We start from the raw sequence: 288,358 nt of genomic DNA, 5'->3' as shown, positions 1-288,358 counted from the left end.
GTCATCATTCGTCCTCCATAGTTTACAGTTGGATCGTTAGCTACTAAAAAAATCAAATGTAAATTTATCACAGGTTAATGAAACGTTTCACATTTTCACTGACTGACCGGATGTGGTCACGTGACATCTCTCACCTTCCTCGTTAGTATAGTGGACAGTATCTCCGCCTGTCACGCGGAAGACCGGGGTTCGATTCCCCGACGGGGAGTTTTTTCTTCACCACGGATGTAACACATGTTTGTCACCGTTTGGGTTTCTGGTGGCGCTGTTTCCACTTTTCTTTAAGAGCAACAAAACATTTCTGTTTTTAAAATTAGTTTTATGTATTAAATGCTAATTTTTTTAAGGCTGTTCAGTGTGAATTTTATTACAACAGTTGGACATCTAATGTTACAATGTTTTCACTGCTTTCTTACATGTTACACACCAAACAATTAATTATAGGTTCCTTGTGTAGTAACCGGAAGTAACCTCCTGCTGTCTTCTCATATGACCAGTGGTTCGAATCCCGTCTGGAACAAAGATGTGATGTTTTTATACAGCTACCATCCACCATCTTATAGTAAATATAAATATATATGTAAATATTCACTTCCGTAGACATTGATTTATTATCAATTATCCTTATCAATGCATTCCATGTAAATATAATTTTGATAACAGTAACAATAGAAAGAAATGAATGAAAAATGTGTCCAAATTAGTCTTTTTCGGATCATTTCTAATGTTTCAAACACTCACACAGTAAAATTATGTTCTGCAAAATGTAGAGGACTGCTCTGACTTGAATAAAAAGCCATCTGACCATGAAACAGTAAAGACATTATTATTATTATTGTTTTTATACATTTATTTATTTTTACTTAACCTTTATTTAACCTGGAAAGCTTCATTGAGATGACACTGACTGACTGTCTGTCTTTTTCAGCAGTGTCCTGATCCAGCGTGACAATCATCATTACTATTAACTAATAATCATTTTTAAATTCTATTAGATTCTCTTCTGAGAGTGAAACAAAACAGTAAAGTTGCAGCTGGACTTTGCATCCTGGCAGGTTTATCTGTACAGCACCTTTCAACAACAAGGTGATTCAAAGTGCTTTAAAACATAAGAGGCATCAAGAAAAGTAACTCAATAGAAAATATAAAGACACATAAAAATAGGGTTTAAAATGAGTCGAATACAATTAATGATAAAATAAGGTAAAATAGAATAAAAACGTTTTAACAGGAGAATAAAAGTACATTGCAATGTGAGATAAATAATAATAGTCCCAAATTTAATTTAATAAAAGGTTGTTACAAACACAAGTCTTTGTTGTGTTATTTTCCTCTTTGAACACACTTCAGAAACAGATGTCAGTGTAAATTTATTGTATATAACAAGGTTTTGTCTGCATTAACTGCTCAGTTCTGTGTTTCTGCCACTAGGTGTCACTAGTTCACCTGAGTACAAAATCAGTGAATCGGACTGAACTACTTCTGAGATATCAGTTAAATTTGAAGCAGCAGGCTGTTATTCCAAAAATTTAAAGAGTTGTCTGTAATTAACGTACAAATTTTTTATAATTGAGATTAACAGAATGATTGACTTTAGTTTAATAATCAGACTGAATTGTGAGCAACATGCCTTACTGAACTTTAGTCAACATGACAGAAGACTTGACAGAAGCTGGATCCTGTACTTGTTCTCAGGTAACCAATGTTTGTGGATGGTTGTGAACATTTTTCAACATGGACTTTTTCATGTTGAGTGTTTGTGTGTTAGTGTGAGTCACCAGCACACACACACACAGCCTGTTAGGTTCTTATTCTTTGTAAATGAAAGCAGATCTTCTCCAGTAAACTGCTCTGCTTTAAATAGTCATTCCTCAGTTAATTCAACAAATTCTGTATTCATTTCATTATTCAGACTAATCTTTCAAAACACAGTGTTCACATCACCTCCAATACTTGATATTTATGAATAAACCCAACTGTCCATCTGCATCTGATCTTAACACTTCCATCTAGGAATGAAATTCACAAACTTTTATTTCATTCGAGACTTTCTATCTTTCTATCTTTCTATCTATGTGTATGGTTGCTGTTGGAGAAACTGTAAAGTGTCCATCATTTTACACAAGACAAACATGCCTGGAGGGTGGGAAATATAAAATCGTGGGAGACGAAGCTCAAACTGAAGAGTGTGTGTGACTTCCTGTAAAAAGTACCTCTTCAGAGAAAATAAATATAACTCACATGACAGCGTCTTTGTGTCTACGTTTACGCGCAATCTGATAAAAAGCTGTTGAACCAGTCAGAGGCTGGATAATCTTTATAAGAGTAAAGACTGATCGACTGTATCAGAGGATTTTGAACATCTAGAAACATGGAGGCACAATGTTTCTAGTTGTGATTAAAACAAAAAAACAATTGGTTTGACTTCTGAATTAGTGAATGTGGAGATTTTGTCAGTGTTTGAAAAATCTCCCTTCTATCAGATTAAACAGACAATAATGGATTTCACACTTATTAGGATTTATTGGGATCCAATACATGATTTCAACCTCATAGAGGCAAATGATGTTAAAACATACAAGACAGAAGTCATGAATGTAAACTGAGGCTGAATATGTGGTTACAGAGACCTGACAGTCTTTTTGGAAGGACATATCTAACTAAAATGGGATCCTTAGCAAGCTGCATTTATCTTTCATACTCAGTGGCCAAGTTCATTAAAACCATCAACCAATTCAACTTTATTTCATTTGGAAAAATCTGGTTCATTGCATTAAAAAAATCAATAACTGTAGTTTTGACCTCTGATAGATCACGGCAGATTTATCGGTCGGCCGATATCAGCCTACCACGGATATTTCGGTAACACCATTTTACACAAGACAAACATCCCTGCAGAGTAGGAGATGTAAAATGGTGGAATATATAGACAGTTGGCTCAAACTGAAGAGTGTGTGTGTGACTTCCTGTAAAAAGTACAGTGGTACAACAGGTATGCAGTCTATATTCACAATTGAGCTCCAAACGGTTTTGCCAGTGACAAGTTTACCAGCCAAATCCGACTTTTCTGGCCTCTACTTCTGAGCAGTAAAGTTTCTCTACATTTTTACCATCATCGCACTCTTTGCAATGAGTGACAGCTCTCTGCGCTGCTGCACCGCTCCAACAGAGCTTTCCTTATATAGAGAAATTGGGGCATGGTAGTATGCTAATTGCAGATAGCGGGCACACGCCTGTCTACATACACGCACAGTGGTAAGGACAAATTTGGCCGGCACGCCAAGTAAGAACATTTCTACGCACATAATAGTGAATGATGTCCATTGAAAGTAGATACTGCAAGAGAGGCCTTTAGTTTCCTAGACGTTACCCTGGGGTCCCTTGTGGCCTCCCAGACTATTACAAGTCTTGCTCTTGGTGTGATCTTTGTTGTTCGACCACTCCTGAGGAGGGTAACAATGATGTTGGATGTCTTCCGTTTTTACACAATCTGCTTAACAGTCGACTGGTGGAGTCCAAACTCTTTAGAAACGGTTTTGTAACCCTTTCCAGCCTGGTGAGTATCAGCAATTTGTCTTCTAAGGTCCTCAGAAATCTGCTTTGTTTAAGCCATGACAAACTCTCACAAACCTGTTGTGAAGCTCAGACTTTGACAGTGAAGACCCAGATTTCTTCTCTTTAAATAAAGCAGGGCCTCTTAAACTCAGACCTGATTGTCGTCCCATTGATTGAAACACCCAACACTAATTTCCTCTTCAAATGAATTGATAATCCTAGAGGTTCACGTAGTTTTGCCACTCACAAATATGTAACATTGGATCATTTTCCTCAATAAATAAACAAGTGTAAGGTTTTTGTCTCATTTGTTTTATTGATGTCTCTTTATATAGTTTTAGGATTTGCATGGAAATCTGATCACGTTTTAGGTCATATTTATGCAGAAATAGAGCAAATTCCAAAGGGTTCACAAACTTTCAAGCAGCACTATATGCAAGCTGCAATGTATTAGTTAGACGTGACCAGACCACTATACAACATATTAAATATATCCTGACCTAGATTTTCCATGTCATACACAAGTTAATTTAAAACGTTTCCACTAATGAGGGAAAAAGACGAACTTTGTCAGTGTGTGAAAGCAGCAAAACAGCAGCAACATGTGAGAGAAGAAATCTGCCTTAATGAACTTTAGTCAACATGATAGAAGACTTATGAGCTATTTGTCTTAAGGTTATAAATGTCTGCGGATGCTTGTGAACATGTTTTAATATGGATTTTTTCATCCTGAGAGTTAGCGTTTTAGTGTGAGTCATCAACACACACACAGCCTGTTAGGTTCCTATTCTTTGTAAATGAAAGCTTGTCTTCTCCAGTAAACCACTCTGCTTTATTCACCAAACATTTTCTGCTGTCTCGCCTTCATCAGGGTGTCTGAGGTCGCCTCTGCTTCCCTTATAGACAATTTATTGATTCATCATGTGGCCCATAAACACTGTAAATCTTTCATTTCATTATTCAGACTAATATCTCAAAACACAGTGTTCACATCACCTCCATTACTTGATATCTATGAATAACCCCAACTGTCCATCTGCATCTGATCTTAACACCTCCATCTAGGAATGAAATTCACTAACTTTTATTTAATTTAAGGCTGTCTGTATATCTTCTTCTTCTTCTTCTATCTTTCTGTATGTATAGTTACTGTTAGAGAAACTGTAATGTGTCCACTGTTTTACAAAAGACAAATATCCCTGGAGAGTAGGAAATATAAAATGGTGGAAGATGTAGACAGTTATATGCAAGCTGAAACGTATTAGTTAGGCATGGCCAGACCACTACGCAGCATATTAAATATATCCTGACCTAGACAGGGGAAGCACAGCTTTTCCATGTGACAAAAGAGGAACTTTGTCAGTGTGTGAAAGCAGCAAAACATCAGCAACATGTGAGAGAAGAAATCTGCCTTACTGAACTTTAGTCAACATGATAGAAGACTTATGAGCTGGATCCTGTACTTGTCCTCAGGTAACAAATATTTGCAGATGGTTGTGAACATGTTTCCATATGCCAGACTTGGACTTTTTCATCCTGAGAGTTATCATGTTAGTGTGAGTCATTAACACACACACAGCCTGTTAGGTTTCTATTCTTTGTAAATGAAAGCTTGTCTTCTCCAGTAAACCACTCTGCTTTATTCACCAAACATTTTCTGCTGTCTCGCCTTCATCAGGGTGTCTGAGGCCACTTCTGCTTCCATTATAGACAATTTATTGATTCATCATGTGACCCATAAACACTGTAAATAGCATTTACACAGAACATCACCATCAACTTCTTCAAAGTATCATTACTCTCAGTTGATACAATTGTAAGATAAATATCAATGAGCAGAAATACAGAAGATATAATATTACAATAAACTTGTGAAATTGTTCTTTATATTTTTTTATATATTGTTAATAAATTCCCAGTGAAGTTTACTGTTCCAGTGCAGTGATGTCATTTTCTCTGATATGTGACTCCACCCTGATTTCACAACATCATTTCTTCCTCATCCAATCAGAGAGCAGGGTGAGAAACTATAAAGGCAGGTACCAGAGCTTCTCCCAGCATTTTGCGTGCTGCGAGAGGAGGGGAAACTTTTTGGATCTTCAGATAGTCATGGTGCTCCAAAGTTTTTTTCAAAATATCAGTTTGAGTGTTAGAGGAAATCGGTTGTTGCTTCAGAAAAATGACGACGTGTTATCGCTGAAGCTGTTCCAGTTCCTGATGGGAGGAGACTACAGTAAAACTGCAATTCTTCATCGTCTACTCATATATTGTGAGCTCAATGGAGAACCCCTCAACAATATAACTCTCCCAAAGCTGTATGACGTATTGCAAAGAGGCAGTATGAGGCTTTGGATTCTGATGACACGCATGATTACTACCAATGGCACCGATGAGAACCGGGAAAGGAGCCTTGAAGAAGCACAATACTATGAAATTGTGTAAATTGGTAAGTAAGTAAACTAAGTAAACTGGTAATTGTACCAATTGAAACGCACGGTTTCGTGACCGGAATTCGACGGATCGATCAAACGCACAGTCAACATATTTTAACACTTCAAAAAGTAAAACAATAAAAAGATGTTATTGTGTTATGTGTCTCTGTGTTGTTTTTCTTATGTAGCAATTTATCTGCATTCTTGCATAATTTTTGAATTTTTTTTTATCATTGGCGCCGACTGATCGAAATGAACTGCGCAGTTTCTTGACCGGAATTGGACGGCTCGATCAAACGCACGGTTTCGTGACCGGAATTGGACAGATCGATCAAACGCGCGGTTTTGTGACCGGAATTGGACAGATCGATCAAACGCACGGTTTCGTGACCAGAATTGGACGGATCGATCAAATGCACGGTTTCGTGACCGGAATTCGACGGAACGATCAAACGCACGGTTTCGTGACTGGAATTGGACGGAACGATCAAACGCACAGTCAACATATTTTAACACTTCAAAAAGTAAAACAATAAAAAGATGTTATTGTGTTATGTGTCTCTGTGTTGTTTTTCTTATGTAGCAATTTATCTGCATTCTTGAATAATTTTTGAATTTTTTTTATCATTGGCTCCGACTACTATTATCTTCTTTTAAATAAAACGAGTGAGGATCAAGCTTCCTTATGTCACAGGTGGGAATTCAGGTGATTAAAAACCCTTGAAAATGTGGTTTTAAATACTTAATGCATTTGTATAACATTTAACAATATCTCTATAATATTAATTGCACTCTAAACAATTAGAGTTTCAAGAGTTTAACAGTCAAAAAACTAAAACAAATAAAATCCTTCATCAGGTCTCAAACTGACCAGTGTGTGACTTCCTGTAAAAAGTACCTCTTCAGAGAAATCAAATATAATAATTAATAATTAACATGACAGCGTCTTTGTGCCTACGTTCACACGCGATCTGATAAGAAGCTGTTGAACCAGCCACAGGCTGTCTATCTGTATGGTTGCTGTTAGAGAAACCATAAAGTGTCCGCCATTTTACACAAGACGAGAAGATGTCTTGGGGGATGTAAAATGGTGGAAGACGTAGATATTTGGCTCGAACTGAAGTGTGCGTGTGTGACTTCCTGTAAAAAGTTCCTCTTCAGAGAAAAGAAAAAATAATTCACATGACAGTCAGACCTGAAGAAGAAATTCAGTGTTGGGGAGAAGCAGCAGGTGTGGCGGTCAAATCAGGTCAAGTTGTTTGTTGGAGGCTGGACGATCTTTGTAAGAGTAAAGACTGCTCGACTGTATCAGAGGATTTTGATCATCTAGAAACATGGAGGCACAATGTTTGTAGTTGTGATTACAACAACAACAAAACAATTTGTTTGACTTCTGAATTAGTGAACGTGGAGACTTTGTCAGTGTGAAAAATCTCCTTTCTAGTACAAACAGACAGCATCAGATTAAACAGACAATGGATTTTACATTTATTAGGATTTATTGGGATCCAACACATGATTTCACCCTCATTAAGGCAAATTATATTCTTATCAAATCTCAAATCAAATCTGTTAAAACATACAAGATAGAAGTCATGAATGTAAACTGAGGCTGAATATGTGGTTACAGAGACCTGACAGTCTTTTTGGAAGGACATATCTAACTAAAATGGGATCCTTAGCAAGCTGCATTTATCCTTCATACTCAATGGCCAAGTTCATTAAAACCTTCAACCAATTAACTTCATTTCATTTGGAAAAATCTGGTTCATTGCATTAAGAAAATAGGCATAATTAAAGAATACACATATGTTGGTCTACAAGCTATTGACTCTGAATGTTTTAATGCTGTGTTGAAATTAAAATGGCTGAAATTATTCCTGTTGAACAAAAATTGCATTTGGTATTGTCTCACCAGAGGTTTGTTCAAAAGAATTGTTGGTATAAAGTTTGTTCTTATATGTGATTTTCTGGTTTTAAAAAAAAACAACTATTATTTGTTATTATATATTAATTCTTCTTCTTGTTATTCTAAGTAATCTTTTTATCTAAGGTATCTTGTTTGCTAAGAAGTGTTTATTGTTGTTATTGTCATGTGTTTTCATTTACAAAGAATGGGAACCTAACAGGCTGTCCCTAGTGAGATGCAGGGCAGTAACAGTCAGAGGATAACTTCTATGTTTCACAGGGCTGGTAGCATACTGTGGCTCTATCTCACAGGCTCTATTTTTTACTTGGGCTGGAATGCATGGCAGTAACAGCCAGTACAAGCTCTCTATGTGTCACAGGGCCGGTAGGGCACTGTTTTTAAATTAAAAATGCGAGCACTTGACTTAACAGCCAATTCTGTCAGCTTGACTAGATTGCATTGAATATGTGATATTTGAATGCTGAACAGATTCAGATTCAGTGTAAATTCTTACACTTCCTACAGAATAGGTTCAACCTGAGTGGCTAGCAGCATCAGCAAGCTCTAAGTATAAGACTATAAGGGCTAGCAGCAGTAGTTACCAATAACCTAAGATTTGGATGATTAACTGCTTTAGCTAAATTTGTTTTGAAAAATCAAATCTCACCACACTGCACTTGTTTGTAAGTACAGCTAGATATCTACTCCTGTGGCAGACTAGTTGTGTTGAATATAAAGGCTTTTAGATAGTCGAAAAGTTTTAGATTCCAAAATTTTGCTATTGGGAAATTTTTTTTTCCAAAATTAAGCTGTCCCTGCACAATTATGAATAATTGCCAACTGTACTCTGCCTCACACAGGGCACCACTTTATTGGGCCTTGGCTACACGTTTGGCTATAAGAAATATTTAATGATTATCAAAGATAATTATTGATTATTAAAATCAATAGAAATTATTAATTAAAATTAATAATAATGGGGTATCACCCTGGAGTCAGGGAAAAAGATAGTCAATTCAGTCTCAAAATTTACTAATCTACCAATTTGGAACTTTGATTAATAATTAACTTCATAACTATAAACAAAATTACCATATCAATAGCTAGTTAAGGTTGAAGGATTTTGGAGTTCTTTGCAGAGCAGAGGCTGGCAAAACTCATTCTTGTGCAACATTAAAACAGACATGTATATCCAAAAGCATTTATTTAACAAAAAGGTAAAAGAGCAAAATACACAATATTTATCTAGCTAAATGTAGCTATATACAAGTGTATGTGTGTGTGTGTGTGTGTGTGTAAACCTCTTAAGTGTATGGTTCTCTGTTCAAGGCCAATTGGTGTATGCTAAAGGTGCCAGGTCAGGAAGAAGTTGGTTGCATGCAAGGCCTAGTTACTGGATGTAACATGTGTGTTAAGCATGCTAACATTAACTTGGCAGTGCGACTATGCAATAACCTGACCATCACAACAAGGACATCACAACAATAGTTCAATGAATAACCTTAGCCAAATGTACAGTACATTGCTTGAGTTAGACATTATTGCTTAGCCATGCTATGCTACACTATATTTTGCTAGGCTATGCTGAGTTGTTACTAAGTCCATGGAGAAAGCGATCCTTTGTGGTGTTCTGCTTGTTAGCTGGTGAATCCGTGGATGAGCCAGGCTGAGATGAGTTTGGCTCCAAGGCTGAAGGATGCAGGCCTTGCTGGATATTTGATGCTCAAGTTGTGCAGGTCCGAGGGTCCAGGTCACTCCTTTGTGCAGTCCTTACAGAGTTAGCAGCAAGCTAACTCTGCTTTGTTGCTCCTGTGCTCATTAATCAGCCAGCAGACTTGTGTGGTAGCCGCTGGTACTAGATAACTTAGTTACTGAGTCCTACGCCTGGGACACACAGCCTGCGTGAGCAGCCCGCGTGCGTCGTGGAACTTCTTGCTTTTCATTTTGGTGCCCAGGTTAACAGATTAGAGCAGCACACAGGCTGTGTGGCTGCTGCGCCATGTCATCTAGAGATCCGGGGTCTCGTCTACTTTTTCAGCGTGATACGTGCAGTTCTCAGCAAAACTAGATAGAGAAAATGATCTGTTGACAGTCATATTAACATCATACCAGCAACATTACACCTTTCACTATGGTTTCAATGTCTATATCTGTAGAATATGTCACTGACATGAAGTTTCACCACTGCGGGTCAGCCTGCACGGTGCACGCCGGGGCAAGGAGCCTCTATGGTGGGGAACTCCAGTACGGAGAGTCGGTGACACACAGAGCTTCTTTTCTCAACTCCTGTCTCTTTCTGTGATATTAGTTCAGTTCGGTTTCCCTCCTGACAGTTTGGAGGTTTGTTTGTCAGAGTGTGTTTGGCTCGTTTGGGGAACTTGGCGTCTTGTGGAGGGATTTTCTTCACTTGAAGCGGTGACAGCGGGGTTTAACTGGTGGAATGATTAATATAATCAATAAAAAAAATACTTCCTTTTTGAAGAGTGTATGTGGCTGACAGAAGTAGCCCCAACCAAACCCCACCATGCCCATCAGAAAGAAAGCCGCTTTCACCGTGTTGTTTTTCTTGTGTGGCAATTTATCTGCATTTTTTAATAATTTTTGACATTTTTTTTATCACTGGCTCTACTACTATTATCATCTTTTAAATAAAATGAGTGAGGACCAAGCTTCCTAGTGTCACAGGTGGGAATTCAGGTGATTAAAAACCCTTGATAATGTGGTTTGAAATACTTAATGCATTTTCGTTCAAAGCGAAAATTCGCTTCGCATTTGGTGTGAACACAACATAACACACAAACGCACTGACATCTTCTTACACATCTGATGGTCAGATAAGGTCGGACAAATCATTGCTCTGTCTTTCCTTATCTACCATCAGACATGTGTGTTTCACAAGGAATTGGGTGAGTGCAAGATGCCGACCACCAGGCGGCGCCATCTTGCTATTGTCTAACCAAGACACTGCCGTACTTCTACCATTTGGTTCTCGCATGACGTGACTTCCTGCCATAGTCATGTCCGCACCCAAACCCTCGCCATCACGCCAGATCGCGTTGCCATCTTGTCACACACACACACACATGCATTCACCTGCATGTGTTAAACACTGTACATTGCTGTTACTTTTGTTATTGTATTTGCTTTGGTAGAATTAGATTTTAGGACAGTGGTTTATTGAATGAAGCATTTGTTAACTTTGTTAATTCTGCTGAGTTTAATAAACACTGCTATATCTTTGAAGAGAAGTTCTTTTGTCATTATTGTGTTTAATACATTGTGAAAAATGGCTGATTTGACTTTATAATTATTACCGTGGTGTTGAGCTGCGTTCTCATTATCTGATATTTTTTTGACTTTCTGAAAAGAGTGGGACATCAGAGCAGATAAAAGATGTATTGATCCAAATGAGAAATTGTTAACTAACTAAAATTGAACTGAAACTAGAAGCTGAACTCAAACTATGTTGTTCTTTAACTTTAAGGATAGTGCTTGGTAATAAGTCCCATAGATTCTGTACTGATATTTTAAGATGCTTCACTGGAATTACAACCAAGTGAGAAACTGTACGATGAATCGACATAAACATGATTAACTCAGGGATTATTACCTCACCTTTGCTTTTAATATGACTGTTAGTACAACTACTCCTGCTGCTACACAGGACATCATGCTTCCTGCTACATAGATGTTGCCTAGCAACACAAATGTCAGGACGGTCTGAGGTTTAGGAGCTATATTTTAATTATGTTTAATACAGAAAAGACAGATTGAGTTGTCAAGACACTTTGATATATGTTGGATAATTATATCCTCCAAGTTTGTAGATTCATGATTTTAATTGATTATCCTTTATGTAAAATACAGTTATATATTTGCAGGTATGTAATATACAGTTATGTATGTGCACATTTATAATGTAACATGATATACATACATATAAAACAGGTACAGGTGTATAATATACACTTATGTGAGTATGGGTAGGGGAGAACGGGGTAACATGAGCCACTTTTTACATTTGATGATTTTATTGCAAAATAAAAGTGTATTTGTTTCAGATAATAGTTACTATACATACCTCAGCTTGTTGTGTACCCAAGGAAATGAAAACAAGTTATCTAATTATTATGGTTTTAGAACAATGACCCATCAAAAAAAGTTAGTCCTATGGCACAACTTACCCCATGGTAGGGGTAAAATGAGCACTCTAGGGATAATTAGTGCTACCATTAAATACTGCTATAAAAATGACACAAAATCAAACAGTTTTGAGATAATTTTGACCTTTATTAATGCCATCAGATTAACAAAGGCAAAAACTCATCATACTTTTCAGTAAAATGATATGTTTGTGTCCTGTTGTTCAATATGTTATCTCAACATTTTCAGTAAAGATTAAAGTGTTAACAACAGAAAGAATGTGTGTGTAAATGTGCTTTTGTGTAAACAGACAGGTGACAAATTAAAGAAAAAACTGGTCCAGGTCTGAATGTTTGACCCCTACAGTGAGGGGGTCTGGGGGCTCTGTTATGCTTTGGGGGGCATTTTTGCTGGCATGGTTTGGGTCCACTTGACCCCTTAGAGGGAAGAATCACTGCTAATCAATACAAAGTTGTTCTGAGTGATCAGCTTTATCCTATGATGAAACATTTCTATCCTGATGGGAGTGGTCTCTTCCAGTATGACAATGTCACAATTCACAGGACACGAGGGGTCACTGAATGGTTTGATGAGTATGAAAATGATGTGAATCATATGTTATGACCTTCACAGTCACCAGATCTCAACTCAACTGAACATCTATGGGAGATTTTGAACTTATGTGTTAGACAGAGCTCTCCACCACCATCATCTAAATGAAGGAATATCTTTTGGAAGAACGGTGTTCATCCCTCCAGAAGAGTTCAGAGACTGTAGAATCAATGTCAAGGCACATTGAAGCTGTTCTGGTGGTCCAACACCTTACTAAAACACATTATGTTGGCTTTTCCCTTAATTTGTCACCTGTCTGTATGTACAGCATGTTTGTGTTTGGCTTAAACTTAACATTAGTCAACAATTAGGTATTTATTCATCAACATTGTAACGTGTAATAGTGATTAAACATTAACATGAACAGTGTCTCTAGTCTCTAAAATATAAAAATAAGAAAATAATTTTGGGGGGTAAATTGAACCATTAACTCAACTTGCCCCAACATCACTGGCACGTTTTACCCCACAACCTCCATTTTGACAAAACTGTTTCACACAGTGGCTCAAATCCACAGTTATGCTAAGTTTATGACCTTGTTTTGTAGCTTTAACTGACTTAAATTAACATGTAATAATGCCCAAAACATATTTGTTAATTAAGATACAAGACTGATAACTTTAGTAACATGATGAATTCACTTGGCATGACAAAAATCTTTTTTTTTTTTTGCTCTCTTTTGCTGACCACTCTCTCCATGTGACTGAGTCCAAGATGGATTGAGTGATGTGAACTATACTTTCTTAATTTGTGGTCACATGATTACTTTTGTTTAGGGTTACCTAGATAAAGGGGGTGGCTCATTTTACCCACTGGCTCGATTTACCCCGTTCTCCCCTATATAATATAGAGCTATACTGAAATATCAGATAATAAAAACAATAATAACAATAATATGTTTGGGGGATTTTATTCTGTTTGTGTGATACTGTGTTTGGAAAAGATTTCAGTTCATTGAAGATGAGAGATTTTCAGAGAAATTAAAGCAATAAAAATCAATATGAAATAAATTCTTCCATCAGCTGGATGATGTGAAGATGATCAGCGGGAATGTGAGCTGTAGTGAATAAATATTTGGGAAATTAAAGATTATGTTTGTCAAAGAGAAGGAGAGATGTGGAGAGAGGGAGGCGCTCTGGATCTCTAAACTGGGCACTGAGAGGGTTAGATGAGGAACTAGAGGCCATTTGCTTTCATTTACAAAGAATCACATTAAAGTCATACAAAAGCCCAACTTTAATTATATTAAGTGTAACTGCCTGTATTGAAATGGAACTGTTTTAAGTATACTTAGTAAAAAGCTGCTTTTTTCACCTCATATTGTCTCTTTCTTTTCATCCATCTGCCAAAGTTTCTCCAACTCAAGCTGCTTCAGAAACACTCAGATATCATTCATCAGCAGCATAAGGTTCATCATTGTGCATTAATATGTAGTATGTGAAAAAATATTATTTTATGCTCCAATTTTGCAACCAAAATAAAATGACTACTGTGAAAAATCATATGGGACAAATAAAACATTAATTTGCAGGCTGGATGTAAAAATAAAGTATCATCATCATCAACATGTTTTATGCAGCAGCGACACCTGCTGGACAAAACACTCAGTCACACCTACAGTCACTACAGGAACAAATACACAAACTACATGTAGTACTACAGCGTAGAAATACTTCTTTCACAGTAGTTGATGTTGCAGCTGAGTTACAGTACTGCAGTGTGTGACTGTGGAGGAGAGAAGGAAGCAGCCAGGAAGAAAATAAAGAAGTCAAACTCAAGTGTAAATCAGGATTTAGATGCTTTTCTTCTATTTTAAATTAAATCTCTAATCAGTGAAGTTTTAATTGGATTTCGCTTGAATTGTTTTTCATTTCATTTAACCAAAGCTTCCTTTGATCAACATGAAGGTGAAACTATTTAAATGTGTTTCTAGCTTGTTGTCTGTTGTCTCTGTGTGTCTGTTAATCAGTTAAAGGACCGGTATGTAGAATTTAGAGGGGATTTATTGGCAGAAATGGAATATAATATTCATAATTATGTTTTCATTAGTGTATAATCATCTTAAACTAAGAGTCATTGTATTTTAATTAGCTTTGAATGAGCCCTTTGTATTTATATAGGGAGCAGGTCCTCATTCACAAAGCCTTGTTGCACCGCCATGTTTCTACAGTAGCCCAGAATGGACAAATCAAACACTTTTCACATTTTCACAAGTTTTGTGGCCCGGAGGTTCTCTACATGCTCAGAAGGGGAGGGGTATTCAGTTGGTTGCAATCTGTAACCTCACCACTAGATGGCACTAAATCCTGCACACTGGTCTTTTAATGCAGCTTTAAGGTTTTGAGTTCACATGAAAATCAGATGACATTTTTAAGTTAATGTGGAAACATTTGAAGTATTTAACTATATATTTATTTATTCAACCAGAAGTAACATAAACATTCCCCATTTTCAACAAAAGTGGACAAAGTTCTGATTTATGACAAAGTGAAAGCAAACTTTTAACACAGAGAAAAGACAGGAGGCCCTTTTCCTCTTTAAATGACACTTAAACTGAAAAAGTCAAACACATATTCAGGGATTGGACAAAATGCTTAAAGCATTAGGCAGGCATAGAGGCAAAAGAAAGATAATTCCGCACTGGATGAAACATACAACAGATGGTTGAAGTTATCGGCGGCCCTTTCCAACACAAAGGCACCCCCTTCCAACCTCATCATTCAGGAAAGGGAGGCTGTGACGTCACTGAGCAAGGACCAAAACATTACCATCCTACTGGCTGACAAAGGAAGATGGTCCTAAACACAGCAGACTACCATGCCAGGGTCACCACACTATTCAGTGACACTAATACATATGAAACACTGAGGTGAGATCCCACCAGTGAACACGAGAAAAAGGCCATAGAATGTTTAGGGCAGATACAGAAAGAGAAAACCATCAATCATGAACAATGTCATCTCTTGTATCCTGGAGAAGTCGTCCCATGCGTGTATGGGCTCTTCAAGATACACAACGAAGGAGCCCCCCTCAGGCCCATTGTCAGCAGCATCAACTCAGTGACTTACAATGTTGCCAAACATATAGTATCTACGATCTTAGCTCCCTTGGTTGGTAACACTCCTCACCATCTTCAAAACTCCATGGACTTTGTGAACAAGGTTCGAGGATTGACACCAGACCCAGATGAAATCATGGTGTCCAACCCAACTGGTCAAGGCAGATGGCTGCCCGCCAAGAGCCCAGTTCTGCTTGAGGTTTCTTCCCGTTAAAGGGGAGTTTTTCCTTACCGCTGTCGCCAAGTGCTTGCTCATGGGGGAATTGTTGGGTCTCTGTGAATTAAAGAGTACAGTCTAGACCTGCTCTATGTGAAAAGTGCCCTGAGATGACTTTTGTTGTGATTTGGCGCTATATAAATAAAATTGAATTGAAATGAATTGAATGATGTGACCTCATTGTTTACATGCATCCCAACTATGGAGGCAGTGGAAACCGTAAGGAAACCACTGTCACATGACAACACCCTGAACAATAGAGCCAACCTCAGCCCAGACCAGATTTGTGAACTGCTGAACTTCTGTCTGAACAACACTTATTTCCAGTACAACAAGGGGGTTTACAGACAAAAGTGTGGCTGTGCTATGGGCTCACCAGTACCTCCCATTAAGGCCAATCTCTTCCTAGAGGAAGTAGAAAGCAGAGCCCTGAACTCCTTCAGAGGAACATTATCAAGCCACTGGTTTAGATATGTGGATGACACATGGGTTAAAACCCAGGAAGTCCAATGTCCTTGTAACGGAGTATATTTACATTTCTGTATTGGTACTTTTACTTGAGTAGAGGACATGAATACTTCTTTCATCAGTGATAAACGTTTGGTTAAAAACAGTCCGTGAAGGCAGCGTCCAGACATTCTGACAGTCCATTAAGGCATCGTCAAATACGCGCCTTACGTAGCAGTCACGTGATTGCGTCAACAGAAACAAACATGGCGCCGCGAAAGTGAGGAAAACTCCGCTGTGAGTGTTTTAAACTGACATTTGTTCGGTTAATTGTTGTGTTCGGTAGCACTTGAGCAAAAAAACAAACAAAAAAATAGCCGCTGTGTTTTTTAATCATACGGTTAATCACACAGGCGACCGGAAATGCGACTTATTGACAGTTTGGTCAGTTTGTTTCCATATCAACCGATGTTCTCGTGCTGTGACCGTTAAATTTCAGCTGATTGATTTAATGTGTTTCCAGTGACTTCTGTTTTCTGATTCAACTGTTTCTAAAACTTTAATGCAGACGTTAGTTAGAGGAAGAGGAGGACACTCTTCATCGTCAGGTAAATACTGCTGAGAGTGGGAAGCTCAGTTTAAAGGACGGGTTCACAATTTTCCAAGTGTGTCTTAAAACAACAGTCAGGAGCTCAAATGAACAGTGAAACCTGTTTTTCTTGCTGTAATCATTCCTCCTGTTCATACTGACCATTAGAAGATCCCTTCATAATGCACTTACAATGGAAGTGATGGAGGACAAAATCCACAGTCCTCCTTCTGTGCAAAAATGTATTTAAAAGTTTATATGAAGCTAATATGAAGCTTCAGCGTCCAGATGAGTCAAATCAAGTAGATATCTTTCAACGTTACAGTCTTTTTAGTGCTAAAGTCCCTCTTTTTGTTACTACATTGAAAGCCTATTTGAAGGGGATCTTTTAAAAGGGCCATATTAAACCCCTTTTCCACAAGTAAACACAGGTCTCTGGGGTCTTAATGAAGTTTATCTGATATGCTTTGGTCAAAATACCACAAGGATCGAGCACCACAGCAGCCTTCTTATCTTGTCCAAACAGCCGTATTCAGAGAGTGTAAATAAACTTAGATTTTGCTGTGATTTAATTGCAATAAAGGGATCAAAAGGATGCTGAAATAACTACGTCATTATGTCTGTTTGTAAAAAGCCTGAATTCATCCTTGGTCAGGTTTTTCAGCAAGACGATAAGCAAACAACTTTTAAAATGCTTGTTTTCTGAATGGAGTTCAGATCAATCAGAGCTATGCTAACAATGTAGCTGCTCCATCCACACTCAAAATAACGTCTAACGTCATCTCCGGCATTTAATATGTTTATTATTGATGACAGCAGCTGAAGTGGTGTGTGATTCTGGTGTTAACTTAGCTCTAGCTAGGTTGACAAGCGAGATTGAAGATAAATCCACTCAATCCAAAAAGTTTAAAAAGCAAATTCCTCCCGCCTGTAAACTGCACCGGATCAAAGCAGGATTAGGTGTTTATTCCTTCAGAAGATGAGACAGCAGCAGCCCTTAGCTTAGCTTCCCCCCATGTGACATAAGAAGAGGCATCAAATCTGAATGGCTTGTTGTTGGGTTGTCTTATTCCACAGCTTGTGTGATAGTAGAACATCAGAGACCCAAATACATACTCACAAGCACTAAAAAAAGTGAGTTTTTCATGATATAGCCCCTGATATAGTCACTGCTCATATGGACACTTGACTGCTGGTTAAAACAGACTTGAAAAATTTTTGTTTGTCCTTTAAGTTGGAAAATTATTGAGCCTGAGATTTTTTTTCTCCTTTAAAAACTGGAGACTAGATCTGCAACGATTAGTTGATGAATCAATTAGTCAATCAACAGGAGGTCGACATTTTTCACCATTTCCTGACATTTTATAGACCAAACAATTAATCAGTAATGAAAATAATATTCAGTATAATAATACCGAAGACCAAACTTTAAACTGTTTCCGTCAACATGTTATTAAGTTCAATACTGTTGATTGTTGCCATTTCACTTTATCTGTGTCTTACTGCTCTGCATGACTAATGTCTGCAAAGTTTCTGCTTCATGTGCTGAATATTGGATCTGGTCTTTGTGCTGCTGCATCAGTGTTTGTCTGATGTTTATATTTCCTAATTTATCACTTCATTGATTCCAGAATAGAGCAGCAATTATTAATTTATGAGGCGATCCACATAAAATTAATAGGCAACTTATTTTGATGATTGAATTAACGTTTTAGTCATTTTTTTTATTCAAAAATGCCAGGAATTTGCTGGTTTTAGCTTCTCAAATGGGGAAATTTGGTGCGTTTCTTGCCATACATGATGACAAACTGAACGTCTTTGGGTTTTGACTGTTGGTTGGACAAAACAAGACATTTGAAGATGGAACCTTTGACTCTGGAAGATTATAACAGGCATTTTTCACTATTTACTGACATTTTATGGACTAAGAAACAAATCAATGAATTGAGTAAAATAATCAGCAGATGAATCAATAATGAAAATAATCGTTTCACAGCCCTGTTTCACAACATATTGCCAAAGAACTGCCACTGAACATGAGCCAGCTGGCTAACGCTGGCACATTTACAGATATGTTGCACGTTGTTAAATCAAGAAATGAAGTCATTTCCCAACAGTCATGAATTTACTGATACTCCCCAAATCCATCTGACGCTGGCAGGATACAAAACATGCAAGAATCTGAGTGTTGTGAATCTGGATCGAAAGCTTCTGTTATAGGCGGTTTTGAAATGTAACGCTGTGAATCTTTTCTTTTTGTGTCTCTGTTGGTCAGAGTCACTCCGGAGCAGAGCAGGATGGCTCTGAGGAAGCAAATCAACAAGGACGTTCCCTCTGAAAGCCAACAGATGGACGAAGACACTCAGGAGGACGAAGATCTCGACGACAAGGTGAAGAAATGTGAACGTTAGTGAAAATCAGCTGAGAGCAGATTTGATGATTCAACTGTAGCTGATAGTGAATTATTAGGAACATAGTTTGTTGAAGTGTTGTTAATATTTGTGTGTTTATATACATTTGCTACAAATGGACCAAAAAGATCGCTGTCTGGGAAATAACTGCATCTAAACTCACTTTTCTTTGTTCATCCAGGATGAGCTCTCGTCATCTCTTCTGTCATCAGTATCAGCAAGAGGAAAACGCAGGAAGGAGAGAGAACACAAGACAAAATCCAAAGGTTTGTTCACCAGCTAGTCTACAGTTTGCCGTTTGGTGCTGAGCAGGTAGTGTACAGCGGCTTTTTAGAGCTTTTTCTCTGAAAACAGCTGCCTGCTGCGGCTGAAAAGGACGCTATGAGAGCACTGAGAGAGAAGCAAAACAGTAAAGTTGCAGCCAGACGGATAAACAAGGGGCTGAAGCCCGCTATAAAGCTCCGTAAAGCCTTTAATAAAGTTGTACTGATGAAATCACTGAATAATCTGATGAGCAGGATTTTTGTGAATCTGTAATTGAAATTGAAAGCTGACTTTTGGTTTCTGTTTTGGTTCTGTGTCTGTGTTGTTGTCAGACATGACAGAGGAGGAGATGATGGACTTGGCTCTGCGTCTGAGCGAACAGGAAGCCAGCGTCTCTGCGCTCAGGCAGCAGCAAGAGGAAGAGGCCGTGATGAAAGCCATCCAAGAGAGTGTGAGTCTTTTCTTTCTTTTCTAGAGGACATGTTGGCTTTTGTGTCAACCAACAACAGTGAAGTCAACAGTGTTTTAAGGCTATTTTGTTTTTTTTACCCCCTTTATTTAGAAGCTTTTAGCAGAGTCACAAATGTCTCAGCATGTCCTGCAATAATAGTATCAGGATTTATTAGGAAACTCAGCCTCATTAAACATGTTCTAGGACAGCTTTTATTTTAAAAATCCAAGTTTTATTTAAGTTTATTGTGTCATTAATGCCAAAAAATATTTACTGATTGTGCAAAACAAAAAAACTTTTTTTCTATTTGAGATAAACGTGTTCTGAGGTTTGAAACTACAGTTCCCATAATACTTTGCAGTGTTGTGGAACTCAACAGCTTGTGAAGAACAAGTCTCTGTCAAAGACACTGACACGTTCTGCTGAGTTTCATCTCCTTTGTGTTTGCTCAGCTGGCTGTTGTGAAGCGTGAGGAGCTGCTGGACCCCGACCTGTTTTCCCTCGTTCTGTGTTCCCGTTTCTGACGTCGTGGTTTTTTCTCTCTCTCAGATGGTGAGTCAGACACAACCGTGCCCTCCTTCCCAGAGTCAGAGCCTGCTCCCTGAAGCCGAGGCCTCGCTCAGACTCTGCTCTCGACGGAAACTCTCGTACTCGAACGGGGAGACGGCGTCCGCATCAGAGGAGAGATCAGGTGAGACGGTGACGAGTAAAATATGATTCTGCTGAAGTATCACAGCAGGAAAATGAATATTTACTGAAAAGGAAAAAGAATGTAAACTATTTTGACTCTTAATCAGATCAACTGAAATTCCTGTGAATTTTGACAACATGCTTTTTTTTTGTATTTGCAGGAACAAAAGGACCAGGAGATGAAAACAATAACAGGAATAAAAAGCGTAAAAGGAAAGAAGGAAGTCCTCTGCTGGAGATGCCGGACTTGTCTCAGGCTTCACCCTGCAGCTCCGAGTCTCCGTCTGTGCTTCTGGACTCACCGCAGGTCAGTCCGACAGATTCCTGACTTTTCTTTCCTTCACGTTTTACATCCAGGTCTACAATTAACGATACTGGTCACGGTTTATTAGAGTCTAAAGTGGTTCAGTTTAGGGCAAGCTGTTGAAAAATGGGCAATCACCTTTCTCAGAGCCTAAAGTCATGTGTTTAAATCATTATTTTTTTGTGAGACCAACAGTTCAAAACAAAAACAGTGTCAAAATTACGATGATCTAAAACAGAAGAAATGAGCAGATCCTCTCATTCCCCCTTTGGAACCCAGTGCTGGATCTGGGATGGTGCCGTTTCGCAGTTGGTTCAAACTCGCGAACCTTCTAAGAACCGGTTTGCTTTTTCCACGAGTTAAAGAACCAAGTCGTTACATAACCGCACACGTCTCTGGTTTCCTAGAAACACAACATAGTAGGTGGCGGTAATTCACCATAACGCTGGTTGCCACCCGCCTCAAGATGGAGAAAAAGGAGAAGAACTCCAAGCACAACAACAATGGAGGACTACATAACCATCTATGTATATACGGCACACTGCCTACTAAATGAACGATTCAGTGTGCTGTTAGTAGCAGACTGATCACACTGAAGTATAGTCAAGCAAGACATGACTGACGGCCGTCTCACCCAGTGTTACGCCATATTTGGTGACCCATCGGTTTGTGTTACCTGCAGTTACTGATATATTAAAATGCTGCTCATGTATTATCTTTTATCTTCTTCCAACACTGCAGGTCACAGAATCTGATGGGTCACCAAATACGATGTAACACCATCCAGCGGCCCCTTCACATCTCTAATCTATCTAAACCTTAATAAAGTGACATATTAACAGCTTTTAGCCTGACTTAAGATCTCTGCCACAATGGCGTCGATTTGTTTTCGGTTGGTCATGATAATCCCTGACGTAAGCAGTTCTTCCTTCTAGACCAGCAAAGAGTTGGTGCCACTCTGAGGTTCTTTGGCTGTCGAAATGCAAAGAACTGGTTCGAGATTAGACACCGGCTCCGAACCGGCCCTCCAACTGCTTTGGGTGAAAAAGGGGGAACCGTGGAGAAGTTGGAACCAGCACATTTTTTGCGTTTTTCATAGTTTTTTTTCTCTTTCGACTATTTGAGCAGTCGACTAATTTTTTCAGCTTTGATTCAATTTACAATCATATAAGATAGAAAAAAGCAACCAGAGAACGTTTGGCTTCTTGCTTGCTAAATTTATAATTTATTGATCATGAAAATAAGTTTTTATGTCTGTTAGTTGAGTAATAACGTCGCTTTAAAATGTTATTTACCGTGATGAGCCTGAATGAAACCTTACAGTTCACAACCCTGATCCTCCACTCCCCACAAAATAAACACATTAATACATGAATAGCAAAACTAAATAAAAAACCTTTAAAACCTTGGATATTCATTCTTCTGGCGTTCTGATCGATGCTCCCATGACGATGGTCACCATCTTGTCCTGAAATCCTGTTTTCCAACAAGTATAAAGCTCTGTTGACACCTGTATGTATTTGTTTTCTCTCAACACTGAAACAGAGCTGCGACTCCACCCAGATCGACGACTGTCAGCTCCGTAAATCTCCCGTCTTCCCGTCGACCGGCTGCAGAGCCGAGGTTCAGGTCCCGCGGCTGAGCCAGAACCTGCTGGAGACCTGCAGAACTTCAGGGTTTGTGTTGTGCTCTCAGGACAGTTCGACCACGACCCAAAAGTCTCCGTCTGCTCAAAACAAGAGTCCGACTTTTCCCAAAAGCTCCAGCGACCTCGCTTTGTCCGAGAGCACAGCGCGTCCTAAAAGTCCCGTCTTCTCAGAGACCGCTCAGGGAGACGACGGAGAGGTGGAACCGACTCCGGAGTTTTTTAAAAGTCCAGTATTTGGCAGGAATACTCAGCATGAGAAGCTTCCAAGTGCCTGCAAACCAACCAGTGAAAACTCAGGGTTCATGTTCTCCTCTCAGGAGAGTTTTTCCTCCTCTGGGATGCCCACATCCTGCCGGCCCAAGAGCCCGGTATTCCCAAGAAACGCAGGCCTTCTTAAGAACGCCACCCCCTCAGAGAGATCAGCATTCCCCAAAACTCCCGTCCCCTCAGAGACCGAGCGAGGACAGGACGGACAGATTGAGCAGAGTCACGGACGCTCTACGAGCCCAGCGTTGTGCAGGACTGAAAGGAGACAAAACATTGATCCTGATGTGCAGGAGAAGTCTGTGACGTCTTCAGCCGCAGAGCTACGAGATTCGAACAGTGATGAGAATCCACCGACTGGTTCACGTCATCGGTCCAGCAGCTCGAATGAAGGAACCGGAGATCCTGCTCTGTGTCTGAGGCAGGTCAGTCAATATGTGTGTGTGTGACGGGTGAGAATCTCACACTTTGATTCTCATTCTTTATGTCACGATTAAGGCTGCAGCTAACCATGACTTTCATTATCAATTAATCTGATTATTTATTTTGTCAGTTAATCATTTTTTCTATTGCTGCAAAACCCAAACATATTCATTTTACTACAGTGAATGACAAACAAAAGCAATAACAACAATTATCACAACAGAGAAGCTTAAACCAGCAAATGTTTCCTCATATTTGCTTAAACATATAAAACAATTATTATCAGAATAGTTGCAGATTAATCTTGTCAAGCCAATGTTGAAGTCAAGCTGGTGTTTGTTTGTAAAGCTCAATATCACAAATCACAGATTTTCCTTCAGAGGACTTTACAGTCTGTACAGAAATTCAACATCCTCTATCCTTAAATCCTCCATTGGAATAAAGAAAAATTCCCCAAAAAGCCGTTTTAACAGGAAGAACAACAGAGGAGGACGGACAGACTCCAGTTCACTGTGTGTCAAACCCTTCATTCATCATGTCCTTTGTCCACTGAGCTGCAACATGAATCAGTCAGTGAAGCTGACTGGTGTTGATGAAGGTCACTGTCTGACGTCATCTTCAGTCTTCTGCCTGTATGAGAAGAATGAAACCAAAGTGTCATTTACTGTCTGACATCACCGCTGCAGTGTTTGTCGTAGAAACAGAAGTTCTCCTCCATCATCTTCCACGTCCTCGTAACATCCAGACACTTTGTGACTTTCCTCTTTTATTTCTGTCTTCTTCTGCTCTTTAAATATAGGACAAAAAGATGGATCACAGTCAAGACGACAGGTTTAACAAAAGCACCATGAAGTTCAAGTCAGGTAGAGTGAAACATCACATCACACGTCGTCATGTGGAGTAGTTGGTCGGTGAGTTTCTGTTCTTCACTGACGCTGTTTTCTGGTTTCAGTTGATTCAGAGGAGCTGAATGAAGCCTCTGGAGCGGGAAACCGGAACTCTGAAACCGAGCTGACCAGTGACATGACGCTGCACTGGTCTGACGAGGACGAAGATGTGACAGTAATGATGATGATGATGATGATGATGATGACGATTTTATTTGTTTTGTGCTTTTCAAGCTACGAGCCTAAATGGCTGTCCAGTGCAGAGAGAGACGACATAAAAGACAGCAAACAGCAAAATACAGTCGCAACAGCAGAAAATATGGTTACAGATAAAATCATCCAAAAGGTAAAACTGTTAAAAATAAACAGTAACACAACAAATCTGTGTTATGTGAACAAATAAGGCGAGTCGTCAGACGAGAAGGTGAGTCTATAACAATGTGTTTTTAAGATGCGTCTTTTTCACCGTTGCATCACCAGAATGCGCTCAGAGCTTCAGTGACGACGAGAATTTTAATTCTGCATTTGGACTGTTCAAGTTTATTTATTTTAAAGAAGAAGTCTGGCGATATTCAGTGTTTTTCTTATTGTCACTTAACCGTCCTGCTGCCAGAAATACTCACTACATACTCACACCGTGGATTCATCCACCGCTGAAAATAGTCCCCAATAAATGCACTATTTCCTCCTGTTTGTTTGGTAAAAACTACAGTGAGCAGCTGTTTTACTGAACCTATTTAAAAATAAACCTGTGTGTGTGTGTGTGTGTGTGTGTGTGTGTGTGTGTGTGTGTGTGTGTGTGTGTGTGTGTTCATGGTAATGAGGGAACATGTCACCCAGTGCAGCGGTCTGGCTCACCGATGTTTTTGCACAACAGAGGAATAAGATATATCACACAATACTTGATACCAGATCAATTTATTGTTGGTTTTAGCTTTTAATGTGATTTAGAAATACTGTAAGAGACACATTTCCCCAGTTATTCACATCATAAAATATAATAACTCAAATACTTCAATACTGTTAAAATCATCCAGCCGTCGTTATCATTTTATTTACAGTCAAATAAATGTGTTACATCACATCGACAGCGGTGTTTTTTTATCAGACAGTATCACGCCGTCTTCACTGTTGTTCCCTCCGTGTGTTGCAGCCGGTCGGCTCGCCCAGCCCGGTCTTCCCGGGGGAGAGACTCGTTCATGAGGCGGACGGCTCGGCGGCCTCCCAGATTCACGTGACTGCAGCCTCTCCAGGGACGAACGGACCAAACTGCAGGTCAGATCAAACGAACAAGCTGACAACACGCTCAGATAAGGGCATTTGTGTTCACACAGTCGTGTCAAATGAGGTTGAAAACATTTAAGGCGTCTCCGGAGCTCTAATATTGATATTAGGACGGCGTACTCAGGTGTCAGAGTTGCACAAAGTTAAAGTTTGCTGCGCTCAGTTATTGCTGAAATGCAACTGCTTAATAATCTTTAAGATCTCAATACGGTTGTAAAGAAAAAGTTTAGTTTGCTATATGATTTTCTATATGTATTACTGTTTGTTTTATAAATATATTATTAGATCTTGTGACTGAACTTGATATATTTGACCAATTAAACTGTTTTCATCTGTTCTGTTTTCTCACTGTGACTCTCCGTGTTTCCAGCCTGAATCCTCACAGGTGTGTCAACGCGTCCACTGAGGATCAGAGCAGCTCCAACAAACGCATCTCACTCAGACCTTCTACCTCTTCTACGTCCGCCTGCCAGCAGCAAGAACCACAGCCAATCAGCAGTCAGGGAGTCAGCAGCGCGTCGTCCCCGCCTGGAGAGCCCGCAGGCCGGCCGACGGTTCACTACTACTGGGGGGTTCCCTTCTGTCCGCGAGGCCTCGACCCAGACAGCTACACACAGGTGAAGATGTGTTTCTCCTCAACACTTATTCTGATAAGAGCTACAAAGTTCTCAAGATGATTAATAATAATTTAACTGGTTGGTGGGAAGAACAATTTGTAAATCAATCAGTTTTCTTTGGTTTCTCACTAAAACTCTGCACACCTGAATATGTGAGAAAATGAGAAAACACGGTTTGTTATTTTCTTTACAGACTCCCAGGGGAATGAATGATGAACTTAATATTATAATTTAAGATTTTTAGGGATAATTAAGGTGCTTGTTTGTTAGATTTTAGTCATTCTGGAGCTCAGTATCATAAAACTAATCCTTAAATTACACTCCATTGTTCTGGTGCGCTTGTATCATTAGCACATTTTGTTTTATTACCTTTATTTAATTTATTCCTTGGATAATGTGGTTTTTGGATGATAAATATCTGCAGCTGTTCTGCTCATAAGTTTACATACTCTGGTAGAATTTGTGAAATATGCTGAAAATCATAATGATAACTGAAATCACCAAAATGCCCCTGATCAAAAGTTTACATCCCCTCGAATGTTTGAGCTGATAATAAACACATAATTCACACACACAGGTGTAAACGGCTGTGAAAGGTAAGTTTCCACACCTGTGACTTGTCTGATTGTAATTAGTGTATAATAGTTAACGAGTTTCTCAGCTCTTTAGAGACGCCTGCACATTTCAATCAGGGCTGCTCTGACTTTACTGGATACTGAACCATGAGGAAAGCAAAAGAAAAGGGAGTTGAACTTTAAAAATCAGTAAAAGGATATAAAAAGATATCCAAAAGTTTGAAAATGCCAATCAGTAGTGTTGAAGCTCTGATGAAGAAGTGGAAAATGAAGGGCTGTGTTGATAACAAGCCACGGTCAGGTAGAACAAGAACGATTTCAGCCACAAGTGCCAGAAAAATTCAGGTTGCAAAGAAAAAAAACACACATGTAAGTTCAGCTGAGAGTTGCATGTTTGGTTGTTTCAAGATGAACAATAAGGAGACACTTGAACAAAAATACCAAAGAAAAAAGCCGTTACTGTGCCAACGCCACAAAACAGCAACGACACAAGCCTCAAAACTCCTGGAACAAAGTTATTTGGAGTGATGAGACCAAAGTTGAACTTTATGGTCACATACAGACACTATGAATGATACACATCTTACAGATTCTGCCAGGGTATGTATGTATGTTCAGATTAGTGCTTCTTTGAACTCATCTACTGAGTCTTTTCTATCATTTTCATCCTTCTAAATAATGTGGATGTTACTGTAAAGATTTCTGATAAATTAGTATCTTTTCCCTTAATTTACTTTTTGTCATTTTCTCGTTTTGACCTTTGGATAGTTTAGTTTTTTATATGTATTTTATGTATAACAACATTGTAAGATTTATAACTAATTATTGTTTTGCCTTTGTTGTCTTTTAATAAGATGTTTTCTTCTCTTTATGACCTGGATGGTGACGTCGAACACACCGAGATGTAAATGTTCCAGCTGCGTTCAGATGTTTTCTCACTTTCATTCGCTGTTTTACAGACTAAAGGATGAATTTTTAAATAAAGCAGAAAACCATGTTTAGATGCAGGAGACAGTAAAATAATCACATTTTGTTTAAATGAGTCTTTTCTCTCTTCTTTCACCAGACGTGTAAATAAGACAAATATAAACTCTAATTTCTGGTTTTTCATCCGTCTGTCTGTCCGTCAGGTGATCCTGGCTCAGATGGAGGTTTATGAGAAGAGTCTGAAGCAGGCTCAGAGGTGTCTGCTGAGGAAGGCTGAGTGGGGGGAGGCCGTCCTGCCAGAGCCGGAGGTACGATGATGATGATCTTCATGATTTAACAGCTGTTGAGCCTCTAATGATGTGTTTATGGGCTTGGATGTCGGACGTTGAATCAGAAGAATCAAGTTGCAACTGTGACTTTTTATAAATCCATCAGTCTCAAACATTTAACAGGAAGTGTGCATGTAGATATTTGTACACATTATGTTTCTCTGTCGTTTTTCATACAGAAAAACTTTTAGGTTGATCGTTTGATTCAGTTACGGTGAGATTTTCTCCTCCTAGAAAATGAAATTACATGTTGATAGTTGCTGCTGTGAGCTGAAGACACCGGCGGACGTTAAAGCTGCTTCACGCCTGATGCTTGATTTAACAAACATGATTTATTTTCTTCTAGAAATCTCCTTCACCAGAGTCGCCTGCTGAATCACCTCAACAGCTCGTCCCTCGACGGTAAAACCTGCCAGAATCAATCATGTTTGTTGTTGTTTAATTGACCACAGTTATTTCAGTCTGTTAGCAGCTGCTGTCAGTTAATATTGTTCAACCACAACGAAAAGTCAAGTGGTTTTTATTTTAACATCCTGGCACCAACAAGACTATTCAAAGAGCTTTACATGAAACATAAAAGAAAAGCAATATAAAAAGGAGCTGATGATAAAATAAGGTAAAATATAATAAAACATATTAACCCATAAGAACCCTTTCAATGTTCTGGAAAATTCCTTTTACAGCTTTTATCCTTGATTTGAACTCATGAAGTGACGTCTAACTGAACATCCCGCTGCAGTCACGTGACAATGTGTGAATCTGTTTACCCATGACATCACTTCCAAAATGGCGCCGTGCCTGGTCAGCAAATGTGAACTAGCTCATTTTAAAAAGCTTGTTTTTTTTGTTACTAAAGGGAAGTTTGCTTTAATAAGACGTCCTGTATGACATTTAACCTGCTCGGATCACATTTCTTGAACAAATTGATATAAAACAAGTTATGACATATATGTTACATTACAGATCTTTGACACTGAAGGTGGAACTTCAAAATAAAATTCAGAAATAAGTTCCTTGTGGTCCATTTGCTCTGTTTTATATTCCTCATAATTCTCTTTTAAGGAGAAACAGGTTCTTATGGGTTAAACAGGAGAATAAAAACTATGTTGCAGTGTCAGATAATAATAACAGTCCTTTAATTTTATAAAAGACAAACACATCTTTGTTGTTATTTTCCTCTTTCAACACATTTCAGAAACAGATGTCGGTGTAAACTTACTTTATATAACGGGTTTTGTTTGCATTAACTGTGCAGTTCTGTGTTTGTGCCACTAGGTGTCGCCAGTTGATCTGAGTATAACTACATAGTTGTGAGTTATTATATAATTTGGAGCAGGAGGCTGTTATTCAGAAATAGAAAGTTGTGTTTGTGCATATTTTTGATGATTGATATTAACAGAATAATTAACTTCATCTTGATAATCAGACTGAATCGGGACTTGGTTTAATCTCATTGATCGATCTGTTTTGAACCGCTGAACCAATCAGAGATGTTGGTGGTGATTTATGTCTGAAAGTCACATTTTGTGTGTTTTACGGACAAACAACAGTTTTCTCCCAGTGACAGAAGTCTGTTTGCCTGAACGTGTCCAAACCAGCTGAAGGAGCAGCTTCATGATAAAATATTTACATTTAACAGAAATGAGCATCATTAAATTAGATGTCGCAGGAATGTTGAACATCATCTGTGCTGCATCTGAAACGTGATAAACTGTTTTTATTTAATACATTTTTTAGACGAGGTCTCAGACTGAGAGGCAGAAAACTCAGTGAGACAGCTGATTCTCCTCCAGCTGAGACGGAGGAGGAAGAAGACAAGAAGGAAGAGGAAGAGGAGGAAAGAGGGAAAGAAGAGAGGACTGAAAGAAAAGAAGGAAAGGTGGATACTGATGACTGCGAGGTTTGTCCAGGTACTGAAGCTACTTTCTAATATATTTATTACTGTAAACTTACACATTATGAACTCCAGGAGACATTCTGAGTGTTTATTTTATTGTACTACATTTCCCAGAATGCCTGAGACAGCCTCCAGAGAATGAGGTGAATTAGCTGTAGCTACAACAGAAGACTTTGAGGTCATGTTCTCTGTATTTCAGGGGATGTGGAGGGTTTTAGACACAATGTTTGTAATTGTTTAATTACAAGTAATTAGTCTGTCAGGATAATTATCAGTGACTGTCAGCTTGTGTTTGAAATGTCTTGATGCTTTTTGTCAGATAATGTGACATAAAGAGCCTCAAATAACCTTGTGGCTTTTGTGTGTGTTTAAAGACAGTAGTCACATTCAAGTCAATAAACTAAAGCTGCAGCGATTAGTCGATTGATTGTTTTAGTCTCCAACTTTTAATTGATTGGTTGCCGATATTTAAATTAATCTTCAGCTATTTTGATAATCTATTCATCATTGTTGTTTCCTTTTATAAGAAACTTCAAAATTCTCTGATTCCAGCTCCTCAAGTGTGAATATTCTCTGGTTTCTTTAGTCTCTGTGACAGTAAACTGAAGATCTTTGAGTTGTGGACAAAACAAGACATTTGTCGTCTTCGGTTTTAGGAAACACTGATCGACATGTTTCACCGTATTCTGACATTTAGACGTAGACCAAACAATTAATAGAGAAAAATAATCGACAGATTAATCAAAAATGATAATAATCTAAATAAAGTTAACATTGTTTATTGTACATCAGCCCATACGCCCGTTTTCTTCACGTCTGTTTACATTTTTTGCAACATTTCTGTGTCTGGACGTTACTGTTTATTCATTTTCTCAACTAAACCAGACAAAGAAAATCCATATAGAGTTGGTTTTTTAAAAAAAAAAAAAAAGGATTAAAATCGATGCAGCAGAATTAGAAATACATTCTTCTTCCTTGTCATAACTGGCGCCTACATTACCCACAATGCAACTCTATCACTGACAGTTTGGTGGGAGACTGGGGTGAGTTGTACTGGTGACGGCTGCAGAGGTTTAATAACATCACTTCTTTTCTAACTCCTCACCCACAGATTTTATCACTTTTCAAACTTTCCTCGTCTTCAGTCTCGACCAACGTCGACTCAAATGACATCACTTGAGGCCGTTCATCCGATTTCACACAGCCGCCTCTGTGGACACAAAATACTTCATAAACAGAAGTTCAAGAGTTCACCTTTAAATATAAGATCATGAGAGAGAAAGTTGGCACAGTGTTATTTGCTCCAGATGTTTCGCCATTGAACCATAGCAACGAAAAAACACACTAACAAACAACCAAACAGAGCAACAGCACATTATTTATAGTAATTTGTTGTTTTTTGACATTTTATTCTGCATTTTTACTCTTTAGTTTTCCTCTAACTGCTGTTTCATGTTCTGACAGGTGTTTGTTTTTTTACACACATGATGTCTGATAAGATGTTTAAAGTCTTTACATATGATTAACCCCGAGCAGACTTTAATAATTTTACTGTCATGATGGGATGTAGAGCTGTATATGTTCATAATAATAATAATATAATAACAATAATGTGCTGTAGTTTCATGTTGAAGTGAAATCCTTCTAACTTTTAACACTTTATTAAAACCGCTGCTCTTGTTTGTTTTTTTTTACAACAGAGACTCAACTGAGTGACAACGACAGCACGCAAGATCTGCTGATCGCCACCGATGACAGAGCAGTGGTGAGATTTTTTTTATTTTTTTTATTGAAATTTATTTTGGTCTTTAAATTACACAACTTGAGATACAAGGAAAATGAAAAAAAAGGGGAAATTACTCAACATTTCTGTAGAAAACAGAACAAAATGACAAAGATTTTCTACATAAAACAACTTTTCCTGGAATAATAATTTGAGTCTAATATGTCCATATGTCTGAAACCAAACTAAAACTACTTTAAACTAAAGATCTATGATATCAGTCTGATACTGACTCAAACAGCTGCGTCTGGTATTTTAATAAATAACAATTCAGTTCATTTATATCTATGTATTTATTTGTTACATTTTGTTTTACAATGTTATGAAAGCAGAGATGAAGTGAAGCCTGATCCATGACTGCAAAGAGCGTCATATAAAATACATCTTCAATGAATTTCACTCTTTTATCATCTTCTCCTCCTTTTATTTTGAAAACATAACCTCCAGTTTGGATTTCAGTCCGACTGCAGAAAAGAATCAGATGTAAAAAACGTCTCCACATGTTGATCAGATTTCCCCACAGCTGCAGCCTAAAAGTCCCGAGCAACCGGAAGTGGAGATGATTCTCCAAGTCGATTCTCCAGCCCGGAACGAGGCACAGGAAGAGGAGGAGATGGAGGTGGACGGTAAGGCCTCATGAATAAAACTGAAAACTCTTTTTTTTTTTTTATTTTAAAATATATAAATCTAAAAGACGAGTGTATGTTTCTGTGTTTGCAGCTCCAGCGGCCACAGAGACGGAGGGAAACAAACCTGTCAGCAGCCAAAACGTGACGGAGGAGAAGGAGGACAGAGGGGATCCAGATGTGGAGGAGATAAAGGACAGACGGCTTCCAAGGTCGAAGTCTCCTGAACTGGAGCCGGTCGTCGTCCCTCAGAGCACCGAAACCAACGTCGACTGTCCCATCTGTCAGAGATCCTTCCCCGCGACAGAGATCGAGATGCACGCGGCGTACTGCGACGGAGAGGTGGCCGTCATGGACGAGAAGAGACCCGAGGCCGACTGTTATCGAGGTGAAAAACTTTATTTTCCTTAAGTACAAGACACTTAAGCTGAGAACTGCACCGGCGCAGGTTTGGCTCTGTAACTGATACGGACGTCTTTGGTCATACAGACACATAAAGAGATGATCCTGTTAAAACGTTTTATTCATTCAACATGTTTTTACTCTTATAACTTAGCCATAACTCATGTGAAATGGATTTTTCTATAGTTAGATAGTTAGCAGAGCTGGTAACCACTTCCAACGTGCTGCACTTTATTCTGTAAATGTATTAATGAAGCAGCTTCAACCTGCATCACTAAAAACAAAATACAGCTGATTCTGGTAGGAATTAAGGGTGTAAACGAGCACATTATTCCGATATCACCCCGTGTTGTGTTAAAGCTTTAAAATGACGCCCTTCTTTCCACTTTCTAGTGTCTTTGAAGCCTCGTAGGAAGAGAACGAGGAGAGCAGCCGAGGAGCCGACTGACCCGTCTGACGCTGGCGGGTGAATATGTTCGACCTTCTCAGATTTAACTGCAGCAGCTCAGTGTTTGTCAGTCTGATTTTATTACATTTATTTTTTTCACAGGAACCAAGAGAAATGTTTCATCTGTCAGAAAGCCGTTCCTCTGAGAGACTACGGCCGACACACTGAGCTCTGCATCCAACAGCAGGCGCCAAAGACTGCAGCGGTGAGTCTGAGCTTTTATCCTGAAACCAGAGAGAAACTAAAGCACAGAATGACACGACACAAAACTCCTTCCACATGATTTTATCCCTTTTTTAATAATAACTTTGTTTTCTGTATTTCTGACCTTCCAGAAGGGAAATCTGCTGTCGGCTCTGCAGAAAACAGAGAGAGGAGATTCAGGTGAGACTGAAAGCAGCGTCGACATCACAGCTGCAACCGTTAATCGATTAGTCGATTGTCAGAAAATTAATCAGCAACTATTTTCATAATTGAATAAATGTTTTAGTCCCCAAAAACTGTCAGAACCACAAAGACTTTTTAGCTCTAAGACAAAGTATCACAAAGATAAATTAAAAAAAATAAATAAACTCACCACTTTGTGAGAAATTTGGGTCTGTTCATAGATGAATAATCACTGCGGGAGGATGTTTCCTTCTCCTGTCCTACTGTGAAATCTTGTTTTTGTGTCTGACATTGAGGAGAAACCTGCTGCTGTCTGGAGATGAGCTGCAGGAACAAATGAACCTGAGAAACGTTGATCTGACTACAAATCACATAATAATGACAATAAAAACACCCAGAACATGACCAACAGTCATCTGACAGCATTACTGACAGAAGATAAAGTCAGACGCACTGACAGGGCAGAGCTGCACATTTAAAATGACCGATCACAGGAGATTTTCATTAGATCTTATCTATTTACTGTCAAATTAGAAATGCTAATCGTTTAGAGCTGAAACTAACGATTATTTGCTTGATTTATCAGTTAATTGTTCGGTGTATAAAACATCTGAAAACTAAAAAAGATACAAGTTGACATCTTGTCTGGTTTGATATTGAATTTACTATCAAATAAGAAAAGCAGGAAATCCTCATGAATGACTGCTGGAACTGAGAAACACGAGTTTGACATTCTTGATTTAAAAATGACTGAAATGATTGACGCGATCAGATCAACGTCCAGGCATTTCACAACCTCTGAATAAAAGGTTTCAAACTGTCGTCTGATTGATGTTTTACTGACATGTTGTTGTTCTGTTGTTCACAGAGGCCGGTCCGTCTGGATCCAGACTCCAGCCGGGGTGAGTACGCTAAAGCTTCAGCATCAATCATTAAACTATAGATGTGTTTTGTTTTAGGGGTTTTTTTTTGTTTTTAACAGAAAATTTTTGAATCCAAACTTCATTGACTTCTTCAGTAGAAATGCACATTAAAAAAAAACATAACTTCAAAACATTAGGGCTGTAGTCTGCTGGTCGACTGGTCGATTAGTTGGTCGATATCATAGACTGTATAAAAATATGGACGTAGTTACCGTGACGTCACGTTCTGAAGAGCGGTTTTGAAGCTCAAAGTGAGCCTCTCCGGCCGTCGCCATCTTGGCAGTACGTGACGCTGCCTAACTCCCAGCCAATCAAAAATGGGCAAAGAGGCGGGCCGAATGGCTGAAACAAGCCACCTAGCGGCTGGCGGACCTGTCACTCAAAGCAGCCATGTCCTTCATTATGCAGAACTTTACAGCTTAATAAAATTGAAACGGGTGAGTTATAAAAAATTCACCCCCCGTACAGTTGTCATGAAAGAGGAAATTAGCTCTAGAGACCAAAACCGTTTTTTGTACCAGGCTGTAAACATGTTTATTTCTGCTGTAAAGTTGGGCATTTTAACATGAGGGTCTATGTGGAATGACTCGCTTTTGATGCCTCAAGTGGCCATTCAAGGAACTTCCACATTGGCTTCATTTTACAGCCCCAGAGGTTGCCGCTTGGTCGATATGCTCTCGTCCGACTAAATTCTCAGTGGTCGAATAATCTCCGTGTTATTTTCATAAGGAGAAAAGTGCGACATCAACAGCTTTCCAGGATTAATCCATTATTTCCTGCGGCCGGAGGGACAGACTAACAAATTACCTATGAAAACAACGGGGGTGTATTCAAAACACCCCCGTTGTTTTCACAACTTTGAACTCGCCCAACCTAACGGAGACTGCTGGGTCTAACTGAACTCAACGTTTACTGAACGTTTACTGAATCTGTGTTTCTCCATAATGACACAACGAGAACCCCCGCCAGCCCAAAAAAATATTTTTTAATAATTGATTTGAAATCGACAGCGTTTGGGAGTCTCTGTGCAGCGCTGTTCCGGTACGTGAGTCAACCTCTGTCGTTGCCTGGGAAACCACCTGTCGCGTGTCTCCGTTAAGGAGTATGTTTGCGTAGCGAGCGGGAAAGAACGAGGAGCAGAGAAGTGACGGTGGATGCGAGCGGAGCAGAGGCAAAAGTTAGTAGTAAGTTGTCAGTCTGGCAGTAAATGTACAGTACAGACTACAGTGTGTCAGTTAATAAATGCCAAAAAAGTCACGTCTGTTGTTTCCCCAAATGCTGGAAAAGTAAAGGGGGTTAGCTCCAAAGTTAGCAACAATGGGCTAGCATAACCTGATGATGCTAAACAGAGAAATGTGTGGCTGCCGAGTGCGCGCGCTGCTAATCGATTAATTGAAGATTATGTACGATTTTAGTCGACCAAGATTTTCTTTGGTTGACTACAGCCCTACAAAACACAAATCACTCAAAAAAATACCAAATTTAAACATTTTTAACAAGTGTAAATCATTTTTCTTTCTTTCATGTCACTGTGAATTAAATACTTTTGGTTTCTTGGTTTAAAGACGTTTATTTTTTGACATTTTACATACTTGATGATTAATTGATAATGAAAGTAGTCATTAGTTGCAGCCCTCAATCAATCTGTTGTTGATTTTAAAAAAAATTAATCATATCGTCTAAAATGTCAGCAAGTAGTCAAAAATGTTGTAAGTTGCAAGAGCTCAAAGTGACGTCTTCAAATTACTCATTCAGTCAAAAACCCCAAAATATTGTTTACATTGATGATAAACAGAGAAAAGCAGCAAATCGTCACATTTGAGAAACTGCAATCAAAGAATACTTTGTATGCTGCTTATTAAATTACTTAAAATCAGTGGACTAAAGCTCTTTTTAAAGATGCACCTCGTTATGTTAATATAACTTTTATTTGTATACAAGAAAACTCAGAGCATCGAAGGATCTTTCATTTAATTCCAGTTTGGTTGAGTTCTTTCAGTTTTAACTGTTGTGGATTTGTGTTCTCGTACGTTTGTTTACTTTCAGAGATGTCATTGATCTGCGGGATGACGATGATGATGAGGAGGAGGAGGAGGGTGGAGGTACAGGATCACGGTTCAGGATCAGCAACTCTCCCATCAGATCCTTCACTCCGATCTCAGAGGCCACCGGCTGCCTTATCGACTTCAAAAAACAGCAGCAAGCCAAGAAGCCGAGCCAAAGACGAAGATGAGGACGGTTTTCTGACGAGAGTTTGAAAAAAAAAACAAACTGGAACCCAGAGCCTTAAAAAACTGCAGAACTATCAGAAAGAACTTGATGTCACATTTTGAATATTCATGCAGGTAAACTAACAAACTGTACTTAAAGCGCCAAGGAAACATCATTACGCCACTAAATATTTTCTGTATTTATGTTTGTCGATGTTGAAGGTGTTTCCGACTACCTCCTCATGTGTTGAAACGTTTCCTTTTTGTTACTGTTACGTTTATTTAATGTCTGTCTGACAGAATGATTTGGCTCCACAGTTAAAATACAGCGATACGTCTCAACCCGTCATCACATCCATACAAAGTTCACCGACACGTCAGCTGTGAATATGAGAAGTAAAGTTATTGTTTACTCTTCGATCCAGACCAGATGAACTCCTGATCCCCAAAGGATGAATCCTACCGATCTCGATGATCCTGACTCTTCCTTTAGCGCCACCTTCAGGTCAAAAATGTACCTTTGTCCGACACTAGTTAACTAACATGAAGAATACTAATGTTTAGCATTAAATGTAAACAATCAACATTAAAATGTTGTACAAACATCCTAAAAATTGAATTTTGCCTTGCTAACAATACATGTTTACACGCTGATTTATGTAATGCTAAATGCTAACTCTCAGATTTTTTTCGGTGATTCAAATAGTTCAGATGTTGCGCTCGTTGACTGAAAAACTAACGAGCCAATCAGAGTTTTGTCAGCGGGATCAAGAATGTTAACTTCCTGTTCCAAAGCCGGAAGAACAAAAACGTGCAAGAATCGGACGCAGAAGTAGATTTACAGACAGAATGACAACAAAAATAATAATTATTATTAAATATTATTAATAATAATCTTCAGCGGACATCAGATTGAATTATTAATTATTATATTTGCATGTTAACATGTTTGACATTTATTCAACAGCTTTAATCGTAATTAGTGTTACAGCCTCAACGGTGCTGCAAGTTCAGGCTTATAAATCAGGAAATATTTGAAATTCGATTCTCTTTCCAGATTATTAACATGAAACACAAACAACAGTTGAAAGAGCGAGAGTCCTGACATATATCTGAGAGGAGCTCCAACAAACTAAACGGGTTGGAAAGTTAATTAAAAGTCCGTCTGTTCAGCACAAATCTATCCGGATTACAGAAAACTCAGAATATAACTTTCTAATCAAAGCCTCCATCTGAAACACTGAAAAAAGTTTTCATCCTTTGTCTTGTTTCCTGACAAATATGAATATTTATCAGCACTTAAAGGGTGAACAAAACCATTCTCCTTTAAGATCTGTTGGTTGGTTTTAGGCACCACATCACCTGTTCTTAGTTCTACTTGAGCACATAGTATGTGGAAGGAAGTGTGACACATTCAAATCCTGAAAACTGGAAACTTCCCCATTTTAACATCAAGATCATTGCAGCACATTGAGAAAGAGTTCTGCTTTGTCCCACTGAAAGTGAACGCATCAGAGAATATCACAGCTTTAACATGTTTTAGGGATGTGAGTTTGTAAAATCCTGTATGAAAACTTCATCATGGACCTTTTTTATGACCATTTGACCAAAAAACACACACACTGGGAGATGCACTGTAAAAAAAAATGAAATAAAATAATTTCCTGCAAAGTTGATGGAGACACAATAGAGTTGTCATTACTTGTTCGTTTTCTTCCTTTTTTTGAGTGTATGCTCAGAATATCGTCCTTTAATACTGAATCAGCACCTTAAATTTAAATGTGTCTTGTTTTCACAGCTGAAACAATGAACCTCAGTTTGACATTATTTTGTCCTTTTTTTAACCTGTTGATTGATACATAAAGTGTTTATATGTCATATCTTTAGCATTCGTGCAACAGGTTGGTTTTATTACATTTTTCTGTCAAATAGCCAGCCTGAGGTTTGTATTTCCACTGAAACTTAAGCAAGCAGCGATGAGCCCACTTTTGTTTTGTAAGACTGTGTCACAATGTTTAGTTACACCATAGGACGAAAAACTGTTACTAGGGTCAAGTTTAAATGAAGCTGTTTATCCAGCTGTCGGCTATATATTATATTTATTCTGCAGCAGGATCAGTTTGAGGTATTTGTACTTTACTTGAGTGTTCCCATGTGATGCTACTTTATACTTCCACTTCACTACATTTCAGAGGGAAATATTGTACTTTCTACTCCACTACATTTATTTGACAGCTTTAGTTACTTTTCAGATGAAGATTTGACACAATGGATAATATAACAAGCTTTTAAAATACAACACATTGTTAAAGATGAAAAAGCAGTGTGTAGTCCGGGCAAGTGGCAACATCTGGGGCTGAAAACTGCAGTTCTTCAAATGGCCACATGAGGCTCCAAAAGTGAGTCAATCCCCAGAGACCCCCATGTTAACTTTACAGCAGAAATACACATGTGTATGGCCTGGTACAAAAAACAGTTTTAGCTAATTTCCTCATTCATGACAACTGTATGGGGGGGTGAATTTTTATATAACGCATCCATTTAAGCCGTAGAGTTATGCATGGTCGTGGACGTGGCCGCTTTGCGTGACAGGTCTGTAGCCGCTAGGTAGCTTGTCTCACCTGCAAGGCCTCATTCTGCCGCCTCAGCTCCACTTATTTGCCCATTTTGGATTAGCCGGGAGTCAGACACTTACAGGCCAAAGTTAAACCTTCAAATTGCGGATTCAAACAACAGTTCACAACCAGAGATATTCACTATCCTATCATAAGACAAAGGAAACCAACATATCCTCCACTGAGAAGCCAGAATTACGTAATGTTTGGCATGTTCCTCTTTTTGTTACTATTCTTCCACCACAGCTTAACAGGGAAACACAAAGAGGGAATTTGATGCTAAAAAGACTGTAAATGTGTCAGATATCCACTTGATATGACTAACTCAGACTGCTGAAGCCTCATATAAGCTTCACATCAACTTTTAAATGACTGTGTGGACACACTGTGGATTTTAGCCTCCATCACTTCCATTAAAAGCACATTTGAAGGATTTTTTAATATCCAGTATATATATATCCAGTGAACAGGAGGAATGATTACAGCGAGGAAAACCTCTTTCACTGTTCATATGGACAAAGATGAGCTCTCAGACTCTTTCTTGCTCAGTAAGGAAGTTGACTTTCAGCTACAAGGCTTCATTCTGCCGCCTCAGCTCCACTTCTTTGCCCATTTTGGATTAGCCGGGAGTCAGACACTGCCAAGATGGCGACGGCCAGAGCTGCCCACTTTGAGCTTCAAAACCACTCTTCAGAAACCAATGTGTGACGTCACAGTGGCTTCGCCCATATATTTACAGTCTATGAGTCGGGGTCATATTTCACATGTCTATGAGTTGTTAACAGCTCCACCAAATAGTGATTTTTCCCTCTAAACTTCTCACATGCTTTCATTTCAATAAATGTTCAAATGATCCAATATTTCAGCAAAAATCAAAGATTAGAGAAAAAGTCCAAAAACTGAAAACAGATTTGTGTATCAGAACTTTGTTTTTTCTTCTTTCCTCTCCCATTAATCATCTCACGACCCCTCAGATTTATCTGCTGACCCTTTGGAGGGGCCCGACCCCTAGGTTGGGAACCACTGGACTAAACTAGCTAACTGTATATAAAGTAGTGTAAACTAGCTCCACCTCCAGCAGCTACAACAGTAACATGCTGCTCTAACACTGATGCTTCACTATTAATAATCTACTGATGTCATATATCATAATAATAATAAACCACTACTTTTACTGCAATACTTTAACTACATCAAGCTCATAATACTTATGTACTTTTACTTAAGCAGGACTTTTACTTGTTGATGGAAAAAAAAGCATAATGTTGCAATGAGAAGACATTCTGAATCTTGTGATATCGCGTCGTGTACTGTCCTCCCTTTCTTATCGTACCTGTAGGAGGGAGGCGCGGCTGCAGCTTTCAGCCTGGAAATACCAAAGCGCCTGGATGACCCCCCCCCCTTAGTGACCTTGGTGTCTGTCAGTTCCACCACGGTTTTTGTTCACCATGTAACTGACCAAATAATGGAAAGAAAGACAGCATTTGAAATGTTATCCACCGATAACCGAGGTGTAGACATACTACAAAATTCTCTGTACATTCCTTTGTTGCTCGGAAATCCGTTCATGTATTCACTTGTGATGCTGATGTGTGTTTTCTCCAGAGCTCTGTACTTAAGCTCAAGGTAATCTTTATGATCCATAAGGGGCAATTTGTTGCACAGCCAGCAGTAAATAAATACAATCAACAACACACACCAACCTACACTCAAACAAATTACACAAAAAAACACAAAAGATTTACATAATACAGTTCAAAAAGCCAATGACAGCAGGGACAAATGAGTGTTTAAGTCTATTGGACCTGAATCTTAATAAATTTAACCTTTAAGTCTCCTCCAACGCCTCTGATTCCTGCAGGTTGCAGAATCATAGAGATCAATATGGGTACTTTTACTTAAGTAAAGGATCTAGATACTTCTTCCACTACTGTTACTAATTAAACTTAAAGATATACAGCGTCTGAACAGCAGTGATGCTGTGTGACTGAAGTCAGAGGGTGAAGATAATAAAGTGACTAAAGCCTTTACCCACCTGTAACTCCGTCCACACTATTTCCTGTCTCAGCTGCTTCACACCACAGTATCTGATTAAAATTTACCTCTTCAATTCTAATCTGATCTGAAATTTTGTTGTCATGTTTAGCAGAGAAAGGCACTGCACCCCGACAGATAAACAGCAACATGTTACTCCTCGGTCTTTGTGTGGAAGAAACAAACATTATTAAATTAGGTTAATTAGTGAGTTTTAGAGGTGCTGGTAGGTAGATTTTGTTATATTTGGGCAGAGAGCCAGGCTAACCGTTTCCCCTTGTCTCATTTTGTCATTCCAGTCAGAAGACATGCATCTCTGAGGTCATGAAAATATGTTTAAAGACTTAAAGGACGGGTTCACAATTTTTCAAGTGTGTCTTAAAACAACAGTCAGGAGCACAAATGAACAGTGAAACATGTTTTTCTTGCTGTAATCATTCCTCCTGTTCATACTGACCATTAGAAGATCCCTTCATAATGCACTTACAATGTTAAGTGATGGAGGACAAAATCCATAGTCCTCCTTCTGTGCAAAAATGTATTTAAAAGTTTATCTGAAGCTAATATGAAGCTTCAGCGTCCAAATGAGTCAAATCAAGTAGATATCTTTCAATGTTACAGTCTTTTTAGTGCCAAAGTTCCTCTTTTTGTTACTATACTTCCACCTGCAGCTCAACACGGAAACACAAAGAGTGAATTTGATGCTAAAAAGACTGTAAATGTGTCAGATATCCACTTGATATGAATAACTCAGACTGATGAAGCCTCATATAAGCTTCACATCAACTTTTAAATGACTGTGTGGACAAACTGTGGATTTTGGCCTCCATCACTTACATTGAAGCACATTTGAAGGATCTTTTAATATCCAGTATGAACAGGAGGAATGATTACAGCGAGGAAAACCTCTTTCACTGTTCATATGGACACCTGACTGCTGTTTTAAGACATGCTTGAAAAATGGTTCTTTAAGGGGACAACAATGTGGTTGAACTGATCCTGGACACGCTCCGCACGTGTCTTTTACGCGCAGAGAGTCATCTGCTTCCGAGAACTAAACCGGCTCTAAACCATTCATTTTTCTTCTAAGAACTCCATCATGACCACTGTGTCCGAGTGGTGTCAGTTCCTGTTTGTTTCACGCTGTTGGTTTAACTGTCCGCTTGTTTCGTGGAATAAGCTGTTTCGGTACGTGCCGCCGCGCGCAAACCTGACAACTGCCTCCGACATCCTGTCAGCTCAGAAACGGAGTGCGTGTCTCCTGCTGTTGCGACATCAACATTACCATCTGCAGATGAAGTGGGTGTAAACATTCTCCCAAAGTGAGCTCTCAGACTCTTTCTTGCTCAGTAAGGAAGTTGACTTCTCTCAGTTCGAGCGGTGCAGGACGCAAAGGTGAGTCTACGTCTCTTCACTGTTGCTGTTTTCACACCAGAAAACAGGCTTTTACATGTCAGATGAGCTGTTTAAAGCGCTTCAGTGCAGATGTTTGATCACGGTGATGGTGGTGAGTTTTTAATGAAAAAATGAAGCCAAAGCTCAGAATTCCTGTTTAATGATGTTTTGTCCTGTCAGAGAAGATTTAAGTTAAGTTTTTTTTTAAATCAAACTTGTTGATCCTTAAGTGTGAAACAGCAGCTTTAAATATCAGCTCCTTCATTTTGCTCTGGGACCCTATACCTCTATTTTAAAGGACACCAGACTGGCCCCTGAACCTCACGTTTGAAACCGGAGCTGTAGTCCCATGTGTGTGGCTGTTTTACATGAAGGAGTGCCTTTAGCTGTAATGTTGTCCCGTCAGTGTCTCGTCATCTGAAGCTCTTTTGTCAGCTCATGACTGAACTGGTCTAGTGTGTTTTCTCTGTCGCCTGCAGCTCAGATAAGAAAGTTGAAATGCTCTTTTAAATTCTTTTTAAACGGGTCAAATTAGTCTGAAAAGTCTCCATACTGTCCGTGTAGATGCACAGTGGAACACAGATTATATTTTGGATAAATAAATACAAGTTATTTTAAAGCTACTGATGTAAAATGTCACTCTCACCAGACTTTCTGTTAAATTTGCTTTAAAAAGTAACAGACAGCAGCTGTAAAGAGCTTAAGACAGATTTGTTTTACAGTCTGTTCTTGCTTCTGTTCACCCTCTGTCAGGTGAAGGGGCGTAGCTGAAATAAAACCTGCCTCCAGGTGGAAGAAGAGTGAGTGTTACAGGTTTTCTTCACTCATGCTAACAGAGACGGTAACTTTCTCTGTAGGTGGAGTTTTTCTTTAAATGTCAGGCAGAGTGTGATGTGTACGGTTTTAGTCTCAGAGACGAAAAAAATCATCTTCTCGGTGGAGTTAAACTTCAACAGGTGGAGTGAAAGAGACACAGTTTGTCCTGTAATGTGATCTTAAAGAAACACTCCACCCAGAAACACAACAGAACCAGATCATCAGCTGGAGTCACCCCTCAGGTCACAGAGGTCATAACCTCTGTTTCTTCAGGGCATTTTGGGCTGTAGTTTACAGTCTACACATGACAGTTAAACTCAGAGCTGTAAAACCAAATCGTCACTATTCCAGGTCACTTTCTCTGTCGTTAACTCACTCAGGCAACAGTGACTGTAGCTACATTCGTTTATTTCTGTAGCCATGATAGCAGCGTGGCTCTATGGATATTGATGTCCACCAAACTGAAATATCGACTATCTGATGGATCGCCATGAAATCTGCTTCAGACATTCATGTCCTCCAAGAAGATGAACCCTTCTGACTTTTCCTCTGGTGCCACTGAGTGAAATATCTCTGTTAGAGGGATCGTCCCAACTCTATAACTCAATTCAGACACTTCATTGAACTGATCTTGATCTTGTTGAGTTCAGTAGTTCTGAGCTCATTATACAGGAACGTTTTTCTGCCCTTGATGTTTTCTAACACAGCAGTATCCCGAGATAACAGCTTCCTTTAAATGTTATACGTGCTCTTTCTCAGGTGTGTTTTGTTGGCACTCAGCCACTTTATATGGTAGGATGTACTAATCTGCAGGGTTTACTTTGGTTTGTGTATTTATATTTGTACCCGTTAGATATAATACAGTGTCTTTGAACCAGTCTGATGATGAACAGAAGGTGGATGTGAAATAAGGGTTTGTTCACCTTTGTGTTACTGGACCTTCCAGTATGTGGACTTTAAATCAGCATTTAATACTAATATAAAGCCACATCATTATGGATAAAAAGGATTACTAGGTGATTTCTTTACTTATATGGACAGCAGTTAATGTCATTTCCCTTCAAGATGAGAATTATTTGCAGTATTTTAAGCTCTGAAATCTGAACTGTGACAGTTGGTTAGATTCAAACAGTAATAGAGTTGAAAAGTAATAAAGTTCTGATAAGGAAAGTTTTTCCCCAGTCACCATGAAGAAGAAGAAGAAGTACTTTATTTATCCCTGTGGGGAAATTGATCCTGTGCATTTGACCCATCCTATAAACACACACTCACTAGGAGCAGTGGGCAGTTGAAGTTGCAGCGTCCGGGGACCGACTCCAGTTCTTTTTGCCAGTGCCTTAATGATGGGAGGAAACTGGAGCACCCAGCAGAAACCCACACAAACATTCAGGGAGCATACAAACTCCCCACAGAAAGAATTTTATATGTAGGACCTTCTTGTTATGAGGCAATTGTGTGGCCCAAATCAAGGGTTAAATGCACCATCTCAGCCAATTTTTCAAAAAATCCACATTTTAAACTACACCTTCATGTGGACTTTAAATTTACAAAGAATGTGTTGTTTTGGGAAATAGTTTACTGCTGCATTCCTTTTCATATGTTCAGTAAAAGTTCACACAAGGTCAAGCTGCTTCTCCACTGACGGCTTAACAAATACTGGATGTTCTCAGGAGTGTGTTTTGGTTCTTCTAACGTCTATATTTTATACACCCGCGATATATCAGTAAAGATATTTCATTGACAAGAGTCGACAGACGTGTTAGCGGCTCTGTGAGGCTTCACTCAGACACACCGGTGCTTCGAGCTAAATGCTAACATATCGTTAAAATACATCTTAAACAATGACTGTTGGACGACTGTTAATATATTTTCTCTTGTCTCATGTTTTTTATTTCCTTTTGTTGTAGCCTTCCCATCTCTTGTTATTTTTATTCAATGTAATCCTGTTTATCTTGTTTTGAACTTTTAGGAGAGGTCTTTGTATATTGATTTATTTATTATTATTATATATTTATTTGTTATATATAAGTGTTTGTTTCCTTGAAATTCATGTATAGCTGAGTACGTGTAGGTAAAAGGATGTTTGTATATATGTGAATGTCTCTGTGTTTAAATCTTTTATTGTTTATACCACATTTTAAGCATATATTACTCAAAAAAAGTCTGTAATACTCATTTAACTACAAACTGTACAATTACTGTACAATACTATGAAGTTTGCTTGGAGTAATAATTAGTTTAGTTCGTGGTTGTAGGTCTTTATTGTGCGCCTACAAAAGATGAGGAAAAAAAACCCCAACATAGCCTCTACACTGGATTATTCTTTATCATTTAGTGGGATTCCCATTCATCATTGCCTTGGGTTCTTGCAGTCCATATTCAATAAAATAAATATTGTATGCATTTATAAAAACTAAATTTTAATTCCAGGCTTCTTCAGGTCCCTGGACAGTTAGTTAGTCCCACCATGACTGCTAATTAGCACCATACGAAGTAGGCAACAGCTGATGGGAATTTCAATAGCTGTGCAGGTGTTTGTCCAAAGTATTGGACAAATTAAAATACCTGATGATGGCACTAGATGAAAACTTAGAGATCACCAAAGTTATTGTAATTTATACTGTTGGACCATGAATTTTTGTGCCACATTTCGTAGCGATCCATCTAGTAATTGTTGAGATATTTCAACCTGCTGGTGGCGCTAGAGGAAAAGTTGAAGGCTCACCAAAGTCAGTAGGATTCATCCTCTTTGGAACATAAACATCTGTACCAAATTTCATGCCAATCCATCCAATATTTGTAGAGATATGTTAATCTGAACCAAAGTGGTGGACAGACTGACCTAAAGACCAACAAACTTCTTAGTTTGCTAAAGGACAGTGAAGTAGAATAAAGTGTCGTTCTGCAGGTTCAGGCCTCATTTTCAACACTCAGAAAACAAAAGAAATCCATACAGCTGGTGAAGCATTAGCAAATATTTGAGCATTATGTTAGACCACAATTAGCGTGCATCTATAAGAAGAGGAAGTTGAGCTCTTGAGGTTACTGTGAACACCACGTCATATTGTATTATAGGTTTACTGAAAGAAGTGTTACTTGTAGTGTGTGTTGGATTGCCAGAAGGTCATTTTAAGGACAGTCAGTGTGTCTGGTAAGTTGATCAAACACAAGAAATGTTAGCCTTCTTAAATGGAGCAAGTGGTAATATAGTGTTTTTTGTTTTTAATGTGTTAATTCATTGGTTCTTTTAAAGATTATTTTTCACTTAATGATAAATAATCCCAATAATGGGAAGTAGATGAGTGGGAGAAGGCAGATTCAGTCACGTCTTATTTTAATTTAGTCCGCTTTTTCTGATGGTTGTTTCTTTTATTTGTTGGGTCAATTCCTGAAAGATGATATCTTTAATCTTGTGTCCACTAGAGCTGCAACTAATGATTATTTTCTTATTGATTAATCTGTTGATTATTTTCTTGATTAATAGATTAGTCGTTTGATCTGTAAAATGTCAGAAAATTGTGTAAAATGTCAATCACTGTTTCCCAAAGCCCAAGATGACGTCCTCAAATGACTTGTTAAGTCCACAAACCAAAAATATTCAGTTTACTGTCATAGAGGACTAAAGAACCAGAAAATATCCACATTGAAGAAGATGGAATCAGAAAATTTTGACTTTTTTCTCTAAAAAAAAAAAGACTCAAAACAATTAATGAATTATCAAAATAGTTGGCAATTAATTTAATAGTTGGCAACTAATCGATTAATCGACTAATCGTTGCAGCTCTAGTGTCCACAAGATAGAAAATAAAACCTTTCAGGACTTTAGAGGCTCCAGAGTTTGCTGTTAGGGCAACAAAAATTTAGCAACCCCTTCACCAACACTGAAGACAGAAATGTTCACATCGAGGTCTGTGGAATATTTTAGCAGCCAAAATACATCATACTAAGCTTAACCTCAGCAGAAGACAGATATTACTTCCGCTAGAGAAACTTTATTTTCTGTTTTGGTTTTCTCATGCCTCTAACTAAAAATGTTTATGTCTAAAAAGTTATAAAGATTAGCTATTCAGCCTAGCAGATCTTCACAGTTCAAATTTGACATACTAGCTTACAGCTATCTAAGCTAGTTAGCAACTTGTTTACCAACTGAAATCCACAATCTTGAATTAATTAGCTTGTAGCTATTTCTTTTATGTGAGCCCAGTTCCTTTTCTGTCTCGAGCTTGTCAGTTGGCAGCTAAGTTACACGTTATGAGGTTTCGATAGCATGTCTATGCCTAAGACCAAAGGCTAACAGATGAATGCTAGCTAAATATATTTGTTACAATGCTAACTTGCCAACTTTTGCCAGCAGTTAAGTACAGAAGTGGATACTAGTTTATTTTAGAACATAAACAGAAAACCCCAATATCATGCGTCAATTTTTTTGGCATTTTTTTGGCCTCCATCACTTACACTGAAAGCACATTTGAAGGATCTTTTAATATCCAGTATGAACAGGAGGCATGATTACAGCGAGGAAAACCTCTTTCACTGTTCATATGGACACCTGACTGCTGTTTTAAGACATGCTTGAAAAACAGTCCTTTAAGGGGACAACAATTTGGGTGAACTGATCCAGGACAGAAACGCTCCGTACGTGTCTTTTACGCGCAGACATTCACCTGCTTCTGCGAACTAAACCGGCTCTAAACCATTCATGTTTATTCTAAGAACTCTATCGTGACCACAACACTGTGTCCGAGTGGTCTCATTTCCTGTTTGTTTCACGCTGTTGGTTTAACTGTCCGTTTGCTTCTGTACGTGTCGCCGCGCCCAACACCTGACAACTGCCTTTGACATCCTGTGCGACTGTCAGCTCAGATATGAAAGTTGAAATGTTCTTTTAAACTCTTTTTAAACGGGTCAAATTAGTCTGAAAAGTCTCTATACTGTCAGTGTGGGTGCACAGTGGTCTGAGTTTAAACTAAAAGCCCTCTAGCATTTCATACACAGTCCAGCCATATATGAGGTTTTGACCAAGTCTTGTTATATTGCCTTATGTTGTTTTTACATTGTGTCTTGATGTCTTTTATGTTTTATGTAAAGCACTTTGAATTGCCTTGTTGAAATGTGCTATACAAATAAACTTGCCTTGCCTTGAATTGACCCTCTTAACCTCCTCTGCACAGATGAGCAGCCCAAAGGCAAACGGCGAGAGCAGCACACAGATTTCTAAAAAGGCCAAAATGAGTGGAGACACCTCGACCCAGTACCTGGACGGCATTCCTCCAGACACACTTAGTAAGGTATGTGTCACCTGAGAACAAAATATGTTTTATTGTTGTTGTAGATAAGTCACAGTCATTGTTAGATGAGACACCACAGCGTCACTATATGTAGAAAACATGATATTTCTGTTTGTTTCATGTATTAATTTGAGGAACGTTAAAACATCACTCTACACAGATCTGATGTTTTCGTCTCTTCAGTGGAAGTTTGGGTGACGTTTAAGTCAAACGCTTCATGTACGACATCATTTATTCACCAAGTCGGTTTACATCTCATGTTGCTTTTATTGATGCACCAACTTTTTACCAAGAGTAAAAGCTTTCTGGCAATATTTCAAGATTCTTTCAAATTTTCAGTATTTCCAATTACGTGCATTAATTAAGCGCATTTTCAATTTGCACATAAAAAACGAATGGCAAGAGGTCAGATTTTATCCAAAAATGCTGAACATTGAAGGTCGTCACTGCAGCAATGTCAACACGGAGGAAAGTCAATCAAAATCACAAATTCTGTCACAATGATTGAACAGCAATTTGAAGCAAGATGTCTGGAAATCAGCCAAACACAAAGACACAAAGTACTGTTAAAAAACAATAAACAACATAAACAATTACTACATTTAAGCATTATATTTAAAAAGTTATATAAACTTATAAATGAACTGAAAGTTATGTTAAAGCCAAAGGTTACAAACAAAAAGTTGCATTAAAATACAGACAATACAGCTGCTGGCAGACAACTTTTATGCACAACTATGTTTTATTTTGCAGCCTGTAAAGACATAACATGTAATCACTTAATTCCAAGAAAACCGAGTGTAAATAAACACAAAAATGTAGAATACAACAGCTTTCAGCTGTGTTTTCACCTTGGAAACTATGGGAAACTTTCTGACAAAGAACTTACTGCAGAGTTCACAGAGATAGCAAAGTCATTACATAAGTGTGATTGTGTAAAACCTTAATCTTGGCGACATTCATAACTTTCCGTTTCTGTGAACTATGTCTTGTTGCAAACTGCGGTAAGAAACTGGCTCAGGGAGTCAGTGCTGCTGGAGGAGGAGTCTCAGATTAGGAAATCACACACAGAGTTTATAGTGTGAGTCACGAGGCCATTCAGGGATACAGGAATAGTAAAAACTTGAATCATGACTATTCCATTAATTTTTTACAACAGAGGAGTTCCCATTTTCTGAGATTTTTACAACAGTTTGAATCAGAGGAGACACATAGCCTCATGATCACACCCAATACGCCTCTTTATTCCCAGAAGACCTGCTCAAGATTTTTCTTAGTCAGCTGTGATGTCTGGACATTTTTGAAAGATGTTTCACGCCTTCAGTCAATGTGATGAGTTGAATCATTTAAATGTGTGAAATATATTCCGAGAAATTGTCTTTTAAAAACAGATTTTGGGTGAGGCTCAGATATGACCTGCTCTAAAAGCTTCGTTTGCGATATTTTTTTCTACCTCGCCAACAAGCTGACGTCATGTCCGTAAATGGCAGTCCGTTTTGTAGCCTTGGTTGCTAAGGCTGTTGCTAAGGTTTTTCCATGCGTTGTCAATTCTGAAATTTCGTATCAGATTTCGGCTCCAGCGTGTACGGATGGATTTGAGAAGTTGACATTTCAAGAAAAGGAGGAGAGGAATTTATCACTGTAAATCATCCAAAGATATTCCAGTAGAGTCCTAGAATATAAAAATAGACCTGGAAATGTGCAGAATATGTCCCCTCGAATGACGGGTCATTCGAAGACGAGTAAAAGTTCACAGCCTGCTAACAAAGTGACTCTGCAATACTCACTACAAACCAAAAAACAAAGAATGTTGAATTGATGGAAAATGTAGAGGAAACATTACTATTCTAACATACAATGAAGAGGCCGTGTTGTTATTTAAATCACAAGTGTTTATTCTCTGTATGGTGGCTCAGCTCTACGCTGTCAGACTTGGTTTAACTTTAACAGTCTATAGCTGCATTTGTGCTTCACCCAAGAGTTAATGGGAGTCCTGCTGTAGCCCCGGATTTCACCTGTTGATATCCCCACGGCAACACTAAACGGGTGTATCCATGATCAGGCTATATTGTGCTTTAATTATATTCCCGATAGTTACTGTAAGTGGGTTTCCATCCACCTTTTTTTATGCAAATTTGACGGAAGTCTGCATATAAAAAACCTGAGTGGAAACATTGAAAAAAAATAATTAATAATAACGTTGCAGTGGAAACAACAGAAATAGAATTTAAAAAGTGGAAATATCACAAAAAGTGTTCCTGTTGTCTGAGGTGTAAAAGTTGGTGTATGGATAAAAAGAAAATGCAGCCTCAGCCAAGTGTTTTGTGATATTTTTATAAAAATTTGTGACATTTCCAATTCATTTTTTAATGGGCAAATTGAAAATGCGAATAAAAACGGAGAGCGGAGGTTGCAATTAGCAGGTTTGTCCCATCAGAGATTCCAAATAATAAAAATAAAGATGAGTTAGATCAAATGCTGTTGTAGCCTGATACGTATGAAGATCGTCTGTCATATTTAAACCAATTACAGAATGAGTGACATGGCGTGTTGGAGATTCATAGCAGACTGTTTATTTTTGCTCTGCATGTTTGCAGAGTTATGCGCTGCAGTGCGGGCTGGGCCAAGCCAATATAAAGTATGCCTTTTAATAGTCCCAACCATCGCAGTCATGATGGTGGAATGAAGTGAGCCAGCGCTCCGCTGATGAAAAGCAGGAACGAGCATGTAGGAACAAGAGAAGGAGGAGGGAATTATACAAGGCTGGGAGGGAAGGGCGGGAAGAGTTTAACGCTACAGAGAGAAAAAGTGAGACGAGGCCTGAGCAGACATGCCTCTGGAAAAGTACTGCAACTCATTAAAGAGAAGAAGAAGAAGAAGAAGAAGAGAGACACAAAGAGAGGAGTGGCGTATGTTTGTATCCACACTTAACCTTAAACATCTGCAAACATTCAGGAACCAGATCCTGATCCTTATCCTCGTCCTGGTGCTGGAACCAGGTTCAATAATAAAAAATAATACTGCTGCAATTAATAATGATAATGATAATAATAATAATAATAATAATAATAATTTTATTTATACAGCACATTTCATATTAAAAGATGCTACATGGTTTCATGGCCGGTTAAAAATGCACAGAAAAAGACATGCAAAAAGGAAAAAAACTAAAAAAAAACAGAAAAACATTATCAGATCAGAGATATTTTAAAAGATAAGTAAGAAAACTTCAAGAAAATAATGTTGGAGCTAAATTAATGGATGATGGATCAAAGAGTACAAGTTTTATTCAAATATATAGAATCACCTTTGCAAAAGCAGAAGAAATTCCCAGTTTTAATCCTGTGTCCCTTTGTTAATTGTTCATTTATCTCTTGTTATTTGTAAAATACATGTCACAAAATTAGTATTTATGGTATAGTTTGATGACGTCACTTGTAAAAATGTGCCATCGTAAAACCCTCCTCGACCCGAATGATCTTCCATCATAGTTTAGCAACCGTAACAAGTCACGGCACGTCTGTGGACGTCTCCGCATGTTAAAGTGATGTACATGAGGGTGTCGTAAGAAAGATGATCCATATATAAAGAGTTTTAGCTTTTCCAAAACCAAAAATAAAAGAGCAAAAGTGTAAGGAATGCATTAAACAGAGTGTTTGTCTGCTATCGTTAACTAGCTTATTATTAGCTTTAGCAGGAAGACCAAGGAGCACGTCATTAGCTAACAACATAATCTGTAAGTACAGTTTACATTAGAAAAATAACTTCAGAAATGGGACATGGGACATATCAAAGTTTGTGCTAACGTTAGCCGTTCTGTCAGTTGTTTATTGGATTTGGGGAAGTTTACAGTTAACTCGTTACCTGAGATAATGTTACGTTAGCTAAACAGATCAGTTATTTCTCACCCTCAGTGCCTTTTCTCTTGTAGAAGTGAAACATACTGTCCGAAAATACAAACAATAACGCAAAACTTTTACCTCTGTGTTGATTGTTCAAGTATATTTCAGCATCCTAATAGGGTTATGTTAGAGCAAAATAACATTTTAAGCACATTTTGATTTATAATATTGTACTATAATACATGGGACACCTAGACCTACTGTGAAATACAAAAACAGTTCCTTTTAATGTCCTTGTTTTAATGTTTGTTGACTCCAGATGGAAATTAGCTTGTAGCTAAATCTGGTACTCTTATCTTTACTTGTGAAAAAAGTTAGTGGGGTGCTCGAGGACTGTCTTGATCATATAAAACTCATGAAAAACGCAGGTGCTCTTGAAGAGCAGGACTCCACACGAGTGCCTAAAGTTTGTTTTTCCTTCTATGTGATTATCTCTTATCTTTGTATGAGATTCTTTTGTACACAGTTCCTGACAATAAATGTAAAAAACTATTAGAAAACCTTTATTTATTCTACATGGATCATCAACTGGTGAGAATACTAACTACTAAATACTTGTCAGGGACCTGTTAGCTTTAGCCTCAATCTTTTAGCACATTTATGTAGACACTTTTACGTCTCATTTACTTCTACTTCAAGGTTCTCATTTAAAAATAAAAATCTGGAAACATTAAAAAGTCAGCTCAGGAAGGTTTTCAACCTACTCACAGAGTTAGTGTTAACTAGCTAGTTAGTTAGCTACAGCTAATGAAATCTGCTTGTGCTAGAAATGCTACCTCTGTGTTAAATCAACATATTGTTTTAAAAATTACTACAAATTTCATGGTAAATCTGCCATTCTTACAATTATAAATTGTGCTCAAATGGAAAGCTTGATGCTAATCAGGTTTGCTTTGTCTGATGCATTCATTCAGCCATGTGACAGGACAAGATGAAATGATAACTGTTAGCGTTAATTTCATGCAGTTCCACCCTGATATCATCCTGATATGACCCGCTCTGCCAGGGAGTCGTATTTTTCGGGGATTGTAGCAGCAACAGCAGGACTGTTGAAACTTGTCAGAAGTATTTCAGACTCTTACAGTAAAGGATGTGTGTGAGAAAAAAAAACCCGACCATGCTGCCAAGGAAAATATTCACCAACACTGACAGGCTCTGATGAAACTGATCCTGTGATCCAGTCTGAACCGATAGATGTGGAAATCTGGATGTACAGAAAATTTAACACTCCAAACACTTAACAGAAACACACACACAAAGACACACACCCTACATCTTACAAACTCACCTACAAAGCTTTGGTATTTGGATTAAGGAGGGTTTAGTTTGGATCTGTGAGGACGCAAAACTAAAGTGAACAACAAAGTGACAAACAGAGAACAAAATCCAAACTGTATGAAGTCCAACTTTGGCCTTGAGACTCACATGACCACACCCAACACGCCTCTTTATTCCCAGAAGGCCTGCTCAAGATTTTAGTCAGCTGTGATGTCGGGACATTTTTAAAGATGTTTCACGCCTTCAGTCAACGTGATGAGCTGAATCATGCAAATGTGTGAAATATATTCTGAGAAATTATATTTTAAAAACACATTTTGGGTGAGACTCAGATAAGACGGGTGATGGAGTGTCTGCCTTCAGCTTCATGTGTTCATGTTGGTTTTTAGGCTGAAGTAGCAACATTATAATAACCCAGCAACTTTTAAAATAATGCAAACCTTTTTTAAATCACCTGTCTAACTCCACATTAACTTTATTTCAGGGGCCATATTATGCTTTTTCTGGCTTTGTGTTAATTATATCCTGTTATGATGTCGGATGCAAAACATGGTCAAAGTGCCAAAACTTGAGGTGAACGTATGTAGAAATGTTCCCTGCAAGTCAAAAGTCAGGGCTTCAACCTGCTTTGAACGCTTCGTTTGCAACGATTTTTTCTATCTTGCTGACAAGCTGACGTCAGCTTGTCGCACATGCCCGTGAACGGCCGTCTGTTCCGTAGCCTTGGTTGCTAAGGTTGTTGCTAAGATTCTTCCAGGTGTTGTGAACTCTCATATTTCGGATCAGATTTTGGCTTCAACGTGTACGGATGGATTTAAGAAGTTGACATTTCAAGTAAAGAAGGAGAAAAAGTAGAGAAATCCTACTACTATAGTTTGTTTATGTTTACGCTACAGGGAGCTGACCAATCAGAACAGAGTGGGCTCATTGGGGAGGCGGGGCCTTAAAGAGACAGGAGCTAAAACGGCCTGTTTCAGACAGAGGCTGAACTGAGGGGCTGCATAAAGGACCAGTAGAAGATAAATAAGGAGTTTTTAACTGTAAAGTATGCAAAGATATTCCAGTAGAGCCCCATAATGTGAAAATAGAGCGGGAAATGTGCAGAATATGTCCCATTTAAGATTAAACCAAAAGTAATAAACATAAATGTGTACAGAAATGTAAAAATAATTCCACAACGATTTGGACCAAAGAAAGTGCTCTGCACAATAGGTGTGATCACACCTCTACACCACACTGTACTGTACTTTACCTGTTCATGTTAATGGTATGTTACAGCTGCATCAGTGCTGCTTTTAAAAAACAAGGCAGTGTTTTTCCAGCTACAAAGGAAACGGAAACAGGAAGAGAAATGTGAATTGTTGCTGCCATCTCCAGAGGATCATTATATGTTGTACAAGCCAGGCCTCTTCCTGCAGAATACCCCTCTGAAACATTTCATTTTACAGAAACAGGAGCATAAACATTAAAGCTTTAAGACACATATAAGTCATACAGAGCAGTGACAAAATGTAACATTAGGTCATACATGTTACAAACTGGTTGGCACCACACTGAGCATGTTTTATTCATAATAACACACATTTAATTATATTATTGTTTACATCCAGATATGTGTGTACAATGCTTTTATATATTTAAATGTGTATGACTGTAAGGTTACATATGTGGGACTCAGTACCTGCGTTCACACGTATGCATTTTTTCCTTATTGAAATTATAAATAAATAATGAAATATAAATAAATAACATAACTTTATTTATATACCATGTAGAGACAAGCTGAGAAAACCAGTGTAAAGGGCAGATTTTGAACTTTCACACAACTTTCATTCAGTCATTTATGTCTGCTGACACAAATATATTTTTAGTGATGTAAATTAACATGTAAACAGACTGTACTGTAGTTTCTTTTCTTACATTTTTCTGCTTGTGTATGAGTAGTAAAACAATATTTTTACAACCTTACAAACAAACTAAACAAAGACAAAAATGAGTACATAGAAAGTCAGAGAAAATTAACCATCAACATATCAAAACATAAAACGAGGGAAACATAACTTGGGGGTTTGAGGGTTTGTGTACAAGCTGTAAAGCAGCGGTTCTCAATCTGGGGTCTGGGGACCTACAGGGGTCCTTGATGGGGTTCCAGGGGGTCCCCAGAAAAATAGGGAATATTTTAATTTTACTATTATTTCATTGACTAGAAATTAGCCCAATGAGAGAAAGTATAAAAATGATTATTCTGTTAATAGGTTTCACGCTCTTCACTGTTAATCTGACCATCTACACTATAGACAGTTATGGAACAAATAAATATTTATCAGATATGGATCCCTGAGACTGCATCTCATCAAATCTGTGTCCGTGGCCTGATGCGTATCAATTTGGGGTCCGTGACACCAAAAAGGTTGAGAACCTGCTGTAAAATGATGCAAAACCAATTACATTTAACAGTTTCTGAGAGTTGAGTCCCCCTGTTTCTTCTTTTCTTTCAGTTAAATGTACAAAAAATACAGAAAAATGACCAAAAATAATTTGGAAAAAAATCCTCCAGGCTTCTTCTTGCACAACTCTGCTTAGTGTTTTTACATGTAAAAAGAAGGAAATGAATCACATAATCCTGTCTTTTTAGTAACTTTCAACTGAGTGACCACAGATACATAAATATAGATACAGTATTTCTAAACGGCACAGTGGGAAAGTGAATGAAACTGGTTGGCAGGTTGGTGAGGGAGGCTGAAAATAAAGACAGAGATGTGACACACCTGATCAGATTGTTATCTACGTGGCCACAGATTCCTAGAAATACCATGTATACTGGTATTATTACCGGAACATCTTCAACATCTTTAATTTTTCCAGTTCATTCAGATTTACTGGTACTCACTTTTGTACAGGTGCGGCCTGCATGAAGCAGAATATTAAAATCTGGTAAAACTACCGTAGACATGTGAGTTAACACTATTTGAAGGAGAAATTGGGTCAATGCAGCAGAAACTATCTGTGGTTTGACGTTGAAGATTTTGAGGAAATGCTGCCATCTTGTGAGTAAATAATGTTAAATCTGTTCAGATCCATCAATGTTTGGTTTTCTCTTGAGGATCAAATCAATGTTTACAATCTGCAACAAAAGTATGATGGTATTAATGTTTATCTGTCAACTTTATGTATATCAGCGTTATAGATACTGTACTTATGTCTTTATTTAATACTTTATTCAAACAGGTTTTCTCATTGGGAGAGATCTATGTACAAGAATAAACATGAACAGACAGAGTTTCAAACACACACGTTTGACATTATTTTCACATCAAGGAAAGCAATTGCAAATACTTAAGTATAGCCTTTTTAAAATAAAAATAAAAATTGAACTGAGAGAGTTTAATTTCAAAGTTTTTTCGTGGCTCATTTCATCTGTATGGAGCATGAACCGTGCGGACTGTAATTGAATTTCTGGAGCTTTGAGACACAGATGACCAGAGAGCAGATGTTCACGGAGACAACAATTAATTATCAATAGACAGAGATGAGTACAAGAGAGCAGCTTCTGCCATCAAGGAGACTTTTCCACTGGAGAATTTCCTGTGTTGAGATAATGAGAAGGACTAGAAAGTGAGAGACAACTGGAAAAAAAAACTGTTGTGGATTGGCTGTAGTAAAAGTAAATGGTCTGGTAAAGCTCCCCAATGACAATCATTTAAGTGTCTTTAACCTAATCATATCATGTATATTCTAGTTAGTGTTTGGCATATAATATGATGCATCAGTACGGAGCATGAACTGTGTGTATGAAGGTAAAAGCCATTCACACACATAAAAACTCTCTAAAATACAAATACAACAATGTAATAAAAGAGTTAAAAGGGTTAAGGGTTAAACTTCCTTCTCTTTTAACCTATAATTTGATCTAAAATACATTCCTGATGTCATATAGGACACGTTATTATAACCTTATTTGCCTTTTTGAGGACTTCAGTCATAAGTTATTGAAGGGATCTCTATGTTTTGCCAGTAATTTTAATGTTTCTCGTACTTTTCTCTCTCTCTCTCTCTCTCTCTCTCTCTCTCTCTCTCTCTCTCTCTCTCTCTCTCTGCAGGTGCAGAAGTATCTCGAGGGTTTCATTCTGACTCCGGAGAGGCTGATGGAGGTTTCTGCTCGGCTGAAGAGGGATCTGAACCGAGGTTTGGGGAAACACAGTCATCACAGGGCGCCCGTTAAGATGCTGCCCACCTTCGTCAGGGCCACACCAGACGGGACGGGTAAGGACGTTCACAATGTTTTAATATCAAAGGAGTTGTTAGTAGTTACTTGATTTTTGTTTGGACCCCCTAGCAACCGCTATGTGGTAGCTGATGGGGATCCAAATAAAAAAATATAGAATAAACAAACGACTTACAGCCAGTTTCCACTGTGGATGATGGGAAATGATGGCACATATATTGTTGTTATTCAGTTAATTCAGGTACATGTTTAAAATAGGATATTTAGAACTTACACACATGTGTATGAGGAGTATAAATACAAACTAAAGCAAACCAGACAATTTCTAAGAACTTCCTGTATAAGCAACACCAACTAGAACCCGACCGATATGTATCAGCCCATATCAGCTCATTGCAGATATACTGGTATCAGACATACTGGTATCAGACATATTGGTATCAGATATATTGTTATCAGATATATTGGTATCAGATATATTGGTATCAGATATACTGGTATCAGATATGTTGGTATCAGATATGTTGGTATCAGACATGTTGGTATCAGACATGTTGGTATCAGACATGTTGGTATCAGATATATTGGTATCAAATATATTGCTATCAGATATATTGGTATCAGACATATTGGTATCAGACATGTTGGTATCAGACATGTTGGTATCAGACATATTGGTATCAGACATGTTGGTATCAGATATATTGGTATCAAATATATTGCTATCAGATATATTGGTATCAGACATATTGGTATCAGACATGTTGGTATCAGACATGTTGGTATCAGACATGTTGATATCAGACATATTGGTATCAGACATGTTGGTATCAGACATGTTGGTATCAGACATGTTGGTATCAGATATATTGGTATCAAATATATTGCTATCAGATATACTGGTATCAGACATATTGGTATCAGACATGTTGGTATCAGACATGTTGGTATCAGACATGTTGATATCAGACATATTGGTATCAGACATGTTGGTATCAGACATGTTGGTATCAGACATGTTGGTATCAGATATATTGGTATCAAATATATTGCTATCAGATATATTGGTATCAGACATGTTGGTATCAGATATATTGGTATCAAATATATTGCTATCAGATATATTGGTATCAGACATATTGGTATCAGACATGTTGGTATCAGACATGTTGGTATCAGACATGTTGATATCAGACATGTTGGTATCAGACATATTGGTATCAGACATGTTGGTATCAGACATGTTGGTATCAGACATGTTGATATCAGACATGTTGGTATCAGACATATTGGTATCAGACATGTTGGTATCAGACATATTGGTATCAGACATGTTGGTATCAGACATGTTGGTATCAGATATATTGGTATCAGATATATTGGTATCAGTTTGTCTTACGGAATTAATGACTTCTTTTAAATCACTTCTTAAAACTTACCCTTGTATTAATCTGAGCTCCAAGTTTTATGTTTCCAGTTCGACAATGTTTTATGTGTTTATTTTCACTGTTTTTATCTTATTTTATTATATTTTTTGGTATTTTATTCTATTTAATTCTCTTGCTGGATTTAACTTTTGTTTTTTCCTTTGTAAAGCACTTTGTAATGCTGTTTTGTTCTGTATAAATAAAGTGCATTATTATTATTATTAGTATTAGTATTATTATTAAAGTAAGTAAAATTTATTTATATAGTGCTTTTCACAGATAGTCATCACAAAGTGATTTACATGAATATGATGCCATGAAGAAATACTGAGAAATACACAATCTGTAATAAAAGTAAAAAACATAGAAAAAGTGAGCAGAAAAATACACAATAAAACATGGAAATATAAAATGTCAACTTACAGGATTGCTCAAATGGATTACTAAAAAGGTGTGTTTTCAGCTACTTATTGTTATTATTATTATTATTATTATTATTTAAATTTTACTATTTATTATTATTATTTAAATTTAATTTAAATTAAATTGAAGTACAGAAATGCTACATATATGTTTTGAAACAGTGTCACATTTAATTTATTTTACACTGTAAAACACATTTCTTGGTTGCAGTTTTTAAAAAACATAACTCTAAGGGAAGCTTATCAAAAATGTTTATTTATGTTATGGATTGTGTTTAAGACAATATCAGGGATTATTAAAAACTATCAATTATCAATATCAGTATTGGCCTCAATAATCCTGCATCATTAGGATATAATGGCTACTTCTGATATAAATCCAAATACAGATAATTTCGTGTTGCACCCCTAATCTGCACATATACATACAAGTCTGAAGGATCATTATTATTATTATTCTTTTTAGAATTACAATTAGAATTTATTTTATGGTCTGCATATACAAATTTATTTTTTATATGTACATAAACACACGAGAAAAGAGACAGATGCTTAAATAGAGCAGCTCAAAACACACAACAAACCAACTTTAACACACGTTATGTTTGATCTCAAAAGGTAACTTCAAACAACAAAAATAAAACCATCAGAAAATATAAATAATATAAATAAAATATAAATATAAAGTGATAGATGTGTATGGATAGATGACAGATTGAGGATAATAATCTGTCGTTCCTGCCTGCAGAGAAAGGCGACTTCCTGGCGTTGGATCTGGGAGGAACAAACTTCCGGGTGCTTCATGTCCGAGTGATGGAAGAGGAGCAGAGAGTGCTGAAGATGGACAGTAAGATCTGTCCCATCCCACAGGAAATCATGCTGGGAACCGGAGATCAGGTAAAATACAGAAATATTAAGTGCAAACAGAAAAAACAGTTCAGTAGAGCTGCAACGATCAGGTGATTAATTGATCAGTCGGTCGACAGAGAATTAATCTGCAACTATTTTGATGATTGAATAAATGTTTTAATCATTTTTTAATCAAGAATACCAAATATTTGCTGCATTCAGCTTCTTAAATTTGAACATTTTAAGCTTTTCTGTGTCAGAAATGATAATAAACTGAATTTCTTTAGATTTTGAACTGTTGATTGGGAAAAAAAACAAGACATTTGATGACATCACAGTGATTTTAATGGAAATTCTGTTACATTTTACTGACAACACGACTAATCAGTTCATCAAAAAAATAATCTTGAAATAATTTTTCATTGTCTACTGACAGAATATTAAACTGGAATCGCTAACTGACTAAATGAAGCCGCATCATCTTCACTGTTTTATTAAATGCACAACTTAAATCTGGATTTAATTCATCACTTTTTTAAATATATATGTTTGAACAGTGAAATACAAAAAGATGCAACAGCAAAAAGAATCCTAGACTTTTACTGTAACTGTAACACATCTGCGTCTGTGTATACATCTCTGTATCTTTGAGGTGTTCAACATGTCACAGTTGATCATCTGTGTTTCTGTCTGTCCAGCTGTTCGACCACATCGCTGCTTGTCTCAGCGAATTCCTCGACTCTCAGAACCTGAAGGAACAAACTCTTCCTCTCGGCTTCACCTTCTCTTTCCCCTGCGAACAGAAAGAAATCGACAAGGTCTCACACACACAAACAACCAAACCAACGGTCATTTATAGAAAAAAACGTTTATGTCTTTTATATTAAATGTTCTCTCTCTTTTCACAGAGCATCCTGATCCGCTGGACCAAAGGCTTCAACTGCTCCGGAGTGGAGGGACAAGACGTGGTGAAGCTACTGAAAGAAGCCATTCACAGGAGAGGGGTGAGTGGAAAATATTGATTTTTAAAAAAGATGTTTAGCTAAATGAAATGTTGTGTCTTTTATCATTTTAAACACAAAGAACTGATTAAAATCCTGGGACTAGGGTCTTTTTCCAGACAAGATAAATTCTCTAATCTCTATCAATATATTTGAAAATACTAGCAGGGATGTTTAATGAGATATAATAATTTAGGAGTGATACCTGTTTTTATCAACTCTCCTCCTCCAGTTAATAATTTATAAACCAAATAAAGCCTCAGAGACATCCGACTATGAAAGAACAAAAATATTCTACTCACTAAAATTCATTTAATTTTACCTGATGGGGATCAATGATATGTTTGATGTTTTGGTTCTTTCACAAAAACCTCAAAACTGTCCAAAACTTTAAACAAGCAAACTTTTGTTTGTGGTGTTTTTAGTGTTTTTTTAATGTTAGTTCATTTGCAGGATGATTTTATAACATTTCACTGTTCAGTTTTTTCAATTTGATTAAATCCAAAGTGATCATGGTGTGAAGTAATTTAACTGTACACACTAAAAATCACTGGGTTACAATTGTACCCAGTTTGGGTCCAAACAGAACCAACATAATATTGGATTAATGTTACTCAGAAAGCCACTCAAGAGGTTGTTTTGACCCAGTTTTTTTTTATTTTACTGTTGGGTTATTTATCCAAACTAAAGTTTGTTGTAATCTACTCTGTTTAAACTTACAATGTCACAGTTTGTTATTGATTGTTAATAACTTGTGTGTCTTTTAAACGTCATCTGCACATCGTTTTGTACAAGAAACAACACATTTGTGACAGTTTTCAGCTAAACCTTGTTGCTTGTGTAACACTGAGTCAAAATAACAGATTGCTAATGTTAACACATTGGTGCTGTATTGATCCAAACTGGGTAAAATATGAACCCAGTGATTTTTAGTGTGTATTTTAGCACTAATAGTAGTATTTCAGGAACTTTTGACAATTATTGTGGCAATACACTTTACTGCTACTACTAGTGTCACCTTTAACCCTCCAGATAATGTCTGAAAGCCGTCTAAGATTATGTGAAGATTTCCGTCCTTGTACAAATCCAGACTAGTCTTGACCTTAAATGACAGGTTCATAATATTTCAGCTCTGTCTTAAACCAGCAGTCAGGTGTCCATATGAAGAGTGAAAGAGGTTTTCCTCGCTGTAATCATTCCTCCTGTTCATACTGGATATTAAAAGATCCTTCAAACGTGCTTTCAATGGAAGTGATGGATGCTAAAATCCACAGTGTGTCCACACAGTCATTTAAAAGTCTCTGTGAAGCTTATATGAGGCTTCAGCAGTCTGAGTTAGTCATATCAAGTGGATATCTGACACATTTACAGTCTTTTTAGCATCAAATTCCCTCTTTTGTGTTTCCTCGGACAGTGTTTTTCCCTGTTGAGCTGCGGTGGAAGTGTAGTAACAAAAAGAGGAACTTTGGCAATAAAAAGACTGTAATGTTGAAAGATATCTAAACATAGCACAAAAAGTAAGGAAATATGTGTTTGGTAGATTATTTCTTTGTTGTAACAATGGTTCTTGGCAATAAATCTTATACTGTTGGGAAGCCTGTTTATTTCCCAAATCAAGAGAAGATTTGGCAAATTTTTCATGGGCGCAACCCACATACTCAGCTCTGCTGCTCATCCTACAAATGCCTGTTCCTTACAAATGTGGCACCATTTAAAAGGTAAATAAACAACTTTCCAACGGTAAAAGATGTATTGTTTGTGCAGGTTTTTTCCCCACTTGTCTGTCTCTCTTAATGCTGCTCATCTCTTCGTGGGACAGAGATTCAGCATAATGTATTTACAGGCAAGTTATTTGGTCTAGAGATTACAAATAAGAGGGAAATAAACACACATTTCTCTCTCTCTCCCTCCAGGACTATGATATTGGCTCCGTTGCCATGGTGAACGACACCGTTGGCACGATGATGAGCTGCGGCTACAGGGACCAGAGCTGTGAGATCGGCATGATCATCGGTAAACATACATTTATGAATAAACAACTTCAGGACTTGAGGATGAACTGAGTTTGGGGATTATATCTGTGATTTTTCTGACATATATACATAGTAAATGCACATTTACGTAGTATTAAACATCTAGTCAGCATAATTATGAACTTATTTTGTAACTTTGTGTTAATATCATGCAGCTGGGTGTTGTTGCTTGTTGTTTTTGACACCGTTCTTCACCGGTTCTGCTTTTACAAACAGCCTTAAACCCTCTTTGGATGCGATTATTCAGTGGTGGAAAGTAACTAAGTACATTTACTCAAGTACTGAAGTATAATTTTGAGGTACTTGTACTCTACTTGAATATTTCATTAGAATATAACTTTAAACTTGATACTTATAGTCCCCCCTTCAGTTGCCTTCAGTTGAATGTTGAAAGTTTCTCTGAGCTCATTGAAAATCTGATTTTAAGGAGCCGATCTACGAGCAGGATTTATGACATCACAACCAGTTTGGAAACCAGTTTGAAACTTACACAAGTGTGATGTGGAAACTTGAAGCCTCTAGTGCACAAACAGTGAAGCAGGAGACATCTGATGTCCAGCAGTTAAACTTTTGCAATGAAATATATTTACATATTCACAGATTCTGCATTTTTTAACAAGGGAGAGGGAATAGATGTAATTTTAAGGATTTTAACAAGATAATTTAACTTTTTTTGTGGACAAACCATATCAGACACACATTATTATTCAAAGTAGAGTATTTTATATACATCTTAAAACATGTCTGGAGGGGATCTTTAAGTCTTCCAAACCCACATTACCCAGGAGGCTGTTCTTCACTCTGACGGCTAATCATGGAGAAGAGTGTCCTCTCAGGTATTACAGAACACATTATTTCTCATCTAACAGACATAATAAGTTTTACCTGATGAGCAGGAAAGGCTGCTATACAGCATGATGACATTAGATATAATGAGGGTCATGCTGGAGGAGTGAAATGTCATCTTTCTCTGCTATAATTAGTTTGAGAGCTCACTGGAATATGAAGCAAACGGCGTCCCTTTGGAGATGATTACAGCGCTACCTTATACACGTCTGTGTGTGTGTGTGTGTGTGTGTGTGTGTGTGTGTGTGTGTGTGTGTGTTGGAGAGAAGAGAGAAGAAATAAAGGTGTGGGAGAGCGAACAGGGAGGTTTGATTTGATGAGCAGCAGTGTAGTAAACATAAATCACAGGGGCAGAGCCTGATGTACGCCTGAATTTCATCAACATTTCATTATCTGTAAATATTATAGATTTCAGCTTATATTAGTGGAGACTGTTTGCAGCCACTAGTCAGGTTTCCATCCAAGTTTAGTGCAAATTATAAGCAAATTTAATGCTTGTTTCTTTGCTGGTGGTGCTAATCAGGGTCAGAGCCATTAAAGAGCAGCAAAGTTGTGGAAAACATGATGGAAAGATGACATTTCTGTTTGTTTCATGTATTCATTTGAGGAAGGTTACAGCCTCTTCTGATCTGATGTTTTCTGCTCTTCAGTGACATTTAAGCCAAATGCTTTATGTACGTCATCATTTATTCAGATCTTTTTTTTTTTTTTCAGCCTTTCCACTCAAGTTTTTTTAGGCTCCATTTTATCCCAAAATGTTGAACGTTGAAGGGTCGTCGCTGCAGGAATGTAAACGCTGTTGTTCACTCTGAAGAGGAAAGTTAAATTAAAATCACAAATTCTGATTTAACAGAAGCTTGAAAGATTTTGTCAGAGAAAATGTGTAGAAATCAGACGAACACACACACAAAGTACTTCTTTAAAAATAATTAAGAACAACGTAAACAATACTACTCAGGTATTATTTGTAAAAAGAAAAAAAATGGAAATTTATTATTAAAATGAAACACAAAAATTAAAAAAATAAAAATTTAGGAGCGTTATATTAAAGCCAACAAACAAAACAAAAACTTTGTCGCTTTTTTTTTTTTTTAACCAACTTTTCCACCTCAGGCTACCGTACAACTTTTTTGCGACATTTCTGTATGTTTTTCCGATTTTTTGCCATTTCAACTCAGTTTTTTTATGTGCAAATTGAGAATGCGGATAAAAACGAGGATGGAAACTCACCTAATGACACAAGCAGGACTGTAGGGTTTTATAAGCACCGTTTTCTGAACTTTATCGAGAAAATAACCTGCAAATTAAATGATAATGAAAATAATCGTTAGCTGCAGCCCAAGGGAGAGACATCTGTCCCTCAAGACTTCCATAGAACTAAACCTTTATTTATTTTACTGAGAGGAAGCTTCTCTTTTGTGGGAACGCCCTGATCACATTCACACCTGGAAGCTGCCCAGTATAACCACAGTCTGACCTGCTGCCACTGGTGCAGTTGGGGTAGAGGGCCTTGCTCAAGGACACCTCAGTAGTGGTAATGAGGCTTTTTCCCCTTTCCCCACCCAGATTTATCCTGCTGGCCCAGGGATTGGAAGAAGAATGAAGAGGAAGCATTTTATATGCTTCAAACTTGCTGACAATCATAAGACAGCGTGACATTTATAAGTTGGACTTTAGGACTAGATGGTAGCTGAGCCTAACGTTCATCTGCTCCTCCCCTGCTATTCCCTGATCCTTCATCCCGTTTGTCTTCCTCTAAAAGGTACGGGAACCAACGCCTGCTACATGGAGGAGATGAAGAACGTGAAGCGTGTGGAGGGCGAGGACGGACGGATGTGCATCAACACAGAGTGGGGCGGCTTCGGAGACGACGGCTCCCTGAAACACATCCAGACGGAGTTTGACGTAGAAGTGGACAAGACATCCATCAACCCTGGCGTCCACACGTACGTATGACGACAGTTTGGAAAATTAGACACAATTAGGCAATCGACAGGAAACTGACAAGAAATGTAATATTAAATTGATTGTTTAAAGTCATTTACCACTAGTCCACCAGTCATTTAACACTCTCTGGTTCCAGCTTGTGATGATTTGCTGCTTTTCACTGTTTTGTATCAATGTAAATCAAATGTTTTTGAGTTTTGGACCAAAACTGCAAAATATTTTATAGACTAAGCAATCAATTAATTAAAAAAAGATCAATTAATGATAGAAATAATCACTGTTGGTCACTTGGTCTTGATTTTATGCTCTCATATATCCAAAATTGGGGGCCTCTTGTGATGAGGACTGCTGATAAAAATGCTTCCAGTTGTAGAAAATTGAGAGAAAGAAAATGCAAATGTTGTTAAGTTACATGTCTAACATGTACCAGCCTCCAGTCTTATTATATAATGTTTCCAATTACTAAAATCATGTGTGCACATGCTCAAATATCCCCCCTTTTTAAGGCAAAGTTGAGTGTTTTTCATCATAATTAATAGGAATAAGGAGAAAAAACAATACCACTTTCATCTTTTTAAGCACATTTTTCTTTAAAGAGGACATATCATGCAAATTTCCAGGTGTATATTTATATTCTGGGGCTCTACTGGAATATCTTTGCATGATTTACAGTTTAAAAACTCCTTATTAATTATATGCTGGCTCTTTATGCAGCCCTTCAGTTCAGCCTCTTCTCAAATCCATCCGTACATGTTGGAGCTGAATCAGAGCTGAAATATGTAAGTGGACAACGAGAACGACCCGTGAAACAACCTTAGCAACCACCTTAGCAACAACGGCTATGGATGGATGACGCCTTGGCTTTTGTCTTGCATTTTTACATCTGACATCATAACAGTATAAAAGTAATAGAAATTTACAAAAAGCATGTAATGTCCCCTTTAAGAAACTTAAAGCTGCATTAGCTGATTTTTGGCCACTAGGGGGCAGGAGAGCTCAAAAACAAGCTAACGTATTTTGGATTTTTTATTTCCTTCCTGTGCTTGGTTTCTCCTGCAGGTTTGAGAAGATGATCAGCGGCATGTATCTGGGAGAAATCGTGCGGCTGCTGCTGGTGAAGCTGACGGGGGACAAGCTGCTGTTTAAGGGACAAGCGTCGGAGGCGCTGCTGACGCCGGGGAGTTTCGAGACGAAATTCATCTCTGAGATCGAGGAGTGAGTGTCAGACAGCGTCTTTTTAAATTCTTGTCTTGTCTTTTGTTCTATTGTGTCGTGAAGCTGTTGATCAGTGATTCAGAGACGTAAACTTTCTAATCGGACACTGACAAGTAATCCGATTCAGTTCAAATGATCAAATACTGTAGACAAGGTCTTTATCAGTTAGTTGTTATTATTTATTATTTTAAATGTCCCCTTTTTCTTGTGTTAATTTTCTAGTTGTTTCTGTTTGTTGTTGACAACACTTCAGTTGGGCGGATTCCCTTCACTTCCTTGTGAAACATCTGCAGGAAATATTTTTTTTGACAGTTTTATTATCAACAACGTGATTAAAGACCAAAGTTTAATCTATCAGAATGAAACACTGAGTGAGTCTTTTCCAGCCTTTAAACAGATCGTTTTAATTTCTTGGACTTTATTTTAGACCTATAGATCTATATATATAGATCTATATTTTTAAAACAGACTTTTTGTAATTTGAGAGTAAACAGAATGGAGACACTTAATACAGGTGGTCAACAATATTTAAAGGTGTCGACAGGAAAAAATCATGTCATACGGTGAGTTGAGGTGTTTCCAAAGTCAACAATTAACTTTTAAACTTAATATTTAAAGGACGAGTTCACAGTTTTTTGAAGTGTGTTTTAAAACAACAGTCAGGAGCTCAAATGAACATTGAAACATGTTTTTCTTGCTGTAATCATTCCTCCTGTTCATACTGACCATTAGAAGATCCCTTCATAATGACCTTACAATGTAAATGATGGAGGACAAAATCCACAGTCCTCCTTCTGTGCAAAAATGTATTTAAAAGTTTATCTGAAGCTAATATGAAGCTTCAGCGTCCAGATGAGTCAAATCAAGTAGATATCTTTCAACGTTACAGTCTTTTTAGTGCTAAAGTTCCTCTTTTTGTTACTATCTTTCCACCTGCAGCTCAACAGGGAAACACAAAGAGGGAATTTGATGCTAAAAAGACTGTAAATGTGTCAGATATCCACTTGATATGACTAACTCAGACTGATGAAGCTGAATAGAAGCTTCACATCAACTTTTAAATGACTGTGTGGACACACTGTGGATTTTGGCCTCCATCACTTACATTGAAGCACATTTGATGGATCTTTTAATATCCAGTATGAACAGGAGGAATGATTACAGCGAGGAAAACCTCTTTCACTGCTACTATGGACACCTGACTGCTGGTTTAAGACACACTAGAAAAATTGTGAACTCGAAAGAGAAGTAAACAAAGAACCAAAGAAGTAAACATTTTTAACACATTTATACTGTAGATTTATTATTCTTTTTCTTTGTGTACTGTATAGATTAGTCTCTCTTGAACTTATTTTGTTTTATTCCTAAATCCTGCCTCCATGTTGTCCGTGTCTGTGCTTCAGGCAGGACCGCGGTCTGGAAAACGCCGAGAAGATTCTGACCCAGTTGGGTTTGAATTGGGATTCAGTCGACATCCGCGTGGTGCATCTGGTCTGTGACACAATCTCCTCACGCTCCGCCCGCCTCTGCGCCGCTGCCCTGGCGACCATCGCCAACCGTATCCGTGCCAACCGCGGGCAGAGCCACCTGAAGACCACCGTAGGGGTCGATGGGACGGTCTACAGGAAACACCCCAAGTAAGACCCACATGTCTCAACTCACTCACATCTAGTAGAAAGTAAAATGTGTTATAAAAAATGTTTTGATTTGACAGATAATAGTTTAATTATAAATTTAATGTTTGGTTTCAGTTTTTTAAAGTACCGTCCTTGTAAAAACATGTGGAGAGAACAACACAACAAACTGTTGAGGAAGGTTCTTGTTCCTGGATTTTTAGTCATTTACGTTACGTTAGTGGAAGAGAACCTGGAAGATCTGGACTCGTATTTATCAAACTTCTCAGAATCACCACTAGGTATCTCTCTGAAAGTGAACTTAGGACTAAAAACACTCTTAAGACTCATTTATGAAGCGTCGTACTCTTACTCTCAGCGAGGAGGAAGACTTCTCCTCGGAGAGAGCGTGACGCCGCTGTTTTTAGGACACTCAGATCCACAAAGTAGAAACTCTGGTGATGTGTTGCAGTTCTCTTACGTAGATACTGTGTATACACACCATTCAGCCTTCATAGACTGTAAACAAACAACTAATTTGACTCAGCTGTGTTCAACCACATCGTTACATGAGGGGGGAATTATTGTTTCTGTGACGTCACACAGTCTTGGGAAATGCACCGTGTGAACAGCGTCTCCAGCCTAAATAAATAATATAATTTAAGACCTTATAAAGACGTTTTAACTGTTGTAATGAAGTTGAGATTCATAACCCTTCAGCCAGGGAGACATGACTGTGTTCATACAAGTTTTAGTCCAATCTGTACGATTTAACTGTTGATCTTTCAATACGCTTATTTTCATCAAGCTTTCATAAAACATCTCACCTCTCATGAAATATATCTGCCTGAACGCGTCTCCTGGAAACTGCTAACAGGCAGAGATAGCAGTCATCTCCTAAGTTAAGAAATTCGATGAAATGCTTTTACTCCTAGTGCTAAAAGTAGGACCAAAAATGAGCGTTTTTGGCCTGTTAGGAGGGATTTTCTACTCTGAGATAAATTTGGCCCCTGGTTTCAGTTTGACTGTTTGTGCTAAAACAAATTCTAACATGTTTATTTTGTGGATTTCTATAAAGAGCCAAACTCCCTTTTAGCCGTGCAGGGATTCCTGGTTGATAGTTGTTGGGGTTTTTTTGCGCAGTTTAGTCAAGATATAAGAATGTGTTTATCTCTCTGTGTGAGCAGGAGGAGACGCTGGGTGTTCACATATTAAAGGACAAGTTCACAGTTTTTTTAGTGTGTCTTAAACCAGCAGTCAGGTGTCCATATGAACAGTGAAAGAGGTTTTCCTCGCTGTAATCATTCCTCCTGTTCATACTGGATATTAAAAAATCCTTCAAATGTGCTTTCAATGGAAGTGATGGAGGCCAAAATCCACAGTGTGTCCACACAGTCATTTAGTGCAAAAATGCATTTAAAAGTTTATCTTAAGATTATGTTCAGTGCTTTCTTTTTCAAACTTTTCTTGTAATTTTGTCATTTTTATTGGTTATAATAACGTTTTTATTGGACGAGGCCTTTACAAGTCATTAGTTATTATTTCCTTGTTTCCTTGAGTTTTATTATCAAGAATTTAACATTATTAAAGACCTTAGTATAATCTGTCACAATAAAACACTGAGTGAGCCTGTTGTCATGACATTGTAGATTTTTGTTGGCTTTAAAGTTACCTCCAAAAGTTCATTCTTCATCTTGGAAACTTGGAAACAGCAGTTGACAAAAAAAAACATGAAGGTTCCTTTGAAGAGTTTTTGGTTGTATATCAGCAGAATCTGATGCGGAAGATGTCATATACTGAATATTATATGAGGCTTCATCAGTCTGAGTTAGTCATATCAAGTGGATATCTAACACATTTACAGTCTTTCTAGCATCAAATTCCCTCTTTGTGTTTCCCTGTTGAGCTGCAGTGGAAGTGTAGTAACAAAAAGAGGAACTTTGGCACTAAAAAGACTGTAACGTTGAAAGATATCTACTTGATTTGACTCATTTGGATGGCTCAAAGAAAGAGTTGAGTAGAGGAGTTAGCATGCTAATGTTAGCTTTATTGCCTACTTAGTTATGTTAACATGCTAACATTTAGAATGCATTTAGCATGTTAGCTTTTTGTTTTGTTTATATGTGTACAGTGTTCACATACAAACATTTAACACGTAACATTTATCATGTTAGAGTCTTAACATGCATACAGTTTGCATGGAAACATGATGCTAACATTTAGCTTGCATGCTGATGTAAGCATGTTAACAAACTAAAGATAGCATGTTAGCATTATGTCATGTATAGACTGAGTTTAGCACTGCGTAATTTTGGCAAAAAGTTGAGCTTGGGCCAACTTTTGCTGCAATGCAGCACTAAAAAGACTGTAACGTTGAAAGATATCTACTTGATTTGACTCATTTGGACGCTGAAGCTTCATATTAGCTTCATATAAACTTTTAAATACATTTTTGCACAGAAGGAGGACTGTGGATTTTGTCCTCCATCACTTCCATTGTAAGTGCATTATGAAGGGATCTTCTAATGGTCAGTATGAACAGGAGGAATGATTACAGCAAGAAAAACATGTTTCAGTGTTTATTTAGGCTCCTGACTGTTGTTTTAAGACAGACTTGAAATACCATGAATTATAAACCAAGCCGCTGCTCAAAAGTCTGTCACCTCTTTCATGTGTGACAACAGAAAACACATTTCTGCAGCTGATGTTGCATTTAAACTGTTTTCTCAGATATTTATCTTTCTTTCTCTTGTCTCTCGTTTCTTCTCCGTCTATCTTTCTGTTCTCTTTCTCTCTCTCTTCCCCCTCCGTAGTTTCAGCGCGGAGCTCCAGATGTGGGTGCGCCGCCTCGCCCCCGAATGTGACATCACCTTCCTCGTCTCGGAGGACGGCAGCGGGAAGGGTGCCGCCATGGTAACGGCCGTGGCTCAGCGGCTGGCTCTCCAGTCGCGGCTGCTGGAGGACAGCGACGGTGAGGACGAGGAGGAGGAGGAGGACGACGAAGATTAATAAAAGTAGCGAGAGGACGCAGAATGTTACGCAAAAAACTTTTAGCTCAGAGCAGATGGATGTTGAGCCTCCAGACGAGGAGTTTGAAATCTTTTTAAAGTGTTTCACCGTGTTTGGTTGGTGACCCATCAGATTCTGTGACCTGCACTGATGTTCTTCCTCCAACCACGACCACCTCGCTCCTCACGCCTAAACCCGACCAACGCCGCAGGTCACAGAAACTGACGGGTCACCAAATACAGTGAATCACTGGCAACATTTACACACAGCAAAGTTTGTGAGTATTATGTAAAGTTTTGAGTCAAAGTTCAGTTCGTTTTCTTTTACAAACTATAAACTCATGATTTGGGTTTAGAAACAATAGGCCAGTGAAAGATGCCGCCGTGACCTCTGGGAAATGCAGTGCACACACACACACCGCACCAAACAGATAAATATAAAAAGAAAATGATTTAATTTGCAGATTATGTGTCAGATTTTATAACTCAACTAAAACCAGGACTCACACTTTTTATTTCTGAGTCTTGCAGGTAAAACATGAGACTCATGTAGCTGTTATTTCAGTTTTATTCACGGCAGGTGCGCTTGATTGTTCTATAACTGCGGTAACCGGGCGGAGACATGAATAATATTTCTCATTGGAGGCTTTGTTGAAGAGAGAAACAAAAAGTGATAAAGTTGTTTAGTTTTATATTCATTTATTTTGGTATTTTATGCCTGTTCAGCACTTTGGTCAACTGTGGTTGTTTTAAAGGTGCCATAAAAATAAATTTTAACTTGACTTGACTTGACTAGTGTGTCGGCCTTTAAGAACTAAATATATGTGACGGGATCGACTGTGAATGTCCTGAGTCGGGGACAGAGAAAGCAAAACCGACCACCTTTATCCTACAAGCTCTCAGAGGTTCAGTTCATGGAAAAACACCAGAAATGTTAGCATGCTAATGTTAGCAAGCAGTTGAGGCTAAGTTGAGCTGATAAGCTGTGTCTGAAATGTCCTAAAACAGCCACCGTACAGAGGATACAGCTGCTGTAACAACATGGCCTCTCCTCTGGCGCCACCCTCAGGACAAACTTTACATTTCTTGCCCCTGTAGTGGTCAAGAAGAAACAGGTTTTGTTTTCTGTGGTGTGATGAACAAAACAAACCAACATTGACTGATGTGTTGATGCTTCTCTGCAGTTTTAATTACAGTTTTCTGCTTTTTTCTAAGAGCTTTGTCCATTTAAATGATCTTAAAACTCTTCCTGTTATATAAGATAAGAAATGAATCAGAGATGAAGAGCAGATGACCGACTGGAAACACTTTTATTACTTGAAATCAAATCAAAACCCTAAAATAGTTTTCTTAAAGGTGCAATATGTAAGAATCAGAAATTTCTTCTCATTAATGACACCGGTGGCTGTTAAGTGAGCTGCAGTCAGCTTCCTGTTCGCACTCAGTGTGGCTAACATTCGCCAGCTAAAACCACAGTAATGTTAGCTTACCTGTCCAAGAGGAAGAAAGCCAGCTTTGGGACAGACATTAGCAGACTCCATTTCTAAGCTAACGTTAGCTAGTGTTGCACCCTGTAGGTGCTGTAGGGGGACGGGAGCGTCCTGAACATCACTTCCTTTGGATTTTCCCGGCAAAACCGTCCACAGGCTGTTATAGGCAACCGAGAAAGTCGGGGAAGGTCTCATTTTATTATTTCTTCGCACTCTGTTGATAATTTTAGTTCATTTTTTTTAATGTTTTAAACTAAAATTCTTACATATTGCACCTTTAAGGTGCCAAAAATCTCTCTGCTGTTTCTCTTTCTAATGAGAAATGAAGGGAAACGTCCAGTGTTTCTAACATAAGGTGGTATGAGTTGGTTGTCAGTAGTGTCATCAATATTTTTATGAGATTTTATGAGAGATTAGAGTCAAGTAGAGTAACAGAAGAAGAGCTGAATCTCTCATTTCAATGTGATTTATTTTCATTGATTTGTTCACATTCCAATCTTACTGCACATAATGAATATTTAAGCCACAACACAACATACAAGTAAGTTATGAAATAAATTAATAAAGTACCGAGTCCAGGAGGAGTCCACGGAGGAAAAAAAAAAACTAGTTTGTGCTCTCGATTTAATAATTCATGCTTTTGAATGAACTATTTTGCCAGTCAGCTAGAAGTTTGAAGAAAAAGTGAGAAGGAGACATTTTCTCTGTAAAGTCAGTTACTGATCTGATCTGGATCCAAAGCATAATACATACAGTATATATGACATAATACATCAAAAACTGAATGACATCTGCAGAAGTCTGTTTTATTTTAAAAGATCTCAGAGATAACGCAGTGTTCTGCTTAAAGTATATCTATATATCTTATCTAAGATCAAAATAAAACCTTATTAAATCTAAGTGATCCACAGTGAGGGTGTACATTACACCGGAGGAGAGAATGGCATGAGGGTGAAATCTGTTAAATCGAAAGCACAAATTATTAAATCCAGAGCACAAATAATTAACTCCAGAGCACAAATAATTAAATCCGGAGCACAAATTATTAAAGCCAGAGCATGATTTATTAAACCCAGGGAAGGAATTATTAAGTCGGGAGCACAAATTATTTTTTCTCTGTGGCCTCTTCTGGACTCCGTAATAAAGAAAGAAAGACGTTCAGGAAAACTGATGAACCATCCAATCAGATTATAGCCTCCATGTACTTACGGTGCTATAGATCTACATTAGTTTTAAGTTTTCCTTAGAGTACGTGTAAGTTGTCTCGGTACTACCCGAGTTTTTGTCTTTTTTCAGTCACTCGCTGATCTCTCACCACCTGAGAAAACCTCAACCTGCTGGAGAATAAATGCCAAACATTGAAGTTTATAATCGATCGCTTTAACACTTCTATGACTTTTACTGCTGAGTTTGTTGGTTTTTTTGCACAGCAGCAAATTGTTTATGTACGTATGTTGATGAAATCTCATTTTGCCTGGAATGATTTTTTTTTTAAATGTGATTTTTGTTGTTTACAGAAGATTTTCAGGAATTCTGCTTCCATCTGGTTGAGATCAAAATATTATTGTACATTAAAACGTACCGTGTTGTACTGATGTTTTCTTGCTCACATTGTACCGACAGTAACCAGTCACACTTTTATTCCTGTCAGTGTCGATGCTTTTACACTCTGATTCCATCACTGCAGCTCAGAATTACATGACGCGACTTGAAAATAAAAACTAAACCCTTTGTTGTCTTTTTATTGTAGAAAAATAATCCACAGACTGTTTAAAGGTATAATATGTAATTGTTGCAGCCCTTGGTACCAATTAACAAACGTTGAGTTCAACTGGTATGACTTTTATTCTTCGAGTGCAGTGAAACTAAAAAACACATAGCAAAAAAAAAACAACCATCAAAAAACTTAGTCTCCATACATCAAAAGCATACATCATAACTACAATAGTATTTAAAAACATAACATTTACCACGTTTAACACAGCATAACTATAATTCATTACTACAATTAAAAACACACGTTATATTTATTACATTTACTTAAAACCACACTACAAATGTTACAAAACAAAACAAAACCCCTAATAACGATACCATGAACATAACATGCCAACCCACACACTTCTTTCTGCCAACCAAGGGTGCAAATATTGTGGACCCCACAAACAGCATTATATTTTTAATTTAAATTTTACTCGGTTAACTTACTTTGTATCTGCTCTCTCGACACCCTGTGTGACGTCACTATTCACCTTTTTTTCTCTCTTTTAAACTTTATTGGGGGTGCGCCAACCCACCCAGGAACATGAATAAAGACACAATCGGCTCCGCTGGCCACTTACAGTAATTATTCCACATTAAAATGTCTAAAACCAACTAGACCTGTGTTATATATGTTGTTGAGTTGTGTACTTACATCATCCCAAATGTTTACAACAGTTTTCAAACCCAGAGAAATCTGTAATTTAATCAAAGTAACGGACCGTTTCATTTGGTCGCATGTCAATGGCGTCATACCTCCTCTACCAAAGAGTAAACACGCACAAGATGCATACGGCGGCGCTGTGTTTGTCCACTACAATGGCGTCTACCAAAGAGTAACTTACACACATACAAGATAATACATCGGCGTTGTGGTTGTTCCACAGTAACTGTTATAAATTGACTTTTATTCAGTTTTAAGCCACATTTTCATGATAAATTTTAACTATATCTTTTAGCCGGAAGAAGGATTTTAGTCATTGGACGTCTGGATCTTAAGTTATCAGAGAAATAAACTGGACAAACGTTAGCAGCAGCTCGGCTAACAGCCCCTCCAGGAAGTCCGGTGGTCACCAAACATCGTCGGAGAAATATTGATTTTTTTTTTTTAGGTGAAACAGCTTTAATTAGTATTTTTAACGATTTTAATCTGCGTGTACGTTTGTTTTTGGAGAGGAGGAGACCTCTGCGGGTAATTCGGCTCCCGGGAGAAACCGACCGAACGTCTGGATCTAAAGTTATAAGAGAAATAAACCAAACAAGTGTTAGCAGCAGCTCGGCTAACAGCCCCTACCGGACGTCCGGTGGTCGCCGTACATCGTCGGAGAAACACTGATTTTTTTAAGTGAAACAGCTTCATTCAGTGTTTTTACCTGTAATCTCCGGGTCCGTTTGTTCTGGAGAGGAGGAGACCTCTGCGGGTAAAAACATCCCGTATGATGAACACTGGAGTAATCCTATCCCGGTGAAGCTGGTTATTTAACGACGAAGACAACAACTCCCATGATCCCTTGCTACTTCACACCATCATCACATCACACGTCTTTTGCTACTGTTTTGATTGAGACTCCTAGCTCTTTTTATGTGCATCACATATTCAGAACCAAAAAATTCTCACTCAATTCTGGGTGTTGAAATCAATTTCTATCATGCTGCCATTCTGGAGATAACAAAGTTTGACAAAGTCCTGAAACGTGATACATTTTTTATCTTGTGCGAACAATTTTTCTCGTTGTGCACACAAGTTAATTTACTATACATTCATATGTGTGAGACACATTTAACCTTTTATTAATGATTCATAATCATTATTACCCGCAGGACTGATGACAGTGACTGTGACTATTAAGCAATTATCTACTATTTACCACACCCACAAACTTATTAAATCTTCTTTTGGGTGAAGCTTGAAGACAAAAAGGCAAAAAAGCACAATGAATGTTTCAGTAGGATAAAGTAAAACATCTGTAATAGTTCCAGTTTAGTACCACAATAGCAATTATAAAGCATTTTTCTTCAAAGAGCAAAATGTTGAGACTGCATTTAACCTGGAGGCTTTGTGTTTGTCCCTGAACAAACGACCACATAGAGTATCAGGATGTTCAGAGCTGAGCCAGGCTGAACAAGTATCACCTTTTGAAACTTCAAGGCCTCCGTAGACGTCACCTGTTAATGCTTTAAGATTTTACCTCAAATAAAGATCATGATGAAAATGGTTAAATGAAAGACGGGGAAACAATTTTTTTGGCATACTTGCCTCTCTGTCTTCTTTAGTTAAATATATATTTCATGTAGCGAGCGTTAGAGGAAACATTAATTTACCAGCCTGTGGATCCACCTTAATAACAGCTGACAACATGAGTCCCTGTTGAATTTGACCTTGAGATTTCACCAAATCAAAACAAGTGGTGGAAGAACTCAGGTTCTTTACTAAAAAATATTCCATTACAAGTAAAAGTCTGTATTTGAAATTCTACTTATAAAATTAGTATGAAAATAGAGCATGTGAGAAGTTTAGAGGGAAAAATCACTATTTGGTGGAGCTGTTAACAACTCATAGACATGTGAAATGTGACCCCGACTACACACTGCTTTTTGTAAGACGTCAACACTGGTTTCATCTTTAACACTGTGTTGTATTTTAAAAGCTTGTTATATTATCCATTGTGTCAAGTCTAATACTTATGTACTTTTACTCAAGTAGGATGCAGCACTTTTAATTGTAATGGAGTATTTTTATGTTGCTGTATTGGTATTTTTACTTTAGTAAAAGATCTGAATACTTCTTCCACCACTGTTAAATACTAATAATAACACAATCTATATGCACCAGATATATCTCCAGGTATATATATATCACTAGATTCAAGCTTTAAATGATGCAAACCAAACAGTAGAAGACCCTGCAGGAATATAAAGCTTCAATGTGACAGTCATTAACATTAATTATCAGACTGAAAACCATGACAACAAAGGCTTGAATTAATCACAAGGCTGTAATCCATGTCTGTAATTAATGTGGTTTGCAGAGGTGGAGGGAGTATTTTTACGTTGCTGTATTGGTACTTTTACTTTAGTAAAAGATCTGAATACTTCTTCCACTACTGTTAAATAGTTTTTGGACTTTTTCTCTAATCTTTGATTTTTGCTGAAATATTGGATCATTTGAATATTTATTGAAATGAAAGCATGTGAGAAGTTTAGAGGGAAAAATCACTATTTGGTGGAGCTGTTAACAACTCATAGACATGTGAAATAAAAGCTTGTTATATTATCCATTGTGTCAAATCTTCATCTGAAAAGTAACTAAAGCTGTCAAATAAATGTAGTGGAGTAGAAAGTACAATATTTCCCTCTGAAATGTAGTGCAGTGGAAGTATAAAGTAAATGTACTCAGTTACTTCCTCTTCCAAGTTTGATATGTGAAACAAAGTAGAGCAGAGAGTCCATTAGACTGGAATAATTAGAGAAGTAGCTGCTGGTTTTCATAACCCTGATGTGGGTGAGGCCTGCCGCTACATGAATGTCATGCTGGAGCCGCATGAGGAGGAAGTTCACTTCAGCTACAGACACGTGCTTCCTCCCCCTGCTGGACACAAGAGGTAACAGCAGCTTATATATACTCACACCAGGAGTCCCGTGTGTTTGTGTGTGTGTGTGTGTGTGTGTGTGTGTGTGTGTGTGTGTGTGTGTGTGTGTGTGTGTGTGATCACGTTTTTCTACAAAATCAGCCAGCCAGGTTGTTAATCACATCAGCTAACCACCTTGAGATGCTGCACTTTCCTCTGAAGTCCAGTGAAGTGTATCTACACTGATATATAAATATATATATATATATATTTTTTTTATTTCTCCTGAACCAGAATCATTACATTTTAACCCTTAAATTTTGCTTAAAATTAACTAGGCTGGATAACTTAGCCTCTTCCCTTTTTTTAATTATTTAATTGTGTATTTTATTATCTTTTTAAAAAAAATCATTATTACTTTTCAATCACCCCAAATCCACTCATAATAATTACCTTTATTTTTGTCCCTTCTCCTTTTTATCTTCATGCTTTACTGTTATTTTGTCGACATGCTTGAGATTTATGCCCTGATCATATTTTATATTTCATTTATATATATCATACCTCCTTTTTTTTGGTCTGTAATCCTGCATGTTGATGTTTATCCATATTTATCTATCTGCCCCCTCCTCTCTTTATTTATTTAATTATTTATTTATTTATTTCATATTTCCACCCTCCCAGATCAATATTAATTATGCTTACTGATACATGTGAATATGCTTAATCAACAGTGGGTGCTTGTTTGTGTCGTGTTTGTCTGTTCATTAAAAATCAATAACAGAGATCTGTCTAAATTTAGCTTAAAGCATCAGACAATCACTTATAAAGAGAAAGCAGCCTGAAGGCATGATCAAAATGTAACGCAAATTATGTAAAACCAAACTTCAAATACACTCTGATATCTACAGTGTTCGCTCCACTCCTGCAACAATACAGTCTGCAAAGCAAGACAATGCTTTTTCTCCGGTATCATAAACAAAAATAAATATAACACTCGCACTTAATCTATTTAAAGAAACTGACAAATCCCACTCTGCAAATAGCTCCTGAATTCCCTATCAGCTGATAAGTGTGATGAATTTTTCTTTTTTAAAAATAAAATTTACAGTATCAGACTTGAGATGAGCTCAAGCCTGAAACAAACCTTCAACTTCCCAATTACACCTACAAGGAAACCAGTCCTGATGTCAGAGTTCAGCCCCGTCAACAGAGATATTAGAAGTGCTGCAGTACCTTCATTTATCTATTTGTTGTCTTGACAGTTTGCCCGCTAACTTTTTAAAAAAAAATGTTTTTAACTCCGTAGAAAAAGGCAACCGAGACACCTCTACCGTCAGCAACTTCTGAACCATTTAAAACTTACCCTTTTTAAGCAAAGTTATCCAGAAATCAGTTTTTAATCAACATTTCTTAGTTTTAAATGACTATTTTGATAAATTTCAATCAGGTTTTCGTGCCAGACACAGCACAGATTCGGCTCTTTTAAAGGCTTTTAATGATATTTGTTTTCATAGTGATTCAGGCAAGACATCAATTTAAGTGCTTTTAGATCTTAATGCAACCTTTGATACCGTCGATCACAGTATATTTTTAAATAGACTGGAAAACTGAGTTGGTTTTTCCAGAACAATCTTAAAATGGCTGAAATCATACTTGGAGGGCAGGGATTATTTTGTTGCCATTGGGAACCATGATTTAAAACGTATGTCCTTGCCCAGTGGCGTACGTCAAGGGTCAATTCTCGGCCCACTTCTGTTTAACCTGCTACCATGCTCCCACTTGGCCACATCCTTCAGAACAGTGACCTTGCTTATCATAATTATGCTGATGACACTCAAATTTACATAGCTCTCTAATCCGATGACTACAGTCCTATAGAGTCATTATGCAAATGCACTGTGTAAATAAATAACTGGATGTCTCAAAACGGAGGTAATTTGTTTGGCAGCAAAGATGAGAGGCTCAGTGTTGCCGCTCACTTAAAGGACAAAAAGGACTAAAAACAAAAGAGCAGGTTAAGATCCTTGAAGAACATTTTATCACCTTAAAAACAAAGTCAGGGACCTTATGACAAAAATAATAATAATAATAATAATGCTTTTATCTCCGGCTAAATGAATTACTGTAAGACCACGATGCTCCTGCAACTTATTCAAAATTCAGCTGCAAGAGTTCTGACCAAAACCAAAAGGATGGACCACATCAACCCAGTCTCCCTAAACTGGCTGCCAGTAAGCCACAGATTTGATTTTAAAGTCTTATTACTTATTTATAAATCTCTACGTTGAGTTGACCCTGAATATATGACTGAAACGCTTGAGCAATATAACCCTGTGAGACCTCTTAGATCACTGGGAGCAGACTCTTAGTGGCGCCCAGAGCTAAATCTAAACAAGGAGGAGCGGTTTTTAGTTATTATGCAGCACAAAGCAGGAACTGCCTGACGGTCTCAGGAAGAACCCCCGACCCTCCCAGCTTCTAAATCCAGACTGAAAACCTTATTGATCTCAAGAGACTTTAACTTGTCTTTAAAACTCAAGGTCTTATTATTTATTTATTTTTTATTATTTTACTCTTATATTTTATCTCTTAATTATTATTATTATTATTATTTTACATCTATATAGATTTTATCTATTTTTATTTTCTATTTCTTTTCCAATTTTGTTGTTTTAAAGGACCAGTGTGTAGAATTTAGTGGCATCTAGCAGAATGGACCTGGCAGAAATGGAATATAATATTCATAAGTATGTTTTAATTATTGTATAATCACCTGAAAATAAGAATCATTGTATTTACAGACACTGTATATACAGTCGCCCAGAACAGACAAACCAAACACCGGCTCTAGAGAGGAACTTTTGTGTTTTTCGTGAGTTTCGCAGCCACCAAAGGTTCTCTTACATGCTTGGAAGGGCGTCTGGAGAAGGAGAGAGGGGTGTGCAGTTGGTTGCAATCTCACCACTAGATGTCACTAAATCTTTAACACTGGTTCTTTAACTTTGTATTGTGTTTCTTTAACTTCTCTGTGCAGCACCATGAATCTACCTCTGCATATGAAACGTGCTTTATAAATAAAACTGCCTTGCTTTGCCTTAAACTTTTCATATCGATGGTTGAAGAGCAAAACCTCCTATCTGAAAAATGCACTTTTTTGAGAAAACTAAAAAAAAAAACTTGTTTTCTTGCAGAATGCTATTTGTTATGGATACCCAATATATAACACACTGTGTTTGGACTATATTACTATATTATGTGTTAACAATACTGTAATAAGGCAAGGCAAGTTTATTTGTATAGCACATTTCAACAACAAGGCAATTCAAAGTGCTTTACATAGAGCATAAAAGACATTAAAGTAAAAAGACATATAAAAACTAACTAACAATAACCCTAATTAAAAAGTGTTAAATTTGGAAATAAAAAGAAGCTAAAAAGGGAATAAGACAGATAAAACCAGAGAATAAAAGTAACAGTGCAGTGTAACCATACAAACCATACAAAGATACCGTAAACAACACCACATAATATAGTAATATAGTCCAAAAACAGTGTGTTATATATTGGGTATCCTTAACAAATAGCATTCTGCAAGAAAACAACACGTTTTTTTAAAAAAGTTTTCTCAAAAAAGTGCATGTTTCAGATAGGTTTTGCTCTTCAGCCATCAATATAGAAAGAAAACGTGGATGAAATGAGTGTAAAGTTAGTGTGAAGCCCTGATTGTTGCGTATGCTCCTCAGTCTTATACTAATGATTAAAGGGTTTAACTACTGTATGAATATAAAAGGTGTTTTAAGCAACACTCCCTGACTTTGTTATAGCGCTCTTAAGATCCCTGAACATCATCTCAGCTCACAGTGCGTGTCTTGAAACTAAAATATGAGCTTTTTCGAGTTTTTAAACATCAATATTGCAGGTAATTTGGGGTGGTACGGTGCTAAGAGGGTCCAAGGTTTGAGTCCATTTTTTGCATGGTCTTCCTCAGTCTGTGTGGGTTCTGAATGGTGTTACAGACAACTTGGATTTTACAGGTCTGAACCCTTTATTTATCAAACTATCAAAAGTATTTTGGACTTAAGGGAAGGATAAATGTTTAATGTTCCGCTGATAAATGTTTAAATGATAAACCCTTCACTTGTACAAACATAAAGGACAAGTTCACGATTTTTCAAGTGTGTGGAGCCCAAATGAACAATGAAACCTGTTTTTTTTCCAAATGAGTCAAATCAAGTAGATATCTTTCAGAGTTACAGACTTTTTAGTGCCAAAGTTCCTCTTTTTGTTACTATACTTCCACCACAGCTCAACAGGGAAACACTGAAACACAAAGAGGGAATTTGATGCTAAAAAGACTGTAAATGTGTCAGATATCCACTTGATATGACTAACTCAGACTGTTGAAGACTCATATCAGCTTCACATCAACTTTTAAATGACTGTGTGGACACACTGTGGATTTTGGCCTCCATCACTTCCATTGAAAGCACATTTGAAGAGGATCTTTTAACAGCCAGTATGAACAGGAGGAATGATTACAGTGAGGAAAACCTGTCAATGTTTATTTGGGCACCTGCTGTTTTAAGAAAGACTGTGAACCCGTCCTTTATTGTAGAAAGTCTTGGCCAGAGTAACTAGATCTGGACAGACGGGAGCCTGGTTTTCTGGTTAATCTGCCTCTGTATGACCAGTAAAAAAGCTCTTTTCTTGTGGCTGAACAAAACCAAACTGCTAATGAAGGCAGAAAAGCTGCTGTGTGTTCATGGTGTCCTGTGAAAACGCTGATAATCATGATAATAATGGAAATGGAAATGGTTGGCAGTATTGATGCTGTCAGCATGTTTCACCGTAGTATACACTGTAGTAAAAACAGATACAGACAGCCTCTCTTCATCTCCAGTGTGAACAAAACGCTGAAGTTCAGCTGCAGTTTTTGAACCATCAGCAGCACCTGAGAGTCTGATTCACCTGCAAAATGAAAGACAAAAGACTCAGCCATGATTTATCTGCCTCTCTGTCTGCGGTTAAAACTCTAGCAACACTTGTAGTATATAGAACAACTTTATTGTTAGACCAACACGTTTCAGCTTGTGGCCTTGACCTCTTTCTAATTTTTTCCCTTGTCTGTGCACCTTGGAACTAGGTGACATTGTACCAGAAACCCTTACTCTGCTTTCCACCTGCGGTTCTCGCTTCTATATAGAGGAGATGTACCTCAATAGACTTCCTGGTTAAATAAAGATCAAATAAAAATGAAGGGGTGGAGGGTTTTTATATTATCTGTCCATGGACAGACAGAATCAGTGTTTGTGCTAACAAAGATTACTGATGTAAACATGCAAATGTAAAAATGTAGATGCATTTGCTACCTATATTATTATTTTTATATTATTATTCTCAAATAAAAGGCTTGCATTCAAAAATACACTGAGCTAAAGTAACCGCTGAGGTATAAAAAGCACTCGTTCTGAAGCTCGGCCCCATTCAGAGGGCTGAATTATTGATGTGTTAATGTTTACGCAGTATTTTAATGTCTCAGGTGATCTTACACAGGATCATCTGGTAGGTGAAACTCAGGCAACACATTTCATCTTATCATCCAATGTTTTACATATAAACTGAATTTGCAAAGTAGCCTTTTACTATATTTTATTCTAATACTTTTGCACTTTTACTCAAGTATAAGTTTGATTTCATGACTTTTTCTACACTCTGGTACTGCTACTTAAGAAAAAAAGAGAATATTTCTTCCATGAGCTACAACATTAAAATGCTTTTTACAATTAATATATATGTAATTGTAACTCCTGCAGGGTTCATTCTGCCCAAGTTTTAATACTTAAAGTACATTTTGCTGATATTACTTATCTACTTTTACAAAGTATTTTTGCTAGTAATTAGAGTATTTTTGCTACTTTTACTTAAGTAAAAGATCTGAGTCCATTGGCTACAACATTAAAATGCTTCATATTAATGAATCAGTAATAATAATCCAAAATTATAATATATATATAATAATATAACTCCTGCATAGGTTCATTCTGCCTACGTTTTGATACCTAAAGTACATTTTCCTGATATTACTTATCTACTTTTACTATTTTTTACTTGTAGTGGAGTATTTTTTCTACTTTTACTAGTAAAGTAAAAGTAGAAATATCTAAATACTTCCTCCACCTCTGCAAACCACATTAATTACAGACATGGATTACAGCCTTATCTTGTGATTAATTCAAGCCTTTGTTGTCATGGTTTTCAGTCTGATAATTAATGTTAATGACTGTCACATTGAAGCTTTATATTCCTGCAGGGTCTTCTACTGTTTGGTTTGCATCATTTGAAGCTTGAATCTAGTGATATATATACCTGGAGATATATCTGGTGCATATAGATTGTGTTATTATTAGTATTTAACAGTGGTGGAAGAAGTATTCAGATCTTTTACTAAAGTAAAAGTATGAATATAGCAACGCAAAAATACTCCATTACAAGTAAAAGTCCTGCATCCTACTTGAGTAAAAGTACATAAGTATTAGATTTGACACAATGGATAATATAACAAGCTTTTATTTACATTTTTAAAGATGAGCTCCACCAAATAGTGATTTTTCCCTCTAAACTTCTCACATGCTTTCATTTCAACAAATGTTCAAATAATCCAATATTTCACCAAAAATCAAAGATTAGAGAAAAAGTCCAAAAACTGAAAACAGATTTGTGTATCAGAACTTTGTTTTTTCTTCTTTCCTCTCCCATTAATCATCTCACGACCCCTCAGATTTATCTGCTGACCCTTTGGAGGGGCCCGACCCCTAGGTTGGGAACCACTGGACTAAACTAGCTAACTGTATATAAAGTAGTGTAAACTAGCTCCACCTCCAGCAGCTACAACAGTAACATGCTGCTCTAACACTGATGCTTCACTATTAATAATCTAATGATGTCATATATAATAATATATCAGTCAGAGGGACCAAACCACTACTTTTACTACATTTTTGCTGTTAATACTTATGTACTTTTAGTTAAGTAGGATTTTTCATGCAGGACTTTTACTTGTAATGGAGTGTTGTTGTATTGGTACTTTTACTTAAATAAAGGATCTGAGTACTTCCTCCACCGCTGGTATTTAACAATGACTGCATGTGAATATGGCAGCTACAGAGGCTGCTTATTTTTAGACCTAGTGTTTGGATGCTGTCATTACAGGCAGATGTGTGTCTTCGATGTATTTTTAACCCAAAATGTGCAGACTTAAAGAGCAAAATCTGCACTCCTGAACATTCAAATAATAATAATAATATTTATATGAACATTAATAATAATGACAGATCCTGCAGCAGATGGCTGGTTGGTGATATTACAGTCAGATTTGGCCTCACTGCAGCCATAATGAATGATATATTCAGCCTTGTCTGTTTCCTCCAGGCTTTGCTTTGGGTTTTACGACCACTGGAGACCATCGCCATGCGTTTCGCTCCGCGCATGCGCATCATACACACTCATATACAGACACACATACACATACACAGCTCTGAGATCAGCTCAACTATTTTGATTTCTCAATGTAAAAAATGATAAAAGCCATTTCTCGTGCCTCTTCTGGACATTATCCGGCACATTTTTGTGAGTATACGCGCGGTGGATTTTTGAGTAATGCGTCGTAGTTGATACAAAAAAGGAAATCGCTTATTTTTTTTCATTATTAACATTAAGTTGTACTCAGTGGCAAACTTTGGCCACACCTAGATCCTGTCCCATTTCCACTAAAAAAAAGACAGGCTTTTTTTTTTTCCTCTTTCTGGTGCGTTTGTTTGTGTGACGGCGAGTCCCGGCGGTGTAACCGGAGAGGGGCCTCAGAGAGGGAATGCAGGACTGCAATGGAGCACAATGCAATACAGGTAAAGCCGATATAATTTCTAAATAAATATCGATTTCTGTCACGTACAGCCGCCGGGTTTTCTGAACCTGTTGATGTAGGGGAAATTCAACCGTGTGTCGCTGTGAATTGAAGCCTCGATTCCGCTTTTTATTTCATTTACTTTGACTATGTCGTATTGATTGTTTTCCCCCATATCAACCAAACCCCGAGCACCGAGAGTTGCTCCGACTGCAATTACAACTTTATTCAACCAGGCTCAACTTTTTTTTTTCCTCCAGAGGTGGAAAATAAACCGCTGATATTTGTATTTTTTAATGAAAACAGTCGATTGTGACGCCGAGCTGTCGCCTCGTTGTGATACACGAGCCTCAGCCGTTAAATTCCTGTTTAATATTTCTGATATTTTCGCCGTGTTAATGATTAATTTCTTTGTGTGTCGTGTCGACAGTCTTCAAGCTTTTTTCTCCTCCCGGCTACCAACCCCCACACCCACACCAACAAACACATTAGCCAAATAAAATTAAATTTTCTGGCCGTTTGCCTGCTTGGAAATATCAGGAAACTTTTAAGCTAGCAGTCCACCTTTTTCAACAGGAAAAAAAACTAGCTTAGCAGCGAGTCGTCGCATCGACATTTCTCCATTTTCATTATTTTTTTTTAACGCCGACTCGCAAAAAAAATAATTTCAGCACCGCCATGATATTAAAGATTTAAATACCCTTCGACTGAGACTATGTGGAGCAGCATTAATGTTGGTTATAATAGGAAGCATATTGATATTATTATCAACCGCCCCCCCTCCCCCCCCCGACATTTTGTCTCCGGCGTAATTGCCACAGTTTAAGGAGGAATGTTAATATTGTGTGTGATTTTTTTTTTTTTTTTTTTTAAGTCGAAAATGTGGAGTTATTGTAGTTGAAATACTTGAAATAAACGAGGATTAGTCCTTGCTTGAAAGCCAGGAAACATCCAGAGGACACACAGCTTGGACAGTGTGGGGCTTTTTTTAGTCGCAATAAAGAAGAAGAAGAAGAAAAAAAAACGAACAAAGTCATTTGTTTTGAGAGAAATCCTCCATGTGTGGCCTTGGAGATATTTAATATTCCAGTGGTGCTTGTATATTTTTGCAATATCTCTGTTTAATTATTAATTTCTTGCTGCATTGAAAGGTTTTTCCCCCTTCTTCTTCTTCTTCTTCTTCTTCTTCTTCTTCTTCCCTTGTGGTGAACTTGTGAGCTTTTTGAATAACAGGATATACCCAAGGTCAATACTGAACTGTAGGCTGTGTGTTTGGATTTTTATTTATTTATTTGTTTATTGTCCACAGCAGGAGACATTTTATTATTAATATTCGTCGGAGGTTTTGTCTCCCCCCCCCCCTCTTTTCTCTCTCTCTCTCTCCCCTTGCTTCCTTCCTTCTCTACTGAAAACTGTGTAAAAAAAAAAAAAAAAAAAAATTATATCTCACTGCATTATTCCCAGAAATATCACGAGAACTGACGTAGGCAGGGTGCAGATTAAGGGTTTCCATCTTAAACTCGTGTGTGTGTGTGTGTGTGTGTGTGTGTGTGTGTGTGTGTGTGTGTGTGTGTGTTCACATTTTAGACACAGGGCTGCCTCTCACTGCTGCTCAGATTATATTATGTGGCTTTTATTTTCCTGCCTGCTCAGCCCTGCCTCGTTTTCACCACTAGGCTGGAGCACTGCTTACCCCCCCCCCCCTCTTCCTCCTCCCTCCTCCCCCTCCTCCAAACCTCCAGGGCTAAAAAAAAAAAAAAAAAAAAGTAAAAAAGACTTGAGCTCTATGATGTTCATATAACACTCCTATAGTGGATAATAGCATGTTTATGATACACCGTACAGGCATGACGGTAGTATTTATCGTATTGTCTCACTATAATTAAACTAAATATATATATAATAATCATTCTGGGGAAGTCTGCCGAGCTAAAACGTGAATGTATCTCGCTTGTTTCCTGCTGTTATACCTTTAAATAGCTACAGCTCAAAGGTTTAATAGATTAGCAGATAAACAGAAAATAATCAATAAATCTTTTTTTTTTTTTTTTTTTTAAAGCAAAAATGCCCCCAAATCTGCTTCCACATTGTCAAGTTGTTCTTTTTTTCCTGTTTCCTGTTTCCTGTAGAAATAACTTAAGCTCAAATGATTAATGGATTAGTAGACGAACTAAAAGGTAAATCTGCAGCTACTTTGATTATTAGTTAGACATTTTTAAGCAAACATACCCCAAAATCTGTTTCCAGATTATTAAGTTGTTCATTATTTTCCTAAAAATAACCAGAGTTCAAATGATTCATGGATTAGTAGATGAAAAGAACATAAGGAATAGATCTTTTTTAAGCAAAAATGCTCCAAAATCTGTTTCCAGATTGTCAAATGTGAGCTAAATTGAGCTTCATTTTATTCTTGTTTTCTTGTTTTCCTGTTTATACTTATAAATAATTAAGGTTCAAATGATTCATAGATGAATATATTAACAGAAAACGATAAATAAATCAGTTTTTAAGCAAAATGATACACTATACAGGCTTGATGTTAGTGTTTATCGCTAAATATCTCAAAAAAATGTCCCGAAATCTGTCTCCAGATCGTCAAATGTGAGCTAAATTGATCTTCATTGCGTTCTTTTTTTTCCTTGTTTTTCCTGTTTATACCTGTAAATAACGAGGGATCAAAGGATTGATAGGTTAGTAGATGACCAAAAAAAGTAAATTTTTAATAATTTAATCATCTTTTAAGCAAAACTGCCCAAAAATGTTCGGTTCCAACTTGTTGAATGTGAGCTAAATTTATCGTACTTCATCGTATTCTTTTGTCCGTTTTTGTTTTTCACATATAAATAATTTGGAGCACAGAGGATTAATAGATTAGTAGATGAACAAAAAAAGTTAATTGGCAACAATTTTGATGATCAATTAATCATTTTTTTCAAGCAAAAATCCCCAAAAATCTGTTTCCAGCTTGTGAAATGTGATATACAGCTATAAATAACCAGAGCTCAAACAATTAACCAAGTTGTTGATCGACAGATAAAGAATCAGCAACAATTTTGATAATCTATCAGTCATTAAAGTCATTTTTTTAAGCCAAAATGACAAAAATACTTTGGTCCCAACTGCTAAATGTGAATATTTTCAGTTTTTCTTCTGTGGTTGTAACTTTAATATTTTTGGCTGCGTTAAGTTTTCTGACATTTTATAGACAAAAAGTTTAGTTGTGGAAATGATCTTTAGATTAATCGCTAATGAAACTTGATAGTTTATGGTGTCCTTTTCCCAAAGTATAACTATATCTATAATATTCCCATAACGGCTAATAATTTGTCTGGAAAGGTCAACATTTTCTTGTTCTCTGTCCCAGTAAAAGTCCAATAAACTGTTTAATATTCCTATAATACGCCATCAGTTGCTAATATTCTGACTATAGTACTTAACATTATCCTAATTACACTTAATCAAGTCCATTAAACTGTGAGAACATCATTAAATATATCTATAATATTCCTGTAGTGGCTAATACTGAGTCTGCAGGGCTCAACAGTGACTTTATTTAACTTTATTTTATACTTTTTCCTTCTTCATCAAACTCAAAGTCCAATAGAAAACGTTGTTTTATCGCTGTAATGTTAAATTTATGGCTAAAACTTCTTCCACAGTCTGTAAATACTTCCCAGTTGCTTCCCAGTGACTTTATGGGATCCATTTTTTTTTTAAGTATTACCATAATATATGTTCCTATAGTGGGTAAAACCATGTGTAGCGTTGTTCTCTCTGTCTTGTTTCTACTCGTATACTCATTAATACTCCTATAATATTCAATTAATGGCTAATACTTTGATAATAGTTCTCAATAATGACGTTATTCTCTGTCTCATGTCATCAAGTATCCATAAATACATCTAAAATTATCCCATAATATTCCTGGAGTTGCTCCCCAGTGATCTATAGAGACTCTCTCTGACAAAGGATTTACATAATATACTTTAAATATATGTATAATATTCCTTTAGTGTCTAATAAAGTGTCTGTTGAACTCAATAAGGATTTTTATCAAACTTTATTTTACTCTTTTTCTTTCTTGTTCCGACTCTTAAACCAAATAATACTCAGTTAATAGTTGTTATTTTCTCAGTAGTACTCAATGTTGTCCCAATCATACATAATTATATTCATTCTGACAGTGTATTGAGTATAATAATCCTTACAGTACTCTAATATCATGTTATTATTGTGGCTCACAGTAGTCTGAAAGACTTTGTTTCATTCTTTCTCATTATTTCTCCATCTGATAAACTTAAAAACATTCATATTATCCTCTTTTTAGGGGCTAATACTCTTATTCTTACTTCATTATCTTCCTCCTATTATATGAATTAATATAATAAGCCTTAAAAAACATGTTTAACATCTGTGATGTTCTTTAATTATATCTGTGACACTCATATAGGCGCTTATGTTGTATAATATTCTTATAAATGTATTTATAGGAGCTATTCATATCTCTGTGACTCAATATTTAATTTGCAGTGAGTTATAATGTGTCTGTGTTACAGTGTAGTTATTTTATCTCCTATATATCATATAAAATATGGATGTAATGTATCTGTAATATGCTTTTAAATGCACCTCTGGGACTTGACAGAGAATTTCTAATGATTATTTGACCCCATAGTGTTATTATAATATTCCAGTGGGAACTTTCAGTATGTTTGCAGAGCTAATAAACAACTGTATGTTACTCTGTGCTGATTTTTTTCACCGCTGTCTTCTTATAATCTTACAATATAGGGTTTATATTGTGTCTGTGATGTCCTGCAGTTCCATTTTTATATGACTTAAAAGTGTTTTATTGTCAGCGTATCATTATAATAGCCCTGCAGTGTGTCCATGGGGAGTCTGTCTTTTATTTTATCTCCCGCGGTTCTATAATTTCAGCAGGATATAGGAGTGTTTTGACATTCAACAGTGACCTTGCCTGTTTTAATTGAGCGCTCTGTCCAGCTGTATCGCCACAATGTTACTATAACACAAATATCACCTTCATATAGAGGCTTATAGAGCGTATAAGTGATGTTGTTTTTCATTTTTGGTGTCCTCCGGCGTTCCCACAAGGCCTTTAAAAGTGTGCCTGTGATACTCTACAGTGACGTAATTAAAGATTATGTCACCGCATTATGTTATACGGTGGGCTTTTTTTAAATTAGTAGTGATATTAACGTTGCTATTTGAGTCTGTGTAGCTGATGTGAGCATGCATTTAGTTTTTCTGCTGTGACATTGATTCAGTATCTTTCTAAAAATTGATCCTAGGCCTGCTGCAGCTGGTCTGCAGAGCTACAGTGAGTGGGGGAGGGGGAAGAGGAGGGAGGAAGAGGAGAGGGGGGGGGGGCTGCCTGTGGTGGTGGTGGTGGTGGTGGTGGTGGGTTATGGGGATAGGGTGGGGGTTGTGGATGATCAACACAGGAGTGAGAATTTGAGAATATTCTGCATTTTAAGGCAGCAGGCGGGGAGGTGAAGGGCGACATCACAGCAGCAGCAGCAGCTACAGGACGAACTGGAAGGACTGGTTGTTGTAGAGAAGCTGCAGTTAGTTTGGAGACGGACTGTTGAGTGGCGCAGGAAGGGGAGGAAATACAGAATCTGCATTTATTTGGTGAATCTTCATGTCACATCTTTCATGAGTTAAATGGATAGCAGCTGCAGAGACAGCCACACCCTGAGCCTATACACTAGGACTATTATTTCATGCGGATAATACGCTGGGTGAACGTGACCTCTGCATGGTTATATTTAAACTGTATTTTAATGAACTTTAATATGAAAAACTGCACTTTTTAAAACTGTTCAGCCATGCTGTGTTATAAACATTAGCAGAGAGCCGGGCAGTATCAGCAAACTATCAGGCATTTCTCAAGCACAAAACTCTCAAATGTGAAGATTTGCACCGGATTCAATCTTTTTTTTTTTGCTTTTAGACTGTTTGTCAGACAAAACAGAAACATTTGAAGAGGCTACCCTGCGGTTTGTGAACTGAAAATGGACATTTTTGGCATTTTTCTGATGTTTTTATAGATCAGACGATTACTAGATTAATGGATTACTGAAGAAAATCTGCTGATTTATTAAAAACATAAAGTTAAACATTAGTTCCTGTACTACAAACCTTTTGAAAATATAAGTTAAGTGGATTTTTTGTTATTTAACTGAAATGGAAAGTCACCCAATTTATGTAACATTCAAATAAGACCTAAATTGATTAATTTATTAGTAGATTGACAGAATATTAATCTTCTCAAGCATAAATATCAAACATTATCTGGTTCCAGCTTCTCAAACGTAAAGATTTTCTGTCGTTTATATTATAAACTGAATTTAGGCTGCGACAGCTATTTTCATAAGCAATTAACAGGCAGTTTATCGTCTTGATTAATCATTAAAACATCAGCAAAATGGACAAAATCTGATGTTTTGTTGTGTTTGACTTCAAAAAAGAGACTTTCTCTCTGCTCTCTCACGACTGATTTATTTATTTCAACTTAAAACCCAGAGCTGCAACCAACTATTGTTTTCATCATTGATTAATCTGCGCTTTATTTTCTCAAATAATTGATTGATCATTTAGTCTGCAACATATCTAAGAGCCTTTAATGACGTCGGCAACTTGTTGTTTTGTCTAACAGTCCGAAACCTAAAAGTTTACTGTCACATACGACACAAAAAAGCAGAAAATCTTCACATTTCTCACAGAGAAGCGGCATTATTGCTTGAAAAAAAAATTTACAGTAACAATCGATTAATAGTTGCTGTTTAATATTCTGTTGGTCGACTAATAGTTAAACTCTGCAGTCACCTGACTGGCATTTATCAACTCAAGGCCAAAAACATGTCGTCATTATCAAGAACTCAACAAGCACAAAGCAGAAAACAGGACAGATTACACAGTTTCAACCAAAATACCTTCATGTTAGTATTATAGGAAGACCTAGAAGATAGAAGAAAACAGCAAATTATATTTGAGAAGCTGGAATTAGAGACTTTTGGGTCTTTTTTTGCTTGTAAAATGACATAAATGATGAATCAATTATTAAACTAGGTGACTAATCTTTGCATCTCTAAACTAAATCTTTGTTTTTTGGACCAAACAAGACATTTTTACTATTTTCTGACATTTTATAGCAAAAGAATCAATCAATTTAATTGAAAATATAAATGGCAGATTGTTTAAATAATGGAAATAATCAGTATTTCCTTCAATAACCGCCTCGTTTGAGTTTTTGTCAGTGAGAAATATTTGTTCAATATTTTGGGGTCAGTTGCAGCTGTGGGTCTGCATATTGTGTTTCATGTAAAGCTCTTGTAATTCGGTCTTTTTTAGCCTCCAGCTCCAAAACAGGAGATCACAGAGGAGCAGAGGCCGCCTGATGGATTCAATATCACACAACTGAAGCATATTCATGTCTGCTGTGTTGTACATAAAACAACATATGTGCATTTCGCCTTGATTTTTTTTTTTATCATCTAAAAAAAATACAACTGCGAGGCTCGGAGGAGTAATTGGATGAACTTGAAAGTGCATCGTTTCAATATATTCTGACAGAAAGGAGGCGTGATAAATCTTTAATAAGTGATATGAAACAGGAGAAGTCTGGTGATATTCTATATTTTTCTTATTGTCAACAAATCCCATTAAAAAAACAACAATGAATTGATCTTCTAACAAGTATTATCTGCGATATATCGTATTCCTCGGTACTGTAGACCTCCATTGTTGTCCACAAACCAGAAGTATTCAGATCCTTTACTTAAGTAAAAGTACTAAAAAAGTAGTAAAAATCCTACTTAAGTTAAAGTGTTCCTAATATTTTGCCCACCTCGTGTACACCACTCGATATAACGGACTCCACCTCCCACTACGACCCCGATAATAAACATAAAGTAGAATTATCACCTTTCTGACAATGTCAACCAAAACTGAAACTGTATAAGCTTCGTAAATGTAGAATTAATGGCGGAGCTGTTGTGTCGGATTAAACAAGTGTTCCTAATAAAGTGGTCGGTGAGTGTATCTAAAAAGCTTCTTATATCATCCGTCGTGTCAAATCTTCATCTGAAACGTAACTAAAGCTTTCAAATGAATGTGGAAGTATAAAGTAGCATCACATACTCAAATAAAGTACAAGTACCTACAATACTTGAGTAAATGTACTTATTTACTTTCCACCGCTGATCAAAAACTATTAAAAACTCGTCAGTGAGTCACGTGTTCCTTCATCACCATGAACACACACACATACACACTCCGTCCTGCTGACAGAAATACACACCAGAGCTCCAAATGTGGATTCATCCGCCGTATAAAATAGTCCCCAACAAAAGAACTACTTCCTCCCTTGTTTGTTTGTTCAATTACAAACAATAACTACAACGAAAAACTGCAGTTCAGTGTTGAAACTGTTTTAGGAAAGTCAAAAAGTGTTGACAGCAAGAAAAATATAGAATAAAATGCTCATGTTGTCTTATAGTGACTCCATCATGCACCTTCCAGTCCTTTCTGGTCTTTCAGAGACTGTATTTACAACTGAAACAAATTTCAGTTTTCTATTACTTTCAGTATAAATGACGGGGGACAAAATCCACAGCAACCAAATGAGTCAAATCAAGTAGATATCTTTCAACGTTACAGTCTTTTTAGCACCAAAGTCCCTCTTTTTGTTACTATACTTCCACCTGCAGCTCAACAGGGAAACACAAAGAGTGAATCTGATGCTATAAAGAACATTGAAGCAAGTTTTACTCGTTACATTCGGGCAGCTGACTCTTGATGTAAAAAATGACAGATGTAAAAAAATAAAATAAAATTGTGAAATCGTCCTTTTTTTAAAGTAGTTTTCAATTGTGGATGTTTGCTGGTTTTCTTTGACGTTATTTATGATACTAAACTGAATATCTTGGACTGTTGGCTGGAGAAAACCAAACATTCAGAGATGTTATATTGGACTTTGGGAAATTATGATGGAAAATTTTCACTTGCTGACATTTTATAGACTAACGATTACCCAACAAATAGAGAAAGTTTTCTTCGTGAAAATAATTGTGAGTTGCAGCTCCACAACAAATCTGTACTTATTTGTACTAGTCTGTACAAAAAATGGATCGTTTGCTCTATAAATTGTCAGAAAATGGTAAAAACATCCATCATAGTTTCTTACAGGCCAAATAAAACCTTCTGCTGGATTCAAACAACAGAGAGACAAAGGAAACCAACTTATCCTCCACTGAGACGCATGAAGTACGTAATGTTTGGCAGTTTCACTTAAAAAATGACTAAAACAATTAATTGATTAAAAGAATAGTTTGCATTTTTGAAAGACTAATTCTTGACCTAAAAACTGAACTGAAACTTTTTCACAGACGTGAGCTGCAGTCAATATGTCAGCAGGTTTTTGGTGAATAAAAAAACACAATCTGCTGCAACTTAAAATCAAAAATGACAACAGTAACCTTGATTGAATGGTGGTTTTATATATTCATAATTTAACCGTTTTAAATAAAAATGCTCTCAGTTTGGGTTAAAAAACCCCACATTCTTTCATTTTTAGAATGCGAGCTTAAGTTGCCTCGGTTGGTGGATTTTGTGGTTACTTATCTGAGTAATGTTTGTAGCAGAGCACATTAACAGTCAGTCTACTGACTGAAGCTGCAGCTCAGGATCCAAAATGGCAGCTCAGCATCCTCCTGACACATACAGAGATTATCATTTATGTCACAGACCTACAGATTATAAGAAAAAGAAAGTATTTCTCGTGAAAATAAAACTGAGAGGGACTACCAGGTTCACTGAAACCTCTTAAAGCAACAAAACGGCTTTGACTACCCAAGAAAGATTGCCTCTATTTCTTGGATATGTTTAAGTCTTTTTTTTTTTTCCTCAAACTAGTCTGGGTGTCAGAGACCCGAGGCTCCTCACACTTCCTCTTACAAAACGCTGAAATCAAAGCTGCAGGTTTAATCACCCAGCAGCAGCAGCAGCAGCAGCAGCAGCAGCAGCAGCAGCAGCAGCAGTGACAGTCTTGGCTTTCAGATGTATGAAACCACTTGAGGTGCGTTCGATTTATTGCTCCTGCCATCCGTGTAAACACCCACAAACGGCCAGCGTTTGCTACTCGTGAGGTGAGACGGATCAAGTGCTCCTTGATTCACATCCAGAGTACAAACACACAGGAAGCTCCGTGTAAACCGAGCGGCAGATTAAATAACCGCACGTGAGATTTATGTCACCGTTATTGTGCCAAATGACGCATCCACCATTTTGGGGAGGAAAAGAGGAACCTGCTCTTAGAGAGAGACGGCGGTCAGGAGAGTTTTCACTTCATTAACGGTTTATTAATACACACTAAGCTGCTAAATATTTCATCTCTTAAAATACTAAAGTGCACAAGTGAAATTTCCAGCTACTTACAACTACTACTGCAACATTTTTGAATTCTTACAGTATTATCTGTATTTCACAGCTGCTACTGATGATCATTTTCATTATCAATTAATCTTCCGTTATTTTATCGATTAATCCGTTAGTCGCTTGGTCTACAGTTTGTCAGAAAACAGTTTGGGACATTTTAAATTGAGTTCTGAGCTGTCATTCAGTTTAACATCATAAACAACAAAGAAAAACAGATTGTATTCACTTTTTTCACAATTTCATTCACAAAATTTGGTATTTTTTCTTTAAAAATGAAATTGATTGTTTTATTTAACAGGGACAGTGCAAACTGATCAGCGATGGTCAATCAGACAATTCATCTAAAACTATTTTGAGTAATTTTTTTCAGAAAAAATACTCAAATTCTCTTTTTGCAGCTTCTTAAATGTGAATATTTTCTGGTTTCTTTAGTCTCTGTGACAGTAAACTGAACATCTTTGTGTTGTGGACAAAACAAGACATTTGAGGACGTCGTATTTGGTTTTTGGGGAACATTTTTCATCATTTTCTGACATTTTCTAGACCAAACAACTGAAGAAAATAATTGTTAGTTGCAGCTCTACTAAACATAAACGGTATTTGACATTCTTGTGGATGGAATAATCATTTTTGAAATGTTGATTATATCAGAGCTGCAACCTAAAGGGCATTTTCATTATCGATTTCATCTGACTTATTTTTTCATTTCGGTCCATATGAAATAATTAGAAAATGGTGAAAAACGTTCACCAGAACCCCAAAGCGACGTCTCCGAATGTCTCGTTTTATCAGACCAACAGTTCAAAACACAAAGATATTCAGTTTACAATCATACAAAACAGAGAAAATCTGCCGTCCTTGAACTGAGCAACACCTGATTCAGCCTGTTTCAACTAAAATATGAGAATGTTTTGAAACAATAAATGATTTTAAATGACTAATCAAGATGTCACCTCGATCTCCGGGAAATTGCAGCAGACATATTTCACCATTTTTTTTCTGCCGTTTTGCAGTCGACGTGATTCATTTTCTGTTCGACTAACTGAATCAGTTAACTGTTTGTGCTCCTGATTGTATTTTATTTACATCCAAACGCAACATTTAAAACGTGAAAGTTCGCTCTTGACTCTGAGAACGGTAGTTTTACCCTCAAAAAGTTCTGAAACCCAGTAATTGGACCCTGAGATAAGAACCTTTTTGTCAAAACCTTTTACAACATTTAATTACTTTCCTTTTTGCAGAATTAAATGACCTTTTTCTTCTCATCTTTTGTGATCACTGAGTTGAATAATGTTCATGTAATGAAGGTTTCCTCTGAGTTTAGCTCATTTACAGCTTTTTTTTTTTTTTTTTTTTTTAAAGGACACATTATGAAGCGACTCATTTCGCTTTTATGCCTCCCTAAATCCTCCACGGTGTCAAAACATCTGTCTCTGTATCTGTGCATAAAACAGAGGTGTAAACTGAAAATATGAAAATGGAGGTGTTGTTGTCATGTGATGAAGTTTGATGGTTTAACAGCAGATGAAGAAAAGTCGTACTGCTGTTACATCAGCTGTTAAAATACCTCTTTTCCAATTTCTCTTTGTAAAGAAGCATAATTTAGATGTAATTTAATATAATAAAACCACACAAGCGTCAGTTCTGGTAAAGAAAAAAAAAAGACTAATTTTTTGAGGGTTAGTCAGAGTTATGTAAGCAGATGAGTCACGATTTCATTTGGCTGAACTATAAAACATCTTTATGAACAAAGTTTCATGTTTGTTTAAGTTTATTTCTTGTTTTAAGTCTGCTGTTTCTCTCAGTGTTCAGTTGTTGATAACATTTTTACAAGGACTTAGGTAACTGTCTGTTCTTGTTTTGCATTTCCTTCCTCATAAAAACATCTGCAGAAATTATTTTTACAACCATGTTTGCTTGATTAAGAGTCTTGGTCTTTCTGTTGGCGTCACCTGTGTCTTAGTTTCTCGTTTGTGTCCACGAGATACAAACAAAACGGGAACTCACACTCAAACACTTTGCTCCATAGCGCCACTCAAAACCTCCACTGAGGAGGACTCCAGTGATTTTAATATTTCATAAAACTGGAAGACAAAAACAATTAATGGGGGGAAAAATATCCTTGAAATTGTGTGAATTTTGTTTGTTGTTGTTTAAGAGATGTTTGAACCTATATGGATACATGATGAGATATATCAAGCCATCTGTATGATAAATATGCCATATAATATAATATAATATAATATGCTGTGTACTAGTTTGTGTCTGTAAGTCCCTTCAGGTCTGTTTGTGTTTTGTTTTGTGACTCTTACAGTATTTATACAATAAATAATTGACAACAAACCCCAAAAATTGAAGCAACACAAGCTGAGATTTCCTGACTTTTAGTTCCTTATGTGGGTCAGACTCTTAAAAATGCTGGATCCTACATTTCCCACAATGCAACTCGATATAATCCTTCCTGCCTGGTGAACGCCCACATCTCTCAAAAGCCGCACCTCTCAGAGTGTAATGCAGGTTTTCAAGTTTTCTGTCATGAGTTTAATGAAGATAACTTAAATGACAACATCAAGGTTGTTTTGTCAGACTTGACAAAGCTCCTCCAGACATTATTATACATGTCTTCATGTGTTAAAATGTTGGATTAGCCCTTTAAGCTTTACAAAGAGTTCAGGTTGAGGGGAGAATCAACCTGAGCCCAACACATCGCCATGACAAAGCACTGCAGCAGAGCAAGAGAAGCAGAAAAATCTGTTGTTCCTGAAAGTTAACACTGTTAACTTCCTGTAGCTGCTTCAAAGTAAAAGCTTCCCACTTAAAGATGATTGATGATGGCTTTTACTTTGAAGCACTGGCAGGAAGTGTTTAGTTTGTGTCATCGAGGGCGGCTTAGCGACCGCCCCGACACACATCACTGTTGGCAGCTCGGCATGAGAATAAGAACACATCCGTTCCTCTATCAAACAGGAAAAAGACGTTCAAAATGAACCAAATAAAAGCACTGATGAGAGACGTTCTGATGTGATCCGAGAGGAAGAAGTCACATGACTTCTCTGGCATAAATGTGCACATTCTCAGCGTCCCTTCAGTATCAGACCTCAAATCACAGCACACGCCTCAGTTAAAACATTATTAAGTTTTAGCTAATTTAGAAAAATCTGCCACAGCAAACTCACAGAATAAGAAATATCGATAATTTATAGATGCTGAATGATTAACTACAGCAGATGATTTTATGACGGCTTTCTGGAAACGAGCCTCTTCATGCGGCCTCCAGAAAGTGAAAGAGCGCAATAATAATAATGTATTTATTTCTTTATAACCTTTTTGAAAATCAGCTAAACGAGGAGTGTGACCACCGTGTTGTAGTTTAATAATTACAGGAAGCTGCCTGTTTGTCACAGAGTCGCTCAGAAATTAAACAAAGATTATCTAGAAAAGAACTGAGACACCTTCACGGCGATTCAGATCATAGGGTTAATAAATGTCTTATATATCAGTGTATGAATCGAGACGTATGTGTAGTATTTAGAGACAGTATCAGGAGTTTCAGATATGCCTCTGCCATGCTAAACAGAGGAGTTAATTTTTAACATCCCCTCCTCTCTGAGTTGTTTAATATATTACAGTATCCTGCTGCGACTGCTGTTAAAACATGTGAAAACGCTGCCTTATTGCAAGATGGTGCAACTTCATCGTCAGAGGTGTTTACGCCAGAGGTGGATTCTGCAGGAATCATGGTTCGAACACACCCAAGCAAACTTATTTAGATTTTAATTTATTACTTCTTATCGTTTAGGTATTTTCCCCTTTTTTAAATGCAGGGAAATGTGAAATGATCCTGTAGCTGCCTTATTTTGCATTTTAACATTAACGTCTCTGATGTATTGATGCAAAAAAAAACCTTTTTTCCTTATTTGAAGGCTGTGATTTTAAAACAAATAGGCCAATATTTCCTTAAATTGCTCATAACATAAAAAATATATCTCAGTTTGTTGTTCAGCACTTTGGTCCAGAGGAAATATCTTTAACTGCGTTCAAGGGTGCAATTTATGATTATTTTCACAATCAATTATTCAGATTATTTTTCAGAATAATGGTTTTGTTTCACAATTTTTTTTTTCTTTTTTAATTTTTAATTATTAGTAGAAATGAGACATAAAAAACAATTATGAAAGGAGTAAAAAAGGGTTGTGCTGGTGAGGTTTAAAAACCCAAAAGGCCTTAGAAAGATATCTCACCAAAATGTCAGTAATGTCAGTAAAAATATAAGACAAATTCTCATGTTTTACAACCAGGAACCATCAAATGTTTGATATTTTTTCTTGAAATTGATTATCATAATAGTTTCTGATTCATTTTTTTTGTTTGTTTTTGTCATTTGGTCTATAAAACGTCAAAAAATGTTGAAAAATGATGATCACTGTTTCCCAAAGTCCTCAGGTGTCTTATTTTGTCCCGACCAACAGTCCACAAACCAAAGATATTCAGTCACAGAGAACTAAAGAAACCAGAAAAACGACTATAAACTGATAAATTGATTATCAAAATTCAAATAATATTCTGTCTATCGATGAAATATACTGTACATGCCGTGGATGATACTTTTTGTAGGAGTTTTTTAGGGTAGTAAACAGCATAAATTTCACACTTTCAAGGCCATCACTCAAATAAAATGACAGAAAGTAAAAATTGCACTAAAATGCTCTGTGAGTTTTTCACTATTGTGCTAAAAAAAAAATAGCATTTTAATAGTAAAATGTGCAGGTTAACAACATGCTAACCTGCTAACAGACTACTGTGCTCAGTGTCAGGTTGGACCAGATGAAATGAACAACAGCTGGGTTGGAGTTTCTTATTTCTGTTGCTGCTACAGCTTCCTCCTTTCTTCCTCTTTTCCACTGGGCTTCAGTCTAATGTTACTTTTTCAGGAACCTTTGCTGCTTTGGATCTTCCTTCTGAGATTTAACTCAACCAGTGAGATTATTTCTCTCTCCTGAAGAAGGTTATAGGAGTAAAAAAAAGTCTGTTCTGTGATCGCCCTGCAGACCTTAATAAACGCCAAACCCTGATGGTGTAAATGCCACAGGTGCCTCTTGATTCACGCAGGGACCATTAACTCCTCCTCATTGGTGCTCTTGTCTTCCTCTTGTCAGTGGTTGGGTGCTCCCTCCTGCCAGCGAGGCAGCTACGCCTTCTACAAGTCGGTGAGCAGCAGAAGTCAACCCGACGGCCCCGTCCAGGTCTGGAGGCTCGGGGAGTTTTACTTCATCCGCTGTGGACCGCAGGATCCCGTGTGCATTGCTGAGGTGAGATATCCTGATCACGTGACTGTCATTTTGTCCCTCTGTCATGTGCCATTGAGGCCCGTGACTGAGAGAACTGCAGGTTTCTACAACTAAACCCCTCATTCAGACGGGATTTATGCCTGCGGGGGAGGTGGGGTCAGTTTAACATTACCTGCTGGTGATTTTAATCCAATTGGAACGCATATCTGGGTCATTTTTCACCCCTTCACCCCCCTCCAAATAATAATTACAGCTGCAACGACTGACTCACAGCTCCTTCTGTAATTTAAATCCCATCTGGAGCGATGTCATCGTATGTTCTTCTGCTGCTGTTTATCAGCTCAGTGTTAGATTTGACTTGTGTGTGAAAATGAAGGAAGTTAAACATGTTGTTGCTAATCTGATAGATGCTAACCAACCAACTTATAGACCCTACTTACCAATATGACAACACAAACAAACAAAACCATCGGGAGAGAAAGACTCCATAAAAGCTCATCAAATGGACTGTTGTGATGTCGATTCAGTACAAGTATCAGTAATCTTCTTAAAGCCCAGTTTAAGGATGCAACTAACAATTATTCTCAGTATTTTTCAATCAATTGGTTAATCGTTTCATCTTTTTAAAATGTCAGAATTTCATAGGTGATGCCTTCAAATACCATGTTTTGTCTGACCGACAGTCCAAAAACCAAGAAAACTGAGTTTACTATCATGTACAATTAAAAAATGCATAAAATGCTCATTTTTTGCTTAAAAAAATCACTAAAACGATTATCAAAGTAGTCGCAGATTAATTTTCTGTCGATCGATGCAACTCTAGAGCAGTTTTTAACTGATAATTGTTTTAATTTCAGCAAATTGGCAACATTAAAGGACATGTCTGGTGATTTTCTATATATTTTCTTATTGTCAACAGATCTCATGTTTGGAGCCAAACCAACAATGAACTGATCTACTAACAAGTATTGTGTGTGTACCAAAGCCTGATGTAGCTTATATTTTGTCCAAAAACTATTAAAACCACATCAATGAGCCACACGGCTGCACTGGGTGACATGATCCTTCATCATGAAGAGTTTGGTCATGTTAGTTTGTTTAGAAACGGCTCCAAAGACTAATAACAGCGATCACATTTTCAGTCTCTGGAGAGTAGTTCTGTGTAAGGCAGACGCCACTGAGCATGTGCAGGACCGTATATATATCACAACCTCTTGACTTTGTACTGAAGTTCTTTTGAGAAATTAAAGTCAAGAGGCTGTTTATATGTTGCACAACAAGCTGTTTCCACAGGTCGAGCAGCACTAATCATGACAAGTCAACTGAACTTAGTGCTCCTTTAACTAAACCGGTCTGACGGTCTGTAGATCTAAATGGGTCTCGCTCCCTCCCTCTCTCCTAGCTGCTCACTCCAGCTATAGAAGACTTATAACAGTATGTTTTATTGAGTCTACGTCCCACAGCAAGGCTAAATTTAGCAAATTCAGGTCACATGCTGAAAAAGTAAGGACACGTTGTATTTAGGTTGATGGTATTGTATTGACAGTGGCTGATTAGTGATGGAAGGATGTGATGTATTTGCTCAGATGACAGCAGTGAGGAAATAAAATACAAACAGCCACCAAACACCAAAGTTTTCTTCTATCTTTAAAAAAAAAAAAAAAATCACTTTACACTCAGGCCATCAGCCCACAATATTCAGATGACTTTCTTATATGTGTTCTTATATACCTGAGGTCTTTACATGGTCTTTGGATTTCCATGTAATTTTGTACAGATATTCACGTTCTCCAGATGATAAATCCTACTGACTTCTCTTGTAGCCTCCATGAGGAGTTTTACGTGGTACAAAATGTTGAAAGTTCAGTTCCAGCTTCTTAAAGGCCAGTTTAGAGCAAAGATTCGCGACAAGACGAGCCAGTTTACACCAATGAGACTGGACTAGACGGTGTATCGTTTCCATAGCAAACACAGCTAACTGCAGACTTCTCAGGATTTTTTTGTAGTTGGATACTTTGTCGTGTCTTAAGATATGAGTAAGGATAGTGAGTTAACTTGCTACAGTTGCAGTTCTAGTATCGATGAAGCTGCAAAAACATTTAAAAAAACAAAACGAGAGGGTCAAGTAATTGGATTGCACTTTTATTGCAAATTACAAAATTTAAGGCGTGTGTCATACAGACGCAGCTGTTGATGAGGCGAGCCTCTCTTTCCTCCGTCTTAAATTCTGCCATTTCGACCAGCTGACTTCGCTGCAGTCTGATTGGCTGTTGAAACAGGTGACTTGACAAGCTGAGCCTCACCCCTTAATTCCACTGGGCGTGTGTGCGCCACGTTCAGACTCTGACGCGGCTGCTGGAGCTGATTGCTCTACTCTAGTCAATGTATCCGATTCCACCGGGCACACCGCAGTTTCAGAAGCGTCCCAGAAGCGGCTCTCCACTCTGCTGCGCTAAATTTTTTACGGAGGCCGTGTCAAGCAGCACAGAGCAGATCGAGCTGGGCAGGAAGTCAGACACAGAAACAGCATTGAGCATCCGGCCAATTTTCAAAATAAAACACCCCCTGCAGACTCCTGGTCGCATATCAACAATAAACGCAATTAAAACAGACGAATAAAGAAACCATTTAACTACGTAGCCTACTTAACCACAGCAGAAGCACAATAATCAAGGAAAATGACCAAATCAGCAAAAGCTGAGCAAGTTAACAAAATTGGGCAGTTTAGTTGCCCTGCTACTGCAGTAATTACGGTAGCCTTAAGGCACTTTATCAGCTTTGACCAGGCTGCTGTAATTACTGTAGTAGGAGTGCAACTGAATTTAAACGGCGGAAGGCTTCCCCGCAGTGAGGACGCTCCGCTTCTGACACGCTCCCGGTGGAATAGGGCGCCGTGCAGAGGACGGAGCAAAACCGCGTCGGAGCCTGAACGCGGCGCACACGCGCCCGGAGGAATCCCGGCTTGAGTAGGACGGAAGTTAGAGCGTCTTTAGCTTTGGTACTGTGACGTATTTCCCAGCGAAACGGAATATTTGAACAGTATCTAGTTACAAGAAGGATATAAATCAAGTCCCTCGCATTTGATTGGACCACTAAAAGTGGGCGGGGCTTACAGAGTTTAGTGCGATACGGAGCTGCAGAGAGTTCTGGTAATGAAAACATACAAACACACATCTCTTCCTATCTGTCTCCATGTTGCTCTGTTAGCTATGACCCACAAACGGTGAAATGTTGTTTTTATATGACCGGTTTGGTTTGCTACTCCTGAGTGCAGGATGAGTCATCAAACATTTGAAACTATTTTACAGGAAGAGAAAAGAGGGATTTTGATGTTAAAATACTCTTAACTCTGATTTTTTTTTTTTTTTGACATATATTTGGTTTATAACAAGAGATAAATGAAGAATTAACACAGGGGCACCACCATCCACAATTTGTTTTAATGCAGCTGCGAGTAGCTCCTGCATTTCCTTTTGTGCATTGCATTGTGGGAGAATAGCGTCTATCAGCAGCACTGACTGGTTGAAGTACTACATCCGTTAAATCTGCATTTATCTAGTAAGTCGAACACAAAACAATGACTCTGAACCCACCGAGCTGCTGATTGGTTTAAATCTCTCAGCAGTAGAAGCAGGTGTGACTGACGGTGAGTCAGGTGTTGCAGCCTGTGTACTCAGTCAATCTCCTTTTTTATATGAATGAATGAATAAAAGCAAATAAAACCCTCCGGATGTTGAAACGTCTCCTAGTGACTCAGCCACGAATCACGTCTGACCTCCAAACCTGCACAATCTGTTCCACGTCAGTCTCATTCACACTCACATGACGTTGTCTTTAACTCCTGACCCGTCGACCCGCTGGGACCGAGCCCGGTTCCAGGAGTCCTTTCTACCCTTTCGTGGACATCATGTTCTCCTTTCTCTCAGACATTTTCCTCTCCGGTCGTTTCCTTCTTCTTTACTGTGATTTTTTTTCGCTGTATCTCCACTTCCAGGTTGACACTTAAAACACAACAACATTTAAAAGTTTTCTCTTTTTAGCCATTATGATAGCAGCTCTATGGATGGCAGTGCTGTGTGATTTAGTTCATACATTTATATTCCCTTCAGGATAATAATTGTAATAACTCTGATGATCCTTCCTCTAGATCCTCCATCAGGATAGAATTTCCGTTTATCCAGTAGTTTGATTAATGCTTAATATTTAATGACATTTCCATCAGCTGCACTCTGTGTTCAGTGCTAATTAGCATATATTAGCATGCTAAACAAAAACGGTGACATTATTAACATTGTCATTATGAGCCTGTCGGTGTGTTAATATTAGACTTAAGAGAATGTGAAACGGTGTGTTTATTCAAGGTTACAGATGTTATTTTATCATCTAGAAGGTTTCAAAGTATCTAACAGTCGGGTGTTTTTCTTCTTCATGTGCAGGTGACCTTACTGTGGGAAGACCAGACACAGCGACACCTGCTGGCCAGCGCCAGACTCTACTTCCTGCCTGAAGACACACCGAAGGGCCGGACCAGGGAGCACGGAGAGGTGGGTCAAAGGTCACAGGAGCCGCTGGCTTCATGGTTTTCATCTTCACATTTCAGTCATTTGTTCATTCTTCTAAATATGTTTCTACTGCATTTTTTTTTATTATACATTGTTAAATTTATTTATTTTAGTGTAATTAATATTTAATTTTGCGTCTCTTACCATCTGTTCTCACCTTAAATCTCAGTTGAATGTTAAACTAAGCTGAATTATTTGTGACTGGCTCCAGCGTATGTGAAAGAACTAAACTTCCTCCTCACAGAGTCGGTTATTTTCGGATGCTCTGAGGACATTTTATCACTTCCTCCTCATAAACAATCAGCTACTAGAAGAAGAAAACTGATTCTTAAAGACAAGAATTCCACCTTATTTTCCAACAGATGCTTTTTTTTATTTTGAAAAAAATGATTAGATTTTTACGTGGAGGCGTTCACAAACAATAAAAAACACTTTTATGTGCTCAGCTTTATCCTGAGATGAAATTAATAGTTTATTTTTATCTTTTTATCCTTTTTTTGTTATATTTCTTTTTGGAAAACATATTTTTGTTGCTTTAATTTTACTCTTGTATTGAGCGTGTTACTGTGACTGTATATTAAAATTTTTTTTTTTTTTATTACTTTAAAAAAGAATATAAAATATAGCATAAAAGTTAAAAAAAAAACAACAACTTGTATTTCTTATTTTTATATATTTGTCTGAGTGGTTTACAGTTTAACTGCAGCATTCATCTTTTATTAGATAAACTTTATTGATCCCATGAATTGTAATCGAAGACGTCACAGCAGCAAGTGGAAAAACACACATGCAAAGCAAATATAAGCCAAAAAACAAACTACCATATATATATATATATATATATATATATATATATATATACACAGTGTGAAGCATGAAAAATAAGTCATGTCCGGCTGTAACTCCTGTAGACTGGTATGAGAGCGACTCCTCGTCCTAATATAATCTGGGGAATGCTTTAAGAACATCTATTAATATCCTTGTCACAGGAACACTGACTCCTTTTTTTATCCAAACATCTTTAGCCAAGAATCTAAACAGGTTAACAGTCTCTCTCTCTCTCTCTGCGTCGACAGAAAGCGTCTTTATCTCATTTTTCTTCTCAACAGTGACGTCACAGTATTTTACATCTCAGCTCTCTGCGGTCTTGATTATCATTTGTTGATCTGCTTAATTTTTAAAAAAAAATCTCTCATCTCTTTAAAAAGAAAAAAAATTAGATGCAAAAGAAGCATCAGATGTGTCTGCTTCTTCTTCCTCTGAGTGTTTTTGATTAACACGGTTCACATGCAGCCTGCAGCTCAGCCTTCACATGAAAATCCCCTCTGGGAGTGAGACTAATGTATTACCCAAATGTAAATCCTATGACTCGTCTCAAACCAAATTTTCCACATTTTGAACTTTGATATTCCACTGTGGATGTTTCTATATAGAGGATTAATTTTTCCTGGTGGAAAAAACGAGCCTTCTCAAAGTAGTTTTTACAGGAATCATTACCCCTTTTTTTTAAAAAAAAAATATTCCTGAGAAAGTTATGAAGTGTTATCTGAAAGCCTTTTAAAGCGCTTTACGATCAGATCTGTCACTTAATCAGCTGAATGTATTCACTGAAGCTTTAAAATCATTATGACTGGAGCTGCAGTGATTAGTAGTTGCCAGTTATTAAATAAATCACCAACTATTCTGATAATCAATAAATCATTTGGAGTCATTTTTAAAGAAAACAAATTCTCTGATTCCAGCTTCTCAGATGTGAATATTTTCTGGTTTCTTTAGTCCTCTGTGACAATAAACTGAACATCTTTGTGTTGTGGACAAAACAAGACATTTGAGGACGTCGTCTCGGGCTTCGGGAGACAACGATCAACATTTTTCATCGATTTAAACGAGAAAACGGTCCACAGATTAATTGATAATGCAAATAATCGTTAGTTGCAGCCGTAATTATGAGCTTTAAGTCATTTTATAAAGCTCAAGGTGTTTTTTTTGGTCACATACACGTCAAATATGTCTCTGTAAATAATGGCAGTGAAATGTTTTTAAGCTAATAATAAAGCAGAAAGGAACAAAAGGACAAAAAAAAAAACAAGAAAAAAGTGTTTTTAAAGTGGAATTGTGTAAATATTGTCATTTAAATGCAGTTGTGCAGGTGACGTCTGTTTATCTGCACTCAGTTGTCCGACTGCCTGGAGGAAACAAACTTTTCTTCAACAACATTAACTTCAGATCTCTGCTGTCGATCTCAGTGTTGACCGCGTCCACACTAAGCCGTCCAAACCGCTAAACACGTTTTTTTCTTTCTCCGTTCTGTTCCTCTGTCGCTGACAAAACAGGTGGAGGCATTAACGCAGCATTATATTGGAAGTAGAAGAAGAAGAAGAAACACGACGATAACAACAATCATACTTTTATAACTCGCTTAGATTTAAACGTAGCCGTCTGCCACCGATCTGCCGACTCGCTCGTCCGTCCTCTGCACATGCCCAGTAGGAGAATTACCTGTTTTGACGTTTTAACGCTGAAACTCCTGCTGTGTTGTTGTTGTCTTGAAAACGGCGTCTTAGAATTTAACGGGCTTAATGTAGACGTAGTCTTAAATTTAACTCCCTTTATCTACTTAAAAACACTCATTCATTATCACTGAATCTACAGATTATTTCTCAGTTAATCTATTAAACATGCTGTCTGTAAAATATCAGAAGATGATAAAAAAAAAATCTTTAATAATTCCCTTGAAGCCCGAGGTGACGTAGTCAAATAGCTTGCAAAAATATTAAATTTACACTGATATAAAACAGAGAAAAGCATCAAATCTTAACAGTTGAGAACAGATGTTAACATCATTAACATCAGCTACAGCTTAATACAGAAGTATAAATGAAATACCATATATAATGAGGGAGACTGTCGGTCTGATTTATTATCGTAGTTTTATTTTTCTTTTTTTTTGTTCACACAAAATAATAGTTTTATAAACTTGTCTGACGGCGTCTCGTTCACAGTTTCTTGTCTTATTGAACAGGTTTTGTTGTCTTTGTGCGTAACAGATGATAATCAGGTGACGTAAATTTTAGAATGTTTTTAAGAAAATTGAACAAAGACGTACATTCAGTCTCTCCGTGTTTATTCTAAACTGCTGCAGTTTTTATGTTAATGCAGCTCGTTCAGTTCAGACTCGTGTTGCTGAAATATTCCAGGTCCAAAGTCGCCAGATTACCGTCAGGACTTTAAAATAAAAATGACTTGAAGACGAGAGACCAGCATGTAAAAGTTGAGGGGGAGTTTTAAGAGAGTAACGCTTCACTAGAGTTCAGAATACTTTAAATATGTTTAGTCCTGATTCCTGCGGAGCTGCTTTGTGTAAAAAAAAAAAAAAAAAACACTCCTCTGCCTTTTTCTGTGCTAATGATCTCACACCTTGCTGCTGTGGGGGCAGGAATGTGAGGAACTCCCACCTGGCTGCAGCCCAGGGGAGGTGGGGGTGGATGGGGGGGTTGGGCTCCGGTGTCTCTGCCTCAAAGACTGAACAGGATCACAGCTGACAAACTGGAATGGGAGGAAACCCTCAGCTTTACACTGTAAACTGTGACTCAGTCTTTCACACTGTACACATGTCATATACTGTTTGTTTTGAGAGAAAGTTAAAGCAACAAGACTTCACTCAGGGATATAGATCGAAGCACAAAATAAAGTCGGAATGAAAGCTTGAAACTGGAAGCATACATTCATCCCACATTTCAAATAAAACGTTACAAACTCCTTTGACCAGATTATTTCCGTAAATGGATTAAAAATATATACGTAACAGACCCACTTCAGTTTTTTATTGCTTACTTATATCATGTCACTCTGAACTGGAGTTGCTGTGAGTCTGGAAAATATTTGAATAGGTAGATTTTATACCTGCTTTTTTTTTTCCTTCTTTGCTGCAGTGCTCAGTCTGCAGTGATAAATCAGGTTTAGTAGCTATTTAAGCTCCTTTCAGAGCTGCACCTCTTTACATTAATCTGATGGTAACTTAAAGAGGACGTAACACACATATTTACAGGTCTGTGTTTATATTCTGGGGCTCTACTTGAATATCTTTGCATGATTTACAGTTAAAAACTCCTTATTTATCTTCTACTGGTCCTTTATGCAGCCCCTCAGTTCAGCCTCTGTCTGAAACAGGCCGTTTTAGCTCCTGTCTCTTTAAGGCCCCGCCCCCTGATGAGCCCACTCTGCTCTGATTGGTCAGCTTCAGGAAGTTTCCTCCGGCTCCTCCAGGCTACGTAAACAAACTATAGTAGCAAGATTTCACTTATTTTTCTCCTTCTTTACTCCAAAAGTCAACTTCTCAAATCCATCCATGCATGTTGGAGCTGAATTAAAATATGAGAGTAGACAACGTGAACGACCTCAGAAACAAAGATCACAAAAGCCGTTTTAACACTTTCAACAAGACAGATGAATGTAAAAACTATAACAGCACAACATAAAACATGCAGAGAGAGTAACTGTATGTTTAATTGTGTGTCAACCTCTTAAACTGCTTAAACCCACAATATGTCATTTCAGCCGCTAGGCGTCTCAATCAAAACAATAACAAAAGATGGAGCGTGATGATGGTGTGAAGTAGCAAGGGATCATGGGAGTTGTTGTCTTCGTCGTTAAATAACCAGCTTCACCGGGATAGGATTACGCCAGTGTTCATCCTTCAGGATGTTTTTACCTGCAGAGGTCTCCTCCTCTCCAGAACAAACGGACCCGGTGATTACAGGTAAAAACACTGAATAAAGCTGTTTCACCTAAAAAAAAATCAGTGTTTCTCCGACGATGTACGGCGACCACCGGACTTCCTGGACATTTTAATGTGGAATAATTACATATTATACCTTTAAGAACACAAATGAGTTTCAGTGTAAGCTGATAATAATAATAATTTTGAGAAAGACTTGAAAAATTGTGAACCCGTCCTTTAAAATACATTTTGCTTGAGACCAAACATGCAGTTTTTGGTTCTGCTTTAATCCTTTCTACTGGTGTAAAACGTCAAGTCCTTTATCTAAATAAAGACAGATGCAGTTTCACTGTAAACCTGCTCAGTAAATATCTCCTGCTGTCCTGTCTTGGTTTGTATTTGATTTCAGATTCAGTCACATTTTACACACAAAGAAATACAAATAGGAAAAAGAAGAGAAAACTTGTGTAGTACAACTGCAATCTGCCAGTTTTTTCAGCGCTGAATTTGACAAAAAGTCTATTGAACAGTCTGCAGAATTACTGACCCTCCCTTTAATAAAGTATTTCCAGTCTGTTCTCTAGTAATTCACAATGATCTACTATATACTCCTCTGTTGGGAAATATTAGGGAAGTTCCTTTTAATGATTCATCAATTATCAAGTCATTCCTGATTCGTTCCTCACTTAGCAACTGTGCACAATTTTGTGTAAGGTATTGTAAATTGCTACAGATGCATGAAATCAGCTCCGTCAGGAGTATTTCTCATCAACTTCCTCTTTGTTTTTTTAATGTTGCACCACATATTAGTGTCACAGAGCGCTGTGGCTCTAAAACTTATATTCAATGTCAAGATCAACGTGTCGTAAGAGATAAACTGTGGTCAAAAATTAAGCAGTTTCTCAGTTTCTTTAAGTTCAAAATGAGGTAAAGTCACAAAGCACATTTAAAATAACAAGTGTTCTCTGTTAAATGGAAGATTCAAGGAAAAAGATATTATAGAAATAATAATCTTAATGGGTGGAAATGTTATTTATTTGAGACATGAGCTCATCAAGTGACCTTTTACCCCAAAGTCACTTAGTTAATTAGTGAAATATTATGTAATCATACCGGAAGACAAATATTCCCTGCAGTTTTGACAAAAGACCAAAGTCTTAAATCACCATACCTTTTATAAAAAAATGCTATAATCTTTGAAAATCTTAACATTAAAGGACTTTTTGAAGGTTAAATGGTGGGAAATATTTTTTCAAAGCTGGTGTTGAGTTATGTTGAGCCACCAGCACACAGGAGCTGCCTGCAGTATAAAAAAACCCTTATCTGAGCGGCCGCCGTCTTATCTGTCACACACTGCAGGTTCCTTTTGTGCCTTCACGTTAAGACTTCATCCGCAAACCAATGAAGACATTTTCTGCTGCTAGGAATTTGGCACACATTCAACTCAGTGTTGTTTTTTTGTTTTTTTTTTTACCTGCACATGCTTGAATATGAATCATCAGGTGATAGTTGAACAGGTGGAGCAGGCGAGGAGCAAACAAACTTTTACAGGACAGAAATCATGAAAACAGCATTAAAATCTGATGAAAACTGGACACAGTAGACACAATATGCATTAAAATGAAGAATAAATAACAGCAGTAGTGCACATTTTATGACATATCCGCCTGTTGGCATGATTTATGTGAATATAGTGTATGAATATTGTTTTTAGCAGTGTGTGAATGCAACATTGGTCCAGACAAAATTATCTAGACAAATATTGGATGAATCCCTCTGACTTTGTTGATCCCCTGACTTTTTCTTTAGCGCTACCACCTGGTCAAAGTTTCCGTTTATTCTATGAAATATCTCAACATCTACGTGACAGATTAACACAAAATCTTGCACAGACATTCATGTTCCTCTGACGATGAATCCTATAAACTTCTGTGACTATATCAAAATTTCAACATCTAATTCGTTAACCTCACACCTGGAAAAATATACAAGATTCCCAGCCTCAGCGTACTACTGTGTTCAATGCTAATTAGCAGATTTTAGCATCCTAATATGCTAAATTAGGAGAGTAAACATGGTAAACATTATACCTTCAATATGGACACAAACAATGGTTCTGTTTTTACTTTATTCAGTGTCTGCATACGTGGCTGTGTTCACAAATGTGACCCAAATTGTGACCACATGGACCCACGCAGACTTGAGCATATGACTCTTGTAGCTCTGTTGACAGGGAAGCTATTTGCACTTGGCGTTGTCATTGTTACCATGTGGCCGTGCTAATGTTAGCATTTAGCTTTTTTCTGCATGATGAATATTTGGAATACACTTCATTTTTGTAGTATTTTATTAAAGGTACCAAACTAATCACAGCTTTGGTCCAAACTGAAGTATCTCAACGATCAGTTGGACTGCTATGAAACTGTGTTCAGATGTTTGTGGTACCCCAACCCTAAACTAACCCTAAACTAACCCTAAACTAACCCTAACCTAAAGACTTAAGTGATGTCCTGACTTTTCATCTGACGCCACCAGCAGGTTAAAGTTTGTACTTCTTTCCTGTGAAATATCTCTAATACTCTGCTGATGGATTGGTACAGAATTTGGTGCGGATATTCTTGTTCCAATCAGGATGAATTTTAATAACTTTGGCGATCCCTTAACCTTTCTTCTAGCTCCACCATCTGGTTAAAATATGTAATGTGTCCAATACTTAAGTTTATGATCAGAACCCTGCAAAATGACAACGTTCCCATCATCTAACCTAAGATGGTGAACATGCTAAACGTCAGCACGTTACCATTGTTGTTGTTAGCATGTTAGCATGCTGCATCTGCAAGCATGGCTGTAGACTCTTGTTCTTGTTTTAAAACACTGCAACTGAAATATTCATTTAACAAAAAAAATCTAGTTTTTTGGGCCGTCTTTTCACAGTGACTTGCTAAATGGTTCTTTTTTTAAATTTAATGTAGAAAGTAAGGCAAGTTTATTTGTACATCTGTCAACAACAAGGCAATTCAGAGTGCTTCACATGAAACATAAAAGGCAGAAAGACAAAATATAAAAGGAAAAATGCATTATAAACTTTTTAAAGAGTTAATTAGAAAATAAAAATCAGCTAGAGTAGAATAAGACATAAAATAGGAGGATAAACACTCGGTGCAGCTACAGTGCAGTGTGATAAATTTGATTTAATGAAAGTTTTCTGGGAGTTCAGAAAGTAGAGAGCTGACAGGAAGTGAGAGGAGGGCTCGTTTAGAGTTTTTCCACCTTCCAACAAATTCAAAACTACAGCAAACACAAAATACTTGAATAAATGTTTGTTTTGTATTCACATAAAAACTGAAAACCTACAGAAGATGTCAGAAAGTCTTGATTAATAATAATAATAATAATAATAATAATAATAATAATAATAATAAAATGGACTGAATCTCTCTGTGTGTGTGTTCAGGATGAGGTTCTGGCGGTGTCCAGGAAGATGGTGGTGCGGGTGGAGGACCTGGTGCGATGGTCGTGTTCAGAGCCGGCAGGTTGGAGCCGCAGCTCCAAGCCGCCGCCCTGCGGGACCAACGGCCTCCACAAACCTCCGGAGAGCAGCGACAGTAACGGCAGCAACAACACGCCGGACAAGAGCAGCAAGCCGCTGAAAGACAAGACTGAGAGTAAGAAACACTGAAACACACTCTGAGTCTCAGAAACCGTCATGTTAACTGGAAACCTTGTGTTGACGTACAGAAACGATGTTGTCAATCACTAATTAACTCCAGTAGTTTTTAATTTCCTGTTCTTTCATTCAATGTTAAACTGCCACAGACACTTCCTGCAGATGTTTCACATTAAAAGCCCTCCAGAAAAGCGAGAGATCGTGCCCTTTGAGCCTCTGGAAGACTTTTAATGTGACACACATGTGCAGGAAGCGACATGTTTCATTGATGGTGACTTAATAGTGATAATAAGAACAGCAAAGTACAGCCAACGAGGGCTGCAGCTAACAATTATTTATTATTGATTAATCTGCTGATGCTTTTTGTGATTAATCGATGAATCGTTTTATCTGTAAAACACCAGAAAATAGTGAGAATAATAATCTCCTAGAGTTCATGTTCATGTCTTCAGATGTCTTGTTTTGTCTGATCAACAGTCCAAAACCCAAAGAAATTCAGTTTATTATGATGTATTACACAGAAAAGCTTCAAATCATCACACTCGAGAAGCTGAAACCAGCAAATCTGGTCAGTTTTGCTGAAAATGATTAAACGAATAATGAAAATAGTCACCGATTCTTTTTCTGTGAGTCAATGGACTAATTGTTGCAGCTCTACAGTCAACTGAAGTTAATCAGCGAAAGAGGACAATAAAATTATTATTATACTAACAGGAAACAGCATCAACAGCACATTAAAAAGTTGTTGGTTCTCTCTGCAGTGAAGGTAAATAAAGGCTGCCAGTATATAAGAAGTTTGATTTTATTTTCTTAATATTAAAATAAGAAGTGAAATGTTGTTGAACGTACGATTACGCATCTTTTGTATTGATCCTTTCTTGAGCTACCGAGAGATTATTCTGCTCAGTATTTAACCTTCCTGTGTGGATTCCTAGTGAGAGTGAGTTTGGGCTTTAAGGAAATCGTGAAAGTGCAAGCGCTGTAACGGCAAAGGGTGCGCTGGATTTATAACACAAGACAAAATGAGATCATCGTTGCGAAACGGGACGCGGCACAATAATCGTTTTATCTCGGATCGTCTTGTCTTCATAATTGTTTGAAGCCGAAAACGTAATTTGAAAAATAAAATCCGATTAATCGCCCAGCTGATCCTGATGCTTCCTGGTTTTGTGGGATTCTCCTCAAACTTGTCATTAAACATGATTTTTCTAAACGGTCCGACCTCACAGCTGCAGCAGCTGAACGCAGTAATGCAATAAAACAATAAAAAGCAATGAGTAGTTCACTGTGATGGATTACACATTTCCCTTTTCAAGTCGAGTAGAGTTTTACAGCGTGCTGAAATGAGCTGAAACCAGCGGCTGTCTGCAAGGAAGGAAATCAATATAAAAAAAATCTACTGTATTGTAAAATCACTTTCAGTTAACAGAGCACAACAGTAGGTTTGTTAATAAACCATAAATAACGTGTAGTTTTAGACGTGAAGGACGTTCGGTTCACATCTGTCTCGTGTCTCTTCTCCTCGCAGACGGCTTGACGGAGCGTCAGGGCGTCAAAGTGCTCAGCTACCCGCAGTACTGCCGCTTCCGCTCCCTGCAGAGACGCATCCAGGACGGAGCGAGGGGCCCGGGGCTGCAGGACCCCCACCTGCTGGCTCTGGGGGGGATCCGGGTGCTGCCCAGCATCCGGGTGTTGTACTGCAGGGACACCTTCAACCACCCGACGCTGGAGAGCAGCACCAACTTCTCCTGGCAGTTCAGTGAGTGAAACCAGTGAAACCAGTCCACACACAAAACATCAGACGCATAACATCTCCTCCTTCTCCCTCATTAAATATCCAGAATCTATAAATATGTAAAATATATTTAATTTCTACACCAGATGTGTCCTCCTTCACTACCGGAGGCTTCAGGTTTCCACATCACACAACTTGTGTAAGTTGAACCACGATTGGCTCCAAACTAGTTGTGTAAATTTATTCACTGTACTTTTAGTGAGCTGAGAGAAACTTTCCACTTTCAGAATGTGAAAACAAACACATACATCATTCTGCACAGAGAGGAGAACAAACATCCAGCTGAAGGAACAAGAAGAAAAAACATGTTTTTGAGTGGAGGAGGACTTGAAGCACTGATTTGTCACTGAGCAGACATCAAAAGACATCCAGACCTCCAAGTTTGGTTGTAAAGTCACTGTTTTAGTCATCAAAGTTGTAAATAACTGTTGTTTAAACAGATATATTTTGATGTATAGTCATGTCCTGCTTCGTGTGTTGAAATACTGTCGGAAGAACAGTTATGTAACTTCTATTTAAAAAAAAAAGTCCAGTTTTAAGACGTCGTTTAACCTGCAAATCACCAAATCAGTGCTTACTGTGAAGGAACAGAAGAGCAGAAGAAGTTTGTGAGGTTTACTGGCGTCAGATTGAAGCATGATGAGTGAAAATGAACAAAAAAAACCTTAGAATTTAATTGATCTTCCTCCACAGACACAAACATAAACTTTCTGTCAACCCTGTAACAACCACCAGGGGGCAAACAGGCTCACGGTGAATGAATGAATGAATGAATGGCTTTGTGGGTGTGGGGACTCATTTCTCCTGCTTACAATATAAATATAAAGTCCAGACTGTATGAAGTGTGTGTGTGTGTGTGTGTGTGTGTGTGTTTGGTTCATATATGATCTCAGTGTGATCGTGACTCTGCAGGTGATTTTCATCTGAAAACTTCTCTTCCTTCCTGGAAAAGCTTCCTGTCTGTTTGTGTAATGCTGCCACCTGCTGGAGACTCCTGAGACTCTCTGAGCTCTTTTTGTTTGATTCACAAGTTTATTTTCCTACAGACTTGTGTCCAAATTCCAGTTCAGAACCCTCGAGGGCCGGACCCCCGAATCACAGGGTCATGGGAAGATTTATTTTATATTCTTTACAGGCAGGTTTTATGTAATAATCATCTCTCTCTAGGCCTCTGTGCCTCTGAAATACACACAACAGCTCTCTAATTGATCTCTGTGAAGGTTGAATATTATTGTGCAGGTTGAATATTATTGTGCAGGTTGAATATTGGACCAGGATTGACTTCCAAACTGTAGCGTAGCCACAAATATTACTTTATTCTGTAGGAAATAATGTGAACAAGAACCAAAGTGATCTGTAGATCAACTAAAACAGTTTTTTTTTTTACTCTTATCTTAAGAGTTCATTAAAACATTATTGAGAGGATTTTCCTGTTATTCATCGTATCAATAGCAGGCTACCGGTTATGTTGTTGTTGCTTAGCAACATGCGATAGTTTCAATAAATAAGACGGCGGATGTGAGCTGCATGATTATTCCTTTATTTAATGTTGCAGTGATTTTCCCCAATAACATTATAGCACAACTGTTGCATGAAAGCAAACCGACTGCAGTGGTTCACTGAACATCTGCAGCACTGAACATACAACTACATCACATCACATTGATTTATTTATTTTTAGGGTAAGGCCACAGATATACTCCCGAGCGGACACACACACAGACACGTAGTAGCTTTGTTTATACTACTTTCTGGAGTCCGACTGTTGTGGAAATTAGAAGTACACAGATGTCCTCACAGCGCCTACGTGTTCACTCTTATGATGATGAAATTTACACCACACAAGAGTTGCAGAAAGTATAATTTCTCTCTAAGCCTATAAGCTATTTGCACAAAGCCACCACACAGCAAAAACAACTTGACAGCGTGCCACTTAGATAAATATGATGCTCACTTTTTACATCAAAGTGATTTATAAGCTCTCATTACATTCACACAATAGGTTGCACCAGCATTTCAAAGATGACTGCTGCCATCAAAGAGCACAATTTATACAAAAAACTCATTAGTTCGTCTTTAATGTGTCGACAAACTATTAAGGAGTAACGTGAGCTACTTTCCAAAGCATCACGGTGCAAGATGGCGGCGCTTGGTCTCGACCAATGAAATAATTTCATTATAATCCTGTCTGCTCGCTTTCAAATGAAAGAATAGATAAACTGTTCATTCGGCCTGTTGCATGTTTTAATCCGGTTAACGGTGGAAAAACAAGCGCTCAACTGTGCAGCTTGTTATCAGAAGAGTAATTAGAGTCTGAAGTAGGCAGTTCATGTCTGGAGAAAAGAGATTTCTCCCAGCGAGTTCTCTCCTGTTGTAATGTTACTCATTAAAACAGCCAAGATGGCGGCAGCCGCCTTCGTCCCGTCATTAAGTCATAACTCACCTGCTCCTGTGCTGGGTTGTGTCCATTTTAGCTACCACCAAAAAAAAAAAACAGTAATCGCTTGAGCATCACAGCTTGTCACAGGTCAAAAATGACATCAAGCACAAACAGGTTTCTATGTGAGGGCGGAGCAGGACCGCCATCAGCGACTCAGCGGGCAACGAGTTAAGGCCCGCCCCCTACGCCGGCTCAGAGGGTGCAACATGGTATAGATGGGTGGGGGGGGCGGTGGCACGAGATGCTATGATGATGCTGGTTGTGCCAGTTAAGATTTAGACGGCACATCCAGGCACGCAGGTGCTTCCAAACTGTTTGTGACGTCACAAATCACACTTGTAAGCCCACCCCCCCTTTAAAATCAGATTTTCAGTGAGCTTTCAGCAGACGAACATGAAAACAGCCTTTAAGTGTCAAACTGCATCGTTCTGTACGATGAAGCTCAAATATTCAAGCGTAGGAACAAGAAGGATTTTGATTGGAGGAGAACTTGAAGGGATTCTTGCTTCATAGTGAATCTTAATGTCGGTTGTGTTGTTGTTGTTTTTGCTGCAGGATGTCCGTCTCTCAGTCTTCGAGGACGACCTCGCAAGAGGAGAGGCCGAGACGGCAAAGACTCCCCAAACTCCAGCCAATCAGAGTCCTGGATCGAGAGGATGAAGGTTCGTTGGTTTAATTTCAGATCAGCTGTAAGTAATTACAGTTAAAATAATAACGAGCTCTCTGCTGCTGCTGCTGTTGACGCGTCACTCTGTAACACCGTCGTCGTCGTTGTAGTTCAACAGGGAGAACAGGTTGTGAACAGAAACGTTTCTGCTTCTCAGCCAACAAAAGCTGATTAAACATCTTGGAGTTGTAGTTGTTTTAGCCTTCAGTTACTTGTAAATGTTTAAAGGGAAACTTAATAAGATTCAAAAAGAGATTTGAAAGTATTTGAGGTTTGATAAAATACTGTCCAAAGCCAAGTAATCCCCACTGGTTCATCTGTCCTGAGAGAGATTTAGACATCGCGGTTGCAGCTGAGCTTTCAAGTTTTAGATAATTTCACCACTTTTTAATGTACAGATGATACAGAATATGATCCTGAAATGAATAAATTAAAGGTGCAGTGTGTTGAATTTAGTGGCATCTAGTGGAACAAACTTGGCAGAAATGGAATATAATATTCAGAAGTATGTTTAAATTAGTGTAAAACAGCAAATTGTCACATTTGAGAAACTTAACTTTTGACATTTTTGCTTAAATAATTATTGAAACAATTAATCGATTATCCAAATAGCTGCAGATGAATTTTCTTTCGATCGACTAATCGATTAGCTCTAAAAAGAAATGAATGAAAGGTGCAAGAAAATGAAGTTCTTCCATTCAGATTTGAAGGTCGCTAAAGTCAGTGAACATTTAATATCAAACTTTATTTTTTGAATGTTAATCAACATCACTATAAATAAGTCAGTGTTTGCCAAAAGGTGATTTGTCGTCTCTTGACCAGGTGTTAAATTAGCCATTAAAACAACAATAAAGCAAAGAAACACGAATCAGCTGCACAGACGATAATAAGAGACGTTTAAGTAACAAAAACATGTTAATCAGACAGTGAAAGCAGTTATAACACAACATATAATCATATTTTTATGTTTCTGAAGTGAAACCGTGAAGACAGGAGCTTTTTTTTTTTCCTCCCCCTTCAGGAGAACGTGATGGGCAGCGTGGAGGTCGGCTGTGAGGGCAGCTGGCTCCCCCACCCTGAAGAGCAGCTGTTCCTGGATCAGCTCTACGTCTTCATGGACCGCCACGGCTCGCCCATCCATAAAGTCCCCAACCTCGGCTTCAAGAAGAGTGAGTCGCACGTGGAAGCTCTTTTATCTCCCCGTCGTTCTGACTTTGCTCCTGACATTTGGAAGATGAAAGGACGAGGTCACAGGTTCAGCGCTCACATGTCATGTGCTTTGTTTCTGGCTAAATCCCAGTGGTCCAAGAAGTATTCAGGTTCTTTACTCAAGTAGAAGTCCTGCATGAAAATCCTACAGTAAAAGTTCATATTATGAGCTTGATGTAGTTAAAGTATTGCAGTAAAAGTACATAAGTATTATGAGCTTGATGTAGTTAAAGTATTGCAGTAAAAGTAGTGGTTTGGTCCCTCTGACTGATATATTATTATATATGACATCATTAGATTATTAATAGTGAAGCATCAGTGTTAGAGCAGCATGTTACTGTTGTAGCTGCTGGAGGTGGAGCTAGTTTACACTACTTTATATACAGTTAGCTAGTTTAGTCCAGTGGTTCCCAACCTAGGGGTCGGGCCCCTCCAAAGGGTCAGCAGATAAATCTGAGGGGTCGTGAGATGATTAATGGGAGAGGAAAGAAGAAAAAACAAAGTTCTGATACACAAATCTGTTTTCAGTTTTTGGACTTTTTCTCTAATCTTTGATTTTTGGTGAAATATTGGATCATTTGAACATTTATTGAAATGAAAGCATGTGAGAAGTTTAGAGGGAAAAATCACTATTTGGTGGAGCTGTTAACAACTCATAGACATGTGAAATGTGACCCCGACTACACACTGCTTTTTGTAAGACATCAAAAGCCAAAAAAGGTTGGAAACCACTGGTTTCATCTTTAACAATGTGTTGTATTTTAAAAGCTTGTTATATTATCCATTGTGTCAAATCTTCATCTGAAAAGTAACTAAAGCTGTCAAATAAATGTAGTGGAGTAGAAAGTATAATATTTCCCTCTGAAATGTAGAAAGTAGCCTCACATGGAAATACTCAAGTAAAATATGTTTTTCACACTGTTTGGCATCACAAATATGTTCTGGATCTGATTTTTCCTTCAACGTGCTTTTAATAGCTTCACTGTTAAAATTTAAGCTCGAATGTGCCTAAAACATTTACTAATCTCGACTAGACTGTCGATGACTCACTGACTAGATAGTGAAGTTCAAAGGTGTTGAAATGATACGTCTGAAATATGAGCTGCCGTCTTATCTGACGTAATCCATCAGTATTATGGAAAGCAGCAGTCGAACCTGTTCTGTGGAGCTGAAGTTTGTGTTATCTGGCGAGAATAAAACGAAGCATGTTGAGTAACTCAGATTAGTTTTATCAGGACACATTTGTTTAGTCAAACTGTTTGATTTGAAACTGAGCGTTTTTGTGTCTGAATCACATCTCGATGTGCACTTTTATCTGCTCCGTTTCATATTTGCATGTCTCGTCTGTTTCCACTCTGTCCTCAGTTGACCTCTTCCTCATGTACTCTGTGGTCAAACGGCTCGGCGGATACGAAAAGGTGAGTCACTTCGGTTTACTTCAAAGTTTATTTGGTTTATTCAAACCATGTTTATCTACAGTGGTGTTGTGGTAAAACGGGTGTACGGTGAGTATTTGCCTCCTCACCAGCGTTCAGCTCAGCGTGTCAAACCGTTCATTTGTTTCCTTTCGTCCACTGAACCGCAACATGAAACATACGTGAGAGTGAAGCTGACTGATGTTGATGAACAACAGAGAAAAAGTGTCTTAGAGGAAAAAAATTAAGCTGCATTGTTTGAAATCATCTTCTTCATCGTCTTCTGTCTGTATGAGAAGAATGAAACCGAACCATCTACTGACCAACATCACTGCTACAGTGTTTGATGTAGAAACAGCTGTTAGTACCGGGGGAAAGCCATTGTTCTCTAAAACGCTGTAAAAAATGAAACAGACTATGGAACCATTTATTTTCTTCACAGGTTTAAGTTGTGTAAGTTCTGCAGTGTGTGTGTGTGTGTGTGTCGGCTGCTCTTGTTTGTTAGTGCTGGAGTTCATTGCTCCACTCCGCTAACATTATGGCATTTTTCCCATTGTGTTGGGGGTGAGGGGGGGGGGGTAGTCGCGTTGAGCTGGCACGCTGTGAGTGTTTCCTGTGGGGCCAGAACAGTGACAGTTGAATTTTGTTGTTAAAAACAAAACCTGGAAACATCGGCATTGAAACGCTTGTATTGGAAAAAGATGTGTTGGCACGGAAACAAGTTCAACTGAAAAATAAAACACAGACATTAAAAACATTACAATCTTATTTTATTTAGATATTTTTGCATTATGATATGTTTTTCAATGTCAATCTTCAGATTGTTTCCTCATGTCTTGCTCCATATTTTTGGCTGAACCGTAACAGCGGGGTCAGCTCTATAACTGCAGTCGTCCATGAATGAGTGATGAAGTTTCCCCATTGGCTGTTGCTCTGTCAGAATAAATCAGCGCGAGATGATGGAAGCTGAGGACAGCTGCAGAGTGACTGTGCTCTAACGCTCTCAGCTCCGGTGTTAAATAAAGAGAACTCCCGTTTAAACACACTCATACCAGCGTCTCTACCGTCCGGCGTGATCGACTCTCCGGCTGGCAGCAGCCGGCAGGAGAGACGCTCCGCGGTGCGTTCGGATTTTATAACTGAACTAATACCAAGATGCAAACTTTTCATTTCTCTGATGTTTTCACATCTCAAACATTGAGCAACATGCGTCTCGTGTAGCTGTTATCAGTTTAGTGTAGGGCGTCTGCTCTACAGGTGCGCTTGATTTGACTGTAACCGTGGTGACCTCCGTCTGGTTATCACAGTTAAAGTCAAATCAAGCGATAAGCCTCCTGAATTTGCACCTAAAATTCTGTTTAAAAAATTCATTTATATTTTCCACTGCAGCCTCCTTAACCAGGAAAGAGGCGGAAGAAAGGCACATGAGGGAGTTAAAGCACCCAAAATAACAATCACTGATAAAACACTCAGTACAGTGAAAAACGAGAGACATCCACAGAGCAGGAGGAGTTAATAATAATCAGAATAGTTGTAATTAGAAGTAAAATCAGTTCTCTTTCAAATCAAACATCTCAAGGTGGATCGTATCGTTCATGCAACTGCATTTATACCTTGTTTTTTTTACTCAAACATAGCCAAAACATGTCATGTGATGCTACTTCAGTGCTGTTTGACAACAAATATTACTGGATCCACAACAGTGAACTTGCAGATGAACATTTAATATCCAGGAATTCATATTATAGACAAACACTGACTATCCCTTTAACAAACCAGCCATATACTAGGCTTTGACCTAGTCTTGTTCATTAACACAGCAGTGCAAAGTAAAATCAGTAGTTTACCAGTTGGAGGTGTGCTGGTTGTCTGCAGATCTTCATCAAACATCATCATCACTGTGGCTGTTTCTGCTTGTACTATTCGTTTCTAATAAATTCTTCACAATAAAGGTCTCCCATTATTTAGTAATATAAAAGCTTTTAATGTGAAGCAACAAAAGCAGGAAATGTTGGGTTTTCATCAGCGGTAACTTAACACGACCATGATACGGCTGAAAGTACAAACAGGAACACAGAGATTCAGTTAGAAGCTGAACACAGAGAGGCTTTTAAAGCACAGACACGCAACACACCGTTTGTTTAAGGGGGAGGAAGGGGGTCGGCTCGCAGGTTGGCTTGGCTCAGCGCAGCTAAAGCGGACCAACCCGGGTTAATGGAAAAACGCTAGTAGTCTCTGAGTGATGAGGTACCCAGAATTCACTAAATACTTGCCTTCAAAGATAATTATTAATTTATTAAATGCACCCAAACACTTGCCTTTTTTTAACTCTAGCATGTGCCGCACTGCCCCCAAAGGTTATTACCTAAATCAATTTTTGGCATCTGTGAGTGATTCAGAGTTGTAGAAGATAAGAATCGTGAGTCTGATGTGAATTTTTTCACCCACCCCTATTATAAAGAGTCATATTGTTGTTTTCTCTTTTTTTCCTTATTTCTGAACTTGTTAATCATGTGATAACACAAGATCAATTGGAGGATAGAACTGTTGAGTCTTAAAATTCCTGATTTGATGTTTAAAGTTCATCAAAATCAGTATAAACGTGCCAAAAATACAAACATTTATTCATTCAACCTTCATTCATACAGCGTGGTCCAATGAGAACGTTTCACTCTCTTTTACATGTGCACCCTGTTTACTCAAGACAATGAAAACAAAGACATTAAGACAAAGATTAAAACTTAGAAAAAGAATAAAATAGAAAGAGGGTAAAATAGGAGCATCAAACCAGCATTTTTATAAAATGCTTTTCAACTGTAAGAAATAGAGTTTGATCCCTCAGAACGGAGCAGTGGAGTTCAGTCATTCTCTCAGCAGTGTTCAGTAAATAAACACGCTCAATCCTTCAATTCACCCGCTGTACTGAACAGAGCCTCGTACTCAACAACACAGTGTTACAGCCCTCATGACACACAAATATCTCTGTCAAATGTTCTTACAGCAGCACACGAGTGAACTTCTCCAGGTGAAAATCCGTTTTTTTCTGTTTGTTTCCCGCTGCTTCACCTGAGTGACGAGCTGACGTTTAGTTGAACAAAAGCCGGAAACAGAAGATTGTAGGAACCCCCCCCCCCCCTCGCTGGAGTACAAGCTGAACACTGAACATTTTGATTATTACAGAAGTTTTTCCCACATTTAATGTGTGGTTAAAAATGTTGAATAACAAAACTACAGCTGTGTCCCTGTTTTTTTTATGTGTTCACAGTGGAAAAGTAACAAAATTCAGTATTATCAAAACAGTCAGAATGCAGACTTAACTGTAGCATACAAATAAAACAATAATAAAACCCCAAAAATAAGCGAAAAGCAGAGAAAATCACAAAAACAAATAACAATACTTTAAAAAAGGCTAAAATGAGCTAAAACAGAGACAACTAATGAGTCATTTACCATAAAATCTACATTTGCCTGGAATTCAACCAGAGATATCAGATTCCTCAGTTCTTCTGTCAGCAGCAGAAAACATGAAGGCCTTTCTTCTCTCTGTCCAAACATCTGGGACACATGGCAGATACGTGTCCTGTGATCTGAGATAATGATTTGAAGATGAACTCTGTGAAAGAAGTTAGTCTAGAATGGCTTTATAAGTACAAACATACCATAAAAATCTTACCTGATGATTTCAAACACATGGTGGCGCCAGATGAAAATTCAGAGGATCACCAAAGTCAGTAGGGTTCATCCTCAGGGGATCATGAATGTCTGAACAAAACTGCATTTTAATCCATCCAATAGTTGTTCACATATTTCAATCTGGACCAAAGAGTTGTGATGCTGGAAAACTGACATTTTCTGCACGATTTCAGGAGTTTAAAACTGATTGTCGTCACGTTTTGTGTGTCACAGGTGACATCGGACCGTCTCTGGAAAGTGGTTTATAACGAGCTGGGAGGATGTCCCGGCAGCACCAGCGCTGCGACCTGCACCAGGAGACACTACGAGAGGTCAGACGCACAAGTACAAACACATACTATACGCTAAAAAGATCTTAAAATATAAACACACTCTAACCTTTTTGTAACTGTGCGCGTCTCAGGCTGATGCTTCCTTATGAAGAGCACCTCAGAGCAGGAGGAACAGAACTCAAAATCCCAGAATCCCCCGTGCCTCCGAAGCCCAGAGGGATAAGAGGAAGGAAACCGCTTCCAAGGGGGCGAAAACCAGGACCCAAAGCCAAGAAGATTACAACCCCTCCTCCTGCTCCTCGCACTGTAAGTGACTCAGAAAGGATCATAGTGTTTGTTTGTAAAGTTATATTCAACAACATTTTGGGAAATATTCTTATATTGTCGTCTGACCTCGTCTCTCCGGGCAGGTGGTGAACCCGGACGGCACCGTGGTGGTGAAGAGAGGCAGAGGCCGGCCGCCGGGCAAACGCAACAAGGCCACGCTGATCGCTCAGGCGAAGCTGCTGGCTCAGCAGCAGGCTAAAACTAAAGCAGCAGCAGCAGCGGCGGCCGAGTGTCCGCTGCAGAGTCCTCTGCTTCCACCCAGAGGCAGAGCTGGACCGACCCCCGGCAGCACACACAGGGTAAAACCCCACATCACAGCTACACACCTGGCTTATGGTGCACCTGCAGAGTGGTATTCTCCACTCAAAATCTACCAGACTCTATTACTCGACACCTGCAGGCTTGAAAGGTGGCAGAACAGAACAGCAGCTGTGTGAGCTGAAAAGTTGAATTTTCAAGGTTTCACAGCAAAAAAGATACAGAAAGAGCACAAAGATCCTCTCTGATGCCTGTCTATGACAAATATGTTCCAAATAATCACCTACAGAGGAATATTCAAGAAGGAGTTTACTGTTTTTAAGTCTTTTAAACCAAAGTCAGAGTCACATCTTGAGTCTTTGAGATGTAACTTTCAAGTCTACAAATGCTTAACAATGAAATGAGTGCATTAAAGCCTGATATATCTTATTCCTCTGTACTGTAGAACTTCATTATTGTCCAAAAACTATTAAAAACACAGACAGACGGTGCTGTGCAAAGGTTTTAGGCAGTAAAATTAAAGTGAGGATCAAAAATGATGGCATGAATAGTTTTTATTTATTAATTAATTCCATACAAAGGTTAGTAAAGAGAAGAAACCTAAATAAAATCAATATTTAGTGTGAGTAACTTTGCCTTGAAAACAGCAGCAGTTCTCCTCAGTGTAGTCGGCAGGTCGGTTGTTCCTGCATCTTAGAGAAGTTGCCACAGTTCTTCTTCTTCTGTGGATTTAAAGAGTCTCGGCTGCTTCTGTGTCTTCATGTTAATCCCAGACTGACTCCATGATGTTGAGATCAGAGACCATCTGTTGATGAAGATAGATCTTTATGACTCTGGCTGGATGTTTGGGCTCGTTTTCATGCTGCAGAATAAATTTGGGACGATCAGACGCCTCCTTAATGGAGAAGAACATAAACATCTAAAGCGCCTAAAACTTTTGCACAGTGCTTTATATAAAAAATAATCCTCAACAAATGCATTATTTCCTCCTGTTTGTTTGCTAAAAACTACAGTGACCAGCTGTTTTAGGAAATGGACAGGCTCTTTGTAGAAAAATGTAGAATAACACCTTTTAAAACAGGTTTTTAAATAAAAATGTGAAGCCTTTTAAAAGAAATCAATAAACTCTTGTCACCATCCCTGACGCCTCTTTCCTCTTCTGTCGCCCCTCCAGGTGCCGCAGCCTCTCCAGACTCCCTCCCTGCAGCCCGTCCAGTCGGCCATCCTCCCCGCCAACATGCCCCTCACGCCTGACCTCTCCCCCATGTCCGCCCCCTTCCTCCCCTTCCAGCCCAAACCCAAGGAGCTGAAGGACAGGGGGGAGTGTGCGGCTGCGGCTCCGGGTGTGCTGCTCTCCGCTCTGCCGCGCCACTTCGTCGGGGGATCTCTGGGCGGCTTCAGCCCCATCAAAGGCATGTGTCCCCTGGATGTTCTCAGGAGCCGCGTGGGCTTCCAGAGGAGCCTGGAGAGCCCGGCCCTGACGCCTCAAGACCCGACCCAGCACCACACGACCATCTACACCCTGCAGCCTAAAAGTGGAAGCCCGGATACTCCTCAGCCAAGTGGAGACCAGCACCAGTCTCAACCCCACCTGCTGCAACATCTCCACAACCGCTGCTCGGGGTGTAACGTGGACGAGGCGGCCCAGAGAGGAGGCGGCCGGGACGCCAGGAACCGGCTTCCTCTGCCGCCTCTTCGGGTCCTGCCTTTGGATCTGGACTGCAGCGTTCAGGTGCGGCAGCTGATGAGGACTCGTCTGGACTCGTCTCAGCTCCAGACCTTCACCCGCCGGCTGTCTGAGGCGCTGTCTCAGGACCTGAGCACCAAGCCCCCCTGTTCTCCCATCACCCCTCCCCCCGAGCAGGCCCTGCCCCTCAACCTCAGCAAGCGCTTCACAACTAAGAGACCCAGCACAGAGGGACCAGAACCGAACACAGATCAGCCGTCAGCCAAGAGACCCAGAGCGGGCTGCACGGAGCAGGCGGAGGACTTCAGCCTGAGCCGGTCCAGCTGTTCAGGAAGTGGAGGAGGAGGAGGAGGAGTGCAGGATGTGGAGATGAAGAACCAAGAGGAACCCGCAGACCTGAGCTCCCCCAGCAGGATCAGGGCCTTCCTGCTCGGGCTGCCACCCTTCCAGGTGAAACTCGAGGAGGATCTGACCGGGATGAGGTTTGGGAAATTTCTTCCTCCGGGATCTGAGGCTGAAACCCAGAGGACTGCGAAAGAGCGAGGCGAGGGAGGAGTAAAGAAAGAAGTGAAGAAGGAGGAGGACGTGATTGAAGTAGAGCGACGTGACGCTGAGACGTCAGAGCAGAAAGATCCCACACAGATGGAGTCTACGACCATACAGGTCGAGTTTGTTAAAGGTGAAGACGTTGAGATGGGAAACCAGGATGTTAAGGAGGAAGGGAACAGCTCGGCGATCTCCTCCGTGGGCCAGATCGGGGATTTTGGTGGCCAGCAGATGGCCGGCGTAGAGAAAGTGGAGTGCGACGTCGAAGCCTCCAGCAAAGGGCTGCCGAGCCCCGTCCTGCCCCAGCCCACCGCTCTGGTCCTGGCCCAGCAGAGCTGAAGAGCCCTCAAACACTGTTGTTTTTAGCATTATGTGATCGAAAAGCTGTCGGATAAGTAGAGGATTTGGAATCTGGAAAGTTGTATCCACCGTGGGGAGCTTCAGCGGGCTCATGTTAGAGCCTGAATACTCGGAGCAGGGATGTTTCTTTTCTTCATCATTCTGTCTCCTTGTTGATATTTCCTGTTTTGTTTTGTTTTTCTGTTTTCGATCATTAATTGAACTTGCAGAGGAATGTCAACACAGAGACTCATGACAATCACAAATCAGTTTCTCTTCATTTCTCTGATGATTTCTGTCTCTTTAAAGGTAAAAAAAGAAACAGAAGAGCGAGACTGTGACTCTTTAACAAACACTGCCATAACCCTCCATAACACTATTAACTCCATTATTCAATGTCACAGTGAAATATTGAATAAGATCCTTATTATGTAAAATCAAAATCAATATTACATCTATGGGTGATGCTATGCATCAAGACTTCATTAATTAGCATCTAGAGTGTACTGTAGTTTGGTAGCTTCATTTTTAAATTGTACTCTACTTCTGTAGAGAAATAGTTATTTTCTGATAAAGTGTTTAGATGTTATCTGGAGCTCCGAGTGAAAAGCTCCTCAGTCTTCACATTATAGCTCGTTAAGTGAAGCGTTTCTATAGTCCTGCTCGTTAGCTGAAATTATATAAACTCCCTTTTTCTTACACGTACGTGCCTTAACTGGCCTGCGATCTGTTTCATCGCCGGCTTCAAAACACTTCAAATCACTTAAAGAGATACCTTGATGTTGGACCTGTTTAGTTGTACTTCACTCCTCAGCAGGGCTGGGTATGTTTGCTAATGTTTCACTTTGAGGAAATAGAAGCTTCAAAACCTTTAACACGTCTGAAATTTGTAGAATCAAGATGTAAATCAGGGAAATCTCTGATCACTGTTGAGTCAGTAAGACTCCAAATATGAGCAGAAATCTGATGGCAGCTCTCTGAACGGGAATTTTTGATCAATTTTGGTCAGTACCAAAAAAGTATTGAGGTTCAATTAATGTCAGAAAAAAGCCTTCAGATGTCTTGTTTTGTCTGATCAGCAGAAAATCCAAAATAATTCAGTTTACTGTCACGAATGACACAGAAAAGCTTCAAATCATCACTTTTGAGAAGCTAAAACCAGCAAATTATCTGCATTTTTTTTGCTTGAACAAATAATTTGATTATGAGAATAGTCATTTCCTGTTAATCAGTGACTCGCTGGCGCTCTGATACCCAGCCCTTCTGCTTCGCCACATGGTGGCGCCATCAGCACAGGAGGAAGAACCGTGTTTAGTAGATCATACATGAACTTGTAGCCCAAACATGCAGACTACCTCAGGTTCTTTTGGTTTTATTTTCTCCACTTGTTTCATCTGTTTCACCAGGAGGAGGTGTAGCCTTTCCCAGCATGCATTTGGACACACTTAGACTTGCATTTCCACCTGGTATTAAAGGCTGATGTTAGTCTATATCTTCTTATTGTCAACAAATGTCATGAAAACCTTGTTAGTAGATCAGTTCGTTGTTGGTTTTGGTGTTTTCATGAGGTTTGTTGACCATTTATGTATTAACACGTCGTCTGTATCTGGATACCTTTGCTTCCATTCTGACCGCAGTGTGATTGGACCTCGTGTATGCAAACTGTCTAACGGTTCGTGGTGTTTCCCTCTATTCGTCTCTATTCGTGTTTCGTCTATACGCACAAAAAGTGACAGAAGTAGTCGTGTGAAAAGAGACAAGATCAAACACACCTGAGTTAGAGTAGAGTTGTTGTAATCTATGTTTTGGAAAGTTACAACAGCGTTAAAAGCTGTTAGATGATCTAACGAGCGCTCATTTCGAAGCGCACTGAGGCCTTTAGGTGTCTTTTCAACATGTCTTGTGTTTTTCTTAAAGAGAAACTCCACCGGTTTCCCACCTCAGCGTGTGTTTCCAGGTGTTCTCTGTGTAAAAAGTTGTATAAAGCCGTTTGTTCTAGCAGCTCCAGGCTACATTAGCCGCCGCTACTAGCGTTACACACCACAATCTGTACAGTTGAGTGAATCGAGTGTGAGTTGCATTGTGGGTAATGTAGGCACAAGGTTTTGATGAAGATGAAGACGAATGCGTGGAATAAAAAAATAAGTCTGGTTCCTTTTTTCCAAACTGTCCAATAATAATAGTTAATTAAGTGTTTTGAGTCATTTTTAAGAGGAAAATAAGTTCAAATTCTCTGATTCCAGCTTCTTAAATGTGAATATTTTCTGGTTTCTTTAATCTTCTCTGACAGTAAACTTCTTACTGTTGGCTTGTGGACTTTTTAGGACGTCGTTTTGGACTTTGGGAAACGGCGATCAATGTTTTTCCACCGCTATTCTGACATTTTATAAACCAAACAACTAATCGATTAATCAAGAAAATACTCAACAGATTAAGAGATAAGAGATCCAGATACAGATCACATGTTATTACCAGCTTCACATGCAAGCAGGAATCAAACCCGCAGCCTTCACTCCACTTCACCAAAGAACACGTCGGCGTTTTCCACGTTTCCACCTTGTTTCTTCTTCATCTCATCTGAAGTGCCAACGCCAAAACTACGACCCCCCATATTATGACGAAAACCTTGTGTAGCATTTAAAAAAAAAAAAAAAAAAAAAAAAAAATTCAAATGTCAAGGTATCCCTTTAATTAACAGCCTTTTCCTTTAATTTCTCAGTTGATTTTCTGTCACAGACGTTGGTTCAGATTTGCACACCTACTGTTTCTCCATATTTATGTCTGTCATGTGTTTTGGTTTTTGTTTTTTCCTTCTGCCAACGTTTGGTTATTTTACCAAGAGTAGTGGAATCAACTACGACACCGATATGAACTGGTGCTGTTTATTGTTAGTTTTATAGCTGTTGCCATATTGTTGTTTTGTTTGTTTGTTTTTTTCTTTAAATGTAGCTGCAAATCATTTTCATCTCAGCAAGTCTTAAAATCTTAAAAAAAAACATATTTCCTTTTAAAACAAGTGGAAATTATTTTAAAGAACTAAGTTACATGATTTGTTGACTTGTAATGAAAATATTTGCAGTCTTCTTCTTCTATTATTTGACTCTTAGCATCATGTGGGACAGATATGAATTGTTTGTGAATGAATGCAAGAGTAGAGATATGTATACTTAGTTGATAATAGCTGGGCAGATGCACCAAAGCAAATGTAATCCATCAGAAATGATCAAAAACCTCCTTCACACACACACACACTACAACACATGCATTCCATAACATTTGTCATTATGTTGAAGTCACAAGTATTGCAGGATATTATACGTCATTATTTTAATTCTGTTTTGCTTTAAGAAATGTTGCTTGTTCTCCTTCACTCGAGGAGCAGAAACAAGGAGAAGATGCTTCCTCCTTTTTTGTGATTATTTCTTGAGATAAAGTCATATTTTTTATCAATGCAGTAAGATTTAATATATCTCACAACAAGTCTGATAATCTTACAACAGATTAAATATAAATATTGTGTCTTACTCTGCTTCATCCTGTCAGTAAACCTTTATTTATTAAGGTGTTTCTGCAGCAGCTTCCCGGTGTCGCGCTCGAGCAGTAAAGGCTGCAGTCTGCTTCAAAAAGGAACTCGTTCGTACGATCGCGTCTGAAGGCGGGAAAAAAAAAATGTTTCTACCTTTTTCTGAGCGGCTTCGCTTGAAGATCGAGTGAAAAGCCTGCTGTCAGAGAGAGATGGAGGGCTTGTTAACAGGAAGTAGTTAAATGCCATTTAGCAGTGTACCACCATCAACTAAGAATAGTTATGAAATGGGAGGCGTCGCTGGTTTCCTGTATTCCAGTTTCAAATATTTCTTAAAATGATCTCAATGTTGCTGAACATAGAAACTCAGGACTCTCCTGGATCATCTAACGATCCTTTAGATTCATATTCTCACCACCAGTTTCAAATATTTCTACTTTATTTCTGAGAAATAACCGTTCTTGTCCATGATTTCGGTGGACAGCTAAGAATACTACAATACCCATGAGCCTCGGCCAGCGTTGCTATGGAGAAGACTCAAAAGTGACTCAGAAATTAAAAGTGAAATCAGTTTTCTCAACACCTTTTGCTTCTACTCGCCGTTAGTGGTGCACGTGACGGAATTTAAAGCTCTGTGATTGGCTGTTTGTCGTTGAAATGCACCTTGGGAGTCGTAGTTCAATTCTGCCCCGAAATCTTTATGTACGCTTCGACTTTTTACTAAAGATCCAGATATTTTCTAACACAGTTGTTCATCTTTTGTTCTTTTGTTTAAGCAGAATAGTTTAACGTCAGTCCAAACTGTGAGTAACGTAACATCGTCTCGACTTTTACTTACGGAACCAGAAGCGCCCAAAATATCTCCTCCCACTTCGCAAGTCTTAAGAGAGCATATTCATTTCCTGTTACACGACAACATCGCCAGTTGTTCACCCTAAAAGTGACAGAAATAGTCGTGTAAAGACGAGGAAAAGAGAGCTTGAGAGAAAAACGTTCAAACTCCGCCTACTTTAACGCCTGAACACAGCCGACCAATCAGTGGTTAAAGTGGGCGTGGCTATCTGATTGTCGGAAAGTTACAGAAATTGTCAGTTACAACCCCTCTACTGTTTTGCTGTTCTTCAAAGTGCTTGTCGAACGGTATCTGAAACTCCCACCACACCTTTCCGATGTTTGGATCGATCCTTCTCTAAGCCCGCCCCCCCTTAGCTACCGTTGCTATGTCTAGTTTGTTTACAACGATAATGATGGCAGATTTATCATCAAAATTATTAGTAATTATTAGACAAAAGTAGACAAAAGCAGCTTTCTTTGCTGACGAGCGTCGATTTTATTGGCTGAAAGGACGACAGATTTGATCCGCTGTAACTAATGAATGCTAGCTGTGTGAGTCAGTTGAAAACGTCAAATTTTTGTCTTAAATAAGGGGTCTTGAATATGGACTTGAGGGCTACATGCTTGAAAAAAGATTGAGGCTAAAGATAACAGACCCTAAAAGGTAAAAGTCATCATCTGCCAACAGTTGATGATCCATGAAGACAGAAATAAAGCAACAGCTTTGTTCATGTGTTGCATATATACTAATAAACTATATTAGCTTATATACTTGGACAAGAAAGACAAAGGTTAGATTAATGTTTTATTGTTCATATTTTCAAACCTTATGTTACAAGAGTCTGATAAAAGGTTTGGAGAGACCGTCCTCCAAAGAAAAGCGGCAGGATCAGTCATTTCCAACCACATATATTTACGTTAAAGTGACAGCGCCCTCTAGCAGCCGTAGCAAGAACAACAAGAGCAAAGGATGAAATCAGGTGACGTCATGAAAGAGCGACAAAGTCCTCGTAGAGAGGAGGTCATCGGGGTGGATGGACGTGTCAACAAAACAATAGTAAAACCTTCTATGTCGTTCTTGAGTTCACAGACCGACCACATATTTTGTCTTTTTATTTGGAGGACTTGTTGAGTTTGGATGTGCGATGGAAAGTTCTGCGATCATTTTTGTATCTCCCTGTAAGTAGGCAAGGTTCAAACTTATCTTTCAAGCTCTTCTTTTTAAAAAAAAAATTCTTTACACGTTTACTGAATGTCCTCAAAAAGAGACAGTCTAAAGCTACAAACGTTTTTCGCCTTCAGACGTCGTATGAACCAGTTCGTTTCGAGCGTACCCCGACCCGGGAGCTCCACTGGACCAGTTTTATCTCAGTGTCTCAGCCCGAATCTCCTGAACATTTGCCTTAGTTAAGATTTATTTTTATCTGCATGTCTTTTGTGTTAATGACAACATGCCGCTGAGGGCTGAACGCCTGGCGTGTCATTTTAAATGGGAGGGGAGATCTCGTAGTTTAGAGTCGAGCAGCATGTTAAACCAGTATGAGAGTTGAATAGTTTTGTTTGTTTTTTTTGTTTTGTTTCGTTTTTTTCCTTCTTTGGTTATTTAAGCTTTAGTTTGTAAAGGTTTCTTTAGGTATAATTTCATTTTTTTTTCTTCTTTTTTGATAAAGTTTAAGATTTAAATGTTTACATTTTGTTATGCATGTTCAAACAGATTTGTTATATCCAGTGTTTTGCACACTACTTCAGCATCAGTCTTGAATGGCACTGCTCATTTATGTAAAGTAATTAAAATTAAGTGCCTGATACTTCAGAGTGAAAATTGGAGTTGATGTTTGAAAGCAAATGAAAGTTAAATTTGCTCATCTAGCCTTCATACCATTGACTTGAACAACTGTTGTCCTGTGATGTTTTATTGAAGCTGTCTGATGACAACAAGGGGAGATGATCTTGTTGACACACAAAAAAAAAAAAAAGCGACAGCAGGACGCTCTCTCAAGCTCCACCACGTCTGTCGGAGCAAACTGGACCTTTTTAAAAGACGCGACAACAGGGACACCTAGTGGCCGTTTGGCGCCAAGCGGACATCAGAGCGCTCAGGTTTCAGTGATGCGATTCATCCAGTGAGCGACATTCATGAAGATTTAATGATCAAATTAAAGGTGCCACGTGACATTTTAACATCTGTGAATTGTTAACTGTGAAAAGACACAACCGTCTCTGAAAAGACTTCCGCAGCTTCTTTTCTTGTACATTTTGAGCCACGGTTCTGGAGGAAAATCTTTAGCGTTTTACAGCACAAAACACCACTTTGATTTTTTTTCATAAAAATGAACTCTGGAATGTCTATTTTCATTATCTATTAATCTGCAGATTGTTTTCTTGATTAAACAATTACTTGATTAGTGTATAAAATGTCCAAAAATAGTTAAAAATGTCTTCAAGTTGCCTTTTTTTCCCTGACCAGCATCCAAAGATGTTCAGTTTAATATTATAAAAATCAAAATAAAGAAATGTCGACATAGAATCAGCTCTAGAAACATAACAGTTGACGTTTTTAGTTCCTGGTTGTAAACTGGGAAGTTTATGACTTTGAGCCTCCAGAGAAGGAGAGGCTTGTGGGAAATGTAGTCTGAATTTGGAGAAACACCAGCAGAACAGTGTTGTGTGTGTGCGAGACAGAAGTTACAGAGTTAATAAACCACTTTCATCATGTGACGACAATATATTGATGTTAAAAATGCTGCATGTGGCACCTTTAAACTGTTGGATGTTTAGTAGCGATGAATGTCTCCCTCACATCTTCTGTGATCTCTTTTTTTTTTTTTTCTTTTTTTTTTTTTTTTAAATCTCTTGACACCATTTCCACCATTTTTGTTTTGTGTTTTTTTTTCTCCTCATTGAAACGAACCCCAGATCAACTTTGTAACAGAAGCGATCGCACGTTCTTTTCTCCACAAACTGTGCTGAAGTCTTCGGACTCAGCGTTACACCGAAGAGAACGAATGCTTCCTGTTATCATCATCAGTCACCTGCCTCTGTGCACCTACAGAGGCCGCAGAGGCGTTTGACTTGAATGTTTTGGGATTTTTTTTTATTTTTTTTTTTTCCTGTTGATTGATACTCTTTGTTCCTGCATTTGTGTGATTTGATGATTGCAGACATGCAGCACAAACCCCAGTTTCATTTTTCTTTTCTATCAACGGTAAACGGCTGGCAGTGTCAGGTACCATTCCATTTTAACACTGTATATTTATAATAAAAGTAATCTGTTAATAATGGCGGAGTTGTTTTTGTGTTATTTTCATCTTTATGTAAACATGTATATGTGCTCTGAAGTCATGAAGGAAAAAACAAAATTTCCTGTAATTTTCAGGTTGTGATTGAGTATTATGGCCAATAAAGTTAAGAGAAGAGAAGAAAGTTATAATTTTAAGAAAAATAGAATAGAATCTATTTATTGTCATTGTACTGGTGTATACAACGAAATTTAGGTGCACTGCCTGATTAGACTAATTTAAGAAAATTGTAAAATTTGAGAAAGATATTTTAAAAGAAGTCATAATTTTTTGAGTTAATTATGAGAGAGAATTATGACAAAGTTTAAGTTTTTTTTAAAAATATGGAAATTTGAGTAATTTTTTAAAGTGATTATAAAAGAATAAAATTTGTAATATGAGAAAATTTATAATGATGTAATTTTAGGTGAAGTTGTAAAAAATGTAAAAGCAAAGATGTAATTTCAAAACTTTTAACTTTATGAGAATAAAATGATAATTGTAGGAAAAAGGCAGCAATTTTACAAGAAAAAAGTGATCACTTTAAAAGAAAAGTCATAATTTTATGAGAAAATTTGCAATACTATGAGAATAAATTGATTTTAAAAGAAAATTGAGATTTAATGAGTTGAGTTTCGTGAGTTATGAGAGTTTTATTTTGGATTTACATTTGAAACCAACCAGATGAGACTTATGCTCATAAATCAATGATAAAATACCAAAAAAAACTGAGATCAATAAGATATTAATCAGCAAACTCTGCTGCTGCTGCTTTTCTGGATTTCCTGTGATTCTTTAAATCGAACGCCAGATGGAGGCAAAGAGCTCAGAGTGAAACATGTGACTCCCACAATAACAGTGAAGACATGTGACTGCAGAGCTTTTTGTTCTTTTAATTTGGGGGATTTCTGTTTCCAGCTGTGAGTTTCCTGCTCTCATGTCTGTCTGCTGTTGTTTTGACTGTTTTTATGCTTTTAAGTTCAGATAAAACTCAAATTTGTTTCTAAATTTACATTTTTTTCCTTTGTAATTATAATTCCCACTGATTAATTACCATCTTTTGTGTGTATCTTAATTTTTATTTATTTATTTTTACCATTTTTTTATTATTTTTGCACCAAACTTCTTGCAAGAAAAAGTCAAGTAGCACCACGTCCTGTGTTTTTCAGATAATTTATCTGACTTGGTTCTCAGGTTTCATTTGTTTTGATTTCATTTTGAGGCCCCTTTTGGGGTCGACTCTGCAGGTTTACATGCTGTGGTAGATTCTGGGTTAAATGGAAAACACTGGTGGTTTACTTTTAAAAAAGGTTTTCACTGTGGACTGAAATGAACCGACTCTTGGACTCAGAAAATGAAGAAGTGAGAGTAAATGAGTAGGACGACAAACACATTTATCTGAATTTATCCACTTTCACGCCCCAAGATCAGTTTATTTGTCTTTAGGATTGCATCACGGCCTGTGGAAACTGTTGTGCAATGTCTTCTGATGTGTTTCTGGAGGAGCTTTATAAAGTCTGAGAAAATAAACCCTGACTGATAGATGCTAAAGTTGCATCACAGGAAATGTAGGTTTTTATTAAGGACTAAAATCTCTCGAGCTCTCGGCTGCTTCACAATTCTTTCTTTAAATCTGTCTCTCGTGTGTCTCAAACTCAAAAATAGAAATACTTTAAATCACTGGAGCCCTAATGAGGCTCAGTTTCATGCAAATATACTGTGATTCAGAGTCATTTACAGAGTAAAACAACAATATAAAATGTCAAAACATAAATACGGACAGTCAAAATAGCATCTGAAGTAGTTTTTTTTTATTAATTGGCAACAATTCTGATAATCAGTTACCAAATTCACTGGTTCCAGTTTCTTAAATGTGAATATTTGCTACTTTTCTTTTCTTTATAGGACAGTAAACTAAACATTTTTGGGTTTTGAACTGTTTGAATACATCTGCTCAGGCTGTGAGAGGTTATAACGAACATATTTCACTTTCAATTTCACTCGTTTTCCGATGATTCATAGACTAAAATCAATCAGCAGATTTATCAGTTTCATATATAATTCTGTCATGTTGTAATTTTGTTATCTTGATTTATTCGGCACACAGAACATCTGTTTCCTGTCTGTCCGTCCAGAGAGAGGATCCCTCCTGTTTCTCTTCCTGAGCTTTCTGCCATTTTTACCTCATTTTAAAGGGTTTTTTTGGGGAGTTTTCCTCATTAGAATCAAGGGTCTAAAGACAGAGGATGTTGTATTGCTGCACAGAATCTATGAAATTTGTGATATTAATATATACAAATAAACATTTGACTTATTGATAATGAAAGTAATCATCAGTTGCAGCTCCGCTCACAAATAAACAGAAAGATCAGCCATGTTGAAACTTTGCTGTTTTCAAACACACACACACACACACACACACACACACACACACACACACACACACACACACACACACACATATATCGAGAAGGTAACAATGTTCCTGCAGCAGACTGAGGAATGTGTTCATTTCCTCTTTGGTGTGAATGTTTACACACTGACGTTTCCGAAACAGACCGAGTATAAAAGAGCAAAGTCCTGCAGGGCAGGAATGTGTGTGTGTGTGTGTGTGTGTGTGTGTGTGTGTGTGTGTGTGTGTGTGATTTTATTCTGGTCCTGATCTTTTTTTTTTCATTACTGTTACAATTATAAGTTGTATTATATTATATTGTGTGTATAGAAAGCAGCCTCCAGCTTCCTCTCGTCAGCTGCTGCAGGTTTAAAGAAAAACTTTTCCTGCCAAGAAAATGTCAGTCGCTCAAAAACATCATATATTTAGTTTGAATGACAGCTGCCATCTTGCAGCCGTAGTAACTGTGAGGCGGAGCAGTGGTTCAGTTCAGATGACGTATATATATATATATATATATATATATGTGACACATTTCCTCATTCAGAGGAGGAGGTTGGATGGAGGCTTGCGGACTTTTTAAAGAAGTGTAACTACAATCGTCCGCTAAGCTTAACTCTGTGGTTATTATTGTAGCCATGACGACGAAGGTGGCCTAACTTTAAGGATGTAGCAACTTTAACCCACCACATGTGTCTCTAACCTTAAAGTGATCATTTTAACCCAAACCATCATCTTACCCTAGACATGACCAGACCTGAACCACAGCGTCGTCACATCATAAAACATTATTATTGTTTAACAGTTTTATAAAACAGACAGATGACGTCGTCCTGCTGATTTCTGCTGATAGAGACTAGAAAACGCTCCCGTGTGTCGTTCTGGAGTCACATTTAATGTCAATATGTTCAGTCTACAGCTCTGTTTTTTTAAATACTTTGGCAGATTGAGCAGCAGAGCCTGCATCTCTGATACGAGGGTGATGTAACGAGGCCTCGTTAGGGGCGGTCGTGAGATTTCTGGCGCGGTGAAGCGAGGCATCGAAACGTCTTGACGCTGTAGTTTTGCTTTGGAAGGTCGACAGTGTGTGTAGTTATGAGTATCATGATGCCTTAAGATTGTTTGGTTGATTTCTGAATTTAGCCAAGTTTGTTTCTTTCCATTTTGTTTTTGGAGGGTTTTTGTTGTTGTTGTTGTTGTTGTTGCACAGTTACAATGAATCACCTTTTTTTAGTCACTAGTCTTCCTCCTGTCATCTTTCCTCACATAAAAATTTGCCATTTTCCCTTAAAAAAATATGACTAAAACTATTATTTGAATATCAAAACAGCAGCTGCTTCACTTACTGTCGACTAACATTTTTTTATTTCTCTGTTACCTCTTTCTTCTCCACAACACGCACATGTTGATGTGAAACATGAGGAGTATATTTTCATTCATTATGCTGCGGTCAATATCTTTAATAAAACAGATCTAGAGAGAGTTTTTTTTGTTTCCTTTCTCTTAAACTGAATCAGACCTGAACAACACAGAAGAAGAAGAAGAGGAATTAAACTGTGAGCTTCTGCTGTTAAACCAGGCTTAACTAAACACCTCAGGCTTTTATTTGATCTGTCATATATTGATTTATTGATGAGAATGCAGAAAGAAAACTGAGGGAGAGGCTGTGATCATTATCAAAACAAAGAAAAAGAGAAAAAAGAAGACAGGAGACGGAGCTTTTGTCTCCATCTGTCCACCTGTCTGCCTCTTCCTTGAAAAGGCATCTTAATATAGAAGCTGATCAATAAATCAATCGATACCCCTCTGCCACGGAGGAGCAGAGTGAGTTTATACAACAGGATGAGCAGTAACAGGCAGTAAACTGACATCCTGAAGCCTTTTGTTTATTTTCTTCCTGATTTTACACTTTTTTTGTTTCAAATAAACAAGTTGTAAAGACGTAAATAAACATAAATAAAAAGCAGCAACATCTAGCAGGTTCAGATGTTTTATTAAGACAGATAAATACTTTATTAAATAAAGTGTCGATACAGCATGAGACAGGAGAAATTACACATCATTAGTCAGCAAAAAAAAAAAAGACAACAGAATAAAGACAAATAGTAAACAGATTTTTAAAATGTAAATGGCAAATTGTGCATTTTTTATGGATGGTATAAACAAATGTTGTAATGACAATAATAATAATAATAATAATAATAATAATAATATAAAGACAATAAAATAAACTATTAACAGCAGTGTTAAAAAAGGTCAAGAACAAATATTATATATAAATAGCTTTTAATTTAACCTTTATTTAACCAGGAAAACCTTTGAGATTAAAAATCTCAAGTTTCTCATCCAGTCATATAAAATATTACATCTTGAAGACAATTTAAGATTCCTTAAAACAACCCAACACCTGTCTCGATAAAAAAAAAAGTGAAATAAATTGAAGTAAACGAGTAAATAAATGGGTTACAAAGTGATTAAGAAGGCAGTAAAAGCAAGATAAGTTAAATAATACAACAATATATCATAAATTTATAACAAATCAGATAATATTATCTGGATGAGAATTAACAGAATTATTTTAGCCTGATAACAGCATGTTAGCCTAAATTAGTTTACTTAGATTTTCTTTTAGTATTAATCCTATTGACACTAGTATTGATCCTCACAACAAGACTTAATATCGGTAGTACCAATAATTAGTTAATTTGCTCACCAATATTGCTTATGTCCTGTGTGTTGACCTCTCTAGGCCACCATACTTAGTGGTACAGATGTCATGACATTGATAGTTTATCATTACAATAAATAAATACGTTGATATACATTGACTTCTTCCCTCTTCTCAGTGCACACATCAGCAGAAAAGTTTATTTCTAAAGCCTAAAATAATGAGCACTGTTTTTCATTTTTTAGCAGAGACTCTGACCTAATTCTGGAGGATTTAAAGCTGCTCTTCGTGGCCATTTGGTGGATTAAACTCACTGATTTTCCAAGTGTTATTTATTCCTCTCTGAAGCTGGGAGCAGAGTCGGTGTAATCTCCACCACTCAGTCCTGACAGGCTAATTTGCCCAGTCTGAACCCCCATTAAGTAAAAGGCAGTTTAGTGTCAGCTCACTCTGCAGGCCTGGCTCAGTACAGGACTTTATTTATGAACTGCTGTTTGATTTTAAATATTATATCCAGGTTATGCTGAATCATCAATGGGATTATTGGTAACTTCGGGCTCCCGTACACCCACACGTTAACAATAACAAACAAAACAAACAGTGTCTGCAGGAAATAACGAGAACCTGCAGGGTGACGAGAATTAATACTAACTCACTTAACACGAGGGGGAGGGGTGGGTATATGTGTGTTTGTGTGTTTGGGGCCCGGGGGGGGGGGGGGGGGGTAAAGCTGGAGTAAAGGTGGAGTCTTGGATGAGGTAGAAGCAGACAGGAAGGAGGGACATTTGAGGGGAAATGTGGAGATATTATTTACATGTTCATTAGCATTTTTAAGACATGCTAGCAGGTGTTTGTTGGTCCACAACCAATAAATTTGGTGATCCTCTGACTTTTCATTCAGCGCCACCATCAGATCAAAAATATTATGTGTCTAATACTTTGGTTCATTACCAACTACCTTTAAAACTAGTGATATTACCGTCAACCTCAGACGTTGTGTTTAGTGCTAATTAGCAAAGATTAGCATGCTAACACACTAAACTAAAATGGTGATAACTGGTAAATGTTAGAACAATATGCTGAAGATGGTGAATATGATAAACATTATATCTTCAAGCACTGTCATTGTGCTAAGCTAACATTTGGGGTTTTTGTTGGCGCATAGCAAGCTAACGTTTTTAAACTAATACTGACTTCACTAACATTAGCTAACAATCCTGTCTCCGTAATGTAGTTGAAGTTAAATAGGTAAATTATTATACTATTGTCATGAAATGTGGTTGTATTCATGTTCCCCTCAGGGTGAGGGTTATAACAAATTTGGCGATCCTCCAACATCTCATTCAGCGCCACCATCAGGTCAAAAATATATGTGTTCAACACTTTGGTTCACAACCAACTACCTTTAAAAAACTAGTGACATTCCCATCACCAAACTAAAAAGGTGATAATTAGCACGTTAGCATATTACTATGCTAATTTAAGATGGTCAACATGGTCAACATTATACTTGTGAGCATGTTAGCATGCTGACGTTAGCGTTAAAGTATCACTGCCAGTACAGACCGGCTGTTGTGGTGAACACAGACTGTTTTTATTCTAATAGCTGAAACTATGTTTAAGATGTGTTTTTATAGTCCTGGTATATAATTTTACATGTGTACAACAACCACTACCCTCTAATCTTTGAGCCTGGAGATGGATAAAGAAAAAAAAATGCACAAAAAACTCTCAACAGGAAGAAGAAAAGCAAGTGTGTATTTTCTGTGGCTATAGTATAACAACATAGTATCATCGTATCATTTAATCAGCAAGTATCCATGGCAAAAAAGAAGCTTTTTACTCTGCTTTAGTGTCTTTAAGATTAAACACTTGTTTCAGTGCTGTCAGTTAAATAAACATGATTTAGTGATTCATTCATACTCTGAGAATAGATTTAAAAAGTTTAGTCTTAGTGTGAAGGTTTTTTTTTTTTTAATTTATTTAAAAAAGAACTTTAACCTAAAGGTTCGGAGACTGTTTTGTAAAAATAAGGAATTGGATTCACTGTACATGCAAATAAATAAGTGTGGATAAAAAGAAAACAGTGAATACAGCAGGATAAAGAAAGCTAAATTATGCAAAACTGAATGGTGGGCAGAGTGCGTTTCAGCAGATTCACCTTGAACCACATCGCTGTTTTGTGCCAATTAAAGCGCTCGCCCCTCCTCTATTATCCTCTGGCCTCAGTGTTGAGCTCAGAGAGCGGAGGGAAGGTATGTGGGCTCAGCGCCAGCCCAGCCTGGGAGAAAAACACCGAGGCTGCCCATGTGGGGTTCAGCTCTGTGAGGCAGGCAGGTTACCGTGGCAACCAACCAACCACCGCCGCCGCCGCCACCACACACAAGGAAAGCCTCCTTAAATGTCAACTTTTCCAGGAAACGACTAGAAAAGAAGCTCATTTTCAGTGTATCTTTTTTTTTTTTTTCTTTGTTAAAACCTCACAAGGAGCTTTGAGAGAAATTCTTGCACCATCAGGTCATCAGAATGAATCCTTTAATTTAGATTTAGAGGATCAGAGAAAAAATATTTACTAATTTAGATACACAAATGTTAACCAAAAAAAATCACACTTTTGGAAGGACTAGATTTTTGCATCATGATGTAACAGAAAAGCAAAAGATTGTGAAGGAAAGGAGGAAGGATGGACGTGATGCTGTAGATCTGGGCGGCTTTAAATTTTAATTTGTGAGAGATGAAAAAGTTACAAACACCCATAATGCAATAATGCATTAAAGGATTAAAAAAAATAATTGTGCTGGTGTGATTTTAAAAGTACAAAAGAGATTATAAAAGACTTACAGAATGTCTAAAATTGAATTTTATCAAAGAAGAAAAACAATATAGACACAAACAAGTAGAAATAAAGACTAGAAGAAAAAAAATCAATTATATGTGCCAACAATAAAATAAACACATTAATTTGTAATGTTTGTGTTAAACTGAGGAAAACAAGAATACAAAGTTTCCTTTTTTTGCTAAGAAATAAACAACAACAACAACAACAACATCCCAATTCTAAAAGCTCTTTATTGGTTTTATTCCGCCATAAAACAACCAAACACAGAACATTTTCCCACATATTAAAAAGGAAAAACTAACAAACAAAGCACACAGATTCAAAGCAAACATAAAACATGAACAAGCAGAAACAAACAAAAAGAAAATGTAAACAGAGGAACACTAGTTTATATCTGAAACGATGTTTAATGATACAAAAGTGCTTGAAAAGGTGAAACATGGAGCCTCATATCAGCTAAAGTTTGTCACGCAGGGTAATTAAAGCTAAATTTAATGGATATTGTGCTGTGTTGTCAATCGACAGCGTTTTAAACCCTCAAACCACCGACTCCTCAGTCATGCAGCCATCTTGAGTTGTAAACGTCGCTGCCATCCATCTCAGATCTAATGTGAATACACAATAACAACAACAACAACTGAGGCTGAGAACAAGCAGGTTAACTAACTAACTCTGACAATCCAGCATCAGCCTAAAATGTCCTAAAATGGCCACCGTACAAACATGACCTCATGACCTCCCTCAGCTTTTAATGATTTTATTTCCTGCTGAGTAACGAGCCTTTCAGTCTCACAGGGCTGCTTGTGTTGCTACACACTTTTAGCTCAGTTACAACATCACATGAACATGAAATCTCACTATAAACTACAACGTCTGTAGATATTTGTGCTCGTTTGTGCTGATTTTCGGCCTCCTGCGCGGCTCCATCTGCGACCGTCGCATGTATCTCCGCTTCACTCGGACATCATGATGATCTGATTTCTGTGCAGCAGATTCGGGCCTGCGGCGGCTCCTAATTAGCAGCCTGTGTGTCGTGCAGGAACAATAAGCTGCAGCCGGAATCTGCATACGGCTGCGACGTCCTCTCCTCTCTGAGAACAACCCCCGTCGGCTCGGAGCTGCTGCTGCCGCTGCTGCTCTCCGAGAGGCTTCAGACTGACGCAACAGGAGACACACTGACACATTTCTGCTCCCAGAGGCATCCAGGGAGAGTCTGCCTGCTGGAGAGTCGCTGCCTGTGAACTTGTGTGAGAGAGTGAATGAAAAACTCTCATGTTCAGCGGCTAATCAGAGTCTAAAGCAGAGGCACCAGGAGGGGTTTGAAACTATAACATGTTCATGTTGGACACACTAGTGCTGGAAAGTGTTTACCCAGGTCTATCAGTTCAAGCATCAAGAGGATCTCCAAGAGTAAAAATCCCTTAGAGATCCCCTCAGACATGTAAAAACACTCTGCTTGGAACAATAATGTGTCTCACATGTTTTTTTCCACAAATTAAAAAGTATAATTACCAATTTAAGATCCTTAAAATGACATATCCTCCTTCTCCCTCATTAAAAAAATCTATAAATCTCTGATAAATGTAAATATTTTTCATTTCTAAAGTTTTCCTGCTGGACACCAGATGTCTCCTCCTTCACTGTAAGTTTCATTCTTAGTGTTTGGAGGCTTCGGGTTTCCACATCATACTTGTTGAATACTGGAGCATGATTGGCTCCAAACAAGTTGTGATGTCATGAATCATGCTTGTAGGCCCGCCCCCTTAAATTTTTTTTTTTAAAAAATCAGATTTTCAGTGAATTCAGAGAAACTTTCAGCAGATTAACGTGAAAACAACAAACATACATCATCGTTATTGAGAGGCGGGAGGCTTTAATGGACGGCTTCGCAATTTTTCCAGGAGTGTCTTTAAAACAACAGTCAGGTGTCCATATGAGCAGTGAAAGAGGTTTTCTTCACTGTAATCATTCCTCCTGTTCATACTGGATATTACAAGACCAGTGTGTAGGAGGGTTTTAGTGTGCATAGTGTGTTCAAACAGTCATTTAGTGCAAAAATGCATTTAAAAGTTGATGTGAAGCTTATATTCAGCTTCAGCAGTCTGAGTTAGTCATATCAAGTGGATATCTGACACATTTACAGTCTTTTTAGCATCAAATTTCCTCTTTGTGTTTCCCTGTTGAGCTGCGGTGGAAGTATAGTAACAAAAAGAGGAAGTCTGGCACTAAAAAGACTGTAACGTTGAAAGATATCTACTTGATTTGACTCATTTGGACGCTGAAGCTTCATATTAGCTTATCATTATTATTATTATTATTATCATTATTATTATTATCATTATTATTATTATCATTATTATTATTATTATTATTGCAGTTGATGCTTTTATACAGTTGTAGATATTTACTTTGCGGCACTAGGACCCAACAGGCTGTTTATCCGGTGATATTCCGGCGCTAGGACCTGTCGGACACCGTGATGGTCTCTTTGTCTCCACCAGTCAGAGCCTCCTCCTCCTCCTCCTCCTCCTCCGTGTCCTCTCTGTAGTCTCATTCCGTGTCTCTCTCCATCAGCAGCGGGCTGGATGCTTGCAGGGACAGAAACATGGCTGTGAATCTCGGCAAGAACAGACTGGCCCTGCTGACCGCCTACCAGGACGTCATTGACGAGACCTCAGACACCGACTGGTGAGTCCTGCAGCCGGCCGGCCATCCCTTATTCTCCCCCCTCTCCTCCACCTCCTCTCTACTCCTTTCCTTTCTCCTTGTTTGGTCGCATTGCTGCTCCTGTCTGGGTTTTGTTGTCCGGGTTGATGCGCGCTGAGGATGCGCAGGTCAGGACCGGAGCGCACCGTGCAGCAGCAGCAGCAGCAGCAGCAGCAGCAGCATCACTATCAGCCGGACTGGTGTTTAAACTACAGACACTCAGGCCGGGCTGCAAACTCCACACGAGTTTATCTGCAGCTGAAATTCACAGCACAGGCTTTGCCTTTTAGTGATTAAGCGCATTAAGAAGCGGTTGCGCGCAGGGAGGACGCGTCAGAGCGGTGAAAGTGAGTTTTGTTGTGTGCGCACTGGACAAATACTTGTGCAAGCGGACCGGCGCTTTGTTTCCTCCCAGTTTCTCCGGTCGGGACCAGCTGGAAGCAATTTCAGGCTTTTATGCAGTGTGTGGATCTATGTGTGTGTGTGTGTGTGTGTGTGTGTGTGTTAAACGGGCCTGGTCCAGAGATACTGATGAGCCCCTGCATCCCCAAACGAGGGCGGAGAGGAGAGAGGGGCGAGGCCGGGGGGGGGGGGGGGGGGGGGGGGGGAGGGGAGAGGAGGAGGAGGTGGGGGGGGGGGGGGGGGGGGGGGGAGTGGGGGACTTCCATCATCACCCTTTGTGGCCTTTCCTCCATGCTTTCCTCACTTGGAAATGGTGCAAGAGGTGGCAACGAACACGCCTGCTGACATATTGATCATGAAAGTGAAATGATTTACAGCAGACAGGAGAAATATATCCAACAAAAATAATAAATACAAGCGTGTTAAGTTAAGCTGCACATTAATTCCAGTCAAAGTTGCAAAAGAAAGGCTTTCTGATGAGGCAGCTCTTTATTAATGATTCATAAATGCTTTATAGATCTGTTATAATAGAAAATCCTGCAGGACCAAAATCCATTTATAAACACGGTGGTTGATTATAGATCTGCAACGATTAGTCGATTAATCGATTAGTTGTCAACTACTAAATTAATCTTAAACTATTTTATAATCGATTAATCGCTTTGAGACATTTTTTAAGAAAACAAAGTAAATATTCTGGTTCTGGCTTCTCAGATGTGAATATTTGCTGGTTTCTGTTGTAAACTGAATATTTTTGGGTTGTGGACAAAACAAACATTTAAAGACGTCGTCTTGGAAACACCGATCGACATTTTTCACCATTTTCTGACTTTTTATCGACCAAACAACTGATCGATTAATCGAGAAAATAGTCGACTGATTAATCAGTCATGAAAATGATTGTTAGTTCAGTTGTTGCAGTCGGTTTATTGTAAGTTGAGCTGCAACGATTGGTCGATTGATCGATCGGTGAATCAGGAGAGACTTAATTATTTAGATAATTGATTAATCATTTTAAAGCTGTTTGGTTTCAGCTCCATAAAAGTGAAGATTTACTGCTTTTCTTTGTCGTATCGGATAATAAAACAAATGTTGGAATCTGAAGACGTCACCTTGAAATCTTTCAGTATTTTTTGACATTTTACAGACTGATCGATTAACCGCTGACGGTTTATTAAAACCTCATTAATGATTTTTAAACTGTAGATTTGGTGACTTATTAGTGAGAAAAACCCATAAACAGACTGACATCAGCTCTACGTGACGAAACGCAGCCCTCCGTTCATTTCAACGGGTTGATCAATCACATACATGCAGGCGCACGTTCCCTGGTGGATTATTTGTAACGTGAACGATCTTCACAACAAAAGATAAAACAGTCGCTGCTGTTAAAACTTTGTAGAATTGTTAGATTCTGTCTGAAAATTAACTATTAAACTACTATTTTGATAATTGAATAATCATCTTTTTTTAAAGGTGCAGTATGTAGAATTTAGCGCCATCTAGTGGAACGGACTTGGCAAAAATGGAATAAAATATTCATAAAGTATGTTTTAATCATTGTATAATCACCTGAAAATAAGAATTGTTGTGTTTTCGTTAGCTTAGAATGAGCCCTTTATATCTACAGAGGGAGCGGGTCCTGTTCCAGCCCGCCATGTTTCTACAGTAGCCCAAAGAGGACAAACCAAACACTGGTTCGTCAGTTTCATGGTTCTCCGACGTGCTTGTGAGCAGAAGGACCGCTAGATGCCTCCTTTTAAACAACTATGCGAATGAATTTGCTGCTTTTAAGCTTCTCAAATGTGATGATTTAATGTTTTCGTCTCACATACATGATGGTAAACTGAATATCTTCTGGTTTTGGACTGTTGGTCGGACGACATATCTATGTCGGATATATGCGTTGGATCGGTGCGGCATCGGCAGCAGTGATGCGGGCGTCGTGTCGGACTGTTGTGGTGAAGAAAGAGTGGAGACAGAACCCGTCGGTTTACGTCTCGACCTTCAACTACGGTCACAAGCTTTGACTGAAAGAATGAGGTTGAGGATACGAGCAGCCGTGTAGAGTATCTGGACTCAGCTTTACAGAGAGTGTGAGGAGCTCGCTGCTGAGGTGGTTTGGGCACCTGGTTAGGATCCTCTTGACCCCCCCGGGGCAGACCCAGAACATGCTAGAGGGACTACATATCTCTTCTGGCCCGGGAATGCCTCGGGATCCCCCCAGGAGGAGCTGGGGGGCGTTGCCGGGGTGAAGGAAGTCTGGGTTTCTTTACTCCTGGTCCTGGATAAGCTGCTGATGGACGAAATAAGATTTAAAAACGTAACCGTTGACTCAGGGAAATTATAAAAGGGCATTTTCGCTATTTTCTGACAAACGACTGCTTTTATCAGAAAGTGGTACTGAAGATTTCCTGAGTCTACAAATACTGAAACCCAGCTAACTTCTTGTTTTTCGTAAATGTTGCCACTAAAAAACTTAAATGTACACAAACACACACACACACACACACACACACACACACGAACGCAGCCAAAAGTCCCCGGATGTCGGATTTTCCCACCAGCATGTGAATCCACCGCAGGAATGTTTATAAGGTTTATTAAAGTGATTCCACATTAAAAAAAATAAGAGCTGCAGGAGTTTTACAGGCGTTCGGTTTGGTGTCTTTCCTCCTTCTGTTCTGTTTGCGTGTGACAGGAAGTGAGTTGAAGATTTATTTATTCCGTTTGGGAGCTAATGAAGCAGGCGAAAGCCATTAGAAGAGGTAATATTTGACTTTCAGCAGAAGTGTAGGTTTAAAGTGAAAGTGTAACCTGTTGTCCTTGATCACGAGTCGCTACTGAAGCAGTTTAAACGGAAACATCAGGAGAATTTTTGGTATTTTCCACATCTAAAAAACACTCATTTCCTTAAAAATAAAGGTGTTCATTAAAGCTGAAATCTTTACTCAACAGCAGGAGAAATCAGCGGAGCTCGTCCTGCTGTGTTTTAGCTCAGATTACAGATCCTGTTTTGAGTTGTTTGGAGCCAAACACTCTCTAGTCACCATCTTAACTGTATGAAATGTGAACCTGTGCCATCTGCTGCCGGTCGTTAGTCTGAACGAACACGCAGAGGTTCTGCTTTCAGTCTGTAGCTGACGTGGTTCGAGGGGGGAGATTTTGATTTTAGTTCCACATTTTGTTTGCGGTTTTCAGTGCTGAAGATGTTTCTTTGTCTTTACTTAACAACAACAACATCAGTATGAATGTAAGTGATGTAAACTAACGAAGCAGCTGCACAAAGTCCCAAACATGTTTACAGATGTTGGACTCCCGTCGTTGGTCGTAAATAAACAACACTTACTGATTTAGCATCAACCCTAATCACAAAAATTTGAGCTGAGAAGATGCAGGAATCAGATAAATAACATATTTAGAGGTCATTTAGGGGTCATTATAACAAATAAAGACAGAATTATCCAGTCCGACCCCTAAAAAGGTTCAAGTTTTGTCAAAGTTTCCAGTTTTCTTTAGAATCTGTTTCCAGGTTTCTGAGATCCTGCTGACTAACATCTGAAACCGTCAGTTGATTAAAAACTTGACCGACAAATATCTTGATGTTTGATTTATTGTTTAAGTAATTAAAAAAAAAAAAAACATTTCATGATAATTTGCTGCTGTTTTTGACAGTAAAGCAGATATTTTGGGATCAGCTGAGTTAAGTTGTCTCTGTGTCACTGTGAGGTCTTAGTAAACATTTTAAGTAAAAAAATTAAAAAAAACAAAAAACAAAAACAACAAACAAACAAACGCTTGTTTAATCTTCCTGAACGTCACAAATATTCTGTTTTTTTTCATTTTTCTTCTTCGTCTGAACATTGTTGTCAGTCGAGTATTTTGGACATTTAATGACGTCACTCGGAGACATTTTTAATGTGTTTTGATGTCATAAAAGGTCAAAACATTAAGAAACAAATGATCCTTAGTAGCAGCCCTGATGAATCTGCAGCTATTTTGATAATCAGTTAATCATTTCAGTCATTATGGATGAAACATTGAAGGTTTCTGACTGTTAGTAAATTGAAATCATCACTTCGGCCATTTTTCACCATTTAACATTTTAGTTACTAAATAAGTAATCAATAATGAAAATAACTGTCACTTAGTTGCACCACTGGTGTCGATAAAGATACCAAAACACATGTTGAACCACAAAGCAGCTTTAAAAAAAGAACTTTATCTAAAAAATACTCATTAAAAATAACAATTTATGATTGAAATGAGGCGATATGTGATCAACACAGAGAATGTGACTCAGCATCAGCGTTTAGTAGCTTTGATACTTGATGCTGCAGCACATTTTGATCATTACTCAAAGTAATGAGGTTAAAACACTCAGACTGAAGAGAGTCTGTAACTTCTGTCCAGGAACTACACTGATGCATTTACAGCAATGTCTCTGTTGTCCTGAAACATCCTGTTTATTGACGACAATCTAACATATTTATAACATACAAAACATGTCATAAAAACGATAAAGTCCTGGACTCATTTCCATGACTTGTTCCAGAAGGTGTTTGTGTTAAAAACAGTCTGACACTGAGCTCTCCGGGGATGCAATCACCTCACTGTTCGCCGCTTGTTAAGTTGTTGATTGAGGCAGGAAATGATGCTGTTTTCCACTCACAAATCTCTCAGAGTTTCCCCCTCCCCCCCCCGGACTGTAAAAGTTTGAATTACACCTGCTGTGTTTTTATCAACCTCCTGACCGGCTCACCTGAGAGAGAGAGAGAGAGAGAGAGCAGCAACGATCGACCAAAAAGGTTACCGTCTGCTTTAATAACGGCGTTCACATGTTTGCTTGTTTTGTTTTGTGGGATGATCTGATGGAGCAGAGAGACGATGCGGAGCGCCTCAGGCCTGCCCTCGTTTTTCACACTTGATGAGATTTGAACAAAAGGCAGAGACTTCCAAACACCGCTGACCCCAAACAACACGGGACACTCCCAAACACCCCCAACAACCCCCCCCCCCTCCCACTCCCCCCTCTGTCCCCCATAACGATACACTCATCTATTTAACCACCATGTTGTTTTGATAACAGAACATTTCTTAAATCTACATCCAGATCCACTTCAGTGACAGCCATCAGGATCAAATCATCATGTTTCAGATTCAATTTTCCATCCGACCAATCAGAGCTTTGTAGGTTGAGAAAAGGGACGTCAATCTTTCTGTGTAGTGAGAAATTTAGTGACAGGAAATCGGCCACGAAAATGGTGATCAGCGTTGTGCCATTGAGTTACAAAGTGGGAGGAGATATTTTGGGCTCATCAGTAGTTCTCATAGACAACGTTAGTGACTCATAGTTTGAGCTTTTCTACAGTTTGGATCAACATGAAAACTCTCCTGGGAAAAAAACATCAGTACGGAAGATGAAAGACGTCCAGTTCTTCAATAAAAAGTTGCTGAGCTTTCACAAGAAAACTCACTTTACAGATTTTACAGAACAGAGTGAATCGTTTTTGGATTTCTGAGTCACTTTTGAGTGAATTCAGGTTACTAAAAGACGCCATGTTTCATTTGGATTATAACCGATTAAACTATAAATTGATCAACAGGAAATGAATCTGCGATAATCAGTTTTTCAAGCACAGATGCCAAACATTTCATGGTTCTGCATTCTTCAATACGTGGAGGATTTTTGCAGCTGTTTTGTGTCTTAAGATAACGTCACTCTGGGCTGAATGAAGTCGTAACGGACCTCTATCAGTTAGTCTGAAGGATGAAAATAAATCTGATTAAAAACTGAACCTCCTTGTTGGAGGTCGTTTCAGATCATCAGAAACATGTTTTGTTGAAGGTAGACTGATAAAACTCATTTCCTTCACCGTCTTCTTTATCTTGTAAAAAGGTTTGATTTCACTTTAGTGAAGGTGTTTTGTTTTTTTTCCATGGAAGCTGAGGAGGTTTATTCATTAATTACATGACATCTCCAGTGAACAGGCCTTATCTCCGCCTCGCTCGCTCACACACACGTCCGCAGCCCAGCTGTCAGCCGCTCTGTGACCGGCTCGACCCCTTCGGCACGCCGTTAGCTGTGACTGGTTGAGAGCAGGCTGCGGTGATAACAAGCAGGACGGATCCATTTGACGGATGAGTCGGCCGTGCGTCTTCTGAAGCTCCGTCTCCGCTGATAACAGGCAGAATGATCCCGTCAAGGACTCTGTTAGGTTTTCCAACTGAGTCATTAATCTCTTTTTACACAAGACAGGAAGAATCTGCTAAATAAATCTGAAAATGTGACTGTTTTAATACATTTGATACTGTTTATAATATAGCATTTGTTAGAGGAAGGTTGTTTTAACATCGATTAAACACAATAACCTCACACTTACTGCGAGCCACAAAATTTAATCAGGATGTAAATGTTTCGAGCCTACTCAGATCTTCGTCAGGTCAAAATGTTTGTTAAAAAACAAAAAACAAAACAAATGAACCCACATTTAAACATCCATACTATAGACTTTAAAAATATATATGGACGTTGCCATCGTGACGTCACCCGCTGGTTTCTGAAGAGCGGAAGAGTGGGCGGCTCCGGCCGTCGCCATCTTGGCAGCGCCCGACTCCGTCTAACTCCTGGCTAATTCAAAATGGGCAAAGAGGCGGAGCTGAGGCGGCTGAGTGAAGCCTGGTTGCTGAAACAAGCCACCTAGCGGCTGGCGGACCTGTCACTCAAAGCAGACATGTCCTTAATTATGCATAACTTTATGGTTTAATGAAGTTTAAATGGTTGACAGTTGAAAGAGGAAATTAGCTACAGAGACCAAAACCGTTGTTTGTACCAGGCTGTAAACATGTTCTGCTGTAAAGTTGGACATTTTAACATGGGGGTCTATGGGGATTGACTCGCTTTTGGAGCCTCAAGTGGTCATTCAAGGAACTGCAGTTTTTGACACTTCTGCATTGGCTTCATTTTTCAGCCCCGGATGTTGCCGCTTGATCCAAACACACCAATAAGCTGACAAGCTCTATAACGACTGGCGTTGTTAACCATCCAACCCGTCCAGGTTGATAAACATCTCAAAGCAATTATCAATTAAATCTAGACTAACAAAAAAAAAAGAATGAAATCTGGTCCATGTTTCCAGTACGATGAACTGTAATAACTTTGATCTCTTATGTTTTCCTCTAATGCCTCAGCTGTACTTTGTGTTTAGTGTTAAATTAGCAGATGCTAGCATGCTAACACGCTAAACCATGGTGCAAAGCATGGCCAAAAAAAAAGGTTTTCAGTCTTGCATTAATTACTATGTGGGATCATCAGCAGCTCATATGAATTTTCTCCTAATTTTTCTCTTCACTTTATGATATTGGAAGAATTTTCTTAAAGCAGAAATTTGACTTTCTTGTAGCTACAAAGGGCCATGTGTGACCACGTCTGCAGAAACCTAATTTAATATATGTGAGCCGTTATGGAGCAGCTCCGACCCTACAACCTACATGTATTTATTTATTAATGTACTGTAGGTTGTTTATTTACTCCTGGGAAATCTCTCTATTCACCCTGAGGTTTGGACTCAAGGTCGCGGTCACACAGCGTCACTGCTGCTGCTGGTCGTGTACTTTGGTGTTCTGGTGTATTCATTAAAGGAAAAACCTGAATAAATGAGTAAAAAACATACTCAGTGGATGAATTAATGGTGATGTCATCAGGCTTATCTCGGCTATAAGACCACAGATTTATTACAAAGCTTATATTACATAATGAGGACTCATATTTAGGACTAAAAGTCAGCGTGTCTGCTGCTCTGACCTTGTTGATCTCGTTGATCTCGTTGATCTCGTGTCGTGTGGCTGCAAAAAGCATTTAGAAAACAACATTTGGATGCGTCGAAACGTCATATCTGGTGAAAATCACATTTACACAAACTAACAAAACGCTTATAAAAAGTTTAATTTTAAGACCGCAGAGAAAATCGAGTCAAACAGTCACATCAAATAAAAATATGATGAACATGAAGATCTGAAGTGATTTCAGACATTTGACTAATTAGATGTTTTTCATGCTTTTTATGTCAGATTACAGCAATGAATCATAAAATATGAAACAAATTACATCATCAAATTATGAATACTCATAATAAAACATATTTGCTGTGAATATTCATTTTTTAATTATGTAATTTGTTATTTGAAGAGTTTTGATGTTAGATGTGATGATTCATAGCTGTAATCTGACATTAAAGCCTCCATAGATGTGTTTTTTATTTGATGTTTCAGTGCTTTTCTTGGTAGATATGAGAAACTTATTAAGATGGGATTGACTTTGTTGTTTTTTTGCCCGAAGCAAAAAAAAGAAAAGAAAAGAATGTCATCTCTTGAAGCACGAATGTCAGACTGCGGTGAAGGTGGACGCTGTGAAAAAGGCCGGCGAGTGAATCAGGGTTATCCAGTATCAAACGACCCGCAGATGTTCAGGAATGCAGAGCGCTCTGTGGCCACCGATTGGCCCGGAGGCTGCTGTCATATGACCCCCCCCTCCACCCGTCCACCCCCCCATGACCCCCTCCAGCTGTTTGAGGAAGCCATTACCTGACGAGTCACCTCTGCCAGGAGGACAAAAGAAGAAAATGGTGGTAAGAGCAGCCGAGCAGGAGGGTCGAGTCATGTTTCATCAATTGAAGTCAGTCAGACACGAGACATTTGTTCACTGCAACTCACATTTTTCTACCTATAGCTCATGTTTTTCTTAATTTAATTGATTTCGAAAGACTAAAATAAACAACCTTTCTGTTCTCTCTGATGTTTGGATTCAAGGTCACATGATGTAGCACCAAAGAGATGCTGAAAAATAATAAAACAGCTACTGGTCATGTGCTTTGATGGCATATTTTATTATTTATCACCACATCTGGGTGATGATTTAACCTGAATGAACCACAATGATATCATAGCGATGTCATCAGGGTTATCTCAGCTGGAGGTTTTCCAAACTGTGTAGAGGAAGTTCGAATCATAAACACGGACATGAAACACATAAGTATGACTTACACTTCCCGTTGATGTCCTCATCTCGAACAAACATCCGTAAATCTGCTTAGAAGTCATCAACGCTCCTTACAACTTGCCTGAGAATCTTCACATTTAAGTTTTCAGTATCAAAGTAAAAATTTGCCTTGACAAAATGTAAATGGCGTGGGTTTGTTAGCGATGCCCTGACAGTCGGTGGGCGGTCCGTCACAGAGACACAAACTGTACCATCAATGGACCCTCCAATCCCCAAGCCCGACCTCTCACCTCATGCTCACTCCTCGTCTTTGCCTCATTTAAAACCCCGTTGAAAAGCATTAAACCACCTTCGATGCAGCGAGCAGTCATGTTGACGGCTCTCTCAGATTAATATAGAACAGTGTCAGTGGTACAAACATGCAAAAAACAGGCTTTTACTTTCATCACGTCTGCTTTGTGAGACACAGTCGGACATCATTTCCCCGAACGTTTCATCTCCTAATGTACTTTATCCTTTCACTTACTACACAGCAGTATGTTTAATCAGAAAGATGCTCGTTTTTAATTTTGTAATTTGAACATTTATTGAAATGAAAGCATGTGAGAAGTTTAGAGGGAAAAATCACTATTTGGTGGAGCTGTTAACAACTCATAGACATCTGAAATGTGACCCCGACTACACACTGCTTTTTGTAAGACGTCAAAAGCCAAAAAGGTTGGAAACCACTGGTTTCATCTTTAACAATGTGTTGTATTTTAAAAGCTTGTTATATTATCCATTGTGTCAAATCTTCATCTGAAAAGTAACTAAAGCTGTCAAATAAATGTAGTGGAGTAGAAAGTACAATATTTCCCTCTGAAATGTAGAAAGTAGCATCACATGGAAATACTCAAGTACAAGTACCTCAAAATTGTACTTAAGTGCAGTACTTGAGTAAATGTATACTTTTTTCCCGTTGCCTGCCTCTCTTTCTCCATCTTCTCCTCCGTCTTTCCTCCCGGCGGCACCATAATGGGGTCGTAACCTCCGGTAAATGCCTCGTGGAAATGTGAGATTGTGGGCCGGACGGCGGCGTGTCAGGCCGAGGTCAGTGTCATGATGAGGAATGAGGAAAAGTGACGTTACGCAGCGGTGCAGACGATGAAACCAGCAAATCAAAAGCAGATACGCCTCAGGCCTTACAAGGAGACGCTGACACTTTAAAAAAAGACATTGATATTTTCCTCAGCAGACATTTGTCACATGGAGGGAAAAAGTTGCAGTTGTGACACTGAAAAATGCAGTTTTTGGTGCATTTCACACTGAAACCAGTGGCTGCAGTTACTTGTAAATTAGTATTTATGGTTTGTGGCTCCTAAAATAGCTCCTAGTTAAAACTGGGATGCTGTTTTACTGTTTTTCGAAGCTTTGAGGGTCACAAATTAAATTCTTTTAACCTCCGTTGTTTTCAGGTTGCAGCTGAAATCAACCTGAACAAATAAAACCACAAAATTGTCAGCATGTCTTAGTCGTTTGGACTATAAAATGCCTGAAAATGGTGAATAATATCAATCACCCGACCAACAGTCCAAAACCCAAACACATTCAATTTACTAGAACAGAAGACTAAAGAATATATTATAGAAGTTTTCTTTAAAAATGTGATTATCTATATCTATATATACACACACACACACATACATGCATTATTTGTCAGATCTCATCATGTAGTATTTGTCCATTGTTCAGTTTTTGCTCATTAATGAGGCTTGTTTCTTTAACACAAGTGAAAGAAGATCATTTCAATCTGTTTTTGATAATATCCAACTTTTTTCAAGGATTTTGCAGAAATTAGTGTCAGTATTGTTTGGAATAAAAAGCCTTAATTGTCATGAAAGTGGCAGGAATTGACGGTGGAGGCGAAGCAGGTCTGAAGAAAACGTCTTTATTCAGAGCGTGCAGAGAAAACCAAAAAGCTGGAAGGTCAAAAAGCAAAAACTGACCGCTGAGCCAAGCAGAACAAACGGACCACGACAGACCAGAACAAAGGATCCAACAAAGACTGACTCCAAACCAAGACTTAAATACTAACTGAACTATTAAAAGGGAACGAGGAACAGCTGATTAGACACAAGGACAGGCTGGGAAAGACACTGGCGGGGCTAAACGAGGATGAATGCAGGGCAGGTGTGAGGAAGAGTACATGAACACAACTCACGAGAGTCTCTGCAGTCAATGACAGAACCGTGACATTAATAAGGCAGATTTACATGCTAGAATTAAGGAAAAACGACTTGAAACTAGTAGATTATTTCACCTGCTTACTTGTTTTCACCACCTGTTTTAAGAAATAAAACTTTTAGGACTCGATTGTAAATTTTTTTCCAGTGTGACTTTGTGTTTCCAGACCTGTGTAGTTCACTCTGGTTGGTTTTCCTCCTCGGTAAGCAAGCAAAGTTTATTTATAATAGCACCTTTCACAAACACCAGTTACGTAAGTGCTTCACAGTCAAAGAAATAAAATGAAATCAGAATAAATAAAAAAACAAAGACAACAGATAAAATATACAAGGAGAGCAGATAAAATGGACAGATTAAGATAAAATAGCACATGCCTGTCTGAACAAACGTGTTTTTAGCTGCTTTTTAAAGGAGTCTACATTATACAAGGACCTTAAGCTTGTTGGAAGACTATTCCAAAGTTTAGGGGCTGCTGACTGGGAGGCACAGTCCCCCCCCCGGGTCTTAAAATGTGTACGAGGTCCACTTAGAAAGCCCTGGGTGGACGATCTAAAAGCTCGGCTAGTGGTGTAGGGGTGCAGAAGGTCTGTAACGTACTGTGGAGCCACGTAGGGCTCTATAAGTGAGCACCAACAGAGGAGTTATATGTGACCATCTGTTGGATCGTGTTAAAAGCCTAGCAGCAGCGTTTTGGACAGTTTGTAGGCGTTGTACGGAAGATTTATTAAGACAAGAGAGTTACAGTAGTCCAAACGTGATGAGATAAAAGCACGAATTAAGATCTCCATTTTTATTTATTGATACCACAGACCGGAGTTTGTCTATGTCTCTCAGGTGAAAGAAAAACGGGACGATTGGTTTGATCAGATCTGAGCACAGAGATCGGACTCAAGCTCTCGGTCCGTTCATGAACAAACTCGATCAGTTTGTCGTGCTACAAGATGTACGGAGGACAACTTCTTTTTCAATAAGCTTAATGTTGGACTGGAATCACAGCTAAATGTGATTATTAAAGATCATTATTTAGTCGTTAAACTCGCTCATGTCGTGTTCAGTCCCAAAACAAACAGGCCTTCGGTTGATCCGGGTCATTGCAGAACAAACTGGACCTGCAGCTTCATTAAAGCATCGGGCTGCTGAGGCTGTTTTTGACCTCATGCTGGTCGAGATGATTTTAAAGCCTCGTGTCAGACTGACTTCCTCAGGCGGTTGTGGTTGTAACTCCCCCAGAGGCAACAGATAATGTGGGTTTTCTGTTTTTATTGTACGGAGTTGTTCACAGATGCTAGTGCTGAATCAGGGAGGTGGTGCCTGGTGCAGCAGGAGTGGACTGAAAATTAATTTTTCATCTGGAGCTTGTTAATTTTTAATTCTTGAAACTATTCTGAGTGTTTCACTGATTATGTTTTATATCTGGATGTAACCCGGGAGGCTCTGCACTCAGATTAAACTGAGCTCTGATCTCAGTGCTGCAGGTATTTGGATGTTTTCAAAGAGTTGTTCCTTTAGGAGATAAATGTGTGATTTATTGAATAGTGTTGTGCTCAGCGTTGGTGAAGTTGAAGGTCAGTATCTGTGTTTTTCTTCCTCCTCTGACTCCAAACTCCCTTTTGATATGTTGGAATTTACCTTTTTTTTCCTCATTGCAATAACTGCAGCTTTACAAAACACCTTCTGTCCTTCTTCTCAACCCTTTCTCATTGAAATTACTTTCATATACAACTACTTAGCAAATATAATGCAGCACAGATTAGAGATGAAATGATTAGTCAGTTAGTTGCCAACTATTATATTAACAACCGTTTTGATAATCAATTCATCATTTTGAGTCATTTTTTTAAAGAAAAAAAAGTCCAAATTCTCTGATTCCAGTTTCTGAAATGTGAGTATTTTCTGTTTTTTTTAGTCCTCTATGACAATAAACTGAATATCTTTGAGTTGTGGATAAAACAAGACATTTCAGGATGTGAACTTGGGTTTTGACATCAACATTTTACACCATTTTATGAACCAAACAACTAATCGATTAATTGAGAAAATAATTGTTAGTTTTAGCTCTAGCCCAGAGGAATGGTCCACCACTTTGGTGCAAACAGATTGACATGAAATTTGTCACAAAACGTTTTTTTTATTCGTCCAATACTTTTGATTTATGACCAAATACTTGCAAATAAGCCTGAGCTGTTTTTCATGTTAATGGCTAATTAGCAAATGTTAGCATGCCAACAGGAAGACGGTAAACACATGCTGTGTCTCAAATCACATACTTCTGTACTTACACTTAACATTTTGAGTGCATAAGTGCGTTCACACTGAGAAGTATGGAAAATGCACTGTGAGTACCCGGATGGTGCACTCAAAACGGTCAAAAAGTTGAGTGTGGAACTATGGACACTTCTCGCCCTCAATGGTCGCCATCTTGGCTACATAGCGGAGGGGGAGGGACTGACTTTCAAACTGGAAATTGCGGCCGAGGACGTTGTTACTACGGTGAACATCGCCGCATTATCCAAATATAAGTTATACATGTGTTTTTTAGCACTAAGCGCCACTATACTGTTGTTGGATATAAGCCATCAGTATGTTTTTTGGGTTAATTTAGCAGTCTGTAATGATTTGGTAGTGCGAACGATAACGTGAATGCTAACGCTAGCTAATGCTAATTTGCGATCGTCATTTCCGGTAAGTGCACAACGGCTGTGTTTGATTTGAGACAACACTACCCTGTAGAAATTTGCGCACCATGCCAGTAATATATGGTGTACTACATGAGCGTGTACTAACAGAAGTATGTGATTTGAGACACAGCTACAGTGAACATTATTCATGCTAATCATTAGCATGTTAGCATTGTCATTGTGAGTTCTTGTTATCAACATAATAGAGAAACTTTTAATTCAGTTGTGTCACTTTTAATGTCGTCTCTGATGTTTTATTGAATTTGAAGTTTTATGTATCCCTGCTGTTGTGGTACTATTAGTAGTAAAAGTACTCTGCTTTACAGGAAGTAGAGAGTAATTCAGTTTTAATCAAAAAAATAATACTTTAAGTTGTGACTAGGCCTCAAGCTAACTGCTAATGAAGTGAACAACTGCTCTTCATTTATTTATTTACTTAAGTTATTATTATTGAATGTAAAAAACATTAAAAAAAATTGCACCCCCCCCTCCCCCCCAAAAAAAACAGTTAGATTACAGTTTCCCAGAGCTGCTAACATCTTCAAATTGTTAGTTTTGTCCAAAACCCCCAAAAATATTCAGTTTACAAGGATATAAAATAGAGAAAAGAAGAAAAATCTCACATTTGAGATGCTGGAAACAGAGAATCTGTCAGTTTTACTTGAAAAATTAATATAATATTAATTTATATTCTAAAATGTTTTACATGGAAATGAAGTGAGACCTCAGTGGTAACCAGCAGATTATTGAATGAACTGATTTGATGTTTTTGTCTTTGGTGGGAAAACAGAGCAAGTTGTCAGACATTCAGAGGCTGAAAGGGAAAAAAAGAAAATTATTTTATTTCTGTTTCCACACTCAAGAGGATGGAGGTGTATCTGGAAAATCCTGTGTTATCACCCATTGAGCCAAAAAAACCAACTCCTCTTCGTTGAATAAACGGCGCCATATCCACTTTATAAAACTGTTGAGTCAGTGAAGTGAAAAGAAAGTCTGTCAGGCCGAGTGTCAGACTGTCATTTTGCTGCTGCAGTCAAAGGTTTTTGAGTTCAACGAGGGAACAGTGTGGTACAAGAGGGAGCCTGCAGTTTATAACCTTGAAGCTTTTCTCATATTTTTCTCTCCGTCTGTGTATGTGTGTGAATCACTTGCTCTCTGCCATCGCAGCTTCATAGCAGGAGGGAGAGAAGAAGAAGAAGAGGAAGAGGGAGATTAAATTAGCCAGAAAAGAGAAGTCAGTCAGCTCTTATTTTTAGCTTCGCTTTCACACTCTGAGCACATTGAAACTCCAACTAAACTTGCAGAAATTTTCCCCTTTTTTGCAGCGAAAAAACAGTCAGAAATCACATGAAAGTGATTCTTTATTTCATCCTGCAGAGACACGTCAGAGCTCCACTATTCATTCAGATTATAACAGCTAAATGAGGCTGTTTTTTAAATATGTATTATTCACCGTAAGGAAGGTCTTAACCACATGTTGAAATACAGTCGTGGTAATGTATTAAATGCCGGAGCTGGATGCTGCTCTCGGGTCTGTACATATGTACTTCCTGCTCTGATCCTGATTGCTGCAGTCATAGCAGAGCTGGAAATGTCACATTTCTTTGCTTTGCAGAGCTCAGTGAAAAAAAAAAAAAAAAAAAAACCCAAAAAATCACAGCACGACTCTGACTGAGATGAACAGGCTGTTCGAGTTAATCGAGACATCTGCCAAGTGTAGTACGGTACACACACACACACACACACACACACATACAGCACAGTACACACGTATGGACTGCAGTCAAATATAACACGAGGTAGACAGACAGAAAACTCATTTCATTTCTCTTAACATGCAGCCAATTTTTTTTTTTTTTTTTACTGATAGACTAACCTTAAATCTCTTCGCTTCGCCCACCAAAACACGTCTGCGTTTATACTTCACGGTATTATGATTTCGCTTTTGAAACGATCTTTTATCTGGGGACTATTTTCCATGGCAGAGATATACATTCCTTCTGTGTGTGTTGGATCTGATCGGCTGCCGTGTGTTCAGGTCGATCCAGTGATGTTTTCTCTTCTCTCTCTTTTTCCTCTAAGTGTAGTCGCCTCCTCCTCAACAACAGTCGCCGCCTCAGATTTTCTTTACAAACTACTTTTTTTCAGGGGGGGGCTCGATTTAGCTGGCAGGAAGAGGCGGAGCTAGGTGACCTTTCAACTTACTGGGTCGATTTTTTTTTTTCTTATGAATGTGGTCACGCTGTACGGATAGCACGACTTGAGGCTCAAGCACCTTAAAGTGTCGGAATGAAGCCTCAACGTCTCTCTAGAAATACTGAGTCAGTCATTGTTTTCATCCAATCATTATGGCCTCAATCTCTATTATGGTCATTTTGGAAATTATTGCTCCTTTAATAAGATTTGAAGACTTATAGTAGCTCACCTGCTGCTCTCCCCGGCTCTGGGACTCACACTTGAGTCGGACTATTGTCTAGGGCTGTAGTCTCCTGGTCGATTAGTAGCTCTCGTCTGACTAAATTCTCATTGGTCGAATAATCTCCGTGTTATTTTCATGAGGAGAAAAGTGCTACATCAACAGCTTTCCAGGATTAATCCATTATTTCTTGCGGCGGGAGGGACAGACTAACAAATTACTTGTGAAAACAACGGGGGTGTATTCAACCTGATGGAGACCGCTGGGTCCAACTGTACTCAACGTTTACTGAATCTGTGTTTCTCCTATAATTATAACAACAAGAACTCCCGCCAGACCATAAAGAACGCCAAATATCCATTTATTTGGAAATCAGTAGCGTTTGGGAGTCTCATGCAGTGCTGTTCTGAAACGTGAGTCAACCTCTGTGTCGTTACCAAGGAAACTATTGCTAGCGTAACTCCGTTTAGTGGGAAAGAGCGGAGCAGAGGAAAAGGTTAGTAGTAAGTTGTCAGTCTGGCAGTAAATGAACAGTACAGACTACAGTGTGTCAGTTAATAAATGCTAAAAAGTCACGTCTGTTGTTTCCCCAAATGCTGGAAAAGTGAAGGAGGTTAGCTCCAAAGTTAGCAACAATGGGTTAGCATAACCTGAAGATGCTAAACAGAGAAATGTGCGACTGCCGAGTTCAATCTGTCACGTTACATCCAAGATCGTGTGTGATTTCAGTCGACCCAGATTTTCTTTGGTTGACTACAGCCCTACGATTGTTGCAATATTTCACTAAGTTTAACATTTCTTGGTTACGATTCCTGCTGTAATGACAGTGATCCGATTACAACACAAGGCCTGACCACCTCCGATACGATCACAATGCATTCTGAGTGCGTTTAAACCTGAACTAACATATGTTTGTCCATATCCAGATATCCAGATAATGTACCCAGATATAAATCTGGTGTAAATGTTTAGATAATTATCTGACTTGTTGCCTGTTCAAACTCCTGAACCCTCGTTAACATGTAGGTGTTGTAGATAATGAAGTCGGGCGGCTCTGCAGCCCAGAAACGGATTCTGGCGGCCAGTTTTAGAACAAATTCGACAGTTTCTGGTCTTTAAATCAGAAATAGAGAAATGTGTCAGTCATGTGTTGATGAGCCGTGTTGAAGCGATGAGACACGTCTGACGCTGACAGTCCACCGTGAGAAAAGAGAAAATTGTGGGATGACTTTGCGAGGTGAAGTAAAGCTGTGATTATGAGTGTTTGATATATTTTTTTTTTTGGTAGTTTAAAGCTTCTGAAGTGTGTGACTCTCTTTGAATGTATGTGTCTGTGTGTGTGTGAGGTGTATTATAAGAGCTGCTGTTTGACAGATTCAAGGCTGTCAGTGAATAAAAGACTCCAAACAAGCTGGAAAAGACTAAAGTGAGCTTGTGGTGATCTTCTCCATCAAACCTTTATCTTCTTTATTCTCTGCCAGATGTAAGCAGCTGTGTGTTGTGTTGTTTTTTCTTAAGGACTCACTGTGGCTGCTGTACGTTCACATACACAACACTAATCCAATCATAATGGGATCATGGCTGTAATTCTTTAATTATGTTAATGTGCTTACGCTTATAGAGCAACATAATCACAGTAAGGCATGTTGGGTGCTCCTGTTTGAGTCCTGTTTTAGATAATTAATTAATTAATTAGTTGATTGACAAAATTAATTGGCTGCTTTTTCTAGAACAAATATACCAAACATCCCCCAGTTCCAGCTTCTCAGTTGTGAGACTTTTTTGTTTTTCTTTGTGATTATAAATTGATATTTCTTTATTTTTTGGACGTTCACCAGACCAAATAAACTCTTTGAAGACATCAGTGTCAGCTTTAGGAGATTGTAACGAGTACTTTTCACTATTTTTTGACCTTTTGCAACTCAAAGATTAATCAGACAATCAAGAAAATAACCTGCAGATTAATGGGTAATGAAAATAATAAGCTGCAGCCGCAGTAGACACTTGAATCCAACTATTACTGCTGATATTTTACAGTATTTTCTGACATTTTTAGACCAAATGATGAATCGATTAAATAATTGCGACAACTCTGCAGCTCCTCTCGGCTTTACGGAGCTTTACAGCGAGTTTCAGCTTGTTGTTTATCTGTCCGGCTGCAACTTCACTGTTCTGGTTCACTCTCAGCGCTCTCATAACGTCGTTTTGAAAGAAAAAGCTGTAAAAAGCCGCCGTACACTACCTGCTCAGCACCAAACGGCAAACAGACACAGTTAGCTGTAGACTAGCTGGTGAACATAGTGGAGCGTTTAGCAGCTAAAGAGCCAGATGTTTCCCTCAGGAGTTGGTGGAGACCAAAAACAGAGCTAAAAGAGAGTGAATATTGGACTTACATTCACCAGGTGGACAGAAACACGACTCCAAATGAATGATAATGTTGCTCCGTAACTGCTGGATGTGGAAATAAACAACTGTTTGCTAACAAGTTCAACATATCAGCTTAAAAGATGATGATATGTTGGTTGTTATGGTCTGTTTCCAGTGGCCTCAAGTGGACAAAAAACAAGATAATTCAGATTCAAAAAAGATTAGAGGGAACATAAAAATGGTAAAGGACATGCCAACGAATTACCAAGGCATCCAAGAAGATTTATTGAAGACTTTTTGATGATGTTTTTAAGCTTAATGGAGTCATTTAACAAACCTCTGAACTAACTTTACGGTCTAACTAAAGATTTGTCTCGGTGATGTGATGAGACCTCGGCAGCAGGACTCTAACAGTATAATGTAACTAAGCTCCTATTTTTAAACACTGGTGGCAGTTTTGGCTCTATGGGACTTAAAGCCACTTTGTTGTTTTTATTGAATAAAAAGCCATCAGACCTCAAGCCGCCGCTGTCAGTTTGAGCTCTGACTGGATTCGGATTGGAAGTCAATGCGAGCCCCTCGTCCTCGCCTGTCGTCTGACCTCTGGACCGCACGTAATGGCTGTTTAAACCTGTTAACCTTTTTTTTTTTGCAAAGTGGACTTTAACTGTACCGAGGGGAGGACGTCCACAGCAGAGTATCCGACAAAACAGAAAGATTATTCTCTGCTGAGTATTTTCAAATGTTTTGGTTTGTTAAATGTCAGAAAATAGTCAGAAATGCTTGTTTATAATTTTGTAAAGCTCATCTTCAGTGTCTTGTTTTGTCTGATCAAAAGTGCAAAATCCAAAAATATTCAGTTGATTGTCTTGTGTGACACAGAAAAGCCTCAAATTCTCACATTTGAGAAGCTGCAACCAGCAATTTTTGCTTCAAAAAATTGTGTGAAATGATTATTTAGTTACCAGAATAGTCGGAGATTAATTTTCTGTTAATCGTTGCAGCTCTACAAAGGTCAACTCACAACTTATCAACTGTCTTCTGCCACATAAAGTTAAGTTTGTAGGATAAATGAAGCTAAAAAATATTTACAAAACAGAATTTTATTTTACATGTTTGCTGCTATTTTTTTTTTGTCTGCAGCTGTTTCACTTTTGGTTTCTTCCACCTCTTCATAACTCGACATTTCCTCCTCTGTTATTCTCTTAATATTCTCTTCTCTTCCCTCCTTGACATTTTTCAAAAGTCCACATCCATCTTTTTGGAAACTTTTTGTTGTTCTGCCCTCTCTCTCAACAACAACAACAACAACAACAACAAAATAATGTCGGAAATAGCAAACTGAAGCTACCGCAGCTTCAAAGACAGACACAGATCATCCGTCTCCGTCTCTGTATAAACAAAGGACGGAGGGACGGAGGCCAGTGTTTGTCTTCTGTGGACGTCTGAGTCACACCGACACCGCCTGGGACTGTGACACTCTGATCTCTGAGTGTTGTGATTGTTTGTTCTGTGTTTTTGTGTGTGAGAGCTCATTTAAAGGCTTATAACAGAGTCACTATATGTGACACCCAGACATGTCATATACTGTTCTTTTCAGGACGAGTCAGGCTATTCAGAAATATCATCGTTTTGCATGTGAGTATTATTACACCTGATCCAGGAGACTTTTTAGGGGAAAAAACACTAAAAATACAAATTAAAATTTTGTAATTTTATGTCCAGAAGTTTTCAATCCAGCACAAATCTTTCCATATATTGATGGATAGAGGAGCTTGTCAGGGTTACTGGGATGTAAGAACCATGTTGATGGGACATTATGAGCCATAGTGAGGTTAAAACATGTATTGATAAAGCCAATCAAACAAAGTCATTGATTTGATCCCTCTTGATTGATTTGCTGTTTGTAATTGTTTTATATCAGCAGGCAATGATCAATACATTTAGTGAGTTCATTCTGATTGAAGTTAACTTTACATTATGGCGAGGGCTGCGACTAATGATTATTGTATTATTGATTAATCTGCAGACTATTTTCTCCATTAATCGACTAATTGTTAAGTCTATGAAATGATGAAAAATACCAAATATCACATTTTTCCTTGTTGACATCATCAAATGTCTTGTTTTGTTCACCCAGCAGCTCAAAACTGAAAGATTATTCATTATAGTTTACAATTATATATAGATATATAGAAAATGATTGTAATCAATAGTTAAGATATGATTATATGGAGCAAAAAAGCTGGAATTTTCCGTGAACATCTCTGTTAAACTGGATTAAACTCGGTTGAATAATGAAAGTTTTTCTGAATTGACACACAACCGTCGTTTTAACAGCATTTCATTGATTATATTTCAGTGCGAAGTTGATGATTAAACCAAAGAGAAAGAGATAAAAGCAGACGTGCAGACAGCAGCAGTCAGGGGCGATGGGGGGGATGGGAGAGGAGAGATTTAGAGGGAGCTGATGAGGATTTGGGAAGGGATAGAAACTGAAACTAGTAGCTAAAGAGGTCAATAGAGGAGAGCGAGTGGGGGGGGGGGTGTAAATACTGCAGTACTGTTGACAAGAGGCCAAATCGGACTTAGTGTGTTAGTGTGTGTGTGTGTAACAGTTAATATACAGTATGCAGAAACAAAATGGCAACTTTTAAATTAGCAGCACTTCAGAATCAGTATCAACAAGTTCAACGTTTTGCTTTTTTTTTTTTTTTTAGATTCTCAGTTTCCAACCATGTAAATAAAAAAAAGATTAAGACTCTTGACCTCCTGTGAAAAGACGTCATATTAAACAGTTTCTTTGCATGGCAATTAAACTGCAAATAAACTGTTTAATCCTTAAATTTGACGGTTTAAACAAGTCAAACAAACCCTAAACATGTTGAAAGCAATTACGTTCTTTGTCTCTTAGTGGTTAAAGTGGGTATCATGTAGATAAATCACGACCTCTATTAACCTTTTGAACCCGAGGGTAAGTAAGTAAGTCAGTTTATTTAAAGCGTAAAGTCACAGAAGTCTCAGTTCACATTACAGATAAATAGATGTGACGCGTGTAAACATAGTACAATAAAACCAGTATTAAGGTTTTACAGTCAAGGTTTAATTATTGTAAATAGATTAGAGCTGCAGCGATTAATCGAGTAGTCGCCAGCTATTAAATGAATCGATGAATAATTAATGATTTAGTCTATAAAATGATGTCATCTAATGTCTTGTTTTGTCCAAACAGCCCAAAACTGACACAGAAAAGCTTCAAATACTCTTCAGATTTCTCTTGAGAAGCTTTTAAAATAGTTCCACTTCATTATATGTTAATCAACTAATTGGATTAATTGATTAATCGACGGAGCTGTACTTGAGTTTAAGGGGTACGTCGATCTGTTAGAACAACAACAGCTTCAACACAATCTAAATAACGGAATAATAAAATTTTGCTTGTTTTTTTTAGTCATTATTACTTTGATCTCAATTGATACGAGAGTCCGAACAATAAAATATCAGCTTCAGCACTGACAGGTTTATCTGGCAAAACTCAAAAAGGTGCTTTTGCTGTAAAATGTTGACATAAGACGTTTTTTTTAGGAAGAATCCTTTATGCAAATTATACAACATTTGAATATTTGAATATATTTTTGTTCTAAATTGTGTACGTGAATTGAGAGAAACAACCAATGATATGAGTCTGGATGAAAAAGATGCAGTTTTTTAATACTATCCTGTTAACCAAGAGAGTGGTATTAAAATATAGGGGTTAGGGTTAGGGCCAGGGTTAGGGTTAGGGTTAGGGTCAGAGCCAGGGTTAGGGCCAGGGTTAGGGCCAGGGTTAGGGCCAGGGTTAGGGTTAGGGTTAGGGCCAGGTTTAGGGTCAGAGCCAGGGTTAGGGCCAGGGTTAGGGTTAGGGTTAGGGTTAGGGCCAGGTTTAGGGTCAGAGCCAGGGTTAGGGTTAGGTTTAGGGTCAGAGCCAGGGTTAGGGCCAGGGTTAGGGTTAGGGTTAGGGTTAGGCTTTGTGTTTAACGCAAAGTAAAGGGGTAAAGTTGAAAGTTTTTATTCTTTGATAAGCTGATAAACAGACAGTAAGACATCATTAGACATTTTTTTGTTGTTATTTTTTAAGAAAGAGATGAATGATAGTTTTAAAAACATTTATTTTTCAGCTGTAAAATGTCACGCTCAGTACATATCTTCAGATCTGTATCAAAAATAAAACAGTAAGGTGTTTCATACTCTCTGTCTGTCTTGCTACTGTTTTTAAATTGCTCTCCAAATATGGTTAGAAAGTGCGGCGCCCCTCTGGTGTTTTGGGGAGGAATTCGAGGCTCGGTGGAGCGGTGGATGTAGTTTGGAGGGTTTAAATCTTTCTGCCAGGCTCACATTGAAAATCTTCTAAAACCTTTCACCCCTGGCTGTGAAGATTAGACTGGGATTTCTGGTCTGGCTCATGGACTGATGCTCAGCTCTCTGTCCTGTGGGACGCTGAGATTTCTTCTAACTGGAGGACAAAATCGGTCTGCAGCTGCGGCCGCGAGCTGAAGAGGAATTTATCGTCTGTAAATGAAAAATATTATCTGTCTGTCTCTCTGCCCTGATCCGTCCATGCAGAGCTGGACCAGTTCAGAGTAATTTGAGCCGCATTATCTCTGTGAAGCCTGCTGTAATATTAACTGTCTACATGAAGGAGAAAGACTTTCTCTAACCTGCAACTTCTGCTTCCTCTGGTCGACTAAATCCAGTATGAGTCACGTTGTATTTCTTCCATTTTAAAGTGATTCTCTGACCAAAATCAATCTGCCGACTGGAAAGGCGGCTGTAAAATGTTTTAAGGCTGCAACTAATGATTATTTTCATGATCTCGATTAATTGTTTTGTCTATAAAATATCAAAAAAACTGTGAAAAATATTGTTCAACAGTCAGGTTTACTATCATATATGAGACAGAAAAGCTTGAAATCCTCACATTCAAGAAGCTGCAACCAGCAAACGATAGTTGCAGGTTAATTTTCTGTCAATCTAATCTTTTCTAATCGATTAATCGTTGCAGCTCTATATCTATAATTTACCAGATTCTAAGGTGAGTCCAAACCTCAGTGATATCTGTACTATCCTATATGACAAAGAAAAGCAGCAAATTCTCACATTTAAAGGAGCTGAAACCGTCAAATGTTTAATTTTTTCGCTTGAAAAGTGACTGAAACAATTAATCGATTATCAAAATAGTTGCCTGTTAATTTTCTCCCATTTGAGTAATCGTTGCAGCTCTTAAATAGTTTGTAGTTTTGTTCTTGTTGTCTTTTGAAATGTTCATTATGCTAAAGTCAGAAGATTACAGCTTTTGTTTCATTGTAGTAAGAATCCGATCGGACTTTATTGCGTCTATAATCAATGTTTTTTATAACATCGCTCTCTGAGCTGTCAGTGTGTAACGTGTTGGTTGTGGCTCGTAGTGATGAACCTACAGAGAATTATCAGCGACTCTGCAGCTCCTCTCAGCCTTACGGAGTTTTATAGTGAGTTTCAGCTCATTGTTTAGCTGTTTGGCTGAAACTTTACTGTTTTGGTTCACTCTCAGCGCTCTCATAGTGTCGTTTTTGGCCGCAGCAGGCAGCTGTTTTCAGAGAAAAAGCTGTAGAAAGCCGCTGTACACTACCTGCTCAGCACTAAACGGCAAACAGACACAGTTAGCTGTAGACTAGCTGGTGAACATAGTGGAGCATTTAGCAGCTAAAGAGCCAGATATTTCCCTCAGGAATTGGTAGAGAGCAAAAACAGAACTAAAAGAGAGTGAATATTGGACTTACATTCACCAGGTGGACAGAAACATGACTCCAAATGAATGATAATGTTGCTCCGTAACTGCTGGATGTGGAAATAAGCAACTGTTTGCTAACAAGTTAAACATATCAGCTTAAAATCTGATAATATGTACATAGTGTTGTGTTATATGTAGGTATATTTTACTGCTTCTTGTCTTATCTTCAGAAAGACTTTATCCAAAAACAGCTGTGTTCTTAGATCTTCTATATATGATCATATAATTGTATTAGTTGATCAGCACCTTCTTGAGCTTATGTTCATTTTGTTCTTGCATTTTTTCGTGCAGTCTTGTATCTTGAACATCAGAGCGTACAGCTGTGTGTGTGTGTGTGTGTGTGTGAGGCGTGTGTGGTGATGTCTGACCTGCTCTGACCTTTCGCGTGGAGCTATCCCAGCTGCCGGCTGCTAAGTGGTCACAATGAAAACTCTTAAATCAGTGTGTGGAAGTGGAGAAGAGTCCCAGCTGTGGATTATTCACAGAGTGGAGCTGCTCCTCTCCGTCCTGCAGATGTTATTTCTTCCACATGTGTTTTGTCTCTGGATGGTTTTTATCATCCTGTGAGGACCTGAATGGAAACCACAGCCAGAGATGCTGCAGGAGGGAAGACGGTTCACAGCTGAAATAAGCCTCTGAAATGTTTACATTACTGTTCGAGCTGGGATTTTGGATGTAGATGGATGATGGTGCTGCTCCAAACGCACCATTTGTGTGTCCCATCAGACAATATCAGTGACGATCCTGTCTGAATTTAGCTATTGTCTCCAGGTGTCATAAGTGAAATGAAAGCTGTGAAACGGTTCTCATATGTTGGACACTGTGGCTAAAGAGGAATATTTGTGTTAAAGGAGTAACACCTTATTACATCATCAATCTGTGATGTTTGTTAATGTGCTTCGACCGCTTTTCCTTCAGGTTTCTGTGCATCACTGCAGCAAAGTGAGAAGCTCATGGGTGCTAAGTTGCTGTTTAAGTACAAAATCTCAAAGACTAACATTCAAAAACCTTTTGCCAGACAGATGATATGTTTGCTCTTCAACAAAATAACAACCATAGGCACACAAAGATGGGGTTCAAGCAAAAACGAAGGAACAAAACCAAACAAAATGCATAAAACATCAGTTAGGAAAAGCGAGGGAGTGCGAGAAGTTTTTTTATCTAAGAGTGAAAGGTTAAGTTTAAGTTTAAAGGTGAAGACAGCAGCAAATCCAACTGTGGCCACTGCACCAAACCATAGAATATATATATATATATAGTGTATGATGTTATATCTCTCTGTCTCTTTCTGTTCCTGTTCGAAGCTTCCACCACAAATTGCTGCTGTGTGTTTAATGAGAGAAGAAGCAGAGAAATGGCCTTACATGGGCACAGTTTACCAGCAGTGTTTTGATCAGAAAGCTTATATCCTGTCCACCTACTGTATCACAGACCGATCGGCCTCCTTCCTGGAAGAGCTGAGTGTGTTAACAATTACTACAGAGCTGTTTACTTCCCTCTCCATCTGATCCCTCTTTAGCTGCAGAGATAACAGCGGACGAGGTGGTCCTGTTTACTGGGATCGCTCGTTGTCATCCTCATTGTTTTTTTTTCCCCCCCTTTAACTTTATTGTCATCTTCATTTCTGCTTTATCAGGCCGAGCTGAGAGCGAGTGTTTGCGGTGTCTAAAGTGCAGAAATGCAGCGTCACTACCGTCTAAAAACCTCTGAGTCCTTTGTTTAAAGAAAACTCATTCACTCACATCTCTGTTTTGAGTTTTTTTTATATTAGAAAAGGAGCTCTGTGGTTGAGAAGGTGTTTTTCCAATAAAATAAAAAATGGAGAAAATCCTCTCACACACCACAGTGGGATTAATCCGACGTGTGTTTACATCACATCTCAGGCATCAGGCTGCAGCTGACAGTCTTCGTCTGCAGCGACTTACAGTTCAGACACCAGACGGTACAAATATTCTTCTCCGTCCATATTTACAGTGTTTACTCCGGAGAAACTTCCTTCCTCTCTAACAAGGTTCGGTTAAAAGTCTGCTGGTTTTGTTTGTTTGTGACCATCTGAAGAGGAGGGTCTTGTAGCCTCATAGTCCGTCAGATGGAGGTCGGATCACTTTCCTACCAAAAACTTATTCCGGAGCGGATCATTTGTCCAGAATTCACTTGTGACCGGACTGAGACCAGGTTGTTTTGGTCCATATAGAGTCTTAACAACAAACAAAGAATGTAATTAAAGATTTAATTGGATGAGAAAGGACAGATGAATGGAAGTGAGGAAGGGGATGAACATAGTTTGGGATAGATGGAACGAGGAGGAGGAAGGTCCCGTCTCTGATTACAAACCCCAGACAGTACCTGGGGAGAAAGAGAGATGGGAGTGGACTGAATGAGAGAGGATGAAGTTATGTGAGCAGGGATCCAAATCCACAATCCATCAAGTCCACAAAAGACATTCTGTAGACTTCCAGAGAATCTGCTCGGGGTGCAGCCTTCAGGATTTAATGTGAAAATAATGCTAGCTGTGTTTAGCAGTTCATTACATTCTGACAAGATTTATTGCACATATCGAAAACCTCTCAGAACTGTCCAGAAAAACACTTTGAGACGAGTTACAGGGTCAGGAATTTCAATTCATTTTATCCCGTCGCGGCCCGGTGCCCTCGCAGTCTTGAGGTGATGAAGGTCCACGTGGGCTGAGGCCACAAGTCCAGAGTGTGGACATTTGGATTCAGCCAGTAACTTTCCCCTCCATTATATTACTTCCTGTTTCTGAGCTCTTTGTGACTCCAGAGAAGATAAATGAACTCATAATATGCAGTAAGGAGCTCCATGATTTCCCCACTTAGGTCATGGATGTATAATAAGAGCTGGATAGGCCGCCGCCGCGCAGCCTCGCAGCCTCGCAGCCAATTTTTCCCAGTGGCCACTCGCGGTATTGCAGCGAAAAATCCCACTGCGGCCAAAAAAGGATTTTCCACATAGACCACCATTGTAGAAGAGACGCCTGTAGAACTGTTGACAGGACTCTTTCTATTATGAACTTTTGATCCATGGAGGTTTTTATATTTGTAAAACTTTCCTCGAGCCGAGAAAAGCGATTAAAAAATCTGTGACGTCATCACAATGTAAAGTCTACGGGCAGAGCGGGAACTCGTGGGCGGGGCCAGCGGGGGGAAACACTACTGCGCATATTCAGTGGACCGCACAACACGGAAAGCGTATGTGCTAGGCGAGTAATTCCTATAGGACTGAATGGGCTCTTATAATACATCCATGACTTAGGTCCATGCACTGATGATGCATGATGACATCACCAAAACGGTCCAATGACTTACGAGTTACCTGCCAGTTAACTCCTCCTGGTTTGGTTGTTTGTAGTAAGTCAGCCTGAACATGAACCGAACCAGAACTAAAAGGCAACAATGAATTAAATGATCCGCACTACATTTAGTGTTTTATCAAAACAAGAAGGAAACAAGGACACAGAAGTCATGGTGAGCTGAATATCATCAATCTGCAGCGCTCCGACCTACACTGGAAGTTTAGACGTGCTGATATAATCCTCTGCAACAAAACTAAGATTTAAAATACAACCTTGAAAAAAAAAAACACTGACACGCAGCAGCTTTAGAGAACGAGGCAGGATGTGTTTTAACACTCCTGGCGTGGTGTTGCTTGGCTTCCACGACTGAAACGACTGCAACACCAGAGCTGCAGGTGTGATCGCTGCCTGCATGACGACCGCCTGCGGTTTTATTTAGAAAGTTTTGAAATGACACTGAACTCAGAGAGCTTTTCTTCAAGGGGAGAATCTAAAAATATTCCTCATCTGTCTGTCCATGTCTTTATTGTTCGTCTTTATCACTCAACTCTTCCTCCCCCCTGTATAATTTAACAGTGTCTTTCAGACTGAATTGATATTTTACTCAACTGCAGGTCAGATTACCATCAAATGTTCTATTGATATTCAAAGTCAACTGAGGATAAGTCTTAGTAGTTTTGGTGATTTTTTTTTCCTCTCATGTCACCATCTGCCCAAAATGTCCACTTGAAATATCAAAATCTAACGCATGAAATAAGAGGCTTTAGACTGAAGGTGTCTCATAATCTCAGGGTGAATTTACTGAGTGATCAGACTGAAAACAGCTCTGCATTTAAAGCGCTGGGCTTTTTGGTGAAACAATGAAATATGATTTACAATATTAAAAAATATTGTAAATCTAACTCTTGTCTCTTCACTGGAAATAACCGAATTACCCAAATATCATCCACAAGTTTCTTTAGAGTCCTGATTGATGAAACTCTGAAGCTGAAAGAGTCGTATTTGTTTTGTTTGCAATAAAATGTCAAAGTCTATTGGCATCACACACACACACACACACACACACACACACACACACACACACACACTCATTACATTATTGTATTTATGTCTTTGCCTACTTTATGTTTGCTTTTTGATCCTTTGGCTGCTTGTTTGCTTATTTTTGAGGTGAGATTCCTTCTATAAACCTCCAGGAGTTTTTTTTTCTAAATCTCACCATCTCACAATTTGCTTCTTCTCTTTTGTTGTTGTGTTTCTACGCAATAAAAAATGAATCAAATTTTAGAAAAGTCCAGTTTGAGTGATAGATCCATGAGTTTGAAGGGTTATCAGACACTGTACAGAGCCTTTAAACACTTTGAGACTCGATTATACATCTCTGGTAAATTATCAGGGCAGGAATCTTTTTATTGTCTGTCGTAAACAGTAGAAATAAACTGTTAAAGGAGACCTAACATGCTTTTTGTGATTTATATCATTTATATACCGTTATGATGTCGGATGTTAAGCAAGTTCCAAAATTTGAGGTGAACGTATGTAGAAATGCTCCCCGCAAGTCAAAAGGCTTCAACCTGCTGTGAACGCTTCATCTTCAGAGTTACCTCTACTTCCTCCTCGTAACGACATCAGATTGTTCACACATGCCCACAAACTGCCGTCCGTTCTGTCATCGTTTTTTTTTTTTGCTGAGGTTGTTCGCACCAACATGTACGGATGTATTTGAGAAGTTGACATTTGGAGTAAAGAAGGAGAAAAAGAAGTGAAATCCTGCTACTATAGTTTGTTTACGTAGCCTCCGGAGCCTCCGGAAGCTTCCTGAAAGCTGACCAATCAGAACAGAGTGGGCTCATCAGGAGGCGGGGCCTTAAAGAGACAGGAAGCTAAAACGGCCTGTTTCAGACAGAGGCTGAACTGAGGGGCTGCATAAAGGACCAGTAGAAGATAAATAAGGAGTTTTTAGCTGGACATCATGCAAATATATTCCAGTGGAGCTCCAGAATATAAATATAGAGCTGAAAATGTGCAGAATATGTGTCCTTAAAAAAACAAAAAATGATAAGTGATTGAGTAGCTTTAATAGATTGATCTGATAACATTTCATTGAATCTGGATCAGATTGAACAGATAAATATATCTGTGATTTCTTGTATATTCTTGCAAGGCTGCTGTTAACAGTTTACTAACATACTGGACACAGTGTTTCCCCTAGAGGAGAGATATGCACCGAAAATACCCTAAAGGGACGAGGCATATTCGCACTTGGGTCAGGTGGCGCAGCAGCCGGTCTGCAATTTATATTTGCATTCAAATGTTTGTTTGCTCGGTATATTCAAGACTAAAAACGAAGTGGTCACAAGGAGAGGATGACTTAATAAGCTGCCCCTCTCCCTTCATCCACTTCTGTATTTTTGCTTGACTCCAGAGTTTTGGAGAAAAACGTTGATATATTTGTTTGTCCGTCACCGGCGTTAGATCTTTTTTTCTCTTTTGCTCACGTTAGCTAACCTGCATCTCATACGCGCTCACTCTGCAGTAATTTAAAGGGACTCTGATAGCAGTGGTACTCACATCACATCAAGAGTTTCCCAGGAAACGACACAGAGGTTGACTCACGTGTCGCGCAGAGGCTCCCAATCGCTATTGATTATTGATTTCTGAATGAATGAAAGGATATTTGGCGTTATTGTGGCATTCACTGGGAAACACTGGGACATATGGGCTTCTGAAGCTGTGAATACTAAAATGGCACCTGCAGGAGTGTCGGTGATGAAAAACAAGGCCTGCAGCAAGTTACAGTCGATGTGTCGATGTCAGGGTTTTATTTACAGCTGTGATGGATGAAGTGTTGTCCTTGCTCTGCCTCTTCTCTCAATCTATCTCAGACTCCCCTCCTCAGTGTGTCAGATCTGGTTCAGCCTCCATGTGATTTAGTTTTTGGCTGGCTGAAGCTCTTCCTGTTTCTCTGATGAACTGCAAGCTGAAAACGCCCTGGAAGAGCTCTTTCTCTTCACCTTCTCTCTTTATTTCCCTCCTATTCTCTTCGTCTTGTATCCGTCTGTTTCTTCCTCTCGCCAGCCGTCATTTTCACCTTCATGAAATTCAGTTTGCTCCGTCTCCGTCTCGCTCTCTCTGCCTTCCAGAATATCATGTTTTAGCAGAGGAAGCCTCCCTCTTCTCAACGTGTCTATAAATGAACTCCAGGTGGAAAAATGTGCTATAATCCTCTGAAATAAACCCGTATTCATGCCTCCATCCCCCACCGCTGAAATGCTCACTTCTGCTGAGGCCTGTCCCTGTCTCCTCGTATCATATGTCCGCTGGATGATGGCTGAGGCTCAGGGATTTACAGGGGAGATATCAAGTGATTTATGGAACAGAGGACGGCTTACAGGCTCTGCGGAGGTGCAGGATATCTCATATAATGTTTTCTCTCAAAGAAAAGCTGGCAACACTTCCCTTTTTAATAAGTTTAATAGACAATTATGGTGAAGAATTGAAACGGGAGCAGCAGGAGGGTTTGTAGGAGGAACCGATTGATGTGTTGAATTCATTTCTGAATGACTGGGGGCTGCTATTTAAGGAGAATACACTTCATTTCATAGTATTTTAAATTTCTTTTTCATTTGTGGGTCAGTTATAGTGGAGATACAGCAGAGAAGATGTGGCAGTAGGCAGATTTCACAGCATGATTCAGTCCGCTGTTGTCTGACACACACACACACACATCTAGCAGGGAAGCGGCCTGGTGAGTGGGAGTCCTGAAGGGAAATGAATTTATTTTGTTGTAACCATGTGTGACCTCATTTAGTGCTGTTGTACATGCACTTTAAACTGACACACATGCAACTGAAGTCTTAAATTCTCCAATGAAACACAGCATAACGAGACTAAGAGTTCAGTTATTTGACCCTTGAACCAAATGACATCACATCTTTTAAATGACTCTTCATAAATCTGCAGTAGATAACGATGTAAACATGTCAATCCCAACAAGTATGTGCTAATTTAGAAAAAAATGTAAATTATGATTAGATCAAAGTAGCATATCCACATTATTGTGTTTACTATCACAATAACCAATAATTATGTTGACTGCAGAATAGTTATAACACCTTAAACGCACAATATGTAATTTCAGCCACTAGGAGTCTCTCAATCAAAACAATAACAAAAGATGGAGTGTGATAACGGTGTGAAGTAGCAAGGGATCATGGGAGTTGTTGTCTTCGTCGTTAAATAACCAGCTTCGGGATGTTTTTACCGGGAGCCGAATTATCCGCAGAGGTCTCCTCCTCTCCAGAACAAACGTACACGCAGATTAAAATCGTTAAAATACTAATTAAAGCTGTTTCACCTAAAAAATCAATATGTCTCTGACGATGTTCGGCGACCACCGGACTTCCTGGAGGGGCTGTTAGCCGAGCTGCTGCTAACGTTTGCCCAGTTTATTTCTCTGATAACTTAAGATCCAGACGTCCAATGACTAAAATCCTTCTTCTGGCTAAAAGATATAGTTAAAAACGACCTAAATTTATCATGAAAATGTGGCTTAAAACTGAATAAAAGTCAATTTATAACAGTTTGTGTGGAACAACCACAACGCCGATGTATTATCTTGTATATGTGTAAGTTACTCTTTGGTAGACGCCATTGTAGCGGACAAACACAGCGCCGCCGTATGCATCTGGTGCGTGTTTACTCTTTGGTAGAGGAGTTATGACGCCATTGACATGCGACCAAATGAAACGGTCCGTTACTTTGATTAAATTACAGATTTCTCTGGGTTTGAACATTGTTGGAAACATTTGGGATGATGTAAGTACACAACTCAACAACATATATAACATAGGTCTAGTTGTTTCTAGACATTTTAATGTGGAATAATCACATATTATACCTTTAAAGCCGCATGATACGATTCAGAGCGCAAGAAAACTAGTTAGCAAGCGAACAGAGAAGCAATATTTTCATTTACTGTACTGTAACTTGCAGTCACGACCAGTTTCCGACATTAATACTGTTCAACATCAGAATCAGATTTATTGCCAGTTTTGTGTGACCGTTTGTCTTGTTTTGACCAAACAAAATAGTAAAGTAGAAATTTACAATAAAAATATATAAAATATATGGTATATCACATCAGAATAACAATTTTTATGAAAGCCCAGATACATTCGACGTGGGTGATAAATAATAAGACTGAACGACAGCAGTTGTTCAGGGTCATTAAATGCTAATTTAATGGATAAAGTGCCATAAAGATCATGCTCAGTGTTTTTTTTAATCCTCACACGACTAAATCTGCTACCATACCGTACAACCATCTGGAGTTTTGACATCAAACCTCGCAGCTGATAATATGGAAATCTTTCCAGTCGCTACCTTCTATGTCACATGACGTGAGCGCAGCATGAGACTCGTGGATTATGTCAGCAGCGGACGACATGAATGTATAAAAATACAGACAAAATCACAAGAACTTCTTGCCATATTTTATCCTTTTTCAGCAGTTGCTTGTATGTGGTTTTATGATGATCAGGCAGCATTTTCTTTTTTTAAATCTCAACATGGTAATTTAAATTCAAATGATGATGATGATGATTGATGAATGATGATTACGAGCACAGAATGATGAATGTGACGACAGATATGAACCGAAACCTGTTTCTGCACTGAAAATACACAGAGAACTTCACCTCAATATGGCAGCGCGTTATTATGTTTTTCCCTCCTGCAGCTCTCTTATCGTATCTCTTATCACACGCTGCCAGTCGCTGTCTGAGTGAGGACCAGGTCCAGCGGTTTGCTCAGTTATGTGGGTTACAGTGAGAAGACGGAAGCAGCGGTCGATCTGTCCTCCTTTCTTTGTGCGTCAAACATCTCTTTCTTATTGCACTCATACATATTCATCTCTCGCTGCCTCCACATGTGGTAATACTATTAAGATGTCTGCAAGTGATTAATTCCTGCAGCCTGCATCAGCAGAGAGAGACAGAGCAGGCCTCCGCACTTTACTCCGTTTATAAATTTAAAGGAATATGCAACGTTTTGGAAAGATTTCTGTATTGGTGAACACCTCTTTTTAATCTTTAGCTGTATTTTAACCTCACCTACAGTATTAGTTGTTAATTTTATTTGTTTTTAAATCCCTCTTGATTCTATCTTTTCATGTTTTTCTCCTTTTTTGTCACATTTTATGAAGCACATATAACATATGAGCAGAAATAATAGATCTATTTTGAACCAGGCTTGTTCCCAGTCTTGCTAAGCTAAGCTAAGCTAAGCTAAGCTAAGCTAAGCTAAGCTAAGCTAGGCTAACCCATCCCTGACTCCAGCTCCTTTAAAGGATGAGGCTGGTGATTTTCTATATATTATATTTCTTATTGTCAACAAATCTCATGTTTGGAGCCAAACCAACAATGAACTGATCTGCTAACAAGTATTGTGTGTGTATCAAAGCTGATATATCTTATTCCTCTGTGCCGTAGACCTCTGTTGTTGTCCAAAAACTATTAGTTTAGTTTGTTTAGAAACGGCTCCAGTGTCGGATGTTCATGTTAAAAGTGGCCGACGTATCAAATAATGAGGTAAACGTATGTAGCTGTAATCCCTCTGAGCAAAAAGCAGCAGCTTCAGACTCTGAACGCTCAGTTTCCAACGTTTTTTTCTACTTTCAGCCCGAGCAGATGTCAGGCCTTAAAGAGACACAGAGTATAATGAGTGGCTGCATAAAGGGTCAGATAAGATAAATAAGGAGTTTTTTGAACTGTGAATCATGTAAAGCTACTCTAGTGGAGTCCACAAATAAAAATTTAGAGCTGGAAATGAGCATAATAGGTCCTCTTTAACAAACTGAAGTAGTTATTTTGAGTTCATGTAGAGTGAATCAGCCGTCTGCTTTTCAACCTACACTCTCAATGTAAATGTCAGTGTCATAAACTCTCCCTGTCTGTCTCTCTCCATCCAATCCCATAAGCCCCGGCAGGCGTGTTGGCACACAAGCAGCTGAGCACAGCTTGACTTATCAAACTTGGAGTGCTGTCCATTAAGAGTCAGCACTCCGCTGTGTAACAGCGACAGTCCAGCGAGCGCTCTGATGTTCTGTCTGACTCCACTAAAATAAATACACAATGTGATTCCGAGGAGACAATCGGCCTCGTTTTCACACACAGGAAAAACCCTGAAGAGGCACCGCTGTGTCTCCAGGAACACAGGTCAGCAGCTTCAATGAAGGAATCTCACATGTTCCAGGAGAAAGAGTGTCTTAAAAAGTATTTAATTCAGCCTTAGAAGGAATTAAAAAGTCTTAAATAGACACTAATGTTGTAAAAACAACTCTTTACTTTATTTAGCATGTAGAATCAGTATAAAATCATTTAATAAATGGTTTATAACACACTATAATCTAGTTATAAGCAGATATGAGGATATTTTAAGGGTTTATTAATGTGCTAATGTGTTAATAAACACGTATATCTGCTTACAACTACGCTATAGTGTGTTATAAACCATTTATTAACTGTTTATGGGGACTTAAAGTAAAGTACGACTGTTTTTGTGTCTGATTGCAGACTGTCAGGAGACATTATACAAAACTAAAAGTGTCACTGTTGCTACGGTAGCTAGAAAGCTACTCATCCACTCATAATGGCAAAAACTGAAATGCATTTTTAATCCATTCATCCAGGTGTAGCTTGTTTTTATCTAATCAATTATATCTATATACACTATAATATACATTATATATGTTTTTTGTTAATTTTTGTTGTTGTCTGTCTGAAATCTTTATGTTGCGTTATTGTGCTGTTTCCAACCGTGAGATCTGAATAATTGAGAATTCAAAAACTAAGGTAATGTTGATTTCTGAGAGTCGGGAGGTCGATCGGTCTGGTTATGTGGGGCACATCACCAGACTGGAGGGCAGTTTGTTGACGACAGTGAATCTGCATGATTTAGCTGATGCTGTCTCTTGGAGAGGAAACGTTGCCCTGATTTGTTTGTGCACTCAGACAGCTGATCCCTCCGCAAGTCCGCCTGCACTCACGTTTATCTCTGCTGCAAAAAAACAAGACGAGCATATCAGATTCCTGTCATTTCCTTTTAAACGCTAAAAAGGTTCCTTCATGCCGCACACATTTTCTTCACACATCATGAAACAAAGCCTGGATGTTGAGAGAAGAATCGCGTCTCCGTCGTCATTATTTTGTGCCTGTACGGGTGATAATTCTCTCTCCCTGTAGACTGAAGAACAGTGAGAGTGGAGAGAAACAGAGAATCGCTGCTCAGGTCTCAGGTGGACGAGCAAAACACACACACAGGAGGATGAAATGGAAATGCTTTGTGTGTGTGTGTGTGGTTTGGAACATATGTATGTGCGTGTACAGTCATGTACACCATTTCAAAATGCACCTGGGTGCTTACGTGCGTGTGTGCACGTGTGCCTTGTCGTGCTGTGATGGTGTTTGATGGTCGATTCTATTGTTTTACAGCCTTTGAAGGCTCTCAGTGGTTTCAGCTGCAGGCAGGTCATCTCATCAACACATCTGCAGCTTCACCAGAAACAAGAACTGCACGATGCATTTCAGACGAGCTCTTATATTGACTATATGTATAGATAAGGTCATATTGACTATATGTATAGATAAGGTCATATTGACTATATGTATAGATAAGGTCATATTGTCTATATGTATAGATAAGGTCATATTGTCTATATGTATATATAAGGTCATATTGACTATATGTATATATAAGGTCATATTGACTATATGTATAGATAAGGTCATATTGTCTATATGTATATATAAGGTCATATTGACTATATGTATAGATAAGGTCACGTCAGAAAGGAAAGTTTCTTGCGAAAGTGTAAAAAAACACTCGAGGTGATATAGAAACACAGCAGCAGCTCTTGGAATCCAGTAAACTGAAGAAGAAAACAGTGAAATACGATATAAATACATTGAGATGGAAGCTATTTTTGTAAACACGAGGTCTTCCAGATTATCATGTCATCATGGTGATCCGTGAGGTTAATGAGGTTAATGAGTTTAGTGTAGAGGCAGAAGATCATAAGAGCTTTATTCATAAATCAGGTAAACACTGTTTGAATGATGTGAAACCTGTGCTCAACAAATAATCAATCTCTCATAATTATAAATATATATTTAAAGCAATTAGTGTGAACACGTGTGGTATAGTGGTTAAGCTGTATCTTCATATAGTACCTGTAGAAGATAGAATAGATTTAAAATAAGATAAATAAAACAGATAACAAATTAATACAAAGGAGTAAAAAATTTTAAAACATGAAAACAATAAAATAAATGATTGAATGAAATAAATAATGGGCCAGGCTAAAAAAGGTAGGTTTTAAGTTTAAATTTAAAAAGTTAAAAACTTTAGAAGTTAAAAAAAACTCATCCTGGTTCAAACATGTCAGACAGGCGCAAGACCGTTAATTTATTTGTTCATTTTAACAACATTAATGTAAATGTATAAATGTCAACTGTGTTTTAAGTTTTAATTTGAGTTAAAGAAAAAGCGGTCGCCATGGCAACTGCCCTTGTTTTCCTGCAGGCAAGTTTAACGAGGTGGCAAAGGAGGAGAATTTTGAGTATATCACACAAATCCGTATACCATATATAACTTTCCACACTAAATAAATTATATCTGCATGCATTTACAATTTTGCAGCATCTAGTGGAAGATGAGGTCTAATAATAAATTAAAGTCACCAACAGTGTTTCGTTTTTTTCCGTTTACTGGCACATCCAGCTGACAGTCTTTTTATAAAAGATACATGCAGACAGTTTTAGTAAAGTTTGATTGTTTAGATGTGATGACACTCAGAGATATTTGAGTATCCATTCATTTCTCAGCCACTTCCAGCTAAAGGCATGTCATTTATATAGACACTAAACAGTAAAGGGCCTAATATGGAACCTTGGGGGACCCCGGTGTTGTATGAAGTGCTTTTAAGTTAAATTGAAATAAAAATTACTTATCAATATGAAAGCTGACACACAACCAATGTAAGGACTTTAAAACAGGTGTGAAAACATGTTCAGATATACGTTGAGCAGGTCTTTCATAACTATATATGAATAGTTTCCTTAGAAACGTGTGATGTGATGGTCGTAGCTTTCTCTGCGGCTCTGTTTGATGGTTGAGGATTGTTCGGGTGTCTTGCCAATTTGGCTCGGTGTCTTTATGTTTGTGTTGGGGAGACTCTCTCCCTCCTCCTACACTATCCCTTCCTCTCCTCTCTTCACCCCTCTCCATTAGTCTGCCATGTCCTGGTATTAAACAGGGATTTGGATGGCAGGAGTGTGTCTGCAGCTCAGGATTTGGCGGTACATACCCGGTCCCAGCACGGGTGAAAGCTTCATCTCTGAGCCCCAGAGGACAGGAGACTGAGAGGAGCTTTATTTTACCAGACTACCAGTCCCTGTCACTCCTGATAACTAACAAATATATTTTTAAAAATAAAGAAACCTTTATTTTTCTGGTTATTTACTAATGTAATATTTCTGGGACTGTTTTTAATAAAGAAAATGATCTACAGTCCTGCAGGAAAACCTCCTGTTGTCTGATGTTTATCTCAGTGTTACTGATTCAGCCATCATCTCACAGTTTGTACTGTATGTACAGCGAACCCCCCCATCACTCTGTCTTCCTGTCCATACTTTTCTGTATTCTGTGAGCTTGTTTTCTCCCAGTGGCCCGGTTTTGTTTCAATGTGGTTTTCAGTGGAGCTGAGCACAGAGCAGTTTGTCTATCTGACAGTGAGGATACAGTAAATCAACTCTCTTTCCTCTGCTGCTCCTAGCGGTAAAGCTGCTGCCAGACCAAAACTTTGATTTTAGAGCCAATACCAGCCGACACAATACCACAGGGATCTGAACAACGAAACAGAGAGTACTGCCAGGAAAACAACAAAACCACAACAGGTGTTTGGCATTAGCTGCAACAGTGAGGGTTTGATGCGTTGCATTGGTCATACGTGTAGATGTTTTTTTGTGGTAGAGTCAGAGAACTTCGATTCTGAGTCGAGTCTCTAGTCAATGATGCATCCAAATCAACAAAGTCAACAAGGTTACCAAGGTGTTGTCAAAGGTGACAGAGTGCCACAAAGTTATGTCCAAGTCACTTAGCTCTGAGGCAACAAATTCTGAGTTGCTAGTCGTGCACAAGTCGTTGACGTCATATCCAAGTCACCAAAATAATGTTCAAGTCACCAAAGTCATGTCTGAATCACTAAACTTTAGTCACCAAATACAGAGTCGCCAGTCATTTCCAAGGCACCAAAGTTGTGGCCCAAGTCTAAATACTGAGTTGAATATTCATGTTTGAGTCGCCAAAATAATGCTCAAGTCACCAAAGTCATGTCTATATCACTAAACTCATGTCCAAGTAACTACACGCGGAGTTGCCAGACATGTCCAAGTAACCAAAGTCATGCCTGAGTCATCAAATACAGCTGTCCAAGTCGCCAGAGTCATAGTCGAGTCACTAAACTCATGTCCGAATCGTCGCATTGCGAGCTACCAGTCATGCCTGAGATGCCAAAGGCATGCCCTAGTCACCAAATACCGAGTCGCAAGTCATTTCTGAATCACCAAATTCTTGGTGGAGTCACTAAGCTCGTGTCAGTGACACTTGAGTCAAGTCTGATTTGCCAAAGTCACAAAAACTGAATCCAAGTCAGCAAAGTCATGTCTGAATCAACACAATCAGAGTCACCAGTCATGTCCGAGTCGCTAACGTCATAGCTGAGTCGCTAAAACTAACGCTAACAGTCAAACCCACACCTGAACCCAAATAACCTCAATGGAAATAAGCTCCTGAGCTTAATTGTGTTTCATCCTTTTGACAAATACTATACGAAGACATGATGCCTCCCGGTTGAGGCTGTGCATATATTATTTATTTATATATGTAATGTATATTTTATATTGTCAGTAAAGAATTTCAATCAATCAATCAACCAATCGATCAACAACAGTGGCTTCCAGTCAGTGATTTAATTTGTTTTTAATTCGCATTTTTTGTTTGTCTACTCGCCAACGTGTCACATAATCCCATCAGCAGTTACGATGCACATGCAAACGTGCCGATATCAACACACAGATGTTTAAATAATTGTAAAATAGGCTGTTTTAAAATTTAATTCTCATGATGTCAAAATGTGTATTATCCAAAATTATTAACAGGTTTATATAAACATTTTCTCTCTCAGAAACAGACAGAGGAGCAGAAATAGAGACAGAAAATACTGAAAAACAAGAGGGCGAGCCAAGAGACAAACGAGTGATTGCAGCTTGGCCTGCAGTTTGCTGAGTTAAGCACTCTGCCTCATTGGAGTGTGTGCGCGTAAATGTGTGTGTGTGTGTGTGTGTGTGTGTGTGTTTCAGAGGAGGGAGGGTGTCAGCTTATGTGATTCCACAGAGGCATTGTGGGTAGTTCCCTTGCAGTTTCTCTCTCTCTGCCTGGATACAAGCAGTGCAGCGCTTCCCTCGCTTCTTTTTTTTGTTTCCTCCCTCCATTATTTCCATGTAACTGTGGCTGTATTTACTGGTGTCATTTGAAAAGAAAAATGCACTTTTTCAACAGTCTAATGCACAACTGCAGGCTCTACAACCAAATAAGGCTATTTATCAGTCGGAGTGGTACAGTAAAATTGAAAAAAACATTTTTAAAAGGGGCCACATTATATTATTATATTCTGGGGCTCTACTGGAATATCTTTGCATGATTAACAGTTAGAAATGTATCTTCTACTGGTCCTTTATGCAGCCCCTCAGTTCAGCCTCTGTCTGAAACAGGCTGTTTTAGCTTCTGTCTCTTTAAGGCCCGCCTCCCGTTGAGCTCACTCTGTTCTGATTGGTCAGCTTCAGGAAGCTGCATCACGGCCGACATCCAGCTGCTCGGGAGGCTACGTAAACAAACCACAGTCTTTACTGAAAATGTCAACTTATCAAATACATCCATACATGTTTGAGCCATAATCTGATCTGAAGCAACCAAAGTCGTTTATGGGCAGGTTGAAGCGCTTCAGGCAGCATTAACATCAAACATCATAACAGAATATGAATAACAGAAAAAGACAAAAAGCATAATATGTCCCCTTTAATGGGGAAAACTGGTGCTCTGACCGTCCTGCTTTCATCAGATTTCATGTACATCTGCCTGTGTTGTAAAGCTGAAAATCTGTGATCCTTCTTAAAGTAAAAATCCTTAAAATAGTCATTATGCCATTGCTAGTTATGGTTGCCATTTTTCTTTGCTACTGGTGGAGTCCGCTTTTTCCCATGCAGGATTCAAATCGTGTAAGAGATTAACAGGAAGTGATGCATGCAGAGACAAAAGCTGGTGCATGTGCACGTTTCACCTTATGCAGACGACAACATTTGATATCACAAGCTCAGTATATTGTGTCGGATGATATTGATTGTCCTCCTTTGTCCTGTTCATCAAAACAAAGTTATGCTGTTTTGGTTCACTTTCACCAGTTTAGGAAGTGAAACTCAATGGAGGGACGATGTCTAAAGGCAAAACAGTGGCCTGAATTGACACAAAGATGCATCCCCACGAGTTGAAAATGTTTCAAATTGAGCGGCAAGTTTGCACATTCCTGTGGCTTTACGAAACCGCTTTGTAAACATACAGAGACCAGAGGAAAAAAAGGAGAGAGACAGAAGGGAAATAATAGAAAGAATCAGTTCATTGGCTGTTTAGGACGATATTTTCATGCCTTAAAAAAGCCGCTGTACACTACAGGCTCAGCACCAAACAGACACAGTTAGCTGTAGACTAGCTGGTGAACATAGTGGAGCATTTAACAGCTAAAGAGCCAGATATTTCCCTCAGGAGTTGGTAGAGAGCAAAAACAGAACTAAAAGAGAGTGAATATTGGACTTACATTCACCAGATGGACAGAAACACGACTCCACATGAATGATAATGTTGCTCCGTAACTGCTGGATGTGGAAATAACCAACTGTTTGCTAATGAGTTCAACATATCAACTTAAAAGCTGCTGATATGTCAGAGTTGTGTTTACACTGCTCCCAAGTGGCTGAAAAAAGTCAGTTAATGCAAGTTTTATAATTGATTTATAGTCACAATGTTCAACTGTATAGTAGAGTGTTTTGAAACACTAAAAAAACAGTTTGTTTTCTGTGCTCTCTATTCTCTGTTGGAGAAATTATGATCAGGTTTGTCCAGTTTAATATCGTTTATAAAAAGGTGGTGGATTTCCATGTTTTTCAATTCAGCCCACAGCAGTAGGACTGTTATTTTAATGATGACCAAAATGCCAGTTTTCATAAAACCCAGTAAAAAATGCTTTCAAATGAGAGCTGCATTTCCCCCCTGAGCATGTGTCCACTGCTGGAGAAACTGTTTGCAGAAATGATTATTGCATGAGTGCATGAATATTAATCTAACACTACGTTAACTTTATATCTTTATCGGGAAGCATGTTTCCCGCTTCAAGCAAGCGTGAAACTATTCTGGCAATACTTTATTGATCTCTGTGTTTCCAGTTAGTGCGTCTGCTGCAGCAGTTCAGTTAATGTGCATCACATACGTAACTCAACAACAACGAAAGAGGAAAACTGCTCACGTTTCTTCTTCCTGCAAGCTGTGCAGAAGATGTCTTCTGCCTGCAGCTCCTCACAGTTGGTGGTCTGCTCTCTCTGGCTGTTTGCTTCCAATAAATCAGCCCCATGACGCTTGATGCCTCACAGCTATTTGAGCATGATAGCATCCCAATGTACATAGCTTTGTTACAGGAGTCCTGTTCAAGCCAGAGGAGAAGGAGCTCTGTACACCCTGACCTCCCTTCCTTTCCCAGTTGCTTTTAATATTTTATTCAGTATAAATCTTTCATTTGAGTTCGGGTTAATTGAGTTGTCTTTTGTGTGCAGAATTACAAGACAGTCCTGTATTATTTCCGGGGGGGGGGTTTACAGGCTCTTTGATGCATTCAGAGCTAACAGAGTGAGAGAGTGAGAGAGAGACAGATAATATTCTTCCTCTGTACGTCTTTCATCCTCCTTCCTCCCTTTCACGCTTCACACATCCTTCTCAGACCATCTGGATGCTGGCGGGGAACAGCTAGCCCTGCTGCCGTTCTCTCCTTATGTCTGACAACATTACACTGCTATCAAACACTTAGCTGTGTGCTAACTAAAAGAACTGAAGCTAACTGGTACAAGGCAGCAAGCAGGTTGACATTGTTTTACAGGAGCTTAGACTATGTGCAGAAAATACACTTTGCATATTGCAGTGAATAAAAGATGCTGTCAGGTTGCATTATGGGAATTGTAGGATCCAGTGTTTGGGCCTAAAATTCACAATATGTCAGCCTTTTTTATTTTGTCTCTTGTTAGTCCTTTTAACTTTACATCCATTCATTTAATAAAGAGTTATTGAAGAGAGAGAGAAAAAGAAAAAGCTCTTGTTAGCTTGGTTGCTAATGGTTAGCAACCAAGTTCACATAATGTAGTCAAGAAACGTATTTGTACCATTGACTCCTGTCTCATAACTGTCAGATCCTCTTTTGTGGAGCAGTTTACTTTCATTACAAATGTGTCTGTATCTTTTTTTTTTTATCAGATCATAGTCTACAGTATCTACAGTAGATTTATATCGAATATTCTTAAAGGGACAGATTCAGTAGAAACCTCTTATATTAAGTATACAGCTGTATACTTAATGAAATACTTGTTGATATATCTAAATGAAAGTTTTATCCTTTGCACTCCACCTGAAATTAAATAGCATTTTTTTATCTGCTACAGCATACATATCTGCTATTTTTGGTTTCATTAATTCGACAGAATACCGTTAGTTAGCCGTCTTCATAGCTGGAGTCCTTATTTCCATACATCAAATCAAATCTTTTCATAAAGTGATAACATGTCGTTCTATTGTTGACAGAGCAGACGGTCACACTGAGCCTGATTGCATCCTGCTACACAACACAGGAGCCACAGACTCTGAACAAAAACCCACATTAGCTTTCCTGCTAAAGTCTCCTTATTATCTAACTCACAAACATGAACACACGTCTTGTCCTGCAGCTTAGCTTGTTGAACGGGCCACCAAACAAACATTCAACGGGGAAAAGTGAGCCACTGATTAGCAGCTAGATAGCTAATTAGCTGCATTAAACATACCTGCAAATGTCACACAGACCCGTTAGATGCTGGTTTGGTTCTTACTCCTCAGTCCTACCGCTAACAACACACTGTGTGTCCATGACTTGTAGCTACAGCAGTTTGTTTACTTTGTCTCTGTTCATATGATGTAACACCGGTAGCCTGCCAGCTGCTGTCAATCAAACAAAGACACCGACACGCCCCCCCCAGTCCGCTGAGACAGATTCTTTTTCCAAATATCTTTTTCTTCATTCTAATAATACAAAACTATTATTATTTATTTTAATGTATTTAATCCACTATTTAGAGTGTTGAGGATGAGAAAAGACTTTTACATGAGTCAAGTCTTTTCTGAATGGAAAAATATGAACTGAAGAGAAAATCAAGCCGACGACGAATAAAATATGAACTAATAATCTTCACACCTCACTTGTGAACTCTCACTCAGTGTCTGCAGTCTTCTTCCTGTATATATTCAGAGTAAACTAAAAGTCGCTGACCAGAATCTATCTCTGGTCAGTGGTCTGGTCCCTCAGCTGTCAGTGTGTTACTTCCTCCACTGCAGCAGCAACAATGACGAGTGACACCAACACCAAACGTCCAACATGTCTCGGTCTCTCGATGTAAAACAGACGGGATGTGTGACTTGGACTGCTAGCACTCTGACTCAGGAGCTTTAAAACCGTCTTTCATCCTTTCTAGAGGACAGACCTCCTTCACATTTCACCTCTTTGTTCGTCCACTAAGACGCCTTTCAGCTGTTCAAAGCAGAGAATCTAAAAGCTGAGGGCACAGAGGAGGAGCTGAATCATTGACCGTCACCTTCAAGGTCTTCTGATTCTCCTCCTCGAATTACATCTACGGGACGTTATACATAACAGGAATTATCAGACCTTATTGTGCTCTACTGAGTGTTTCTCTGGACTGAACAGCACCAGACTGAGCCAAACAAAGGCTAAACAAGGATCGACCAGAGAGGGGATAACGTCACCGCTGGCAGACAGAAAGAGAAAGAGAGAGAGAGAGGAACAGTGGTTGCATTTTAAAACCTCACAACCATCAATCAGTCTGAAAGCTCCGGCCTGATTTAGCCTCATCACTGCTGCATGGAAAAATAAACAGAAAACTTTCAGTCACACACATTTCTATCATAGTTTTTCAATGATTGTGATTGAGGAAATCCTGCAGGACATCTCTTAATGAAAGCTGATAAACACTAATATTGCTGCTTACTGTAATCATGCAATTAACTGGAAATCTATAAATAAATAGATGCGTTTGTTTTAAAGCTAAATATTCTGTATATACAGTAGAAGCTTGACTTATTAATGACCAGAATATCAGACAACTCATATAAAATAGTTTTAACAAACTTGAATAATTACATTTTTTACCGTAACAGATAGAACATGTCAGCTAGGCTAAGTAGTTAATTAGATAACGATGTGATTATCAGAGTAATAGATTAATAATAATTGCTTTTTCTCTCTCTAATTTACCAAATTCAGGCCTTGAACCTGCATCTTAAACCACTGAACCACCATTTACAGTCAGCACAGCAGACACAGTCCTTTAAAAATAGATTTACTGTACAGTAACTGACATCACCACTGAACTCTGAAGCTCAGTAGCTTCAGAAAAGTGTAGTGCTGAGTCTAGAAGATGCAGAAAATTAGTAAGGATATAAATAAAAAAAACTGAGAGCCGTTTCAGACTCCTCCCTGCTCATTTTTTAATAGTTTTGAAATCCTGTAATGAAATGTGTTTTTAAAAAAATTCAAACAGCGTTGCTTTTGCTTCTCCACCTCTCTGTCATTTGAGGTGGTTTCATCTTCTCGGCGGCTTGTTGGCACACAAACTCCCACTCCACAGAGAGGGATTATGATTTTTTGGCATAGCGTGGAGCTGGAGCGCAACGCAGGAAAATGTTATTATGTAAAATATGAAGCTTACTCTGCACTCTGGTACAGTTTGTGCCTCATTTCCAGCATCCACACACACACACACACACACACACAAAAACAAAACTGCATGAACAGATATCTGCAGCATTTAAAAGGTCATTCTGAACATTTTGTACATCAGTGAAACTGTTATCTGATAGATTCGCTGCATCGTCATGACCTTCAGATCATCGGTATTTTCAAAGCAGAAGATTACAAGATGAGTAAATATCACAAGTCTTATTTTACTGCTTTGTCAAACGATTCATTTTAAAATACTTTAACTTTCATTTCAACTTCTTTTAGATAAAGAGAGGCTGCAAAATCACTCCGACACAAGACGTCCTTGATGTTTTTTTGGGAGGAACAGTGACAAATTTATGGTGTTGGATATCAGGCAGATAGGAGACTAAAATAGGCTGCAAGTATTGACTCTAAAATCTGATACCAACACTGGAAAGATGAAAAGAAGTGATATAAAATGTTTGTGATCCAAGTTTCTGCTGGCCAGCTTAATATTTGCACCCATTCCAATAAAGTTTATTCAAACAAGACAACCGCATCCTCAACAACACTGGCAAAAAGAGAGAAATGCACCGTTACTGTGCGCATGATGAATGGAAAATAAGAAGAAGTAAAGTGGACCCGCAGATGTCTGGAAGATGCAGACAGTATCTGTTCTGTTTCAAAGCTCAGTTTTATATCACCGCAGTCTTGGTCCAGACTTCCAGTTTCAGTCTGCCAGAACTCCCACTGAACTGATCGTCCAACAGCCAGATCATTGATCCTTCAGCCGTCGTGACCTTAAACAACAAACGACGATAATGAGGTTGGACGCTGATGATATTTTTGGCCATATAGTGTAGCAGCTGATTTACACATTACTGAAGTGTTTACTAGATAAAACGTTTCTTGAGTTTTAATGAAACAAGTTATTAGAAGAACTTAACACACAAACTTGATGGATTTACTGGTAACAGTTGGTGAAGTCCACAAGAGGAAAACGTCTCAATGAGTGTCAGAAACTTATTTACCTTCAAATAAACACTGAACTCTCATCTTTTCACAAATCACCTCACCTTTTCCCCACCGAATCCTTCCTGCTACATCTCCTCGCTCAGCTCACTGTAATAACCTCCTATCTTGAAGTAAAACACGGTTCTGCCTGAGCTCTAATTTCTCTTATTTCTGCACCTACAACTCCTCCTCACTCCCACGTAACCACTCAGATATCAAGAGGAAAGAGTCGGTTCACTGCAGTTCTGCTCATGTTCAAACCATTTTCATCTACAGTGAAAAATTGAAGCTGCTGGATGGGAGCATCAGTGAAATAGTTTAAATGTAGATGTAAATAATAGAAAAGGTGAAGGAGCAGCAGCCTCATCTGTGACAGATGCTTCAGAAATGAGGCTATAGATATCCACTGCAGGCTAAAAATAACCCTGCAGGATGGCACCTGTGATTGAAAACAGACGTGGTGGAACAGAACAGAAGAAGATGGTCTCCTTTTTTGTGTCTTTTCCTCTGTATCACCTCAAAGAGTCGGAGGTCCAGAGAGACAAAGACGGAGAAAGAGACGGTTAGATAGAAAGGCAGAGAGGTGGTGGACACTCAGACAAAGGCAGGATGTGATGTGATTGTGAGAGTAAAGTTCGTTTTCTTTGGTCTGACTGTTGAATTGGTCGTATTAGATTCACATAAAAGTGGAACGACAGTCTCTAGACGTTGACTCGTAGGAAATTCAGACTCTAATGAAGCGCTTTGGCAAACCCCCAATTTTTTAATTAATGAATTAGTGAACTGACAGAAAGTTAATTGACAAGAATTTTGATAATTGTTTATTTATCAAGAAAAAAATGCCAGCTGAACATCTGCTGTTTCCATCTTCTCAACTATTGTAAACTGAAAATCTTTGAGTGTGGTCAGTAAAATTAATAAACAGAAAGACTAAACACTGAATTAATTAATCGGTCCTAAAAATAGAGAAATGCAGATTCTTTTCCCTCTTTTTTGTTTTTTTCCTCTTTGTCTTTTTTCTATTTTTTCCTTCATTTACTTTTATGTAGGTAGCATATATGTATTAAAACGTGTATTTTTCTCATAGCTTTTATGTAGTTATAGTCTATGTATATGTTTAAAGCTGTATGTGCATGTGTACAAACATATTGATCTATTGTATTGTTGAATACATGGGCATAAAAAAAATTATGAATCACAAAAAGAAAGAAAAATGCAGATTAAAAGCCAAAATTTCGGGGAATTCAGTTAATTCCAATGAAATCTGATTGTCAGATTTTTGCAGAGAGGAAGTAGAGAAGCACAAATTTGTTGTTGTGTAGAATTAAACATTATTGAACTTTTGGGCGTTCAAAATAGGATCTATTTATCCTGAAATTCAATCTTGTAAAAGGGGCTTCCGTCCTTTCTGCTGGTTATCAGATGTCAACCTCTTTCTACCCATGATCCCTTGTGTTTTGGAGTAATTTCCAACAGTTAGTACAGCTCATGTACTGTATCCTCACTTCTACTGAGCCTGTAGCTCTCTTATTTGTTGCCATGGCGTCATTCTCACCTGGACATATGAAGCCAACTGAGGCAGTAAACAGTGCAGAGCTCTACTAAATCCCTCCGCACAGGTTGGCTGTGACAGACAGACAGAGTGAGACAGGCAGGTAAACAGACAATCAGGCTGAAGGAGGCTGCCGCACTTTTCTATTTCTGTCAGGCTCCCACTGAGAGTAAAAGGTGCTAAGCCAGGTTATAACAGTCTGCTGTGCGAGAGACAGAAACATATTGAAAGTGACGGGAGAATAGAAAATATATTCTGTAGGAAATTTATACAACATGATTTTTCATTTGTCTTTGTTCACAGCAGCACATAACAGATGAAATATAACATTTATAATATAAATAATGTGTTAAAAAGGACAAGAAAAAAAAGACATGAACAATCAAGAAACAAGATAATGGTACAAAACTTGTACTGCCGATAAAAGAAAAGATAAAAAGGCATTTAAAACACGTGGCTGTGTTGGTGCGAGCGTGTTGCTTCAGGTATCAGTTAGAAGAGGAAATACAATCCAGGAAGTCCAGTTTGACTAACAGATCCATGAGTTTGGAGGCTTATCGAACACCAAAACACAGCACAGAGGTTTATAATGTTATAATTCTGCGTTTTGTCCGATTTTCTATTTACAATGATACTGTTATACGTGTTCCATCGTCACAGTTTAAGCGCTGTTTTCAAGTCAACACCATAAGAACAGTCTGATGATCACCAGGTAGAAATTAAGTGTTGAAGCAGCGCAAGAAGAAACAAACCACATACAGCTACAACAAGAACAGATCAAGCTGAGGAATAAAGGAGGAAACTAGCGGTTGTTGCTAGCAGGCGATCGCTACAGCTCAGAGACTCACGCAGTGCTTTTGTTAAGCAACAGAAGTAATGTGCACACAAAAGCTGTTTTTTTTTGATATTATGAATAAGCCTTTACTTCCTGACTTACTACATAAAAGACACTACTTCCTGCGTTGGCGATGAGTGTACATTGTGAAGTGTGGAATCGTCTAATATGGACGGAAATCCTGGGGATGCTCGACCCAAACAAGACGTGTGACTTGGAAACAACTGAATTCATTTTACTGAAAAGTGTCGACGTTGTGGTCTGTGGATTAGAGCTGCTGTCAATTTTAATTCATTTTACGCATTTTTTTAAGCAAAAATGCAAAATATTTGCTGCTTGCAGCTTCTCACATTTGAGGATTTTAAGCTTTTCTGTCTCATACTTGACATTAAACTGAATATATTTGGATTTTGGACTGTTCTTCAGACACAACAAGACATTTGAAGACGTGAACATGAACTCTTCAAAGTCATAAAGGGCGATTTTCACTATTTTCTGATAATCTATAGACGAATCGGCAGATTAATCAGTAATGAAAATAATTGCTAGTCGCAGTTCTATTGTGAAATATCCAGAAGTACGCGGACATTGTTCCTGGAAAGAGATACAGCTCAGTTTTTAAAATGTAATGACTTAAAACTTGGATTAAGGTGGCAGCAAATATTTCAGCAATGAAGAAATCCAACACTATCTCAGTAATGATAGCAAAGTATAAAAAGTGTAATGTGTCAGAAATGAGGCTGTGGTTGTGTTTGAGTTTCCAGCTTTTCTCTGTCAGTGGTTTAGTTGTGAGCAGCCTGGAGGCGCAGAGCGTCGCTCCATTAATCTAATTATCAGAGTGGAATCACAGATTGGAGGGATTAGTGGACAGGAGCTCTCCGCTAAAGCAGCTGATTTGAAGATGTCTGTTAATCTCGCTCGTCTGCTGGCGGCTCATTACTTTTATAAGTTGACATTTTGCTTTCAGTCAGCAAAAGTAATCCCCCGTGTTTCACGAGTGAGATAACATCAACAGTTTTAGATACTGATGAATGACGCTGCAGGGAGCAGGTGCCTTGCTCAGAGGCGCTTCAGTTGATCTTGTTACAAGGACAAACGCTGTGTCACCCCTGCTGCCCTTTAATGTAGTTTTATCTCCATCCTTTTATTTGATTGTGTAATGGCTCCGGTTTGGCCTCAGGGATTAATAACGCTCATTGTGCTCAGTGAAAGTTATCGATTAGATCTGAGAGGACTGGAAGTGGAGATACAGACTGCAGAGGTTAAACGTAACACAAACTCTGATGCTTTAATATCAGTTATGTGTGTTTTTGCCCCATCATTAGAATTACAACACTTTCCTCCCCAAAAAAACAAAAACAACACAACAGGTCGCTATGTCAGTCACCCAAAGACAGTTAACAAAGTGATCATTTTAACCCAAACCACAATCTCTCCCTGAACCTAACCAAGTGGTTTTTGTGCCTAAACCTAACCAGACTTATGACATGACTTACTTGACTTAATCCTCTTTATCCCGTTGAGGGGCATAGGGTTAGGGTTAGGGGTTAGGGGTTAGCGGTTAGGGTTAAGGTTAGGGGTTAGTGGTTAGGGTTAGGGTTAGTGGTTAGGGTTAGGGGTTAGCGGTTAGGGTTAGGGTTAAGGTTAGGGGTTAGTGGTTAGGGTTAGGGTTAGTGGTTAGGGTTAGCGGTTAGGGGTTAGGGTTAAGGTTAGGGGTTAGGGTTAGTGGTTAGGGGTTAGCGGTTAGGGTTAGGGTTAAGGTTAGGGTTAGGGGTTAGGGGTTAGGGGTTAGGGTTAGGGGTTAGCGGTTAGGGTTAGCGGTTAGGGGTTAGGGTTGTCACATCATAAAACATCATTATTGTTTAACAGTGATGATGTTGTCCTGCTGATTACTGCCAATAGAGGCGCCAGATTAGAAAACACTCCTATGTGTCTTTTTAGAGTCACATGATTGTTTATTTTGGAGGATTTATGTCATAAATACTGCATCAGAGACCAGACAGAAAGACAACACAGTCTCCTTTAAATTTGGAAGCAAACTCCTTCTTGTCAGTAAAGCTGGACGTCCTCGGCAGTGGAAACCGTCTCCCTCAGGGTTTCTCCCGGCCTGTGCTCTGAACCTTCCTGCACCACGCTGCCACACAGAGAAGATGATGAGCACATGTCAGAGTTCACGCAGTGGTGAGCATCAAAGACGTGCTCAGATTAGGAAAGATCTCGGAGGTCTGGAGCAGAGCGATAAGGCGGCAGGAGGAGCACGGTGGCGTCACGCTCCGCTGCTAGCAGAGAGTCTGTTTTTGATTAGTTGTGTTTGTTTTCCTTTGTGTTTGTGCAGCCAAACAGTCGGCCTGCTCTTCTCCAATAAACACATGAATTATAAAAGATACTGAAACCTCTGCCCCCGTTTCTTTTGTATTAATATGAAGCAGCCTACATTAGTGCAGAGGTCACCAACCTGCCAATTACACTCCACCTGAGTCAAAGTTGAAATGTAATTTTTTAGTTTTCATCAATCAGCCTCATCAGGACTGCATCTGTAGTGCAGTGTAGTGCATCTATTTGAAATAGTTTTGGAAAATCATACCTGTTAATTAGATTTTGTCTATAATCTTGTACTGTGTATTAATTGGATGTTGTGTTTATTCATTTGTATTGTGTGACAGTTGTCTGTTCATGTAGTTTGTATTTATTGTTGTAACGGTGTTTATGATGCCCTCTTGGTCAGGTCTCTCTTGAAAAAGAGATTTTAATCTCAGCGAGACTTTTACCTGCTTAAATAAATGATAGAAAGTGTGAAGCAAATACAGAAAATTCATTGTATTTGTCACCAAGTACAGCACCGACTATGACTGTTAATTATAACTTAGTGGGTCAGTGTTAAATATTGCAGGGAGCAAAACAGGCTGCTGCTAATTTGTCTTAATTGTCTCTTCATTTGCCCTCACTCACATTTATCCTCATGTTTTAGGAAAAGATGTGAGGAAACACTTTTTTACAGAAATGAGACGCTTCGGATCACCTGTCAGCTCTGTCTGCTTTGAAATTTGTATTTATACAGTATATTGCTTGTTTTATATACATATATAAAACAACGCGTTATGTATTATGTATTAACTGCTGACGTTATTTCACAGAAACGCATTTTTTCACTATTTTTGCTTGTAAGTCTCTGACTTATTCTTTCACCTAAAAAATGGTGAAAAATGGTATGCATTATTTCTCAGTAATGTCTTCAATTAGCCTGTTTTGTTTTACATCTACATTAAGGCGGCTAAATTCTGAAACACTGTTTTAGAGTAAAAACAACATGAGTCCACAGCAGAAGTTGTAGCTCGTTTCTGCAAATATCTCTGTACCAATTAAAACACCAAAAATGGGTCATTCTCATCCTACTGGGCGTGTGCAGAGGACAGACGAGCAAGTCAGCCGCAGAAAACCAGCGAAGAAGAAACGGTGTACATCTTCCGTTTCTACGGCGGCTTCCTGACATTTTATTTATTGCGAGCAGATTCCAACAATTCAGCGAGAGAAAGGTGGTAGATAGTTACATTTAACTCTAAACAAGTTTAAGTAGACAATAAAGAGAACAACGCCTGCATGAAGCCGTCCACCATTGTTATTATTGTGATTGTGTTTCTTCATCTTCCTCTTCCAATGAAACGCCGTGCTACTGACACCATCTGGTTTGTCACCAATATGACAGCGTTTCGATAAAGTTTCATTGTCCCTGTACACACTACAACGCCATGACAGCATTTTCACATTTACACACTCTGGAGGACGTTTTGGAAAAGCTGTTTTAGTCTTAAATGTTAAGATATTCTATTTACTGTCATATATGACATAAAAAAGCAGCTAATCGTCACATTTGAGAAGCTGGAACCGTCATCGATTGTCAAAATAGTTGTAGATTAATTTTCCGTTGATTGACTAATTGATTCAGCTCTACTAATTATGTCAACATGAAAAGGATCTTTGTGTTTAAAGGTTGGTGATCGCTGCGTTAGAGTTTGGTTTGTTACTCATCAGAGAGGAAGAGGAGGAAATGGATGGATGGATTTTACCATCGCCTGTTCTACTCAGTCCCTCTGATTTTAAGCCTTTTATTCTAAAATGTATCACAGTGACTCGAAAAGCTTTTCAAGCATGACATGCGGTACACACACACACACTAAATTATGAACACACTCGCTAATCACACTCATCCCCCATAAACACGCAGCACATGTTGTCCTGTATGTTTGAACAGAGATGCATGCAGCAGAAGCACATGAGCCAACCAGATTTCACATGAACCAAAAGTTAATATCACAACAATTTTACATGTTCACTGTGATAAATTTAAGTAACAAAAAGTCATAAAAGGTTAAAAGTTAACCAAACAACACAAAGCTCTCTGCTAGGGATTATTTGTAGGAACTGCAGAAGAAAAGAGTGTGAGAGAGGAAACAAGAAACTATTTTCAGCCTCCAGACGGACCGACAAACACAAGAAATATGCAACGTTTTTTTTTTTAAAAATTCCCCTTACAAATCCCTTCAGTTGTTTATTGAGCTGAAATGCCAGCCTTGTTCACAGACAGCTATTAATAACACTGGTAGAAGAAGGATGCAAAGTAACAATCCAGAATTAAACAGCCAGTGATGATATACTGTATGTTGAATTTCTGTGCTGTTTTATTGTTTGTTGGTGTATCTTTGTTATTCTAATGGATATCTGGACAAATATAGATATTTCCAGGAGGCTAAAAATGTTGGCTGCTGAACATAGTTTGATACCAGTCCAATAAAAGGGCAAGGGCTTTTTTCCTGGAACTGCTACCTTACAATAACATTCAACAATCTTGCAACAAGAAATTCACTCTAAATGTATTTTAAATTGAATAAATTAAAACAAACAATCAAGGATGTGCATACAGCCAGGGGGCAGAAGGAAATGTTAATGCATTGTCATGTTTATAAATGAATACTTTTCATAAGCAAGTTGTATAGAAAACTATACAAAAGTACATTTGTATGGGGCAGTCGTCTTTGTATTTCCACAACTTGTTTATGACACACCTAGCAGCTAGTAGCCATAATAGCGGTAGATTAAAGGAGTAGTTCAACTTTATCACATTGGCTTCCCTCATTAGCACATCCCAGCTACCTCGACTCAACTTCTGTCTGTGGAAGTAAAGTCTTGTAGAGTTAAGACTGTAGAATCGAGTCCCCATATGGTTGATAAAGGTGTCCCACAAGGATCAATATTAGGCCCCCTATGCTTTATTCTATAGATAAATAATACTGACTTTCCAACTGATCATTGCAGTGTCCATTTTTATGCTGATGATACTGTCTTCTACTGTAAACCATCAGTTCTACAACAAACCAGGTCTTCTCCATGTTTCAGTCTGCTTTTGACCTATTTTATTGATTTAAAGAAAGAAAGACAAAATGTTTTGACTTTACAGGAGCACAGAGCTTCGATGTTTCTACTCCAGTCTATACTCTTAGATACAATACAGTATTATAAGAACTTAGGAATTGGGTTAAACAACAAAACTCAGGTTGACCATGTCATTCAAAAACCAAAAATTCACTGCAAAACTTACGTTGAACACATTGATTAAAAAAAACCCAAATTCACTACAAAACTTGTGTTGATCAAGTTACTCAAAAAACAAAAAAATTACTTCAAAACTCATTTCAAACATGTTGCACAAAAATTCACTGCAAAACTTGCATCATATCCATGGCTCAAAAAATGAAAAGTAATTGCAAAACACTTTGAAAACCTAAATATATATAAATAATAAATAAAACAATAAATTAAACTGATCTTTTTCCTCTTTTCAATACAAACAAAACATTGTACAATCAACTATTAAACCTCTAAACTGGCCAGAATATCATCGCTGACATTCAGAAAGTATTAGCATACCTGTGTTTTCACTCATAAGGTCATGCTATCTGAGATATTTAACATCCTTAGTTGAGTTCAAAGTGAACAACTGTGAGACCAGCCAGTCACCCTTGTTACTGGTTGCATGTATAAGACTTCTGCTGTCTGTCATTAAAATATGGCAGACGTTTGACAGCCCAGATTTGCAAAAATATAATTTGTAACTGTTAATACAGGATTTATCAGCTGCAGGAGAACATGACATGAAAACTCTGCCTGCTGAATCACCTCCATCTTACATCTGTTTGTGATTCCGCTTTTTCTTTTTTCCCCTCTGACAAATCATAACACAATGGTGAATTTTCCATCCAAAGTCATCAGTTTTCCTCCCTCGTTTAAAAATCTGTGTATTTACATTTTTCATTCATTCAACCTTTATTTAAATCTCAAGGAATCATTGAGGGCATGAACTCATTTTCAATGATGTCAAGAGTACTATTAAAACAGAATAAATGCACACAAAATATAATTAACACAGTTACAATCAAGAGCGGAGTAGTTTGTAATCATGGTTTTAAATTTGAACTGTAGATGAAGTTTCCCGCTTGATTTCCTCAGTGACACTCTGTCTGTCTCCTGCACCTACTTCACTGTCATGTCCTGGTTTCTGCAGAGTTACATCAGATACTGAGTGTCTACTGATGGGAAACAGCTGCTGGTGTAACATCGGAAAGGTTGCTTATTCCTCTCTGCAGGAAACGAGATCTTTTTAGACAACTTAACCTGAATTACCGAAGCTTCAGAAACTTGTTTTATTGTTGCGTTGTTCTCCTTCACAAGGCTGAATCTGCGTCTGAAGATGTAAACAAACTGCTCTCTTAAACAGTGTGCATAATGTGAATCTCAGTGACTAATAATGGAATTACTTGTTCACTAAAGCCGGACGTTATTTTAAATGTGCCTCATACTGGACGCACTTTATCTTATTAAGTGACGTAAATGTGACTCGATGATTACAGTTTAATTGGTTTTCCGTTCATTTTTTTTATGGTTTGGGATAAACTGTCTCACATTAAGTGATATTATTACTGTTGATAGGAACTTTCTTATCGAGTACACAGCGTCTTAGTAAACTATGAGGATTGCAGAAAATGTTCTGACTCATTTCATTACGTCAGCGTGCTGCTATAACTATTACAGTACAATTACTACATCAAAGGGCGTCATGCATTCAACATATTCGAGGTTCACAGTTTCACAATGCAGATGTTAAGATTCACACCAAACCAAGTTGTTAGCAGTAATTATTTGCTTTGACCTCTATATGTATGATCAAACCGCTCCCCCTACAGTAACTATCTATAGCTATAACTAGATGACACTTATTGACACTATATTGCATTTAATAGCAATATTGGACAGGAAAATGTTAGCGAAAAGGCTTTAAACTCAGGGGTAACATTAAGTGGTTAGCTAGCCACCTCACAAACATTTAACTACTGTTTTTATTGACACTGTTTAGCTCTTGACTCTTTTAAAGAAAAATCTCCTTATGTCCATTAATTGTTTTGCAGGACACATTCAGTGTTGCAGATTTAATAACGATAATTCAGCTTCTAATAATAGCAAAGGACAACAAGCTAACACTAATGTTAATGCTTTGATCAGAGAAATTCTGAAGCTCTGAGTCATTTACAGATTCATTCAGATGTTTTCCTGCCACCCAGAAAGGTACTATGTTAACACAACTTTACTTACTCTTTAAAAAGCAAAACACTCTCAGCTTTTGACCTGGTACATGAAAAATAAATAAGCGTAAGGCAGGCCATGCACAGCTTGAATATTTAATAATTAGGTCTCTGCGTTGACAGGACTTGGCCTCAGTTGTGTAAAACAAATCTATTAAAGCTATTAAAGGAGATTTTTGTTTTAAATATTATCTCTCAGAAACATGTTGTGTCAGTTTGCTTATGAAGACTCAACAACTGTTTTTGCTTCATGGTTGGTACCACTTCTGCTAAGAGGAGTAAGTGGGAGGAAATGTATGTGGTGATGCTCTGATGCAGCAGTGAGTCCTGATCTTAGACCTCTTAGCAGTCGAAGCAGACAATCTCGTCATGTTGGACTGCAGCCAGCAGCTGCCCTTCCTCTTCCTCACTGTCAACAGTTACAGACGTAAAGACAGAAACAAACAGGATCTGGCCCTCTGTCCTCTGTAAGGAACAGAGTGTGGCCATCTGTCTGCAGGGAAAACAGCATGTTGGGACCCCATGTGGCGTCCTGGCATGGAACACTGCCGCACTGATGACAGCCTCTAATCTGCAATAAGACAAAAATGCTTATTTTGCCATTAAATGGTGACGCTGTGGGTCTGGAATAAAAGAGTTTAATTCCTGTTGTTGAGGTTTACAGAGAAGGAACTACTTAAATCCAAGCTGCAAGTAGACATACAAGCCAAGATTTAAAAATACAGTCCCTCTTTCCCGCCTCTGTCCTAGTATCTGTGTCTGCAGACGTGATATCCCAGCAGAACGAGGTTTGTCTGACTCAGTCTTTGTGCTCCAGCTAAAAACATCTCGACACACTTTCTACTTTTATGGTCACCGGCTCTCTCCATTTTATTCTACTGTACTCTGCCCTGCCAGGGGAATAACCAGGGTTTTCCCTCCCTCAGCAGAGATGAATTATTTCTTCAACTCTCTGTAAACTGCAAACAGTACAACTGAAGCAAAAGCACAGCCGACCTCTTTATAAAAGATGCTGATGGTTGATTTGGCCTGTATGTGGTGGAAATTGTGCCGTTCTCTCTCCGTATAGTGAATGTTTTTACTGTAACTGAAATAATGCAGTAAAATATCCCTCTAACAATTAAAAGTTGTTGTTGTTGTATTAATATATGCATTGCATGCAGGTATCTGTGTTTGATTGACAACGGCTGTCGACGGGGTGTGTAGGCTGTTTGAAGGCTGCTGGCACTGAGTCTGTCTGTATTGGCACATTCAGTCTACATATGGCAGCTCTGAGGTGTGAATGGATGTGGTTGTGAATGTGGATCAGCATGTTAATGAAATCAAGCATGTTGATCCTCCAGGATAAGACAATGTTGAAAACACTCCGGTCACGACAAACACTGTACAGTCTGGGCGAAGGATTCGTAGCTAAAGTTTACAGCTGGTTTTAAGTCTGATGTGTTCATACACGCACAAGTACTTTATAGACATCCAGCAGTTTTACTGCAAATCAATGTAGAAATACTCAGTAAGTAAAAACCTTGCTTTTAAAATGGTACGTATCATCAGCTAAATGTATTCAAGTATTAAAATTAAAAGTAGATTGGGCATTTTTGTTGTTGTATTAATATATGAATTGCATGCAGGTGTCTGTGTTTGATTGACAACGGCTATAGGGGTGTGTAGGTGTCTGTGTTTGATTGACAACGGCTATAGGGGTGTGTAGGTGTCTGTGTTTGATTGACAACAGCTATAGGGGTGTCTGTGTTTGATTGACAACAGCTATAGGGGTGTGTAGGTGTCTGTGTTTAATTGACAGCAGCTGGAGGGGTGTGTAGGTGTCTGTGTTTGATTGAGAGCAGCTAAAGGGGTGTGTAGGTGTTTGACAACAGCTGGAGGGGTGTGTAAGTGTCCATGTTTGACAGCAACTAGGGAGGCGTGTCAGTGTCTGATTGACAGCAGCTGGAGGGGCATATAGGTATCTGTGTTTGATTGACAGTAACTGGAAAAGCTTGTCCGTGTCTGTGTTTGACTGACAGCAGATGGAGGGCGTGTCTTTGTCTATGTTTGATTGACAGCAAATTGAGGGGCATATAGGTATCTGTGTTTGACTGACAGCAGCTGGAAGGGCGTGTAGGTATCTGTGTTTGATTGACAGTAACTGCAGGGGCGTGTCTGTGTCTGCGTTTGACTGACAGCAGCTGGAAGGGCATTTTTGTGTTGATTGGCAGCAATCTTCCCCAAACAATCCATGTCAGGGTGATAAACTGTTATTTATGAAACATTTCTCTGTAGTTTTATTTCACTTAACTGTGTGACAGATGTGACAGTGTCTTTTGATTCAGCTTCTTTAATGTTACCACAGAGTAATGAGTTAATATTTTGAGATGAAACAGGTTAATAAAGACTTCCAGTGAGTGTTTTACTGTGGGTGAACAAGCAGAACAAAAGGCTGATTTAAGACAGATATTGTAATCTTTCAGAGGTTCCTCCCACTCAGCAGGCTGTTCTGTTGCTAAACAATCCACCCACATTTTCTCTTGGAGTCAGTGCATCTTATTTCCAGATTTCCTTTAGGAGAGTGCCAGTGCTGCTGCTTCATTTTTGAAGTGTACAGTAATGCGTCTTGGCTTCCAGACAGAGGAAAATCAGAATGAAATCAGTCACTATGATGACTGTGGCTTTTCTGTAGCTGACAGTTAATTCAGGACACATTTAATACCTAAATGTCCACTAAACATGCTTCATACTTTAGTTTTCTTAGTGCCTGCATGTGTATTGGGAATCAACCCCCCCCCCCCCTACCATGGCAGTGAAGCTGTATTCAGTCCTAAAATTTTTCATTAATTGCAGTAGCCCTGATTTAGGACTGTTATATGGAGGCAACCCAAACATTTCACTCATTTAGGCTTTCATAAAATTAGCTATGGGATGAATGTTGAAAACACAAATTCAGGCAGTCTTCTGTGCAACTTATGAGGTGGTGAAAAGCACAACTTTCTCTAATGGAAAGTGGGTGGAGTTTAATTTAATTCACCACAATCCATGTTAAATCAAAGATGGCAAAGGTAAACATTCCTTTTTTTATCAGAGTTACACCTGTTTGACATAAAATGTTTCCACCTGAGAAGCTGCTAAGAACATCCGGCCTTTGAGTTTGTAATTTCCATACAGTAAAGTTTCCTGTTACGAGTGTTGGGTAACGTTACTTTTAAAAGTAACTTGTTACATTACAACATTACTGCCATTAAAAAAGTGATAGGTTACAGCGTTACCTACTGAGAGAAATATAAACCCCATTCTGATTCCTTGCACATGTTGGTTATATTGTCCAGAGGGCACGTAGCTTACTGTACGCCTACCTTTCAATGTATGTTACGTTACGACATAGCAAAAGGCTTTTCAAGCAATCGGCTAGGCTAAAAACAAGGCTTACCCACATTTTGGCTCAAAAACTGACATCCTTGAACCGGAGCATCTGCTGATTAATTCCATACCTGATATGTTATTTTTGGCACCATCTTGACTGTACAGACCTAGTAAAGTGCATTCCTCTTGTTATGACATTTATCTCATTTATTACACTCAACAGTGTCAACACAGCTGTGAGCAATTAGCTACAACTCATTGTGCCCCTTCTTAACTGACCCGAGAAGATAAGATGTCATAGATAAAAAGATTGTGATTATGAGATGTTCCATCTTGGGGAAAGATGTCTCTTAACAAGTTGTTCTACCATTTTCAACATGTTGGGTGAAGGCAAAATCAATTTAATTACTTTAAATTCATAGATTGGTAAAGTTTGGCTATTTTCTCACTGTCAGCTGTGTAATATACACCACATTATAAATATAAAAGTAAAGTAGAAGTTTGTTAAATGTACAGTACAGTATTATGTTTTGGATATATTAAATTGACTGATCTTCCTTTTCTTTCTCTTCTCTTCCATGTTTCCTCTCTCTGCCTATGATGCCGTCTGATCCTATCAGGTAAGAAAACTTTATTTATTTGCACCTCGACACACAGAAACATCCACAGCGGGGGCAGATGTGAGAGGTCAACCTTCCTGTGTGTGTTTGGGTGGAGCTGAGCTCAACTTAATCGCTCCCGCAGATGAAGATTACATCTGACGGTCTTTGAAGTTCTCTGAATTCCAGTGAAAGTTGAGGGTGTGGAGTTGTTTGCTTCATTGTTTGTTTATGCCTCTAAATCGGGTTTTGCTCGAGCTGCTGCTGCTGTATGATACAAACACACAACTTAAGATGAATTCTGATAATAATAATTAATAATAAGAAGAAGAAAGTGAGCAGGATATCCATATTTGAAGCTAATAAGGAGATTGGAAGAAGTGAGAAGATGGATTTTTGGGGCTGGGACTGCCATGTTGTGAACTATAAAAGACAGGTTCACAATTTTTCAAGTCACATTGAAACATGTTTTTCTTGCTGTAATCATTCCTCCTGTTCATACTGACCATTATAAGATCCCTTCATAATGCACTTACAAAATCCACAGTCCTCCTTCTGTGCAAAAATGTATTTAAAAGTTTATCTGAAGCTAATATGAAGCTTCAGCGTCCAAATGAGTCAAATCAAGTAGATATCTTTCAACGTCTCTTTTTAGTACCAAAACACTGTCTGAGGAAACAAAAAAGAGGGAATTTGATGCTAAAAAGACTGTAACAGATCAACTTTTAAATGCATTTTCACACTAAATGACTGTGTGGACACACTGTGGATTTTGGCCTCCATCACTTCCACTGAAAGCACATTTGAAGGATCTTTTAATATCCAGTATGAACAGGAGGAATGATTACAGCGAGGAAAACCTGACTGCTGTTTTAAGACACTAGAAAAACTGTGAACTTATCCTTTAATTAAGCTGCCATTCAAGCTTGTTGTGTTTCTGCCTTCTTTGCAAACAGAATCTGAATATATCGTAGATCTCCAGTTATTTATAACTTTTCTTACTAAGCTAAATGGTTTTGATGAGGGATTTTATACATACAAAGCTATCAAACTGTACTGTAACTGTACTGCTTACATCAGTTTTTTATTCGCCCACAACAATCAAATTAGATCCTCTCTGAATGTGAACGTGTGGGTGAGATAACTGGAAAGGAAAGTGGTTTGACATGTCACACACTGGGATGGAAACCTTTGAGAATCTCTCAATATGATTTCAGTTATTGGTGTCAGGATTCGACCCAGAACTGATTCTCGACCTAAAACAGACTCTGGACTGAATGAATAGACAGGCGGGCATCATGGGTGTAGATCTGTAGCATTAAACTGAAGTGAAATATTGCGACAATAGTGCGACTCAGTGCGAGTCCCGGAGCAGCAGGCCTGCACGGCAGACATCAAAGCTACTATAAGTCTTCAGATCTTATTAAAGGAGCAATAATTTCCAAAATAACCACCAGCACACTTATTAGAGGGCCTGAATTTAGAGATTGAGACCAGAATGACTCGTTGAAGAGAATGATTGACTCAGTATTTCTAGAGAGAAGTTGAGGCTTTTTGAATGGGAACCAGTTGGAGCATCTAGTGGCCGTCGGTGGTGCTTTAAGACTCAAGATAGAAGCTGCTGCTTGGTACGGACGTGTCAATGTGTTGCTGGATTGTATCCACCAATATTTTGACTGATATCAAACGATCTTAACATTTTAACCCTCATGTGAAATCAATCTTTTTCACCCACCTCCTATTCAGACAGTATTTACTACATAATAATATCATTGTTCTTTCTGCACGATGATGTGATTATTCAGCTTTTCCAACAAAGACAACAACACTGCTGAGATGTTTGTGAGTCAGATACGAGCGACGGTCGAGACTTTGACCTTTTTGATTTACAGTTTCACTCTCAGTCTCACTGTTTCTTTCATGACTTTGCTCGAGCTCACTGCAGAGGTTGTAGAAGTTTTAGAAATCTCTTGACTCCGGTTCTTTCTCCAGTCAGAGCTCCTGCTGCTTTCTGCTCTCTGTGTCACGCACTGGTTTGCACTCGGGGTCCGTCTTGCAGTACTCTTAAGGGCCCGCCCCCCCCGCCCCCGCAGTGCTGCGTTATTAAACCTTAGCTCTGTTCACCAGTATCGACAGGAGACACACTCGCAGCGATTTTCAGATTCTGTGGCTTTAAAAAACACAGCAGGCATATCTATTATCCCTGTGAGGAGCCGGTACTTAAAGGTCCAGTCTGCAGCCCTGCTGGTTGCTCCGGGAAACACGTTATAAAAATGGATCAGACGGAGACGACGAGACGAGAGGCTGAGCGTCGCAGCTGCAGGCGTCTGATGATGTGGAGGAACAAACTGAACAAAACCAGTTGAGGGAGGATGAAATCCATCTCAGACTAAAGCTGCAACTAATTCATTTATCAATTAATTAATTAATTAGTCTTCAGAATGTCAGAAAATAGTGATAGTCAACAGGATGATGAGAAAAGCAACACGTTCTCACACTGGAGAAGCTGGAATCATTTAATTTAACGCTGGAACGATTCATTCATTGATTGATCGAAAGAAAATTAATCAGCAACTATTTTGGTTATCAAATAATTGTTTAAGTCATTTTTAAGCAAAAATACCAAATATTTGATGGTTCCAGGTTCTTAAATATGATCATTTATTGCTTTTCTTGGTCACACATTATAATTCATTGAATATTTTGGGGTTTTCTGATGTTTTATAGACAAAACTATTGATTAGTTATTTGAGAAAATAATCATCAGATTATTTGATTATGAAAATAAAAGTTAGTTGCTGCCCTGATTGACTTAATAAATGATAAATAATGCAGTAAAACTGATTTCCTGTCAGCTAATCCATTAATGGATTCATCCTTTCAGCACAAGTAGTAGCTCCTCTTCATAAAAATCATCATCATCATCATCATCATAATGTCATTACGTTCATGTTTGGAATCATTTGGATGTGTTTACGTTACCTGAAACACATAAACCCTGATTATAAACCTCATATCAAATCAATCAAACTAAATTCATACAGGTCGGCACGATTCAAAACGCTTCACAAGTGACATTAAATTGATTCACAAGAAATTATAATAAACCCCACAATAAACAGTGTGTGTATGTATGTATATATATATATATATATATATATATGTTCAAAATTATAAGTGAAAATATACAAATACAAAAAAGTAATTCACGCAGGCAAGAAGGCAAATCTATAAACAAGGCAATTTAAACTGCTTTACATTAGACATAAAAAGTCTTTTAAGATATAAAATCAGATGTGAAAGAAAGAAAAGGTGAAAGATAATAAAGAAGAAGAATTGAATAGATGAAAGATAAAAGAAATATTCAACTGAAGAGGACAGAAAGGAAACTAACAAAATTGTAAAATTTAATGCTTCATATCATAATTGGTTAATTTGTTTTACAGTTTGTAATTTTTCCAAACGGTTTATAACTTATGTCAGATTTTAAAACTCCATATGTGTTTTTTAGCTCAGCTGTGGTCCAGCAGGCGTCTTCATCAAATGACAGCTTGTAATTTATAAAAGAAGAGGACGCAGATGTCCTCCGTCGTTCCCCCACCGAGCAGCAGCAGCAGCGTTTGAGTCGAACCATAAACAAAGTTAACTGAGTTAAAAGGCAGGCCTGTATTGATTGAACCGATCAATAACCTGCACTCAGACGTGGAGGCAGGATGAAAGAGATGACATCGCTGCTTTAATATGTGTTGGTTTCAACTGTTTAAAGAAGAAGAAGAAGAAGAAGAAGAAGAAGAGAGAGGAAGGAGGAGGAGGAGGAGGGCGGGAACAGACTGAGCAACAGTCTGTAAAAATCAGCTGAAAATGTCAAACAATCCAAAACATCTTGAACTGGATCAGTTCACATGAAACCAGCAACACATTAAATGATTTAAAGCCTGATTAACCTTAATTTGACCACAATTATCACAGTAAAGTTTGAGATGCTTAAAGAACTCTGACGATATTCTGTTTTTCTCCTTTTTGCCGACAAATCTCATAAAAAATACCAACAATGAATTGATCTGCTGTTGTCTGTGATATATCTGATTCCTCTTATTCCATATACAGTATATATATATACACACACAAAACCAATAACACAATGACATCAAATGCATCCACATACAAATATAACTTAAAAAAATACAAATATTTAAATAAAATACAATGAAAATAAGATAAAGAAAAAGAAATAATTTATTATTTTCCTATTTTTCCGCCGCACTTTTGTGCCGTCAGATTAGCGTTTGGGAATCGAGAGGAAAGAAACGGTTATAAAAGAGAAGAAAGGATGAAGGCAGGTATGATGATGATGATGAGGAGGAGAAGGGGAGTTCAGCGTCCACCTGTAGAAAAAAGCTTTTAACTTCAGCTGAAAGTGTCGAGGGGGGAGTCCCGCTCCTGTGCAGAAGAAAAACGGACTCCGACATAAAAAACCTTTTCATTCACGCGTCTGCTGGACCACAGCTGAGTCTGACTGACAGAAAGAAAAAGGTTCACACAGAGACACAAAGTTCAGCCTGATTATTTTTACACCGCTGCTGGTCCTCAGAGGTTTTTAAAGTTCATTTAACACCAGAAAACATGATGATTGGTTGGATTAAAGAGGGAGAGACACTGGAGAAGTTTAGATCTTTACCATCAGCGAAGACAGAGTTTGTCCTGATAGTGACAACAGAGTAAACGCCACGTTTTTACCCAAATTAAGCTGTTGCACTGCGTCCACCTGAACGGTTATCAGGCTCAGATGTGTGTTTGTGTTCATGTCGGTTGTTATTTTGCCCGAACAACTGCCGTATTTGTCCCGTCTCCGTCGTTTACAGTCGACACAGAAGCCGTGCTAACTGTTAGCAAGCTAGCAGGAGTAAACGAGCGAAGAAACATGTGGATTTGACAGTTTTTATTTCTGTAAATCAACTTACAACAGCCTGTACAGTTATGTCAACCTCAGGCAAAATGAGAAGGATTAAACAGCAGACCGATGCCGTGACACAGCTGTTACCAAACCACCCACTTAAATGTTAAATTACAGTAATCAGTGTTTAAAAAAACCCTATTTTGAGCTTGTTTTTAATGACAATACACAGTATAGAACACTTTGGATCAAGTTAATTCCCTCTGTGGGGGGAAAAGAGTGGGCGGTAAATGTGTGTCAGCAAATAGTTGCAGTAAATATTCTCATGCAGAATAAACTCCGGCCGTGTTTTACAGGAAGCAGCAGGTGGTTCAGTCTCTTCATGTTTAATCTGTCTACTCTTTCTTCTCTGTCTCATGTGGAGGTTTTTACTCTCAGACATAGCTTTTCTACATAAATCTCCGACTCTGGCTGTCATTTATATCTATATTTATATACGCAGCCTTCAACGAATTTATTCTGATGCTTCTCTAATATAAAATATGTCCGAGTTCTTTGGAGAAACACTGTTTTTAGCTTCTGCTGCCACCACCCCCCTCCTTTCATTCTTCTCTTTCCTTCTCTTGAGCGATGACTTTCATGTCACGCTAAATATTGAAACAGGCTCCCCTCCCCCCACCACCACCATCATCATCATCATCATCATCATCATCATCCCCAGGCTGCCAGCGCGGTGTCAGCTGCAGAGCGATGCTTCTATTTCCAGCTTGGATCATCCTAAACGAGAGGATGATCCTGCTCCTTCTGGTTTTTTATTTGAGTGAATAGTGTTTTTTTGGCCGTGCTGCATTCAGAGCTGTCCAGAGATCATGTTGTGTGTTTTTTTTTCTGTTTGTGTTTAATCATTGGCCCCTGACATGGTTCTTTAGCTTTATATTACTTCAAGTCTCCGTCCGCTCAAAAAACATGTTTTTCTTCTTGTTCCTTCAGTTGGATGTTTTATTCTCTTTTCTGTTTGTGCAGTTTGTTTTCATGTTCATCTGCTGAAAGTGGAAAGTTTCTCTGTGTGCTCACTTTAAATCTCAGTTTAAAAAGCATGTAAACAATTTACTTTTAAGTGAAGTAGGAGACATCTTGTGTCCAGCAGGAAACATTAAAATGAAAAATATTTGCGTATTCAGAGATTCTGGTTCTTTGAATGAGTCAGAAATTCTACTTCATGTTTATTATTGAGGTCTTGGTGGTGTCCTGCAGTGCATTATATTGTGTGTTCCTAATATTTTGCCTCCTTCATGTATGTTAACGGAGTAGACAAAGTATTAGGAACGCTTGTCACCACCATTAGGAACAGATATTACTAATAAAGTACTTGCTGAGTGTGTTTGTGTGTGTAAATTGTAGTAAAGAAATGCCAAAGATACAGTGTATTTGGGGTAATTTAGCAACAATAGGTGTGTTTCCATCCACTTGTTTTTATTGGCATTTTCAATTTGTGGGTGAGTGGAAGTGCAGTGCAGTGTTTGTCTGAGGTGTAAAAGTAGTTTTGTGGATAAAACGATGACGTACGTGAATCATCAGATCTGTTTGGAGCGATGAGGAGACTGTAACCTTCCTCATATAAACACAAGAAACAAACAGAGCAGTTTAGAAACGTGCATTAATTCAAATTTTCTGGAAATTCTGTCAAAATTCGCCCCCAATTAGGATGAAAACCTGGCGACTGTCTCCATTTGTCATCACAATTTAATTACAGTTCAGTTCCTACACAGACATTTTCATTAGCAAGAGGAAAAAAATCCTTTAAAAATATTGATCCTGGTCCTACAGATTGGCTCGTGATGGCTCGGACATTCTTAGCTACAATGAAATTCATCTAAATGCAGATTTTCACAAGAAGCAAGAAGACAAAAGTTAGAATAAAGTGTCCCGATATGACATCAGCAACAAATCCAATCTGATCTGCAGCTAATTAATCCTCAGGCAGTCATTAAGGGCAAACGCTGGGTCACTCACAGCACCAGTCATGAATCAAAATCTCCAGGAAACCAGTTAACATCTCTGAACCACAGATGGTTCTTCTGGGAAAACGTCCAGTCGCACTGGTCACTGATCCACGTCTGACACTACTCGTCGTTACATCTTCTCCTACGCTGCGTAAATCTCCCCCAACATGAACTCTGTTATAGTTGTGCATCTCAGCGACCTTAAATCCAACATGTGCTTCATGTGAAATATTAATAAGACAAACACACACGGACTCACACCTTCGGGCAGAGTGGCTGAATCCCCAGCTGAGATCTGTAATTGGAGAGTGGGTGAAGCAGGTGGCTCTGCCCGTCTCTTTCAGAGAGAGAGAGTGTGTGTGTGTGTCGCTGCCTCTCCGTCGGGCAGAGTGTTCCTCTGTTCTCCGTTAATTACAGCTCTTCACCGCCTGCATCACTTCAGGACAACAACCTGGCGAAAGGACATCTTCCTGCTGTCTGACCATGAAGAAACAGAAGCAGAGAAAGAGATTTCTTTTTTTTTTTTTTTGATAGCTATCACTACTGTCTTGTTGTAATCTTACAGTATATGACAAATGAAGAAGAAAAACAGCCATTTTGTCCGCTAGTGGACCAAAAAACAGCAGCTAAAAACAGCTTCATAACCTGAGACATCTGCAAACCAAGGCCTCAACACATCCCTGTTTCTGTAAGCCTTAATATCTTCTTAAAGGAGCAGTAATGTTCAAAATCACAACCAAGACACATTAGAAAAAGTGAGATTAGCTATCAATAGCTGAACATCTTGTGGAAAAGCATTTCACAGAATGTCTTGACAGTAATTTGCGGATTTTCCATCTTCTGGTAGAGATTCTTTGCAGCCGTAATCATCATCCATCTTCATCTAGTGGCTGTTGGAGGAACTTCATCTTAAGGGTCTTTACAATAGGAACAAACCTTAGCACTAGTGGTAGCTATAGCTGCATGTTAATATATATCGCCAGCTAGCTAAAACCAATATATCTCATTCCTCTGTGCCGTAGACCTCTGCTGTAGCACTGGGTCACATGTTCCTTCATCACCATGAACAGATAAACTGTAGTTTATTTTGACTTATTATTGCAATTATTGTATTGTATTATTGTATTTATTTATCGGGACAGTGTACAGTTTTTAAACATAAATGATGCACTGTACCAGATTTAGCTTCAAGCTAATTTTCATCTGCAGCCCTTTACAATTTAAACACATAACAGCACAAAAACGTAAAAATACACAAGACACATTATACAAAATACAAAGTGATACACAACAGCACATCACATACACCCACAATGTCAACCAGAAATCAACAATGAAAGCATGTCAAACCAAAAGATGATTTTGAGAAGACCTTAATAGATGAATCAAAAAAAAATGATCAGAAGATTAATGTCTCGCATCACATTTGTTCAGATGGATCCAAATGTTTTTATACCCTTCTTGATGTGTATAATATATATTATGGTAATATTCAGAACAATAAGCTCACGGTGCACAAAAAGAGAAGAAGAATGAAAAATAAATAAAAGAAAGGAAGAATAAAAAGGTGTTAAAACACAGGAGAGAAATTCAACCATGTAAAAACTCTCTTCTTAATTCCACCTCTTCTTTTTTCCATATGTAGCTACCTCCCACACACACACACACACACACACACACACACACACACACACACACACACACACACACGCATACACACGCATACACACGCATACACACACACTCGTCATCCATGCGTTCATGCAGAGCAGATGTATCCATCCTCCAGACACACACGTGTAGGTTCACTTTGGACAGATGCTGCTGCTCATTTCTGAGCCACTTACAGAAGATCAGAACTGCCTGATTATAGTGGAGCTACTGAGTGGTTTATATTTAGAAAGACACAGATTTATCTGCAGCGTTACTGGCTTACGTCAGGCAGTTCAATAAAAAATTAATATTAAGAACATGTTAAAAAGTCTGTAGGTTGTAACATTTATGAGGGACCGAGCCCAAAAGGCAGAGGACTACTGTAAAACTACTCTATTGTTTTTCTTGTGTTTCTTTCTTTCTTTCTATCTTTCTTTCTTTATTATTACGCCACTCCACTTAAACCCTTAATTTGACCCCCTAAACATGCTCAAAAACTCACCAAATTTGGCACACACATCAGGTCTGGTGAAAAATTTGATAAAATGTAAAAATTAACCCCCAAAGTGCCAAAATGTGCTCTCTAGCGCCACCTATGTAACTAAAATGGCCGCCACGGCCCGTAGGAATGTCATAGAGAGATCAAACCAAAACTCAATTATTTGTCCCATCAAGACCTACAGATCATACGCTGAACCCCTGACCTAAATCCAACAGGAAGTCTGCAATTAGCCTTTCAAAAAAAAGTTGTTAAAAACTTTGTAATAACTAAAATCTAACTGGATTTAATAAGCCCTGAAAGTTGCAGTGCCACAACACCCTTACAATGTAAAACAATGGGGAGGCATGAGCTTTGTGTCAAACAGAGGCTTCTGACGTCTAAACTATAAGTCTGACCACTTTCAAACCTATGTCAATGGATTCCCCATGAAATTTCCTCGTGAGTCTCGTGACTCATTTAAAGTTCAAATGAAGTCTGTATCTAAAACTATGTGGAAGCAGTAAATGTTCAAAAAGGTGTGGGTTCGCTCACACTCTCCATTCAAATATATGAGTATTTTTCTGTGTCCAGCTGCAGTTACTTATTGTCTCTACACACCTGACAGTACACATGTCAATCAAACTTTCAAAATAAAAGCACACCACACTTGTAAGAAATATCCCTCATTTTTAAAAAGCAAAATGATCTGATCCCGACGGGCCAGAGTGCGAGGTCCCGACCGACGCTGCTTGCAGCTTTAATTTAAATGGAATTTGATGTCTGTATTTTCAACATTTAACTGGTTCTACTGGATTTCCTGGACGGATTCTTTTGGCAAAAGTGCTTAAAAAATGAGTCTGTACTTAGAGTGTGAAGTGGGTTTACTGGTGAGGTGCCACCGCAGTGATACGTGGGATTAAATTGAGAAACAATTTAAAAGACAAACTTACACTTTGGTTTTATTTTCATAGCTCTGACCAGTTCTATCAGTTGTGGTAAGTTAACACATACTAAGGGTGTTTTCAAACCTGTATAGTTCAGTCTGGTTGACTGGGACTCTGGTTGGTTTTCCTCCTTGTCCTACTCGGACCAAAACAACCACAAAGACACCCTTTAGAGGAGGTGGTCTCGATCCGCTAAGCAAACCAATTATAGAGCGGTTTGTTTGTGGTGGGAACTTGATCCGATCTCCATCTCACCGATTACTAGCCATCAAATGAATCGAGGTCCAGCCTGGACTAAGAACTAAGTACGTTGTCTTCTTGATACAGTGGAAACTGCTTATAGTGATCGCGGTTACAGTAATCAACCGCTTATATGGATCAAAAAGCTCAGGACAGAATCATTCTGTTCAAATGCTATTTAAATAATTAGCTTATAGTAATCAATAGTCTGCTTACAGCGTTCATTTTGGGTCTTTTCATACATGAAAACATGGAAAAATCATTTTAAACTACGGTAATTCTATTTTCTTTTTACCTTACTCCACTGTACGCGTATGATGTATGTTTAGCGGCTGCGGCACCATTATCAGGCGCTGTGGTGCACTTCCACAGGCTGCAGACATGTTTATTTGTAACCACCGTGAAACAATCGTATAACAAACTGCCAAAAAACGAGCCAACGAGATCCAGCAGTGAAACAACAAGCGTTTAAAAACAGCTGTTCTGTATTTTGAAACAGTCAATGAAATTTGGTAAATAGTGAAACTGCCTCTTTCATTACTTTTTATTCATGTAATAAATATACAAATGTCAATTAGATGGTAACCTGCATGAGAAAAAAAAATTGGTTATAATAATCATCCACTTATAATGATCAATCTAGATCTAGAAATATGTCCAATGGGGCAACCAAACCTAAACCTCCAGTTTAGTCACAGTAATTTGGGAGAGAAAATGGAAGCAAACTGTAATATTATTGCCGTCTGTTGTAAACATCCATCACAGTTTACAGACAGACTTCCTGGTTGCCTGCTGAACTTCCTGTAGTTGTGTGTGCACACAGTTTTCCTGTAAAATGATGGATTATCAGCAATATTTAAATAAAGCGGCAAATAAAGCGGCAGCCTGTCTGATTATCTGACCGCTTGTTGGGCTTCTTTATTCTATTTAGCTATTTCACCGTGTTCCCAGATCTCAGCGATTTCTAAAGTGGTTGTAAAGGAAAATCAACCTGAGTCCTGCTAAAACACACACTGTTCAGGCCCAAATGTCTTCTTGTTACACATACCAGGGATGTCTTTGTCCGGACAGAGCACTCACTCGCTCATATTCAGCAGAACGCTTAGTAGTTTGCTCTGAAATTTCCATTTGCCCCCCCCCCCCCGTGCTGTTAGACGATTTCCCACAGGATAAAATGACGTTTCATCCTGGCAAATAGGACAAATCACGCACAGATCTTGTATAATAGTAAAAGCTCTTCAGAAATTGTCAGGCAGCCAAGAGGATCAACTCCCAGAAAACAAAGTCTCCACAACAAGATGTCACAGTATTCATCTGTAGAAAGAAGATTTGTGGTAGATTTATGTTTCTGGGATGAGATCAGACCTACAGTAGATGGTGTATGTATGTATAAGCGTGTGTGTGGGATGCAATTGCTCCCCGGAGCATGACATCATTTCACTGGGTGGTTTTACAGGGAGGAGGCAGAGGGCTGGAGACGGGATGTCAAACTCTCACTAATGTAAAAAAAAAAAAAAAAACTATCATGTGATAGCATTTTCAGTCATGCAACAGATCTAATATCCACCACTGGAGCCATCATGGTGGATCAGAGATGTTTCTGTGAGCTAATAATGTCGAAATACACAAAAAAAGATTATACAGACCAGAAACCAATAAATAAACAGCAACATTTTCAGTCAAGTTACTTGTCTTCAGTGCTAAAACACTCCAAAACACTCACTTATATATACTTGTATTCACACTTGGAGGTCCAGGAGCCCTCTTTTTACACCATAAAACAAACAGCATAAAATGAAATGAAAGAAGGTTTATCAATTTGATCAATAAATCCATTTTTAGGAGGGGGAGGGGGGTTGGGGTGGGTGGGCTCTGGGGACTCAGATGTCCTATATTTCGTTATCCAGCCGTTTGCTCCAGTTTTATCTGTTTAACTATCTACAGCGTGTTAAATATGTTTATTCAAATGTACTTTATTTCATTTGCCCTTCCTGCTGCAGTTTGTGAATGTGTTCGGTCACATGTCATCTGACCTACTTCACATGGAGCATCGGTGTGTGTGTGTGTGTGTGTGTGTGTGTGTGTGTGTGCGTGTGTGTGTGTGTGTGTGTGTGCATGATGCATGTTTTTTGTGATGTGCGAGTCCCTTTGGCACATCGCCGTCCGTCCTCGCATTCACACCGGAAATTAGATGAAGGGAGAGAGAGAGAGAGAGAGAGGATGAAGGGAGGCGGAGATGGAGAGAGGAAGGAAAATGGAGTGTGTGTGTGTGTGTGTATGTGTGTGTAGAAGAGAGAGACAAAGAAGAAGAGGCAGAGAGACATAGGGTATGTATTAGAGAGAGAGAGAGAGAGAGAGAGAGAGAGGGCAGGATGAAAGGCCTGCCTTCCTCTCTCTTACACCGACTCACCATCAGACGCTGTTCGATCAAACTCACAAAGGGTCTCTGTGTGTGTGTGTGTGTGTGTGTGTGTGTGTAGTACTTTGAAATGCTCTTTTGCTCTTGTTTTGTTTTAAGTCCGGTCTCTATGACACAGACGTCTCTGTTCAGGGCGACTACACACATCCCTGATGAGCAGGCAGCATCTGAATGAACACAGAAGCGGTTATCAAATGTAAGATTTAAAATCTTATACATTATTGCAGCTTGGTGGGGGGGGGGGCGAGGGCAGGGGGGCACCTCTAAAAGACCAAAAACAACAAAGAATTGATCTACGAAAACAAGCTGAAACCTGCAAAGACTCAGCTTTTTCCATTTCAGTCGTCCACTGCTCTCTCATACTACAAACCTTTCTGCTCACCTTTCTTCTTCTTCTTTTGTTTATTTACCTGTACATCTCCCTCATGTTGACACACAAGTGACGTCATCGGTTGTCGCAGTCGACCGCAAACGTCAAACATGTTTAAAAAGCTGTCAGCGACTGGATCTGAAGGCCTCAGATAAGAATCTTTACATGTCACACACTTTATGATTTTATCTGCCGACTGTCGACACCAGCGGACCCAGACTGGACCAGACCTGCGCCAACAACGATCGGTCGCCAATAGTGGTAACGTAACATGTCTCTGCCTCAATAAAGTTGATTTATGGTGGATCAGAACTGATATGTTGTCAGACTACATTGAAAATCTAAAGTGTGGCTTTCTAAGAAAAGTATAGAATAAGGCCAGACTGATCCTTTCAGAGACAATTAAATATGTTTCAGGTGACATGCAAACCAACAATAACTGCTGATATGATAAAGAACATAAAAATAAATCACATATAAGTAGCAGTGAGGTCCTCCGTCTTCCGTCTTGTGGTCCTGGTCTTGAAGAGGGACTCTGTCTAAATCCAGTTTGAAGACTTTAATAGTTTTAGTTTGTATTGAGCTCATTTGTTGTGAAGCTGTGTTTCATCAAACACAAAACTGAGGGACAGGACGTATTATTCCATCATGGAAGCACTGTACAGCTGCAACTAACTATTGTTATTTTTTATTTAACTGTATTAGTCAATAGTCCTTTGTGTTTTGTTAGATTGTAAATATGTTTTCCAGCTTCACTGTGTGAGTTTTCACTTACCCTTCATTGTGTGATGGGTTCGGTTGGGGGTTCAGGTCGTGCGTCACCTCTCCTGTTAAAATCTGCTGAACCTGCAAGTCTGTTGGGTTTTTTTTTGTTTGTTTTTTTGTTTTTTCGTCCACCAACCTTTTACATCTTTGTAAGTGCTCTGGAACTGTTTGTAATTGATTATTTCCACAAGTAAAAATCAGAGCTCTGGAAAAACAAACAAAAAAAACCCCCTCTTGGACTGATGCTGCTCATTGTTCCACCTCGATACTGTTGGCTTTCATCCTGTTTATAAGGGTTCACCAGCAAAAAAACCCTTACATCTGGTTGTACTGGCCTTTCATTGCTTTCTTCTTCTTCTTCTTATTATATAGTGAGAATCAGTAGGGGGTTAATCCGACCGTGCTAAAAAGACAGAAGCTTCTACACTGCTGTCCTCCCACTTTACTGTACTTTGCGTGGCAGTTTTATTTGTGAGTAAGTGTCAAGATGGAAACTGTTACTCAGATGTGAAGAGGAGAGTTTCGATAGTGAGAGTGATGTGTGACGTCACTGAAACAGAGGGGGCAGTCTGAGAGACATTTACCGAGCACGGAACCTCAGCAGTAATGTCAGGAATGATATTTGACCTTTCGCTGCAGCACCGTAGGTCAGGAGAGGTCGTTGTCACGCATTAACACCGTAGGGATCCTGTGACATGGGGGAGAGGGGGCAGAAGAAGTCTTTGGAGAACAGGTCACCGGAAGGAATGTTTGTTCTTCTTGCTCCTGGATAAAAAATAAAATGCTCAAATCTGTAGTATTTGCACTGCGTGGCTTGTTTAACACAAACATATGACACAATGGCCGACTCAGGACAGGAAGAAGAAGGCAAAACAACCCGGTTCAGGCTCATTTATCAGCACAGAAAACGTCTTTGAATAGAAAAGGTTTGTTTTCAGAAGCCTTGACTATCTCTGCAGACCATCAGGTCCCAGTTAAACGTCCCCCCCCGTCCGTCCAAACACTTTCTGTTTTCTCTCCTGTTTGTACTCGTCCACTGCTCACATGGCAACAGCCCAACATTGTGCTGGACGCCATGTTGGTCAGTGCTAAGATCTGATTGGCTGCAGAGGAGAGGGCCGGCGGCTCCGCAGCCACAGGAAGTCCATTGTAACCCAACTGGCACACAAAAGCAGCGCTGTGAAAGCTGCTGTGGAGAGTCGAGGCACAAATGGCTTAATCACAATAAACAAACATTCAAGGAATTCATCTGTATTCATTGTGAAGATTAGAAAACAGGTGAAAATCTGGTTGTAAACATCTAAGAGAAAACATACCTCAGGCATTTTTAGTCCGAGCAGTGAGAGGAGTTATCTTAAAGTCCAAATGAAAGTAACTTTTTGCTACAGCAACATAAATCACTTGTTTCCTACCAGTGTTACACTGTGCAGAACAGAGACAATATAAAAAACTGCTGTAGCTACAAGTCATGGACGCACAGTGTGTTGTTAGCAGTGGGATTGAAGAGTAAGAACCAAAATAGCATCTAATGGGTCCGAAGTGACATTTGCAGGTATGTTTACATGCTGTGTAATGTGCTGCAGCTGAGCAGCTAATTAGCTACCTAGCTGCTAACTGACGTTAGCAGTGCATTTTCCCTGTGAATGTTTGTTTGGTGGCTCGTTCAACATGTTAAACTGCAGGATGAGACATGTGTTCATGTTTGTTAGTTTGATAAGAAGGAGACTTTAGCAGGAAAGCTTTTCTGGGTTGTTGTTAAGAGTCAGTGGTTCTTGTTTTGTGTAGCAGGATGCAATCAGGCTCAGTGTGACCTTCTGCTCTGCCGATGATCGAACGACACGTTATCACTTTATGCAAAGATCTGATTTGCTGTATGGAAATAAGGATTAAATCTATGTAACCACTGGTTTCATCTTTAACAATGTGTTGTATTTTAAAAGCTTGTTATATTATCCATTGTGTCAAATCTTCATCTGAAAAGTAACTAAAGCTGTCAAATAAATGTAGTGGAGTAGAAAGTACAATATTTCCCTCTGAAATGTAGTGGAGTGGAAGTATAAAGTAGCATCACATGGAAATACAAGTACCTCAAAACAGTACATTAGTACAATACTTGAGTAAATGTACTTATTACCACTGTGAAATGGTATTTAATCAAAATTATACAAAAATAAGTTGCACCATCATGAAATCAAAGAATTTAAAATATATAATCATAATTTCACCCTTTTGGTTTCTGATTTTTTTTCTCAAAGGAAACACATGACGAGTGATTTGCAGAGCAGATGTGTTGCTGTAGCAGACAAAAAAGGAAGTTTAATTTCAGGTGGACAAAAAAATATTGATTAGAGCAGCTTTAAAAACGGAAAAAACCCCACAAGGACTCAAGGACCTTTACTGTCATCTCACCAGTTACATTAATACTTTTCAGTATCAAATGCTACCTGTGAAGAAATCAAATTGTGTTTCTGGGGTTTAAAAAGACAAAAGCAGGAAGAAGGCTGAAGAAGTCGTGTCCTGATATAAGCGATTGTTTGTGGGACAGCTGCTGTCTTTGTCTGCAGAGCTAATTGTCCACACCTGGAACTAATCAGCCAATCAGGTAGAAGAAAAGGTGTTTGGAATACAGGAATCAAGCTTTTAATACACACATTATGTTGAAAGGTTTTCAGCTTGATTCTTATTAACAACATCTAAAATGAATACATCTCCATCAATAACTGAACCAGCATCCTGTCTCTTTAATGCTGGCTTCTGTCTTGTAGACTGTTTTTCATTAGTTTCACTCCGACCACGACAACCAAACTGATTCACATATTAAATGACTTTCTGCTCTGCATTTATAGAGACAAACTTTTACCTCTCAGCACTGAGAAGAATGTTGAACAGAGAATTCGAGCTCGCCTGTCAAGGTATTTCGACTATTTCTGGAATAATGGACCGTTGTCTTCACTTCTCCCTGAGGCACTTTTGTGTTTTTGGGTGCAGAGGAAAGGATGAGTAGAGTGAGGAGGGATGAATACTGAATGCTCAATGAAACCCTGGAAACAATGTTAAACCTTTGTCACATACCCAGTGTATGTGTGTGTGTGTGTGCAGCTGTATAAATAAGTCACTGCTGTCTCTGTTGCTGAGTCAGTGATCGACCAGACCTCTGAGTCCTGAGAGAATCACACACACACACTATCCTAAATCCTCGTTCTCGTCCCTAGAGAGCTGATTAGGACGAGCGCAAGAACCTGGGAAGGGGTGGTGATGCCTGGTTGTGTCTATATATGTGTGTGTGTGTTGTGTCCTAAGGGCCCTGAGCATAAAAAAAACATACCATCCTGCTGACTGAGTCATTGTGACAGAGTTTGGGCCACAGCTGAGGCTGTTTTGGCTGTCCCGTCCTTCTGCAACACAAAGGCAGTGTTTGATGACCTCCAGGACAAACAAAACGTGCTTCTGTCTGAGACGGCAGAGAAGACTTCTAGACAAATCCGGACAACAAATATTTGAGACCTTTGATAGATAAACATCGTTGACTTCTTAAACATTTTTTTCTGGTGAACAGACCTTTCAGATCTGCTTATCACATAAACTTTTCAACTTTCGACTTATATTCTCGACCTTACAGATTAACTCTCTAGACTCTTGACAAACACTGTAGTGTTTATGCATGGATGTATTAATGAAACTGGATACTGTGTTCAAAGATGGCGCCTCATTTATCCTTATGAAATTGCTCAGTGACGCACTAAGCGAGAAGGGTCTATCTGCAGGTCTTGCACTCTTAAACAACACACCTACTTTACTACATGACACACACCCCTAACCCTAACCCTAACCCCCAAACATCCTCCTCCTCACGCCTAAACTGAACCATCCTCCTCCTCACCCCTAACCCTAACCATCCTCCTCTTCACGCCTAACCCTAACCGTCCTCCTCTTCACCCCTTAACCCTAACCATCCTCCTCTTCACGCCTAACCCTAACCATCCTCCTCTTCACCCCTTAACCCTAACCATCCTCCTCCTCACACCTAACCCTAACCATCCTCCTCTTCACCCCTAACCCTAACCATCCTCCTCTTCACCCCTTAACCCTAACCATCCTCCTCTTCACCCCTTAACCCTAACCGTCCTCCTCCTCACGCCTAACCCTAACCGTCCTCCTCCTCACCCCTAACCCTAACCGTCCTCCTCTTCACCCCTAACCCTAACCGTCCTCCTCCTCACACCTAACCCTAACCATCCTCCTCCTCACCCCTAACCCTAACCGTCCTCCTCTTCACCCCTAACCCTAACCGTCCTCCTCTTCACCCCTAACCCTAACCGTCCTCCTCCTCACGCCTAACCCTAACCGTCCTCCTCCTCACCCCTATCCCTAACCATCCTCCTCTTCACCCCTTAACCCTAACCGTCCTCCTCCTCACACCTAACCCTAACCATCCTCCTCTTCACCCCTAACCCTAACCGTCCTCCTCTTCACCCCTTAACCCTAACCATCCTCCTCTTCACGCCTAACCCTAACCATCCTCCTCTTCACCCCTAACCCTAACCGTCCTCCTCTTCACCCCTTAACCCTAACCATCCTCCTCTTCACGCCTAACCCTAACCATCCTCCTCTTCACCCCTAACCCTAACCGTCCTCCTCTTCACCCCTTAACCCTAACCATCCTCCTCTTCACGCCTAACCCTAACCATCCTCCTCTTCACCCCTTAACCCTAACCATCCTCCTCCTCACACCTAACCCTAACCATCCTCCTCTTCACCCCTAACCCTAACCGTCCTCCTCTTCACCCCTTAACCCTAACCATCCTCCTCTTCACGCCTAACCCTAACCATCCTCCTCTTCACCCCTAACCCTAACCGTCCTCCTCTTCACCCCTTAACCCTAACCATCCTCCTCTTCACGCCTAACCCTAACCATCCTCCTCTTCACCCCTAACCCTAACCATCCTCCTCCTCACCCCTAACCCTAACCGTCCTCCTCCTCACACCTAACCCTAACCGTCCTCCTCCTCACCCCTAACCCTAACCGTCCTCCTCTTCACCCCTAACCCTAACCATCCTCCTCCTCACACCTAACCCTAACCATCCTCCTCCTCACCCCTAACCCTAACCATCCTCCTCTTCACCCCTTAACCCTAACCGTCCTCCTCCTCACGCCTAACCCTAACCATCCTCCTCCTCACCCCTAACCCTAACCATCCTCCTCTTCACCCCTAACCCTAACCGTCCTCCTCTTCACCCCTTAACCCTAACCGTCCTCCTCTTCACGCCTAATCCTAACCGTCCTCCTCTTCACCCCTAACCCTAACCATCCTCCTCCTCACCCCTAACCCTAACCGTCCTCCTCTTCACCCCTAACCCTAACCGTCCTCCTCTTCACCCCTAACCCTAACCGTCCTCCTCCTCACCCCTAACCCTAACCGTCCTCCTCTTCACCCCTAACCCTAACCGTCCTCCTCTTCACCCCTAACCCTAACCGTCCTCCTCCTCACGCCTAACCCTAACCGTCCTCCTCCTCACCCCTATCCCTAACCATCCTCCTCTTCACCCCTTAACCCTAACCGTCCTCCTCCTCACGCCTAACCCTAACCATCCTCCTCTTCACCCCTTAACCCTAACCATCCTCCTCTTCACGCCTAACCCTAACCATCCTCCTCTTCACCCCTAACCCTAACCATCCTCCTCTTCACCCCTAACCCTAACCATCCTCCTCTTCACCCCTAACCCTAACCATCCTCCTCCTCACCCCTAACCCTAACCATCCTCCTCTTCACGCCTAACCCTAACCATCCTCCTCTTCACCCCTAACCCTAACCATCCTCCTCCTCACCCCTTAACCCTAACCGTCCTCCTCTTCACCCCTAACCCTAACCGTCCTCCTCCTCACGCCTAACCCTAACCGTCCTCCTCCTCACCCCTAACCCTAACCGTCCTCCTCCTCACCCCTAACCCTAACCGTCCTCCTCCTCACCCCTAACCCTAACCATCCTTCTCCTCACCCCTAACCATAACCCAGTTTGTATGTCATGTAGATGCACTAAGCATGCTCTTGCCCGTTTACATAAATGGGATCAATTAATTAGATCATGCAGCTCTTCCAGACTCTCTAAATGTTATTGGACTGAATGGATGGTCATTTTGCCGAGGTTGTGACGCTCACAAAAATGTATTCACCATTTTACAGCGGCTCCTTATCCAATTATTGTGTATGGAAAAAAATGTATTTTGGGCCAGTGTGCGTCACTTGATGAACCGAGAGGTTTTAATTTCACCATTCGGCCATTACACAAAAACAGTTTCAGAGCCCGGCACTGCTCCTGAGTGCTTGGTTTATCTCCTGGTAAATATATTCTTTGGTAGATACATGTTCTGTTCCTTCCAACAAACATTAGGTGTGTTTTCAGTGGAAACGCCGAAACTTTGAAAAAAAATCTCAAAATATTGCAAAACAGTTTTTAAGCTTAGGCCGTAGTGGAAAAGTCGGCATATATTTAAAAACAAAATGTGAGATGGTTGAAAAAACATGTGGTGTGGGTTAAAGTTACTACTTCCTTAAAGATAGACCACCTTAGTCATCATGGCTACAATAATAACCACAGGGTTAAGGTTAGGGGACGTTCATAGTTACGCTCTTTAAAAAAAAACTGTCCCGACTCGTGGTTGGAAACAAACAGCGGTCTTCTGTGGCAAAGTCCACTGTCGGGGTAGATGTTGTAAGTCTAAATGTTTATTCTCAGGGCTGATCTGGTATAATTCAGATTAAAAGTTGGGTTCTGAGGAGTCCTAGATTCCTGTTGATGCGTCTCTTCTGCTCTGTAATGTTCTTTATCCCTCATCAGATCAATTGTTTTTCTACTTTTAGTTAAAGTAGGATCATTTCATGGCTTAAAATGTTTTCAGCCTGGGGCACTAAAGAGAAATGAAACCTATTGTTTAGGGACCAAAGCTAATTTCCCTTTTTTTTTTTTTTCCCAGTGTCACTTTGTTTGTAAAAGTTACATCTAACTTCTCTGTTTTATTTGTGCTGGTTTCATTTCAGTTTATAGATCGGAGACCTCCAAACATTTGCAGTCACAGTTTAGTCATGAGGAGTTTCACTCCACAACTTTCTCAGTTTCAACTTCCTTTGTTTTGTTTATCAGAATCTCTTGTTAGTTCATAACAAGGTGACCTCAAGCTTTTGTTTAATCTTTGCGTTTTTGGTCACTGTTGCCAAATGGAAAACCCAGCAGTGATGACGTTTAACCAGTTTTGGGTGCAGATTAGTATCTTCAGAAACTGATATGCCGTCTTTCAGGCCTTTATGGTAGTTCTGCTATCGTTCCCAATCTCTCAGCTCTTTAAAAACAACATAAAAAAATTGCTGATGCACGCAGTATTCCTTTTAAAAAATCAGCTGTAAGTCAGCCTTTTCCCCCAATCTCAACACTGCAGACAAACCACTGCCAAACATGCAGGCAGACAGTTAGGCGAGCGGTAAGCTGCTGGTTTTCTTACCAAATTCTTGAGTATTGATGGAAAATGTTCCCTCAGTAATTCGCCTGCCTCAGCAGCTACTGGTCTGGCGAGGTAACTTAGCTTCCCATCTGGCAAGTTCATTATTAGTCATGAGCATGAAGGGATGGTGTGGTCAAGGACATGTGCAACAGAAGTGACTTTGTAGACGTCAGAAAGCTCTCGGTGAAGGACATGAACTCAAATAAAATGTGCACTTGTGCTGATATTTCATGTTTCTGCTGCACTTTGACTCTCACTGAAGGGGAAAAAGGCTGTTTTGCTCTTTTTCTTTTGACATCAAACCTGTAAAGTTTCAGTCTCAGTGCCCACAGTGGAGCACAGAGCACAGTATTTGAATGCAATATCTTTTATTTTCAAAAAGAAATTGTTTTCAGCCTAATGTAAGACACATGAGGACAACAGCTCCTGCAGATGATGAAATTATCTTGGACTTTTAGGATACTTGTTTAAGCATTTGGGCAACATCTGCTTTCAGTGTAAGATAATATAAACCTCTCTCTCAGTCTCTTTGTCTTTCTTTTGAAGCAGCTCTCTCTGTATATCTCTCTGTTGGATAAAAGCATGTGTATCCAACTGGTTGATTCAGTCTGAGATGATATGACCGCTGCTTAACCTCTCTCTCTCTCTGTGTCTCCTTGTACTGTATGTTCATTTGTTTACTTTTATGGGAAGGAAAAGGATGGAAAGGAATGTTTTTGAAATGTACTGTATATGTTTTGGCTACAATAGATTTCAAATATTTTTGACTTTGACTTTTATAGAAATGCAGTCTGAAACAGTACAGAGTAGAGAAAATCAAGTACCAAAAGCTGGCATCAAATGTCTGGTCAGATTCATAATCTTGTTGACTTATTCTTTGATATAATAGTTCCTTATTTAAAGGGACATATTCTGCACATTTCCAGGTCTATATTTATATTCTCTACTGAAATATCTTTGCATGATTTACAGTTAAAAACTGCTTATTTATCTTATACTGGCCTTTTATGCAGCCCCTCAGTTCAGCCTCTGTCTGAAACAGGCCGTTTTAGCTCCTGTCTCTTTAAGGCCCCGCCTCCCGATGAGCCCGCTCTGTTCTAATTGGTCAGCTCTTTACTCGAAATGTAAACTTCTCAAATACATCCATACATGTTGGATCCAAAATATGAGAGTAGACAATGTTCACAACACATGGAAAAAACCTTAGAAACAACCTGTTTGTGGGCATGCACGAATGATCTGACGTCACAGGAAGTAGCAGTAACGTTTAGAGCAAGTTGAAGCCCTGACTTTTGACTTTCAGGGAGCATTTTTAAGTTTTTGGAACTTTAACCATGTTTAACATCCAACATCACAACAGTATATCAATGTCAACAGTATATAAATCACAAAAAGCATGATATGTCCCCTTTAAAGCATATATATTTTATATCTTGTTAAATGATGAAAGACAAATTATATTTCTCAATGTAATCAAAGTAAAATAAAAGTAATTTTGTTATCTGCACCAAACTTCAGACATCATATTGGCACTGATATAGAGTTTATCTTATTACTGTATGTACTGGACTTCAGTAATGATCACATTTGAGGTTATCTATAAATTGTAGAATATGAACCATGAAGAATGATACTAAAAATGTCCTTTAAAGCCCAAAAACAGGTTAAAATTGCCCCCTCGATGTGTAGTGTAATGATTAATATTGTTTTAGCTGGATTCTTTCCTTCAGTGTACATTACTGCTTGGAATGTATGTGGTTTGGGTTATTTTTCTTTTTTATGGAGGCTACTTGATGAATTCTCTGTATTTGTCTTTCCTACCTTGAACTGTAAATAACTGTAACATCATCATGTTAATGCTCAGCCTCCCCTCCTTCTCTGTCCTCACCACACACCAGTGCAGTGATGTTATACTCGAGGGAAAGCATTACCGGAGACGACTTCTTCCTCCCCTCATTATAATTTAATGCAGGCTCAGACAGATGCAGACTCATGTTCGAGCCATCCTCTTGTCCTTCCTCTTTATTTCCTCCACCCGTCTGACTCGCTGAAGAGAAATACTCTCCTCTCTCTGCTGTTTTTGGCAAATTCTTCCACATTTTTCTCTGGTCCTTCCTACCTTTTTTAACCTATTTTGTCCTCCCACAGTTTGCATCTCTTCTTATGACTATCAGAGGATCAAATTCCTGTAAAAGTTAGCTGACTTGCATAGTAAATATGTTAACTTTATGCATGTTTACATTCAATTGTGCTTCATGTTAGCATGCCAAAGTTGGGCATATTAGGACAAATGATTTGTATTATAGAAGTGTAGTCAGCTACAGTGCATCTAACCGTGAATATACTGTGCTAAACACAGCAATAGCTTTAATGTAAATGATCTCACCGTAAACACTTGAATCTGTATGGAACAGCTCAAAATTACATGTAGCCATCATTATGATCAACTTATTTTTAAATGGTAGCATGTCTCTCATGAGCTAGGTAAGCTTCACAGCTACCAGTGGTGTTTACTTACTTTCGGTGGAGTCACATACTGTTACATACGATGTTATGCTAACATTCTGTAGTTAGCATATATCTCAGATCACAGATTAGGCTGAAAGAGACTGAGATGTCCTTAAAATGGCCACCGTACAGAGGAGAAAAACCTTAAAGCAGACATATTATGCTGTTATTTTTATACTGTTAATGATGTTGGATGTAAAACATTATCTAAGTTCCAAAACTTGAGGTGAGCATATGTAAAAATGCTCCCTGTGAGTCAAAATCCAGGGCTTCAGCCTGCTGTGAATGCTTCATTTGCTATGTTTTTTCAGCCTTTTTTCTACCATACCCATAAACAGCTGTCCATTCTGTAGCCTTTGTTGTTAAGGTTGTTGCTTAAGTTTCTCCATGTGTTGTTTGCATTGTTCACTCTTTTATTTCGGATCAGGTTTCGGCTCCAACATCTACAGAAGTTTATATTTCATGTAAAGAACGAGAAAAAGTAGTTAAATTCTGCTGCTATAATTTGTTGACAGAATGGCTGGAAGTTGGCAATGATGGAGTTTCCTAAAGCTGACCAATCAGAACAGAGTGGGCTCATCGGGAGGCGGGCCTTAAAGAGACAGGAGCTAAAACGGCCTGTTTCAGACAGAGGCTGAACTGAGGGGCTGCATAAAGGACCAGTAGAAGATAAATAAGGAGTTTTTAACTGGAAATCATGCAAAGATATTCCAATAGAGCCCCAGAATATAAATATACACCTAGAAATGTGCAGAATATATCACCTTTAAATTTAGGAAACAACATGAAACTTTACATGTTTTTTGTGCCTAGATAGATAAATAAGAGCTCAGTTGTCTTCTCAGTTCTTCTTCTCTGGTGTGTAATGAGCATTACAGCCTCATGGTGGCGTTTGCTTGGCCCAGATTCTTCGTCTTGTCTCCATTTCTGCCTTTCACACAACTCACACTCGTGTCTTACTCATCAGATCATTGAGCAGATTTCTGCATTCCCAGACCGACAGGAACAGGAGTCATGGCTGTTTCTCTGAAACATTACACATAATTCTCCTTCTCATGTCTGTCTGCTTCATTTCTTTCACATTAAGTCACCATGTAGGTTTCTTCCTCAATAAATCACGTTATCCGACCGCAGGAATAGCAGTCATAGCCAACATACTTAATCATCCCCCACAGTCCTCTCTGTCCTCTCCCACAATGCTCTCTGTCTTCACAGCTCGTTGTCTCTATTTACAGTCTCTCTGCTCTGTGTTTCTCTCTAACCACACATATTTTTCTTTTTCCTCTGACCATTAAAAACCCAGGAGGAATCCATAACTCTCTAACCCCTGAGGATAAATATTGGATTTTTGCTGGGGAACAAAGCGTGCTTGGCTTTTGAAATTGGACAAATAAGAGAAAAAAGCAGCATTTCTGCCTTGTTCACTCAATTAATGTCTCTTTGGCACCAGTAGTCTCATAGTCGACTGCTGACTTGACTTTGTCTGCTTTTTTTTTTTCCCCTCTAAATGAGTCTCGGCAGTCGGCTCCTCTCTTGTGTTTCGTCTTCACTGAATCAGTAAGGAGGGTGACAGCAGCTCAGAGCAGCAGAGAGCTTTTTATGGCAGGATTCATAACATCAGCCGTCTGGTGACGCGTGTCAGAGAGGCCTGAAAGTAGCGAAGACGTTTTCCAGTAAAAACCATCAGCCTGAGTGGATTTGAACCATTAACCCGAGCAGCATTATCGCCATTTCCTTCTGTACCGAGACTCATTTTACTGTACATACTTCTCTAATCTCTGCAAACTGGTAAATTAGGCCAATTTTCATCTGGTTGTCACGGCAACTGATGCAGTTGTTACACACATTGATCTACAGAATGTAAAACTGATTTAATAAACACAAATTACTAGACGAGTCACCAGATTTGGCTTAATATTTGACTAATTCGTCATGTGCTTCTTCTTTAGTTTTTCTAAATACTACAACATTTTGTTCAGATTTTTTTTTTCTTCAACACATCTTACCCATGATTATGAGATATATTATTCATGGCTTCTACACAGTTTACACTACAGAGCAGCCACCACAAAAACACGTCAAGTCTCATGTTTTAATCACGTTTAAACGCCTTGATTCTTCCTTTTTTTTAAATGTGAAAACACCAGATTTACATACAATCACAGAAATTAAAACTGGATGAATATGTTCACAGTTTTTCAAGTGTCTTAAACCAACAGGTGAAGTGTCCATAGAAACACTGAAAGTTTGCCTCGCTGTAATCATTCCTCTTGTTCATACTGGATATTAAAAGATCCTTCAAATGTGCTTTCAATGTAAGTGATGGAGGCCAAAATCCACAGTGTGTCCACAGTCATTTAAAAGTTGATGTGAAGCTTATATTCAGCTTCATCAGTCTGAGTTAGTCATATCAAGTGGATATCTGACACATTTACAGTCTTTTTAGCATCAAATTCCCTCTTTGTGTTTCCCTGTTGAGCTGCAGGTGGAAGTATAGTAACAAAAAGAGGAACTTTGGCACCAAAAAGACTGTAATGTTGAAAGATATCTAAACATAGCACAAAAAGTAAGGAAATATGTGTTTGGTAGATTATTTCTTTGTTGTAACAATGGTTCTTGGCAATAAATCTTATACTGTTGGGAAGCCTGTTTATTTCCCAAATCAGAGAAGATTTGGCAAATTTTTCATGGGCACAACCCACATACTCAGCTCTGCTGCTCATCCTACAAATGCATGTTCCTTACAAATGTGGCACCATTTAAAAGGGAAATAAACAACTTTCCAACGGTAAAAGATTTATCGCCAAGAAGCATTGTTACAAAAAAGAAATAATCTAAACACAAATTTCCTTACTTTTGTGCTTTGTTTACTTGATTTGACTCATTTGGACGCTGAAGCTTCATATTAGCTTCAGATAAACTTTTAAATACATTTTTACACAGAAGGAGGACTGTGGATTTTGTCCTCCATCACTTCAATATTTCAGCGTTCATTCAACATAATAAGCTAACGAATAACATCAGAGCAGCGAACACAAAAGAGTCGCTCCGCCCTTTGTTTCCGTCTCCTTCCTCTCTGCTTCCGTTACAGTTTAACTTTGAGACGAGACTCACTTTGTTTAAGTTTGTGTTAGACGATACTGTTAATTATTCTGTTTTGCTCTGTTTAGCATGACTCACCTGAAAGACGTGCACTGATTCGACTGACTGAATGAGATTCCACCTTGGGGGCTTCTTCACTGATAATCTGAACCATCAATGTGCAGAGCAGCGCCATGGCAACCCAACCCCCAATATAACTTATAGCCTACATGTATATAGAAGCTTATCTGTTTTAACAATTTCATATTATATTATATTATGCTATATCAGTATTGAGTTAAATAATATAAACTCGTTCTCAGTCTGTCAGAAAACAATTAAACATGTTAAATGTATTTCTTTCATACTTTTCAGTTAAAATGAGCTTATTTTTAAGATGTACAAGGAAAAACAAACCAAAAAATGTTGCAGGAATTTTATTTATCATTTGGGAACTTGTATGGAAAATATTCAAATTATACCAAATCTCAAACACTACAATCAAAACATGCCTGACTGCATCAGGCAGCATCAGCAGCGGCGCCATCTGGAGTCCGTGTGGAGCCTCACACTGCAGCGTGAGCTGTGCTGAAAGCTGTTTGAAATTTATCTGCACCAGAATAAAGCAAAAGTTGCATCCAGTCATGTGGAAAATAATTAAATTCTTGAGCTAAAACTTGCAGTTATTGCATGTCTTATAATCCCATCCCTAACAAACCCTGGTTGATTAGATTTAGTTGATGTTGCAGTACATTTTTCAGCACAGAAATGTGTATTTTTATGTTGTTTTTTTTTTTTTTTTGATCATGAAATATGAAACCACAGTGTATCCTGAGACTCCTGCTGTTTACTGTATGAGGAGGCCTCAGCAGACAGAGCTCAGCACATCAGGGCAGCAGATCCCTTTGAAGCTGTGAAGTGAGTCCAGCTAGATCATCCCAACACACACACACACACGCACACACACACGCACACGCACACGCACACGCACACGTGAGTGGTGAGTGTGTGTTGTCCTTCAGCTCTCCTTCACCCTCCTCCGTTTCTGCCACAACTATCTTAACATCGTCGCTCCCCTCGGGTCACAAACCGCTGTTGCCGAGATAATAATGGGGGGGGTGCTGCCCGGTTACCATGGCAACACTCCCCATGGGGTGTGTGTGGGGTAGTTTATCTTGGCAACCTCTTCTTTTTTTAAAAATTTTTTTTTACCAAAGCCGATGGCATGGACTGCTGGTCCTACATATTGGGGGTGGAGGGGTGGACAAAATAACAGAAACAGCAGAAATGGAAAAAAAAATCTGAAGCAGCTTTTGAAATGATGAAACCTTTTCTTTCTCGCTCGTGCCATCCGTCTGTCGCTACACATAAATATGAAGATGATGTGAAGGTGATGAGTTCTCGTCGGACCAGACTACTTTTTGTTTTCTGCTAGTTTATAGCTGTCGGTTTTGTGCTTCTGACTCCAGGTTGGACGTCTGTTTGCTTTTCAAACAAGACATTTGTGAGGGGAAGTTGGATTTATTCAGTCTAAGGATAGCAGATGTTGTATGCTGTATGCTGATTGTAAAGCCCCCCTGAAGGAAATTTTAAGTTTACCTTGTTCTGTGTTTATTGAGATTACATAACAGAGGTTATGTAACAAGCCTTCCTGTTCTTGTAAGTTAGATTCAACATGCTGCCTTACTGTAGTTCCCTTCTCCCTGACTTTGTTTATTAATTTTCTGTCATATGTCGTCAGTATTTTAAAACCCATCTCTGGTAGTTGCCTCTTTCTTCTGAGATTTTAAATCAGTACTCATCAGCTTTCAGCTTAAAATAACTCCTTCCTCCTGATGTTGTGTTGAAGATCCAGTCTGCTTCATGTGTGTGTTTGGAAGAAGAACCGAGCCCTTAATGAAACTAGTTAAAGTACAAAAACACTCCAAGTAAAATCTTGCATTAAAATTCTTACTTAAGTAAAAGTACACAGTTATTAGTTGCAAAATGTACTAAAAGTATCAAATGTAAAAGTACTTTTCTTGTTTAATGTCAAAGTGAAAATAGATACTGTATCTGCAAAATGATCTAAATTAATTACAAATATAAAACGACTAAAAATCTGTTTTACTTGTAAAATCTAGATTTGAAAAGTAACGAGGGCAGCAACTAACGATCGGTTTCATCACTGGTTAACCTGCTGAATATTTTCTCAATTGATCAATTAAGTGTTTTGCCAATGAAATGTCAATAAATAGAAAAAAAAATATTATAATTTCCCAGAGTTAAAAGTTGATGCCTTCAAATGTCCAGTTTTGTCTGACCAACAGTCCAAAACCCCAAAATATTCACTTTATTGTCATATATGACAAAGAAAAACATTCAATCTTCATATTTGAGAAGCTGAAACCAGCAAATTTCTGGTAATTTTGCTTTAAAAAAAAAAAGACAAAACGATAATTAACTTTCTGTCTATTAACGAATCATTGCAGCTCTACAGGTAACTAGTAAATAATATATAGTAATAATAATAAATATTTCCCTCTGTAATATAATGCAGTAGAAATATAAAGTAACATAAAAATACTCAAATAAAGTACAAGTATCTCAAAACTGAGGAGGAGAAATAGTGAAAAATATAAAATAATAGTTTTAAATGTTGAAGTTTGTGTGTATAATTGAGTCATTTAAGCTGAGATGAATTAACTCTTTAGGTGTTAAAGTAAATTAGCATCTCTGCTAACTCTGATCACACAGCTGCTTAGAAACCTGAATAAGGTTAATCAAATTATTATATTATCATTACCATTAGTACGGTTAGTATACACACACACACACACACACACACACACACATAAAGCCTCCCACTGTACAGTAAAGAGCAGATTAGAGAAGAAATCTGTTGTGCCGCCCCCAGTTAAAAGCACTACAGTGATTCTTCTGCACATCAAAGGCAGCGTGGGCACACACACACACACACACAAACACACACACACACACACACACACACACACACACCACTAAACATAGTGTATATACAGTACTGTATATGTCCTATAGGTGCTTATTTGTCTCCGGGGTTGCCAGTGAAAGAAACGACAGACTCTATTGTGTCTAACGCTGACTGAAAGCTTTACGTTGTATTTGTATCAGAAAATAGGACAGTAGCCGCTAACGCTACTTCCTGAAGCCGCTAGCATGGCTGTAGATGAGACACGTTCACTTTCAGCTGATTGACCTTTTGACTCGTGAAATCACAACATCCTCCACTGTCCTGCCGGCTGGAGAGACGGGAAGGACTGACCTCTCATTCAGGAAATATTCTGGTTTTATAACTGCACAACAAAATAACACCAGCAGCAGAGTAGATATGCTGCCCGGCTGCAGCGAGTGTGAGGACGGTGACAGCTCAGCAAACAGACGTCGTCCCCCCGGACATTCGCAGGGAAATTTAGGGGACGTCGTATAGTTTATAACTTCGTAGACTGTCCTTTCTGTTCTTGGTGAGTAAATTTCACCAGGCGGATTTTGATCTGATTGCAACTTTAGTCTTGTTTATTTGAATAAGTACGCACACTGAAAAACAAACGTGTGTGTGTGTATGAGAATCAGTAAATGTCGGCATGATTCCCAGAAGAATTTTTTATCCTGAGAGCTCATTGGCTACGTTTCCATCCAAATGTAGCGCAAACTGACCTCAAATTTCCAGAAAAATCTATCTGAATATTAGATTAGTTGGTTCATCCATTAAACCGCTGCAGAAGAAGAGCACACAATGCGATGATGTCATTAAAAGAGCATCAAATGATGGAAATATGACGTTTTTCCGTTCTGATGTTTTCGTCTGTGTCTCTTCTCTTCACTGGACGTTTAAGTCACGATTTCTTCAGAGACTTTTCCTCCCAAAAAAAAACGACAGAACAAGTCGTAACTTATAGTTAGTGTGAGGGACAGATGCCATCTAGTGGCCGTTAGAGGAATTTAACATTTCATTTCCTGTTTCCAACAGCGAGTTGGGACAAACTGCGTAACTACGATATTGTCCCCGAACTTTAACCTCGTGGTTATTACTGCAGCCATGACTTTAAGGAAGCAGTAACTTTAACCAACAACACATGTTGTTGGTTAAAGTTAAAGTTAAAGTGATCATTTTAACCCAAACCATCATCTTTAAACCTAACCAGACCTGAACCACAGCGTCGTCACATCATAAAACATTTAACAGAGATGTGTGACGGTTTATAAAACACAGACGGATGATGTCGTCCTGCTGATTACTGCTGATAGAGGCGCCAGACTAGAAAACGCCCCTCTGTGTCTTTACTATTTGGTTGTATTTGGTTGTCATTTATTCTGTTCCGTTGCACTTTGTCACATTCTGCTTTTATCACACTAAAATTTTCTGGCATTTCCAGTCAGATTTTTTTTATGTGCAAATTGTAAATTTGAATAAAAACAGGTGGGTAGAAGCGCGTCTGATGATGACACACTTCCACACTTCCAATGAGTTGATTAATTGAGTCCTCTTCAGTCCCTCGTTATTGCTCCGTTTGTTCGTCCTTCCTCTTCTGTCCCCTTTTCCCCCTTTTAACCTCGCTTGTATTCTACGTTCTCTTTCTCTCTTTTATACCCCCCCCCCTCTCTCTGTTCCCCTCTTCCTTCCTCTCTTCCTCCTCTCTGATGCTCAGCTGGGCTCACACACTCACAGAGCTGTTTCTAGGTCATGAGGGCTTTATATGAATAATAAACAGCTGTCTGCTTTAAAGAGAATTATTTATAGAGCTTCGAGTGAGTGAGTGCTCTCTCTATCTTCCAATCTTAAATGCTTCCTCTTTTCCTTTCTTCCATCAATTTTACACCTTCTTGTCATTTTTTTTCATTATCTCTCATCTTTTTTTATTTCTCGTCCTTTGCTCTCTTTGTCTTCTCGTGTGTAATCCCTGCGTCACAGAGTCTCTTTCTGCCTCCAGGAATTTGCTTTTGCATTTGTTTGTAGTAATGCTGATGCTGCTACTGTCACTACAATAGTAGTGTTAGTAGCAGTAGTAGTGTTAGCAGTCACTGTCGTCAACATGGACCTACATATGTATCGGTGTGTGATGTTCTCCTCAGACCGGGCGATCTAGTGACATGACGTCTTTCTCAATCTGCCGTTTTGCTTAGAAAAGTCCAAATGTCTGAAACGATTCTCGCTCTGCTTCTTTTTTTATCGAGGACACTTCGGTAGCTGACTTGTATGTGTGGACTATTGGGAGTAGACAGATATCCCAGCATGCATTTCGCATTAACCAGCAGCAACAAACCACACCTCTTAAAGCTTTTGTGAAAAAGTCCTCCAAATTGAATGATTCATGCATTTTTTTTTATTAGTTTAAATCAAAAAAACAATACCAAAAAACAAACAAACAACAAAAAAAACCCCTATAATAATATAATAATAATAGCCATTGCTGAAATGCATTCTGGGATAAAAGAGAGAAGTAACAGGAGCACCGCTGATGTCCATCAAACCAACGGTGCTCATGGAAAGGAATGATATTTAAAAAGAAAATTGAAATAAAAGCCTTTTATTTTTCAAACCTACCTTGAGTGTCTGGACCTGGATCATAATCCTTCTGCTCTTTTTTGCATTCTGGGATATTTGGTTATCCAACGTCCACACAAGTCAGCTCAGGGATGAGTCCGTTCTGGTTATTTTGGACTGAACTTGGCCAGATGCAGACTTTGAATTAGAAGCAGTCGTCAGGTTTCACAAGATCACAAGTAGAGACAAGAAAAGCCTGATATTGACATTTGGTGACTCAGTAGGTCAAAGGTCGGATCGATTCTGTTCAGGCTTTTCTTTGGTTTCCAATTTTATATCTTGACTCTCAGCATCTGTATTTGAGCAACCAGAGATTCTGATTTGACTTTAATCTCTTTAATCTTTAATCTGAGATTATTGAAATGGAGCAACTTTTCACAACTTGACAGTGAATAAAAAAAATAAATCCAACGTTAATTAAATTTCAACATTAGGTATCAAATTTCAGTTGCTTATATAATTCAGATTATTATTATTTAATGATTTGCTTCCATATGTAAACATGTATTAGATTATTTCTAAAATAATAACTAAAGTACAGCCATATATATTGATTATATGTCATAGTTTTACACTATAATAAAAATGAATAAATATGCAGTCAGTTGCCAGTTTATTAGGCACATATAGATCAAACTAATGCAGTATAATACAGCAGCCCTGCAATCAGTTTTAGAGAGGTGTTGACTGTATTATTAGGTTATACTATACTATACTGTGAGGTGTTTCTAATATGTTAATCTACATTTAAAGTATGATATTAGATTTATTTAAGTATACAGGCCTACAGTTATGTTGGAGTGTTTTCACTGGAGCCCAGATGAGCGTAACGTTTCATCCTGTTCTTGTTAGTTTGAACTTTTGGCATCAAGTTCAAATTCCCAAGAGCACGAGTTCAAAGTTGGCATACTGAGGAAAGCCTAATGATAGCGACTGACAACCTGTGTTATAGCTGCAATGTATTCTGGGTTGGTTTTTTTTTTTCTTGCTGCTCCTGTTAGTCAAAATCTCTTCTGTCTGGAAGCCAAAGAGAAAGAAGAAGAAGAAGAAGAGCTGAATGAATGGCACTGACTGGAGAAGAGGGGATTTTGGTGACGTTAAGAGCAGATAAAAACAGTCTGGTATGAAGAGAGAGAGAGAAAAAAAGGTTTTGGAAGCAGAGAGTGACTCTGCAGAAACCGACAGGATGGAGGGAGGGAGGGAGGGAGGGAGGGAGGGAGGGGTGGTGAGGTCAGCAGAAAGTCAGACGGAGGCCAGACTAAAGCTTCAGGCTGAAATAGCATGAGGTCATCTGGACCGAGTCTGACTGGTAATCCCCGCCACACACACACACACACACACACACACACACACACGGACGTCTGCAGAGGTTCATTTGATTACCCAGGAAACAAATTATACATATTTAATAAATGTTCGCTAACATAGTAATGTTTCCTTTAATGAAATAGTTGAACAAGTGCAGATCTGGAGGTGTCTCATGAGTTTAGGACACTGTCCAACCAGCGTCCAGACCCCAAAAATGTCTAAAAAAGAGACTTTCCTCCAAAGAAAAACAACTGCACCATGACTTTAGCTTACAGATGTTGCACTCCACATTATTGTTGTTTATTCTTTGCCACATGTGAACTGTGAGACGCCGTTTTTAGCATGAAATGCAACAGCTGCATGAAGGTTTAGACATTTATTTACTGTAGTAACTGTATTTCAAGGTTCGGTATTTATGATGTTGTTTCAGTCGTTATTTCTCTGTGAATGTGGGTTGAATATAGCAGAGAAATGGCAAGTCCTCATATCTAACTGATAAATGTGCCTCCTTTCAATGCACTCCAAAAGAATTCTTATATGTTTTCATTATCTGGAGCTTTTAACAGTAACACAAAGACACACCGGTTGTGTTTTTTCATTTTTTTCAGTTGTTGCTGCCTGCAGTCGTTTTGAAAGCTTTTTATTCCGCATTGTTTGGTAGAACATGTAGTTGGGCAACTGATTGCTGCTTTTGTCCCAAACATTTCTTTGACCACAGTAACTGTGCAGATTATGGGTTTATGTAACTTTTATAAGTGCTCTCACTGAAGTTATGAATGGAGATTTCTTCTCTGCAGTAGGGATGTAGGCTCTAAAGGCGTTTTCAAATCTCTATAATTTGATTCAATTCTGCAGTTAAATGTGATCCTTGGTATGATCTGTTTGGGCAGATCTGAACAACCAACTACATTGTCCTCTTGATATTTGGGCAGATAGGAGCTTATTCAGGTCCTTCTTCCTGTGTTTACATTCTCGCTCTCGTCCCACAAACATGCTTTGTTTGGGGTTTTTTTTTTCTGTGTTAAAAGAAACCGACTCATTCAATGATTCAGACCAAAACAAATGTTTTTGTTTAAGTTATGATCAAAACACTGATATATCATCAGCTTTTAGGTTGATATGTTGAACTTGTTAGCAAACAGTTGCTTTATTTCCACATCCAGCAATTACGAAGCAACATTATCATTCATTTTGTGAATGTAAGTCCAATATTCACTCTCTTTTAGCTCTGTTTTTGGTCTCCACCAACTCCTGAGGGAAATATCTGGCTCTTTAGCTGCTAAATGCGCCACTATGTTCACCAGCTAGTCTACAGCTAACTGTGTCTGTTTGCTGTTTGGTGCTGAGCAGGTAGAGCAGCCCAAAACCACTCTATGAGAGCGCCGAGAGTGAACCGAAGCAGTGAAGTTGCAGCTGGACAGATAAACAATGAGCTGAAACTCACTATAAAGCTCAGTAAAGATGAGAGGAGCTGCAGAGTCACTGATAATTCTCTGTAGGTTCATCACCACGAGCCACGACCAACACATGACAGCTCAGACTTTGAAAGGTAACATCTTCTAGTTTCTGGAGATGTGCTTGTTTAGCATGTGGCTAAAACACAACAGAAACTACATCAGTTCAAATATGGCTCAAAAAAGTGTTTTTTTGATCCTCGTCCATAATGAATCATGTTTGAATTACAATAACTATGACATACTTTATGCTAGAACTGTGCAAATCATCACATATCTTCTACATCTTGTCAATCACACTTGTACAAAATTCCAGACCTGTACACCTGACTTTATTGGATATAGGGAGTTTGTAGTTTGTGGTGTCACTGGTGTCCTCTCCAAAACGTCCAAAAACCCAAAGCTTGAGTCGATCTGCTGAACCGTCTGGTAACACAGAGACGCTACATTCATACGTGTGCGTGTCATCACTGGAGCTTTAGTGCTGATTAAGAGTTTGGTGAAGAGTTTTACGTGGCAGTTTTTTCAATAATAATAATAACAATAATCTTCAATAATCTACAATGTGCTACTCTCCAGTTTATAATCCCCAGTTTAAACCCTTGATAGATTAAAGGTTAATTTCTCTAAGCTCAATCCCAGCATGCATTTAATATGTAGGAAAATCCATTTTGATCACCGCCTCGGTCCTGTTGGTTATCAGTTCCTACAGCTTCTCCTGATTGGATGGAGAGTCAGACACCATGAATACCTTTTTATTCATCCAGGGTCCCATCAGACATTCCCTCTCATGTACTTTACTTGAGTATTTCCACTTTACGCTACTTTATACTTCTACTGTACTACATTTCAGAGGGAAATGTACTTTTTACTCCACTGCATTTATGTAGCAGCTACAGTTACTTTACAGATTACTGTTATACATGCAAATCATATGATCAGTTTATAAAATACAAGGTATTGCTATTTTTACTTGAAGAATATCGCTGTATTTGTCTTATTGTCAACAAACTTCATGTTCGGATCCAAACCAACAATGAATTGTGTGTGTATCTAAAGCCTGATATATCTTATTCCTCTGTGCCGTAGACCTCCGTTGTCGTCCGAAAACTATAAAAACACGTCAGTGAGCTACATCGCTACAGTGGGTGACATGTTCCTTCATCATGAAGAGTTTGGTCACGTTACTTTGTTTAGAAACGGCTCCAAAGACTAATACCAGTGATTTTCAGTCTCTGGAGAGTAGTTCTGTGTAAAGCAGAGGCTACTGAGCATGTGCAGGAACTTAGTTATGTTTATAGCTTCACTAGCTTGTTGTTCTATATTTCACAACCTTTTGGTTTTCAGTAAACCGTCAGTATAAAGTCATGATATTTTTTCCTATATCTGAACAAATCTTTGATATGTAGGAAAAAAGTAGAGAGTCCGCACACTAGATAATAGCTCCCAAAAATGTACTGGACTGAAAAGGGTCTTAATCAACAAACACAACAAAGAACAAATTAGTTTCATCATGCTGACGTTATTAATCAAGATCGAATCATTATCAGTGCGTGAAAGAATCAAACCAACAGTCCCATAAAAATACTGTGTGTCCAAAAAATATCTTCATAATTGTCATAATAATTGAGGAAGATCCAAGCATAACATGGCAAGATTATACAAGATTTAATGGACTAGATAGACTTTAATTAAAAGTCGATAAACAAAATATTGATTTTGAAACCTATTTTCGGGAGCTATAATCCAGTCACACTCTTTTTCTTTCTCCCCTTCTCTAAATATAATGTGGGATGTTCACACAACTATCTCTTTGTTTAATAACTTCACTCCGACCTGCAGGTTTATCATAACTGCAGGGAGGTCAAACAGTTTTAATCCGGAGATGTTGGCTAAACTCTAATCTCTGTCACCTTCATTTAACCTGAGTTAAAGAGGTCAGAGAGGTGCGTGGGTGGGCATACAGTATAATTGATTTTATATAATGTAATGAGTATGTACTGTGTGTGCTTTCATATACCGTGGGTGTGAGTGTAATTGCGTCTGTTGAGCTGCATAGAGACGTTAATGGCAGAGAAGGTGACGGAGTTCAAACTGAAGAAAAAACTGCTGGTACTGTGCTGTGTTTTAGACTTGAAAGCAACATTTTCTCTCATCATCAGTACCTTTTTTTTTTAATAATTCTATTTATTAAGAAATTACATCCGCATTTAACTTTCCAGAACAAAAATACACATAACATGAACTCCAACGTACAGAATCTGACAAATATAACACATAAACTAAAACTAACAAGATACATATACACATACAAATACATCAAATTCATTGAAATTGTTTCTAAGTGTGTCTTAAAAGTTAAATTCATATGAAAATACCAAATTTTGGGCAAAATATACCTTAACATTTACTTTTTTTGTCCGACTAACAATCCAAAACTCAAAGATATTCAGTTTAGTATCATGTATGAGGAAGAAAAACATCATATCGTCACATTTCAGAAGCTGCAACAAGCAAATATTTGGCGTTTTTGCTTAAATGACCTAAATAATCAGCTAATTGATCAATGATTGCAGCTCTTTCTCTTTAGGAAAGCTTTCAGAGCTCATGTACTGCAGCACTGAACACACTTTGAGGTGTTTGTTGGTTTATTTAGACAGATTGTGGACAGTTTGATGGAAACACTGAATAATATTGTATTTTTATGTGATTTTTGCTGTCGAATGATGAAGCTCTATATCATAATTTACATCATATACAGTATATGACGTTTAAAGATCTTGCTCATATCTGGCAGCCAAAGGTGGAGTTAGTGTGAAAAAATGTGAAAAAAATGAAACAGACATGAGAAATGACTGTATGTTGCACATTTTGCTGAAGGTTAGGGCTGCAACCAGTGCTTATTTTAGTGTTTTATAAATGTACCGATTATTTCCATGATTAATGTAATTTTGTTGATAAAATGTCATATACAGTACATGTTGTTTTCCCGACCAACAGTCCAAAACCTAAAGATATTTAATGTACAGCAATATTAAACACAGAAGACCAGAGCATTATCACATTTTTTGGAGTTGCGGCTCAATTACTCAATTATTCGACTAATTGTTTCAGCAGTTTTGAAAGCTGGTACAGTAAAATGCTAATTGAGAATGTACTGAGTCTAAAGTCATCAGATTTTTGACTGTAATTCGATTCTAGTCTAGACCTCTGCTTCCAGACATTAGTATATCTGCTGATTCTGCCTTTATAGACACATAGCACGTGTTACTGTAACAGAGATGAATGTGAAATGACAAACACTTTGTCTTCTTTGTGTCTCTCTAACAGGGCCTTGTACACATATGAGGACGACAGCAATGATTTGACACTGGCAGCATCAGGAGGTAAGTTCATGCTTTCTGTCAAACATGGCATCTTTCTTTTATGTTTTATGTTTTTAATGAACGTGGCTGCTTATCGTCATTGTGTGTGGAGCTGGTTGTAATTTGCGGTCCCGCGGCTGATGAGCTCTGCAGGTTTCTGCTGCTGCCTCGGGGGTGAAAAAATTATCATGTCCTTTGTCTCCTGATTGCTCCTGAGCTTACAGAAATCTGGACTCATTATTACTATAGTTAATGAAGCGCTGCATGATCATTACACTTTAATGAGACTCTTCTGTATTAGATACACACACACACACAAACACACGATATAATAACATCATTGCATCATGTTTTCTGTGTATGCGTGGATATACAAAAATGAACAATTATGCATGTGGACATAATCCTTATACACTGGAAAGAACATAAAAGCACAATTTTGCTCCCATTTATCATGTATGTAACACATAATTTGTCTACATAATGTGATAACTGGCAAATATGGTTTGATCTTTTCCCTACTACCACTCTACTATTCTCTCTAAGAGCAGACATAGTGGAAGGAAATGAATTTGAGAGATTTATCGGAGCAGTTAAGAGTGTAGAAATACAAGTAACGTATTTCTAAGGTAGTAGACAGAGATATAAACTATATTTTGGCCACTAGGTTTCAGCAAAATGACACTATCAGAGCTTAGCTTAGCTTGTTGTGCTACATATCACAACCTCTTGACTTTGTATGAGGTGATATGTAGGACAACAAGCTAGCAAAGCAAGCTAGCAAAGCACTGTAAACAGTACAAAGATGGACGTAGAGAGGTGTGATTTCACTGTTTTGGTTTCACTGGAGCCTGTTTGAAGTCCAGAATTGCAGCTTTGGAGCCAGGACCACGGACCCAAGCTAACGCTAGCTTACTGGGAACACCAAGCACTGCACACTTGGGCTAACGTTAGCTACTTTAGCTAAATTGTGCTAACCAGGCAGGTATCATAATCAATTAAGATTAAATTTAGTGAAGTATTGTGACAGTAGTCCGACTCAGTGTGACTAGTGAACTGGTGAACTGAATCTAGAGATTGAGATCATAATGACTTGTTGAAAAGAATTAGTATTTCTGGAGAGAAGTTGAGGCTTTTTTAATGGGAGTCAGTTGGAGCGTCTAGCGGCCATTGGTCATACTTTAAGGTGCTTCAGCCTCAAGTCGTGGTAGATGTTCTTTGGTCAGAACTGAAGAAGCTTTTTCAATCTTCAAGAATCTACAAGTCCAGTTGATCTTGACTCATCGCTTTTGGATATCCTTGCAAATCGCTGTTATTAGTCTTTGGAGCCATTTCTAAACAAACTATCATGACCAAACTCTTCTGTTTTTAATAGTTTTTGGACAACAATGGAGGTCTACGGCACAGAGGAATAAGATATATCAGCCTTTGGATACACACACAATACTTGTTAGCTGATCAATCATTGTTGGTTTGGCTCCAAACATGAGTTTTGTTGACAATAAAAAAAAAACATAGAAAATTTCCAGACTTACAGTAACCTTTAAAGGAAAAGTCTGACAATATTCTGTATTTTTCTCTTTGTCAACAAATCTGATAAAAAGACAAAAACCAACAATCATTTTATCCCACTAAAAATTATTGTGTGTATATCTGAAGCCTGCTTGGCACCATAGAGCTCCATTGTTGTCCAAAAAATATTTAATATGTATTAATATGTATTGTTCCTTGTTTGATTAACGTGCAGCGACCAGCTGTTTTAGTAAATTACTGAGCCTTTTAAAAAGAGAAACTAGATATCCGTAAGCTGTTTTTTAAAGATTTGTGTCGTCAGTAGGAATCAATGGGCCACAAACAAGGTAGAGAGGTCAGAAAGTATTGAGATACACACTAACACGTTGTTGGTTTTGGTCTTTTTAATGGGATTTGTTGACAATAAGAAAAATGTAAAATAATGCAGCCTTAAACACGTCTTCATAAATGTGGTTGATTTTATTAACGAGCCGCACGTGTCTCCTCGTGGTTTTACTTTGATTTGCTTTCGATGAGAGCCATGGCTTGTTCTGTGAGTCTAATGTAATCATCAACGCAGAAATCCTGAATATACAAACGACGATCACATGAGTGGAATAAACTGGAGCTACTACAGTGAAGTGTGTCTGCATCACTAATGCAGGAGAAGAGACGCATGATAAAGAGCCACTTCTGCTCGCAGCGCTCTCAGTTTCCTTCATGTCGGCAGCTTTTCCTGAGAGAGACGTGAATATTTTAGCAGCGGTGGAGAGGAAACGCAGTTTGTTCATCCGGACTGCGAACCTTAGAGGAATCTGCCTGCTGCTTCAGATCAGAACCAGCAGGACACAGTCATGTTTGTGTGGTTTGTACACATGTGTGTGGAGACATATTTGTAGCTCTGTAGACATCTGAAACTACACTCAGATATGGAGAACAGGATCATAAAAACACGTCACCTGAACGTCTAAACATCCAACTGTCATCCAGCCATGAATCCTCAACTAATCCAGTGCTGTTGTTTAATTATAAGTCTCCACTTTACCTTCAAAAAACATAATTTCAGCTTCAGTTTCATTTTTTGAGACATCCTACCAAAAGACAGCAGCAAAGAAGCACAAATTTAATAAAAATGTAACCATTAAATGACTTTCTTTATTATATTATACAAGCTGAAAATCATTGGGTTCAAAATTGACCCAGTTTGGGTCAATATGGCACCAATACACCACCGGGTGAACAGAGCTTTAGCTAAAACTTGTGACAAATGTAGTTTCTTGTACAAAACGATGTACATATGACAAACAAAAGATACACAAGTTATTAACAATCAATAACAAACTAATTTAAAAAGAGTAGATTATAACAAGCTTTAGTTTGGGTAAATAATCCAACAATAAAGTGAAAAATAACACTCGAACTGGGTCTCAACAGTATCTTGTCTTGAGTGGTTTTCTGGGTAACATTGAACCAGTATCGTGTTGGTGCTATATTGACCCAAACTGGATAAAATTTTAACCCAGTGATGTTTAGTGTGTAGATTTACTTGAGTAAACATCTTGCTAGCGCCAGTGAGGTTATGTTTTTGGTCCTGTAATGGGGTTTTGCATGTTTTTCCACCGTCAAGATAAAAGAAGTTGTTTACCTGTCGGAGGTTTGCTGGTTAGCAGAAAAAGCATCAAGAGTCTGTTGTCTGCAGCTCTTCATGTTATCATCATCTGTTTGTGTTTGTACTCTTCCTCGCTGCAGTATTTATAACTGATCCGCTGACCAAATAGCACCAAATATCTCCTCATCTAGTGGTGTAGACCTGTTTTTTTTTAAGAATAGCACTGCTAAGAAAGCTAATCTAGTCATAAATACATTTAATTTCCTATAAGCCTCATATTAGTTTGTCAGTTGAAAGCTTTTAATATGAAGCCGCAGCTGCAGGAAACTTAACACGACTCCTGAAACGGCTGAAAGCGATCAGGAAACAATAAAATAAGGCTGATTTCTGGATGTACAGGAATCCAGGATAGCAACTACATTTCCAGTGCTTGGTCCTGGGTGGCGGGGATAAGAGGTTGGCGTCAGATGAGCGGAGGGTGCAGGAAGGAGGGTGGCGATGGCGAGGTCCGACCTGAGAGGGGCCTGGTTATGGAGAGCTCTGTGAGCCAATGAGAATGAGTTTTGGTGATCTAGTGGCTCAACTTGTCCCTGTTAGAGGACAATCTAACTAAAACATTGATCACAAGGTTAAATTCCCAGCTCCTCCTCGTGTTGTCATGTCAAAGTGTCCTTGAGCAAAACACTGAAATGCAAATTGCTCCTGATGGTTAGACCAGCATCTTGCATGGTGGCCCGTTGCCATCAGTGTGTGTGTGTGTGTGTGTGTGTGTGTGTGTGAGTGAGAGGAAAATTACAAAGCACTTTGGATAAAAGCACTGTATAAATGCAGTCCATTTTAAAACCAGGTATGACTCTTGACTGTGCTGCAGGAGTAATAAAGTCTTTTCTTCTGTGGTGCAGGAGGTGGTCTGCCAGAGATCACACTGACCTTTGACAGCGGCCGGGTGATGTATGGCTTCTGCAGCCTGAAGGAGCCCACCGCTGCTCTGCCACGATACATCCTCATCAACTGGGTGAGTCGCCGCGATGCAACGCCACACACCCCGGGCAGTACACACACACACACACACACACACACACACACACACACACTGACCTCGGAGCTATTAAAAAGAGAATATCAGAGTCATTTAAGGTCATAGCGCATTTTTAATCTAACAGTTTATTTAACAAGGACACGTCATGTCACTGAATCCATGTTCGGTCTTCATCATCCAATCACAGAGCTGCAGCCTCAGCAGCTCTGGGAAAGTGACAGCTGCGGCAGTTTAAAGCTGCAGATGTAGATAGAAAGAAACAGCTGCTGCAGTTTTGACTCTGGCGCCACCTGCAGGTAACAAAGGTCACAACAGCAGGGTTTTTTGTTTGTTTGTTTTTGCAGTAGAAAAAAGAAAAATAGAAAAAGAAGTAAAATCCTGCTACTATAGTTTGTTTACGTAGCCTCGGGAGCCGGGGGAAGCTTCCTGAAAGCTGACCAATCAGAACAGAGCGGGCTCATCGGGAGGCGGGCCTTAAAGAGACAGGAGCTAAAACGGCCTGTTTCAGACAGAGGCTGAACTGAGGGGCTGCATAAAGGACCAGTAGAAGATAAATAAGGAGTTTTTAACTGGAAATCATGCAAATATATTCCAGTAGAGCCCCAGAATATAAATATACACCTGGAAATGTGCAGAATATGTCCTCTTAAATTATTTAAAAGTATTTAAAGATTGCAGATTACTAACTTTATTCAAGAGTCGCACCGTGCTCTTTCTCTAACCAAAGCGTTTATGTTGCCTTAAACTAAACACACATTTTCCTCAAAGCCTATTTGTTGTTACTACAAATTAGTAGTATATAAACGTAATTTCCACAAGACAGGGTTGGATAAAAGAGAACAGGAAGTGATCCGGTAATTAATGCAACAAATGAAGACTGAAAGAGAGAAAAGAAAGAGAGACATTTGGTGTTTCAGTGAGACTGGGAGCCGAGCCACAGGAGTTCATCATCATGTAACACAGCAACACTAAGAGCACCAGACCGTGACAAACTGGGCCGAACTGTGCCAAAAAAACTGGCCAGAAATACATTTCAACAGTTCCAAAATGTACCCCTTCCTCTTTAAATATGCTGCAAAAACATTCAAATGAAGTTCTCTTTCTCTTTCTCCATCTGACAGATGAAATGTCTCGGTATTGAGAGGTAAATTGACATGAACTTGAAGGGCCGTTTTCCTGTATTTCTATTTCTCTGTAATTGCTGTGTGCTGCGTTTGCTTTGTGTCGGCTTGAATGACCAGTGATTGCTGAATCACATCCAGCCTGTTATAATACAACTGTTTCAATAACCATGAAGTGAACATGACCGCGGCTCAACAAAGGCTCTAAATGAGACCCAAACCAGGAAAATCTGATCACTCGGAAGAATATTGAGCATCAAATTTTGATTTTGATAAACTTTTTTTTTTTTTTTTTTACACTTTCCTTCCCTCTCTCAGGTCGGGGAAGACGTGCCGGATGCCAGGAAGTGTGCCTGCGCCAGCCACGTTGCCACCATCGCAGACTTCTTCCAGGTCAGCCATGACACTTTTACACATTTCTAAATAAAAACACCAACAACACAACAACAAATATATAAATGCTCCTTTTATTATTGGAAAAAAGATTTATTCTACAGTTCTTGGAAATCTAGAGAGTTTTTCAATCATCTTGTCCACAGGCAGGTGTTTCCAATATTAAATCAATGATGAATCAATGTTTAAACGGGTTTAAATTGAGCGTTTGTTTCAAAGAAATTCATAAAGAAATCAACAACTGCTTTTAAACTCAATGCAACTGAACTAAGCCCAAATAACTGTGTCAGTACTCGATTCTGTGAGTAAGTTTTACCAAATTACATATTTACACTCTCCAGGAAATTATAAGGAAATAACAAACCTGTTAAATAAAGCACTACCCATTTATTTCTCTTTTATTTTTTATTTATTTTAATTTAGCTTTTTGCTTTTTAAAAAAATAATGTTATTTAGTTTACTTGACAACAAAACATGATTGTTATACAAACTGAAAACAAACAAATAAAGTTGAAACAAATAAAAAAGAAATCTGCAACTGCTAAACAAAATTCATATCATTTTATTGGTTCCTCTGACTGATATATTATTATATATGACATCATTAGATTATTAATACTGAATCATCAGTGTTAGAGCAGCATGTTACTGTTGTAGCTGCTGGAGGTGGAGCTAGTTTACACTACTTTATATACAGTTAGCTAGTTTAGTCCAGTGGTTCCCAACCTAGGGGTCGGGGCCCCTCCAAAGGGTCAGCAGATAAATCTGAGGGGTCGTGAGATGATTAATGGGAGAGGAAAGAAGAAAAAACAAAGTTCTGATACACAAATCTGTTTTCAGTTTTTGGACTTTTTCTCTAATCTTTGATTTTTGCTGAAAATCCACAACAGTCTTCTAACTATGTAATTTAGGGTCTTATGTTCATAATAAGTATAATAAGTTCATCTAAAAAGTATTAGAAATTAGCTTCAATCTAAATTGGAGATCTTGTCAGTTTTTGTAAACTTTCCTGATACTGGGTTTGAATTGAGTGTGTTTATGCTCTGACATTTATTACGAAAATTACATAATTAATTCCGCGAACCAATCGTTTTTCACATTCCTGTTTCTTTATACTTGGTTAATCAATAGTTACAAATGAGACTCTCAACTTTGATATCATATACGCGTTTTTACTATTTCAAGCCAAATTTCCAGAGTCTTAAAAATACTGAACATCATGGAGTTTATAATCATCCACCTCAACTACTAAACTCTGATTGGTCGATCCTGCAATTAAATATAAAAATATAAACCTAAAACAGTCGAACTTCAATATGTTTTATATGAGATTTCTTCAGAACCACAACTCAGTGTGAACAAACTTAGATTTTACAACATTATCATATTTTTATAGTTTTATTCCATCGATAATAATTGATCACTTATAACTGGATCATTCTCTCTGATCTCATTTATTTTATAATCTGCTTCAGGTTTAGTACATTTTTGATGTACACAGTTTCGATATTTGTCTGTTCTCAAGCAACAGTCTGTGAGAGAAGTACATTAAACCTGATGGAGGATCAAAGAGGAGGAACGAGTGTGTGTGTGTGTGTGTGTGTGTGTGTGTGTGTGTGTGTGTAGTACGAAGCCGTGTATTCACACCTGTACACCTGGATTTGTAGAGTAGATAAAAAGATTGAGATTAAAGCAGAAGTGACATTTTATTTATATATATATATATATATATATATATATATATGGTTTTTTTATAACAGCCTAGTGTGTGTGTGTGTGTGTGTGTGTGTGTGTGTGTGTGTGTGTGTGTGTGTGTCGATGTGTCATTATTCTAAGTGGTATTTCTGTCTCCCACACAACCTCGACTTCATCATCATACCAACAAGGCTTTCAATGACCCTTTTTGGGATTGCACACACACACACACACACACACACACACACACACACACACACACACACACACACACACACATCAGTGTATTCTTTCAATCCAATAAATCTTTATTGGCATGATATGATCAAGTTTTAAAGACATAAAATCATATTAAACTCTATCTGAAGTCAAATCGAATAAAATCGATTTGTTAGTCAACATCCTCAGTTTCCCCTCTCTCTCTCTCTTTCTCTCTCTCTCTCTCTCTCTCTGCAGGGTGTGGAGGTCACCGTCAACGCCAGCAGTCTGGACGACATCGACGCGTCAGCTATCGGGCAGCGGCTTACCAACGGGACGGCGGTGGTGGCGAGTCCGGTCCTGAGCCGCCTGAAAACCCGGGACGAGGAGCACAAAGACGTGGTACGAACAGAGGACACACACACACACACACACACACACACACACACACACACACACATTTAACTAAGACTACAACAATTTTAAAGGTATAATATGTAATTATTCCGCATCTTAAACCAACTAGACCTATGTTATATATGTTGTTGAGTTGTGTACTTACATTATCTCAAATGTTTCCAACAATTTTCAAACCCAGAGAAATCTGTAATTTAATCAAAGTAACGGACCGTTTCATTTGGTCGCATGTCAATGGCGTCATACCTCCTCTACCAAAGAGTAAACACGCACAAGATGCAGACGGCGGCGCTGTGTTTGTCCGCTACAATGGCGTCTACCAAAGAGTAACTTACACACATACAAGATAATACATCGGTTATAAATTGACTTTTATTCAGTTTTAAGCCACATTTTCATGATAAATTTTAACTATATCTTTTAGCCGGAAGAAGGATTTTAGTCATTGGACGTCTGGATCTTAAGTTATCAGAGAAATAAACTGGACAAACGTTAGCAGCAGCTCGGCTAACAGCCCCTCCAGGAAGTCCGGTGGTCGCCGTACATCGTCAGAGAAACACTGATTTTTTTTAGGTGAAACAGCTTTATTCAGTGTTTTTACCTGTAATCTCCGGGTCCGTTTGTTCTGGAGAGGAGGAGACCTCTGCGGGTAAAAACATCCTGAAGGATGAACACTGGAGTAATCCTATCCCGGTGAAGCTGGTTATTTAACGACGAAGACAACAACTCCCATGATCCCTTGCTACTTCACACCATCATCACGCTCTGTCTGTTGTTATTGTTTTGATTGAGACGCCTAGCGGCTGAAATTACATTTTGTGCGTTTAATGTAAAATCAATACTATTACTAATTACTATTCATATTATCATCGTCATGGCTGCCAGTTTCCTGGTGTGCGGATGTTTGTCAGCAGTAAACAGCTGCCTCTCTCTCTCTCCTCTAATATCTCTGTGACGGTCACATGACCTCCTCTCATATAAGCATCTACCTTCATGTCAAAGCGTTCCTTCTTTATTTCTGTCACCGTGCAGCTGCTGCTCTGATGGATTCATGTTGTGTGATTGTTTCAGCTCCTCTAATACGCCTACTGACACTGTGTCTGCTGCTTTTCCTGACAGCAGCAACCTCAAGTTCTTCTTTTCACTCTCTGGGAACATTTTTTATGAATGAAACAGAGCAGAACAGGCTGCCTTATATGGACATTTTAGGGGGCGTCAAAAGAGATTTAATACAAGTTAAGAGAGTTTGTTGAGCAAAAAGCCCAAAGTGTCCCTACAGTACAGTAAAGTTTCTTTTTCTTCTTCTTCCTCAGACTGTTTACATTGAGTCACTTTTTACATTTATACACTTAAAACAATAATTCCGATTTATTTCAACCTGCTGTTTTGTTTTTTTTTCTCATAAATGTGGTCGTCGTGACTCCTCGTAAACTCTGTTATAGAGATTCTTACAGTTTCCTGAATAAACATCATTTCACATGAATCATTTCAAACGTTTGTCACAGAAATTTATAAAGTTTATTTATACACACACACACACACAAAGATAAAGATGGACACATGTGATCATTAAAACTCTCCCTCCTCTCTCTCTCTCTCCTGGTGCAGGGCACAGTGTACGAGAAGACCAATGCAGAGGTGGAGATGAAGAAGATCAATAGAGAGGAATTCTGGGAGCAAGCCAAGGTAGGTGTTGAATACAAAAAGAAAATGATGATGAAGGGAGGGGAAAAAAAGATGGAGGGAAGAAAGGAAAGAAAGCACAAGTGAGACAAGAAAAGGTTTTAATCCTGCATCACTGACATTAAAGGACCAGTTCCAGCAGTCAGTCCAGTACATCGTGTGTGTCTATAACTTTCAATAGAATATAATAATAATATAATATTATATGTAATATAACAATCAACTCGCAGAGACTTGAAACTTGCTTGTCAATTTGCAGTAAAAACACCCTAAACACTTTTCTTTTAGCCTGAAAGTGACCCAGAATATACAGAAATGGAAATATTTCAACTTTTTAAAATTGTTTTTTGCAGCTGATATACAACATTTGTTGTGCATAGATGGTGTTCTTTGTTAAATTTAACCCATATTTATTTAAAAAAAAAAACTAAAAATCACAATCAATCACATTCATTGAAACCATGAAAGCTGTTATGTTCTGTTTGTTTAACATAGAGCCATAATATAGTTTAATTGTTTGTTTTTTCTCCATAAACAAATAAAGAATATCTTCTCTCTGCTCCCTGAAAGCTTAATGAAGGATTAATCACCTGTTTATTAATATTTATGAATGAAACATAGATTTGTGGTTCAGATATTTGATACTGAAGAGGGGACAGTGAAACGGCGGTGCGTTCAGGTGCTGAAGTGAAGATCTGAAAACAGAGTTTCTCTATTCAGCCGCCTCATAGCTCTGCATTCATAAAGCTGTGATGTTTGCAAACTCAACAGGGCAAACTTTAATCATTTTGAAAGTTATTTTGCTGACCTCAGAACATTGCTATTCAAGCATTTAGAGATATTACAAAAGCTAAAACATGGCTGCATGTTTTTAGAAATGACCACTAAACATGCAAAACAGCTGGTTCGATCCTTTAACGGGTAACTACGGTTTAGTAAAACTGGGGTCTCGTCTACAGTAGTCAGTAGTTAATCAGTTGTGATAGAATTGATGGACTGTGCTCACCACAGCTTTGTGTGGAGGTCAAACTGAAATGTTGGTGATAATCTCTCATCATAAAGGGAAACTGTGTGAACTACAGAAGTTCAAAACTGAAGCAGGAATTGAGAAAGTGAAGTGAGAAGTGAGTAAGATACACAGGAATTGTTTTTTCTGAAGACATAATATAAACAGTAGATCAGAGTGCAACAGTTTCCAGGAAATAATCAATGTTTACCTCCATTCACCAGTTTATTCTCAACAGCCCAGTTAAAAACTTTGAATAGATACAAATGATGTGAGTGTCTGTTATGATTGGAGTTGTTTGGAAGTGAAGAACAAAGCCAAACGTTGTTGTTTCCTTCAGCAAAATAGAAAATGGCGGCAGGCTGCATCACAGCTTCACAAAACACCGTAGATATCAGGTCACACAGCGACATGAATCCATAACTCAATCAACAAGTGTTTTCTGCTTTTTCTGTTTTTTATATAAAATCAATAACAAAGCAAAACATTGTCATTTCGGGCCTCCTTGTATCACATCTGTCTGTGTTTTTTTTTTAATGTTTTCTGCAGCGCGAGGAGGAGTTGAGGAAGGAGGAGGAGAAGAAGAAGGCGGCGGAGGATCGGCAGCGCTTCGAGGAGGAGAGGATGGAGCTGGAGAGGCAAGAGCAGGAGAACCGAGAGAAGAGATACCGCGAGAGGGAGAGGCAGATCGAGGAGCACAGGTGAGCGACAGACGCACCAAGCCATCATCATCATCATCATCATCTAAATAAACATATATGTCAGGACGATTCTTCTCCTAATCTCCTAATCTATTATATCAGGTATTTTCCAGGTCTCAGGTGTGTAAAGTATCATCTAATCTGTGTGTGTGTGTGTGTGTGTGTGTGTGTGGCAACAGGAAGAAGCTGCAGGAGGAGGAAGAGGCCAGAGAGAGGTTGCAGAGTCAGACCGCCATAGTAAGTGTGTAGTTAGCATGCTCGCTAACATTAAAGAGGATATATATATATATATATATATATATATAATGTTACAGTGTCGGATGTTCATATTAAATGTGGTTTCAAATAATGAGGTAACCGTATGTAGAAGTAATCTGTGTGAGCAGCTCAGGCTTCAGACTGCTCTGATCGCTCGGTTTCCGACGTTTTTTTTTCTACTTTCGAGACGAGCTGACGTCAACTTGTGACAGATTTCTTTATATGGTCGTCTGCTCCACAGCGCGCACGGTGCAGGGAGATACTATACAGTCATCTGGCAACAGCAGAGTAAGATTTTACTAGCTACGTTACCTTTGTTATTTCCTGACAGCAGATGTTTTCCACTTCAGTCTGCATTTTAGTGCATTTATGTCACACAATAAACAGGTGATGAGTGTAATATTCACCAAACGGAGACGTTGTCCACGTTCACGTTGTCTAATCTCATATTCTAGATCAGATTCGGGCTCGGATGGATTTGAGAAGTAGACATTTGGAGTAAAAACAGGAAAACTAAGTGAAATCCTGCTACTATAGTTTGTTTAGCGTCTGGAACCAGAGGAAGACGCTAGCTAAGCTAAGCTGACCAATCAGAGCAGAGTGGGCTCATCGGGAGGCGGGGCCTTAAAGAGACAGGAGCTAAAACGGCCTGTTTCAGACAGAGGCTGAACTGAGTATATTTTAAAGTGTTATTTATATTCTTAAATATCTTGAATTTTGTATATATTCTGGGGGTTAATTTGGTTGTTTCTGCCCATCAAAGCATCACTTCCCTTCCCAAAAAAGACCATGTGGACGTCACGCCGTGACACAAAAATTAGGCCAATTTGTTAGACAGCGATTTGAAGAGGGTGATTATACGCTGTGTCTGTGTGTGTGTGTGTGTGTGTGTGTGTGTGTGTGTGTGTGTGTTTGTGGTTTATTTTTACTAGCAGACATAAAACTAATAGGACATCTTGCAATCAGCTGCCTGCTGCGTCTCATCACAGCTGTGATATTTCAGCTAATCTTCTGAACATCCTCAACTCCGTCCTCGTTTTGAGTTCATACACACACACACAGAGGTTGGATTGCCTTGCTCAAGGGACTTTTGGCAGTGTCTGTTGCTCATGAAACAACTTGGCCGCCTACCCAAGTAATCTGGCAGGAAATCATAATCACCCCCCCCCTCCACAAAGGAATCATAATCCTTCAGCAGGACGGATGAGAGTGCCTCGTATGTTTGGAAGGATGAAACAGTTTATTCTGCATTAGTTAAATATGTTTTTGTCACATTTTTTAATAAACATATCAAAAAAAAAATAGTGAAAGAGTCATTCACAACAAGACAGATGCTCAGGAAAGGACACACATGAACTATTCAGTGGATGAGATACAATACTTGTTATTAAAGGATCACAGAGAAAAAGAGTCTGAAAACATCTAAAAACCTCATGAACCGTTCTACAAATTACAAACCAGTGGTGGAAGAAGTATTCAGTTCCTTTACTCAAGTAAAAGTACCAATACTGTACCACAACGTGAAAATAATCTATTACAAGTAAGTCTATTACAAGTCCTGCATGAAAAATCAAGTAAAAGTCCCTCTGACTGATATATTATTATTATTAATAGTGAAGCATCAGTGTTAGAGCAGCATGTTACTGTTGTAGCTGCTGGTTAGTGATCTATGATCCAGATACTGGACTCCTGTGAACTCTGTATTTTAACAAATAATCAAACTTATGTCAAACTTTTGTCGTCAGACCCTTTTTGAAAAGAAAGTCGGGGGTTTAAAAATTGATGTATCTAGTAAGTTGGCAACACTGAGATATTTAATGGAAGAGGACAGAAGAAAAAACATCATTTTTGATTTGTTGGGCCTCAAACAGTTACTAAAAATGAAACCATGTGAGAAGTTTAGATGAGAAATGTCTCTTTGGTGTCTGACACATGTGAAACTTTACAAGGAGACACAACTACACACTGATTTTTTTGTAAGGGGTCACACAGCTTAAAGGTTGGAAACCACTGGTTTAATCTTTAACAACGTGTTGTATTTTATAAGATTATCATATTTTTCTTCATGTCAAATCTTAAATCTGAAAACTAACTGGTGACTAAAGCTGTCAGATAAATGTAGTGAAGTGGAAGTATAAAGTATGATAACATCTGTATGTTATATAGAAACACAGTCTCTGTCGCCCCTCGCTGGCAGCGGCGTGTATTTTTTTTCCTCCCTGGTTCAGGTTTGAATCATTAAATTCATGCTTTGCTTTGCAGCCTCAGTTCTTTATTTATTTATTTTTTTACTCTCTTTTCTTCTTCTTCTTCTCTGCAGGCAGCAGAGGTGAGCATCGAGGATCTCAACCTGGACAAGAAGGAGAGTGAGGTAGAGGTGAGTTCAAACACAAATAATGAATAAAAAACAAAGAAAATAGAAACAGGAGATGAAAGAAAAATATGAGTTCAAAGAGCAAAAAATGTCATCAGATCACACAAACACATTTATAAAAGAGTTGTAAGGAGTACGTGAAGGTGATGCAGAGAGAAGACATAGTTCACTCTTTACTCTTCCTGGAGTCTCTATTAGAATAAAATACATAATCAATTTTTGTACTTAAGCTACACACAGTAAACAACACAGTTACAACAATGCATCCAACATTAAATTACATCCACACTATACATCATCCTATACAAAAACATTAAAATGGAACAATTTAAATTGGATTGACAAGTAATACAAAACAACAAAATCAGTTTATCTAAACACACATATTGAAAAGAAATGAAAAGAAATTAAAGTTATTAAAATTAAAAGAAATATTTCATTTATTTTGCAGGCCTGTCTTTTTTAAACCTTAAACTTTTTACCCAAATCTTTAAAATTAGCCGCCTAACTCACACTCCTGTGAGGCAAAACTGTTTTATTTCATCAATCTGGTCAAGAATATTTAATTTTTTGTCACTCAGGAGGTTATAAAACTGGTTATAAACACACATTTACACTTTAGACAGAAATACGGTTGGAGCAGTTATAACCAGAACAGATGGATGATGAGTTTCTCCAGACGGTTAAATGATATAAATAAAATACTCATTTAGTTTATTGGGAGCAGATTACAACGATTTCAGCAGAGAAAAGAGGTGAATATCTACGTTTAACTCTAAACAAGCTGTCAGAGTAGACAATGAAGCCGTCCACCGTTGTTGTTATTGTTGTTGTGTTTCTTCTTCTTCTTCCTCTTCAGGGTTTTAGTTCAAGAAGACGATGATATGCGAGCGTTTCTACAAAGCTCAGTTTCCCCACATACACACTACAACGCCACCCAGCGTTTTCACATTTACACACTCTGGAGAAGCTCAGTTTTCAGCTGAGAAAAATGCTGTTTTACTTTGGACGGAGGACCAAAACAGAGAGAAAAAGGAGCGTTTGCAAATTTAGCTGACTGAGTGTGGACATGATCTCAATTTTGAATGTATTCCTCAGTGAAGGAACTGAAACTATCCTGCAGGATAAAGCAAAAATGCTTGATTTATTAGCTGTTAGAATATAATCCAGATCGCTGTTCAGTGTTTATTTGTCTGTGTTTGTGTGTTTCCAGGAGGCGAAGGCCATCATCGCTCAGCGGTCAGGAAACCCTCGAGAGTTCTTCAAGCAGAAGGAGAGAGCCATGACCATCAGCGTCGACACCTCGCCCGTCTCCGTCCACAGGAGCGGTAAACACTTTAAAACTCTCTTACAGTTCATTCTCAAACAGAGCTGGAAAAACACTCAACAAAAAGAAACAAAACTGTGAAACTACGAGACATTTAAATAAGAAAACAGACTTAAAGGAGGCAAATGAACTCTAAAGCTGAGGTTTTTAAGTCAACAAGGACTATTTTTCTAGCCAGATAGGTCGTATTTTACCAAACAGTGTTTTCCTTTTACTCCTAAATTCATGCAGATGAAGTTTAGACACAAACAAATCTTTAAAAAGTAAAAACAAACTCACCAAAGCTGCGGAGTGTGAACATGAACAGCATCAGTTTCCTGTTCCTGGTTCAGACAGGGCGATGAAACACCTGAAGGTGAAGAAGGGGAGAGAACGAGGGAAGGCAGCGGGCGGGGGTGCGAGGGTTCATCACATCTGAATCATCAACATAACACCTGTTCAACGCGTCACGCTGCTGCTGCTCCTGTAGAACCAGAACTTAGATAAATAAGACGCATTTTATGAGAAATAATTCATGAATTCAAGAGAAAAGACCCAATAAACATTTAAATCTTCCTATTTTATTTATTTATTTGTTTGTTTATTTAACAGGGACAGTGCACATAGATAAACATAGCTGTAAATGCGCCAGAATTAACCAAGAGGCTATTTTTTTTACCTGTAGTCCCTGGACAGATGTCACAGAGTCACTCTAAAAACAGAATATGAAAATGAGATTGAAATTACAAAGTTACTGAGGTCATTTATAAGCATGCGGAACAATTAATAAAATGAAGAAAAAAGAACATATATAATATTAATAAAAAACATCACTCAGGACATCCTTAAAACATGCAATACAGAGACTCATGATACAAGAAGAAGATATTAATGTTAATAGAAAAGTAGATTGAAGAAGACCTCTAGGGCTGTAGTCTGCTGGTCGACTGGTCGATTAGTTGGTCGATATGCTCTCGTCCGACTAAATTCTCATTGGTCGAATAATCTCCGTGTTATTTTCATAAGGAGAAAAGTGCGACATCAACAGCTTTCCAGGATTAATCCATTATTTCCTGCGGCGGGAGGGACAGACTAACAAATTACCTGTGAAAACAAGGGGGGTGTATTCAAAACACCCCCCTTGTTTTCACAACTTTGAACTCGCCCAACCTAACGGAGACTGCTGGGTCTAACTGTACTCAACGTTTACTGAACGGTTACTGAACGTTTACTGAACGTACCCAACGGTTACTGAATCTGTGTTTCTCCTATAATTATCACAACAAGAACCCCCACCAGACCAAAAAAAATATTTTTTATTATTTGATATCCGAATGAATATCCATTTATTCGGAAATCGACAGCGTTTGGGAGTCTCTGAGCAGCGCTGTTCCGGTACGTGAGTCAACGTCTGTGTCGTTGCCTGGGAAACCACTGGTCGCGTGGCTCCGTTAAGGAGTATGTTTGCGTAGCGAGCGGGGAAGAGCGAGGGGCAGAGAAGTGACGGTGGATGCGAGCGGGGCAGATGAAAAGGTTAGTAGTAAGTTGTCAGTCTGGCAGTAAATGTACAGTACAGACTACAGTGTGTCAGTTAATAAATGTTCCAAAATGCTCCAAAGTTAGCAACAATGGGTTAGCATAACCTGAAGATGCTAAACAGAGAAATACAGAACAGAGAAATGTGTGGCTGCCGAGTTTAATGTGCACTCTGTCCCGTTATTATGTATGATTTTAGTCGACCAAGATTTTCTTTGGTTGACTACAGCCCTAAAGACCACATTGAGCTGCATTGTTAGACACTAACACTAGAACATGCAAAGATGCAAAAAGCATGCACAGTATGTAAAATACATAAATTAGTCTGACACAATAAAAGCAAAACCACAATAAGACATGCAGACAGGTACATGAAGCCAGACTGGCAAGATAGCGACAGGTGACAGTAGACAGCAAGGTGCCACTACGTCTTAGTGCTGACAGAGCTGAGGACTAATTAACCATTTCTTTAAATGAGCTCTAAATGAACTATATGTGTCCAGTTCTCTAATAGTTGCAGGGATGTTTACATTGTTGTATGTTGCTTGTGTGCAGCGTTAATGTTCGTCATGCTTCAAACTGAAATTCATACTCCGAGAGGCGAGGATGTGATTTCCACTGGGGATGGGTGGATCAGGTCCTCCTCACTTTACAAAATTCTATATTTTACATGCCCCAGTTTTACAGTTTCAGTTTGATTTATTCACTAAAATCCCTCTGAACGCTATCGTCTGACTGTTCAGCTGCCAAAATCCAGAAAATCCAAGAGAGAGAGAAATATTGATACACTCATTTTGCGCACACATACACTCATCTGTAAGTATCACCATGCGCTCAACAAGCTTTACAAGCAGCAGAGAGGGCTTTAAAGGGACTTTTTGCCCTGGATTTGGCCTCTCAGGCTACATAAAGGCTGCTCTAAAGTGGGATTTGAATCCACTTAAATCCTGCATGACAAAAAGCAGCCCAAAAGAACAAATTCAGGTTTACCCACAAATTTATGCAACACAGTGTGAGGTCATCTGGCAAAGTGCTGCACTGGAAAATCAGATATATGCAAGTGCACATTCCTGATAGATTACTGTGTAACATGAACGCTGTTCTATGGTCTACAATAAAATAACTGCAGCAGTAGAAAACTTTCCACAGTCTACTCGGTGTCAAATAAACCTTCAGACTTGTGGGTTTGTCACTCTGTGCGGACTTCCTAGATTGTATTTTGTCGTCTTACCGGCTTTCCATCTGCCCGCTAACCGTCTCGTTGGTGGAGGTTGTTGAGCCTGAGATGAAGGTCTGCAGACAGAACTCAGGGCTGAAAAAAGTCCCATCAGTTCCATCTTTTTTGCGGGTTATTTTGGGGTTTTGTACTCTTTATTTTTGGGGCATTTTATGCTTTCATTATAGCAACATAGTATTTGAAAGTAGTATGAAAACACCAGGGACAATGATGGACGTTAATGCAGGACTTCATTGTTCTATATCTGACAAAAAACAGTAGAGATGATCCAAACCCACCAACATTTATTATGTTTTTCGAGGCTCTGAACACAAAAGGACTCACAGTTCTGTTTTGTCTTTTGGGGGATTTATTATTCAGAAACATGATTTCTCTGGTTCAAAGCAACAGAAACAGGAGTTACAGAAGACACCTGAGGATTAAAAAAAAAAAAAAAAGTCCATCAAAACTCCATCAGCGTTTCATTTCTGCCTAACTGCATGCTGTCTACAGTCAGTGTGTTCGAGCCACACTAACCACTTTTGTTTTTCTCTCTCTCTCTCTCTCTCTCTCTTTCTCTTTTTCTTTCTGTCATTTTTCTTTTTCCTTGCGGGGTTTTTATCTTCTTCCACCTCTGCACTCATCGGACCCCACATTTTTGTTCACCATCATTCCTTCTCTCTGAATTCATTTGTTTATTTATTCACTCACTCCACCGTTATTTGTCTTGTTTAATTTCTCCATTTTGTTGCGTTTTGTGGAACGACTTCTTTCTTTTTTTTTCCTCTGCCACCTCTTCTCGTGTCTCTTTCTTCTTCATGGATGGACTCTCTGGCTTTCCCACAATCCTCTCTGCTTCTCACAAAATTTCTTCTGTGTTGACTCTGACTTCTCCTGCCTTCCTTCTGCTCTCCCTTCCTCTCCTGTTTCACGTCTGTCTCGTCTCGTCCATCTTTCTCCCCCCCACCATCTCTCTGTCCTGGTGCGTCGCTTCGTGTCCTTGTCATGTGTCGTATGTGTTTGATCTTCGTGTTCGGGTGTGTGTGGCTGTGTGTCGCCCCGACCAACCAGGTCGCTTGGACAGCCCGTTCTTGAGGCAGCAGCACAGTCCCAGCAGCCCCAGTTCGACTCCCCTGCCCCGGGGCGTGTCGCCCCTCCGCACCGCGCCACACGCACGGACGCAGCCCACCGCTGCAGCCGGTAGGTACAGCACATAACCGATAACAGCAGAAGAAGAAAGAAAGAAAGAAAGAGGAGGACGCCAGCTGCTGGGTCGCACATCTTTCCACAGACATCAGATCCTCTCCACAAATATGGAGGCAGGAAATAAGGGTGAAAATGCATGTGAATGAGGACGTTCACATTTTGCACCAGTATCCCAGTTTTCAGTCTTATTATTCTACTAGTTAGGTGAAAGTTGGGTCAATCTTTACTGGGAATTACATGACGCCACCAAACTTCCCTGCACTAATAGAGTTGTAAAGGGTGAGGAGATATTTCGGGCGTTTTTGGTTCAGGAAGTAAAAATCACATTAATTTTTCTGATATACAATGTTACGTGACTTTTCTACAGCTTGGATCAACATGAAACTCTGCTGGTTGAATCATCAGTACAAAGATGAACAACTGTGTTAGAAAATATCCGGATCTTTGATTAAAAAACAAAAACACTGTACATAATAACTTCAGGGTAGAAGTTAAAGGAGACATATTCTGCTTTTTGTGATTTTTCCCGTCATTTTTATACTGTTATGATGTCGGATGTTAAGCGTGAAGTTTGTCCACTCGCAAATTTCAGATCACAGGCACAATCATGTACAGATGGATTTGAGAAGTTGACATTTGGAGTAAAGAAGGAGAAAAAAAGAAGTGAAATTCTGCTACTAGCTTCCCGGAGCTGACCAATCAGAACAAAGTGGGCTCATCGGGGGGCGGGGCCTTAAAGAGACAGGAGCTAAAACGGCCTGTTTCAGACAGAGGCTGAACTGAGGGGCTGCATAAAGGACCAGTATAAGATAATTAAGGAGGTTTTTTTTTTAACTGTAAATCATGCAAAAATATTCCAGTAGAGCCCCAGATTATAAATATAGACCTGGAAATGTGCAGAATATGTCCCCTTTAACTACAACACAAAGAAACATCCAATCACAGAGCTTAAAATTCTGTCACATGCGACGCTAACGGCGGGTCAGTTTACAACTGACATGACAAAGTCAGCTCTAATTCACTTCATTCTGACGAGCTTCTTCTTTCTGTAACAATAGCAGCCGAGGCTCATGGGTACTGTAGTTTTTTGACATGATTTTCTCAGAAACCAAGTTGAAAAGGGATATGATGTTTACATGCACAAACACAGGACCAGCAAACTCCAAAAGTCTGATCATATTGGGATACTAGTGTGAATGTGAACGCACTCTCTCAAACCTCCAGATACTCCACAAAGAGTCTGTAAAATTTCTACTTTGAATTTGCAAAAAAAAACAAAAATATCAGCAGGAATTCTGAAAAAGCCAGTGAAGAAGAGATGATACGGCTGTTTTCATCAGTCCACATGCATTTTCATCATCTCAGTTTTTATCCGTTCATTTTCGTAATCCACACACACACACTTTCACCAACCCTCAAAACACCTCACCACCTCCCACCGAATTCACCCCCACCAACCCTCAATCCGTTTCCCCCCCGACGCTGACGACAACTTTTATCTCCCCTCACGTCTTCATTCCACCATTTAAAAGTAGCCGATTCTCATATTTGAAGTGATTTACTGTATTTTTCTTATAGTCAACAAATACCATGAAAAGACCAAAACCAACAATGACTCGATCCTGCATCCTGCTGCCAGAAATACTCATGAAAGCAACAAACGTGGATTCATCCGCCACTGAAAATAGTCCCCCTCTCCTCTTGAGTAATGGTTGCTAAAAACTAAAGTCACCAGCTGTTTTAGAAAATTACTGAGCATTTAAAAAAAAAAATGAAACTATATATTTGTGAGCTATTTTTATAGATTTATGTCTTCAATAGGAACAGAGAAGGAAGGAAAGTCAGAAAGTACTTAGACGCAGACTGATAGATGGTTGGTTTTGGACATTACGCAGGATTTGTTGACAAAAAGAAAAATATAGAATAGAAAAGAAACTGCAGCTTTATCCTTTGAACGAAGATATTTCAGCATCTATCAATTTCTAGTTCAGTAACAGTTGTAGAATTTAGCATTAGCTTACAGTTTAATCAAACACTCGAAACACTTGCCTGATATATCTTATTCCTCTGTGCCGTAAACCTCCGTTGTCCTCCAAAAACTCTTAAAAACACGTCACTGAGCCGCACCGTTGCAATGGGTGACATGTTCCTTCATTATGAAGATTACGGTCATGTTAGTTTGTTTAGAAACGGTTCCGAAGACTAATAACAGTTTTCAGTCGCCATTACTGAACAGTGAGCGCAAACTTCATAATGAAGGAACATGTCGCCCAGTGCAGCGGTGCGGCTCTCTAACGTGTTTCCAATAGTTTTTGGACAACGACAGAGGTCTACAGCACAGAGGAATAAGATATATCAGGCTTTAGATACACATACACAATACTTGTTAGTAGATCAGTTCATTGTTGGTTTGGATCCAAACATGAGATTTGCTGACGATAAGAAAAATGTAGAAAATCTCCAGACATATCCTTTAAATCTTAAATCAGAAAAGGCTACTAAAGCTAAACACAAGGACTTTTGCAGGTATTTTCAGCATGGTTGCTCACAGTTTCTGCACAATGTTCTATTAAAGATATTTAAAACAACGTCTTCTACCCATTTTGAGCCTTGAACCTGCAGCTTTTTGTCATTGAACCTCTCTCATCGCTCACCTTCCTTTTTGCAACCTTATTACTAACCAATAAGCGATCAGACTAACACTCATGCCAGCGTTTCACTAACTCAACTTAGCAGTGAAACTAACTTTATGGCTGTAAACCATAAAGCTGTTTGTCTGTTTGTGTGATAGATGTTGTCGTCCCTTCAGTCTTCATCCTTTAGACGTCGTCCAGTCAGGCTGCTGATGTTCAATATATTTCATGGTTTTGTGAATGTTTCTGTTTCGCTCTGATGTTTAATGGTTTAATTGTCTCAAAAGAGCCTCAACTTTAACTGGTTTTCTATCACCTCCCTCCTCTTCCCATTCTCAATCTCATGCTCCTGATCCTGGACTGCATCACCTCCCTGCACACACGCACACAAACACACAACCACGCTCCTCCTGCTGCTTCTAATCCTGACTGACTGACCGACCTGTGAGTGTTAATGTGTGACGTCATTGAGCCGTCCTCCAATCGCCACCGCCGTTTGTTGGCCTGTGTTGGACTGAATGTGGATCTTTTGAAATGGTTCTTAGTCGTCATAGTCTGTTTAAAGACTATAATGTTGATTTTGTGTGTTTTAGCCCATTAACTACAGGTATCTAAGGTATTTTTTGTTTGGTTTTTTTACAATTTTAGTGAATCAACCCTTTAAAAACATAACGTATGTTTTGAGAAATGGTCGGCAATAATGTAGTTAATGGGCAGAATCGTGCACCTTTATGATCTGTATTGTGTTATTGCATGTGTGTAGATGATGTAATGGCAGATATTACGCTGGGTGGACGAAGAGCCAATTCCTTGTGACGGTTCACAACAAAGACTCTTAATTAATTCCCTCCTTTCAGTATGAAAAGGTACCCAGCAAACATTGAGACGTTGTACGACCACTGTCCCTTCAAGATGTCCTGTGATGGTTTAAAAAACTAAAGATTAAAGTTACCTGGCAGTCAGCTGGACGTCCTCCGCGGGTGTTACAGCTGCGTCAAGAACAAATTATATATAATAAAGATACAGTACCAGCCAAAAGTTAGCTGGCGATTTCTGAGGCTTGTTACTCTGTTGTAGTCGAGTCACTAAGTCTCGTGTCCGAGTCGAGTCTCGAGTCCCCAGTGCTCGAGTCCGAGTCACCAAAGAAGAGTCCAAGATGGGCTCCAGTGCTCCCCTCCGGCACGGTCCAGGTCTACATTAAACATAAATGACACAGCTGTGATTTCATATTAACGGCACACCGATTGCAATTTTTTTTGCCCAATTTTGGCCCAATTTTTTAAAAGTCTGAACCACTGATTTTGATTTTTGGTGATTCTTATTTTCTTTATAAGAACTAAATAAGGTTTTTTTATTTTTTATTGTTGGACTTAAAGGTATTACAAATTGCGAGCTTTGTGTCTTCTTCACACACGCTAAAGAACTTCCATACCTGCTGCTGCTGTTTGCGTGACGTGAACCGTAGTGCAGCTGTGTGCGGAAAATTTGACGAGCAAAAAAAACGGATATAGCCTATATTACCTCTTTATCAATTAACAAGTCCGGAGTTCTCGTCTTAAACTTCCGAGTCCAAATGCAGTCAATGCTCGAGTCGGAGTCGAGTCACGAGTCCTGAAAGTCTACAACACTGTCCTCAGGTAACTCTGGGTCTTCCTTTCCTGGCAATCCTCATGAGAGCCGGTTTCATCATAGCGTTTGATGGTTTTTGCCACTGGACTTGTAGAAGAAGTTCTTGATAGTTTCACGTCACTATCCGATCAATGTTTGCTGGGTATTCACAGTTTTCTAAACTGGTTTATATTAACAGCAATTAATCAGTCAGTTTTTCTTTCTATGACATTAAACTAAATAAATTCTGAGATGTCCTTCTCTTCTAAATAAGGTCATGTGACCCTGAGAGGTTTTTTGATCACCAGGTGAATTGGAGAAGCCGTCCATGCAAGACCCTGCTGAGCTGGATGTGATTTGTCTTTCTAACGGGGGTCACACATCTCATCGTCTGTTCTTTACTGTCCTTGTGTTCTCTGAGAAGTCTTGTTCTGGTTTCCGAACAGGACGTCAACAAGAAGCATGAAATCATTGAACATCTGAGAGAGAAAGTCACGTTTTCATTTGTAGAAGTGATACTTTTGACTGTAACTGTGTTGATGTTTGTCATAAAGAGTTAAACTCCTGGATTGTGGCTGTGACTCAACCGCGATCTGTCGTATACATTGATGGCATAACAATGAATGTTCAGTGGATAATTGATGACTGTTTCATGACTTGTTGCAGTACAATGATTGTGATTGGTTGTGGTTATGACTTGCCTGGGATGCCCTATGATTGTTGGAATATAATACAATATTTACAAGAGTCCAACTCTAGAAAAGCAACAGGCGTTATCAAGGCGTACACCAAAAGCAGGAGACGCTATTCAATCAAATGTCACAACAAAGCAAGACGATGCAGCAAATCCAAGACTTGGGCTGCGTCTGAAATCACTCCCTGATAAGATACTTTATTGTTCCCAAGGAGAAATTTGTCTTGGGCTCAAGTGTTGCTTACAACTGCATATAGAAGAACACACAATATAGGTACATAATCTCCATATCGATGGCTGAAGAGCAAAACCTCCTATCTGAAAAATGCACTTTTTTGAGAAAACTAAAAAAAAAAAAACTTGTTTTCTTGCAGAATGCTATTTGTTAGGGATACCCAATATATAATACCCTGTGTTTGGACTATATTACTATATTATGTGTTAACAATACTGTAATAAGGCAAGGCAAGTTTATTTGTATAGCACATTTCAACAACAGTTCTTTTTAAACAAGTTTTCTCAAAAAAGTGCATTTTTCAGATAGGAGGTTTTGCTCTTCGGCCATCGATATGTACAATTCACCAGACGGACAAAATACACTATTGTACCAGATGTGCATAAATTAGTTAGATATTAGTTAGATTAGATATTAGTTAAATAACACTGTCAGTATTGCACATGAAACCATATTACACTGGCTATATAGCAGGTTACAGGTTAAAGGTTTTACACATTTATATAGTGCATTTTATTTACGCACCATTTTATTTGAATGTCTGGATTCTGAGTGTAAATTTATCTACATTCAAAGCCTTCAATAATTCCACAATAGAATCAAAAAAAAAAGTAGTATCCAAAGCATGTATGTTCTGGTAACAATCCCACAAAACAACCATGACAATTAAGCGTTCGAAATCTCAATTTACTGCTCACTATTGAGTGTCTGTTATGTAGGAAGTAGCGTCCGAATGTGGCAATAAGACAATAAGAATCTGCAGCGATGCTAACAGCTCTGTGAGGCTTTACTGAATGCTAACGTCTGCATGCTACCGTAAACATGCTCACAATGACAATGCTAACATGCTGTTTAGCAGGTTTACTATGTTTACCATCTTTGATCGGTGTTTTAGCATGCCGATGGGGACGTCGTTAGTTTTGCAGATACTTAAATCAAAAAGTGTTGGACAAATTAAAATCTGGACCTGAAGATGGCACTAAAGTTAAAAGGTCTCCAAAGTCATTAGGATTCATCCTCTGAGCACCGTGGATATTTGTACCAAATTTAATGACAAAGTTGTTGAGACGTTTCACTAAAAAAAATGAAATTTCGACCTCATGGTGGCGCTAGATGAAAAGTCAGTGGATCACCAAATTCTGTAGGATTCATCGTCTGAAAACTATGAACGTCTGTCCAAAATTTAATAGCAATCCATCCAATAGTTGTCGAGATATTCCAGTCTTGACCAAAGTGGTGGACAGACAGACTGATTTCAGCACCATGATTGATCCTCAAACACTATAGAGAGCGTAAACGGTAATTTGACTTTAGCTGATAAAGGAGTTTTGTCTCTTTCATTCAGTGTTTCATCAACTGCAGATTTAAACTTCCATCAGAATACAAGAGTCGGTCTTACACAGCTTGGTAATGTCAACAACTTTAGTCCCATCAACAGAGAGTCAGACTGGCTGTCATCAGCATCAGACATCTGAATTGCTCGGTAATATTTGCGATGTGGGCGGAGGTCCAGACGTCTGGAATCAGGCTTGTTGACGGCATCTCTGTGTTTGCTGGTTGTGTGATTGCAGAAGTGATGTGATTGCTGTGATTTTGTGCACTGTTGACTGTGTTGAAGTAACGCAGGACTGTGGAGGTTAGAAATAAAACAGTTTCACAACATTGGAAACTTCTTATTAGCATCATTTGAATCAAGTAGGATAAACCCTGAAGGAGGCATCATAATAAAGTTAATTCCTGAGAGTCTGACGCATCTGTGTCGTCTTTCATGTTTTGAAAGCAGCAGATTCTGTGTTAGTTCAACACGTCTGGTTCATAAGTGTGATTTTGTTGTTTTGTGAAGACTTTTTGCTCTACATTCTGTCCCTGTAGGGGACGACGAAGAGAGCACAGAGCGCAACATGGCCGCCGTGTCACCCATTCCTAAAATAGTCACCACGCCCATCAAAGAGGACCTTAACAGGGAGGAAGACGAATGCAGAGACGAGTGGGGTAAGAGTGGAAATTTAAAAAATCATGTTTTAAACTGGTTCTCTAATCATCAGTTTAGACTTTTTTCAAGCAGAAATCCAAAACATTTTCTTATTCCAGCTTCTTAAATGTGATGTTTTGCTGTTTTACTTTGACATATATAAACAGTCATTTCAGTATCTTAAGATTCTTGACTGTTTGTTGGACAAAACAAACAAATCGAAGGCATCACTTTAGGATCTAAGATTCCAGACATGTATTAAGACATATAAAAATATTCTGATTGGAACAATAATGTATGTCTGATATGGTTTTTCCACAAATTAAAAGTATAATTACCACTTTAAAATCCTTAAAATGACATTTCCTCCTTCTCCCTCATTAAAAATCTATAAATCTCTGATAAAACAAATACTGTTGATTCCTGAAGTTTTCCTGCTGGACACCAGATGTCTCCTCCTTCACTGTAAAGTCTCAGTGTTTGTGCTCTGGAGGCGTCGAGTTTCCACATCACACTCGTGCAAGTTTCATACTGGACCACGACTGGTTTCCAAACTGGATGCGATGATGTCACAAATCATACTTGTAAACCCGCCCCAGTGAGCTCAGAGAAACTTTCCACCTTCAGTAAATGAAAGTGAAAACAAACTCTGCACAGTGAAGCTCAAACTGAAGGAACTAGAAGAAAACCTTTAAAACAATTAATCTAGAAAATAATCTGCAGATTAAACAATAATAAAAATAATTGCTAGTTGCAGCTGTGATTGAATTTATATACAAGTACGTGAATGATAGAAATATCTGCTCATGTATATTAAAAAGCTTTTGAGTTGAGTTTGGTGAATTTTCACTAATCTGCACCATTGAACAGAAGCAAAACATCTTTTAAAGAGTAACTTTTATTCTGACAGTCGTAACGTCTCAGCACACACTTTACAGACTCAATGGACAAGAATGTTAGCTTTTTAATTCAACTATTTATCTTTTTTTTTTGCAAATTCCATATTTGTAAAATGAAATGAAAACTGATCTTTACTCTGTTTATAGATGATATTGAACTAAATTACAACTTTAGTTAAACTGCCAAATAAAAAAGCAACAAAGACCCAAACAACCTAAGACATTGACTGATATTATATGTTAATATATCCTGTTAGTTTTTCCTCCTCCTATGTATGATTTTGTTTTTTATTTTATTTTTTTATTATTATGATTATGATTATTATTATATTATTATTACTACTACTACGACTTTGTATTTGTTTTACTGTTTTGAATGTTTTTGAGTGAAACTTGCAGTGAAACTGTTCAGCCTGCTGTTAATTTACTGAGGATTGACTGGATTGAGAAACTGGGAAGTGGGATTGAGACCACTAATACTAATATTAAATCACATTATTTGTTTACCTGTAAACACGACAACAAAGTACAGTAAGCACTGATTTGGTAAAAAAAGAAACAGCCGTGAAGGTTAAACCTACATTTAGTTTTTTAGACATCGAGATCACATACAAGTGTTGTTTCAAAGGTATTTAAATGACTTTTATTTTAATGTAAAGCAGGTCCGAGCTACATGTTGATATATATGATAAACATGTTTGTTGATAAACAAACCGTCAACCAGATGTTCTCGTTAACGTCTGCACATCTTCTGACCGCAAATCAGCTGATCAGCTGCTGACAGACTGAAGACAAAATGTTGGGAATTATTGTTAAATCATTATAAAATTGTTTTTTTTCTTTCTTTAGATTCGGCGCCAAAGCAGGAGCAGAATCCGCCGGTTCAGGAGTCGACACCCACCAAGCCCGTGCAGAGCGTCGCCCCGCAGGCCCGAGACTCCGCAGGCTTCTCTGTGTGGGAGTCCGGGACAGACAGCCTGGTCAACCTGTGGGACAGCAGCTCCGGTGCTCCCAACGACCCCACCAACCCCTCCCAGACCTCCCAGTCCTCCGATCTGGTGGACCTGATGGGTGACAGCGTCCCGCCCAGCTCCGCCGGCGCCGCCAGCCGGCCTCAGCCCCTCCTCAGCTTCGATGACATGATGGACGGGACGCTGTGCTCGGGCGCCGGCACCGAGGACGACCCCTCCAGTCTGGTGGATGTGACGGGCCCTGACCAGATGACCCTCAGCTACCAGCATGCACTGCAGCACGCGTCCAGCGAGGGGCAGGAGCTGGAGGACGGACAGCTGCTGATGACCAACGGCGAGACGCTGCTGAAAGAGGGAACGCAGGTCAGACAGACGACCGTTACTGCAGCTGATCTCCGTTCAGGAAGTTTAATGTTTGTTAACAGCTGCTTTCTTTCTTCGTTCTTCAGGCGAGTGAGGGCTACTTCAGCCAATCACAGGAGGAGGAATTCGGCCAATCAGAGGAGTGCTCGGCTAAACCTGCGCCGGTCTTTTATAACAAGCCACCAGGTGAGATAATTGATCATCATCAAGCTGATTTATATTAGAAACTAGCTTTTATTACTGATTTCTCCTGTTTATACAAACTCAGCTCAGTCATGTCAGACATTTACTGTTATTGATCATTTCAAGTTGCTTCCATTTGGCTTTAATTTAAGAGTCCCTCCCTTTCCTGGCAGGCTTTAATAGTGTGTGTGTTAAGTTTAATTGACGGCAGCTTAACTGCAATTTAAAAATGACGTGTACTAATGGAATTAGTGCGGCGCATCTCTCTACATTCACCATATGAGCAAGAATAAATGTTCAAGTTGGTTTGAACTATAAAATGTCATAAAACTGTGGGGAAAAAAACAAAAAACAAAAAAACATTGCCTGTCAAAATTTGATCCATTCAGTCTGATAACATCTGGAAAGTTAGCTAGCCGCTAGGCCGGTGAAGTCACTGGTGAGCATGCTCAGTGTGCGTTCATCCGGCTAGCACGGGAATGTCAAGATTAAAAACTCCTGTGAATTACGGAGAGATTTATCTGGCGGTGATGGTTGTTCATTTATATATTTTCTTTCAAAATGTTTGCTTCCTCACATCCTACTTTTTGCCCAAAGAGTGTCAGCGTGAGGATTTTCTTACAGTCTGCTATGGTTCATATCTGTGGATTAAGTGATTGTGCACATTTTTCTCGTCACTGACCCTTTTTTTCCACTGTTGCTCGCGTGTTCACAGTTGTGTTTTATAGTATAAATGAACTTAACCAACATGTCTGTGTGTGTCTGTGTTCAGAGATTGACATTACGTGCTGGGACACGGACCCCGTGGTCGACGACGACGACGACTAACCGGCCAATCAGACACCACCACCGGACCAAGAGGAAGTAGGAAGTGCGCTTCATGAAGAAACAGATTTTTTTTCTAAAAAACAAAAACACAAACAAACAAAAAAAAAAAGTGATGATAATAATAATAATAATGATAATAATAACAACAACAACAACAACAACAACAAGTCTTGCATCAAAACTACTTCTGTATTATCTTTTAGAGGAAAACAAAACAGTAGCCACCGAAAAAAATAAAAAAGACGGTTTGAGTTGTCATTAAAGAACGTTTGGAAGGCTCAGTTCAGATTTTTTTTCTGTGTGTTTGTTATTTTATTTATTTGTTTTTCTCTCTTTTCTTTTTTTTTTTTTTTTTTTTTTTTTTTTTTTGCTATGCAGATGTAATAGCTGGGAGCGGGGTACTTTTGTTTGTGGATATCATTTATTACACGTTAACGTAGCGCACTGCTGCATATTAGAGACAATGAAGCTGAGTGTGTGGCAGGCAGCCGACACACATAGTCTGTAGTGCTTTAATAACACCCTATAAAACTAATACAGCTGCCATGTATATCTTCACTCTGTCTCTTTTCTTACCTCTTTTTCACCTCTTTCCCTCCTTCTGCCTTCCTCCCAAAACATCCAAAAATATTCACCTCTGCAAGTCAGTTAATCTTGTATTTAGTCCTCACTTTAAAAAAGGGAAGAAAGAAAAAAAAAAAAAAAAAAAGGTGAAATACTGTATTTATTCTGGTGTATCTGAACTTCTTTCATTAGCGGTTGATCCTTGAAGAAGTGAAATCTATTCTCAAGATGAAAAGTCAAATTGTTGCTCCTTTTTTCAGCCCTTTTCACTCCTTTTGTATGATTTTAAGACTGAACTCAAGATTAAATGGCTTGTAAATCTGCTTGGGTTTTTTTTCCAGTGCACTTTGTTTTTATTGTGAATGAACAGCAGCTTCTCCATCAGCCCTCCCTCCTGGCTCCATTCAATTCATCATTTTTGCCCCACATTTTTGACACATTTACAAAAGCTAAAAAATAAAAAAATTTAAAAAAAACTCTAGATGAATATACTGTAGATATTTTTCCAAATATGAACTGTTTTTTAGGAGAGTTTGGCTTTTAAGGTGATGAACAGTAAAGAGAGAGAGGAAGAAAAAAAAAGATGAATTCTTTGTATAATTCTTATGAGAAGTTTTCACCAGGCCGTTCATATTCATATTCTGGGCATTTTTGGACAGCGGTGGACACAGTTCCTGTTCAGGGACGGGTAGGCGAGGGAGGCAGGACGCCTTACTTTTTCTAATCTTAAAAATAATTTAATTTTAACATCCTGTCCCACTCAGAGGAGGCTGCACAGGGGCAGATGTTAGACCCTGGATGACAGAGGGAGGGTGGGATGAACAGCTGGAAGCAAACTTAGGCTACACTATGCTGACATATATGATTTTTTTTTTTTTGTCTTTGTTTTAATCTGCACGGAGAACCAGATGTTCAGGATTTATCACATCCCTGCTGATTTGATGGGGTCAAATAAGATTTTAATCATAGAGCAGACAATCCAGAGGTTGTTTTCAGGGTGTTTGTTGTTTGTCACTTGGGGAAATTGGCAGCAAGTCTGAGTGGCTCTTAATACATCCATGACCTTGATTCATTCTCCAGCTAGCTGCTAACAACTGTTGCTCCTGGATACGGGAGCCGTTTATCTCAAACTTACAGTCTGAGAGGTCTTAACAGAGTCTGTACAACACACAGTCAGAAAACTATAGAAACCTGAAACCTAGAAATTCTTCTCATGGGGAAGGAAAGTGTCGAGCTACACTGTGAAAACAAGGGTACAATATCTTCTGTGGCTGAGAAAATGAGAATTGGAGGTATGGAGTTTGAAAAAGGACAGACAAGAAGAGTTTAACAAAAGACACAATTTAGTTTTACTGTACTGCAGGAAATATAAGATCCAGTGTTTTTGGAGCTTGACACATACTGAAGTCGAAGTCTAAAACAATAAATGTGCAAACTTAGAAAGAATCCTCATAACATTATTTAAAATACAAACATCTGTGCAGATGATTCAACAGCAAACACAAAATTTACAGCGTTTGTGTGAAAACATCTGAAAGTGAGCTTCACGACCTTCCTGACATCTCCGAGCAGCTTCAAACAAACACCGAAAGTGATTTTTTTTTAAAAAGCTCTCTGACCCGCGTCTGCTGTCCGACTGCTTTTGTTCTGTGCCAATGCAAAAAGTACCACATGTATTTTGTTTTGATTTTTTTTTTTTTTTTAAATTGATGTGATGTTTAGTTGCAGCACTCCCCTGAGAAACCGGAGTGAGAGTTTGGGGGTCGGGCTGAGACAGGAGGTGTGTGTTTTTAATACCTGTCAAAAAGTGTGCTAGAATTGATTTTCAGGACCTTTTTGAATATTAGCAAACACCAGTGTTAGTCTTTTTTGCTGTAAATTCCTCTAGAAAATAAAAAAAACTCCTAGGTAATAATAACACCTGTGTGAGTAGAGCACCTGGATACTGTGTGTGTTCGCCTGAAGGGACGAGTCCAGCTTCTCAAAAGTATCTGCAGATCATTTGTTCGTTCATTCGCAGAGCAGCTGATCTTGGTGTAAATATGCTTTTGGGGACCCGGTTTGATTTATACTTCTGGATCCTGAATGATCGGGGGGGGGGGGGGGGGGGGGGCAGGAAGAAGACATGCTCGCATCAAACAAACACTAAATTTGATTCAATTCTGTAAAAATGAGGCTCAATTAGTGAATAAATATGCAACTCTTGATTTTATTTTTGCCACTTTGTCTCATCATTCATCATGTGCGCTGCACAGTAATCGTTTATTTGGTGATTTGCAAAAGAATTCGTATGCCGTCTAACTTAAACGCCTTTTTGTTGACAAGCACGGTAAAATCTGTGGTCGTCAATCCAGAACGGTGTCCTAGATCTCACCGTGAGTCTCGTCCATCGACGACCAACTTGGAGTTTTGGCGACCAAAGAAAGTCTAGCAGCAAAACTCTCACAATGTCACTGCTGTTAAGATCCACATCTACAAACAAACCAATCAGAATACAGCATGAAATGACACAGAATAAACTGGCCGGCGAGACATTTTGTAAGTTTTGGGTAAAGTTTAGGAGAAAAAAACACTCGTTCTCTTAACATGTCCATGACAAATAAAAACCAAAACGATGGAGGTGAAACAAAAGTTTGTGTGACTTTGCTGCAGATGAATTTCGAGCTACATACTTTCATTTACTTTAGTATTTACATCATCGCACTACGGTTCAGCAAGCGTTCATCTCACAATCTGACAGCCTCTAATTGATATCTGACACCAACTGTGATCAAGATTTATTAAAGCTGTCCTGCAACAAACTTACACAATTGTTGTCATCGCACAGTCTAAAAGGCCTCAACCAACCTCTGTTCAGTGTCTTCTTGCTTTCTGTGATCACAAATACTGTGTTTTAATGCAGCTGAATTCACTATATATTTGTTCTCATTTACATATTTTTCTGTTTCCGTTGTCAGACAACGGAACAAGAATGAAAAAGTGATTTAATCACAGCTCATAAACTCTACCAAGCTGCTGCACTGCTGCGCTGATTGAATAATATTTTGTAGCCTTCTTGTGACGTCATCTGACAAAATTAACATAAGTCCAGGTTAATGAGAGCAGCCCTGCTGTGTATTTGGCTACACTGACATATTAAATGATTGCTCACAGAGAAGGTTTGAGGCGACATTTAATCCTTTAAACTTTACTGTCACACAGTTCCTGCCCTTTTACAAAAGTTTTGAGATGTTAAGATGAAAGTTTGTTTTGATGTCAAGGATAGATCATCTTTAGTCCCTTTTAAAACAAAGAAGAAGAGAAACCTGGAGGTTCTCTTGAAAATTAAAAAACTGGTCACAGAAAAGGAAACATTCTTCAACTTATAGTAATAATGACAAATCCAACAGATAATGGAGAAAACAGAGAAATCACAATGACATAAAAAAATGTAGGTACAACAAGTATTAATGGTTCCAACAGCAATTAGCAATTATGCAACTATAACTAAGCATTAACCTATTAATAAATACTCTTCCAACGTCTAAAAAGCTGATCTTTGAACGTTTTTTAACCCAGACTTCTAGATGACTTTTGACCAGCAGATCACTGGGACAAAAATGATATGAAAATGTGTGAATTCGCTTTACAAAGTGAGAACTGAGGTGAACAGAACAGAAACAGTTTGAATTCCCGGTAAGTTTTGAAATAGTCTTTGTTCCACAGCAGACATTTAGATTCGTCATAGAAGGAAAAATGGGTCAGGTCAGGTGTTACTAATAACATTAAAGTTCTATTCAAATGTCCCCATATGAGGACCCTGAAACTCAAGCAGCATTTTATTATTTCAGTTCTTTATTTACACCTGTGCATTTCCTACTGTGACATGTTCAAAATGAAAAGAAGACTATCGGAGAGGAGAAATCAGCCGAACAAGGACCCAGAAACATGTCTGGGAGATCTGGCTCCAAACTGTCTAGCGGTGCTGCTGTTTGTGACTAAAAAATGCAGATTAAAAACATTCCAGTGGTCGTATATATAAAGAAAATAAAGCAAGAGAAGAAGATTTACATCTGTGTAACAATAATTAATCAGAAAAAGTGATGCAGGAGAAAAATGTGTTTGCATTTGCAAGTGGAAGGTTTTGCCTCATTCTCGTCCTCTTTTGAAATTTACATTTTCATTTTAAAATCTCTCAAAAGATGCATTGAATCTCTGAAGCATTACAAGAACAATGCACATTTTAATGGGTTAATAACGCAGCTGGCATTTTAAATAAAGTTCAACACTGCTTGTTAAACAGTTGAGGTAAAAAGAATTTGAGCTAAGAAGCTGCTTGTTTCTCCTTTTTAACATTTCCTTTTGACATCTTCTGCACAGACTTTCAATGTTTTTGTTTTTCTCATATCCGCTCTCATTGCAGTTCACACTTCCACCACTAGATGACCCCACTGCATGTCCTTCACACTGCTGACCTACCTCTGCATCACACTATCACTCTGAGAGGATGTTTGTCCATTTCCTGTCCTCTTCCCTCTGATGTTTCACTCTGCTCTTAATAAACGACTTGCAAAATAGATGTATTGTCATCACTAAGTCATCTACATGTGTAACCGCTGCTGCACTTCTCTAATGGTGCAGTTCTCCCAAACACGGCTTCATGCAACAGTTTCACCAGGATGTTTTCATGTAGCTTCAGCGCTGAAATTCACACTTTTGCACAAAGACAGACGTCTTTAGAAAACTCTTTTCAGACTGGCGTTTAGCCTCCGGAGGTCTCATGACAACGACCTTGAGGTTTATTAAATCTGATAGTTGATGACCAGTCATTCATCATCATTACAACATGATTGACAGGTTCAGCAGCTCAGCTTTAAGGTCTCATATTATTCAGGTTTCATGATTGTGTCTCCAAATCCAGAATAATATTCTTCATTTTATGTTTCTGTAAATACATTTAATTTAGTTTATTAAATTACATGAATTTGAACATTATGTCTGCACACTTCTTGACCTTGATTGGCTGACAGCTGCACTTATTTATAAAAAGGTCTTTTATCATTTGCACACATAATAATAATAATAATAATAATAATAATAATAATAATAATAATAATAATTTGTGCACAAGTTATATCAAGAAAATGTTCTCATTTTTGTCTTATAAGATATTTTTCATGTTATTATGACATATTTTACTTGTTTTTTCTACAAGCCAAATTATTCTGTTTTAACAAGAAACTTTCTTAGAATGTGGTATGTAGTAATAATCAGAAAACATGAAAGGTATCTTGTTAAAACAAGAAAATATTCTCATTATTTTGAGAAACATTTAAATCTTGTTCACACAAAATCTTTTACATCACAAATAACGTTTTAAAAACAGAACCATGGATAACTAATTAGAATATGTTTGTCATTCCCTGACAGTGATCGTTCATTTTCACAGGATTATCTGGTCATATTTTTCATTAGAACAACAACACTTAAAAGTTAAATTTGAACCATACAGAATCATTGCATAGGTTGTGTTTATAACCACACAGCTGAACTTTAAAATGCTGTTTTAGGATACAAAGTGACTGACGGATACTAAAAGTGGGACTATATCTACAACTGTTGCATGGAAGCATTTATAAAGTTTGAAAAGGCTTCGTTGTTTCAGTAATTACAATATTTTTAGTATACAAACACACAAGCATACATATGCTAAAACAGAACCAGATTTTGAGAATTCCCAGGAAACAGGATGTTTGTTTTATGGTATTCAACCATAACATGTATGTCTATAGAGAATATTTGAATTCCTTTAATATGGGACCTTAAAGATTTCATGCTTGACTCCAGCTGAGCTTTGGCATTTTTTTATGACTCAAGTTACTTCAAATTCTTGCATCTGACTTAAGCATCTCCTCACATCTCTACATTTTCATGTAAGAAGCTTTGACTTAAGTTAATAATCCTTGTACTGAACTAAATATTACTGTAGCTATTTTTGCAGTACAACTAACATGTCTTTGTACTTTTGACCCTGGAGTATTTTAAGGCTTGTTTATATTCAGATGGATCTGTTTTTTCCAGTCTTTTGTCCCTTTGACACGACATTTAAACTGATTGTTGTGACGTTGTGGTGGTTGAGAGGGAAGGCGGACTGGTTAATTGTAATTAGGCTGACAGATGGGAATACTTCAAAGGTTGTCCAATCAATTGGTTCAGCCAGTTAATTAATCAATGGAAATGAGTTCTAATTACTCTCCGATTGTGATTCTTAACGCAGCTGCATCGAGGACCGACAGGCTGCAGGTTTTCCTCCACCTCATTTCGCTCAGTACGTCTTCACAGAGACGAGCTGCTGTGAGGTTTAACAGGAAAAACAAGACAGTAGAAGAACATGGATGTGGTTTCTGTGATGTGACCTGCAGGTTTCTCAGGGGACTGCATCAGATGTGTTTGTTTCTAGATTTTATTTTTCCTTGAGTCCCCAAAATGCCTCATAAAACAAGTAGAGCGTCTCACTTGTAACCCCCTAAAACAAGAACTTCTTCCTTTCACCCCCTAAAACAGGTACAACTACCCCCTCAAAAAAAAAACCAAGTACAACTTCTCTCGTTTCATCCCTACTAAAGATACAACTTCTCCCCGTCACCCCCTAAAAAACTACAACGTCTTTTGCCACCCCCTAAAAACAAGAACTTTCTCCCATCACCCCCCAAAACCAAGTACAATTTCTCCCCCGTCACCTCCCAAAACAAGTACAACTTCTCCCCCCCGTCATCACTTAAAACAAAATCAGCTACTTGCACTGTTACTCTCTAAAAAACTACAACTTCTCTCTTTTCACCCCTTAACAAGCACATCTTCTCTCGTCACAACCTAAAACAGGTAAAACTTCTCATTTGTCATCCCCTAAAATAAGAGCAGTTTCTCGTACTGTCATCCACCAAAACAGGAACTTCTTTCCCTGTTACCGCCTAAAAAACCCCCCCAAAAAAACACAACTTCTCTCTTATAATCTCATAAAACAAGGACTTTCTCCTCTATCACCCCTAAAACAAGTACAACTTCTCCCCTATCACCCCCTAAAAACAGGTCCTTTTGTCACTCTTAAGATAATTCTCTTTTCCGTTCATGTTTTTCTTTTTTACATTGTCCTCTTCATCATCTTTTTACACCTGCTTCTCACATGCTCTTTTCTTAAATAAGCACAAGATCTTTTGTGACATGCTGAAGTGCTGATGTACTGTATGTTATTAAAAGACTTCAAAAACCCTCCAAACCTGCCTGTGGTGCTTTTATAACTTTTGTTTGTGCATTTTTGGGGATTTGAAACTTTGAGTTTAGATATACACGTTGAATGATTAATTCCTTGGTGTGAAATTTATTATCTTCCTGCTAATTGTTTTTCTTACTTAGAACGTCCACTGAGATTTTTACCTGTCTGGTGAAAACTTCACATCCACGTTTTTTGCATGTTTATAAGATTGTAAAATGTCCACAACAAACATATCTCCATTTTAACAAAGACACACTAATGCACATGTGCAGTGGGTCGCACAGATGTTACAACCCCGAGGTTGTATGAACATTTTGTACGTATTTGTGTATGTGCAGGTGAGCTCGGCTGATTATCTGATTGAATGGTTGTGATTGTGTAGGTTGTTCCAGGGAGCTGATTGGTTCCAGCCTCCAAGGTTGCAGTTTAAGTTTTAGTTTACCCCAGTTCCTGCCAGCCAACATGTTTCTGTGTTAAATGTTGTATACAGATTTGCCAGATTGATATAACAGCCCAGGTTTGGTAGGGGTGGATAGCATTTTTATTTAACCTTTTTTTTCTCCTATTTCTGTTAAGTTAGGTTAGCGACTTGTCTTTTTGTTGCTTTTTGTTTGAGTAGATAATTTTAGGTTGCTCAGCTTTAGTTCCCTTTGGTTTATTGTTTTGCTGTTAATCCAGCCTAAAAAAAAAAAAAAAAAAAAAAAAAAAAAAAAAGGTAAAAATACTTTAAAATAAACTTTTAAAAGGCTGCATGCAAGTCTCACATAACCTTTTAGTTTGTTCAACTTCAATAGCTTTGGAGTAGAGACTAAAGAGGGTACCTTTTAAATCTACTTAATGATGCTGTTTAATTAGTTTTTCAGTTCTGTTTGCAGACTTGATGTTAGATTTAGAGCCGTTATTTGCAGTTCTTCAGTGGACCTCCATATTGGCACCAGTTGTGACTGTGGGAAGATTTGTGACACAGCTGGAAAGCCTCTACAAATTCTTGAGAAAAGACCCTGGTTTTCTGAAGGCTCACTTCCAGCTGTCAGGCTGTGATGTAACAGTGGGCGGGGTTTGCATGGCGACATGGTCGCCAGACGCACTAATCATCGGGCAGCAGTGGGGGGAAAGAGGGCAGCCAATGCTCAGCCGTTGCTGTGGAGACCTGACAGCATGTTTGCAGGAGGAGGCTGATTTTCTCGTTTTACTACATGTAAACAGGGCAGAGCAGGTTGCCAAGCAACACTTACTCTCACAGATGCCATCCCAGGCTCGACATTAAAGAGTTGAGTCAGGTTTGACAGACGAGAACATCTCAGCAGTGTGTCTTTGCATTTTTTTTTTCTGTTCTGCTGCTTCAGTGTTTAAGTGGAAAAATGTGATTGAGCGCCAGCAGCAGGAGTCACACTGGTTGTGAAAGTCTCTGATTTCTGCCAAGGAAACGTTATAATTTTATCATCAATGTCTTGACCTTTTTGAATAAATAAATGGCTCTTGTCAGCTAGGAGAACAAGACTTCGCTCCATGAATTTATATCCGGCTGTTCATGCCACCTACGCTCTGCTGCTCAGTAGAAAAGGTGACTGCACTATTAACCTTTGCTTCAAAGCAAGAATCAGAGCACTCCTACTGCTGTCAGGACAAACTCTCCTGTCATTAACAATATAAAAGTGTAATTTAAACCCTAACCTGTCAGTCTGGGTAGTCAGGTCAACTGTAACGTTCCTCAAATACATAAAAAACAGAAATGTCAGATTTCCATCACGTTTTCCACATGGTTTTCCATCATTTGAGCTTTGACTGCCGCTCTTTTAATGATGTCTGTTGTGTGGAGTGGAGCATGGAGCAAGTGGACCCAAACGCAGGAGACCAGAGGCAACAGGAACTGAAGAATACTCTTTATTAGAGGTTACATGCAGGCAAAGCAAAACTGAACAAGACAGACCCAAACTGAGCTTCACAGAACAAAAGAATCCCGCAAAACTGAGCTGAAAATCAGGACTTAATTACAAACTGAACTAATGAAACAACAAGGAACAGGTGGCAAGACACAATGGCAGGCTGGGAGCTGATTGGCTGGGGAAGACACAGCGAGCAGGACGGGGCTAACGAGACCTG

The 288,358-nt window shown here is 38.6% G+C and overlaps 4 protein-coding genes and 1 non-coding gene across 14 annotated transcripts; all 5 read left to right on the top strand.

Moving 5' to 3' along the window:
• Positions 1-136: 136 nt before the first annotated feature.
• On the top strand, positions 137-208 carry trnad-guc. The gene has a single exon. It is a non-coding gene; the product is annotated as a tRNA-Asp (tRNA).
• Positions 209-16,595: 16,387 nt separating this feature from the next.
• Positions 16,596-38,399, top strand: uimc1 (ubiquitin interaction motif containing 1). 5 transcript variants are annotated; one of them, XR_006099599.1, is made up of 24 exons: positions 16,612-16,670; positions 16,942-16,981; positions 19,238-19,352; positions 19,555-19,639; positions 19,970-20,088; positions 20,638-20,779; positions 20,940-21,085; positions 22,628-23,419; positions 24,217-24,280; positions 24,370-24,479; positions 25,458-25,579; positions 25,959-26,205; positions 27,911-28,015; positions 28,383-28,438; positions 29,774-29,946; positions 31,634-31,698; positions 32,228-32,342; positions 32,437-32,730; positions 33,138-33,210; positions 33,295-33,397; positions 33,528-33,576; positions 34,448-34,481; positions 36,549-36,847; positions 37,031-38,399. XR_006099599.1 is itself a non-coding variant. In XM_042431193.1 (23 exons), exons 3-23 carry the CDS (start codon positions 19,260-19,262, stop codon positions 36,733-36,735), a joined length of 3,162 nt encoding a protein of 1,053 aa, XP_042287127.1. In that variant the 5' UTR covers positions 16,612-16,670; positions 16,942-16,981; positions 19,238-19,259; the 3' UTR covers positions 36,736-38,399. The 5 variants fall into 5 exon arrangements, 4 of the variants coding, with proteins under 4 accessions (XP_042287125.1, XP_042287127.1, XP_042287124.1 ...); XM_042431193.1 differs by having other exon boundaries at positions 32,240-32,342; positions 36,549-38,399; XM_042431190.1 differs by having other exon boundaries at positions 36,549-38,399.
• Positions 38,400-42,481: 4,082 nt separating this feature from the next.
• Positions 42,482-74,710, top strand: LOC121909824 (hexokinase-2-like). 5 transcript variants are annotated; one of them, XM_042430568.1, is made up of 12 exons: positions 42,482-42,756; positions 43,510-43,556; positions 48,744-48,860; positions 58,141-58,303; positions 60,863-61,011; positions 61,662-61,781; positions 61,872-61,967; positions 63,878-63,977; positions 66,606-66,789; positions 67,850-68,005; positions 69,409-69,642; positions 72,432-74,710. In XM_042430568.1, the coding sequence occupies exons 3-12, from the start codon at positions 48,744-48,746 to the stop codon at positions 72,625-72,627; spliced, it is 1,515 nt and encodes a 504-aa protein (XP_042286502.1). In that variant the 5' UTR covers positions 42,482-42,756; positions 43,510-43,556; the 3' UTR covers positions 72,628-74,710. The 5 variants fall into 5 exon arrangements, with proteins under 5 accessions (XP_042286502.1, XP_042286500.1, XP_042286499.1 ...); XM_042430566.1 differs by lacking the exon at positions 43,510-43,556 and having other exon boundaries at positions 42,483-42,756; XM_042430565.1 differs by lacking the exons at positions 42,482-42,756; positions 43,510-43,556 and adding an exon at positions 42,845-42,868.
• A 12,220-nt stretch (positions 74,711-86,930) lies between these two features.
• On the top strand, positions 86,931-130,957 carry zgc:77151 (uncharacterized protein LOC337153 homolog). Its single transcript, XM_042431073.1, has 12 exons — positions 86,931-87,350; positions 102,967-103,119; positions 107,535-107,642; positions 115,835-116,045; positions 117,576-117,806; positions 120,838-120,944; positions 121,971-122,118; positions 123,524-123,576; positions 127,480-127,577; positions 127,670-127,844; positions 127,949-128,164; positions 129,298-130,957. Exons 1-12 carry the CDS (start codon positions 87,330-87,332, stop codon positions 130,693-130,695), a joined length of 2,919 nt encoding a protein of 972 aa, XP_042287007.1. The 5' UTR covers positions 86,931-87,329; the 3' UTR covers positions 130,696-130,957.
• Positions 130,958-148,748: 17,791 nt separating this feature from the next.
• Positions 148,749-279,326, top strand: dbn1 (drebrin 1). 2 transcript variants are annotated; one of them, XM_042430393.1, is made up of 15 exons: positions 148,749-148,917; positions 248,749-248,804; positions 252,807-252,919; positions 254,383-254,457; positions 256,609-256,752; positions 258,376-258,453; positions 260,006-260,157; positions 260,337-260,394; positions 262,736-262,792; positions 264,003-264,117; positions 267,919-268,047; positions 275,096-275,215; positions 276,944-277,428; positions 277,515-277,614; positions 278,384-279,326. In XM_042430393.1, the coding sequence occupies exons 1-15, from the start codon at positions 148,835-148,837 to the stop codon at positions 278,437-278,439; spliced, it is 1,821 nt and encodes a 606-aa protein (XP_042286327.1). In that variant the 5' UTR covers positions 148,749-148,834; the 3' UTR covers positions 278,440-279,326. The 2 variants fall into 2 exon arrangements, with proteins under 2 accessions (XP_042286327.1, XP_042286328.1); XM_042430394.1 differs by lacking the exon at positions 267,919-268,047.
• The last annotated feature ends 9,032 nt before the right edge of the window (positions 279,327-288,358 follow it).

Source organism: Thunnus maccoyii, chromosome 13 (assembly GCF_910596095.1).
Source record: "Thunnus maccoyii chromosome 13, fThuMac1.1, whole genome shotgun sequence".
NCBI classification, from domain to species: Eukaryota; Metazoa; Chordata; class Actinopteri; order Scombriformes; family Scombridae; genus Thunnus; species Thunnus maccoyii.
The sequence above is the reverse complement of the archived record's forward strand: the minus strand, read 5'-3'. Positions and strand labels throughout refer to the sequence as shown.

What these genes read in the sequence shown, in the direction of transcription:
- uimc1 (XM_042431191.1), top strand. Translation starts at nt 19,260, where the DNA reads ATGGCTCTGAGGAAGCAAATCAACAAGGACGTTCCCTCTGAAAGCCAA. An exon ending in CTGCTCTGTGTCTGAGGCAG is followed by an intron (nt 23,420 to 24,216) that starts GTCAGTCAATAT and finishes CTTTAAATATAG; the next exon opens with GACAAAAAGATGGATCACAG. An exon ending in ACCCAGACAGCTACACACAG is followed by an intron (nt 26,206 to 27,910) that starts GTGAAGATGTGT and finishes TCTGTCCGTCAG; the next exon opens with GTGATCCTGGCTCAGATGGA.
- LOC121909824 (XM_042430565.1), top strand. An exon ending in CTCCAGACACACTTAGTAAG is followed by an intron (nt 48,861 to 58,140) that starts GTATGTGTCACC and finishes CTCTCTCTGCAG; the next exon opens with GTGCAGAAGTATCTCGAGGG. An exon ending in AACAGAAAGAAATCGACAAG is followed by an intron (nt 61,782 to 61,871) that starts GTCTCACACACA and finishes CTCTTTTCACAG; the next exon opens with AGCATCCTGATCCGCTGGAC.
- zgc:77151 (XM_042431073.1), top strand. Translation starts at nt 87,330, where the DNA reads ATGGAGCACAATGCAATACAG. An exon ending in ATCCCGTGTGCATTGCTGAG is followed by an intron (nt 103,120 to 107,534) that starts GTGAGATATCCT and finishes CTTCATGTGCAG; the next exon opens with GTGACCTTACTGTGGGAAGA. An exon ending in CCCCCGGCAGCACACACAGG is followed by an intron (nt 128,165 to 129,297) that starts GTAAAACCCCAC and finishes TCGCCCCTCCAG; the next exon opens with GTGCCGCAGCCTCTCCAGAC.
- dbn1 (XM_042430393.1), top strand. Translation starts at nt 148,835, where the DNA reads ATGGCTGTGAATCTCGGCAAGAACAGACTGGCCCTGCTGACCGCCTAC. An exon ending in TGCAGAGTCAGACCGCCATA is followed by an intron (nt 260,395 to 262,735) that starts GTAAGTGTGTAG and finishes TCTTCTCTGCAG; the next exon opens with GCAGCAGAGGTGAGCATCGA. An exon ending in AGAAGGAGAGTGAGGTAGAG is followed by an intron (nt 262,793 to 264,002) that starts GTGAGTTCAAAC and finishes GTGTGTTTCCAG; the next exon opens with GAGGCGAAGGCCATCATCGC.